General features: G+C 44.5%; 8 protein-coding genes across 16 annotated transcripts; 6 read left to right on the forward strand and 2 right to left on the reverse strand.

Annotated features, from left to right (window-relative positions):
- The first annotated feature begins 8,643 nt into the window (after nt 1-8,643).
- KIFAP3 (kinesin associated protein 3) lies at nt 8,644-78,179 on the forward strand. Of its 2 annotated transcripts, none has more exons than XM_057427356.1 (20): nt 8,644-8,800; nt 13,355-13,486; nt 14,558-14,712; nt 16,046-16,101; nt 16,587-16,728; nt 17,634-17,733; nt 19,249-19,373; nt 19,843-19,941; nt 20,704-20,882; nt 23,231-23,393; nt 37,657-37,757; nt 42,131-42,239; nt 43,585-43,697; nt 44,682-44,847; nt 45,029-45,157; nt 45,618-45,716; nt 46,883-46,968; nt 55,446-55,635; nt 59,868-59,967; nt 77,738-78,179. In XM_057427356.1, the coding sequence occupies exons 1-20, from the start codon at nt 8,769-8,771 to the stop codon at nt 77,844-77,846; spliced, it is 2,385 nt and encodes a 794-aa protein (XP_057283339.1). In that variant the 5' UTR covers nt 8,644-8,768; the 3' UTR covers nt 77,847-78,179. The 2 variants fall into 2 exon arrangements, with proteins under 2 accessions (XP_057283339.1, XP_057283338.1); XM_057427355.1 differs by having other exon boundaries at nt 8,754-8,800; nt 45,032-45,157.
- Nucleotides 78,180-84,228: 6,049 nt separating this feature from the next.
- SCYL3 (SCY1 like pseudokinase 3) lies at nt 84,229-100,354 on the forward strand. Its single transcript, XM_057427357.1, has 14 exons — nt 84,229-84,388; nt 86,023-86,315; nt 86,821-87,006; nt 87,656-87,769; nt 88,719-88,775; nt 89,518-89,620; nt 90,207-90,318; nt 90,985-91,062; nt 91,998-92,137; nt 92,870-93,057; nt 93,605-93,776; nt 95,631-95,774; nt 96,369-97,105; nt 99,915-100,354. The coding sequence occupies exons 2-14, from the start codon at nt 86,151-86,153 to the stop codon at nt 99,975-99,977; spliced, it is 2,259 nt and encodes a 752-aa protein (XP_057283340.1). The 5' UTR covers nt 84,229-84,388; nt 86,023-86,150; the 3' UTR covers nt 99,978-100,354.
- A 341-nt stretch (nt 100,355-100,695) lies between these two features.
- FIRRM (FIGNL1 interacting regulator of recombination and mitosis) lies at nt 100,696-119,485 on the reverse strand. The gene is made up of 24 exons (XM_057427382.1): nt 119,308-119,485; nt 118,759-118,798; nt 117,968-118,056; nt 116,780-116,884; nt 116,061-116,201; nt 115,245-115,407; nt 114,794-114,878; nt 114,073-114,211; nt 113,509-113,589; nt 112,501-112,565; nt 110,255-110,403; nt 109,241-109,349; nt 108,547-108,733; nt 107,422-107,504; nt 106,979-107,030; nt 106,537-106,630; nt 105,736-105,917; nt 104,939-105,061; nt 103,931-104,026; nt 103,380-103,493; nt 102,846-102,950; nt 102,451-102,531; nt 101,585-101,698; nt 100,696-101,283 (listed from the first exon to the last, which is right to left on the reverse strand). Exons 1-24 carry the CDS (start codon nt 119,404-119,406, stop codon nt 101,098-101,100), a joined length of 2,682 nt encoding a protein of 893 aa, XP_057283365.1. The 5' UTR covers nt 119,407-119,485; the 3' UTR covers nt 100,696-101,097.
- Nucleotides 119,486-119,907: 422 nt separating this feature from the next.
- On the forward strand, nt 119,908-121,873 carry METTL18 (methyltransferase 18, RPL3 N3(tau)-histidine). Its single transcript, XM_057427376.1, has one exon. It carries the CDS (start codon nt 120,092-120,094, stop codon nt 121,139-121,141), a length of 1,050 nt encoding a protein of 349 aa, XP_057283359.1. The 5' UTR covers nt 119,908-120,091; the 3' UTR covers nt 121,142-121,873.
- A 3,752-nt stretch (nt 121,874-125,625) lies between these two features.
- On the reverse strand, nt 125,626-129,251 carry LOC130608930 (14 kDa phosphohistidine phosphatase-like). Its single transcript, XM_057427381.1, has 3 exons — nt 129,061-129,251; nt 128,466-128,590; nt 125,626-125,794 (listed from the first exon to the last, which is right to left on the reverse strand). The coding sequence occupies exons 1-3, from the start codon at nt 129,188-129,190 to the stop codon at nt 125,702-125,704; spliced, it is 348 nt and encodes a 115-aa protein (XP_057283364.1). The 5' UTR covers nt 129,191-129,251; the 3' UTR covers nt 125,626-125,701.
- A 238-nt stretch (nt 129,252-129,489) lies between these two features.
- Nucleotides 129,490-151,821, forward strand: SELE (selectin E). Of its 4 annotated transcripts, none has more exons than XM_057427360.1 (14): nt 142,839-143,863; nt 144,144-144,209; nt 144,584-144,970; nt 145,727-145,834; nt 145,953-146,138; nt 146,822-147,007; nt 147,115-147,297; nt 147,862-148,047; nt 148,155-148,337; nt 148,594-148,779; nt 149,627-149,734; nt 150,201-150,222; nt 150,333-150,405; nt 150,749-151,821. In XM_057427360.1, the coding sequence occupies exons 2-13, from the start codon at nt 144,173-144,175 to the stop codon at nt 150,388-150,390; spliced, it is 1,830 nt and encodes a 609-aa protein (XP_057283343.1). In that variant the 5' UTR covers nt 142,839-143,863; nt 144,144-144,172; the 3' UTR covers nt 150,391-150,405; nt 150,749-151,821. The 4 variants fall into 4 exon arrangements, with proteins under 4 accessions (XP_057283342.1, XP_057283343.1, XP_057283344.1 ...); XM_057427361.1 differs by having other exon boundaries at nt 150,336-150,405; XM_057427359.1 differs by lacking the exons at nt 142,839-143,863; nt 150,201-150,222; nt 150,333-150,405; nt 150,749-151,821 and adding an exon at nt 129,490-129,627 and having other exon boundaries at nt 149,627-150,194.
- An 11,901-nt stretch (nt 151,822-163,722) lies between these two features.
- RXRG (retinoid X receptor gamma) lies at nt 163,723-202,058 on the forward strand. 5 transcript variants are annotated; one of them, XM_057427363.1, is made up of 10 exons: nt 163,723-163,907; nt 191,105-191,364; nt 194,577-194,721; nt 195,400-195,579; nt 197,769-197,929; nt 198,618-198,747; nt 199,296-199,428; nt 200,163-200,254; nt 200,495-200,600; nt 201,606-202,058. In XM_057427363.1, the coding sequence occupies exons 1-10, from the start codon at nt 163,814-163,816 to the stop codon at nt 201,751-201,753; spliced, it is 1,449 nt and encodes a 482-aa protein (XP_057283346.1). In that variant the 5' UTR covers nt 163,723-163,813; the 3' UTR covers nt 201,754-202,058. The 5 variants fall into 5 exon arrangements, with proteins under 5 accessions (XP_057283346.1, XP_057283345.1, XP_057283350.1 ...); XM_057427362.1 differs by lacking the exon at nt 163,723-163,907 and adding an exon at nt 175,717-175,836; XM_057427367.1 differs by lacking the exon at nt 163,723-163,907 and adding an exon at nt 176,138-176,241.
- Nucleotides 202,059-209,597: 7,539 nt separating this feature from the next.
- On the forward strand, nt 209,598-252,043 carry LMX1A (LIM homeobox transcription factor 1 alpha). The gene is made up of 8 exons (XM_057427375.1): nt 209,598-209,709; nt 210,272-210,458; nt 246,236-246,468; nt 250,758-250,927; nt 251,080-251,157; nt 251,265-251,334; nt 251,470-251,640; nt 251,868-252,043. The coding sequence occupies exons 1-8, from the start codon at nt 209,634-209,636 to the stop codon at nt 252,026-252,028; spliced, it is 1,146 nt and encodes a 381-aa protein (XP_057283358.1). The 5' UTR covers nt 209,598-209,633; the 3' UTR covers nt 252,029-252,043.
- The last annotated feature ends 32,855 nt before the right edge of the window (nt 252,044-284,898 follow it).

Below are 284,898 nucleotides of genomic sequence, written 5' to 3' on the forward strand. Positions count from 1 at the left end.
ACATCCACTCTTTCAGAGGCATCCTAGAAAGCTCCTCAGAAAAAGGTATCATGGCTGGTATCATTCTACCCAGAATTGATGGCTTATGTGGAGTATGAAGCTAGTGCTAGGCACTAAGTGCAGCCTTAAGGCTCTCCTAACTGCGAGGAAAATGCAACCACAGCTCCCATGATAACCCTTCACCCTGCATCCTGTCATTGTCTCCCAGCTGACTGTCATATAATACATTTTTTCTTACAACTGCCTCTGTTCTATACACTCTTCCAGTTTCCATCCCAGACATATTGCCAGATTGTCCTGGGAAGACCAAGTAGAGTGAAAGGATAAGTGCACTAAATCAAACTGAAGTACAGCATCTGCTTAGGTTCTTGATGAGTCTAAAACCGACTCACCATCCACCTGACCCAATGTACTACTTCCTCTATTATTATCAACCATGATGTAAATAAACCAAGTTAGCATAAGAACAGAACCCATGAAAGAATTTACTGTACACTCATCATCCACATTTGCTTTCTTAGATTTAAAAACCAGAGGGACTTCCATGACCATCTAGTTGGCTCTTCAGCATAATACGCATCAGTCCCCCATTCCTGCATCAAGACCAGCCTTATCACTACCAAGAGTAAGGATTACTTCATCCCCATAAACAGTATGAAGTCATTCTTCTCACCCACTCAGCACTGGAAAGACTTCAGCTGAAGTACTGTACCCAGGTTTAAGCATGGCTCTTCCAAGAAAAGTAAGGGCTGAGTAACTCTGATAGAAGAAAGGAAGGGTTTTCTTGGAATAATAGCAATTCAGTCCTGGAATAGATTCCCCAGGAAGACTATAATGCACATCACTGAAGATGATATTAGCGATAGGAATAATATTGGTACAAATTATTTGGCTTGGGGCAGGGAGATACAAACTGAAAAAGGTCGCTTCAGCACAATTTGCTTTGAACCTCAGTCTGTTTGAGCAGGAGCATTTGTTTCACAAAGGCATCTACTCCTAACATAAAGATTGGTAGTAACGGGGCAGCATCCGGACATAAATCCTAAGGTAAGTTATTCCACTAGTTAAGTGCTATCCCACTAAAATTTTGTGCTTGATTTCAGGTCTGAATTCATCTAGCTTACATGCCTCTCCTTGTGCTTCCACTCTGCTACACTTCTCATGTGCTTTGGTTAAAATTAAGTGGATTTGCCCTGCTATGAAGAACAAGGCCAGTGGTGTCCAGGACAGTTAAAAAACTTCATGAAAAATATTTTGGCTATAAAGTGTTGTGCAAAATTTTTTATTTTTTATCCTAAGGAAATTACTGTTGTCTGAGATATTTATAATCAGTTGTTGAAAAATGAAATTTACCTTTTGAATCTGTTTGAAATGAGTACTTTGCTTTAAGTCAAATGTCTGAGGATACCACTTCAGCTGAGGTACCCATTCCTTACTCTCCCGTTGTTTTTTTTGACAAAACCTGAAAAAGGACATTATTTTGAAGCGAAGTAGAAAAATTTGATGATCACATGCAGAATTCTTTTCTTTTGGAGGGAGGGGATGAGAAAGAGGGGGAATTCCTGATTTATGATCAAATATAGACTTGTTCAAGTGTAAAGGAGACCCCTTTTTGAAAACACTTAAGCTGGCACTTAACTTTTATTACTGTGGCAAAATTAAGCATGTGCTTGAGTGGTTGCAGAGTCTGAACCATAAAATGTCATAGCTTTTATAGCATTGAGTCTGCTTTCTGCCTGCTGCATCTAATAAACATTAAGAGGTGAAATTCTGTCCCCATCGGGGTCAATGGTAAAATTCTCATTGACTTCAGAAGAATCAGGATTTAGCACAAAAAATCTCCATCATTGTCACTGCAGCCCACAGATGACATTAGCAGACAGAGGCCATCTGCTCACTCTTGTATGGACACTTTTATAATTTAATCTTTCTGTTTTCCTTAGCTTAATTAAAATTATCCCAAATGGGAAGCACATCATTGGCTCTTTGGATAGGGATACTTCATTTCAGGCTGCTTGTTAGAAAATAAGCAGAAAAGAAATAGTGCACCGTACATACTGAGCACACACATACAGAACATACTGACATATGCATGTGGCACTTACGGACATGGTTTAGTGGTGGACTTAGCAGTGCTAGGATAACAATTAGACTTGATGACTGTAAAGGTTTTTTCCAACCTAAATGATTCTATGATTCTATGAAAATACACGACATAGCTGTTCCATACTCCTCACAGCAAAATTCCCTCTTAAAAAGTTGGTCCCTTAAGGAAAAAAAAAAAAGCTAATGTAGAGCCATTAAAGTACTTTCTATACCTTCCAACACTACTTCCATCAGCCTTGCTTAGGACATGAGTAAACTGGTATTTGGTATTTTTTCCATAAGCAGCAACCCTAAAGTCTCAAGTCAGGTGCTGAAAGACCAGGTTGCTTTGCCACATCTTCAGCTGAGCTTGGGTACTGTATTCCTGCCTTGCAGGTGTGCACAGGCCTGCATAAACAGAGTTTGTAACACTCCAGCTGTGGAGGAGCACTGAAGCACAAGATGGCAGAAGTCAATTTACCACCAGCTGGATATATTCACCCAGCCAAGTGAATGAGAGTACAAGGCCATCTAACAAGATCACTTTCATGGAAGTGAGCAATTTTGATTTGAATAAGCCATGGGAGAAAACAATAAACCCTTTGCTCTATAATGTCTAATTGAAAGTTCTGCTTCTTTATGAAGAGATCTGCTTCTTTTCACATCTCTATTTTTTCTTTCTACATCTGAAACAGTAAAACCCTACAGCTAATTTTCTTTACTGGTTTAAATAAGCCTCAAATTAATGCATTTAGTTAGGTCAGTGTGCAGTTAGATATATTATAAAATTCAAATCAAGCTCTCCATAGAGAATCCTGTTTTCATTTTTGTGTAGTTTCATGTCCAAGGATAACAAGAGCACCCTTTATTTACCAGCACAGCCCCATGTCATAATTGAAATGCCCTTCTCTTGCACAGATGTCCCTGTCACTGCTGATCAAAAAGGCATTCAAAAATCACCTTGATCTGTGTCCCAAGATTAACTTCATCCAGAAGAGTTTAGCCAGACTTTGCCTTTGCATATCAGATTTTACTTTGCCTCATCTCACTTCTTTCTTCCAATATAAACCTTTAAGCCCAGGGTTTATTACCTCCATACCTCAAATACTTACCGTGTGACAGCACATCAGAACATCAGCATCTCCATCCCCCACTGAGCACATTGTCTAATCACTTAAAATGTTTCTCTGAGAGTCATCCTTTCAGAATGTTGTAGCTCATTTTAGCTAATAAAAAGCCTTAAGGAGTTTCATACATAGTTCGTCTTTAAAAGGACTAAGAAAATATCCTGTATGCACTATTTTTCCCTTGAAATCCACCCATGTTCTTTTTTTCCTGAGAGTAAGGTTCAATCTTAGATGGAGAGATTATAAATCTCAAAATTGCTTTGGTTTCTCAATTGCACAAGGCAGAAATTAACCTATTACATTTTAACAATTCTCTCTTCTATAGAAAAGCAATATTGCTTCTTCTGTTTGATTTTTTTTCTTCCACAGTGATATAAAAAAATTTGCATAGTACTCAATGAAAAAAAGTATGGAACTCTGTCTGGGGACAGGTGATCAGTTAACAGAGAGTTTGTACGTCAGGGTCAAAGGGAAAACAGCTATGGGAGACATTACTGTGGGGTTACAGACCACCTGATCAAGAGGAACCTGCGGATGAACACCCTGTAGACAGATAGGAAAAGCCTCATGCTCGCAGGCCCTTGTTCTCAGGGGGGACTTCAACCACCCTGACATCTGTTGGAGCAACAGTAAGGCCCAGCACAAGCAATCCAGGAGGTTCCTTGATTGTGTGGAAGACAACTTCCTTCTGCAAGTAACAGAGGAGCTGACAAGGAGAAGTGCCATGCTTCACCTCGTGCTCACCAACAGGGAAGGGCTTGTTGGAAATGTGACTCTCCAGGGCAGCCTTGGATGCAGCGATCATGAGATAGTTGAATTTGAGATCCTCAGGACAGTGAGAAGAGCGTGTAGCAAGCTCACTGCCCTGGACTTAAACAGAGCAGAATTTGGCCTCTTCAGGAACCTGCTCAGTAAGATTCCATGGGATATAGCCCTAGAGGGCAGGGGGGGCCAAGAATCTTGGTTGATATTCAAGGATCACCTGCTACAAGGTCAGGAGTGTTGCAACCCAACTACAAGGAAGTGCAGCAGGAGGACCAGGAGACCTCCTTGGATGGATAAGGAGCTGCTGAGGAAAATTCAAGTGAAAAAAGAGGCTTATAAAAGGCAGAAGCAAGGACAGGCGGCCTGGGAAGAATACAGATATGTTGTCCGGGAAGCTAGGGACCAGGTTAGGAAAGCTAAGGCCCAGTTAGAATTAAACTTGGCTAGGGATGTTAAGGATAACAGGAAGGGATTCTATAGGTATGTATCAAAGCAAAAACAGACTAGGGAAAATGTAGGCCCCCTCCAGAAGCTCTCGGGAGAACTGGCTACACAGGATTTGGAGAAGGCTGAGGTTCTGAATGACTTCTTTGCCTCAGTCTTCAAGGGCAAAGGCTCTGACCGCACCACCCAAGTTGTGTGGTTCGGTTGATACGCTAAAGGGAAGGAATGCCATCCAGAGGGACCCTGACACGCTTGTGAGGTGGGCTGATGCCAACCTCATGAAGTTTAACCATGCCAAGTGCAAGGTCCTACACCTGGGTCAGAGCAATCCCAGGCACAGCTACAGGTTGGGCAGAGAAAAGATTCAGAGCAGCCCTGTGAAGAAGGACTTAGGGGTGCTGGTCGATGAGAAAATGAACATGAGCCAGCTGCAGTGTGTGCTCGCAGCTCATATCCTGGGCTGCATCAAAAAGAGCATGACCAGCAGGTCAAAGGAGGTGATCCTGCCCCTCTACTCTGCTCTTGTGAGACCTCACCTGGAGTATTGTGTGCAGTTCTGGTGTCCTCAACATAAAAAGGACATGGAACTACTGGAACAAGTGCAGAGGAGGGCCACGAGGATGATCAGGAAAGTGGAGCACCTCCTGTATGAAGATAGGCTGAGAAAGTTGGGGCTGTTCAGCCTGGAGAAGAGAAGGCTGCATGGAGACCTCATAGCAGCCTTCCAGTATCTGAAGGGGGCCTATAGGGATGCTGGGGAGGGACTCTTCATTAGGGACTGTAGTGACAGGACAAGGGGTAACGGGTTAAAACTTAAACAGGGGAAGTTTAGATTGGATATAAGGAGGAAATTCTTTCCTGTTAGGGTGGTGAGGCACTGGAATGGGTTGCCCAGGTAAGTTGTGAATGCTCCAATCCCTGGCAGTGTTCAAAGCCAGGCTGGACAGAGCATTGGGTGGCATGGTTTAGTGTGAGGTGTCCCTGCCCATGGCAGGGGAGTTGGAACTAGATGATCTTAAGGTCTTTTCAAACCCTAACTATTCTATGATTCTATGATTCTCAATCGTTTTCAACATATAGTCTTGCAGTTATATACCAAGGGCCCATATAAAGCTCTCTGAAGACAATGGAAGCATCTTTTTTGACTTCAAAATCAGGGTTAGCTCTAGTACTTTTCAGTCATAATTAATTTGATTTATACTAAGAGAACCAATAGGAAAACATTATCAAATTACAAAGTTACAGTATGGTGGGTGGTGCTCTGATGTCATGGACAGCATTCTGTCAGGTTAAGAACACCTGGCTACATCTTGAGGAAAGAAAAAAAAACAACCTCAATTTTCTGCATAAAAAGGGTAGGGTTTTCACATTTTTAATGTAAGCAACAAAAATATTGCTAATTTCTTCACCTATTCTATAAAAATGTTTTTGTCCATTTCTTCTACACATATTCTACCATATATAGTTAACTTAAGAACACTCCACGTTTCTTTCCTCTTGTTCTATTTAACCACCTGCTTCACTCTTCTCTCACCCAACTTCTCTTCATGCAGTTTTCTCTACCATTCTCTTTCTATTCTCCCTTTCTTTGCAACTCCCATGCTCTTTTCCACCCTTAAGTTCCCTCACTAAAAGTCTTTTCTTCTACTTGATTCTAGAATAGTATTTCTTACAACTGCTCTAAGAAAAAAACAACCAAACAAAAGAAAAAAGGAGAAACAAAGAGGTAGTGCATATTCCATCTCCTCTTTGCAGCCTGATTATCCTTCTGCCTCAAATACCACTCTTTCATTCTCTTTGTGTATGCTTCTAACATGCAGGTGAGGAGAATCTCCAGGGTCCTATGGTAATACCATGAAGCTCACTGAATTATAACATAAGGGATGTAAGAAATTGTGCAAAGCAACATCAACAGCTCAGAGAAAAGCTGTAGAACCAGACCTCAGGAAACATTTGGTTTACAATTTAATTTTCAAAGAACCTAGTGTGTAATACAAGGTTTTTAGTGTGGTTTTCTAAACCTAGCATCAACTGGTTGTCACTGACAAAATTATCTGATCTTGGCACTGCTTATGACTCAGTCACTGCAAAGCTGAGGTGCTCTCATCTGGCTTCTTGTCAGGCTGAGACAGGCTTTGCTCTCCTTCCAGGCCTTGACAAACAGCCAATTTTAGCTCAAAGATCGTGGCACATTTAACTGCAATAAATGTTCCTTTCCTCATATTTTTCAGGTCCCACATTCCTGTTTATCATTCTCATCTTGTAATCCTTGACCTACTTTTTCATAGGTGTCTAAAAGTATTCTCCATTTGTTGTCATATGTGGCCAGATTAAAAAAAAAGAAATTCTCAGTGAAATAGATGGAGACTGTCAGGTACTCCGTACTCAGGAAATATTAGACTATTTAGTTACATGACTTGAGAGTTTAATGTTTGGCTCCTGCTTATCTGAAGAGCTGCTGAAATTACTGAAGAATTGTGGCTCTGACACGTAACTGTGTATACATTTTTCTTTATGACGTCATTAACAGATGACATACTACCATAATAAAAAAAAAATAATAAGGACAGTAACAAAAGTGTTATGTTCTAGCAATGTTTTGTAAATTCATTGCTCTAAGGTAGCACTTTATATTTCACAGGGTACTTTTTTTTTCCCTGTTTTTTGGTAAACCAGAGGCAGGGCACAGTATGGACACCATAAAATATTTTTTGCTGCCCTGTTACAAATTATGAAAATATTTTTTTTTAGCGTATTTTTTTAGTGTTTGATAGGATCAGTAGACATTAAGCATTTATTCTTTATACTTTGTCACAATAAAAACTAAAGCTTAGTTACCTGAGTGTTACTTATTTCTGTATTACCCCTATGACTCTGTGTAGACAGCCATTTCAGTTGTATGTAATGGGGCTGTAGTACAGCAAAGAGCATTCCAGAGAACAACACGTGCATGGATTCTGCCCTCCATCTTATATACATCTACTGTTAGTTGCTATGAAGCGTTACTGTCTTTTTCTTCTGAAACCCAAACAACTATCCCTGTTCCTCAATTACTGAAAAAAACAATCTCTCCAATTCCACACAGTTTTATTTTTACAACTACAAGCAGAAATGAAACCCTCTTTTGAGAAAGTACAGGGACAGTTCACAAAGCTGAGAAGACACTGCTGCCTCCAGTTCTACAAGTTTTTTTCTACCTAGATGGACAGCAGGACTTTTAGGCAGCTGGAGATAGGCTTGCTTTACCTCCATCATGGATATTAGAACACACAGCTTGGAGCAATCTTCATTCCAGACTGGATACTGCTCTTATACAGTTTCTTGTTAGTTCAACTACAGTCCATTAATATACTTTCTGATATCTCTTGGATATGATGCTGTTTGGTTGTTTAATAGAGTGGCTGGGATACAAGGTAAAGAGGCAGACGATTTAGGTGCTGGCTCTACAATTTTGGATTTCCAGCCACCTTCCTAAGGCTGGAGCCCCATGTCTCCTGGAGCAATGGTGCTGCTGATCCAAGAGGAAGGCTATGTTTCAAAACACCTTGCTGACCAAGGCTGCTTTAAGGTTGGGCTTAACTATGAAATGGTGCTGAGGAAAAGTGTCATCTCAGATGCCCATAATGCATCAGGACACTACAAGAGCCCTTCTTCAATACTTCCCTAAATACCACAGTGAAAAACATGAAGTCCCCTAACCCCTGCTGCTCACAATGTCCTGAAATACCAGGTATGAAAGAGATGGTATCCTTGTGTAAGGGCACAACTATTTCTTCTCCCTCAGAGCCTAAAGAACCTCTTTAGCCATGGAGGCCATGCTGTACATGGGCCTCCACTTTCCTCAGCACCACCTGCCTGCCCGGCATGGGGCCTGCAGGCAGCCATACCCACTCACCTGTGTCTCCCATGATGGAGAGGGCAAACCCTGAGGCTGGACACTTGGGAGAGCCTTGCCTCTCAGGGGGATCAGCTATACCCCAAGTCTGCGAGGGTCCTCGGCCGGGGGCGCTTGCCTACCACGGCGGCTGGAAACCATTACCCATCCGTTACACCCTGAGGTGGCACTGGGGGGGAGAGGGGGAGAGGCACGGTACGGCCGAGGTCAGGGAATACCGGCTCCCCCCCACACCTGCAGGGGGCGCTGCGACCCCCGCTCGCGGCCGGCACCCGGCGCAGCCGGCCCCCCGAGGAGGGGCAGCGCAGTGCGCATGCGTGCAGGTCCCCGTGGGCCTCGGGGGCGGTAGCGCGTGCGCGCTCCGAGTGCGCGGGGCGGGGCTGGCGCTCACCCTGGTAACAGCACCGCTGCGGGGCCGCGCCCTGCTGAGGCCTTCTCTTGCTTCTGTCACCATGCAGGGCGAGGACGTCCGGTACCTCAAGAGGTAGCCTGGGGGGCTGGCCTTGGCGGGGAGGAGAAAGAGATGGTTATTGTAGGTCCGAGGTGCGGCAGGTTGTGGGGGTTTGGGTTGGAAGGGGATCGTGGGGTTGAGGCGCGGCAGGTTGCGGTGGAGGCTGGGCATGGGGCTGTGTGGCTGAGGCGCGGCAGGTTGTCCCGAGGGGTGGTGTGGTGTGCCGTGCCGTGCCGTGCCGTGCCGTGCCGTTGTGTGGAGAGCTGAGGGGTGTGCGAGGAGACAGGTGTTGCAGGCTGTCGTAGGGGATGGATGGGAGGTTATGGACTGGGGTAGTACGAGGGGACTGAGACTACGGGGCAGTGGCATTTTAGCCTATGGTGAGGGCTGAGTAAGAAATTGTGGGATAAAGGGGCAAGAAGGGGTTGTGGGGTGCTGATGGAGTGTGGAGCTGAGGTGCTCTGGGGTGAGTGGTTTGGAAATGAGAGGTATATTTGTTAGGGGCAGGCCGAAGGGCGGTTGTCTAGTCTGGTGGGCAGGAGGTTTGTATGGGTACTGGGAGGCTGGGTAAGGGATGAGTAATGGTTATAAAGTGGGTTTAGGCTGGGCTGAGAGATGGGATGGGTGGCATGCTTCTGGTAACTGGTTGAAGGAGGTGGTAGATTGGAGGGATGCACTGCTTTGAGGCTGACTGGTGGCGTTTTGTGATGTGCATTTGAGATGGTGCACTGAGGTTCCAGCAAGTTGAAAGGCTATAGTTGCTATTAGGAGTGGGGAGGGGCATTGCTGTGGGCAGGTGGTAGCTTTGGGGAACAGACAGGCTGGAGACTGAGAAGGGGGTATTAGGCAGTAAATGCATGTTCAGGGTGCATCTGGAGAGATGAATTGATTTGGAGGAGATATTAGGACATGGTGTGGCCGATTGTGGGAGGGATGGGACAGGTAATGTGGTGAGATGAATGCAATAGTCTGGGAGTCGAGATGGACCTGGTAACCATGGGTATGAAGTGGGCGATCGGAATTTGATGTTAAAGATGTGATGAATGAATGGTACCTTTATCTGTCTACTGGCAGTGGGACCAGTCAGCCTAATAGGGTCTGAGTAGGCAACTGTTGGCTCTCCATAAGTTGTTTCAAAGCAAAAGTGCTAGCAATTCCAGAAGATGTCAGGACATTGCATCCTGAATCCCATGGAGTTCTGGGTTGTGGGGTTTTTTGTTGTTGTTGTTGGTTTGTGTGTGTTTTTTCTTGTTTTTTTTTGGGGGGGTGGGGGGAGGTGAGGAGTGTTTTTTTGTTTGTTTAGATTTTTTTTCTTTCTTTTCATATGCCACATATTAAGATTCATAATTAGAAACAGTGTGGGGGGGAAACCCCTCTTGATAGTCTTTGAACATTAATTCTGTCATATAATTGCAATAACAGGTAAAAATAAATGGCCACCTGTAACTACACGAGTAGCTGTAACTTTAGAGCAGTGCCTGTTTCTGGCTTTGGATATTCTGTTTGTGCCATCTTAGGTGATTTTTTGAACACTCTTCTTCATTTTGTAGTCATCCCTGCAACAAGCATACTTTTCTCTCTTTTCAGGGAGCACAAGCTAAAACATCCACAGTGCTGATTAACAGGGCTAGGGTTGTGTGTGAGTCTGGTACTCCTTCCCTTTGTCATCCTCCTTGAGCAGTCCCCCTCCCACCAAGTCTGACTTGCTAGGATTTGTTACTGGATTTTCAGCCTTATCCATGTGTGCTATTTGTGCCACTTGTGATTAGGATAGTTTGGTTTTGGTTTTTCCCCCTGAAGGAATTAGTTGATAAAGGTTATTCACACACCAGCTTTGGTTGTGTGAGTTCATCTAAAATAGCTTTTGTCTGTACAAAAGGCCTTCCTCTTTTAAACCTCTAACAGAGTAGGATTCTTGTTGACAAAGCAGGCAGTGAAGTGAAAGGATGGCCTAATGTGCGTGAGAGGTCCCCAGTGCATTGCTGCTTCCATTAGTTACAAGAATGTCTGTATTTTAAAATTTTTTATGAATATATATATGAGTATATTTTTGAATATATATGAATTTTATGAATATATATATACACAAACTTAAGATGTATAGAAAATCAATAAAGTAGATGTTTGTGGATTCAATGGGGAAGGAGGGATCATTTATCTGAAAGATTTTTTTTGTTTTGTTTTTATTTTGTCATGCTGGCAATATGAATGCAGTGTTTTCCAAATGGAAAACAGTTTTAGTGGCTGGATAGTGCATTTTAGTGTATGTCTTCAAGCAGTTCACAAGGTAAATTTTTTCAGATTGGGAACTTGAATGTGAATTGATTTGTGACTCCATTAACTAGGAAATAGCTCACATAGTGAGAGTGGTTATCAATGTGAGAGGGCAGAAAATCTCTGCAGCTGTAGATTTTTCAGCTTATTCATCTGTCTTACAGAAAAAATTACGTATGGAAAATGCTAAAACTGTTTAAGCAGTCTTAGGCTGAGGTTCTGCTGGTAACTAAGCTCATCACTGCTTTACTGCTGCTAAAAGGAGGAGGTCTCACTCCATCCTGTTTATCCCTGCTCATAGATCGGAAGTGTTATTCTCTCTTTGTGGAGCACTTTAATTCGGTAACACATTAAAAAACTCCCTCTGACCAAAACATGAAGAGTTTTCTGTCAGATTGCTGGAATTGGTTTTGAAAGGTTTTGATGAGCCCTCATGCTGAACAAAGGTGACTGCAAGGAGCAGTTAAAACATGGGAAGATCTAATCCTTCTGGCAATGATGAGCTGTTAGTTCAGCTTAGTCCTTGTAAAACGATGCCACATTCCTTCAGGCCCACTTGTTCTCTACCCATCCTTTTCTTTATATCTGTAAATATTACCAAGCTGTCAATTTACAGAGGTTTGCCTGTCATGAGGATCATTTGTGGTTGGGATCTCCTGGTAGATCTAAATATGGGGGAAATACTGTTGGGAGTGAGGAGCAAGAAGTTGTTCTTTTCAAATAGATTTGTTGTAAGCTTTCTGCTCTGAAAGGCTGAACCTTGTGAGAACAGACTGTTCTGAAGCATCTGCTTCAAAATACTGTTAAAGGGAAGAAAACACAGGTTTCTTTAAAAAAAATCTTAAGTGGTAAATGGAGTTCTGCTACAGTCTCAAGGAAGATGCTGCTTTTAGCAGTGAGCTATATTTGTTTGCCCTGTAGCTTTATGTCCTTGTAAGTCTGGTATTGAACTAGTTTCCTTATTTCCCACAGCAGACCTTTCTGTGGTTTGTGGGCTTTTTTGGGCAGCTGTATCTCAGGAAAAAGGTAATTTTGTGCTCGTATTCAGCAGAAGGGGAAGCACTGCTGTAGTAGCTGGAGGCACACATTTTAAGCATTTTCTGAAGAGAGTGCTTACATTGAAGGCTGTATCTGGATTTGCTGACATTTGTAGCTCTGTGAGGCTGAAGTAGTTTTCCCTGGTCTAATTGACCCAATGCTATAGCCAGCTGTTCTCTAATGTATGCTGATACAGCTACTGGTGAAGGCACCTGTAAATCTGGGGTGGGGGGCATTCTTTTGTGTGGGATTTTTTGTTTTTTTGGTTTTTTTTTTTTTATTTGTTGGTTGGTTGGGTTTTTTTTGTCTGGTTTGGTGGTTGGTTTGTTGGGTTTTTTTGTTTGTTTGTTTTTGTATTTTTATTTTTATTGCACAGATTGTGCCAATAAACCAACACCCAAACAAAACCCAAAACCAAACAAACAACTCACACATGCACTATAAAAGCCATTCTCTGGATGTGGTTCTGCTATCACTCAAAACCAGAAATAACGTGTATCTTCATGGCCTTTTATCCATGGCCTATCCTCATGACCCTTGTATCTGTGTGTGAATATGGAGTTGGTGTCACAAAGTAGGAGAGAGCAGGATAGGTCCTTTAGGCAGTGGCATTCCCAGAGTGCTTTCCTGGAGGATGCTTTTCCAAAGCATCTGTAGCTGTAGTAAAACATGTAGACATGCTTGATTTATATCTGTTGATGGCAGCTGTTGATCTGGTAATTCCCCAAGCCTGGCAACAGACACAGTGAGGTGAAGAACAGTATCAGACAGGTTTGTGCTTCAGGAGAAAAATTAAAATTATTTGTAATTCATTCTTAGTAGGTTTTTAACTGTTAAGATTTAGCTAAGAAATTCTTACAAGAATTTCCATTTGTAAATGACTGCACTCAATCAGTGTCATTAGCAGAAGATTTCTCAGTACTGACAATGTAACAGGGAATCAACTGGGAAATTCACCCTCTCTGTCAAGTGCATCTTTTTCCTGATTGTAGTTCTTAAAGAGAGCTGGGATACTTGGAAATCAAGGATTTATTCTGTTTGTTTCTTACTTGACTTCAGTGACTAAGGCTTGACCAGTGATTTGAGTGTTTCTGATTCTAGTAGACATAATAAGTCAAGAATATGCCACTAGCACTAAGCTTTGGTACAGCTGTGTGAAATGAAATGTGGTACAGAAGGAGGGCAGTGCTTGGGTTAAGGAGACAGGTCCTTGTTACTTATCTGTTCTGATGTGTTTTCTGAGCTTTTCAGTAATTTTTTTCTTCTTCATTGCAGGAAGGTAAAAGGAGGCAACATAGATGTACATCCATCTGAGAAAGCCCTCATTGTCCACTATGAAGTGGAAGCAATGATTCTCGGAGAGATGGGAGACCCTGTGCTGGGGGAGCGCAAGGAATGTCAGAAAATGTAAGGTCATAGCAAGTTCTGATAGCTTTTTCCATTTTTTCCTAGTCATAAATTCAATAACTCAAAGCATCAGTAGCCTGTAAGAAATCATATATTCTAATATTTACAAAACTTATGCTAGGTTAGTGGAGGGTTTAGAAGCCAGGGGAAGTTAACATCTAAAACACATATTGTAAAGTGCTTTTCATCCACGTACTTTAAGGTGGTTTGTAAAGAAAAGTGATTACTCCCATTTTATATGATGGGAACTTGAGATAGAGAAGGGTGAAGTTATTGGTTCCTAATCAGGTGGTTAATGTTGGAGCAAGTAATGCTGTTGAACCTTCTGACAGCCTTATACTCTAGTCATTGGCTCTTTTCTTGTTTTCATCTGTCAGTCCTGCTAATAATTTCACTATAGTATCTGCATTTTACTTTTACCTGGTATTTTTCTTTTAAGAGCATTAAAATATTTCCCATTGGAAAAGCCCATAGAACTATTATGACTTTAATTTCCAAGATGTAAGTTTGGACCTTTCGTAGGTTTATCTCTATACTGAATTATTTTTGAAAACTTGAGCTGAAGTGGCTGCATGTGTAAGTGCATGTAAGGAGAAGAATTGAAGAAGAAAAAGAGACTCTTTAAATTATCTCAAATTTCTGAGAATATCTGTTTTCAGATGAATCAGCATAACTTGCATATGCAGTGTGGTGGAATTCCTTTTTGATCCATCCTGTTGTTATTTTTTGTGTATGCTGTACTCCTTTGCAGTCCTGTGCATATTTTTTTAGGTGTATTGCAAATAAATTGGCTGCTGTGTCTGAGATGGTTATAAAGGATCTGTTTGTGCAGCTGCATTTAGTGTTGCTGCTTGTCAGTTGATGGACAGTTATGCTCTGCCAAATCTGTTTGACAGTTACTTGCCATTTGGAGTTGTAGAGAGCCACTGCTTTGACATTATGTTTGTAAGTCATGGCACAGCCGTTGGTGGTATCAGGATCATTTCTGCTTCAAGAAATTCATGACTGTAAACATAAAGAACAGAAGATAGAAAAATCTAGAAGCTGAAGAGATACCCATCTCTGTTGCAGCATTCGGCTGAAGAGTCTTAATGCCAATACAGACATTGCTTCCCTGGCTCGAAAGGTGGTTGAAGAATGCAAGCTCATTCACCCCTCCAAACTGCCTGAAGTAGAACAGCTGTTATACTATCTGCAGAATCGCAGAGATGCCTCAGCAGGAAAAGGTAAAGAATACAGGAACAAAGTAGCTTGGGGCTGGGTTGCTTCAGCACTGAACAAATACTGTGTGAGATTTTTCTAGCCGAGATCCTAACTTGCTTGATCCTAACTTACGAGTCCTCTGGAGATAAGAGTGGGGAAGATGTACAGGTAAATCATATTTGGGAAAGAATAAAATCTTGGAGTGAAACTGGTGGGAATTACCTTTTTTAAACCAGAGCTTACCTTTTTAGTTAGTTGATCTTAGTGTTGATGCTTATTGCCGGCTGCCTTGTGCTTTAGTAGGACTTGAGAGGTACAGATTCCATTATTTGGCGCAGCCTTTTCTTGTTGCACCTGCACATGCAGTGACATCAAAGGACTGTATGTTGAGATTCCTAGAAAGATCTATCATTGTCTGTTGCAAGGGTAGATAGTGTTCCTAGGCTGACTTTGCACTGTCTGTAAAGCTGTAGTGAGGAGTTTTCAGATCATGACAAGCTTTGGTGTAGCAAAGAGCTTGGAATAGTTGTCATCTTAAGTTCCTGGCATCTTAATGATCCTATTTCTGTTTTAAGTTCATCTTAAACTTTCTGCTCAGGGGACAGTTTCATATTTAATGTCCAGTCCTGCGTTACCTTGTGGCTAGCAAGGTTTCTTGCAGTCATTAAATGATCAGCTTTGTTCTCAAGTCGAGTTATTATCCTAGTGGGATAAGATTAAAACAAAAATTAATGTTATTTGCATGCTTTGATTGTAGGTGTTTTGGGTGTTTTACCCTCTTCTGTATAACATATACATGCAGGGGGTTGGAACTAGAGGATCTTAACATCCTGTCCAACTTAACAATTTTGTGATTCTATTCTATGATCCTGTGTTGGTGTATATGTTATATACATGTATGTATACATATATATGTATACATTACACATACACACATGTGTATATATATGTGTCTGTATATATATGTCTTGGTGTATCACAGGGCAGCTTTGCCACAGTGCACAAGCAGAATCAAAGCTGCTAATGTATTTCACTGTGAAAGTGAGTTTTGCCACTCTGGGCTTTCACTAACAATTATTAGCCTTTGTCTCCCTAGCTGACTGGGCTGCAACTGATCATTTAGAGTAAGGAGTCAGAAGGCATCTAAGATTTATTTTGCTTCCTGTATGCTGTCCAGCTTCAGAAACCTGACATATCTTAGCTGTGTTAGTCTGACAGGTCAGCATGACACAAAAGGACTTGATTTAAATTCTTGATTTAATCAGAATGTTTACTGTGAGAATACTGGGCTTTTTTGTGAGTGTGTGTATGTGCACATGCATAGTCTTAACTGCAACCCTGTCTTTTTCTTAATAGAAAAGAAAGAGAAAACCAGTAAGCCAAAAGATCCATCCCCATTTGAAGGAATGGAGGTAAATATTGGTGGTAGAAGAAAAATGCAAAACCCATTTACTTCTTAAGTAGATACTAGGGAGGAGGGAAGAGAAAATACTGAATCTTTAGGTGTTTATGCTGCATGTTTTTTTAAACAAAGAACTTGGTTTGGGAATATTGCAGAATGGAATAAAAATTGTCTCCATAAGGGGTAAAATACTTGACTTGCATACTTCCCTCTCCAACTGTAGCATGCAGCAGGATGGCAAGAGAGCTCTGGAACATGAGACAGGACACAGGGAGTCGTGTCTAAGCATCCTTTGTTTTTTGTAATTAAATCTCAAATTTCCTGGTGTTCATTGGCAGTTATTCTGGATGTGTTGATTTTTTTCCTTGTATTTTATTTTTTCCTAAGATCTTAACTCAAAGCTGTGGACTCTTTGGGGATTGAATAATGTTGTGATTGATTGTGTTGAATTGGCATAATTTTCCCTGTGAAACTGTCACTTATGACTGCTTTCAGATTGATGAAGTTGCCAATATCAATGACATGGATGAGTACATTGAGTTACTGTATGAAGACATTCCTGACAAAGTGCGTGGCTCTGCCCTTGTCCTTCAGCTGGCTAGGAATCCGGATAATTTGGAAGAACTGCTTATCAATGGTAATTTTTAAACCCAGTGGTAACTTCTCTTAATGTGGTGTTTTCTTCTCAAGGGAAAAATAGTTCACCTTTAACTTGGGATTTTCTCTAGTTTGATAGGCCTTGCTTCTGAGTACATAAGCTGTCTGTCAAAGCCCAGCTGGATCTCTCCACAAATGGATACTGTTCTTAGGTGGGCCTAGCACAGAAATCTTCCTGTCCTCAATAGGCTTCAGCTGGTTTGCTTTTTTTTTTTTCCTGGTCCTTGTTATTTTGATGCTAAATCAACTTCAGTTGCCATTGCTGTCGAAGATAAGAGTGTAGAGTTGTATCATGAAGATCAGGAAACTTGCTTTGAAAACGGGATTTGCAGGCTGACATAAGTATAGGTGTCCAGTTTTCAATGGGAAAGAAGAGTGATCTGGAGAAAAGTATGACAAGAAATATAAAACCAATTATTTAATAAAACAAACTTGCTATGGGAAAAAAAGATAAATGTGGATGAAAGAAATATGTGAATGAAAAGTTATACTTCTCTATGTAGCATTTAAAGGGGATTTGGAAACTAAAGTGGTGATGTTTTAGGTAGGACCCGTAGAGTAGTATGGAACATACAGCTGGCACAAGCCACAGGATGATAAGGTTAGTGGTAGTTTTAAGATGACCTTTGTGTTTTGTTGCAACTTTCTTGCACGTGGACTCTTCCTAGGGTTTGTAACTGGATGACCACCCAGGGTACTCTGTTTTAGTACCATCTCCAAACATAACTTGTAAGCAGTGTTACATGTTAAAGTGAGATACCTCTGAAAATCTTTCATTTAGAAAACTGATAGATGTAGAATAAGGTATATCCAAATTCTGAACCTCACAAGGCAAAAGGAGGGAGGTAAAATGCTGATGCTCATATAAATCCTGTTTTACTTCAGAAGCTGCCCTGGGTGCATTGGCTAGAGTGCTGAGGGAAGACTGGAAACAAAGCGTGGAACTTGCTACCAATATAATTTATATTTTCTTCTGCTTTTCAAGGTGAGTGCAGTGTCTCTGTGTATAGGGACATAAGGAACTTTGAATCATAGAATAGTTAGGGTTGGAAAGAACCTTAAGATCATCTAGTTCCAACTCCCCTGCCATGGGCAGGGACACCTCACACTAAACCATGCCACCCAATGCTCTGTCCAGCCTGGCCTTGAACACTGCCAGGGATTGGAGCATTCACAACTTACCTGGGCAACCCATTCCAGTGCCTCACCACCCTAACAGGAAAGAATTTCCTCCTTATATCCAATCTAAACTTCCCATGTTCAAGTTTTAACCCGTTACCCCTTGTCCTGTCACTACAGTCCCTAATGAAGAGTCCCTCCCCAGCATCCCTATAGCTCCCCTTCAGATACTGGAAGGCTGCTATGAGGTCTCCATGCAGCCTTCTCTTCTCCACGCTGAACAGCTTCAACTTTCTCAGCCTATCTTCATATGAGAGGTGCTTCAGTCCCCTGATCATCCTCGTGGCCCTTCTCTGGACTTGTTCAAACAGTTCCATGTCCTTTTTATGTTGAGGACACCAGAACTGCACACAATACTCCAAGTGAGGTCTCACGAGAGCAGAGTGGGCACAGAGAGAGAGGGCAGGATCACCTCCTTTAACCTGCTGGTCACGCTCCTTTTAATGCAGCCCAGGATATGGTTGGTTTCTGGGCTGCGAGCACACACTGCAGCTGGCTCATGTTCATTTTCTCATTGACCAGCACCCCTAAGTCCTTCTCCGCAGTGCTGCTCTGAATCTCTGCCCAACCTGTAGCTGTGCCTGGGATTGCTCTGACCCAGGTGTCTCTGCTTAGTGTTTTTGCATTTGTTTTCTGCACTGCACTACAAAACCTCACTGAAACAGGAAAGAAGCTGTGTAGAAACACATTTTTCATAAATGACAAAATTGAGGCACAAAAAGAACCCCCACAGTGAGGCAATGTGTAGTAGAGGTGAGAAGAAACTAGTAAGGGTTCTCACCCATAGCTTGTAGGCTGAGCTGCCACTTTATTTCCCTCAGCATTCCTACAGGGAAGAAGTGGTATTCAAAAGTGAAGTGGGTGCTTGTTCTTGTTTAGCTATGTCAGTGTTTCAGCATACCCTGCCTAGAAATAATTCAGGTGTAATTTGCATTGCAACTTGTTTTTAGGCCTCTGTTATATGTCTGGTAAGTAGGGATTCCTCTGAAGCACTTACAATATGGAAAGTGGGGCTGATTGGAAACCAATCCTTTATGCATAAAAATCGGAATGTGTTCTTTATTTTGACTTGGAAAAACATGCTATTGCTTTCCTTCTACAAGTTTGGAAAAAATATTCATGTTTACAGAAACTGCCTTTTGAAACAATTTTTGAATAGAGGAATGTTATAGTGGGGCAGACAGTAAATATTTATTTTTTTTTTTTTTTAAATACTTCATGTAGTGTTGATGTTGGGACATTGCTACCATAGATGTCAAAACAGATTTGGGATGGTTTGCATTTTTCTTTTTCCTAACAAGTTGTTTTTTCTTCAATGTAGTTTTTCTCAATTTCATGGAATAATCACACACTACAAAATTGGAGCTCTGTGTATGAATATCATAGACCATGAACTGAAGAGACACGAGCTTTGGCAGGAAGAACTTTCTAAGAAGAAGAAAGCTGATATCCTTTTGATATGCTGGGGCAGCTTGATGGCTTCTGACTTGCCTTGATAAGCTGTTGTTGATTTATATGAGATGAGCATACAGCAGCTTCTGTGAAATCAGTAGAATTTACTATTTCTAATAAAGTGAAAAATATAATATGAAAAAGACCAAGAGTGAGAAATTCGGGCTGCTGAAGACATTAAGTTATAGTTACTAAAACAACAACAACAAAGTTTTATTTCATCAGTGGTATGTTTTAGGAGCATTTGTCCTGACTATTAGAATGTGATATATCCAGGATGAGGAGGAGAAAAAAAAATTATGCCATAGATTACAACCATAGTAAGATGTTGCTGAAGTAGTGTGTTTACACTGGCTATTCCACAGTTCCCTTGCTTTTTACTAATGCTTGAATAACACCCTGAGGATTGTAGTCATTTAGGCTATTTAACTTTTATCTGAAGTTCTTAACTTCTGCAATTTACTTGATGAAGATCCTGAAAATCAAACCCTGAAAAAGGACTATGAGAAAACTTACAAGAAATATCAAGGGCTGGTTGTCAAGCAGGAACAGCTACTCAGAGGTACCAAAACCAAATAGAAAATTATTTCCTTGTTGGTGGATGTGGGTAGTGGGTTTTATTAAGTGCTTGTTACAACCAGGAGGCATTAAACATACTGAACATGGGGATAATATATGGAAGAGCATGCCAAAGAATAGGGAGAAGATGAGCACTTAATCAGATTATTTGACAGTGTACTAACAATTTTTTAAATGATCTGTGAGTCTTAGAGGAAAAATAGCAAAAGTGATCCGCTTAACTTTTCTTTGCTCATAATTTTGGTTTGGGAGGAGTTCGGGTATTCTGGTTTTGTACATTTGATGGGGGGGGGGGGGTATTTTGTTTTATGTTGGGTTTTCTGTTTGGTTTTTGGTTTTGTTTTCTTTTTAACTTGGCCTGTATCTGATTCAAGTTGGAGAGCTTTCATTCTGTCTCAGTTTTTGTACTAAAGTATAGTTAGTGTTAGATTGAAATGATCTGAGTGGCAAAGCTTTTCCAGGAAGGGCTTTTTAATAGTTCCCATTGGAACTGAAAGAAAAAAAAGTGTAAAAAGCTTCTAGTGATCATATTTTTATTTTTATTTTTTTTCAAAACCACTATTAGAATTCAGCTTCTTAATGCTTTCTAAACAGGGATAAAAACCATTCATGGTCAGTTTCCTTCAAAATGCATTGTGAAGGTAGCAGAACACTTCTGAAAGTCTTAAGCAGTTAATGCATATATAGAGACTTGTTTAGTTCTCGTCTGTGATCTCATGATGTGATTTGTATTGGACTTTGTTAGTTGCACTTTATCTGCTCCTAAACCTTGCTGAGGATACTCGAACTGAGCTGAAGATGAGAAACAAGAACATTGTCCATATGTTAGTGAAAGCACTGGACCGTGAAAATTTTGAGCTGCTTATGCTGGTTGTATCTTTCTTGAAGAAACTCAGCATTTTTATGGAGAACAAAAATGATATGGTAAGGCTCAGAGCACTCGTAGCGCTCTACTACAATATTAGAAAAGTATGGACTGTGTGGTTGGAGGGAAGAGGGAGACATTTCTGTCCCCAGCCTAAATATTTGTAGCACTGATTATCTTCTCTGTTACTGGTAAAATGAGTAAAAGTGCAACATCCAGCCAATAACATATTGCAACATTTTCTGAAGAACTGTTATCTCTAATGGTGAAGTTACCTCAAAATGAAATTCCAAATTTTGAAGACAGCACCCTAGAGTCTTTTCATACCCCCACTTCTGGAGATGCCCATGGCCCTGCCCTCAGACTACCTTCTTTTGCCAACATATGGTTATCTCTGCCATGTATTGCCTTCGAAAGAAAGATAGTTATCCTTTTGCAGTTTGCTAGACTTATTTCCTAGGCCAGCTTGGTCTTCAAAGGCACAATTGTTCCTTCATGCTGCCAGTAGCCCCTATGAACTGTGGGCGGTGTTACTCTTCGTAAGCATCTTTTAGGTGAACTCTCAAACTTCTGAAATCATAGCATATTTCTCTGTGCGTGTGACTTTAAGCTCTAGCCAAGCATCTCCTTTAGTGATTTTCCAGCGGCTTTTAGTAGGTACATGTTTTCACTTCCATACCTTTATGCCAGCTTGTTAAATGAAAATGATAAATTTTTCTTATCCAAGAAGTAATCTGAGATTAATGTTACACTTAAACGGTGAGATGAAAAGGTCTGTGTAAATGCAATAGAAAATTAATTGCATCTTTGTTACTGGAACTGTCATTCTCATGCATATGCACTGAAAAATGTAAACGAGGTATCTCTCTTATTTATATATGGGTATCCAATTTCTTAACAAAAGTCAGACACCAAGCATGTGTTTTGGCAGAATGTAGACTGTTTATTAGGTGATTGGTCATTGATTTAGTTTATACTTGTGTAGTGTCCTGAAGGACTTTATTAGGAAAATAAGGATGATTTGCTGGCACACCTTCTGCATTCCATTTGATTTAGCAGAAAGAAAAATGAAACAAAGTTGTTGAATTAATTGCAGAGTGTTGTTAACAGTTTTGAAAAGACTTTTGAAGAGGTTTGTATGCTTCAGGTCAGCTGTCCGCTTGAGCATTCCTTACTGGTAATAAGGATGCTACTTTTCTCTGCACAGTATTATTAAGGAAGGCTACCAGTGAAGGAGAAGGTATTTTAGTATTTGTATCAGGCAATAACACAAAACTGTCAAAGGCAAAATGAACCAAGATTAGTTGTGCAATGCCTTATTCTAAGTAAAACTGAATAATCTATGTATATTTATAGCACACTTTTCTCTTTGGTATTTGAATAGGGATATTTATTAATTTAATTTAGGAATTTATTAATTGTATTCAGTTCAAAGCTGTGAAATAGGAGTTCTTGCTGTCTGATTGTTTTTGGTCAAAGTTGTTTGATTATAGTCAGTTGTTTTGATTATTGCAGTATGCAGTGTGGGACAAGCTGTAGTTTCTTAGTATTCGTTCTCTGTGTATTTATAAATGGAAGGCTAGTTACATACATGCAAAAGTTTGAAGAATGCGAAGTAATTTTGTGTGCCTCCTTCTGGCCAAAGAAGGTTCTGAGAAAAAAGAAAATGCATTTGAAAGATTATGTCAAATAAAAGAGAAATTATGCTTAAAAAATGATAAAAACTTTTTAAAGTTTTGCCAGTCAATGCTAAGATGACTTTTCTCTGGCTGCTAAAGTGAATGTGATCTCAAAAACTGATACCACTTCTAAGTTCCTGGATTACACTTTTTAATTTGAGAGTGATACATGTTTCAAGATGACTTTCATGCTTTTATTAAATTAACATGCAGGACACATGCCTCTTCTGAAAGCATATCCAAAGTTCTGTCTAGGAATTCAATTGAAATTCATAATGAAAGGTCTCAAATTCTTTTTGAGTGCCAGTTTTCTGCCTGTCTTGGTTGGGTATCTCTGACTTTAATGTCACTTGTTCTAGAATTGCTTGTGTTTACATTTAAATGAGTTGTTACCCCTACCCCGGTCTAATTTTGCAAGTGATGTCTCGATCACATTCTTACAGTGTTCCAGCTGTAAGGAATATTTCCAATGCATCTGAACTGTTTGGTTCAAAATATTTTTAAATCAACATTACCCAATAGCCCAATCTAGAAGACTTCAACCACAAAGACATAAGCAAAGCTACTTCAGATGAAAAAGCATTGACATTATGGGTATTATGGGTACAAATTTGATATGCATTTGCATATGTGTGTATGTAAATATGTAAGACACTGAGAGGTCTTTTACACTGAAGACAAATCTAAGTTTGGATGGATTATGTTTTTTTCTTTTTCTTGATACACAGGTTGAAATGGATATTGTTGAAAAACTTGTGAAAATGGTACCCTGTGAACATGATGACCTGCTGAATGTCACTCTTCGACTCTTGCTAAATCTCTCCTTTGACACAAGCCTGAGAAATAAAATGGTGCAAGTTGGTCTACTTCCCAAACTAACTGCACTTCTAGGTATGTGTCCTGAGTTCAGTATTAGCAGTCATTTTTCTCCTTCTTAGTAGGTGGTGCAGTGCTGTGGTTTTGACTTTTGGCCTGGGAACAGTGCTGATAACACTGATGTTTTTAGTTGTTGCAAAGTCATGTTTACTCTGACCAAGGACTGAGTCTCATGCTATGCCAGGAAGGAGGGGAAGCTGGGAGGAAGCAGAGACAGGGCACCTGACCCAAACTGACTAAAGAGATATTCCATACCACAGCACGTCATGCCCAGCATATAAACTGGGGGCAGTTACCCAGCAGGGCTAGTTCACTGCTCAGTTGGGTGGGGTATAAGTCGGCGGGTGGTGAGCTGTTGTATTCTCTTCCCTTGTTATTTCCCTTATCATTATTATTATTGGTGGTAGCAGTATTGGTTTGTGTTATACCTTAGTACTGGAGTGTTCTTATCTCAACCTGTGGGAGTTATGTTCTTTTGATTCTTCTCCCCATCCCTTCAGGAGCCAGGGGAGAGGGGGGGCGTGAGAGAGAGACTGTGTGGTTCTGATTTTTGGCTGGGCTTAAACCACGACAGTATGTGTTCTTCTGTTGCAATGTAGACATTTCAGAAGGGCTGGTGAAGCAGTTCACATCATGATACAGTGCGCCTGAAAGTTGCTACATCACTTTTCTCTTTGCCAAAGAGCTTCCTTCCTTAATACTCTCATTTTTTTTTATTATTCAACTTGACAGTCTGTAACTGTTAACATCATGTGAGGACTTCGGATACAAGTGAAACTTTTTGTTGTCTGTAGGGGAAAACCAATAAGGAGTGTGGAAAAAGCAGGGGGTTGTCAAATTTGATCCTTCTTGTACACTGGAGTTCTCAGGAGGAAGGTTTTACTGCTCTTTGTGCTTTGGCTGACACTATCTAGAGGCTGCTCTGGTAGATACACTAAATGTTTAGCAGGATTTGGCCATGAGCTGGGTGCTTATTGTTAGGTGGAAGTTGAGGATCTTGTATTATGGAGCCCTGAATGTATGAGACACTGATGGAAGATTTTTGTTAAGTCTTTCTGAGTTATGTTGGGTTTGGGATGTACTAAATCCAGTGCTGATGGTGTATCTGGGTATGACTGGAACAACTGGAATGGAATAGTGAATCTGTGTGCTTTCCCCCCTAGCTTTGACTATAGTCTCTTAGAATTGGTTGCCTTCTCAAGTTTACATTCACCCTCAACATGAGTGTATTGCTGTTTAGTATGAAAAATAATGCCATGAAAATTTACACTGCTTTGGAGGCCTTGATCTTGTTGGTGATTAAACTAACAGCTACCTGATATATCCTGAAATGCCTCCGATCTTTTTATGCTTTCTGTCCCATAACTATCTTTGTGCTTGATATCCTCCTTTGGGCTGAGCTAGGAGGGAGAAGAAAAATGGCACTTGGAATCCCTCTTCTTTATACTTTTTTCTTCAAGACAATGATATTTGGAAGTACACTGAGAAGTGGAAGCTGGTCAGGAAATAAATTTTCTCTCATTTGAGAGAAGATCTGGCTAGGTAGGCTGGCGCAGCTCGAGTTGTAAACTTTTTGGAGCAGGAACTTATCTCTTTTGTTTGTACAGAAGCTACCACTGTGGTCTAAACTTGGGGCTTCTGGGTTCTTGTCACCCCAAGCAGTGGCACAACACAAATCACTGAGAATTCCCTGCTCCCCGTAATTCCCTGTTTAACATTAGAGTAAACTCATCAGTTAAGTATCTGGTTTCTAATGTCTGATGAGAATGTGAAGAGGAGAATTTCTTTTCAAATGCCGTTCTCTCAAGCTTCTAAGTAGGCCTGTGCAGAAGGTTGTTTAGATCAAAAGAACTGGCTGTTAAAACTGCAGTCTGTTTCCGAAGAGTCTGTTGGGTAACATACAGAAAGTTCTAGGACTTCCAGAAGCTTCACTGTCTGTTTGGTCCAGTGGGTGGTGGCTCTTTTCCTTGACTTGGATATGTTTGTCTGTTTTTGCACAGGGCCATGTGCTGTTTGCCCTAGCTCCTCCCTCTAGAATTCCTTGATACTCACTTATTTTGCCATTGTTTTAGTTAGAAAATGTAGGCAGAATTATTGTCTATTACTTGTTTCTTAAGACAACTTTGTGATACTTGATATGGTGATTCAATTCTCAAGTACATCACTTTGTGTATCCTGTGTCAGGGAAGCTTGCAACCTTAATAAAATAATCAGGTGTCAGATGCGCCTTTTACACAGGTTACTTGGGAATTAAACACACATTATTCAAGTCAATACCCTTCAGCCTAAATTTGCGGGTTACCTTAAAAGTGCTAAGACACCTCAACAGCTGTTGACAAGTTACCATACAGCTCCTAATGCCAAGAGGTCGAGTTTGTTGACTCGGTCTACTGAAATTTAACATTTGTGCATGCTGTGCCTTTGAGTCTTTAGTATTGGGTTTGAGATGAGTATAAATTAAGTGTAGTAGGTGTTTAAGGGAAGAGTTGAGATTGCAAAGAATTAAAGGACAGGATTTGTCAGGCAGTGGTTTAGGGCTGAGCACTGAGATGGCTGCATTCTGCAGTTCTGGGAGATGTGCCATGTTCCCAAGGGACACTTTGTGACTTGGGAGCAGGAAGACTCTAACTGTAGGTGGAGACTGGAAGCAGAGGGCGTGGACTGGCTTCAACTGAGCTATTAGGAATGGACAAAATATGGCATGAATATATTTGAGGACCATTTTCATTCTTTCCCTCTACAGAGTGTTGAGGCTCCTGTTGAAAGCATGGACATGAGAAATTCTGCTTAGTCTTGGTTTTCGTTTTAATTGGCCTTTTCTTTTTAATAGTGCCAATGTCTGCTTCCCCATGTAGCTTTGCCAGTCAACACTACTTGCTAGTTTTCACAGCTTCTCTTCACAAGTCTGAAGTATTGTATATGACAAGACTCCTCTTGTTCCCTCCAGGCACCCAAGTTGATCAGTTACAGCTGAGCTTTGTTACGCTATGAATCTCAAAGAATTGGGTGCAGTTGAGGGAAATTTGCCTTTAGACTTGAGATCAGAAGCTGGAGCAGAGCTGTGGAGGCCTATGAGATACAGCCTACTATACTGAAGATTTTTCGTACACAAGCTCCTCAAAGAGGTGTAAAAGGAGATTTTGTTGGTTTGTGTGGCTTCCATGTTTTAAGAAAACCTTGTAATGTTTGGTTCACCAGGGTCTTGGGGAGAACCTTTTTTTTTTGTACTGATGGCTTGCTTTAAAACCTAGAAATTATAGTTATCTTCCTTTTTTACATTCTCTGTATGAATGCTTTATGTGCCAGTATATGTGAAGTATGGGTTCAGTGAATTAAGATGAGAATTCACGTGAATTTAGCAAGTGGCTTAAGCTAGAAGTTTGTCTGAAATGTGGAAAACACAGATTCAGTGCCCTCTAATTATCACCACAGAAGGAGCGACCGAAGCAGTGAGCTGTAGACTATTCTGTGGAGGTTTGCTTCATTCTTATAGTGCTCCCATATTGCTTTGGCTGGCATAATTAAAGTGGAGTAGAGAAGTGATTTGCTGCAAATACAGTAGAGTTTGGTGGTTAGTGTATTCATTTCTGGAAAGTATTCTCACTGAAAGGGGGAAACGTAAAGCTGAACTTCAAGAAAGCAGATTCACATCCTTCCTTTATCCCTGAGCATGCTCTTGCACTGTTGGATGGAACGGAAATATTACCCTTTTTATAATTCTTGCCCTGGATGTGTGATTGGTTTCTGAAGTAAATGCCCTGGCAGCAAACAGAAGAAAGCATTGTCCACAAAGAAGAATAAATCCCCCCTCTCTTCTTGTTTGGACCAAATCCACTTTGTTTTTCAGTTAACTGGCCAAACCAAATACAAGATTTTTAGTACAGCTCTCTTAAATACACCCTCAACTTGTGATTCACCTTCTTCTAATAAGGATGCTGTTTTGTGTTTTCGTAGCCTTTGTGAAGTGAGACAAATAGTTCTCCATTCTCCGTGAGAACAGCAGGCAGTTTATACAGCAGAACCAGCTGAGTACTACTGTGTGTGTAATGGCAGGCTGCAAGCTATTCTTGGTGGCATCCTGTTCAGAAGGCACTCCTGGCAGTATGCAAGTGTGGCAGGCAGGACTGGGGTTTCTGTGTCTACCCATGAATGAGTTATTCTTAAAGGATCTAAATGATAAAGAATAGTGCAAAAGCTGTGTAGTGGGGACTGGGTTGCTGCTGAAAGGGTAGGAGTAGGTCTTGCTTCATACAGGGAGCAAACATTGTGGTATGTGGGTTCATCCTTTTGAGCTGCTGGAGCGTTCTTAGGTGTGCTGAATGCATATTGTAATGTCAATTTTCTTTTCATTCTCTTCCCAGTGAAAGCCATGCAAAGAATGAGAATCCATCGTGTTTGGAAATGACATTAAAATGTATCTTTTTGGTTGCTCAAAATTACTATCTAATTTTAAAAATTGAGGACTGATTGAAAACAGGTATTGGTGAACTGAAAGGTGGGCAGGTCACAAAACAACACCAGTTGCAAATTGGGTCCAAATGGGACATGGAGTGTAGAAAGGTTGTGCATATGGCTATGAAAGTGTTACACAGTGCCAGGGTATTCAATCTCAAAAAGATTCTATGATTTTAGGTGATGATGAGCATCTTGGGCTATATTTTCCAGTACTGACTGAAAGAAAATTGGTTTGGTGGATTTGTATTCAGCCAAGAAGATGAACACTTTTTATACAGTATTCTGAAATACAGTGTGATCAGTCCCAAACAGCAATAGTATAGTTTTGCCAGTCATGGTGTGTATCAAGCCTTAATGCCTTATTAATGGGAACATCCTGGCCTGATATTCTTAATTTCTCAATGTTTCAAGATTTAGTGTCAATACACTGAGAAGCAGTAACTGTCTAATCTGATGGAGAAGTCTAAGTGCTGTGCAACTGGTTTTGGCAGTATGATTTAGCCCTCCTGAGGAGTCTGCCTTCACTAGGTTCATTGATAGAATTTTTGGGAGTTTTCTTATCTAAAATCTTTTCTGGGAACTGCTGGAATTCCACTGATATTTTTCCATCCTTTACAAGTTAGGTTTAATGAGCAATCAAAGCATTGCCAAACAGTTGTATGTTGAGTTTCTTAACAATCAAGTCTCGATACGGTATGCAGCCAAGCAGGCTGTTGGCTGCTGTTTAAAACTGAGGTAGTACTTTGCTCTCTAATTAATGGAGGGCTGTGGGTTTTTAATGTTCTATTCCTTTTATGAAAGTTTCTTTTAAGAAGGCTTAAAGTGGATGTGTTCTCTTTATGAGTTCACTTGGCCTTTTTGTAATGAACTTATTACGGACCTTCACACATCTGTTGAAAAATTGAGCTTCTTATAGGCTGCTGCAGTGTTTTTTCTGACTTTAATAGGCCTCGTTTATCCTATAAAGAAACATACATTTTCTTACCTGATCAAGTGAGCAAACAATAGGGGTCAGATGTGGCAAAGACCCTAACAAAAAGCACATGTCCAGCCATCAGGGTGAGGTAAAGTCATATCAGGATTGCTTGAAGTTATTAATGGCAGTAAAATTTATGCTTCCTCCTGTTTTCCCAATTAAATTGAGAAACCTTTTTTCCTAAGGTGGCTCTGCAGCAGCTGGTTCCAATACTTGTTGTGTGAATATTGCCTGGGGTGTCTCCATTCCTTTATGGTAGAGGCTGGCTGAAGCACATTAAGTAACAGTTCAACTACAGGGACCAGTCTGTTGGAAAGCAGTAATTATTAAAGGATTTATTTTAATGGTAGGCTTTTTTATCATTTGTGGTGAGTATGGCCAAGGCATTAAAAAACCCCGAACCAGCAGCAACAACAAAAATAGCAACCAAAAATCCCACAAAACCAAAACAAAACCCCTCATGAAACAAACACACAACAGCAAACAAACAAATATCCACCAAAAGAAAAATAAAACCATCTACCATCTTTTAACATTTAACTTTTAAATCCTTAGTAGAAGTGCAAATAAACCTAGCATGTCTGATATAAGGAGAGTGCTGTGTGCCCAGTGCGTCTTAGAACCCAGCACTTACTTAGATACTTTAACTATGAATTAGACAGCAAACTAAAGAAAAATTTACTTCTGATGTTGGGAAATATAGAACTCTAAAGCGGAGATATGTCAGTATTGATAATGTTGTGTTTGAAGCAGAAATAGAATCCCAACTAACTTTAAGATAAAAGCCTTTGCCATGTCCCAGCTTTGTGCTACTGGTACATTGTAGTGAATTATCAGGAAAGGATAGTTGGAATTCATAACATCATCTTTTTATACCGGCTTTTAAGTTTTTGAAGTCTAGTTTCTAAGAATTTTCTGACTCCTTTAACACTTTCCAGAGTTGGAAACAGTTTTTCCATTTTGTAGTTATTACTGGTGGATCCTTGCTAATCTGAACATTCAGCCTTTGATTGTTCAGGTGAATGAAAGTTCATTACCGTGGTGTGCTGCTCACAAGTGCACATGTGTATTTAGCTATGTTACTAACTTCTTTGATGAAAAGGGTAGCTTTGGTGTAACACAAGGAACTTCTTGAGTGTTGATTGAAAATAGAAAAGCTTATGGCAGCAACAAGGACAGAAGTGGAGAGATGACAGCAATCTAAAGATGAGGGAGCTAAGTTGTTGGAAATTCACTAAACTGCTGAATGGGCAGAATCCCACAGAGCCACTATTTCTACTGGAGTTTACAAATATGTGTGTAATTAATTTAATTCCTTTGTTTGCAAGAACAAATTAATACTTTAACAGTAAAAAGTAAATCTGGTTTTCCACATGAACTCAGAGCTTTCCTGGGCATAACTTGGATGCCTAAAGCATGACAAAACAGAAACAACCAGCTCTTTATTTCTTGGAAAACCTCCATAAGGAATGAGTTGGGGCACTTCTGCTAGTCTTCGTAATCTGTTGTAAAATCTTCATAAAGCCTGTATGAAGGCTAAGGTAGAAGAGGGAGGAGCACCTTTTCCAGAGCCCTTGTGAAGCTTGCAGGCAGAGAGATTGTCTTAAAGGATCATATGGAACAATTTTGCAGGTGGGGTAGTCCCATAGATCTTGAGGCTTTTACAGCTTCACATGTAAGGGGAAAGGTTACAACCAGCTTTCCGTTTTGGAAATATGGAAACATATTCAATCACAGCTTCTGCTGTTTACTGAAAACTTTCTTAGGTGATATTCTCCAGTGCAGGACACCATCTGCAGATTCTCCAAGTCTGCAGTTGCTAAGGTGAGAGATCTTTTGTCAGTTGGTGTCTTCAGACCCTTTGAACTGATGAGGGGACAGATACGCTAACATAAAAATTTAGTGCACTACAGTGAGTGTAGTGCTGGTAAATCTGTACAATCAATTTTTATTCCTTTGGTTTCTGACATACAGATGCTTTGCAGGATGGGTTAATTTACATGTTTGAGTAATTTCATTGCATAAAGCGAAACTTCTACGTGAATCTGGGGCCTCAATGTCTTTTTATGGTTTTTGTAAAAGCTGTCAGATCTGTGAGAAACTTGTAGATCCTCAATGAATGACATTTTAAATGACAAAACTCTAATCTTTTCACAATAAGAATACAGTTGAACTGTTTACCTTTCTTCCAAGACTTTGCTAGTTAAGAGTATGCTGGTGCTTGTGCAAAAACAGTATCTCTTGGGTAAGAGCTTAATTCTTTTTCTCTTGAAGATTCGTAAACTGAACCAATATTTAACTCTGCTTTTTTGGGCTTAATAGATTTGACCCTCAACTTTGTACTTCAGCTACTTCAAAACATGGGTAAAACCACTTTCCATTTCAATGTGGTGAATCATCCCTTTTGCCAAGGGAAAGGTAGCATCATGCATTTAGAATGGTGGCTGCTCTCTTGTGGAGCTGTGCACCCATAGAGCCAGGAGCATGGAAAGCCTCTACCTATTTCTATTCCCACTGAAATCCAAACAAGACTGGGAGAGTGTTTTTAGAGCAGAGAAGTCTGAATATTTTCTAGTACTTGTAATTGGAAGAGTTAATGTAATTTAATGAAATATAGTGCAGACGTGGCAAAAATTGTGCATGTCCTATAAATTTCCATCTAATTGTATAGCATTTAATCTGTGTAGCTTGGTGGAGACCTCTGAAGGAACAGCTTTGTATGGAATTATTTCCACCCACTTTGGAAGTGGGTGTTTTCTTAGTTTGATTCAAACTAAGAACTGCCTCTTCTAATTTCCAGTTTGTTGTAATAATGGTAGCTAATTCTTTTTGTCTCTTCCCTTCTTCCTTACTCTATGCCTTACTCTAGCATATTTCTTTTGTGAAGGAGAGAGAAGCAGCTTTATCTTCTTCCTTGAGTGATAATCCTGTTGCCTCCTGTTTTCTCTTTAATCTGGATTTATAATTGATTTATCTCTGGTTTGTGCAATATGCAGGATATTACAACCAATCAGCTTCTCATTTCTCATGTGTGAATTCACATGAGGTCAAATATGGTTGATTGTAGGACATTCTAAATAACAAAAATGATTTATTTGGTTTTTTTTTTTAATTCTCTAGGAAGGTCAAGCTTCTGAAAAGAACTTGCCTAAATTATACAGTATGTTGTCTAACGAGTGGCTATGCTTTGTTGTCTTTTACAAGTAACAATGCTGCAGACGTTTTTACTGTATATTTTTCCAGGCTTTCTTGCATAGAGTTCTAGGCAAAGGAATTGAGCCTGAGGCTCCAGATACGCAACTTCATTTTTGTCTATGTGAATGCTCCATCCCTGGTGGTGTTCAAGGCCAGGTTGGACAGAGCCTTGGGTGACATGGTTTAGTGGGAGGTTTCCCTGCCCATGGCACGGGGGTTGGAACTGGATGATCTTAAGGTACTTTCCAGCCCTAACTATTCTATGATTCTATAGCAGTAACATTAACTCAGTCTAAACTAGTCATTTCTATGCCCTTTGTTTTAGGATTATTATAATTCCTTCTTTGTTTCCTAGAAAAAAAAAGAAAAATTATATCCATTTTTCAGATGTGGCATGTACTTAGTTCCTTGAGGGAAGAAAAAAAAAACCCCAAAACACCCACACACCCAAAAAAACTAAAACAAAAGCCACAAACAAATTAAAAAAAACCCACCCGAACACAAAACAACTACCCAACAATGGCAAAACCAGGGGTTTAAGTTAGGCTTATAGTATGAAGCCAGTTTCAGTTAACATAAAGATGGCACAAGAGGGGTTGTTAGTATGTAGTTAATATCATAATGTATTATTTACGATGTCTAGTCTCCTTGAGTGTGAGCAGATTTGAAAATTCTTTCTGATTCTCTTGATAAAATGAACTGATATATCCAGTATGATTTATATTTACATGTGTAAATCAAACCAGTATGTGTCTAACCACACATGGAGTAACTTAGACTATTTCCAAGCTGGTTGCAAGTAATAATACAGGGTACAGGTAAGCAGAGATACCTTTCTATCCCTTTTTCCAGCATAATCACTGCTAATTATGATACATGAGAATGAAGTCTTGATTTCAGTGTTTCCTGACAGCAGTAAGAGACAGTATATAGATCTTATACTCAGTTTGTGACATTCTTATCCATACAGATTTCTTACATGCCTAATTCCACAGCAGGTTTGAATTGAGAGTGTCAGAGTTTGAAACAGAAATGAAGATTCACTCTGCCATTTAATAGATATTTACCTTTGTTTGTGTTCTGGTTTTGATTTAGTGTAGTTAATGTTTTGCACATGAGTTGGATAGGGTATATTTCATATTTAATGTGGAGACATTGATGATTCCATTAGAAATGATGACTACTTGAATTACTGATAGTGTTACATTTGAATAATTTAGTCCGTAACTTATATTCTCGTTTTTACTTTAGCATTTGAAAGATGAATGCTGCTGCTGCAACTCAGATCAGCATTTCAGTTTTACAGCTTTAGGATTTCTCTTTTGTTATCATGGAGCTCATGCAGAATTTTTTCCTTTTAAGCTCACAAACTCAACCAAAATGTACGACCTGAGCTTGTGATAAAGAAATATAGAGAAAGTGTTTTGTGTTTTTTGTTTTTTTTCCTTTAGCTTCTGCTGCTAGTATACCAATTAGATCTTTAACCTTAGTAAGATCTAGACATGGAATTCAGGTGTAGGTCCACAAAACTGGCATATGGCTTCTTATTAATGTTCAAAGGCTAAAAATCTGAAGCCATTTTGAACTCAGAGCCCATCATGTATTTATTTCCCTCTCTAATTTGCAGAAAACTAGTTGTGAAAACAGCCCAAGGGACCTGATATTTTTCCATCCCAGCTGCTCCAGCTGAACTACAGCTGCAAAAAAAATAAAAATCTAAGTATTGTTTCTGTAAACTGTTGAGTGTATTTTATAACAGAATAATTCCCACAAAATCAGTAACTACAGTTAATGACTGGTTTGTTAAAGCATTAACTGCACTCAGCTGGGAATGACCAATTTCTCTGGAATGGCTGTGTAAGAACTAAGGATAATTCAGTAACACTTTCAAATAATTATTTGGTTAATTAATGGTAAATTCTTGTGGAAATCCTATCAAAGTACTTGTGACCCCCACATTTAATATCCAATGAGTTCATTATGATTCATGTTTTATTGCCATAAATACCAGAAGAATCCATAATGAGTAGGCCATTATTTTCCAGGGGTGCCCTTACTGCTTTAGGCCATTTGGCTTTTCCACCTTCAGTCATAAAATGCTTGATGCTCAAAACTACCAGCATTTGTAGGCCACAACTTTCTGGCACCCCACCAAAACTTGGGTGATTTTTATGGACATGTTTGGCAGAGATCTGTTTTCTTTCTCTTGCTTTTCTAGTTAGGAAAATAATTGATGCCTACTGTACCAAGTCATAAGGAGGTCTTCCTTCCAGTGCCTGCTTTTTCATGTGTGGCCTTCAGTAATGGTCAGAAGTAGCAGAAAAGGTATCTCTTCCACGCTTTTGAAGACTGTTCTCCAGCCAGGTACTGGCCAGGGTTTGAAAGTTTTTCAGCCAAGTCTGTAAACAATGATGACTTAGTTTATTCATTAGCATTCAGATGAGTATAAAATACTAATAATAAAAAAAAGAAAGGTAAGCTTAGTACTGGCATATTTAAGTAATATGTCAAGTAATTACTGACAGTAATTACTTACTGTCAGTAGCTGCCAGTTACATGGGAGTGAAATACCTATTTCATTTGGATGGCAGTCGGCTTGGTGGATTTTTCAAACACTCTGTCACTTTTTACCCTTCAGCCTGAAAGATGATGCTTACTGTTTAAAAGGCTGTAGCTGTTGAATCTGTTGTCCTTCTAATCTTTGGCAAACTAGTTATGCATAGATTCCCATCAGCTTCTCCATAGGCTGTATCCTTCTTAATTGCACATGAGATTAACAACTGCTGTGCTTAAAAACAACCACCTTTTCTTGATTTTCCTGAAGTGCTGGTTCTTTGAATCTTGAGTTGCCACTGTTCTGTGTGAGAACTGAAAAAAAGTCTGGAGGTTCTGGTTTTACTCCACCAAAATGCTTCCACAGGGTAAGTGGAACAGTGGAACTTCCAGACATCAGCCTGAAATTCATTCCTTTCTGGGAAATGAGAATGAAATGAAACTTTAAATGCATACACCATTAAATACTTAAAAGCTGATTTAGTTGCATACTGTTTTTTTGTTTTTTTTTTTTTTAACTTCAGTTCTGTAATTTATTTTCATCTTCAAGTTAGTAGAATTCAGGTGGGGTTTTTTCTATTTACTTACAAGTGAAGAATATTTCCTTGCTGTGCCAGTGCAGTATGTGCCTGTGACTTAAATGCTCTAACCCATTTTCTAGTCCCTGTGTTGACAGTAGGACAGGGGAATTCAGGGAAAATGGATCAGTTAACTGCACAGCAAGGAGGAACTTGAATTCAACTCTTTTAAATTGTAGTTGTCTTTGCTTTTTGTGTGTCATGAAATCTGCCAGATGGCATACACTTTGGGAGAATTTCTGTGCCAGTCAGTAAAACCAAGGTCTTTCAGAGTTTATTCAGGTAAAATAAACTTGAATTCTAGATATTCCTTATATTTTAGGTTGAGTTTCTAGGTCTTTTTGATTATTTTTGGTAGCTTGGAAACAGAGGCAGTGTTGTCATTCAGCACTGAAACCTAAGGTCTTGTTCAGACATCAGAAGGGTTATTGTGATAGGCTGGACCTTTGAAAAAAGGGGAGAGAAAATTATGCAAAGAGTTACTTCCCAAAAAACAGGTGGCCTTTGCTGCTGTAGTAGACTATTTTCTTGAAAATAAGCTACCAGTATTGCTAAATACCAGGAAACTGCTTTTGCTACCAAATGTAAGACTGTATCTTAGCTGATGCTTTATCTTAGCACAAATGAAGCTTGCAGAAGTAAGGAGACAAAAAAACAAAGATGAAGGAAAAAGGTTAAATGGATATAAAGTAGCATCATTCTTGTCAACTGCCTGCTAGTTCATACCTGCTGAAGATCTGGTCCAACCTCACTCAGCTTGTTTTACCTGTTGCTGTTCTGGGGCGCCAACTTTCCTCCCTTTTGTATTGGCTTACCTTTCACTTTACATAGACTTTTCTGCATTCTTCAGCAAAGCATAATTGTAATTTGGGTCTTAAATTTGGGTCTTAAATAGATGCATGGGAAGAAGTGTTAAGAGCAGTCTAAATGGCTTCTTTTTTCCCCTAGCACCATGAAATTTGAAGGCATAACTTACTGTTTAAATTTTTGTATTTGCTTAGTAGAATCCTTTTAGATGCATGTATGGGAAGTGTTTTTTTCATGTAATTATTTGATTTAGAATGTCACTGTAAGTGAACAGGTAGGTAAGATGACCAGTCAGAATCACAAAAGATAATAATGCTTCATTTTTTTGCTTAAAACACAGTGTATATGCTTTAGCAACTACAGTACTGTCTGTGTTTTTATTTTACTAATAGCCAGAATAGCTATCGGATTTGGGGATTATCCTTTCTCCAGCTGTTAAGTGTGTGGAAGGTTGTAGTACAAGTCACATTTATTTTTTTCAAATGGGTAAGAATCCAGAAGGATCTGAAAGGTCTGCTTTGTAGCTTCATGAGGAAAGCTGTAGCATGGGGAAATAATACTTCATTGTATGGCAACTGCTAGAAGGGCTTCATGGGTCTTTTTTGATAATTCAATTTTGAAAAAAGGCACAAATGTGCATTTTCAGTATAAAGGCATCATATCCTTGCTGATTAAAGGAAATTTCAGCTCCCAGTGATGTAGGCATAAATAAAATTTACCAGTCCTGGTTGCTGTTTGAGGTCTTGACGCTTTGCTAAAGTGTTAAACAGGTAAGTGCTAACTTAGCCTAAATAGAAGCGGGAGGTAGGATATTTCTGATCAGAACTGTAAACTCTGAGTTGGTGACCTTATTACATCCTGGTCGGACTAATAGAAATGTGCAGATGAATATTTATCTCATATATAGCCAGTATCCTGCTAATGTAGGGCTAGAGGAGAGCTCAAGAAAATGCTCAGTGCAGATTTCAGCAGTGAGTCAGGATCAAATTCATCTGTGTTATTCTTAAACATTTGTACGTTTGTCTAAGATGGTTTTATAGAACCTTTCAGTTTAATACTTCACAGCCTACTCACGTAAGCTTCTCTAGTTTTTCTTGAGAACCTTTTTCTCTTGGTAAGAACTAATCTGAAAATATACTAAGGTTATCTTTGAAATATAAGAAATACAAAAGGCGCTCACAGGGTAGTATTATTTAGGATAATAAAATAATCAGTATGTGACTTACTTGAAAGGCACTGGATTCCTTCTACGACACTTCATAGTGGTAGTTCTTATTTTTCTCTTTGGCATTGGTACATTCTTTATCATTTCACTTTGAGACAAGCTTGTTGTTTCAAAAGGAACATCCACAGCTAAATTGTCATTACATTTGTTATTTAATTTTCTGGTTAAAAAATGATGAAGGCTTTCTCTGGATGACCTGCCATTATTCAGTGTTTCTGTCACAAAATATATTCCTTTTCAAAGGGGGGTTAAGGAAGTGTTTTGAGGTGCTGGGGAAGAGGGGGAGTAGTTAGTATTGCCCTTGTTCCTTCTTAGCACAAATACAGTTCATTTGGATAGGCCAGGCAAGATCCTCTCAATCATGTTGCATTTCTGATGCAGGTTTTGCCTGTATTAGCTGGGGTTTTTATGCTGTTTTCCCATTTTATGTATTTATGACACCTAAAATACCAGGCTTCTATTAATATGGAATTTTCTTTTTCCTTCTAGCAAATGAAAGCTACAAACAAATAGCAATGTGTATTCTGTATCACATAAGCATGGATGATCGCTTTAAATCAATGTTTGCATACACAGATTGTATTCCACAGGTATGTGCTTTTATGTACGTCGAGCTGGTAAGTTGCGTCTTTGCCTGTACACGTCTTCTCCTCACTCATAGCAGAACTCGCACTGACACCCACAGGTAACAATAGGAACAACCACGATACTTTCAAGTTGATAGCGAGCCACCAATTCATCGAGCAGTCTGACTGTTCTTGCTGTGTTTTAATGGTCCCCAGAAAAAGGATAAGTGACATGTTCTTTTTCAGTACTACTAAAGCTTGAGCTGCATCAATGAATTCATAAAAATACAGTTGACCTGGGGAATTTTTGCAAGAGATTGGGAATGCTTGAAAGAGATTAAAGCTTGTTCACAGCAGGTCCTTAGAGGATCTTGTGGAAAGTATTTCATTTACAGTTTTAGAAGGCATTCTTGCCTGCTCCCATTGGGTATCAAAATTTCAGTGTCTCCAGTATTACAGGATACGAACTGGAAACCAACCAAGCAGTGATATGTTGCTACATCACAGTTCCTTTCCCAACTACAGGTATGTACAACAGGGGAGAGAGACTTGAAGAGTAAGGAAGAGGCTCTTCACCAATTATTCAGGCTACAGTTTGTTGCATAACACTGCCTCCAGTCATAGTCTTTGGTCCAAGCACAGACAAAATATCATGGAGTTTGGGATTTTGTGTGTGTGTGTGTTGTGTGTTTTGTGTTTTGTTGTTTGTTGGAGTTTGGTTGGTTAGTGGTTTTAGTACCAAATCCTTTCTTACTGGTAATTTTTCAGTCCTGATGAGCTCGGAATTGAAAAGCTGCATTACGTAAGTGTGACAGCTCTCGGTAGCTTTTTCAGAATTGCACCACAATATCTTCTTTCCTGCCAAATGTGTTTTCAACATCAAATGCATCCGGAGATGGAAGTTACCATGGAAAGCTTTCAGAATGTTTCTGGTCATTATTTCATGAAAAAATGGTGATGCTTTTCCAAATACAGGAGGATTTTGGACAATAGAGAGGGAGAACTAGTGGAAATAACTAGTATGTGTTACGAAATGATCTTGTAAACGTCCTGCTGACTGCCTTTTGTGCCACAAGAAGCAGCTATATATAAAGCTGTTTGCATGATATAAGGACTTGCTTTGTTCTCAGCCATTATCAGCCAAACCAGAACTCATGCACTCTGTTTCAGGTCTCACTTATGACATGATTTCAGGGAATCTTGGCATGGCTTTTAGATTCCCAGTGCCAAATGTGAAGAGATGTGGTAACTTCAGCAGCTTCATACTCTGAGCTTTAACATCATTGTTCTGATGGGCAGCAACTGGTCAAATGGATGCTTACAGGGCTGTATCCAAAGACTAGTGAAACAAGCAGCAAATAAATTTGTTGCCTTCATTGCGTTTTGGCTAAAAGTACAGAATTCATATGGCTATTAATGCTTTACTGGTCAATGTAATTATTCACAGATCACATCTCCTGGCTGTTCAGAAAGGACAAGCTGGACAGCTAGAGCTTAAATTTTATAAATGAATATTCCAATTGAGGACAATTATTAAGGAAGACAGCAGAAAACATGGGGAGGTGGATAAGGCACCCAGGAGAAGCAAGCATCCTTTGAAAGGACTCCCTGCTGTCTGATTCTATCTTGGAAAACCAAACTGTCTTTTCAGTAGTAGAATGTGCCCTTCTGCGGGTTTGTTTCTTTTTGAGGAAACTGGCAAATACTCAATAATGAATGTTTAGCTTTTGCAGGAAGTGATTAGAAAATCAGTCCCCTGTTGTCATTTTGAACAGGCGAGGCGCTTGACAAGGGCTTGCGCGTGCTGTCCCAGGTAAACATCCTTGATTGCAGGAGTTAGTGGGTGCTATTCTAGTAACAGTTAAAAGTGAGTATTAACAGTTCATTCTTGTTTAGACCCCAGCAATGCGTGTTTTGTTTAAATAGGTGCAAATGCCATCCAGATGCTTATAAAAGCCTTTATTGGTAATAACCTGGCCAATCAAAGGGCATGGTTAGGCAGTGATGTCATGGTGATATTTAATATTTTACCGCAGAGCAGTGTGCAAGGTTCTCTGCAGCTGCCCACATGTTTTCCACCACGGTTGTCCTGTTTGGCCCCTCTTTGATCTATAAGCTTCTTTTCAGCTTAATGCTGGTAAACGTCCTCTCTTGACAGCACCCTTTGCTCCTGTCCGCCATTATCTGCTGAAGTTCAGAAACCAGAGCATCACTTCAAACAGCAGAGTTAGGGAGTAGCCGGTCAGGAGAGATTCCTGAGGCATGCAGTTCTGGCATAATCATTCAAAGATGTTTGAGCTGGGCTTGGGGAGGGGGTTGGACAGAGGTGTATGTGAACAGAAAGCTGTGGGGGTTGGCCTCTGGTCACTGGTAAATAAGTGAAGGCAGGTGCCAGAGAGTCTAGACACAGTGATTTCAGTCCTGGTCTGTGGTATCTGATACTCAATATGGGACTTGTCTGATTGAACACTACTGCCTCTTCATTGCACATGCTGCAGTCTTTTTACTGCCTTCCTGTTAAATCAGTAAAAGATGACAATGGACATAGTAAAAGCAGAACAAATTTAATTTTAATATTTCCTATTTGGCAGCAATTACTCTTCCTTTTGAAGTGGCACAAGAAGCAATCAAATTAAATGAAGACATAATGGGAAACATGGAGCTTGTACAAAACTATTATTTTAAAATTTGAACAGCTTTAATTGAAACTGGATATATTTTTTCTTTTTATAGAGAAGTAGTTCAGTAATTAGCAGTGTAATCCCATCTTGTTAAACATCTAATTTCCACAGATTTTGTATTGTGTAAGTAATGAGAATGTTTCCCTTCAAATTATTTGAAGGGTTTTAAAAATCTGTTTTTAAGGGGTTTGTAACAGAAGAGTTGCAGGGGGCGATTTTTGAATACTCGTGTTCCACTTGTTAAGTGGCAGCTTTTTTCTCTGGTTAATTCACTCTTATGTGACTGTCAGGCTTACGGATTTAATAAACTAGAGATTTTATAAATTCTTGAAGTAACCTAGGGAGTTCTGAGTCTACCTTTTTAAGAAAGGGAGGAGGAAATCAATAATAGCTTTTAAATCTGAAAGTTCCAGAAAAAGAGATAAAGAACTATCTTGTAACTTTTTTGGGGGGAAGGGATGGGGGTGTCTATTTGGAATGACTACTTTGGAGTGAAATTTCTGCAATACCATTGTTCTTGCCCCTGCCCCCCAAATGGGTTTCTCACCCACTTTCTCCAGTTTTTAATGTATTACAAACAGTCTTTCCACCAGGCGGCAAGCACGTAACTATATGATTAGTCGTTGCTTTCTTCTCACCTTCACCACTTCTTGACGCAAACAGGGCTATATTTTTGTACCCTGTATTCAGCTTATCTTTAGACTCAGTTGTTTCTACTCCTAGTAATCCCAGCCTTGTCATCATGCTGCTTTGCATTGTAATCTTGACATGTCTTATGAGCTGAGCAGGTTTTAGGAGCAAATAGAGTTATGTCCTGTAGCCTCTCAGTGAGGAAGCTTTGCAGCTTATCTGCCATGGTTGGAAACAGAAAAAGAAACTTATGTATTTGACTCATGTTCATATATTCAATATGCCATTCAAAAGTGTTCATATTGAACAAAATGAGACCAGATAGCCTGTGATATAATGAGCAATACAGGTGCCAGATGTATAAAATGATGGCAATCCGTAGGTTATTTGCCTAAGGAATTACGTGGTAATTCACTGACACTTACTAAACAGTTGGAACAGGATTATAGGTGATTGTCTACTTACATTAACCCAGGTTGTTCTGTCCCGTTACCAAAAGAATAGGACTTCACTGGAGAAGTCTTTGGTATATAGCAGTGTTCAACTCTAGCAATGGCAGCTGCAAAGATAAAGTACATTTCTGCAGATACAGCTATTTACGTATCAATGAAGTAATCTCAAAGCAAAATAGTAATAGAATTATTCTGCAATTAAGTATGTGTTTATAGTCATAATCTTACTAAATAACCAGGTAGTAATCTGACTTTCTGTGAAACTAAGTCGTGGGGTTTTTTTCCCCATATTAAGTCTACCTAAACTTTTTTCCAAAACAAATTTGTCCATTCACAACTTTATAAAAACAGTAAAAATAAAAAAATTTAGTGGTAGCAATAAAATGTAACTAACCCATATTAATTTAAGGTGATGAGTGACTGCCATTTTTTGCACTTTATAAGCATTGTTATTCCCAAATAATGGAACTATACATCTTGTGCACTTGACCTTTGTAATTTTACTGTTTCTATAGAAATGTTGAATATTAATTTTTGAAAAAAAAATTTAAAAAGCTACTGTAGTTATCATAACATTGCTCTCTTAATGCTTTGGAAAGATTAATGACTTAAGTGTGCTTGTCTTTCTTGGCAGTTAATGAAGATGCTTTTTGCATGTCCTGATGAGCGAGTTGACCTGGAACTTATTTCCTTCTGTATTAACCTTGCTGCTAACAAAAGAAATGTACAACTTATCTGTGAAGGTAATTGCTGAGATTTTACTGTTTTCTTGGAGGTGACACTTCAGATATGTATTTTTATATGTATACTTAAATATATAAATTATGTATATTTGAGTTACTTACAAATGTGTATATGTATCCTCAAAAAAAAAAATAAGCACCCATTTGGGTAATGATTCCTCTCCAGAATTCATCTTGGTGGCATGAGTGCCACTGAGTAGCCAGATCTGTTCATATCTGTCATATGTAGTTTTATAAAGCACATTGATGACATTACTGTGGGAGTATTACTATGCAGTAGCTTTGGCTATTACATCCAAAACTGTATAGAAAGATCAAGATTTTACTTAAATTCCATCTGCCTAAAATTCATCTGCAGCTAATCAGTACTTCACCTGCCAGTACCAAATAAATAGTACAGTGATGTAATTTAGTTGCATCTTTCCATTAACTTTTTTTCTTGAGTATGTTTTGGGTTCTAGTATTATATTACATGGTATAGGTGGGCTCTGTACTTTGTTCAGTAGCTCTCTGGGTTGCTTTTAAAGTTTATTTTCATACTAGTGTTAACACTAGCAGTTTAGGTGGAACATTATTATTTAGTAGCTCTAATTTTCCCTTTTACTCAAAATTTTCACTATGAACTACTGCAGTAAATTACTAGACTTTAAAAGGGTCAGTTGCAGTCAATTTGGCCAGCCATTCCGCTTCAGAATTCTGTGTGTAGCTCTGTAGAAAGTGTAACAGGGAGTTACAATTTTATTGTAAAGGCACAAATGAAATTCAAGCTAGTAGCGCTTACTAGATAATAAAGTGATCTTTTGGAAACATAATAACATAATTCCGGAGTGATCTTTTGGAAACTTAACAGTGGGACTTGCTCAGTGCAATCAAGTACTTAAAGTATGTGTGTTTTGTTCCCACGATGATCTATGCAACTCATAAATAATCTTTTAGAACCATAACTGTATTTATTCTGTAGAGTGGAGAGAGCTGTCTCTGAGTTAGTACCAACAGTGGTGCTGCATCTCCACTAACTGCACTCAATGGTAGGATAACAGTTTTCATATAGAACCTTTCTTCATCTGAATAAATAACTAAAAACACTTGAAGCATTTAGCTAGTTACCCGAGTTCTTGAGTGTCCCACCAGTACATACGGTCATTGTAGCTGTTACAGAATTTATACAGAGAAAGACTTCTTTTTCAACTTAAACTTGAAAGAAGAAATAGTTCCTGTCCAGATTCTTCACTTTTCCCTTTTAAAAGTTCAAGCTGGTTTTGTGTGTGTTGGTTTTTGGTCAGCCACTGCTTTCCTTATTTTTAATTTTATGTGGTGGATTTCCCAAGTGTTTGCTTCATTTCAGGAAATGGTTTGAAAACACTAATGAAGCGGGCTTTGAAATTTAAGGATCCATTGTTAATGAAGATGATCAGGAATATTTCACAACATGATGGACCAACTAAAAGCCTGTTCATTGTAAGTACTATCTGTTACCTAATATGATCTCTGATTCTTCCTACTAGAAAAGACTGGCTGTGGACAGCTGCTGTGCTTTGTCTTTACATGGTGTCCAGATTAAGTTTTCTTGGCTACCTCAGGTTGTTTTGTTTTATAAGACTACCTCATTTGGTAAGACAGGGTTTGAATCCTCACTACAGGGAAAAGAAATCTGAAGCTGTATCCAGTAAGTCCCTGTTCCAAAATAAACACACAAAATGAAGCAAATGCCAACAACAAAAGAAAACAGCACCCCCTCCCCCCCCCTCCCCAAACCCCAACTGCTGGGGTGCATGGCATAATAATTAACAGTTAACAATTTCTTCTGTTATTGCTAGAGGGCAAAATAAAGTGTGGGGTTTGTTTCTTCCCCCCCCCCCCCCCCATATCCAGTGTTTTATATAAGTGGATATTTTAAAATTTGAATACTTGCTATTCAGTTAAGCATGTAAAGCTGCCCTTTCAAAAGGGAGGGAAGGGAAACATAACATCTTAATTGTGGAAATTTTATATGCACTGTTAAAATGTGGATTGAATTTCAAATTGTCTTAAAGCAGTATAGAATTAGGAAGTAGAATCTGTGATTCCCCTGTTCATGTCTCCAGAATATCTCGTAGTTATTTCTTAAAATCTATAGGAAGAGGGCTCTTACTGTCACTAATGCGGTATGGTGTTCACTGTTGTCTTTCCCTTATTTTCTAACTGCTTTCTCAAGCCATGTGTGTAATAGCTACTTTTGGAACATCTGAACAAATGATCTACATTTTTTAAAAGTGAAAGGATGGAGCACAAGTATGCTGAAATGTTTTCTTGGATTATTCTTCAACTGAAATTGAAAGTGCCTTATTAGCCTTCATTTAAGGAGAAAAGTCTTTTGAGAACTAGTTTTGATTTGACCAAGTTGTGAGTTCTTCAGAACCCCAGATTATTCTCTAGTTATGTTTGTTGTTATATTTTCTCTAGGATTATGTTGGTGATTTAGCAGCTCAGATATCAAATGATGAAGAGGAGGAATTTGTGATTGAATGTCTGGGGACACTTGCAAATTTGACCTTACCAGATCTTGACTGGGAACTTGTGCTGAAAGAGTACAAACTGGTTCCATACCTCAAGGATAAACTAAAACCAGGTCTGTACAAAGTTCTGTTGCTCTTTCAAAGTAGAGTCTTTCGAAGAATTCTTGAAGTGCTGTTGCACTTAAGTTTGGGGAAACTTAACATAGAAGAACAGAATCATATCTAGAGAGAAATATACAACTGCCACAAGATTAAGGATTTCTGAGAGATAATACTTTCTGCATTCTGACATAGCAGGTTCTGCAGAAGATGACCTTGTTTTAGAAGTCGTGATAATGATTGGAACAGTTTCTATGGATGACTCCTGTGCTGCTTTGCTGGCTAAATCTGGAATCATCCCTGCACTAATTGAGCTTCTAAATGGTATGTTTGCCATGTTTGACTTTGGTTTTGTTTTTCAGAGAAGTTAGTTGATGTAGCCATGATGTAACTGAATGGACATTCATTTTCTCTTGCAAGGCAGGAGTAGGTGTTTTATATATGAAAGACAGAGCAATTACTTGGTTACTGATAGAGAGATAGGGACTAGTAGCAGTCTGATAGATTTGACTTTTTCCTATGCCTCCATTACTCCTACTGTACTGTGATTTCAACAAAATAAAAAGTGACTGGGGGAAGGCTGCTGACCCGTGTGATGTGATGTCTTTCTGCTTGACTGGAGCAGGAAAGAAAATGTTCATTTTGTGTTGTTGGGAGATGAAATCTCTTGCATACCACTGAATTGTCTAGCTGACATGTAAGAGCTGGGTGTTCTCTAAGCCTCACAAGCCTCTAGTTGTAAGATCTGAAACTGTGCTTTTTGTTTTGTTTTTTTCCCTTGCAGCTCAGCAGGAAGATGATGAGTTTGTCTGTCAGATCATCTATGTATTTTATCAGATGGTCTTTCACCAAGCCACCAGAGATGTCATTATCAAGGAAACACGTATCTTTTTAAAGATTAAATATCTAGAATTGCAGCAATTAATTTGCCATCACTTGCTGTTTGACCTGTATTTATCTTGCATAAACCTCCTGATCTCAGAGCTCTCTTGTAAATGGTTTATTTCAGCTGAAGGAAAAAGCCAGGCAGCCTAGGCATGTTAGAGGGACTGCAAGATTAATAAGAAAGATTAAAAGTTAGTTTGCTTTGAAACAGGAAAGGAAGTAGGAGGAGGATCACTGGACCAGGTGACCCATTAGTTCTTATGAAAACTGAATTACTGCTTTAATTTGTTTTACAAATCATAGTTCATAGAAGAACCTACATAGAGCATAAACAAACCAACCTCTTGCACTGCACCATTAAACATATATGGTGTGTAGTCTGAAGTTATGTGCATTAAAATAATAGCATTCTTTCTTGTATCAATCTAGACAACAGAAATAATGCTTGCCTTGTATTTTTTTGTCCACCTGATTGTTCTTTGAATTTTGTTTGATGTAAGTCTTCCCTCTTCTTCCCACTATGGAGACTTTGATTCCTGTTCCTGACTTTCCTCTGTCTCTTCTTTTTGCACCTTTCTGTTGATGACTGAATCTGTTCTTGAGTTTCATTATGTTGTGAATCTGTTTAATTTTTGGTTTTGTATGGTACTTACAACTCTTATTTAGGATTTACTGCTTATTGTCATTATTGTTTGCATAATAGATTATCTTCAATATTTTTGAAACAAATACATTGGAAGCCTTTTTTAAAACCAGAAATGCCCGCGGGTTACAAAGGTAACAGATAAAAGATTAAACCATTCTACAGAATCTGAATCTTATGAAATAACACATGGGGTACATGGATTTCCAGTAACAGATCAGAATTTTCTTTGAAGGGGCATGTAATTTCTTTCCAGCAATTCTGAAGAATATTTGGGTACTTTAAAATGTGATTTCAACAAAATAAAAAGTGACTGGGGGAAGGCTGCTGACCCATGTGATGTGATGGAAAATTCCTGACTATGGTTCTTAATGAAATTTGCAGTTGGAAGAACACAGGGCTGTGGAGAAAAAAAAAACAAACAAAAAACACAGACACACACACACACAAAAAAAAAACCTCAAAAAAATAACAAACAAAACCCAAACCAAAAGCTCTTATCCTTAACAGTTTCTTTCCAGAGGCTCCAGCGTATCTCATTGACCTGATGCATGACAAAAATGCCGAGATCCGCAAAGTCTGTGACAACACTCTAGATATTATAGCGGTAGGTCTGATTTTTATTTTTGTATCATCTGTCCTTCAAGAACCTCTTTACATGAGATAATTCTAAAATAACTTGCAAATTGGAGATATTTTTCATGCACAACTTTCTAATCACATAGGTAATAGATCATTTTCATGGGACAATGACAATCATTAATCTAGGTTTGTACCAGATTTCTGAAGAGTTGTATATATACCAGTTAGCTTTACACTACAGACACTTTTAAAAGAGTGCTTTTGTACTTAAATAATCACATTACATAAGTATGTCAAGCTTTGTTTCTCAGTTCTCCAGACAAATGGCTCTTGTTACCCAGCAGCTTTTACTCAGCTTTCCTACATCACTTGATGCCAGTTTTTGTTTCAGAAAGAAAATGCAGTCAGCGATCCTGAACCTGGCTGTTTGCTGCTGGGGGAACAGTCAGTATAGTACTGAACTTTTTAATAGCATCTTCAGCCCTTGGATAGGCTTCTTTTAGGTGCATGACTTAGTTTGTCAAAACACAAAGAAATGTCAACATTTTGCAATGTCTTAGGATTATAGACTGTACATAATGTTGGATGTACAGTAGCTGTCATGAAATTAAGTCTTGCAGCCAAAGGAACTTCATGATGAGTCAAGGGTGGTGTCTTTGACTACCTTAATGCTTTTCCTGTCACCTCTTCAGTTGAATTACACATGTTGCATCTTGTTCTGTGAAAAGTTTTATATAGTATAAGACCTAATTTAGGCTATTTTGTTGTCTTCTGTTACACTCATTAGTAATGCCTTCTAATTTAATATTCATCTAAAAAAAGAAGTAAAATGACACAACATTTTCTGTGTTGAAATTCTTTTTATCTGGCTCTAGTTTTTGCTTCATAGAGGTACTGAGTGGAAATCCTGATCCACCTAGTTAGTGGCAGAGTTGCTACTGACATTCTTTAAGGGTAAAATTTTGAGTAAGATGGATATGCAGGTAGTACTTACGTGTGGTGGGCATTATGTTCAGTTACCAAGATCAATTATTTCCAGAGACATCTCCAGTGGAAACAGTTCTAATACTTCTATCTTCTGGGTGAGGCCAGACCATCAGGGTGCTTCCAAGGCTTATTTTATCTTGGGGCCAGTGCAATTTTCAAGTGCCTCAGTTCTTGATTTGTTCATGTTGGGGAGCTTTACAGTGTGGTGCATAGTAGTATCTAGATACTGAAAAATGTTAGCAAAATTATTAAGCAACATTAATTTTATAGAATCTAGAAAAATAAGATATAGCTTCGTATTCAATATTAACATCTGAGTAAAATGGGCTTTCTTTTACCTCTTAAGAAGAGGTAATCTTTATGCTAGCTGCAAGTAAATGAGGGGGGCTATTATAATGGATGGGTAGGGCTTCTCAACTTGCAGGAAGCACTGGACAGGACTTCTAGGGCCTTGAGGAAGAATACAGGGAAGAAATTATGTGGTACTGCTGTTACTGAGGGTACGGGAGAATATAGCAAGCACATACTCAAAGTAGTTTGTGTGGAGTAAGTTGTTATTTTCTCTGGTTGTGGATCAGTGAGTGCCATGCTTAGAATGGTGTTCGCTGGTAAGTTAGAGTTCCCTTTCTAAGAAGGTCTTTTTAGCTTTATTATCTAGTTGCTGAGTTATAGGTTGCAAAAGTGATAACTAACACCATGCCCTGTTGGGAATGGGAAGCACAAATACACCCTCTTTTCTGGAAGAAAGAGAATGCTGCTAACTGATTGCTTTCTTGTTAATGTTGTAAGCTGGCTGCACTCTGTCTCCCACTACCAAAAATCACAGGCAAAAAAGGCATCACATTCTAGATGGTGGCGGGAGAAAATCTGAAACAGTAATTTATCAGAATGTCAAATCTTTATAGGTGTTTTGTCATTCAGCTCAGAGGTGGAGCAGCCTGTAAAAACTCTGAGGTATTTAGTTGTGTAGCAATTTTTACACAAACAGTGTATTCTGAGTTGTCTGAGCAGACATGTTCTTTAAGAATGCTGAAACTTCTTATCTGTGCTAAACCCACAACAAGAAAAAACACGAAGTTTTCAGTCTTGTTGTTCCATACATGCTGACAGGATTAGTTCCTCTGATGATGGAAATCAGAAACTAAATGTTGGAGAATAGAGGTTTGAAAGTAACGTCTTCTCAGGGAGGCAAATGCTTCTTTCAGTCATCAATAAGCTCTATATACTGTGATTGAAGTAATGCTGAAGAAAATCAGATGCCTTATAAGCCTTAGGGGAGATATGCTTTCTGTAGTAAAGTAATTGTCACAGAAATTATGGAAATGTTACACTAGTGATGATTTGTTTAATATAGCTTGGCTGGACTCTGCCGTTGATGAACTGAAACAGATGTGCTGCTTTAACATAGTACGTACTGGGGAGTCACAGTTTTGCACTGGTAGATTCAAGATATCCCTTTTGTCGAAAAGAAAGTCTGCGTTGATAATTTACAAATGCTTCAGTCTTGTGTCATGTGCTGAGTATTGACACCAAGCAGCTAGTTTGGTGTACTTGCACAGCTAAAGCAGGGCAGGTCTCGAGGCTCTGCTGACAGCCTGGAATCAACAGCTGCTATAGGAGTCTTGAGCAAATGAAGTTCCCTTTTCCTCTGCCTCAGAAGCCTGGACGCCTGCAACTCCAACCTTGTGGAAAGAAGTGTCAGCTTACTTGAGATGGTTTTACTCTGTTTGCCTCGGACAACATTATTGAGAGCTCACAGGGCTGTTAATCTCTCAGTTTTCTCATTTCTTTTTCTGCCCCTAGCTCAGCCTTATTGCAGTTAAATTATTTTCCTCATTTATTCAAATGATATTTAATTAACCATAACCAGATTCTTGGACTGTGTAGTCTCAACCTTTCCCTTCCATCGTTTCCCCTCATTTTCCTATTCAGTGTTTTTACGCATTGAATCCAGATCTGCTTGTTTCTTTTATGATCAAGAATGGATCATTATACTTCCTGCAGAAGTAAACCATCTTATAGATAGCTACAGCATTATCCATGTGATTGAGGAAGGACTTCATGCCTAAAGTGTTTTTTCCAGCTCTTATTCTTTGCCCCAGGCATTTGTAATGAATCCCAAATAATGTTTGCCTCATATGCAGAGCTGTATTAATAAACAGTTTGCATCTTTCCCTATTAGCTAAATGCCCTGACACAAATCCTTCATACTGGGAATGCTGGAATGTCGCATAAGAGGCCAGAATGTGCTGTGAACTCTCGGTACTCTGGGATTTAGGGTCAGCTGTGCAAGATGTTGGCCAGCTCTCTTAGAATTAAGAAAGACCACAGGGATTTGGTGTGTGCTTTATTTGAATAGGCAGCATACTCTTAAAATAGATAACCTTTGACTCCAGCTTGGTGTCCTCTTCCCATGAAGAGTGCTGTAATCACTCCAGGAAAACAGATTCTCCCTTCACTTCTCAAGGCTCTCCTATTTGGTAGTGTCTCTTGTTCCCCTGTTATCCCCTAACAATCATGAATACAGAGATGTGAGCAGAATAGCAGCTAGGGTGTGGGCCTGCAGCCTGAACTGCAGACGTATGTTTTCACTGATCAGCTTCTGCATTGTTAAATTTGCAATCAGTTTACTTTGGTGCTGGTAGCTTTTTGTGGCAAAGAGCACGCACCCAGCAGGAAAGGCTGTACCAGCATGAGAAGAATAACCACACTGGAGGAAGCATTAGACCGGGCAGGCTTTTCCTAATAGGGTTATGAGAAGACAAAACCGATCTTGGAGAGATTTCCTTCTAGCATTGGTGCTTGCTCTTTGGAGTTGTAAGAGTAGGAAGGTGAGCTAAACCACTGATCTCCATTAACTTTCACAACAACTTGCCAATGAGATAGATACCATGTGCTCCTGCAAAGCAAAAAAAAAGTTTCTCTATTCAGCTGTTGACAATATAGGAACCCTGTGGATGGCATGCATGTTAGGCAGGCACCTAAATTTAGGGGCCATGTTTACTCTTTTTTTCTGCCTTACTTAAGTTTCATATCACAGGTTTCTGTTTGCTTCCCATCATAATACACTTAGTATGAACCTGATTGTGAAGAAGTGACTCTGGATTGCACAGGTGTTAGAAGTTTTTTTTGGTCTCTGAATGAATTGCCCCCTGGTGGTGCTTACACTAAGGTAGGTGTTGTATACACCTGCAGAAGGTGATCCATAACATCTGTTTCTCTCCTTGGTTTATAGAGGCATATAGTTCAAATGGCATGCCTCCCTTTTGGATAGCCAGACAAGATAAATCTTTCTTAATAAATTTTTAATTTAACCTTTCATGTAAATTGTATGTTTTAGGGATGGCTAAATAATGAAGAATGTAACACATAACCAAGTACAGCCTTGAACACAATGAACATTCTCTTTACTGTATAGCAGCTTTAGTTTAGTATGAGGAATCACTTCAAATGAACCCTATTACAGACCCAATTAAAGGGCAACCACATTAAAGTGAAAAGGAAAATCTGTTTTTCATCAGCTGTGAGAGAACACAAAGCAGATCTGTGTAGCTCTATGTTATCCTATAGTGTGTTAATCAGATACAAGGTGTGACGGAAGCCAGTGACAAAGGGGACCCCTGATAGGGAACAGACATGCTCTGATAATAGGCCAGTTAACGCTTCATAATATTTCAATGGTTCAGTAGTAAACAAAGTTGGAAGCAGAACTTCAAAAAGGATGGCACATTCCTCGCGAAGTCGGACCATACATCTTCTATGACATTTTTGGATTTATGGAAACCGAATGTTAAAAACAGTGATGTCAGGGAGCTCCAAAGAGAATAAAATCAACCTTCAAGATTCCTCCTTTTATGTTTCTGAACATGCAGTGTTGGGGGGAACATGGGGTTAGAGAATAGGCACATTCCTTTTATCACCTTCTTGTTGCCCCAAACACTGCTTTTTTTAGTAGCTCAACATCTAAAAGGACTGAAGAGCACAAAGCTATGTTTGTATCTCTGTGATATTTAGTTTTCTGTTTTAATTTGCAGTAATTCCATAACAAAAAAGGTGTCCTTCATATGTTTAAAATAAACAAACCACTTTTAATAGCTCAAAATATAATTACTGGAAGACTTGCTGTGTTTTACGGAATTGTTTTGCTCTAAACTGCTTTAATTTGGCTTCTTTGTACATTTGGATGTGTTCCTGCATTTACAGCTTTTCTTCCATTCTGATGTTATTCCATTAATCATTTATCCAGTGGTGTTTCTCCACATTTCTGTGGAAAATGTACAGATGTATTCCTGATCTAGCAGTACTGAAATTAACTTGTTTGTGCTGAGGTTATATAAGTTGTTCTAGATGATTGCAAATCATCCTTTTCTAGGATTGCTGCCAGAATGAAACTATTGGCAAAACTGATCACTGATCTGATTCTGGTGCTGTCGCTTCTTTTTTCTTGTTACTTATTCATAATGAAATGCAAGGTACAAAGTAACCACTGCTTGACAGGTAACTTGTGATTTTTAAGTAACCTGCAGATATGTTCAATCTTACAGCTGCTAATTTACCATTCGGTCAATAAGCCTATTTTCCAAAATTTAGATGAATGATTGAGGTAAAATACCTGGGAGTTTTAAGCCTCTTAATATAGGATGGGAAATGTAGAATACACAAATATTCTGCCCTGTTGTCGTTGTCTGAAGAAAAAGTCAGCATCTGAGAAATTTTAACTGTTTTTTTTTAACTTTTTTTGGGGGGGGGGGAGTGGTTGTTCCTTTTTTTTTTCCCCTCTTTTTTTATTTATGATGGTACAGAGAGAGTTGATATATATTTGTGACAGACATTCAGTATGTTCAGACAGTGGAGTAGGGTGGAACAATGATGTTGGGCAAGCAGGATTCATTTTGGTTGAAACTTTGGGTAGATCAGCATGTTTTCAAAGTGCATTCATGGTTTATATGAATTAGGTAAATTAGCTGATGGCTTTTTGAGAACTTTTAAAGGTAAACAGGATTCAGCTTTCCCACAGATTAGTGTAATTTGCTCTTTGTTAAATTTGTGTATTTCCCCCCACTTCTTTACAACCGTGATTTCTGGGAATAGTTTTCTTAAGACTGCAGTATGATTTCTGGCAATTACAAGGTATTTCTCTAAAGGTTGTAAGTAATTCACAGCTGCTGGAGGCTGACATAATAGCCAACAGTTTAGCTCTGGCAGATGCAGCAAAGGAGATGCTTCCAAGATGCTAGTCAGATGTCATCATTGAAAGTCATGGGTTGTTTTTATGGGTCATTTTATAAATCTCAGTGATGAGCTTGCTTTTTCCAGGGCAACTCTTGTTTTGCACTATTGCTTCTAGCCTTTCCTTTTAATCAAGAGTGAAAGTGGGGGAAGGAAAGATCAAGAGGCAGAAATAGCATGAGATGTTCTTTTACCAAACGGTATAAGGCATAGGGGTGTGTGTGATGTTTTGGGAGTTTTGTTTGTTTTTCTGTCTCTCCCTAAGGCTGCTGCATTACTGACAGAAATCTGGAATTTTAGTTGAGCTCACTAGGCAGTGCAAATATCTATGGATCCCACAGGTGATACTTGCTTTTTGTATGGAAGTTATGCAGAAGGGCAGGTTTTTGGACAGGACTGCTTGCATGCCAGGATGGTGCAGAGGGGAGTTAGAAGGGTCTAGTAATCGGTGTGGATCAGAGGTGTCATTGGAGAAATTTAGAACAGTGCTGCAGACTAAGAAGAGCCCCACATCTACAGGTATTTGCATGGATGTCCCAGCAAAAGGGAGCTTACATTCTGCTGTAAGCCAAGAGGAACAAACTTGCTATTTCCTCAAATAAAACAGTTTTAAAACCTACTACCATAAGATAAAGGTTTGTGGTTGCATGGCATGACTTGACATCCCATGAAATTTTGGATGCTCTAGATACTCATTAGGAATGTCAGAGCACCTTCTGCCAGAATGACAGGGCCAGCTGGTTATTGTGTTGTCAGCCAGTCAGAAGGGTGGAAAATGCACAAGGTAGAGAGTGTTTTACCTGTGCCAGGCTAGAAGCAGTAAAGACAAGGTAGGTTGAATACTAAGTCAGTTTAAAAACTCAAGTTCAGTCTGTAGGGGTTTTGGAAGTTTAACCTGAGCTGCTTAGCCTAGTTATTCTGTCTTCACTGCTATTTTTTGACTTCCAGTAATAGACACATCTACTTTTGCATGTCTAGCTGGAGCTGTTCAAGAAATTACCACTTCCTAAGCCAGGGCATTGTCGCTAATTGTGTGAATGTTTTTCATCCCCTTCAGGGCTAAATAAAACAGATTTTAAAATCTTTCAACTATTCCAGCTATATCTCCAGGGAAAGTCTGTCTAGATCAGGTATTAATCAATGTGAGAGTTAAATGGTTTTCAGTTTTTCTCTCCTTTGTAGTTTAGCTGTAAGACAGCAAAGTGAGACCTGTTTCACAAGAACATTTCTTCCTACAATTAGAAACTCTGTGGTTATGAACCTTGTTCCTGTTCACAATCCTTTGATTAAAAAATTACTATTCATGGTGCATTATTTGTGAATCTTCCCAAATTAATTCCATCTGCAGATTTCATGTTGATGAGTTTCCTATCGTTAGCTGTGGCCTATTTTTCCAGTAATATTGAGAAACTTAGTATTATCCACAGTTTTGTGTTCCCTCAGTGGTAATCAACAGCCCACATAGTCTGGTCTGTTTTAGAAGAGTCTTCTAAACAGCTGATTGCAGTGTCCAGAGGCTATGTCACTTCCTTATGGTGCCTCTCTATATTGAATATCACATCGCTTGAGTGCAGTTAGGCTGTAATCCAGATTGAAATTTCATGCCTATGTTTTGTTTCCATAGTGGTTGGATCCTGTGTCCTGTTGTCCTCAGCTTTCTGGGGAAGCTGATTTCAGATTTTAGTGTTGTATCTTGGGTTCCTACATCCTCTTTATTACAAATGTTGTGCACCATTTTTGTATTTAATATTAATCATAAAAATCCATTATAAAATTTGACAAGAAGTTGAAAATTAATTCCCGTCTTACTGGACCTCATGAAACACGATACAAAGTCATGGGTTTTATCAGAACTCTTGTATTTTCTAGTAACTGGTTGTCCTAATGAACATTCCCTTAATGAGGTATTTTGCCAGTGTTAGTAATTAAGTACTAAAAAATTGAAAATTGGCAGTAATTGGCTCTTCTTGATAGACCAAATGACAAGACTGTGATGATGGAGCTTCCCTGCTCAAAGTAGGATATTTTTTCTGGATGGTGTAAAGTTACAAACCAAGAAGGGAAGATTGTACTGCTGCGTGTACAAAACCAGGATAATGCCTAGTGCTTGCAAAATCATTCTCTTTTTTTCGCTAAAAGAGCTCTGCAAACTGAATAGAGGATTTAAGTCACTGAGCCCTGAAACTGACATCTTTTACTGACATTAAATTCCTCTGCTATTTCCCATTAAATCAAACAGATTTGTCTGTCCCCCATCCTAAAATACTGTGTGGTGATTTTTAACAGGAATACGATGAGGAATGGGCTAAAAAAATACAGAGCGAGAAATTTCGATGGCACAACTCTCAGTGGCTGGAGATGGTGGAGAGTCGGCAGATGGATGACAGTGAGCAGTATCTGTATGGTGATGATCGTATTGAGCCCTACATCCATGAAGGGGATATTCTGGAAAGACCTGACCTCTACTACAATGCAGGTAAGGCTGCATATATTAGTATTCGGGACTGGGATTGCTACTTCTGTGGAACAGGAGCTTGATCTGGGGCTGTGGGGAGAACTTGCTGACTCAAACCAGTTGGACAGTTGCCCGCCTGTGTCACTGGGAGGAGCATTGATGCACACTAGCCAGAGATGGACGTGGCCTTGTTAGGATGTTAATGATGGATTGAGTACTGTATATCTGTCATCTTATGAAGTGCTACAGGTCTTCAGAAATATGAGTAGACCTGTCTGAGAGGTAATGGACTGTGATGACTGATCTGAATAAAGGTGGCCCAGCCTTGTTCTTCATACCTATTTCTTGTGTGCATAGCTTCTTTGCTTTGCAAACACAAACCTTTTTTTCATCCCTGTTAAATTCACAGCTATGGGATTTGATGCTGAAATTTGTTTTGCCTTTTGTACTAGTCCTGTGATGGATTTTTGTATTGCAGATCTTGATGAAAGACTTCAGCTGAGCTACATCAAACCTGTAGATTCCTTAGCAGAGGCAATCATTGTGTGACTTTCAGCTAACCTGTTTGTGTGATTTTTGCTGTCTTTTATAGGGAGGGAAGTGTGTGAATCTCTTCTGTAAATACTTTTATTTTTCAGTTCTTCATATGAAAATGTTTTATTACTTGATAATTTGAAGACGTTTGTTTAAAAAAAAATTCTTAAGGGTAGTCATGTTCTTATTTGAGATGAACCCAAACACATGCACAGTAGCTCATAATGACACAGTTGTGGGAGATCTGAAGTGGAATCTCTCTCTTTCTGTAAAGATTTTATGGTTACTAAGAAAATAGAAATTGCCATACTGGATTAAGACAGTGATGTGTCTAGTCCAATATTGCCAACTGTTTCAGAAAAAGGTTCAAAAAGTTCTGCTGGAGACAGTCATGAAATAATTTGCCCACCGGATAAATATCTTCATAACTTTTCATAACTCAGAGTTGGCTTTGCTCTCGGATTTGTGGTTATATCCTTTTCAAAGTCCTGGATGACTGTGTGCTCATGGATTTATTTTTTATTTAATTGCCGGTTTGAGTCTGTGGGGTTTTTTATTTTCCATATAAGTGTCCAGTCCTTTGCTATGATGCATGAGTCACAGAACTCTCTCACTCGACGATGAATTTGCAGGAATAGTAATAACAAAAACAAAACCACTAAACCCCATAAGCTTTCTTTGCAGTTGCTGTGAGAAAATAGTTGTGCAAGATCTCAGAACTGTTTAAAAAATTATTCTGAAAGAGTACCAGATTTTAAGGATTTTTTTTTCTTCTACTTTTGATTATATATGCAGCCAAAGCAACCTGTCCTTTTAGTGGTGTGTTTTTACTTTTTGAATCCTGTAGCTTTATCTTGCTCTACTAGACCTACAAGGTTACCAGTGTGAGCCATGTGTTATACAGTACTTTTATTACATCAAGTCTGCTTTGGGCTTCCAAAGTTAAATATGTGCAGCATGCCTGTTGTAGTCTCCCCTTTACAGGTATTAATAATAAACTTTTGCTTATTTCATAGAGCCATTTCTCTTCCCAAGAGTGTGAGCTAAACAGAGTGGCATCACTAACACTGAATTTCCTGGCTTTTAATCATTTATGTTACAAGCTTAACATTATCTGAACAAAGATTTTCCTACTGGAATTGATATTTGACTGAGAAGGAGAGGCAGATTTCCAATGATATGTTCTGTTGATGTTTGAAAAGTGCTTTTGTTTTTAAAGGTGTAAGAGTAGATGGTTATATTAAAAATACAGATTCACTTCTTGGGTTCCTTCCAACAAGTGCCAGCAATGGCGTGCTTCTTAAGTCTACTAGATTTATACTTTTGAGACATAATATTCTTTTGAAAAGGCTGCAATTGTACCAATTGGAGTAGGCATTTGGGTGTCTGAAGGACAGAGCATGACTTAGTCAAAAAATAGCAGAAATACAAATCTTTGTGCAGTCAGAAATTAAACACTGTGTTTCAGTTTGATTTTAGAAATGACCTGCACTGATGGTTGATGCTCAGTACAAGTCCTCCCTTAGCCATAAAAGTTCTTGAGTTCACTGATGGATGGCAAGATGATCCTTATTGCCGTGATATGCCAACATCTCTCTTGCACAGTAACTTGAACTTACATGAAAATCTCTGTAGGATCTCTGAAGTCACCTTCATAAACTCAATGTCTCTCTTGCTCTGAAAGTACATAACCCTAATTTATGTTGAAATGTACATAACAACAGATGTCCTTTAACTGTATAATCATATTATGCAGCTGTTGCTATCCATGTGCTTTCATTTTTCTATAAATTCCTGTGAACTATAACTCTTGAGTATTATGGTTTGAATGTTAGCAGTCTTGATTGAAGACACTTTAAGTAGTGGTACTTCTAGCCTTAAAGTTAAAATGTAGTGCTTTCTTTATTAATATAAAGATAAATGTTATTTTAAGGTCTCTCTGCTTTCAGATAGGTCGTAACCAAACCTGACTGTTTAAAATACATAGTCGCTTAAATTGATTGGTTTTGATCTGAAGTGCTGCAGGTATGTAAGTGCTAATGTTCTCCCTTATTTATTTTCTGTGAAAAATACAGCATAGGTGGTGAGTAAGGAAAACTTGGCACAAGTGTTAATAATAGCCATTTCAACTTTCCTCATTTTTGGTCATTTTACATCCATATGATATCACAGGGCACTCATGTCTTGGTGAATATGCTGAAAGACAGTAATGACTGTCTGTGTCAGATTACTTGCTTGTCAAATAATACTCTTCTACGTACTGTATACACATGTATACAATTAGAATATATCCATGTACAGCTATCTTATGCTGCTAAAATGTAGTCTGATCATGGCTAGCGTTTTTCATTTACAATCTGTTGCATTGTATTCAGTCACTTTCCCATGAGGTATTATCTTCTAAATGAATCACTGTAGCACCTCATCAAATGTCTGTTAGAGATCTAGATGTGTCAATTCTATTCCTTTTATCATTTGTCACTGTATTATCTTCAAAAAACATCAGGTAAATTCATAAAGCACTGGGAGATTTGTTTGAATGCCTGAGTTGTCATCTTTAAGCCCTTGTGTCTGTAAGTAACTTTCCACTGCTTCCTGCACAGGCAGTTTTAGTAGTTTCAAAACCACAGAGGTTAAGCTAAGTGGCCTGTGACTCCTTGGATCTTATCTCTCTTTAGAGTGGAAAGGCATTTGTAACTTCCTAGTCATCAGGAATATCTCTCTTTTCTGTTGAACTATTAAAATATCAGTCTGAATGTACCTGTTTCTGCTGTTTTCTGTACTACAAATCTGGGATTGTTTTCATACAGTTATGGAGACAAACTGATGTAGGGTCAGTTTTGATGAAATAAGTCACTATCTGATTAGTGCCTATTGCTAATTACCAAGTAAGAACTCTGTCCTTAATATTAACAAGAAATGTTTTGTGAATGGTAACAAGAAAGAGTTAAGCTGGGCTCTCATTCAGTTGGGGTCAGTTCACTGTCTTTACTTCAAAGGCACTGTGGATTTACACTGATATAACAGAGGGGAAACATTAACCCCTGATTTTCTTTCTTCTAAAGCAAGCAGACACTGTGAAGCCTTCAAGGAATACTAGTGGATTTACTGCATCTTCTTATGCTAGTGCTTTAATATACAAGAAGCAAAAAAACCCACCCTTTAATCTATGTTCATGAGAGGATATCATGTGAAAAGACCACCCTTTAGGAAATAGCTAGAAGACATTAAAATATGGGGAGCGAAAAAAATAGATTTGAAGTTTTTGAAGCTTTTCCTTTTTTTCTTGATTAGTTTTGAGAGGTACAGTGGTAAAGGATAGAGTCTGAGCAAGTAAGACCTTTGCTGCTTTTGTGCTTTTTTGTTGCTGGCCAAGATTAATATTTGACCCTTCTCATTACTTCTTCTCTGGGCTCACTTTCATGATGAGGTAGACAAGTTTGGTCTCAATATAACTTTTACAGGCCTAAGGAAGAAGGGGTAAGAGAGTATTTCTTAAATACATCTTGTCTTCAGAGCAATGGGCTGAGCTACCTGAAGTCCAAGTAAGGTTTCTTGGAATTGAAGTTGCTGTTTTTCAGTATTTTTGTTGCTTTAAATTCCTCCAAGAAATATTGCAAGTTGCTAATGAAATCCTAAGACAAGCACAGATTGTATTACCTGCTTGCCCTGAAGTCCTGCTGCTTCATACAGTCACTGTATCTTTCTTGGTTTTATAGATGGCTTAATAGCCCCTGATGGAGCAGTGAGTCCAGATTTCTTCAGTGATTACCATCTTCAGAATGGAGACCTCACTGGGCAGCATCCTTTCTCTAGCAGGTAAATTGATCTTCTTAGAGAATGCATAGAATCTAACAATGGCTATTCAGATTGCTTCACAGGGCTTCATTTGTTTTGCCCTCATAGCAGAGGGAATGGTTTACACCGAAGAAGAAGCTGTCTGAATTACATGCTTCTTTTTAGCATGTTAACACACATATTGTAATAGAATCATAAAATCATAGAGTAGCCAAGGTTGGAAAGGACCTTAGCTGTACAATAGAAAAGTAAAACTAGAGCATACAGTTATTTACCTGTTATGGCAATTGCTCAAATACTATTTAGACATTATTATTTGGAAATATCTAACAAGAAGCTTGAGATGCTGATTACCTAGGAGACTAGTTTCCAACATTCTTAAATCGTTAAAAATAAGCTTTGTTTAGCTGCAAAAACTATTTGTGTGGGGTTTGTTTTTTGCTTAGGTTGGGGAGTTTGGTTGGGTTTTTTGTTTGTTTTGGCTTTGTTTTCTTTGGAGGTTGTTTTGTGTGTGTGTGTGCATGTTGGGTTTTGGTGTTTTGTCTGTTTTGGTGTTTTGGGTTTTGTGGAGGTTTTTGGGTTTGTTTGTTGGTTTGGTTCTGGTTTAGGTTTTGGTTTGTTTCTTTGTTTGTTTTTCACTTAACCCAAGTTTTCCTGAGGTATTCTCATTTAGATTATCGAGGGCACTTACTCTGAAAATTTGCTAGATGAGCAGAAGATGTGGACTTGACTTGTGGGAAATGTTTCTCTGAATTCCGCCTTTGATCAATAACCTCTTCTTCTCTGAATGTTAACAAGCTGTTGCAGTTTGAATTTCTAAGTAGACCTCTCCCACAGATTCTAAATAGAGAAGACTTATCTGAAAGAATGGAATCTTCATAGATCCCTGTTGCGTTTAGGAAGTGCCTTTTATGCGCACTCAGTATGAAATATTTAAAACGCTTTACAGTAGTGATACAGAATTCACTTCAACAGGATGCTGTCTGGACTTGCCCAGCCACGTGGTTGAAGTTGTTTCTTTCCAAAAGAAGAAGGTTATTTTCACCACTTGGAACTTTAGTCATCATTTGTAAAATATGATTAATTCACAGATGTACAGCTGAAGCAAAAAAGATTTTTCTCCTTTATTGTTGCTTCTTGTAGTTGTTAAAGGGCAGTGGATGGTTACACTTGTTTATTTTACCTGTAATGCACCAGAAAGCAGAACATTTGTCAAGGGGTGGAATGGTGATAACACTTTTAACAACAAATTAAAATAACAAAAATGCTCAGATCAGGAAAAAAAAGGAGGACTTGAGAAATAGATACTCTTGGAAAAAGGAAGTGTTTATAATCAGTAAAGATCAAGTTCAGATTAGTGTGTAATCCTTTGCACTGAGCCTATATTTGGGAAAGGAATACTGGAGCTGATAGCTTCCAAATGCACAACCTTTGTTTCAGAGCATCCAGGCATCACCAGGAGAAACTGAGGGAAGTATGAGCTATATGCTACCCTTGGAGTCTTACTATATGATTTACCATTTTAAACTTTAAAATAGACACAAAACCCAGGAGATGACAGATTTCTGTATCAACCAGAATACTGTATGGGTATGTGGTCCCAACAGCCTTCATGCCCCCTTGGAGATGGGGGGAAAGGTGTGTAGAGTGAAGCTTGTGGACTCCTTTGTTTCCGATAAACTTAGGTATGGCTCCAGTCAAGATGCTTTTGTTTTGCCAGAAAGCATTCAGCTGGGAAGAAAAATATCTTGAGTGTCCTTGGGTTAAAGTAGGTCACTGTACCTCAAGTTGCAATCCTTTATCCGGGAGCTACATTAGTAAATAGATTTTTTTAATCTGATTGTATTCAACCTAAAATTAGTAGCAAAATACATCTGGTATATACCTAGTTAAATTAAGTATTTGTAGAATTTTCTTGCAATGTCTCAAGGCATTTTGGAGCTCACCTTGAGAAAGAAAACAGAGAAAATGCAGTTTAGGTAATGACTAACTTGGTAATTGCCTGTTGAAGATAGATGGCCTCTGTAAATATTCAGATTTCTCACTAGAATTCTGTTTTCTAGGGAAACTTATTTTGATATGATTGCTCCGTGGATTTATCTGCAGTCCAGACACCCAGTCTAATTGGAAACAGTGTAGACTGCTGCGAATGTTCTCTCCTATTTGTAACAGAGCAGGACTGAATTGTTTGATAGAATAGATACTGGCAGTCAAATGGCGAATCCTAGTTTTCAGATGTGTGTCATTATCGTTTTGAACTTCTTGGCGCCAGAAGCCAGGATTTCCTGATGCTTAGAGCTAATGTAAAATGCATTAGTGCTCCAAGGCATGAGCCATGGAATTGCCAGTCCCATGAGTTTGAAGAGCCAGACCTTCCCTAGTCCCCCAATCTGAATTGGTGTTGGAAGGTAAAACCATACGTGCTAGAGAGCCTAATTAAAAATAATAGCAGCAAGTCAAGGCTCTTTTTATGTGTTATATAGTGTACATTTCATCCGTACCAAAACATAATTCTAGGGTATTTTTATGCTTACAGTTTAAAGCTAACAAGAACCTTATGTCAAGGATTTATTTTTAACCAGTTCCAGCTTTTAATAAATCAAGATTTTTGTTATAAAAATGGTTCATTTTTCTATTATTAATGTTTGGAAATGTTTTCCAAAACTTTTTTAAAGCAAGCTGAGTTATGATTTGCATAGGCATCTAGCAAGTTAACAGTAACATTTTTTTGTGAGTTCAAAGAGAAATGACCTAATAATGAACATATTTCTGATGTTTTCATTTGTTACACTTTTTTGTTACACAATTATTTGTTGTGCCTGTGTCTTCTGGTCCTGGCCTTTTATATTAGGCTTTTTAATTCTGTAATAGAAAAAGTGGTTTGTTAAGCGATGAGGTGAGTTCTGAAGAAGTCTCTTCTTTCATTTAAGACCACCCTGTAAAGTTTGAGGTAGGTGACAGTCATGAGCTGACTTCTTGCTACTCAACTTTGAGTAATCCTTTTTTCTCCTTTCTGCATTGCTATGAGGAAAACTTAGGATATGTTAAGTCTTCAATGTCTCTGAGGTTATTTCCTATTCTTGCAATGTGCTTAGACTGAATCAGGACTTCTCCTTGCCTCTGGGAAAGCCTTAAGAAGTCAGACAGAAAGACTCACCTTTTTAGTGCCTGCATGTCACTGAGAAGCTGATCTAGTGTTGAAAGTGTTGCTGCCCCCAGTGTGTTACCAGGGCTTGAGTGTGTTCTTCTCACCGGCCCTATTTTTTTTGGAGCCAGAGAAATGGTCTGTGAGGAGAGGTTTTCAAGGATTGCAACCAAACTCAAGTTGCCTTGAAGATTTTCCCTGTGAGCAATACTTAATAATATTTGTTTAAGGCAGCTCAGCCCACAACAGCTGTCATACATTAGGTTGTTATACCAGTTATACTGCATTGAGCAGATAGTGAGAACCATGTGCTTCCTTGGTTGTAGGATGCTAGTTCTTAGCAGAGGTGTAGGACAGCCTCTGCCATTACAATTCCACCAAGTTACACTGAGGAAAAATCAGAAGAATTGGAGCAGTGGCATTATCCAGATGTGCAGCTGATGAAGTGGTTGACTTTCCTGTAACCTAGTAGGGGTATCAGAACCATCTCCTGTGGAGTCCCTGTCCCAGGGGATACTGGACCTACATACCTAGATCTGCTGCACAGTCTCAGGCAGGTAGGAAAGCCCTTTTTTTTTTGAAGTCAAGCAAAACATAACTTTAAAAAAGTTAAGGTATTTATAGGCACCTGCTGGGTTAGCACAGAGGGGTTTTTCCCCCCCATTATTTTTTAAGAGGGAAACATGGAGTAATAGTATTAGCAGTAAGAACATCTCTACGTATGGCAGGTTAGGTGGAGTATCTTAAGGACTGCATTTTTCAAAGACATTGCCTTCCCTTCACAGGGTTTCTTGAACTTTCCTTTGAAACCTAGAGACTGACTACTGTCAACAGTTGAGAATGTTACTCTCCATTACTGATTTCTGCATCATGAAGTACACAACAGCTTTGAATGCAATTGTAAAAGTATCTACCCCTAAGTTCAGTTTGCCATTTGCTTGCAGGTTTGCTATTCTGGATGTATCCTGAAACAGAGTTAACTGTTTCTGGTACTTGTCAGCATAAAGGAGAAGCAGCACATAATAAAGATGTGGAAAGTTGCCATTTTTGTAATGCTGCCACCCTCACTTTAGGGACTGAAGACATTATTAGAAATCAAAATGCTTTGTTTCTTGTAAGCTAGTTTGTGTGTTTTGAAGCTTTAGTTTACAGCTCTTATTTCTGAACTATATTCTTACTGGAATTTTACTGCTGTGTATGATGTCTATAAATAGAATTATTTCAGAATAATGTACACAGAAGCAGTGATAAAATACATAAACAGCATCTCTTGTTTTCCTCAAAGACTGGGAGCAGAATGCAAACAGATTGTAAGGTATGTTTTCCATTCAGCAGAAAATACATGCTGAGGAGGTTGTTTTGACAGCTTGTATCCAGGTTTTTTCATTGGCTATGAAAAGACTTTTGTGATTAGATTACCAGCTTTGAATCATCTTACTGTCTTTGAGAAACAGATGGACATTAGGCATAGATTTGAAATTTTCATCTGTTATTAAAATCTGTATTCAAGGCTCTGGTTCTGATAACTCTTAATAGAGAGTGAAAGTTTTATGATTGTAGCAAACAAGAAGTCCCTCACCTTTGGCTGATGTGATGACAGCTTAGTGTCTGAGCTGCAAGGGATAAAGACCAGCTTAAAGACATCTTCAAGAATCTGTTGCTATTTGTCAAATTTTAATAACCTTCTTGAGACTAATTACTTTAAACTACAAACATAATAATGATGGCTAAATATCTTATAATAAAGATATCTACAGTTTTTTTTTTTACCCTTTGGGGAACAGACCACTTTTAACCTTTCCTGGCAATAACTAGATAATGATACAAACTTTAAGTGCAAAAGCTAATTTTTTGTTCATACCTTCATCAGAGTTCCCAAGTCCTTTGTCTGTAGCTTTAGAAAGTTTAATAGTTAGGAATGCTGGAGCTAGCCAAAATTTTTTATTTCCCTCATCCTGAGGAAGTTTTCTCCTGTACAGAATCCTTGAACCTCTGATGTAGCAGAGCTGCCATTGCACAGTCTTCATTTTTACTAAGACAAGGCGTTTCTCTGTGTGTGCTCGCATCTCTCAACATAGATCTGATTGAAACTTCTTCCCAGGAAGCAGTGAGGTTTGGCATGTCAAGCAAAACCAGTTTTATGGGGTGACTGTCCTTGGTGGAACATCTTTCCTCTTGCCTGGATTTACAGCCTAAAACTGTAGCTACATTTCTTCTTTTTGCCATGGCAAGGTCATTGCGATATTTTGTGAACTAAGTATATGGAGCCAGCACCTTGCGGGCTGCTCTGCATTGACTTCTGTTAAGTTGTGTGTGTCTCTGGGAAGAACAGGCGTGTATAACAAAGCTGTTGTGTCTTGGGTCGACAGAAGCTGTGGTGATGCGGGCTTCAGTAATACATGTCTGTAGGTCCTGGTGGGAGCACAGGGAAGACTGTTACTGTGACTTACTTTATCTCTAGTTACATTACCCACATGTAATATCTGCCTGTGCTAAATGGCCACATTCAATGGCGAGAATAGTCATATGCACAGACTTTTTTGCTTGGGTACACTGTTGAAAATCAGATGTGAATTTTCAAGGGGAAAGACATAGGTCTGTAGCCTTCCATTCATGTTGACTCCTGCAAGGTCATGTGAACTCCCAGTCATGAGCTACAGCTGAATAGCTTCTGTTCAGGTCAGGTACAGGAACAGCATCAGGCACTGGCAAATGCTCACTTTTTGAATGTTTAGCAAAATGTTTTTAAATGGTTATATCTGTAACTTAAATTCTACATCAACATTTGTAGCTATCTTACATGTAGATCCTCATCTTCAATTATATTTGCTAAGAGCAGTCACATGTTGTACTTCTCAAGCATTGAGGATTTAATCTCTTCCTTGTTTTAGTCTTTAAACCATACAGGATATATTGCTGAAATAAAGAACCTTTGTAAGGACTGAAAGAGTTGGTGACTCTGTTCTGGAGTATTTCTCATCCATGTCACATTTTCAGTGATGTGCACAGTTTATTTAGAAATTTGAACATTCGCTTTCCAGCCTTTCAGCAGTTAAGTGCCATGTTGAAGGCCATCTCTGAAAGTGAAAAACTAATACATTAGTAGACAGTAAAAGTGAGCTGCCTCAGGCAACCCTTACAGCTTTCAGTGGTAGAAGAAACTTTGTTTAATGGTTCTTGGGAAAATTTGCTTAGATAAAAAAACATGATCTTGTGGGGTCTGTGCTACAGTAGATTTGAAGGTATCCACATCTCTCTCCTCATTATTTGAATAAAGGCTATAATGCTTTCCTGTCTAAGAGGTGGACACATAGTCAATCTAAAATATTTTAACTAATAGAAAAAAGCTAATAAAGTGCAAGTTATTATGATTCCACTTTTAAGCATTTTACCATAGTGATATTTCTTACAGTTCTGTGCCTTTTTTCTTTTTCATACTTAAACTTTATTTTAAAACAAAACATCAAAACCTTTTTGCCATTGCAGTGTGTTCAGCAGAGTTGTACTCAGCTTCTACCATTTGGACAGTATTTAATTTGCAATTCCCAAGAGAATCAAATTAGGTTTTATTGGTAAATTGGGCCTATAACCTTGTAGGCAGGTTTTATTAGCTTATCACACATCAGTATTAGCAAATTGTAAATCCCACTGAAACGAATTTGAAAAGGACTTAAAGAGAAGCCCAGAACCAATGAAGTTCTTGGACACAAATATGGGGGTTTTCAGCTTTGTTTTGTGGGGTGTTTTTTTTTTGTTGTTGTCGTTGTTGTTGGTTGTTTTCTGTTTTTTAATCTCACAAAAATTTTGTTAGTGGTAGTAGTCATATCTTCTTTTTAAATCATATTCTGTTGTTATAACTGCCTACATGTTTAGTTTTAAATAAGTTAAACTGAATATGGTCAGCAGGATTCCCCTAAATTTCTAATATGGCTTTATATGGCTTGATATAACAGGGATAAAGCACGCTTCTCATTTGGACAGTACAGCATTTACTGACTATTTGTGTGAAACAGGCAGGTAAGTTTCTTTTAGTTCATCAGTCCGTGTTCACGTGGTACATGTGCTTGGCATTAAGATCTTGCAACTAAAATATAGTAAGAAGGAAGCAGGAACTGCTGCCTTTCGGAGGGTTTTGATCGAAGTCTGGAACAAGCTTCTTGAAGGACTTCACCTGATTTCTTCAGATCCTGGATCATGGCCTAAGCCAGAATTCACCGTGTAGTTGTTTTCCTTCAGTACTTAAATGTGGGAGTGGTGCTTCCAGAACATGGCTAAGAGCTCTTGAATGTGAACTTGAGTTTCTTTATTTCTAGTTTGTAATAATTTGTTTCTGCACCAGTACTAAACTAGTTATTTCTTTCCCTGTTTTATTTTTTTTTTAGGTAGTGGTCATATTCCCTGCTAACTGTTGTTTTTGGGTTTTTTTTTTGTTTATACTGTTTTCTCAAAGCAGTGTTTATAAAAATGAAATACCGCAACCTGATCATATTACAATCCAGTTTAGGTGTCACTAATTTAGGTATTTGACCAAATTATGCTGTTATGATGTGGACAGCTTTGGTAGCATTTTTGAAGACGAGGAGTCTGATTATTCAAGGGGAAGATTTTCGTCTCTGACCCAGATTAACCAGTGAGTTTTTCCTGGAGTTTGAAGGTCTGTGCATACTGCACCTCCAAAGGATTAGGGTCCAGCACTACCTGTGATTTGTGCATATCCAGAAGAGGACAATATTCTTCATATCCAGTATTCAATATACGGCAACTTTTTATGTGCTTGGGTGTTTATTATTATTATTCTCTACTTGGACTGTATCAGGAGAAGCTTCCAGGCAGTTCTTCTTGTATCCCCCAACATGCAGACGATGTCCACAGTTGCAGCACACAGAGCTGATGGTCAAGATGGGCAGGGAACCAAAGTCAAGGAGAAGTGAGGTTACTCATCCAAAGTCAAGTGCCAGAACCTGGAATTAGAGCAGTGCTCTCCTGTTGGTGCTTGCAGTGCCACTGTGACTGGACCACACCACTTCTCCAAGGTGTGTGGTCCGTATCGTGAAGGATCATGTTGCACTTGCTTCATTTGCTGTAAGAGCTGTTGAATTGCTCTGAACAATTACACTAGTATGCTGAGAGATGAAATAGCTTGTTTGGGAGTATTTTTAAAGGTGCAATCTTTTCAGCAAGTTGCAGATGCCGCTTGGGAAGAGTTAGCATTGAGGTTTTAATGCACTTCAACTCTTCTGGAATATAGGATGCTTGGGCCTCTTTCACTTGCAGTCACTTCTTTAACATTTTTTTTAGTTGCTTTTTATTTTATTATATTCCACCTGCAGTTGGCCTCATTTAACCAACATGGTTATGGCTATATGTGGCTGTTAAGAATTTCAAAAGAATACCAAAATGCTGCAGCAGTTAGCTTAAGTCCTTTGGAATGTCTTAACTAAAAATACCCCAAACCTGGGTCTGTCTCTTCTAAAATGTAACATTAATTAATTCCCACGTTCTGTCTTCCACTCTTAGTCCCTCCAGATGTGCTACTAGAAATAGACTGGCTCCCTGGTTACAAGCCATCTGGGCTCTGTAAACTGATTTGCACTTATATTAAACAATAAGTGAACAGAATGCGGAAGAGTTATTAAAGCATATGTACATTACTTATAAATCTCAAAGTAAAATATTAAAACACAGTAAATGGGAATGGAATGTGCAAATGAAGAGCTGCTTGTTTTAATGAGTTTAGCTGTGACCTTCTCAATTTCATCCAAAGAAAAGAATTTTATTTTTCACTTAAAAAAAAAGGGGGGAAAAAAAAAGGAAAAAGAAACTATAAAACTGCTTACAGAAGTATCTGAGACAAAAACAAGGAAATATAATGTTCTAAACTTGACTGGTCCAAACCACTCAAGCTGCTGTGACAGCTCATAAAACTGAGAGTAGTTTTTAACTGGACTCTGTTTTACATTGCCAGAGTGAATTTTCCTTGCAGGAAGTAGCCAGAAGGTTTATTTAGTTTCCAGACTGCTGCTTTGATCTTTCCATTCTGTCACTTCTCAGGTTACATAGCCCTTTTTCACTGCAGTAAATCTGCAACAGTTAATGAGAATAAAATTTCCTCCTTCTCACTGATCGCATGCTGTTAAATGCCAAACCACAGCCAGCAGCATATTTGCAGAATTTGGCCGCACTGTACAAAAACAGCACAATCAGTTTAATCTTGTTGGTTTTGTAATTCATTTTATTGAGCTTTCTTTTTTCAAGTGACCTATTTTATCAAGACAAGTGGTTGCAAGGCCAGACCTGGAAGAAAGATTTAAAACTGTAATAAAGCAAAGGGTGTTTTGTATGCTTTGTATAAGCATGCTCACAAAATTAAACCTACAATGAGTAGTTTTAAAAACTCTTGTGTATCAGTGGGATATTTCTTATGGCTATTATCTGAACTGAATATGTGCTACAAACAAGTCTCTAGTATAAAAACTAATGCAACATATCAAATTAATTTCTTTTCCAAATAGTTAAAATTGCTTTCATTCTAAAATTTAACTCTCTGAATCTGTGCTTATCAGCTTCAGTCATTGAGCTATGATGACTGAACCACCCTCTTCTCTTCCTTTTGGAAAACTAGAAGGTTTGGAGTGTTTCAGCCTTCTAGTTAAACAGTTTATTTGCCTTCTGGGGTTTGATCTTTTTAAGCTTTTATTTTTTCCAAGACTCCCTGCCCAAACCCTGGCCTGGAAACATTTTATTTTTTTCTCATTTAATTGAAGTTTAAAATTTTGCATGATAATGCTGCTCCAAGGTATAGATCTGCAAGAAAATATTCCACATCTGTATCTGGCTTGTTCCCTAATATGTCAAGTGTTTGCCCTAAGAAAGCAAGCAGGAAGAGACATTGAGATTTACTTCCTTCTTGGTTTAAACTATAATCATTACTGATTTGGAGTAGATTTTGACAAGATTTCACTAGGGCCCTGTGTTGCTATGTATAAGTGGTTGAAATCTGGACAGTCATTTGTGGCGGTAAAAAACATTTAAGGTTTATTCATCAGTAATAACGCTCCAACTGCATTTGCTGTGTGCACTCTAGTAAGCACTGCAAATCCCCCAGTAATGTTAACTTTCAGAAAAGACTTTGAAAGCTTTTATTGGCTGCAGCTGTAAGTCAGAGTCAAAGCAGAACAGATTTTTTTGACTCTCCCTCCCTCCACCATCTGGATTATCATGCACATTGAGTTGCCTGGTTCTTGGTGCTGAGTGCAGTAACCTGTTGGCATGGCTTTTCTGGGCATTTGTACACAAGAGGGAACCTTTTTCCCCACTTGTTCTGATGTACGGAGCCAAGTTGCAGTGCTTGGACTTGAAGAGCTTGTATAAATATTTAAAAGGAATAATTCTCCAACTAAGAGCCCTTCAATGCAGGGCACTGGAAGCTTGTGTTTCTGCTTCAACTGCTTATCTCTGAGTACATTTTCACAGTGGCCCTGCTCTGTAACCTAGCAAAGGAAGCAAGAAACACTTCTTGTCTGGAAGGCTTGTGGAAGACGTGGGCCAGATCCTGAGCTGATATAGTCAGTGACCCCAGTCACCTCTATGAAGTTGACACTTTACAATCTTACTTACACGATCTGTACCCAACAGAATACTGACATTGCTGGAGCTCAGTGAAAGAGATGATTGAAACTTTCCCAAGCCAGACTTATTATAGTTTAAGATTAAAGCAATGTACTCCTCAGTTTATGGAGTTTACAGAACTAATTTGGACTGTGCAAGGAGAGTGGGGGAGGAAAGGACGCCTTTATTGCCTGCTTCTCGGGGCTTTTTTATTTGTTTTAGTTCATAATTTATTTTTAAGAAATGAATGTATCTAATCAGTGGATATGGCCATTTGTTGAGCCAACAGCAGAGGAGATGTTTCTGTCAGGCTTATAATGGAAAGTCACAACCCTTGGTTTCTGTTCCAACTCTGACAGTGCACTTGACCTTTAACAAATCCTGTACAGAATAGCTAAGAAACTCCGTGTTCGTGTGGCAGAGCTGTGAATGAAAGAATGCTCGTGAAATTATCCTGATGCCCCTCAAAGAAACAAGATGGCTCTGTGAAAAAACTTGAGTTGCTGTTTTGCCCACTGGCCATGTTCTGGATTGGTTGCTTTTCTAGGACATCAGAAAAGTTCTTTTTTTTCCCCTTTATGAGGGATGTTACAGAATAAGCAAAAGTCTTTTCTATCTATGTCAGTCTAATCTGAGTCTTCTCGGTACTGTATTTTGTCACTTGGCTGTCTTTTAATGTCTGGGGTGTTTTTTCTTTCAATACTCCAATGGGAAACTGAGGTCATGGAGAAAAGGAGCAACTTGTCCAGGATCGCACAGCAGGTAACTGACAGAGCAAGAAACTGAGCCCAAGTCCTAGGCTGCTTTTACAGAGCTTGGATGGCAAGCTCTACAGCTTTCAAGCAAGGCTCTTACTGAATTTGGCTAAGCAAGGTCATTTGCTTTTAGTTCAGTGCTTTCTTACTATGCAGTTGGGAAATACATATTTTATTATTTATTTTTTTTTAAAAGCTGCCTCCCCACCAGTGAATTTTGGCATGCTTATTGCTTGGCGCATAGCTGGAGCCTGAGAGATGACACAGTGCTCATTTCTCCACAATTGTCAGATTTGCATTTGTTTATAATTAAATGGCAGAAACGGCAGTATTGTGCTGAGATACAACTGGGCACCAAGTCCAGAGCCACTGGAAACTTTAAGTCATTAAGTGGACTAAAGAAAGCTGGATCACACGAAAGGAGAGACATCATATCCCTAAAAGCTGTATCATGCACAAGGGAGCTAAAGTATTATTGCACAGGTTCATTCTGAAATTCGCTATCTTTTGAGCAGATACAGTATTACTGCTTAAGGAATTTTAATATTCAGTACTAATGAAGAGAGGGACTTGGTATTTGATGCAGTGTGCACAGTCACAGTCCCTGCCACAAAACTCCCCTCCCAGTGGAGCTTGAGGGATAGAAAGCATGGGAAAAAGCTTCACAGATAGGCAAGAAAAAGTCAGGGCCATGAGAGACAAAATTTAAGAGACTTGTGGTTTGGAGTTTAACGTCATTACCAGTAGTGGGAGAATCTACAGTTACAGGACATTATATAAAGAAACAATGTTTTTTCTAAGGCTTCTCAGTGTATGCTGTTTCTCCATAACCCATGGTTTGTGCTTTTACTCTGAAGGACAGAAAATTTATGGTCGGTGAAGCAAAACCAGAGGTAGCTGGCATGCAGAAGTAAGTAGGATCATCTTCTCAATCACTCAACTCTAACCAAGGGAAAAGGCAACTAGCTTTATGCTACTTTCTGATGCTCTTCACTCTTTCATGCCTGGTGTAATGAAAATGGTATCTCATCCAGTGGTTAGCTGACAGCATCAGCAGAAAGGCTAATCCCTAATTGGGGGAGCAAGACTGCAACCTCTCCCCATCCCATATGGGATTATACTGCCCTGCAGTGCAGCTGTTATCTTAGACCTACAGTCTAGTACCTTTCATCAACACTTTGAAACAAACAAAAATATTGAGGGGAGAGAAGAAATACAGACTTGCTGCTGGCAAACTCCTCTGTCTCTTGTTGGCAAGTATTACAAACAGTAAACTCCATCTCAGTTGTACATCTCAGTTGTACAGGGTTATAATTCTGTGCTTGTCTCAAAATTAGAGACTGGTGTGCAATGTCTGTGGCTTAGGTACCTCCTTAGGCGAGAGTACAGCCTTCAGTATTCATCTTAACATAACTTGTTTTGTCTGTTACTTAAAGGAACCTGATACAGCATTACAGATTACAGGGGTTTATGGCATGTGAGTTTATAAGGCAGTAAGTGTAACTGTATGTTATCAATGGTGCCATCACATACAAGTAGATTCACAGAAGGGAAATATTAGGACTTTGAGGATGTGCTGCATGAAATTCTGAATGCCTGCCTGGGATGAGGTAGGCGATGTTTTGAGAGTGAAAATGGTGTATTTTAGAAACTGTAATGTAAGGTGTATAAAGGGAGAAGGTACAGAGAGTTGCTATGAACTGTACTGATGTCAGGCTTCTGAAGGATGCTCAGAAACCTCGTTCAAATCCTGTTCTCTGATACTGAGGAGGAGTTTTGCAAAGCTGCAGGTACGATCAATGGCAGCAAGAAGAGATGTCACTGGGGCTGCATATTAATGCCTGCAGTAAACTCTCTCAGCAGCTCATTTAACCATGTGGAGAACTTTGGGTGTAATTCCTTCAATTAGGACTTGGTTAGGGTTGCTGATGAGTTGAGAGCTGTAGGCAGTGTTTGCTCGCCTTGCCAAGGTCAGAGTACCTAGTCAATTAACAAATTTTATTACTTATTTTCCTAATAAAATTATAAAACTTGTATCCTCACTGAGTAGCTGGGAGCCTCAGATGAGGCTGACATAAGCCTTGTTGATGCAGAGTAAGGAAGGAGGATTGACAGGGATTTAGAACAGGTTCAGGATGAAAATGTAGCTGAAATTGTGGCTCTGTTGGAATCACTGTGTGTGTTTAGCTTGGATTTCATTTTCAGTGGGCAGTGATTTTGGGGTGCTTTAATTTTGGGTTGCCAACCATGAAACTGATGGGCAGAAAAGGATTATATTTTGTTCCTAAAGTGTAAGCTCATAAACTTTAACCTCTAAGGTGAAGACTTTTTCCAGGCCACCTTCATCAGCACAGGCAGTCATGGTCTTTTATACTACAGTCTATACTACAAATAATTCTTGCTATGCTGCTTCATGCCTCTCTTGTGAGTGTGCAGGCCTGTTTCTTGCTGGGATTGCTCAGAGATCCATACATCCTATGCAGGGATTTCCAGTTGAACTTCAGGGGATTACTTTTACCAAGAATTTCTCTGGTGACCCAGAACTTGCCTTTCTGAGGCTCTGCTTATGCTGGAGAAATTAGTGCCCATTTTAGAGCAACTTGTCAGCACCAGCACTAGTTAACCGTGTGAACACTAGTGTGGACAGGCTCAGGTGCCTATCGCATCAGGAAAACAGCCCTGCTCCATGGCTAGTCAGCACCCTGGTGCTAGTTACCCTAGTTCAGAATAAGCTCAAGAGCCTCCCTTCCTGTACTCTGCACTCATGAGCAGCAAAGATACCTGAATGGGAATCACAGCAGAGGGCTGCTGGCATAGTGTGTCCTGTCTGAGCCTGCCAAGTTTTCCAGACATACCACAAAGCCTATCTAGTCTCTGAGGCTCTGAGTGCAGGAGGGAGTTAAGGAAAGGAAGCATTTTGTGGACGTAGTGGAATGCTGGCTGGCATTTCCTGCTTTGAGGGGAGCACTGTTGGTCCTTACATGTTAAATTATGTCAGGGCACCTTGGATCCTAGATGGGTATATTAATTTGGATGTTATGAATCGGAGTAGGTATCAATAAGTAAAGCTGTTAAGAAATCTCTCCTCTCATGCAGATCAGGAATATTTTCCTCTTCGGCATGTGTTCTTCAGCTCCCCAGCAGTACAAGCAAATTGGAAAGTTCAGCTGTCATTTGGAGAAGGTCATAGATCACGCTAGCAGCCTGAGTAATCCAAGAGGTTTTAAGTATCCTAGCATTTAGTTTAAAGTGAAATTTGCTCTGACAGGGGCTGGCAGACCAATAGGAAAAAGAAATATTTGTGCGTGGAGAAGTGCTTGTGTAGAGACCTCAAGTATAACTGATGGCTAGAAGTGATTTCAGTCTAAAAAAAACAAATCATTAAGAGAGTGCATAGGGGTAAAATACACAGTTCATATTTTAAAGGGTCTCAAAATGAACCAGCAACTGGGGTTAGCAGTACGTAGTAATTAGCTGTACTGTTCCCTGTTTAACTCCATCAGCCCCAGGCATGGTGGTAGACTTTGCACAAGAAAACAGTCGTGCTTTGACGGTGTGGATAGCGAGCACCAATTTCAGTGCGCACATGTGTGCCATTTTGAGTCAGAGCTGCCTTAAATAACTTGCAGATTAAGGCAATGGCACAAACCATTTTTCTCAGGAGTTTGCGTGGTGGTGCATGATCTGTATCTGTTACGCAGCTATCGGGATCACATATGCTTCTGCTAGGTACCTGCTGGAACAGGGCTGACTAATAGGGAGAAAAAATACCAATTTGGGGATGAGTATTGTTATCTCGGTGGCATAATTACATGTCCCTAACTTTTCGGCAAAGACAGACTGACACTTGCTCTGCAGAGCATCAACTTTCCCTGTAGATGAGGTATAATAAATAAGGCCAACTTTTTCCTAGGAGTAGGTTTCAAAGTTGGTTGCTGGTGTAAATTGAAAAACACGTGGCACAAGTCATGATCTTGGGCAGTCATTACCCAACAAGTGTTTACAGCTGAGAAACTACCATCTTTCCTGGCTATACCCTTCTGCTGTTCTTGGCAAATGTGGCAAGGATTCATCAGGACTTGGTTTTTAAACTGGTCTCCACCTCTGAGAGTCATGCTTGCAGAGTCACTGCCCTTGGCCTGCCAGCCACACCAGTACGCCAGACTTCAGTCTCCAGACATGTTTGCTGTTGTGTTGCCGTACCCCTCAGTTACCTCCTGGGTTCAATAGCCTTTCCTTCAGCTAAGAAGGGAAGCCTCATGCACAAGTAATCAAATAGGCAAAGCTGGTATATTTCAAGAGCACTAACATGTAAAAATGAAGCCAGTATTTTTTTTTAAGCATGGAGAAGCCTTCATTTGCTTCACAGAAATACTTAGATAGAAAAGAGCAGTGATTTGATCAAGGTGTTCTAATGTGACTTTTCTGTTCCTTTTTATTTTTCTTAACTGTCTAAAGTAGTTATCAGCTGATTCATCTCTTCCAGTTTTCTTCAGGACACTAACATATGTCTGAACCATTTGGAAATAACTGATACTCCTCAAAGTTTAAACTCTGGGGATCTTGACCTAATTACTTACACATTTATTAAAAAAAATATAAAAAAACCTGAGAATGTGATTGAAACCATATTTTCCCTGCTCTTGTTATCAATTTAAATACATTTAAAAGTTCTTTGAATAAGGATTACTAAACTGGAAGTAGCTGAAGAGCTCTGCCTGTAGTAATAGAGGCCCACTGCCACCTTGTGGTTCAGCTTCGTTATTACACCTCGACCATACGTTCACAAGGCTTTCCGTCACTGCATGGTACTGGCTCCACGGCTACTTGCTTCTCTTGGCCGTGCTGAAGGGACTGATCAGACGGATGGTTCCGTGTATGAGTTACGGGACAGGGGCATTGCCAGTTCGAGTACAGACAGACGTGGAAATAGCAAAGCACTTTGCCTGCTGTATTTCTCAAGATATCTTCAGGTGAAATGGAATGATTTTTTTTTTCCTGCAGTTTGGCTTATGACTGTCTTTTTCCTCTCAGAGGACACCTCTTTGCCTCAGAACTTCCACCTTCATGTGATTATCAGAATATCCCATGAGTGAACTAGTTTCCTGAGAAAACAAGTACCAAAGACCCTTTTCTAGGACCTCATGGAAGCACAATCCGAGGAAAGTGTTTTTGCAAGGACAGAGTGATGGGACACGGTCTCCCACCACTTCAGCTGAGCCCTTTCAGTGCAACCAATTCAGGAGTGCCAGCTTTTTGCTGAGCCAGGGCCTGGGGCCCACCCATTGTACATCTTCTGGATGGGTCATTCTTTCCCAGCCCTGACTCTTGCATAACCCATGTTCCATATGTATAATTGGCAGTAATGAGGTTCAGCTTTTCCCCACTCCAAAAGCACTCTGGTTCTTTGTGTTCTGACAGTCTTCAGAGGGGAAGTTCAGCTCCTTTCAATGCATCCTTAGTCAGGCAATAAATCAGAATCCATTTGTCCTACTGAAGTGGAAGTTAAGCAGTGACATAACTATAAATAGGCAATAATCCAGTATCTTAGGCGGTGTTCCTTCTTCCTCTGCCTCCTGCATGAGTTATTGTTGAGTATGAATATGTGCCACTTTTCCCTATGCAGTTTTTGCGCTTGAGTGTCTGATTCATTGCTGTGGGTGTAAGGGATGCTGTTCTACATGAAAAATTAAATTTGTCTCATTAGTATATATCCTTTCAGTATATGATGAATTCTTTCTGCCAGGCTGTTAACCTTGTATCTCACCAGAAACAGTGTCCTTTACTCAAGTATGTTGATGTGCCAGATATTCTCACTTTTTTATTTCTAGCAGGTTATTTTCCCAGGGGCTTCAGAAATGTACTGAAGGAAGGAAATCACATAATTCAGATGTATGTACTCTGTAGGGCTGGGCCATCAGTGGGCTGTGCAAGAAGCACGCTTGAAGCCTTTCCTGAAACACAGGTTAACTTTAATGTGCAGAGATACTGAGTCGCAGAAGTGCCTTGCCAGTAAATCCATAAAGGATAGCATATTTCTGTCTTTCTGGGACTTCTGTTTGACCTGAAAGCCTGTACTTGATAAGGGTTGTGCTGATTTATCTGCAGCATTTCTTTATCCATCAAGGGAAGAAGGGAGAGAGCAGTGCTGGCTAGAAGGAAAATACAGCTTGCAAAGTTGCCTCACTAAATTCTCTCTCTAGCAGGAAGAGTTGGAGCCACCAATGCTAGCACACCTTCCTCACCCTACAAAACCCTACATTCTCTCTCTACTCTTTCGTAGCATTGGAGTTGATGGGTTTGGTCAACCACCAGGAGTTCCTGGCCGCCCAGCGACTGCCTATGGATACCGCCCAGATGAACCTTACTACTACAGCTACGGAGCACGATAAACCAGACCACTCTGCACGCCAGGATGCTGTCGTCTGCCCTGGAAGAATGTGTGTGTGGCTGGCAGATCTATCCCTTGGTAATGCATGATTGTACCATGATGGGTCCATTGTTATGTATCCTTTGGCATGTGTAGCTCCAAACAAAGCTAGCCTTTCTCAGTCCAGTGTTCCAGTGAGTGTTTATTCCTTGGTTGCTCTTAGTTATATTTTTTGTACAGTATTTGCTCTGTGACTTGAAAGCAAGAATTGGAAAGCTGCTGGATCGGAAAGTGTCACATTATGTATATTAAGCTACTAATTTAATTTCTATTAAATACAAAACCTATGTGGCCAGCAGCTGTGAATGTGTTTCTAACCAATGTTTCATTTGTTTGACAAGACATTTAAGAAGAATGCTTCATGTGAAGTGTGTTTAACATAGACTGTTTCCTGCTAACACTTCAGTAACAGGAATACTGTTAAACCCCAGCATCTCCTGGCACTGCTCTAACACAAGGTTACCAAAGTCCAGTCCTGGGTCTGAAGCTTTAATAATGGAAAGATGGCACAGATTCACTCTCCTGGAGCTTCAAACACAATCAAGTTTCAGTGCTTGAAAGCACTTAAAATTAGAAACCACACTACAACAGAATACCTTTACCATAGTGTTTAAATAGACTTTTGTGGGCTGAGGGAAGACAGCCACATCCTGAGGACTAGCAAGAGAAGAAATCCCATTAACATGGTTCAGAATTCAGATGCAGAGCCTTCCCCCCTCTTCCCCATCCTAAAATGCAAAGGCATCCTGCCCTGCTTGTTTGCAGACTATTAGTCTTATGCTTTGAACATACCTTTGAAAACCTTGCTTTATCTGTCAGAAGTGTGCAGGTACTTTTATATGCACTGTTACTCACTACGTGTCATGGTGCTTGGCTGGAAATGATTCTAATTAGCCATGGCATTTCTTACCAGTTTTCAGCCTCCTCTCCACGCTGGCTTCATGTCCACGGCTTCACATCCTGGAGGTAGGTGGAAGAACAGTATTGCTGAGATTAACTAGCGTTTTAAAAATAATTTTCGATTTTTAACTGATTTTTATGCCATTTCTTGGAAAACATAAGATCTTGCTAAAAACACCACACGAAACTTGAATTAAACTACTGGGTTTCCAGTGTTGTACCTTTCTAGATTCTTTCCATTGATCTGATCCCACACTTTTATCTGCCCAGCAGTTGTGCCGCGTTTGCTCAGAAGCTTTCAGATATTTTTATATTTATAGCTGAGAGGAATTACCTGAACTGCACAGTCACACACAGGCTTTTCTTCTGAGACTGGCACTCGCTCGTCAGGCTTTTCCAGAAGATTAGTGTGAAGTTATTTAAAGCAGTTGCCCTTCTCATGGAATGTGTTTTGGGGAAAAAAAAAATGAAGTAGGTCCTTGGAGTATATGCAAACTATCAATGAAACTGAAGGAGCCTTTAATTGGAAACTTCAGGTTAACGAGGAACTACAGTTGAGCTTCAGCAAATGGGTGCGGGTCTGTAATTGTAATACAGTTGTGACCATGCTGAGAATAAATGGCAGTGGAAAATCTCTGGCTGCATTTTTAGTATTCAAAGTTAGGAGTTTATGAGAAAAGAATAAAAGATCGAGTATTTGTAGCTTTGCCTGGCAGCAGCTAAAAGAAGAACATCATTTATCTGCAAGCAGAGCTTGGTAAAAATTACTCAGCACTTAGTAGCCTGAGGATAGAGCCTGCTAGCCAAGATGAAAACCAGCTGTGCCACTATACTCTCTAAGGCAGGAGAGAGGCTGATTTTCCCTTTAATTACAGTTCCTGAGCCAGAAAGGGGGGGAAAGATAGGAACATGTAGACTTTTCAATCTATATCACATTTCCTGCGGGTGCCAGAGGGAGACTGGAGTGTCTGACCTGTAGGGTAACTCTTTAATTATCTGTATTTATGGATTCAGTCCCCACGTACTGTATCCTGCATAATATGGGGCAGGGAGGGATCTGCTTGCTTTTAGCAACTTCTACAACTCCTGTCCTTTCCTCCTTTTCCTCATTTCCCTGACTTTGTGTAGCTCCTCTTCTTTCCTGCAGCAGCAATCCCAAACCATCCCATGAGTATCCTCTTTCCCAGTCTGCTACTAATTCATTAATGAGTTTGGTTAGGCAGGTGTTTGGGACATAATTAGGCTGTAAAGTTAATAGCACAATGAAATAAGCATAGGCTGAGACGTTTGTATGTCTGTTAGCTATTATTGAGGCTTTCTGCAGATGTACAGTATAATTTCAGTGAGCAATATACTTAATGCAGCGCCCAAGATCTTGTTTTAAATTAGCATTTGAACCACACAAGTATTTAGGAGCTTACTAGGGCAACAGAGGGTGGGGAAAAGCAAAAGTAAACAAATATCCTTGGCCTGGATTGCTTACGAAGGACCTGACTCAGTGTTTTAAGTATCATGTATGCCTGGAGCTGTCTGGTAACAGTTTAACATGTGTATTTCATTCCAAAGTAATACTGCCATGATTTTGTTTAATTTAATCCACTCTGGATTAAATGAAACAGGAACAAGATGTATCTTCTTTTGGAGTAAGCAGGACAAGCTCTGTTTACATACAAGAAATTTCAAGCCTCTCTGGCAGGTTCCTTAATGGAAATCCTGTAATGCACCACTGGTGAGCTCAGCCATCCAATCTGTATGGGAGAAGGCTGAGAATAGATACAACTGTCATTCCTTCCCTGGCCATCCTCAAGCAAAAGAAAATACAATGAAGCTGATTTACTAGTGCAACTTACTCTGCAGCTGCAGCCCTTAAAAATTATCCTGATCTGGTCATTTTTTCTTTATGAGGTTAAGGAGAGAGCTCTGAGACACCAAGAGAGGTACTGGGGTTGCTGCGTGGGCAGCGGAAGACAGTGCTGCACTGCATGTAGTGCACAGGTAGATGGTGACATTTGCAACCAGTCTAGAAACTCACTTGAATGAGAACATGGACTTTTCTGGAGTTGGTATGTTGGGGTCTCTGCCTCCTAAAAAGAGAAACCTACTTCTGTTTATTAAGAAATTGAGTGCTTGAGAGCAGCAAAAGGTGACTATAGTGTAACTAACATGATTACAACAGGAGGACATAATTGGGGGAGCCATTGATGGCAGCTCAGGTCAGTGCTGGGAGCCACCCCAGCCCTCTCTTCCCTCTACCTTTTCCAAAGGCCCTATGGCCTGCAAGAGGAAGCACTAGGGGACATTTCTACAGCGCAGAGTGCAACTGCACCAGAGCCTGCTGTTTAGTGCTCCCCAGCTCTCCTTCTAGACCTTACAGGCTCTGTTCCGTAGATGTGCTTCTTGCTCACAGTTATGAAGCTGTGTGTCTCTCCACTTCGCCAATCTTTTCTTGGTCAGTTGACTTAAGTCCAGTTACAGACCTAATAAGGCACGTGCTAAGAGGTCTGTAATCTTGCTAGTTCCCTGTCTACTATTTCTTCTGCCTTTGAAAAGAAGACAGGTTCGTGCCTACCTCTCTGGGAGAGCCTACCTTGGCTGTTCTTGGGAAAGGCAAACTGCAAAGCTTGCAGGACAGAAGCCCAGCTCATGTGTCTGTACAGAGCCTGCCCTGAGCAGTGTGCAGCCTCAGCACCTCTTCAGTTTGTGTGAAACAATAGACTCTCACAGTAAAAGCACATAAAGGGAGGGAGTGTGTCTCCACAGAGGCAGTCCAGCAATTCAAATACACTATAAATGATGCAGAGCAGCCAAAGTTTGTTTTTTCCCCACCAAGAGCCCCATGAATTACACCACAGCCTAAGGCTGGAGCTAAGTGCTGTGAGTAGAAATCAGTTCTTGCTGGTTTTACCTGCAGTTCTTCAGGTCTCTCAGGCTCCAGCCATGCACACACGGAGGACATACAAACTCACCCTTAGGCTCTTGAATAAACCGGTGATGAATTTTCACAGTTTCCTGTTTTGCACATTGAGGCCATGTTTTATTTGCCATGACTATCCCATTTGGGCTGAAGGCTTCAGATCTTTCCTACCTTTGAAAGAGGGAGGTGGTACATCTGAACTTCATTTTCGTTTCTGTTCCTGTATGCATTATGTTACCCCATGCTATGTGACATACTTTGCCTCGCACACTGTGTATAACTTGTTACACTTCCCTGCATCCTTCTTCTCCTCCCATCATCTCTCTGCTTTGTTTGAAAAGATCCACATCGTCCAGCTGCTAATACACCCCTCTGCCAGGGGAGTGGACTCCTCGCATTCTGCCCCTCTGTTGACCTGGACATGCCAGCTTACAGACCACCCAGTGCAGTCGGAAAAGAAAGCCTTCCTCTTCCCTTGCCTAAACACACAATGAAGCTCAGCGAAATGGGGTTTGGATCTGAGGGGATCCCTTCTACTGTCCAGATACCTGTGGCTTTGTTGTGCTGAACGGACTCCAGCATAAACAAGCCACTGGCACTGGCCATCAGACCTCTGTCTCTGGGAATATCTGCACTGTTCATGTTCTGAGCACATAACGAAGGCTTCACTAGTAATGGGAGGGGGGAGTATATTGCTAAAGAATGCAGTCTGCAAAGTTCATGCCAGACTTGAGAGCACAAAACTTAATGCAGGCTGAACTGGTGGGGTTGAGTTACTAAAGAACACCGAGGCATTAGCACAGCTTAGACCACCTTTGCTCAACACACTGCCATTGCCATTAAATCTTTGTCTAGACGTGACCATGGGATTGGGGTGTGCTGCCGGGCTCTCAGCGTTGGGTTCACAAGGATTGAGCAAACCACATCCTAACATCCTGGCGCTGCATGAAACTGGAATAACACCGGCGACATGAAAATAGTGTGTGAAAAGCCCAGACCTCCCACTGCACTATAGTAACTCCTTTCAACGTTCCTTGTGCCGTCCAAAATACTCACATGAAATTTCTCCCCGGAGTCACTTTACTCTGCAGCAAAGCGAGCAATTAGTTTTAACGGCGTTAAATACATCTCCTTATGATGCACGAGTTCCACCACCAAAGCAAGCGCTCGGGGGGTGTCAGGGCAGACCACCTGCCTCGTACGCAGGGCTCGCGCCCCGCCTGCCCTTTGTTCAGCCTGCCCGGGAGCGCGGTGTGGGGCCGAGCAGGGGGCTGCGGAAGGAAATTAGCGCGGTGGAGGCAGCCGGCGACAAGGAGCCCGCTCCGTGTTCGAGCGAGGGATACCCCATTGCCCAGGTGCCCCATACCCGTAAACCAGGCGGCACAGCCCGGCCGGCGGCGGGTCCGCCTTGCCCTCCGCGCCCGCGGCACGGAGCGGCGGAAATGGCGAACGGGGGATGGCTGGGAGAGCCGCGGGGCTGCGCACAACGCAGGCCGGGCACGGTTCTGAGGCCTGGGGGGTATGGGGTCAGCCCGGTGCGGGGCGGCTGCCGGGACCTCACTGCCGCGGGGGACCAGGGGCAGCCCAAGGGCAGACGCGCCCATAACCAAAATGGCCGCTGCCCCTTCACGGGCCGCGCCCTCACGCAACATTGTCTGACGCCCGCTTCGCCCCGCCCACTCTGCCCATCCTCCCGCCGCCAGGGGGCGCGCAAGGCAGGTGGCGGCGCTCCGCCCGCCCTGTTCTACGGCGCGGCGCTGCCGGAAGCGCGGCTCGGTGGCTGCCGTGTGAGGGAGGCCGCGGTCGGCGGGGCCGAGGCGGCACTGCCCGGGCCGGCGGGGAGCAGGTGGGGAGGGGCGCGGGCAGCGGCAGGTGCTGGCGGGAGGGGGAGGGGCAGCGCAGGGGGTGACCAGACTCCCGCTCCTCCACCCGCCCCAGGGCCTGGGGGTCCCAGTGGCACCAGCTCCCCTGGCGCCCGGGCAGTGTAGCCGGCGGTGCCCACCGCGCCTGGGGCCGGGGCTGCTGTGGCGGGGCACGGGCAGTCGGCACCGGCCGGCGGTGCAGCAGGCCTCGCTCGGGACAGGCGGGTGCTGCGAGCCCGGCCCTCCTTGCGGGTGTTTGGCTCCGGCAGGTGCGGCGAGGACGGAGGCTGCGGTCGGTGAGTGCTGCAGGAGGCGGCGTTGTGCCCGCAGCTGGTGCTGGGCTGGTGGTCTCTGGGAGGCCGCCGCGTTAAAGTCGTGCTCTTCCGCCATGCCCGGTGCCAGGGGCTGGGCTGTCTTTCGGAAGGTGCAATAAAACCACGCTTCCTTTCTCAGTGGCTGTTGCCTGTTGATCGCCCACCTGCCTGCGTTTCTGGCACCACAAGGGGTCAGTTGCTATTGCCGTGTTGGGAAAACCTCTGCTTTGGGAGCAAAGCTCCCATCACCTCTAACAGCAGCTCCTGGGAGGCTCTGCTGGCACGGGAGGTGGCGTAGGGTGCGTGGATCGTCAGGAACTGCCTGACTCGTGGCCGTGGAGTGACAGGGTTTAGTGTCTGTGTTTCAGGTGGATGCCCCATACATGGTGTCATCACTCCGCAACGAAGCTAACCTGAAATCCCAACTCTTAACACCGTTTATGGTAGCAAACCCAAGTTGTTCTTAACGACCAGTCCCTCTGGCTTTCTCTGCTGAGCTCCTCTCCGCCTCAAGGTGCGCTGTGTGTTGCATCTAATGTTCATGTTTACAATTAATTGAAAATAAGATATTAAAGGGTTATAACATTGGTAATGCTTTTATCTCATGAAACATGTGTGATCCTTACATAGTGTAGTTGTGTGATAGTTTATTCACATTGGAAGAACTTGGGTGGATTTTAGCCACACTGAGGCATGTTTTGGAGTGCTGTGAAAAAGTAAAGAAGCCAAGCAACAGTTTTGCAAAGCTGACATGTTCCTGTGTGACTCATGTTCCACTGGCTGCTGTTGCCCCTTCGTTGTTCAAAGCTGGTTGCACACTGGAGTTGTAGTTACCTGTTTGTAACAGAACAGTTAACTGACAAAGGTAATTAAATGAAGTGTGAGCAAGGATTTGTATGGAGCCTACTAAAAGTCAGCATTCTGCTCCTTTGCAGGGCTCCTGTTGACTAGTGGGTTGTGCAATTGGCATATTCACATTTAATAAAAACATCGGCTTGTAACATGTTTAAATATAGGACACTTTGGCGAGAGAAGGGGCACTCTTTTAGGTAACTAACTCTTAAAAGAAGCAGTGGAAAGAAGTCAGGAAACTGTAACAGAGCAGCTCTCTCTCCAGAAGGCCCCACCACCGCTGACCTCTGAGCTCCTGGCAGGGCTTGAACTACAGACACGGGTGTGCTGCCTGAGCAACGGCTTTGCTGGAACAGCTCTGTTGGAGAGCTGAGACTCACATGTTGTTGCCTCCTGAAGCCTCAGGTCACAGCTGGAAACAGCCACCATAAAGCAATTCTCCAGTTGCAAAAAATGCTTGGGGGTGGGCAGGTTTTTTTCCATACTTTTAGTGAAAACTGAGGTTTTTGCTCTGTCCTCTTGTTACTAAAGATCATTTGCTGACTTCCATCGACAGCCTGGTATTGAGGATCTTGCCCCCAGCCTTTGATCACAGCCTGCTATTGAGGATCTCACCCCTAGCCTTTGATCACAGCCTGCTTACAGCACATATGCCTCGGTCAGTGTTTTCCAAAAGCCTCTGCAGTCACTGTGTTTGTTTTACCGGTTTTGTATGCAAGGAAGCAGGACAAAAATCTGTGTCAGCCTCTTCCTGACAGAGGCTGTGGGAGGAAGGAAGGGTTGGCAGGCACACGGAATATTTGTCAGATGGAGAGAAGGTAATTTGGGGGGAAAGAGCATGCTGCTGGAGGAGGTTACCTGACATAGCTTCATTCTGTGGCTTGGAGAATTAAGGAATGGCTGCTTTGAAGGCAGCTAGGGGCTCCTTGTGCATTAAGGCAGTGGCTGTCATGATTCCTAACTGCTGACTGTGCTTAGTCTGGGTTAAACCTCTGGACTAGGTATCTGCATGACTGGGGGTACTGGGAGAGCCTGGGTTTGGTAGCCAGGTCAGGGACTAGTTGTAGATGCTGTACTGACTGGTCTGTTTGTCTGTGTTATCAGAGCTGGTGGTGTCTCGTGGTGATGCTGACACAGATGCCAATGCAGTCGTAGGGGTTCCTGTTGATCCGAACCCTTTTGTGGACATACAGTTTCCTTTACAAAATAAACAATGGGGGTTTTACCCTTGTCCTTAAACTTAAGGAGAGGATCCTGACAGAGGGAAATTCTTCATGGCTTTTTCATGCTTTGCAGAAAATGCTCTGAAGGCAAACTGGACAACACCTGCTGGAACTAAATCTGCCAAAAAAAACATCTTCCTTCACCCTGAGGCCTGTTTGTCATAAAGAGGGAACCTCTACAACGGTCAAACTCTGCAAGTGATGGGCTCAGAGAACAGTGCTTTAAAGAGCTACACACTGGAAGAGCCGCCATTCACACTGCCAACAGGACACACAATTTATCCAGCTGTGCTGCAAGATGGCAAACTTGCTTCGGTTTTTGTGTATAAGAGAGAGAATGAAGATAAGGTTAATAAAGCTGCCAAGGTACTGTGGAGAGTGGGCCTGGGACAGGCTTGTCAGAGCATTCCCTCCTTTTTCTTGGAGGCGTGGGAGTCATTTCATGAGGGTCAAACCCTTGGGCAGTAAAGAGCAGGAGAAAAGGTCGAAGTTGTCGCTGGCTGCAGAGAGCTGCCATGCAGGGGGACAAAAGGGGTGGCAGCCACAAAACTCAATGTGCGCTGCATGATGTGAGCAGCAATGGGAAGTGCTGTTCAGACAGCAATACCTTACTGGTCTCTTCCTGCAGATGTAAGTTGGAGAGTGTTATTTGGGTACATCTACCCCAAATACTGTATTTATTCTGTGTAAGACTGGCTGTATTTAGGTGTGTTTAAGTTCTGGAGTGAGTGGTTGTGCTGAGTGCTTGGTCAGGAGCAGGGATGGGCTGTCTGAAGGCAAGCAGAAACCGTGGCTAAAAGCACAAGGCTAAGTTCTGCAGCAGAGAGAGGTGCTTTGGGTGAGATTTAACAGATGTCTTTGTTTCTGGAAGCACCTGAAAACCTTGCGCCACCCTTGCCTTCTGCGCTTCCTATCTTGTACTGTGGAAGCAAATGGGATCCACCTGGTTACAGAACGTGTGAAGCCTTTGGAGATGGTCCTGCAGACACTCTCTTCTGCAGAAATCTGTGCAGGGATCTACGATGTGTTGCTGGCGCTCATCTTCCTCCATGACCGGGTAGGTACCACCAGCAGAAGTCACCAGGCTTTGGTGGGAGCCAGATGAAGTGCGACAGGAAAGTGTTGTACCTGGGCTTGCCTGGATAGCTGTTTCATTCCTGATCCCTCAGAAAGACATACGCAAACACCCCACAGTTCTTTTATGCTGAAACTGCTAAAATCATTGGCTGCTTTGTAGGAGGAAGGGTAATTGAAAATGGGTTTGTAAATAAGGGAGCAGTTCTCAATTCATGAATTGACATCTGCTTCCAGTGCTGCTTTAGGGAAATGGAATTGCTTGGCCTTGGCATTTATTTACAGCTGTTGCCACATGTCAGAGATTGGTGTCACCACTCCCCTGTTTTGGCACTGTGTGTTAATCCAGGACTTCATCCAAATCCTGGCTCAAACTGTAGCCTTTAGGCTTTGTGTTCATAGTTGGAGGGCTTCTCTGGATTAAGAGTTGCACTGCAAGGGCTGTGACAACTAGAGCTTTGTCTGCTCTAAAAAGCCAGGCCTTCTACCTCATACCTGCAAGTTCGTGAACAACCTTCAATATTGTGTGCTTTTTGACAGCTTTCTCTCGGCTCCTCCCAGTTCCTAATTAGTGCTGATTGAGATTTTACATCTTCATCTATTCCCAAGTCTGTTATCTTTTTATGTTTTAGGGAAACCTAACACATAACAATGTCTGTTTATCATCTGTGTTTGTAAGTGAGGATGGGCACTGGAAGCTGGGAGGAATGGAAACAGTCTGTAACTTCAGTGAAGCCACCCCAGAGGTAAGAGCCAAGAAAATGCATACTCTGATGCCTGGGAGAGGGTTCCTGGCCTGCTGAAGCTGGCCACCTAGTCAAGAGAAGACCCAAGTCCTTCCAGTTACCTGAATTTACTCTTAAGTGTGTTGGCTTGCTTTCACCTTTGGCCTGAACCTTTACTCTAAGAGCAAGGTAATTATAAACCACAATGTCTATACAAACAAAAACTAATTCCCCATTAGCCAGAAGACAGGTACTTTTCTAAGGGCGACTGCTGGCTGGTAGGTTAAGATTGAAGAGAGTGAGAAATCTTTGCTCCTCTGGACTGATTTAAAACAACCGGGGGAGGGGGGTAAATAAAAAAAAAAAAAGCTTTAGCGTGAAGCGGGAAAATCCAGATTGAAATGAATCAATGAGGAAAGGAATTTCAGTGATGCCTTAGCTTTCGCTGCTGGCATCTTCATTGCTTGCTAGTGGTCTTAGAAAAATTCCTGATTTGATTTTTGCTGCATGCTTTGCAGAGTCGTTGCTGCAGCCTGGCACTGCATTGTAAATGTATATTGCCTTTTCTCCCAGAGGATATACAAATCCTTCACTACCTGTACTGAGTGTCCCTGGCATGTATTGCCTTCCAGAAAGGATCAGGCAGGCACACAACTGGCCTGCGTGGTGGTGCACAGCAATGCAATGCAAAGAGCACAGCATTAAGACCTGACTGCTAAAGCTCATTAAAGACCTTTCCTGTCCAGATGGATCATGTGGGACAGTAGGACTGAGGACTAAAGGAACAAGTTGCCTGTGATGCCCTGAAGTTGCTTTCTGTCAGCTTGGTGCTTCACACCTGGTGCTCTTGTGCTTCTCCTCCGGGCACAGCAAAGTGCCTCCTGAAAGTGCAGGGGAGAACATGCTGCTGCTGCTGCTGGGCACAGGTAAACAGTCAAGGCAGTTCATGTCTCCCCTCTTCTCCTTCTAGTTCCTCTGCCATGTCAAGTCGGTACGAGACCAGTCATGCATCCCTTGCGAGGAGATGGTGAGTAACATCACTACTTGGAGGAACTTCTTGCTGGCAACAAATAAAATGGTGATGTTCAGGAAATAATCCTTATTCACAAATTTTGTTTCCATATGCCTGAATAGGAGGTTGGTTATTGGATAGTATGTGAGGTTTACTCTCTTCCTTTTTTCCCCCTCTTCTATCCCATCCCTGTTTTGGGAATTATGTTGGGCACAGGAAAGTGACATTCTGAATGAGGAGTGATAGGGACAGCAGGTTCTCATAATATTTTTCAAACACTTTGTGTTGCAGCTTTAATGCTTCTGAATTACCAAAGCTTTGCAAAAATTACAGAGCAGTTGCTGAGATTGCCCACATCACTGTGGTCTCACTGCTGTGTACTTTCGAAACAGCCTCTTCTCACTTGTTAGTCACCTCCTATCCATTAAGCATCCTCTGAGCTGCTTATGCTAAAGGAGCACTCTTTCTCTCTCCAATTATCACCTGTCTCCATAGAAATGCTGGAAGCTGCTGACCTGCAGGCGCTGCATGCATTCACTGGGGAATTGTTTCATCATGAAGTTGCTCCTTTGGGTTATAAATTCTCCCCAGGGAGGTTTTCTTAGCATAATATTCTACTTGTAGGGTACTCAGTGTAGCTTTGGTGCTATAAAAAAACTGAAGAGTGCATATGGCGGGGGCTGGGAATTAAAACTCCTGGAAACTACTGAGCATTTCATAAACTCCTGCTTTGCTGATCTTCTGTGTTTGTTTTCAGTCTGCAGATTTCAAAATTCTGCCCAGCAGCTATGGGCATGCGAGGGATGCCTTCGCTTTTGGAACAACAGTTGAGAACCTCCTCGCAGTCCTCAGTGATCAGGGTGAGAAATGACAAGTGTTTATTTTGCTATCCACAGGGCTCTGTAACCTACTCCTTGCATTAGTTGAGCCATTTTGATGCAGCTGCAGATGTGCTACACATTCAGTGGCCATTGGTATTCTTTGTGTTTGCTGAATTAAAATGCAGAGTTCAGCTTCTCCTGTATTCCCCTTTCCCTGTGTTTGGACGTGCTCAGATATGACTGAAGGTCACCAGCTTGTGTAACATAAGCACTTACAAACCTGCTCTGCAGCAGTCAGCTCACCTGGTCATGCCCCACCAGCCACTTCACCAAGGGTTATGGATGCAGGAGCATGGATGTTGTGTACTGCAGCTGAGCAGGGGCCCTATAGCAGGGAGGGAACAGGAAACTTCTTGGGAAGACAGTAGCACTCCTTGGTGCCCCAGAGGCCAAACAGCTTTGTAAGAGAAATAGAAATGCTGTTTTCCCTTCCTTTAGGCCAGGTATGAGCAACTTTGCTATCAAATAGAGCTAAAAATTATGGTTTTGGGAGGACAGAGGACTACTGAACACAGCTTGTTTAGTGTTGAGAGAGAAATCTAACTGTAGGTGCTCTGAATTTCAGTTTCAGCAGATATTCTCTCCAGCTTTCAGCAAACCTTGCACTGTACACTGCTGAATCCAGATCCAAAGTGTCGTCCACCACTGTCCAGCTTACTGTCTCATGATTTTTTCAGGTAAGGAAAGAATATCCTTCTTCTCTTGGTATGTCTTGATACTTCTTGTGTCTGTGTTGCAAATGTGTTCATTTTGTGAAGATGTGTTACTTTTCAGATGGGAAGTGCATACTTCATCCTTGCCTCTTACAGAAAAAAGACTTCTTAAATTAAGAAAGCATTATCAGCCTTCCAAATGAGGTCCTGAGCTGGCACTGGTGGCAAAAGCGTGTCCCTTAGTCACATGCAGTCAGTTGGATGTCCCCGCGCTCATGGGAGATAGTGGGAAATGCTGTAGATAATAAAGTCTTTAGCAATGCTGCTGGAGCAAAGCAGGCTCTGAGATAATCCACAGAGGGCTGTGCCTGCTGTCCCCCGAGTGCTTCTGTAGGCAGTGGCATTCATACAGGGTGGCACTTGGTTCTTGTCATTGCCCTGGCCAGGTGGTCAGATGTGGCTGGTGACATGCTGTGAATTGCTGACTTCAAAGCGCAGCACTGTGCAGAGGCAGCTTTCGGGTGATGGGTCACACCTCCATGCTGATGTTCTTGGTCCACTGGCATTTGACTTGGATCCCTCTGTCTAGTTCTGCCTGCTAAAAGGAGGACGGGGATTTGCAATCTCTTCGTTGTGAGTGGTTTAGTATCAGTAAGGATCACACTTGACTGCCTATGTTTTTGTACTTAGGAATGATTTTCTGGAAGTTGTGAATTTTCTGAAGACCTTAACACTAAAATCTGAGGAGGAAAAAACGGAGTTTTTCAAGTAAGTGAAGGAACTATAATCTGGAAGCTTCTTATTTCAGGAATTTCTTATTTCAGACTGTGGGAGACCTGGGAAGACTGGGAGCCAGAGAGGTAGTTACGTGGGTGATTTTGATTGCTTTGGCAGAATATTTTTTGCTCTGTAAAATTTTGGGTACTTGAGCCAAAATAATGTTTGCATCAGAGAAGAAATTTCACTCCCTCCTTTACCAATTTCTCGTGAACAGTTTGGTGTCTGGGAGGAGCGATGCCTGCTGGGCTCTGCATCATTCTGATACTCGCCAGCCTCTGGCGTAACACTGCACAGCCACATGGACAGTGGAGTTTTTACCTGTCACAGATCAATTGCTGTCAATGGAGAACCAGTCAGAAACTGGACTGTAGTGACATGTGCCACTTCAGGGGTGCTTTTCTGAATCCTGTCTGCTTGCTAGCAGCTGTGTTGAACTCTACAAGGCCAAGAGCAGCAGCTTTCTCAAGAGTACAGGCATATGAAAATGAAATAATTTTTCCATTGTCCATATTCTAATTTAGTTAATGCACTTTGTGGGGCATAATACTGATGGTATTAGCGGAAGTTAAATTATTCAGGTTCCCTTCCACCAGCTTTAGCTTTGCTGTTCCATCTCCCGCTGTACCATGGCAGAGCAGGAATCATTTGTAAAGCTGATCCATGTGCTGTAGTGTTGTAATAGAGGAAAGAGGGTGGCCTAACAATGTCTGTGGCTCCTGTTTTGTGTTACCTTTGCCTGAAAGCCTCAGGCAGAGCAGAGCCTTATCCTTCTCTGTTAGAGTGCATGCAGAGTGAGAAGCTGCGATGGGCCGCTGTCTCTAGGGATGAGGCAAGCACAGAAAGAGGGGAAAGTCATACGAAGGGAAACAGTCATAAATGCATGAAGGCTGCCTTGATACTAATTGCTGTCTCCTGGAACACAGATTCCTGCTGGACAGGGTGGCTGGGCTGTCAGAGGAGCTGATAGCATCACGGCTGGTGCCTCTTCTACTCAATCAGCTCGTGTTTGCAGAACCTGTAGCTGTCAAGAGTTTTCTTCCTCATCTGCTGGGTCCAAAGAAAGGTGACCTTTAAATACTTTCTCTTCACAATTATTACTGACATGTTTGCAATGAATTCAGAGTGGTCATTCCATTCAATCAAGGGAATAGTGGCATTTATTGAACCAGAACAAATACCATAACATACAGAACGGGAGAGGACAGTTACGTGTGTTTCTCCAGTACTTGCCACTACTCTGCTGATGCTAGGAGGAGAGTTAGGAATTGCTTGGGCATTTTCCCAGGTTTACATGTCACCCCACCCTCCCAGTCCAGGTTTTCCTGGTTGCTCACTGCATACCCCTCTTCCCACTTTTCCCTTACCCTAGCTGCTCCTCTTTCTTCTGCCACTGCACTTTCTCCTGTAATGGGTGCTCAGTCTCTTCCCCTTTCCTCTGTAAGAGGGGTTCAGCATGTCTTGCTGGGATCTCCAGCTCTTTGTCCTGGCTCTTTGCCTCCTCTCTGTTAATGTTTTTCCTAAATAGCTATGGGGGTTTCAGTCAAACAGTACCTGTCTTGTGAGTGACATTCAGTGTTCAGAGTCATGACCGTTGAGCAGTGGACATTGGCACTGGCCTCTTGTGCCTCCCATCTCTGACATCCCCATCAAGCTGTGTTGGCAGCTGACAAAGAATCCGACCCAGCAGTGGGGTGGCGCTGTACATATTGGCTCTGATGGTTTCCCAGTGAGTAGCTTTTGTGTGAGCTGTCACTTGCTGAAGCAGACTTTTCTTATCTTCACCTCTCTTCCCTAGAGCAAATTGGAGAAAGCCAGACCAGCTGCCTCCTCTCTCCAGCCATGTTCCAGACACACGTTATTCCTGTGCTGCTGAAGCTGTTTGAGGTCCATGAGGAGCATGTTCGAATGGTGTTGCTGTCTCACATTCATGCCTATGCAGAACTATTCTCTCGGGAGGAGCTGAAAAACATCATATTGCCACAGGTTAAGGACAGCAAAACAATAGGTCTTATATCCTAGAATATGGGATTTCTACTGCTTGGCTTGGTTCTTAGCTTGAAATTGGGATCTCATAGTTGGCCATAAACAATTTCCAGCCTCTTTTCTATGCAAGCCCCAGCCCTTATACCCCATCTAAATCTGGACTTCTGGTTTTGTAAACCGAGTGCCCTCTGAAACATACACCTCTTTTGCTGGTAACTGTTGGCCTTGACTGGCAACCTAACAAGAAGAGACTGTGTTCCTGTTTCACCCCACTGCTGTCAAGGATGGAGGAACAACAGGTGTAAGCTTTGGTGCCTTGGCCTTGTGGTCAAGCACTCATCAGGCACTAGGATCTGTCACCCACCCTCTTTAGCTTGTCACACAAAGTGGAAGGCTGATTTTATGCTGTGGAATAATGTCCAGTATCTACTGAGAGCTGTGGGAGATGGTAGAAATGAAATGTGCCACCAGTATAACATTTTAAGGGGAAAGAAGTGAAAAAACAGTATTTTCTGTTCTTGGTCACATCATTCTGTTCTTGGTGTAGGTATTGCTGGGCCTTCGAGATACCAGTGACTCCATTGTTGCGATAACACTGCACAGCTTAGCAGTTCTTGTCTCCCTGCTTGGGCCTGAAGTAGTTGTGGGTGGAGAAAGAACCAAGATTTTCAAAAGCTCTGTACCAAGCTTCATGAAAACTGCGGATCTCTCCCCAGAAGGTAAATGATGAAATCAGAGTTGGATTCTTGTCTATTCTGTCAAAGCAACATGGGGGGAATTTCTTGGAGGATTTATCTGTTGCTATTGACAGATGAATCATGGGGGGGAAAGGCAAGCTAATCTGCAGCTAAACTGTAATTCTAGATTAGGTGCTGTTTGTGGATACAGAGTTGGTAACAGAAGTATTTTAAATACAGGAAGTAGATGAAAGAATTTAAATCTCTTCATCATTTAAGAATCTCTGTAATTAAAGGAGATTGTTAAATATGTTTGGTGGAAAAACTGTACTGCTCCTCTAAGGGACTAATGGACTTACCCAGATAGTTGTTTAATATTCCCTCCATCCTTCATGTTTTAAAAACTAGTAAATGTCATCCTCTTCCCCCAATTTCTATCCATAGATTGGAAAAGGAATACGAACTTCCCTATTTTCTCAGCTCTCTGGAGACTTTTCAGCTAATCCAGATGAAGACAGTAGTCCCTACACCTGCTAGATAACTTGGAACCAAGCGTACTAAGGGAAAGCTTTTGTGGATATTGAAACTAAGAATGCTTGTAACTGGAGGGAAGAATCGCCATTTGTTGTACTTTAGTCATAGAGATACCAAATGAAATACATAAGAGATCAATTTAAGTATAAATGTTTTCTTCCTGATTATGTATGTACTAATAGCTACCACCCTTTATTAAAATCTGTGGATGGCTCATTGCATTACTGTTCTTTACATTATTTTAGTAGAGTATAGTAAATAAACTCTAAATGGATTGCATGGTAAAACCAGGTTTATTTTTCAGAATATATTTAAAATTAGACCTGATTTAAGTTTAGACAACAAAAAAAAACCATCTTTGTCCTCAACAGTGAGTGGTGATCTGCAAAAAACAGTACTAAAGGCTGAACCTGTGAGGCTGCTTAATCTGCTTGCCTAAGCCCTGAGAAGGACATACCTTTTATCAGGGGCAGTCTGGGGAGGGGTGGGTTCTGTATATTAACTGCCATCCTTTCCAGAGCCACAGGCCATGTGTCTGGCTGCACTGGTAGCTCCCAGCCCAGGCAGGTGCAGCTGGCTGGGAGCACAGGTAAGCCATGTGGAAGCAGATGCAGCACTGACATTCTGGCCATGCTGTCCTGAGGTGGTGGCAACAGGGCCTCATGCAGCCAAGGCATCGCCACCACCACTGATCATACGCTGCAACTCCCTACAGTGAATTGGAACAAGGTGCTTGCCAAATGATTCTCAGAAACAAACCTCCCTTCTGCAGCTTCAAAGCGTGGCATCGATTGCCTACCACCCACCTCTCCTCGGGTGTGATGAGGGAGCCTGTCATGCAGCCTTCATTCAGGGTAGGGACTCGGTACTGTAAGCTGCCTTGTTCATGCCCAAGCATAAAAGAGGGTTTGTGTGGTTGCGTGAGTTTTCTTGTGCTTTGAATTGCTGTGGGTATCAGTACTGGTTTTGTATGAGAAGCAGGTAGCAGGGGATTTGTGACACCATTCAGTACAGAAGCTGGTATTTTGGATGCAGCCAGGTGGCAGGCAGCATTTTTTAAGCCTCTGCTCTGATCATAATCAGTTTGTTCATTGTGTAGTCCTTGAAAGAACATATCAGCAAAAACTGACCCTTTAGAGTTGTCTAAACTTTGTACTGGCAAGAGCTGCAGAGGGCAGGAACAGAGGAGTACTGTACTAGATACAGATCAAGAAGCACAGCTGTTGGGTTGCTGCGCCCATCTTCAGTCAGTATTCCTTGTCAGTGTTGTAAATAAGAACATTCCCATGCTGCGGGCAGGTTCAGCTAAGACTGACACCACACCTTGTGGACTAGGTATCCTCTTTTCTTTTATCCCTCCAGACTCCCCCAGTCATGTTGTAAGCAATCAGAGAAATCAGACCTCACGGCCCTTGAAGAACAATTCTGGTGTGTTCCCCATCTCTGGAAATGTACCTGTCAAGAAGCTTTCTGTGCAACAAGACAATCCACTGGCTTTAAAGACAGGTAAAACTTAGTCCTAGCTCTTCCTTTCCAGAAATCAAGTGTTCTACAAATGAAATGTTGCTTGAGAAGGTGTTAATTTCCCCCTGTGCTCATCTGAAGGGTTCAGTGAACCAAGGAAGGGAACAAGAAGGAAGCAGAGTGTGATCCTTGACTTTCTAGGGAATAGTTACTTGTGAATTTGATGTAAACATACTGGTGCCTGGCCAGCCTTGAATTTCTGTTCCCTTACTGCTGGTTCTCTGCTGTGCTTCCCTCCCACGTCTCCCACAGCTTGGCAGATACACCAGGTTTACAGGTCACTCTGGCCTCTGAAGCTAACTGAGTTTACTTCCATGGCCTTTTTTCAGTCACTTGTTGCTTGAGAAGTCAGCTGTTATTGCCCCAGGGCACTGAGATGAACACCCCTCCTCTGCAAGTAGAAAGGGGCCATGCTCTCTAATTTGAGAGGAGCTTAGCACTGAAGCATCTTTTCAATCAGCATTACTGGCTTTATTTCTATGCCAGGTACTACCTGTGATGTGAAGGAGTTTTAGGCACAACTCTCTCTCCACTTGCTTTCTTGAAATAAGTATGTAACACCTTTGTCTTCCACAGGTGAACAAGACATTCAGTCCCCCCTGAATGGAATTCCTGGAAGCATTAATACGCTGCAGAGCAGCAGGAGCTCTCTCACTACCTCTGAAAAGCCAGCAGAGGAGTGGCCGGACTGGAGTGAGCCAGAGGAGGCAGACACCGAGAAAACTGTGAACATTCAAATTCAGCCTCGAGAGCCACAGGGCAGTGTGGGACCTTATTTTGCTGAACATGATGTAGATGAGAAGCCTTGGGATGACTTTGAGCCCAGCAGCCCTAGTCCTGAACTGTCCTTAGGAAATTGCCTTGCTGTGACCCAAGGCGATGCAGTTGAAATGCCAAGGTCTCTGCACCATGCCCCTCAGCTGAGCAAAGAATTCAAAAGCCTCAGACTGAGTCCCCCCCCAAAGTCCTGCCCCAGGAACAGCTGGAGCAAGGACAAGTGGGACCAGCAGGAGCAACTGGGAGAAACTGTGCTGCCAAAAATGACCTTTCGAGAAAGGTTGAAGTCTTCATCAGAGCCTGGCCTAGGAGAAGAATTCACAATCAAAGTGAAGAGGAAACCCATGCACGACCCGGAGCTGGACTGGTTTGCTGACATGATCCCAGACATTAAACCGTCTTCAGCTGCCTTGATTTTACCTGAAGCGAGAACAGAAGTGGTTGTTTCCAGTCACTCTGATGCAGTATCCAGCAGAGAAGGTGCCTCCCAGAATGTGCTGTTTTCATCCAAATTTGCAGCAGCTGATGTCATTGAGGTAAGAGGCTTAGGCAGTGGGGCTTAAATGACTGCACTCTTGAAAGGATCCTGAAGCATGTTGTAGCACCAGCTGGCTCCCTAATCAGATGATGGATAACCTGAGGAAGTAGTAGCAGCATATGCCCATACAGTTAAGTCTTTATGTGTGAATACAAGATGCTGAGCTCTGAATGATGCATCTTATCAGGCACCACGTAGTTCTGTGTGCCATTACTACAGCAGTAAGAGCGCTCTGTGAATAAACAGTGAGGGAATGGGCTTAACATAGAATCATAGAATAGTTAGGGCTGGAAAGGACCTTAAGATCACCTAGTTCCAACCCCCCTGCCATGGGCAGGGACACCTCACACTAAACCATGCTACTCAAGGCTCTGTCCAGCCTGGCCTTGAACACTGCCAGGGATGGAGCATTCACAACTTCCCTGGGCAACCCATTCCAGTGCCTCACCACCCTTACAGTAAAGAACTTCCTCCTTATATCCAATCTAAACTTCCCCCGTTTAAGTTTTAACCTGTTACCCCTTGTCCTATCACTACAGTCCTTAATGAAGAGTCCCTCCCCAGCATCCCTATAGGCCCCCTTCAGATACTGGAAGGCTGCTATGAGGTCTCCACGCAGCCTTCTCCAGGCTGAACAGCCCCAGCTTTCTCCACCTATTTTCATACGGGAGGTGCTCCACTCCCCTGATCATCCTCATGACCCTTCTCTGAACTTGTTCCAGTAGTTCCATGTCCTTTTTATGTTGAGGACACCAGAACTGCACACAGTACTCCAGGTGAGGTCTCACAAGAGCAGAGTAGAGGGGCAGGATCACCTCCCTCAGCCTGCTGGTCACGCTCCTTTTGATGCAGTCCAGGATACAGTTGGCTTTCAGGGCTGCAAGTGCACACTGCAGCCACCTCATGTTCATTTTCTCATCGACCAGCACCCCTAAGTCCTTCTCTGCAGGGCTGCTCTGAATCTCTTCTTTGCCCAACCTGTAGCTGTGCCTGGGATTGCTCCGACCCAGGTGTAGGACCTTGCACGTGGCATGGTTAAACTTCATGAGGCTGGCATCAGCCCACCTCACAAGTGTGTCAAGATTCCTCTGGATGGCATTCCTTCCCTCCAGCTTATGAACCGAACCACACAGCTTGGTGTCACCAGCAAACTTGCTGAGGGCATATTCAATCCCAATGTTGAACAAGACCGGTCCCAACACCAGTCCCTGAGGGACACCACTCGTTACTGGTCCAGCCAGACATTGAGCCATTGACAACTCTTTTGTGTGTGGCCATCCAGCCAGTTCTTTATCCACCAAGTGGTCCATCTATCAAATTGATGTCTCTCCAATTTAGAGACAAGGATGTCGTGTGGGACAGTGTTGAATGTTTTGCACAAGTCCAGGTAGACGACATCAGCTGCTCTACCCCTGTCCATCAGTTCCGTAGCCCCACCACAGAAGGCCACCAAATTGGTCAGGCAGGATTTCCCCTTAGTGAAGCCATGCTGGCTGTCACCAAGCACCTTGTTGTTTTTCATCTGCCTTAGCATGCCTTCCAGGAGAATCTGCTCCAAGATTTTGTCAGGCACAGAGGTGAGACTGACTGGTCTATAATTCCTTGGGTCATCCATTTTCCCCTTCTTGAAAATGGGGGTTATATTATCCTTTTTCCAGTCATCGTGAACTTTACTTGACATGTACACTACTACAAGCACTGCTGGAATTTTAACTCCAGCTTTTAAGTTGTGCTGCTGTTTCCTGGTTGCAGGACCCTACACTATGCTAGAGAGAGGGTTGATTTGTTGGACAGGTAGAACAAGGCTGGAATCCTGTCTGCTGACCAGGCATGGCACTGTGCACAAACAGAAGGAGGATGCTCAGGATTTAATTATACTCCTAGCTCTTCTAGAAAAACCAAATAGCATTGTAAATAAAATACCAGGAAACCAGAACTTCTGGATTACAAAGCAAAGCTTTTGGGGGACACTCTTTTTTTTTTTTGGAAAGCATAGATGAGACGTTTCTCCACTTCAGAGAACCAGGAAGGTTAGAAAACTGCCTTTTTAAGGAAGCAGGTAAATCCCTTTAGTCCCATCATTAACACTCTGGAGACTGCTGCTGTTTACGAGGGATGGTAGCACTCCCAACACCCCATTGAATATACAGCTCTGTTAGGGAATAGGTGTTGATTTCAAGTTGTTTTGCTAAGTAAGCCTCAAGAGAGCTACTGCAGGGATAGCAGGTGGTATGGGGAGAGAAGCTTGGGATGTAAACTGAAGTTGTTTATGACATTTGAAAATGGTACACTGTTTCACAGTGACAGAAGCACTGTTGTCATATCAACCCTATTTTGGGAAGGGGGGGAGGGAAGAGTCAACCACTGTAGTGCAGGCAGTGCTGTGGAATAGAAGAGCAGCTGTCAGTGGACGGGTGAGATCAAACTCATTGTGCTAGAATACAGCAGGACAAGGGCTGTATCCTGGGGGGAAAGACATCATTTAGTTTACAGTATCCTGTTCTTAATAGGAGGTGGGTTTATTACAAACAGTTCCTGCTTTAATTTTAGGAAAATTATATAAGACTCTCCCTGTTACCTTCCTCTTGTCTTTAAGATGTTTCCTTTTGTAGTTAAAAGTTCATTAAGACAGAAAGCTGCAACTACTGGCACGTCATTTTTTGCCTTACGAGGGGCTTTCAGCATTCTGGATCCATGTCTTGCTCTGCTAGTACAAGCTGCACAGGCTACAGCCTGGCTCCTGTGCTGTGCTAAGTACAGAAGTACAGTACATGTGCCTTAATGTTGGTAATTTTATGTGATTCTAGGCTGAAGCTGCAGGCTGGGGTGAAGAGGAGGAGTTGAACTGGGAAGATGATACTAACTGGTAATGGGACTGAAAGAAAGGCAATTTATGGTGTGCTGGATTCTGTAAGAGAAGTCATGGCTTCCCCACTACAACGGATAAGTACCTCAGCACTGCGTTTGCCAGAAGGCAGACGCTTGCAGCAGCAGCCAGCAAGATCCCGTGGGGCCTGATCTCTTGCCACGGATACTCCTCTCCAGTCTGTGCCAAAAACTGCAGGGGTGAGGCTTACATTCAAGCAACGTGCCCAGCTGTGGTGCATGCCGCTGCTACCAGAGAGGAATGGCGTGATGGGTGTGTTGGTGCCGACATGCTATTGGAGGCCAAGAGTGGTGTAAGCAATTGTTCCAGAACTCATCCCTGCTCTGAGAAACTGATGACAATAAATTAAAGTCACACTGAGTTCCTTGGTTAATGTGTCTTATTTTTGCTCCAGAAAAGCTCTTAGAAATGGCTCCTCTCAACTTTCTAGCTAAAAGATGCTTTTAAGATAAATGTACAGTTTACTCCTTTATTTCTGTTTGTATAGTTCTGTCAGTGAATGGCACAGGAGGTGCTAGGAAGTGTGCAGTGAAGGATCAATGAACACAAACTGCTTAAGCACTACATTCTTTCTCCTCGTAACTGTGACCAATAAAGATTGTTTTTAAAAGATGACCCTAGCATGGAGTGGAACCAGCAGAAGAGGTGTATGTTCAGAGACAGCAGACAGCCTTAAATTGTTATACTTGAATGTATTTTAAAATTAAGATAAAAACACCTACTGCCTGGTCACCTGTACAGGACAACAAAGGTAACTTACAACAGGTTCAAACATCTTAGTATTCAAAATACAATCTCATGAAATGGTTAGCACCATACAGTAGCTTAGAAGAGGAAGCTATACAATGGCAATATACAAAATCACAGCTCAGAGGCATAGTAGTGACCATTAAAATGTATCAGTCCTTCCAGCCAGTTGTGAAAGACAGGCCATCATCTCACACCCCATTTTGTTTTGGCACATTAACTGAGACACAGCAGCACAGTAGAGCATTGCACTGTATCATTTTTTTTCTTCTCCAGAAATTGTGGTACGAGAGCATCTCTTCCTTATGAGGGGGAGCTGAGACGTTTTATTATCTTTAATCCCTGTTGAGCACACCTTACCGTACACTGTCTCTGAGGATGGCTATAGCTGTGTGTAGAGCCTCCAGTTTCACTGCAAGCCAAGCAGGGGGTGATCCCTTCTGGAGCAGCAGCTTCACAGCCTCCACTGCCCCCTCCATAGTGCCTATCGCTGACTTATACTGCTCCTCAGAAGGTGGGTGACAAGCTCTTTTTGCCAGAGGCTGCAGATTTAAGTAAACATGAGACATTATTTATAAGCCTCTGCACAAGTGATCAGTCTTCATCTAAATGCAGGAAACCCCTTAGATGGAAAACAGCTGCAAGAGACTACCTTGTCTTGCGAGAGCTTTTGCTGTCTGGTAGGCAGTACAGAGCATTCAAGCATAACACTATGGGCCAGGAGTGCACGCGACCTTTTATCTTAGAACATGGAGGGCAGCAAGACCATCTTGAACCTCTTTAGGTACTTCCTGGAACTAACAAATCAACAATAGAGCCCAGAGAGTTTAAAAGTACACATACCTCTCCTGTTGATTCCAGTTCTGCACCCATTTTCATCAGCTGTGCACTGCAGGTAATCCTTTCTTGCTTCATGCGTTCTGTTCGTGCTTCTGTTGTCTCCTCTACCTGCCTCGTCTAGGGAGAACGTCACAGGAGACGTAACTAAACCAAGGCAACATTACCAGCCTTCATAGACTCCATTTATGTGCCAGAACAAAAGGGCGGGAGAGATCTTAACAAGCGGTTTGAAGTGAATCTAACTTCTCACACACTTGTGAGCAGACTGAAGTTATCTGCAACTCTGGTGTAGCATCAGTTCTGGCAGCTTATCAGTTGTTTTGCTAATTACCTGCTTGTCAAATACTGTTCATCCAGATAGCCCTGTCTTAGGTTACAGCATGCTAACCACGCTCCTTTCCACTGTGTTCTGCATTAATAGCCATCTGCTCTTAAGGGAATTTTTTCTAATACGCAAAAAAGACGGATATGTTTCATATGCGTTCATTTGGCTTTCAGAAACTAATCCAAGAGAAACAGGGAAGGATATCACACAAACCAAATGATGAAATCCTTGTCTTGTTATTGGATAACTTATCTGCTTACAACAACTGTTCCATTTGATTGTTTGTTTTGTTCAAGGAGGGAAAAGTGAAGCACTTAAAGTTGGAACATAGTAGAAGAGCAGCATGCAGAGGAATAGCAGTTGTTGATTCTGATTAAAGCAAGTAGGAAAGTTCAACCAGATCAACAATTTATTTTAAAGTTACTTATTTTATCACCGTGCAGATAATGCAGGTGTAGACATAGACATAGGCTGTGTACTGTGTATAACGGACGTGCGGAACATCAACTAAGAAAGCAGTAAAGTGACTCAGCAACATACATACCTTCGCCAGAAAACTAATAACTTTGTTCTTAGTTTCTTCAGAATCAAGGCATTGAGGAACAACATCTTCATGGCTTGTTTCCTGTCAAAAATGTTGAGTAATCATTGTCTAGTACACTCATATTAACAGAGGAATAGACAAAGTAAAAATGTTTCCCTGACTGTCCCTCTTCTGTTGCAACCAATCTAAGGAACCAATGTTTTATCTTCCTTCACTTCCAGGTTGTGAAATCACTTGCAGCTGCACTAGGCCTCATTACTTTTGATGTGCAATAGCATCTGTAATACTGAGATCCAAGCTAGTCATGGAAGAGCAGCAAATATTTAAGACAGAATTTCTGTACAATAAAAATTAACAGAGCCAAATACACACATCCAGAGTTCTGCTATACTTACCTCTGCAAAATGTGTGAATGCCTCCAATGCGTGCTGATGAATCAGCCAGGTCTGGTCAGCCAGCAGAGAAGCAAACACACATGACAACTGGGGTACAACTTGCCTCTGAAAGAGGAACAAGTATCTATCAGTTCTGAAGAGTTAGTTGTGCATATCTTACCATCATGATTTGTTATTAAAGAATTGCTCTAATGTCAAGGGACAGGTTTGTGAAATGAGAGTGACTGCCTTGTCTGGCAAAAAAAACCCAACACTCTAAGGGAGGTGACATGTTATGTTCTTTCTTCTTGGAGGGTTGTATGTCAGTCCTTTCTAACTGTTGAGAAGCAACAAGCAAATGAATAAACCAAGCACCTTGCAAGCACTCAGCATGTCTCAATGAAAAACAGAACTACCACAGGCCATTAATAAAGTCTCCAAAATTATTATATCCTTGCACTCCTGTATGCAAAGAACTTGATCCTCAATATTTAAATAAATATCTTTTCATCCAAAGTCTGAAACTTATTTCACTAAGGCCACAATTATATTCACCTGTGCTTCTTGTGGTATAAAGACCTTTCCCATAGAAGAGAGAAAATCCACCATTGCTAGACGAACATGGTCTGGGGGATCCAACTGGAAAAGGGAAGACTGCAGGGCAAATACCTGCAGAAAAGGAACCCAATGAAGCTTCATCACACAGATTCCAGATGAAAACTGTTCTGTCTCATCTTTAAATCTTAGGACATTGATCTCAGAAAACTGGACTGAAAACAAAAGGAATGCTACACCTTCAATAAAACTGGCTAGGATAAAGCTGCTGCAGTATTCACTTTAGAAAGAAATTAGCATGCTCTATAGCATATCCATAGATCTCAATTTTCTTACAGAGTAATGGGATTCAAAAACAGTGTTCACCACAGTGCCGTATACTTGGTTTAAAGATCAGGAAAGTAATCAAGGAAGAAATAAAATTAGGAATCTCCATGTGTTAAGAGTAGGTCAGACCATGAAATAACTCATTTGGGATTTCATTAAATCACAAAGACCTTAGTTTTCATGAAGTAATTTATTCATAGATAGGATTTGTTTTGGTGTTTTACCTGAGTAATCAGTTGAGCATCTAATGCTTGGACGAAAAATTCCAAAAGGTGAAGTAATAAACACACTGTCTGCTGGAGACATGGCTCATCTGAGACCTTTAACACATCACAACATATTAGTAACGTTGCATTCTTATGAACTAACTACTTAAGAAAGAATTTTAAATTATGGTAGCGTTCCAAACTTCTTAGCTAACTTTACACAGAGAAAAGAACACATCATAAACAGCAGAATATTAAAATAGTCATATCAATATTTGTAGGTAGTCACACTTTTAAAAGACCCTTTTCTTAGATTTTTTTTTTTGTATTAAGAATATTTATTGCCTATTCCTCATCGCCATCCTCCACTCACTAATATAAGCACCTAATGGTTATATGAACTATTTCTTTTCACTTCTTAGTTGCCAAATGTCTTCAAAGAATGGCTGAGGTTGGAAGAGACCCCTGAAAGAGCACATTGTTGGCTCTTCTTCACCCCCACTCTCAAACTTTCATTTTTAATCCTTTTTTTCTTTACTGCAGCTGCAGACATGAACAGGTATACAGTTGCAAAGAAATCACCTTACCCCTTGTTCTCAAATCTGGGAGGAAGGTTGCTAGCTCTATGGGTTTTCATGTGTGTTAAGCTATACACTAATTAAATCACCACAAATTTTGTTCACATTCTCAAGAACATTAAAAACAGGCCAGTTCTGTAACTGGTATGAACCAGAATGATGTATTTCAGGCTTCCTGTTAAGCTAGTCTGATTCTGACACTAAATAACAGATGGAGAAACAAGGAACCATGTATGTAATGCTCAGGAAAATTCAAACTCCTCTTCCCAGAGCACATGCCTGTCTAATACATAAAGCAGCTGAGAGCAGATGGGCAGCACAGTTACACAGCTTTACAGAAATGGTCTCATCCAAGTAAAACAACAACTTAGTAACAAACACATAATGAAACAGCACCAGCCTCTCAAAAACATCATGCTTTCACGACTGGAGCAGCAAATTCTCTTACCTGCTTAGCCTGGAGAAAAGTCCAGAACTGACCAAGCACCCCCAAGACAGATGTCTGAAGCTCTGCCTCCAGAGTGTCATCAGCAAAACTGCAGGCAGCCAGCAGCACAGAAAGGGCAGTATTCTAGTAGGAAAAAAACTGTATAAGAGTGACCAAAAAAACCTACATGTAAACCAAACCAAAACCCCTGGCTCCTATTAAACATCTGAAATGATACAAGATGGCAAGAAGCCCAATGTGCTCTGTCAGCTGTACAGTACAGCTAATCCACTGGGCCAGCAGCCAACAAAGCTTCCAAAGCAAGGAAACCATCCGTTACTTCTGTGAGTTTCACACGGTGCTGCAGCCATTAGCTGCACTGGCAGGCGATAGCTGGCAGCAGACAATTCACGTGGAAGTCCCTGGTTTCTCACACTCCTTTGAAAGGGAGACCAGTGAGCATCTTTCAGATTTGATGCTGCATTAAACCAGCCAGTTTTCAAAACTTAAAACTTATTGTATGATGTAGTATATATCAGAAATTCTGAAGAAAAATACATCTGCTTTCCTAGAGAGCAAACCGTACCTAAAGTAGTAAACCGTAAAACCTCCAGTGTCACCCTCAGCATAGAGGCTCCTAAGGTGCTGTGTACTAGCACAAAACATTAAAAAGAGAGTTCTTACTCATGCGTGTGGCAGTTAGGCAAGGAAAAAGCAGCACAGAGAAGAAACAGAATTGGGGTGAGAGCAACAGAACCCTTATGGTTTGGAAATCCAGAGTTCCCACATTTTTACAAAGAGAACCAAATCTCCCTTACCACACATCGGAGCTCTCCTAAAGCACGCCTGCTATTCAACCATTGCCTGCACTGTGTGAGCCCAGCCACACAGAGCTGACATGCCACTCGTTTCCTAAGATCAGGATTCAGAGCCTTTAGGGATATATGCTGCCACACAGCTAAGTTCTCCACCTCTTCTGGAACAAACTTATGAGCAAATTCTACCTGCAAACAAAAGTTAATATGAACTAAACAGGCCAGAAGACAATTTGATAATCTGTCAGAAAGCTGAGAAACCAAAAAGCACTACTAGTTTGCTTTGGAAATACTACATGAAAAAAAATTATGTAAAACCTTTTGTGTAAATAAAATCGAGCTTACTGCCACCTCTCTTGTCACATATAGGGCATCAAAATGATTAAGCAACTTACTCTTTCATCTGCTTGAAACAATGGCTCTCAAGCAAGAAGACCAAGATTTAGCCTCTCCAACATATACAGAGGCACTAACAGAAAGGGATGCTAGTCTTTGTATCTGATGGCATGAGAACACTCATAAACACCGATTACAGATACAGTGACAGTTTCAGCAAATCTGGGTAATGTGCCATTATCATACTTAGTCAAAAAAAGGACTTCAGTGCTGCCCAGTAAGACCCCTCTTAGAAAGGCATCTGTGTGTTTCTTGGTAGAGCACATCTGTACAAATTAGAACCCACTATGACAAAGTAATAATAAGTACAGTATCAAGTACAGCAAGTGAAGAACTGAAAGAGGATATTTTAACACAGGCCAGTGATTCAGATCTCTCCTATTAAAGAGAGGAAATGCCGTGCTATACTTGCCTGATGATCTGGAGCCATCAAGAAGAGCATACGCCTCAGCAGAATACCCAAGGCAGAGATCTCGTAACAGTCACTGGGCCAAGACTTTATCTGAATTAGGATAAGAGAGCAATGTATCTAATTAAATTAAGAAAAATATCACCACTCAGGAAATTAATTCTATACAGAATGTTCTGAGAGTCACAGTGTGGGATCACAGCAGTAACACTCTACATAAAACAATGCAGGACATGTTGGAAATAGTAGACATATTGTTTTATATTTTCACAGTGCTGCTTGGGCTAATTATTAACCCAATTTGAAGATTTAAAGCAATCTCCATTTGTATTTGGGAAAAAAAAAAAAAGAAAAATTCCTGTCTTTGGTCATTTAGAAAGTTTGCTGGTAGAACTAGGATTAAAACTGGTGCCAAATTGTAAAGATCACTGTGGTTCTTACCAAGTGGGCAATCACAGCAACGTGGTGAGCGCACAGTTCAGCTGTTCCATATCTGAATGTGAGAGACAGAAGCTTGTGAGTCTGTACTTCCTACTTTTTTACAGATTAAATTTTATAAATCTTGTCTGAGATGGCCATTTCCTCTAATATATTTAAACTTGATATGCACAGAACCAATTTACCTGTGAGAACCATTCCACAAAAGAATTCTTAAATAATAGGAAAGGTATGTTTCCCTTTATTGCATGAATGTAAAAAAGGCTATGCCATTTCTGCTCCTAGTTTTCAAAATATACTCTATATCTGAAAATAATCCAATTCTGGGACAATTTGCCTTTAAAAAAAAACCCAAAACCAAACAAAAACCACTTGAGAAATTATGTAAAAGAGAACTAACTGGATCTGTGGAAATCCTGCTTCACCTGGAATAAAAAACATCTTACCGGGCAAGGAAGCACCACGAGTCCATTGCTAGCAAAGATGTGATCATACTAGAACCCAGCACAGCATCCAGCAGAGCATACTCCTGGGGAGAAAATACATATACAAATTCACACAGAAACAGACTGCAGGCTTACTATGACTTTTACTCCACTAATTAGCCTAAAATCTACTACGATTTTCAGCTTATCTGATTTAAAATGGTTTAAGAACTCATTATCATACTCTCTATTCAGCTACACATCAAGCACACCTTCAGTTTTGCATGTTTTGAATGTGCATGTACAGTCATTCCAACGGGCTGAGGATCCCTCACTTTTCAAGACATTCCATCATGTGCATCCCTTCTTCACAAGGCAATTCTATTAAATTTTTGTTTGGTTTTTTTTTTAATCATTTTAAAACCAATGTATTGCCAATTTTCTTGCCAGCTTTATTGGCAGCTCACTGAAAACCAAATAAAACCTCTTCTCCTGTAGGAACATGAATTTTATCTGAAAGAGGAATATAGCGTTCAGAAAAAAGAAAAATTAAATTAGGGCTATCATTGCTGTATGACAGAACTTTATAAAGGTTTACATTTATCTAGAAGTTCTTTTGTCTATATGTAGTAAAAAGTGTAAAACTTCTAAAACTTTATATAAAGTTAATCAAAGCCCAGAATACTACTCTGAAGTAGAAAATTTTGCTTATTACCATGTAATGGTATATTCTTAGCTGCAATCACAACAATATTATCTACTCTAAATATTAAATTCCATTTTATTACTTCACAGTATAGACTAACAAAACCAGGTGAGATTCATACAACCTGAATACCACATAAAAGAAAGCACTGAACTTTTTTAGAACAACTTGACCTTCCCACCCCCCAAAGAGAACAGAGATTTCCAACACCACTGATGTTCTCTAGAACTTGTATGAAGCTTTATTTTTCCCTTTTCTACTAGTGACGTTTACTGTATAACTGAAACCCAGTTATGTAGATGCACCATGGCAGCTTTCTACAGTATCATTTCATACCTAAGCACCTCTTTAGAGCCAGATCATTAGAAAGAACTCATTCTTTTTTAAATACTACCCATTCATCACATAGCTGAAGAGATGATAAGCAAAAATAATCTTACCAGCCGAGGAAAGTGTGATGGGAGTGTGGAAGCAATGAAGGAGCACAGGTGGACACAGACATAGTGATAGAGGGTGATGGGAGCAGCCAGCTGTCCTGTACTGATCACCTCTGGCAAACACACAGGGAGAGAAAGCTCGCCAGAACATTGCTGGAAACTGAAGAAGAGAGCTGAAAATAAAGATAGGCTGCAAGTGGAGAAACAAAAACAAAAAAACAATTGGGTTACAAATATATGTAAACTGCAAGCCTTGCAAGCCCTGCAAGCAATATCTGTACTACAGAAACTTTATCTTTGACCAGAAAGAACAGCAATAACTTTGGTGCTTTTAGATCAGATTTTAACTCCTGACTACTTTCCTCTTTTACAAATTCAGGTGACTATTAGCAAGTTCAGGCATAAAAACATAAGATTTTAACTTCGTGAACTATCAACAAATTACATACATCTCTCTCTTCTTATCCTGGAAGTACTCTAAATACCCTTTCTTTCTTGAAAAAACAAAGACATTTCTGGCCTTCGCTCCCTGTAGCACTGAACATCAGAGCCCATTTTTTCCAGTGTAAGGATGTAAATCCACAGAGTCTGACAAATTTTACTACTCAGCTGCAAAGGAAATTCCAACAGCTGAGCCCCTCTGCCTGTACAGACTGACTGCTGTGGTGAAGAGATACAATAAAAACCTTTTTAGTACCTTTTTCCTGTGTTCCAGAGAGTTTGCACTTCTTCAGGCTGAGAGGACAGCTTGTCCATTATGGTAATGAGAATTAGACACTGAGGCAGCTGCTGCTCAGGAGGGAGACCTGTAAAAGTTGGGTTGTTTTTTTTTAACATGCTGCTAGTTGATAAACATATTGTGTGTGTAAACTGGCTTTTAAGCAACTGACAAATGACGAACAACTGATGAAACATAGAAGTCCCCAGTAAAATAATAAAAAATTACTTACAGACTCTGCTGGGAAAAAAAGAATGGATCATCATGAATATTATGCTTGAATGAAAAATAAACACAATATACCGTATCAGGTAAAATCTAAAATACTCCAGTTCTGAACTATCACTGCAAGATACTGCAAAGGATTTACAATCTGGATGCCTCACGCTTCCGTTCTTCTTGAAAGCACTAGATGACTCAAATACTGAAACCAAAGTTTTCTTGTAAGTGGATAGGCCAGGATAATCACAAGGCCAGAGTGCACACGTGAAAAAGAAGTCAGTCAGCTATCTCAGAATTACAACATGCTGGTCAGGGCAGAAATGAGGGAGCGTGGAGTGTTATAACAAAAAGCTGAGCATTTTCCAGATTGAAGGCATTCTACTTTTCACAGAAAATAATTAATTAGGAAAAAATAGCTGTCTTCCCCCATCAACAGAACAACAGAAAAATTTCAGCCTACTTTGAAAGTCTGCGACAAATGTGGACTGAAATGATGCTAAACTAATACTAATTCTAATACTTCAGACTAATCCTAAAGTTATTGTGAGTAACTCTGGAAAAGATGCATTCAACAGCAACATGAACTATCTGTTACAAAATTCATCTGAGTTAGGATGCAACCAGGTATATCATTGTATTTTTGAAAGAACTGGAGACAAGTAAACCAGTGCAGAATATTGCCTGTGCTCCAGAAAGTCAAAATACCAATCTTGATCCCTTAGAGATGCTTGCACAGTACTTACAGCAGTGGTAGCTGTATTTTAAACCCACCTAGCTTTTCACTTAACACTTGCTCCATAAAAGGGCTAAAGGGAAGAAGTTGATTGATGAGAGGGTCCAGAGCCACAAGAAACACCCGGGATATTTCATCTCTGTGAACTTCAGAGATCTCTGGAGCATAGAGGCTGGGAGGAAATTTGCTGAGGGGGGAGGGAAAAAAAAAAAGTTAAATATTCTCAGTAGCATTTGCAGTAACACTGCTTTTGAAAAGAGCTACAAAAAGAAAAATTAATGGTTTCCTTGTTATTCTGAAACGAAAGGCAGAAATGGGTCCCCATTTTAGAATGTTTGTTGTAGCCTAAGAGTTACAACTCTGCATGCAGCCTTTAAACTAAGCATCAAAATTCGGTATTTTACTAAACACTGAAAGAAAACCTTACACACTTATGTAAAATACATAACAAATATTAAGAGAAATATACCAAGTCTCAAAAAACGTCATGCAATGAAAAGCCGAGAACACACCTGGATACACAATTTGACAGTCGTAAATGTGACAGCACTAATTTAACATGACACCAATAAAAGGTACCACAATTTCTTTGAAGAATAAAACAAACCTGGCCAATAAAAGAAAAAAGGATGTGATACCAGAACAGAGCAAAAGAGATCATGAAAAGAAAACCTGCTACTCTTGCAGGCTTTTTACAGTCACTTTATAAAGCGACTGTAAAAATGCTACCTTCCTACTCAAAAATCCTGCCCAATTTTCTGAGTGAATAAAAGTTTACAACCTTCCACTTGAAAAAGATCTACAAGGTAAGTAAAGTTAGAAGAGGAAACTCATAAAAAAACATTCAATCTTGCAGCATAACATGCAGTGAATTCATGCACACATCTCACCACAGAATCTGGTTTCAATTCGAAAAGAATGAATGAATTCAGCCCACTATGGCAATGGCCACTTTCCCCTAATTCTTCCCCACTGCTGCAACAAATAGAACAAAACTTTTGGAAGAAAAACAGTAAGCTGCTTGCAGACTGTTATGCTTTATGAGCATAACATTAAAAAAACATTTGCTTCCAGGAGAACCAGAGTCCTTTTGCGAGATTTCACAAGACTAAAAATGTAACAGTAAAGCTGTAGAAAATTTCAGGATACTCTCTGATCCTCTCTCCCTTCAGGACAAATGATTCTATACATTGTCTTAAAGTAGAAACAATCTGTCAAATGTTGCTGCTGACACCTGCATTGACATCTGAAGGCTGCATGGAGACTGCATAGCAGCCTTCAATTTCTGAAGGGAGGCTACAGGCATGCCAGAGAGGGACTCTTCATCAGGGACTGCAGCAATAGGGCAAGGGGTAATGGTTTAAACAGGAGAAGCTCAGGTTAGACATAAGGAAGAAATTCTTCGCTGTGAAGGTGGTGAGGCACTGGAACAGGTTGCCCAAAGAAGTGGTAAATGCACCATCCCTGGCACTGTTCAAGGCCAGATTGGACAGAGCCTTCAGCAGCATGGTCTAGGGTGAGGTGTCCCTGCCCATGGCAGGGGTGCTGGAACTAGATGAACTTAAGGCCCTTTCCAACCCAAACCATTCTATGATTTTCTATGATTCAGTCTTGGATTTTTCCTCTCACTAGAATTTAAGACAGAAAACAAACAAACAAACAAATAAATGTATTTTTTAGTTAATTTTTTTGGTTTAGTTAGGCTGTTTAGTTATATATGAAAGAGACAGAAATTAGGATTACTAGGGAATGATAATTCTGAATTGTCTTGACTGTGCATGATTTGACTTGCATCACACTACTGTTTATTTCGAAGTGGAAGGTGCACTGCTGGGTTGCTCTGCTGTAACTTGGCCTCGCTGCTTCATTGCGAGATGACCAAAGGGTGAATCCTACCTTCAGGAATTGTGATAGGAACAAGAATTTTCAAATGAACTCGCATAAACAAAACCAGTTTTCAAGACAATCCATCTGTATATTCTATACATAACTCAAGAAATGCTGACATAAGTAATGGCAACAACATTGGTGGTTTGTCAACAGCACACACTGGCAGCACTGCTCAAGAATGGCGTGCAGGTAACTAGTTTCACACAAAACTGCCCATTTAAAAAAAAACACCAAAACCAAAACAAAACCTAGATTTCCATACTTGAAAAAAGAAAGCAACAGCTCTGGAACAAGAACTATATTTTTACATCACACAATACTTGTAAATTTAAGAATGCTATATGGAGATGTTATTAAGATACTATCAATAATCAACTCTTTCTGCTTTTCTTACCTGTATATCTGAAGAAAGAGCTGATGTAACTGAGAACACGAATCAGAGAAGAAAGAAAGAAATTCCTGCAAAAGCCATTAATTTTGAACAGTACTTTCAACATAAAATGCATGATTAAATACACTTTCTGTTCTGCTATACTGGTGCATAAAATACTACACTGGAAAAACTTTAAGTTCTAACAATCTGCAGCACAAAGCAAGTGCAAAGCAAACACTAAACAAAGTATGCCTAAAATGAATTACACTACATGTACATATATTACAGGTAAAACAATTAAATCTGTAAACTTATTTTAAAAAAATAAGAAGTATGGTTGTAATAGCCATAGAGAGCTGCACTCTGAAGGGGTCTCATACATGCTGTAAGGCAATTCTATCCTGTCACAATGCTATTCATTTTGTGTCCCCTCCCCACCATGGAACAGAACATATGCAGAATACACCATCACTGCTGTTCCTAGAGAGGAATTTTTTTCACACGCATTCTTAAAATTGGTAGATTTACAGCACGTCTTTTAACAATGAAAAGATAAAACACAACAACAAAATGAAAGGGCCAGGAAAAGAAGAGGAAGTCAGTGTCCATGCTAACGGTACACAGGCATTTCTTCTTATTAATGTGCCACATAGTTTTCAAATGCTGAAACAAGCAACAACTCTGAAAACTTGGCAATGGGTTTCATCTGCTTAATTCTTCCAGATGAAGCTACTATTGCATTGACTCAAGGCTACCTGTAGAGGCTGGACATCTCCCGCCAACTCCTCAGTGATGACACTGCTTGTAATAGCTTATTATTCGTGTTCCTGTTAAACCCCAGCAGTAAACCTGCTTAACCTTGTGAGTATATATGGGCAAAAGAACTCCAAACAGGTTATGCACGGATGTTAATTACACCTCCCATATGATATAATTATTAAATTATTAACATATTACACAGTACAAAATTATTCCCTTTGCAGGACAGAGGCTTAAATTTAATACTAACATAGAAGTATTAAAACCTACCTTGGTGTAGTGTACCAAGGAATTAGCAAAGAACCTGCACAGTTTGACTGTCTTCTGGAACAGCCTGAGGTCAGTGCCCTCCTGTCCCAGAAAAAAAGCAGTCTAAAACTTAATATACAGAGTAATACAATAAGAAAGAAGGTTAGATTTCTAACAATGTTCAAACTTGATTCTTTACAGACTCTGCAGCTATGGAGGAAAAAGATTTAAAAATGTATGCTTCAACATCTTTAGAGCAACACTCAGAATTGAAACGTTTTGACTAACCTTGGGATAATGCCAGTTTAGGAAATAAAATAAAAAAAATAGAAAAAAAATCCCATAGAGTATGGTGGAAACTTATTTTCAGTGCCCCAATCTAAACAAAGTGATGGCCTCATTTTCACATGGTTTCAAAAGAACAAGGTGTTCTGCTACCATATGAAGTACCCCCACGAAAAAAACACACCCCCCATAAAAAACCCCAAAACCTCAAAAAAAAACCAAACCACTCCAAGCAGCAATACAGCACAAAGAAGTTACTCTTCTCAGGTTAACAGCAGCTTCGGGAGCTTTTTAATTCACCTGTATCCCAGATATCTTCATTTGCTCAGCCAGTTGCAAACAGGAGTGAAAAGAAAGGAGAGTGTCATTGCACAGGCCACTGAGGATATCACTGTGTTTCAGATGGCACTGCAGCAGAGAATGATGCTTCAGGCTTTGCCTAAAAGATAGACATATAATCAGATATTTTAGTGTCAAAAGTGATCATGCCATGAGTTAGTACAGATCCAAATAACTGATTTTTCTATTTAGGCTTTTATACAACACTAATTGGTGCAATACCTGTGTACATCGAGGCCAGAAATTTAGAGAGAACAACCTTCTTCACAGCCACATACAAACACAGAGGAGAGGCAGAATGAAAGTGCAAGACAGCACAACTCAGGCCAAAACCACCTGCAAACCTGCAGGATCAGACCTCTTAAGATTATTTGTTCAGACAAATTTTCCAAGTTTTCTTCTGCACTGTGATACAAAAAGTCAAGCTTCTGTTACCTTTGATGCATGATTACTATCTACCTTCACTGATAGAACCTTTAAAAGGTTCTGCTCACTAGGTAAATTTAGAAATTAAATTTCTAGATTTACTTCTAGCTAAATAGCTAATTTACTAAATTTACTTCTAGCTAATAGCTAATTTCAACAGTATTTGAAACTCTGAACATAAAGCTATTGAAACACTGGCTATTTAGAATTACAGTCTGTTTATCTTACTATAAATCCAAAGAATTCAATTACATACTTGATGATGAACTTCCACGTATTGGCATGAAGAGCATGGTCCATGTTGGAAATGACAGAGCATATCTCCAGCACAGTGTGGATTACTAAGGAGGAAATAACAACAGCAACAACTGAGTTACATCAGATACATGAGTTCACAGTTATGCTACTCTCCTAGAAAAACAGCAGCTGTCACAAGCACTAATATTACCACACTGACATCAAATCAGAAAAATGGCTCAGTACTTAGGTGCTGCCCCTTTCCTACAAACCTACACAACATGCTCCACTCCAGAGAAAGTTTCAGGAGAAAAGCAGAAATATTTATAGCTTCAGAATGCTGCTTTCTGGGAGGTTGATCAGGTCAGCAGGAACTGAGCATACTTGGAACCCTGTTTTAAAAATTCAGGCATACTCTCTATAGAAAAAAGACTGAGAAAACAAAAAAAAAGTGTTAGATCCACATATACCTGACACCATATCTGTGATGTTATCTTCAGTAGAAGCAGAGCCCATGGAAATTGTATCAAGCAGTTCCATCAGCTGCTTCTGAAGAGAGTAAGCTTCCTTGAACATAGCTTGTAAGAGGTCAGAAATCAAGTGAAGTTGCCCACAGTACACAGATTCACTGTCCTGTAGGAAACAGAGAAGAGGTTTAAAAAAAAAGTTCAGGAATCACAGCCTGATTTTTCATGTGCTGAGCTTTGTCCAATGTTACACTGAGGAAAAAAAAGCGAAAACTTACCTACTGTAACCCAATATCCTGCCAGATCTACAGATTCTGCTACCAACCCCTGTTTGTTAAATACAAAATGCTATTCACCTGCAGCCTCCCCAACAACTAATGGATCCTACCCAGCTCTAGGGATTTTAACCAGGCTTTGGATTCAGTCTCAATATACAAACCTAAGATCATACTTCTGAACAAAACAGTGCAATGTTAGCAACAAAGGGAGCGGCATTCCAAATATTTCCCAATACTTTCAAATTAGAATTGTTAGATATTTGTCACCAGAGTTCAAGTCTTGACATGGAAAACTGATGTAAATGTTTCCATAAAAAAGACAAATTGAAAAGTGAAAATTAAGGCTATTGTGTCCTTATGAAAACCTTGTTTTATCTTCACTGTTCTAGAAAGAATTACTGTTGCATTGTGTAAACCACTTAACAATTAAAGTAAAAAAAAAAAATCAACAACAATATTATTTCAAAATAGGATCATCTTACAAAGTGCTTCCTAAAAGCCAACCAGTATAAGAATTTCTCTCCTTCTAACATGGACCTACCTTGCAGTGTGTAAATGTGTTCTTTACTACATAAAGAACAGAGGCTGGAAGGGTGCGGATGCTTTCCAGAGGCACACACTCCTGCAGCGTGCAGACGTATCGTACACAACCGGTCAGAGTCTCCAACAGCTGCACCAGAGTCTTAAAGCAAGAGTAAACAACAACAAATGTTTTTCACTTCTGCAATGATTTCAAAAGCATCTTCCTTAGCTGAATCGCACCTAGGGTTTTATGGCATTTAAAGTTCACTGATATTTGCATAAATTAAGTTTGTTAAGGATGAATGAAGCTTTATAAAATAATAAAGGCAATTCCAGAGCTTTTCTCCAAAACCATATGCTCTTTGAAAGCTTCATACTTCTGTTGACTACTGTTCTCAATTTATAAACATTTTAAAATTCAGAATTAAACAACTGTATAAATAGGTGCCAGACTCACTCTTTAAATACAGAGAATCACATTCCATTTGCATTAGAAACTTGAGCAGAATTTGAGATTTAGGATTCAGTGGTTTTAAATTATGGTTAGCATCACACACTAGATGTAATCAAATCATGCACAAAATGTTAATTGAACTTCAACTACAAAGGATGATCAAGTTACATTTTAGCTGCATGGTTAACAGCTGGCAAAAAATATACTAAAAATCTTTTAACTGTTTAGGTAAAATCAAAGACTAATTTAAACATTCCTTTGGTAATGTATTTCACAGGACTTGCCTGTAGAAGGTTCCTCACAGTATTGCATAACTCTGTATTCTGGCTGGTTAATCCTTTGGCCTCACTGTATAATTCATACATCAAGTTATCAAATAACTGTAAAGTCTGTCAAAACAAAACAAAACTTAAAACATTTTATTTAGAAACACACATGCAAATACCAATACCATTCTGTATCTACTTGCTTCCTTGGCAGGGAGTCACAGGCTACTGACATAATACACAGCAGAAAATAACACTTTCTAGCACTGGAATCACAAAGCACTATATACCAAGAAGCAAAAACTGCCGTATGGTTTTCCCAAATTACAAACAGAAGCTACAGGACCTGTTACTTTTTCTAAAACCTATTAAAAAACAGACTTCACAGCTAATTCACTTGAAATATGTACCTCATCCTACCAAAGATTATTTTTTTTTTACTTAGTTAAAACCATATAATTTTAAAAGGCTTTTCATTTTCAGATATTTTTAGAATTATTAAAATTTTGAATACATAAAAAAAATAACACTATAATCTACAAACAACAATAATTTCTCCTTTGGTTGAAGTTTCTGGGTATTTGATGAGTGCTACTGTTGAGACTGCAAAGACACTGAGGTGCTTCCAGACACCAGTGGGACACTACATAAGCTGGTAGGGTACAGTAATCCTTTTTCAGAATATGCCTGTTTTGAGGCATTTTTCTTGTTATCGCCAAAATTTGCTAAAGGACATAAAATAAACAAAATGGAAAAGAAGCGGCCATTTTTACAGGCTTCTTAAAAGATATAAGCTGAGGCCTGAAACTTAAATCAGGAATATAAGTAAATTTCACATTTATTCATGATATGTAAGCACTGCGTTCTTCAGTTTATTTCTCCTGAGAGGCTACCTCATGTAAAAATTCTCCAGCTCATTTCATAAGAAGCCCAATCTTTTCAAAAGAACAATTCAATTACTGAACCTAGAAAGCAGAACACTACATGTTCAACCCTCTCCCCACCATGAAGAGTTACAACAATCACAAAAACAATCCATTGTGGTTTAAACCACGACACAACCCAACAAAAACTGTTAGAAGTTTTAAAGGGTAAAATTTTAATTTTAAGTTATAACATGTGACCTCAAAAAAGAGTCACTGCATTCTACGCAGGTTTTAGCTCTGGACTTAAGGGAAATTCCACATTCAATTGAAACTGGCATACCTTAGGTAATACTTTTGAGAAAAAAGTTTGTTCCAAATCAGCAAGGCTGATATGGGGCAAAAACATTTCAGTCAGGATTCTCAAAACACCTGCAAAGCAAAATATTTAAGCATTACAGAAAAACAATGTGAGATTATCAGAAACATGTAGCAAGCTACCAGATGAAACAAAGAACTGCATCAAGTGGAAACAGATCAGGTATTTGATTTTGAGTGTCAACACATTTGCCACAAATGCATTATCTGAGAAATAACAGCTCCAAGGTGCACAAACACATCAATAATAGCATCACACCTGACTACACTTAGTTGAAGGCTAAGCACAGTTGTTTGCCCATGGAACTACAATTTCCCACACTCAAAACTGCAGACAGCTGCACATTTAACACGTTAGTTTGCATTATTAGGCAACTTAACAGCAAATGTTAGCAAGACTCCTGAAAGTTTACATATCAGTCTCATTTTCTTAACACTATCAGGTATTACAGGAGTTTGGCCACTTGTAAGATAACAGCCAAAAAGCAAAATACAAGATAAAAAGCACCCTTATTTAAAAGATCTAAAAATCAGTAGTGGGAAGGAAAAAACAGCCTTACATGCATAGGTTCTTTATGGGCTTTTATAAAGCTTATTCAACATGCAATTCGCGTAACATGCAAGATCCAGCAGGACTGCTGAAGATCACGAATGTCACTAGTTATAGCATAAGCATTTTTAAGTAGTGCAGAATTTACAATGCAATTGCAATACAATGATCCACAGGAAGAAGAGACACTTCTTGTCACTACTTACGAACATGCTCATTCCAGTCTTGAGACTCTTGATACATAGAGTAATAAAACGTTAAAGAAACTCTCTGCAATGAAAGTTATGTTTAAAGCTTCTGCAGAAGCCACAATGACTTCTCTCACACTGTTTCATGTACACTTCATCTACTGCATGAAATTGGTGGGGATACTCCATTACCACCGCAGGTACCTGAGTACCTGAACGATCAGCACAGGTATTTTTACAGTGCATTGGAGAATAAATCTTGGAAGTTTGGGGATGGGGGGGGGGGGGGGGGGAATTACATACAGTACTTAATTAACCTCACGCTATTTTCTACCATGTATCTTTTATTTCAGTGAAAGGCTGTATTCGTTTCCAGCGAAATAGCGGCGCACAGGTTTTCTGTCCTGTGTCAGCCCCTTACAAAGGTTGCAGCACTTTGCCTCCCAGGGATTTACTTGCTTAAACTGTGCAATGCTGCAGGAGGAACACCCTCACCCCCCCTCCCCAAATTTCGGGGTAGCTCCCCGCAACCACCCAGCAGCCGAACGGCTCTCCCGGGAAGGATATAAGGAGGCGGGGCAGGACGGCGGGCAGCTCCCTACGGCAGAGGTCCCAGTCCCAGCCGCCTAGCTCTTGTAGAAGCAACTCAGGATCTGTCTGGGACATGGCGCAAACTCCGCTCACCTCACGGCCGGGCGGCGGGAAAAAGAATTACCTCCGCTATCCCAGCACCCTCTGCGCTCGCCCTGCCCCCTTCTCCTCCGCTAGCGCGCATGCGCTCAGCAAACACGGAAGCCTATCCACGTGGGGTAAGAGGGGGTCGGTACGGGTACGGGGGACAGGGACACTGACACTGTGAGAGAACACGGAGTGGATAAACTGGGCAGAATCATCCTGCCCTGCCTGCATGCTTCAGCCGGGGTGCAGGGAACGCAAGCTGGGCCGTAACAACCTCGGCCTATACCTACATTACGGCAGAGATGCGGTCACTGGTAAGTTTTTATACATTTCATCTTTAGAAGGTGGTTTGGGTTGGGTTGGGTTGGGAGGGGTGTGTGTGTTTTGGTGTTTGTTTTTTTTTTTTAAATGAAATTTGTTTGTACTACTATTTGGCAGTTTAATGATACGTAAAACTATTTATTTCCAGATGTTGTTCACCTGATCATTGGTAAAACATCTGAGATTCTACCTGCAGAGCACTCTTCCCCATAGCAATAACTGCATAAAAACATTCTCTACAGAAAAACAAAAGAAAAATAATGTTGTTTATATCAGGATTGCTTTTAGATGACTGTTTCTGGTTGTAATAAATTAAGGTGACTGCTGGTTTTTGTTACTGCTATTCCTGAAAATGGCTTTTCGATTTAATTTTTCTATTGATGAATATGACAACAATGAAGCAGACACTCATGATAAGATGGACTTACAACTGCACTCTCCGAAACACAAGCAGAAATCCACAGAAAAAAATAGGCAAGCTGCTGATGCTGTAGGAGACCCCAGCCCAAGGCTGGGTACCAGTAATCACCAAGATGAGAAACCATCACGGAAAACTTTGTGCTTTAAAGTTGCCAAGGAGCATAACATACCTGAAGATCTCAACAAAGTATTGGAAAATAAAGTCATGGAAACAGTATCAGGCCTGTATTACATAAACATGTCTGTAGTGGAAATGAAATGCTTGGGTAATGCTGATGAAGAAGGCATTGTGTCTAAAAGTGTTTCTTCTCATTCTGATCTCATCCCGGGAGTCTATGAGGGAGGACTGAAAATTTGGGAATGCACCTTTGATCTTATAGACTACTTTTCTGAGGCTGAAATACAATTCGCCAACAAGACTGTATTGGATCTTGGCTGTGGGGCTGGTCTGCTGGGAATAGTTGCTTTAAAGGGTAAAGCTGAAAAAGTCCATTTTCAGGACTACAACAGCACAGTGATTGATGAAATAACTTTGCCTAATGCAGTGGCTAACTGCATAAGGACAGGCAGTGGAGGTGACACTAAAACTAGCCAGCCTCCTTCAAAGAGGCCCAAGAAAGCAGAGCATCTACCTGATGTGCTCACCAGATGCAGATTTTTTTCTGGAGAGTGGTCTGAAGTCAGCCAGCTTCTGTTAAGCAGCAAGAAACCCTTTTCAAAGTACGATGTAATACTCACATCTGAGACTATCTATAATCCCGACTACTATGGTTCTTTGCATGACACACTGGCTCAGCTCTTGGATAAAAATGGCCGGGTGTATTTGGCAAGCAAAGAACATTATTTTGGGGTTGGTGGTGGTATCCCCCTCTTTGAGAAATTCATTGAGGACAGAAATGTGTTTAAGACCAGCACAGTTAAAACAATTGACAGAGGACTGCAGCGGTGTATTATTGAAATGGCCTTTAAAGAGTCCAGTTAAAATTCAACCGCTGGTCCTTCAGAAATATGCTGAAGACAAAACGTTTTATTCCTCATGTCTCTGCTTTTTCCTCTCTTGAGTTATTCTGGTTTGATAGATTAAGGATGCTAGTTATTGAGATGTTTGACAAATTCTGATGTCTGACTAGAAGTGAAGGACTCTTCTGAATCTAATTTTGGACAGAAAAGGAGTTCTGCTTAAACCTACGTCTGTTTATGCCAATTAATTATCATTTACATGTATTTTTAAATGAAGTAAGTCACTGTCCCCTGTCCCTGACTCTAATGCTTTGGCAGTGCCAGAACTGGAAGTCACAGGAGCGGCTGCTGAGTGCAGCCTCAACGAAGATGATTTATCATCCTCATGTGGTGGGAGAAGCAGCTCCCGGCGGTCAGGCTCCCAGCTCTGATACGGTTTAACTGCAGCATCAGGATTTCAGTGGACTGCATGCCTATGTGCTCTGCTGCTTTGCCACCAGAGGGCGATATGACTGTATTTATCATTTGCCTTCTATTCTGCTAGCAATTCCACGAAATCTTTTGTCATGTTTCCATATATAACACACACGATTTTTATTCAAGCCTTTGAAAAACTGCACCAGAGACTATTTACTACTGTGGTCTGTGAATTTTCACGTTCAGATTTTGACATGCCACTCTAAGAAAATTTCAGAAAATAATTGGGAAAAGCTGTACTGTTTTCAGAAATAAATAAAACGTTTCTATTTTAGAAGCTGAGTTGAAAGAAGATTCTGTAAAAGAGAAGTTCCTTACAACAACAAAAAAACCTATACGTGCAATCCAGGGAACTGAAGGATGACAGAACCAAGCATTAGGTGACAGCTGGGAAAGGAGATAAACTGTGCTGCAGATTGCTGTACTTTTTTTTTTAACAGTATTTTTCCAGAAATTAATTGCCCATACACTATGACCTATTTTCAAGACTTGGTGGATGGGGAGGGAGGGTACTACTGAACACTAATAGCTCTTCACTCTTTCCAGCAGTTTGGCAGGGCAGCAAGTGTTCAAAGACACCTGGGTACAAGTCATTCCTGCGTCCCAGGCTGAAGATGGTTATGTTGCCGAAGACATTCTCGTCAAAACTGAAAAAACCCAAAGAACTATAAAACCTTGGTGTCACCAACAGCACTTGGTGTCACCAACAATTCACACAAAAAAAAAATCCATTGCCTGTTTTGTCTTAACCAAAACTGGACAACAAGCTATTAGACAACTCTTAACATGTCCATCAAAGCTTCTGCTTATCATGATGTACTGCCTTATTGAGTGCCCTTGCGTAAATACAAACTTAGAGACAGTCGACCACTACAGTGGACTGGATCTGAGGATACTCAGTGTAGGGGAGAAAGGACAGCAGTCTGACAGGATGCAAAGAAACTTATAACAGCAGTTACCTGAATAGCTTTAATTATTGCGTAAAGTTCCTGTCACTGAAGACTGAAAGCCCACTGCAAGATTCCTATTTTGTCCATGTTTCTATTAAGGTAGAGTCATAGAGGATTTCCTGTACTCTACAAAAGAGACTTAACTACTGTTGTTTCAAAACCAATTGCAAGTAGACCATTCTAAAGGCATGCTTTGGAAACTACTGAGATTGTTCTTTTACAGGCGAGAAGGAAAAAAGCAGTCAGTTGTGCCATGGGTGTGATTGTGCTTTGGAATTTTTCTGCATCATCTCTAAAACGTACCAATGATAGATAACTGCTGACTACAGACTGAGGAAAAAAAAGTAGTTACAGCTTTGTCAGATCAATACAGCACTGTTAACAGTTCTTTTTGTCAAAACTGGAAACAGTTGGAAACAAAGCAACTAGCACTTGCCATTTTTTCAAACCTCAGTTGTAAGACAATTAGTGGCTTGTCCAGTGACTGAATAGCTTGTTCTGCACCTGCCAGGTCTAATGCTGTTTCAGAGAACAATACCTGCAGCAAGACATGTTGCCTACTATGACAACAAATATAGTTAAAAACAAAAATCTGGTGTATTTTTTGATGAGTAAACGAAGGCACTTGCAATCTCCTATATTTTCTCCTGAAAATACTCCACAAACTCGCTGTTTTCAGTTTAATATACTACTCCTTTACTAGCTTAATCTTATTCTTGGATTGCTCAAGCATAGCTCTTTTTGTGCAAATACAGAATCAGATTTTTTAGGACCTTCACGTGAAGAGCCACCATCTCACAGTGACCGCACACTTGCAAAACAGGAAACCCCACACAGTATAAAGTTCCCATTTCAGAATGGCAGATAAGAATTAATAGAGGATGATTTTCGTTTTTTTTTTTAATCAGGTGAAATCAGCAAAATTAGCATTGGGATTTCCACAATTCCAGATGAATTCTGTTCTAGTCTAAAATTCAGCAGATACATGCTGAGAGGAAGCCAAATTCAACACTTAAGTTTTGTAGGCTAACGGATATTGGAACACCAAGAGAACAAACAACACTAGTTTCCTAAATCTACATTAAGGCTTTCTCTACCTGCCAGATCATCGCCACCCTCGTGACCAGTTTCCTGCTTCTCTTTATGATCTGGAATAAAAATTTTTCACTCACTTTTAATACTTGCACATATTACTTAATAGCTAGGGAAATTATCCTTTCCCCAATGACACAGCTTTAGAAAACAACAGGCACAATTTCTTGTGTGAAGAAACAAAGACAGGGGTTAGCTGGTAACTCAGTTCATTAGCTCATCGCAAATCATCACACCTTTTCTCCCCTTATCCCACCCCCTTCCTCTTTGAAAGAGTCATCACAATAGGAAATCCAGTCTAAATTATGTCCTTCCCGTAACTATTGTGGAGGGAAACATTAAAATCAGTCATAAAACATCTCAGGAAACTCGACTAAAAAGCTTGTTTGTTTTAACAGGCACTGTCCTTAACTGATGACTTCCCTTTAAAGATAATTTGCTAGTTTTGGGAAATGAGGCTATTAGAAAGATCAGTTTTGTATACTGGCAATTACCGTTATTTCACTAAACCTTAGGGGGAAAAAACCGTGCGGAAAATCAAAGTGGGAAGTGCCTAATTTGCAAATTATTGACTTGTATGCTATTCTTGGTTACTAGGTACACAGGCATTTAATCGCATTCTGAAATCAAAATCTTGTGGAGAAAAAAAAAAGCCTGTGATCAATGTCATCATGGCTTTTGAAGTGGTGCAGCCAGAAGACTATTTACTGCACAAGAACGTAAAGAGAAGCGCAAACAGCAGATGCAAAAGCGCACAGGGGTGCTGGAGGAAAAAGTCCAGGCTGCTTGTGGGGGGAAGCAGGTGCCAACCACAACACCTATAACACCAGGTTCAAGAGACCCTGCTCCCAGGTGATTGAGATGGAACTCTTCTAATGAGGAAAGACTGAAAGGTTTGAGAACAAGTACAAGAAATTTTGCCCAACCAGTCAAAACAAAGACACAAGGGTGACATGATGCATTAGTAGTGTATTAATAACAACAGGATTTTTTTTTTTTTTTTGTGATAGAAACTCAACTAAAGCCTCTCAACTTTCATAGCTTGTACTTGAAGAGTCACATACACATTGAAAAGAAAAAGTTGCTCTATACCACCAGATACTGGTAGATAAGTGCAGTAGGAAATAGCAAAGGGAAGAACTGGGATTTAGATAGAAATACCTCTTAAAGACTGCAAGTCAACAAAGTAAGCATAAGAACAAAGCATATTCCCTTGAAATCTACAGCAGCATTAAAAGACAACTGGCAGAAAACAAAAAAAAAGTGAAAATTGTAGCAAGTAACAACAAATGAAAGGCAAAGTGCTGCCATGACACATGTAGTAAGTTAATTCAGACACTGCCTAGGTATACTGGCTCTGGCAGGAAGGTAGTTACCTATAAATTAATTATTGCTATAAAAGAGAAAAAATATCATAAAGGGAATAAAAGTACAGAGAAATCAGTATTGTCAGAATTTGACATTGCCATCAGTCTACTATAGGCGAGAATCTCACAGGAACACAAAAGAACGCAGTCATTACTTGTGTGGAACATAAATGCTGAATTTTCAAAACTGTTGAGTAAATCAAACCTTTACATCATTGGTGAAGAACTGTAATAATCAACCCTCCCCTCTCCTTCCTCCCCCAGTTTTTGTAAATTTGGATAAAGGAATTTGAAAAGCCTAAAGAGTAACAGGAAAAAAAGGAAACTGAAAACACTGTGGCCAAAAAAACAGGGAACAGGTCCGGTCCTGTGGCGCTTAAGTTAATGGCAAAATCCTGATGTATCCTACAATGTATCAGACAGCACTGGATGAAAATAAACTGCAGGTAAGATGCTGTGGGAGCGTTTAATTAGATGGCATATCAAAAGGAAAAGAAAAAGGCTTAGAACTGCAGATTCTGCACAAAGGAATGATCTGAAAAGTAAGATATATCTGGGAATTACTAACCCTATTATAAATCACAGCAGAGTCCAGCTACTCCAGATTTATGGTAACACACAGAAGACATTTGATTTTATTTATTAAAGTACAGTTCGCAGAGTTACGAGTTTTTGTTGTGTACATCAATTGCCAATTTATTTCTTGTCATCTGACCATGTAATTTCATAATCTGGATATGCTTTTTTCAGTATCTCCACAGTCACTGAATGATCTGCTTTTCCATAGCCCTGCAAGAACAAATGCTTATTAGACATATACAGAAAGTCCACAGAAATATTCAGTTCTCGTTGACACAAATGATCCAGTTATTTGACACTTCAAGTAGTCCACATACAAATACAGGTTCCAAAAGAGTTATTCTTGCAGTATTGTGGTTTCTTTAACTCTTGTCATCTCCAATCCCCCTCCCCAACCTGAGATGTAAAATATAAATGAGATGGGGTCAGGCATATTTTTCACATCATGGTTTCTCCAGCAGAAAACTCATTTTAAAATGTTCCCAACCTCACAACTACCATATTTACTGAATATCCTTTTAAACCACAGAGATTACATTGACCGCTTTAATGTGTGAACATACAAATGTCTGATTTGGCTCAGCTGAAAGAAAAGGGAATAAGCTACATGTGTAAACATTTGAGTAATATTCTAGCCACTAAAGAAATCACAGTCTTCATGTTTTATTTATTTGGAATCTTGCTTTAGATGGTATGGCATAATTTTAAATATCTCTGTTCTTTAGCCACTACAACACCAAACTAAGGCAAGGTCAGATGACTCGTGATTAACCTTCCTTTAAATCACTGATCACATTGTTACTCTTTCACTGAAATTTAAGACAGTTGTGGTAGAAAGTGCCTTTTCATTACTGTCTTATATGACTGGAGTCGATTTCTTATTTTAGAACTACAAGTAGGTTTTTGCTGTCAAAAAGCCTTCACTGCACAACAGCACAGTCTACTGACAGGCACCTGTGATTTACAGGTCACCTTTTTCCAGTAATATTTCATGAGAAACTTAACTTAGAAGACTGAAAAAGAGAGCTCAAGCTGTCATTATTAAACAAAACATGTACTCTTACTCAGGACTGACTCTGTCCCAAGAGGAACAGTTTAACTAACCAGAATTTAAACTTTACAGATTAAAATTATTGATGCTTTATAAAATGCAAACCTTTCAAAAAGACCAGATAATATAGTTATGTCAGAAATATTGCAGGTTTATCCTGTCAGTTGTAAAGCAATGGACTCTTCATCAGGGACTGTAGTGATAGGACAAGGGCTAATGGGTTAAACTTAAATAGGGGAGATACAAGTTAGATCCAAGGAAGAAATTCTTTACTGTGAGGGTGTTGAGGCACTGGCACAGGCTGCCAAAGTTGTCGGCTGCCCAATCCCTGGCAGTGTTCAAGGCCAGGCTGAACAGGGCCTTGAGCAACCTGCTCTAGTGGGAGATGTCCCTGCCCATGTAAGGGGTTGGAACTAGATTTTTAAGGTCCTTTCCAACCCAAATCATTCTGTGATTCTACAGATTACTCTTGCCTTGGTAATCACTTTGAACACCTTAACCAGTTTTGGAAATAATAGAACAGCATCAGCTTCAGCAGAACAATGACTATTTCCCTGGTTTTCATAAAACTCCAGGATAGTTCTGGTTTAGAGTCTGACAACAAATCTCCAAGTAGAGAGAAGCATTAAACCAATGTAATTAATATACTCACTTCTGACCTGCTACTGAGGTCTTCTCAACCTTCAGGTCTCTGCCTGACAGAAGCCCTCATGGAAATAAAGCCTTGCTTTTACATGGTGCTTAGCTGTAAGTGTCAACATACCAAAGCAAAGCAGCATTGTATTTTCCATAGACATTGCATTACAAGAATAGGAGTTGACTCTTGCCTCTAACACTAGATTGGCAGTTGAGTAATACAGGGGTCAAGTCTCATCTAAAAAAGCAGTTCACATGAGGGACTACAATCACAAGAACTTAGTACAGTAAGCATTATACACTGCCTTCCCACCCCACACAAATCTAGAGTGGGTTTGGTTTTTTTCCTTATGATTCCAGGTGGCAAGAGTCATCTCTGAACAAAAGCAGCACTAGCATTTAGAAACACTTAACACATTCAAGGCCCAACCTCCACTGCTCACCTAAGGTGAGCAGATCGGAAGTAACCATCTCTTTCTATTAAGAATTAACTTAATAGAACTATTTTCTTTTGGGCTAGAAGCTTTACTTACAGTATTACTACAGAAACAGCTATGCCTCATCACAGAGCAGCACCAGAAACAGGCTATAGCATGTTCCCTAATTTCAAGAAATCATTATCACTTAGGAGTCTTTTTATAAACAGGCAATAAAATACGTTCTAGCTTCCATGTTCTTGGAAATTACTTTTATTCCCACAAAATGCATTTACATGAAACTACATCTTCACCTATTAAAAATTAACCACACCTAAACTGGGTCTATTCTTCTCACCCAACACATACACAGAACAATATTCACAATTTAGCTGGTCACTACCAACCATCATTCTCATGAGCAAATAAAGGTTGCATAATAGCTGGATAAAGACCCAGTGGCTACAAATGGGCTCTTCCTGATCTAGCAGTAAAAAATTTTGAGTCAGAGAAGCTAATTTCCATTTTTAGTCTGGATTATAACTTAATGTAGGTATTACTCAGCATTAAGTTATCTATTATTTTTGCTTTTTAATGGCAGTCTCCTGTCCCTAGAACTAGTGTTTTTTTTCTAATTTATCTCATAAGTGAGCCAGGCAAATTTTCCAATTTTGTTTACACTGCGATTCAAATTGCCAAAAGCCACAATACTATGAAACAAAAAACCTGAGAACATGAGAGACAAAACAATCTGAAGGAATACAAGAGATGCACTTACTGTCGAGAGCCCAAATACCCTAATTTTCTTCTCTTTGCTATTATGATCAATTTTCCCTCCTCCAAGGCACTTGCACTCATATCCCAGCTTTTCCATCTCAGGATTTACTTTTTCAAATATATGATCTGCACAAGAAGAATGTTTCAAGCCATTAGAATATGCACCCAGTATCAAGTACCGAGAACCCTTCAGCTATTTTCCACTCATTTTCCTCCAGTGCCCTTCTTTCACCTGCAAGAGAGGGAGGTTTCTCTTGATAGACACAGAAAAGCTGTAATCAAGGTTCTCTATTTCAGGCTTTTTACTTAGTTAACACCTCTCATTCTCCTAAACGAGGTTTATCAGGTTCAGAACTGGCATCTGGCAGAGACACTGCCTTTCCTATTAACACAAGGCATCTATGAAGGTTACAAAAGGGGCTTCTGAACGACGCCCGCTGACACCAGCCACCGCAGGCTGGGGGCTCTCCCTCCGCCCGATTCGCTTGGGAAGCGGCTGCCACCTCCCGCACTTGAGGAACGCTGCCGGGGTGGACGGGGCCTGTTAACAGTCGCTCCCCTCCCGCCGCCCTCCACCGCCGCGGCCTGTCACCCACTATGGAACTCGGCTGCCTTGGTGCCACGGACGATGTCCCGCGGCTCCTGACCGCCCGGGCGCTGCAGACGGACCAGGATGTACTTGAACGTGCCCTCAGGGTCGATCTCTACGTCCCGCACCGCGGCCATGGCGGCGCCCCCACTCTCAGCGGGAAGGCGCCGCGAGCTCCGGAGGGCGGGGCGCTGCTAGCGCTCGGTGGGTCGTCGTGAGGCGGGCGGCACGGGGGCAAGGGAAGGCGGGACCGGGCCGGCTTCTCCTCACAGGCTGCGGCAGGGCGCACGGGGGAGGACGGCGTTACCGCTTCCAGTTGCCTGCCCAGGGCTTAGGGGTGCATTTGTCCTCAGCCGCAGTGCTGCCCACCCCCGGGTCCCAGAGCCGGGCCTCGCACCCCCCACCGTGGGTCTGTCGCAGGGCAAGGCGTTTACAGCGGGGGGATAAGGGGGTCATAGAGAGGCAAGTAGCTTTATGCCCCAGCATTTTGTAGGATACATTTTACAGGCACTGAGTAAGAGAGAAATTCACCTCCTGTTTGCCTTATTTTTATAGGTTCCATTTGATGTGTTAGGTAAGCTGCACACAGATTCATCAGGAAGTCACAGGTGTCTAGAATGAGTAAGGTGCACCGATTCACTGAAGACTAAATCCATTATGATATTAACTGAAGGAAAATAATAGTTTTAAGTAAGAACATATCAAGAGCATATTCCAAAAAGAAGGAATACTCACATTAAAGACTAGAAGTTTTGACATAACCACATCTTTCAAGTGCTATGTTGTAGGTCACTTTCAACCAAGCTATTCTTTTAATACATCGAAATAGTAAATCATAATTGACATTCATTTCTTAAGTTCTCAATTTTTTTAGTGCTTGAATGCAGACAGTGTACTATATAAACTAACATACAATACATTAAAAACACCAGTAAAACAGAGGAAGAGTTCAGCCTATGGAGGTGCTTAAGAGGATAAATTTTAATTCAAAAGTTACATTTGTTTTATGATTTTTTTTTTTAATGCTGTTCATTAAACTACTTCATTAGCTGTCCTAAGCCTGAATAACGACTAAAGCATCAATATGATAAACTAAATTCTTACTGGTTGAATCTTTATAAAGAGATGGGAAGAGCTTTAAGTAGAAACACATCTCAGCTGTTCTGGATTTACCAAGGTAGGCAGGGAAAGCAATAAAAACCGTGTCTGGGTAAGGTGCCCTTTAGGATAGTAAGGTTGAGGGAGTTTTGTGGGGTTGAGGTGTTTGCTCAAGCTTGTTTTCTTCTATAGTGAAGGCCTCTAGGGTTATTATAACATCTGTTCTTTAAGTTTCTTTCAAACACTCTTGAAGGTCTGTTTTTGTTTTAATTGCTTTTATAGATACAGCTTTTTGTCTAATAGCCTAATATTTTATGTTCTTATTTATCTCTTGTTGGAGCTATATCATTAAAAATGTTTTATGGAGCTTGCTTGTTTGAGTGAGCCTTGCCTTTTTATTTTTGCCTTTTTATTTTAACAAGAATTGGGTATTTCCCAAGAATTTCCTTAATTGCAGAAGCCTGTTGTATGGCTATGGAAAACTTTATTGACCTGTTTCACTTACGATGTACGGAAGGAACTAGCAACAAACAATGGTTGCACTGATGAGCAAGGACAAGAATGGCAAAGGAAATACTTGTGGTGTGCTTCAGATAGAAGCTGAACTTAAAAGGAATTTGTCCTTAACCAGAAGAGCAGTCATTTGGCTTGATCTGACAGTGACCTTAACAGCCCAAGTTTGTGACTTGGTTATAGGTAAAGCACAACTTTGTCCTGTTTTTCATAATACTTCTGTCTTCCTAAGCACCCACCTTATCCAAAAGTAGTTTTCTGTGCTGAGCTGTAGGATATTTCTGTTGTTTTTTAGGCTGAAGAGAAAAATCCCCTGCTGTTGGTGCTAACTGTTAGTGCGTCACTTTGTGGGTCTCAGGGGTACAAAGAGGATGGCATGGGGTAACAGGGGTCTTAAAACAGAGACAGACTGTCTCCAGTAAAACTGCATGGTGGGACTTCCCTTTTGTAATGAGCTTACTCATATCTAACTGTGGCAGTGAGTTTGGCACTACTTTCTGAAAAATTAAGTTTATTTATTTATTTGACCAGGTGACATCTTGTCTCTTCACAATTGTGTCCTAAAAACCATTGTTCTGATAAAAAGTATTGTAAGTATATCAAATTAGGTAACAGTGAACTGATGTGATAATAATTAAGATAGTGTCTATTTTTCTTGAGTAGTTACGGCCAGATCATAAGTGTTGCCAGTGTTTTTTACTCTTCTGTGTTACATACGGGGCTTGTTTTCTATTATGTTTTGCAGGCTTTGGACTGGACCCAGATTGACTGTAAAGTTGTATTGTTGTTTATGCCCTGCTTATCATCAGATTGTTTCAATATTTATGGCCTTGTGAAATTCCCCTATTCTTGTGTTGTGCCAATATTGCGATGTATATTGTAGTGGATTAAACCATTAGTGTAACGGCATGTGTGGTTAGGCTGCTGTTAGGCTGGATCTGGGGTATGATAACCATGTTACTAGTTGAGCTAGTGCATCTGAACTTGGTCAAACTTCTCTATATACTCTATCAATCAGGGAGATTAAAAAGAAATAACACAACCTGTGGTTCATGTGACATGATGAGATACTTGGGTGTTACTGTTGTAGCTACCACAGTTTGCTTTCATAATGTATGATATCTTCTTGTAGGTAATTTTTTTTACCTTCTAAAACTACTTCCTGAATGTCTTGAGAGGGATAACGCAGATAATAGCCTTGTGTTCTATATTGCATCTCTTATAAGAGGGTTCTGTGACCGTGCTTTTTGTGAGTGTTCCTTCTGAGGGAATGGGTTCCTCTGTACTGTCTGAAATATTTGGGTGATGGAAACTGCTGATGGGGGACAGATACATTCTCGTTGTCACACATAACTGAATTTCTGCTAGACTTTTTGGTGGCATTAAGGCTACAAGATATATATCTTTATTTAAAGTAACTTTCTAAAAACATTTTTCTTCCATATTATGTGTTTCGGTTCCCCAAGAAGGATAGCTCTTTTCAAGTGCATACAGCTACTGAGAATTCTTTTAAAATCTTTTTCCTAGAGTTTCATGGTTTTTGGTTAGTTAGGTACACAAATGGTCTCCAAATGATCTTGGAGGAGGCTTCCACTTGAGTGCAGTGCCCTTAAAAACTAGATCTTGAGTGTTTACTAGAATTAAGTAGTACCTTGACACATCAAAGTACAGCTACTATATCTTGAGTATTTATATCCTTTAGCTGTATAACATTCAGTAGCTCAAACTACAATTCATATCAGTATTTTCTTATGAAATAAAAAAAAAAAAAATGGAAATTGTGGCTTTAATACATGGGTTCTTACATTAATATGTTAAATACTAGTTTTCCAACAAATAAAAATTCTGAATGTAGTTAAAGGAGTGCACCTATGTGCCAATATCAAATCTAACAGCAGATGAATATGCTAATGCATGATAAAAATAAATTGGTAATTTAAATGTGTTATGAGCAAAGCACAGTGGGTATGCACCTCCTGTATGAAGATAGGCTGAGAAAGTTGGGGCTCTTCAGCCTGGAGAAGAGAAGTCTGCGTGGAGACCTCATAGCAGCCTTCCAGTATCTGAAGGGGGGCTATAAGGATGCTGGGGATGGACTATTCATTAGGGACTGTAGTGACAGGACAAGGGGTAACGGGTTAAAACTTAAACAGGGGAAGTTTAGATTGGATATAAGGAAGAAATATCTTTACTGTTAGGGTGGTGAGGCAGTGGAATGGGTTGCCCAGGGAGGCTGTGAATGCTCCACATCTGGTGGTGTTCAAGGCCAGGTTGGATGAAGTCTTGGGTGGCATGGTTTAGTGTGAGGTATCCCTGCTCATGGCAGGGGGGTTGGAACTAGGTGATCTTAAGGTCCTTTCCAACCTTAACTATTCTATGATTCTAATATAAAGGCAGCTGAATTTTCTTACTGTGTATTGGCAGTCCAGCTAGAGCATATGTAGAATATCTGCAATATAGCAGATACAGTACTGTAGCTATGTGCTAGCATAGGTGCTAGCAGAGCAAAGTAGGTGTTGTCTTATTAAGTAAGGTTTTTTGGAGCAGTTCTGCCCAGTTGTCCCTTTCTTATGTTTGACCTCTATCCCTTCTTGCCATCCCAGAGATGGCTATTGTAGGAATCTCATTTACTAATTAGATTCCTAAAACCTTTGCCATAAAATCAGAAAGGTTGAATTTCTTATTAGCCTTTCCTTTAATCATCACTGGAAAAAACTGTGATGTAAAACCAGGGCAAATTACTGGAAGTTCTCAAGATGTGATGGGCCAGGGTGCTAGATCATCTCATCGAGGCTGCATTTCCCAGGAGAGGTTGGAGCAGGTGATCTTTCGAGGTTCCTTCCCATGTGGGCCATACTATAAAATTCAAATGTTAAGATTACTGAAAAAGCAGGTTTGGTTGGTTGATTGGTTTGTTTCTTTACTTCAGGTGTGTGTGCTTGTGAGTGTGTAAATGGACTTCCCACTTCAATCTCTGCATGCTTGAAAACATCTGATCTTCACTAAAGATAATTGTTCTGGATAGAATGTTCATAGCTTCTCCCCCATTTCTCCACATCAATTCTGTGTAGTCAGTAACAGCCTTTTTCAGTCAGACTTGATCAAAGCACTGCATGCAGTATTTCAACTCCTCTCCTGGTCTGAATGTCAGGAGTCCAGCTTTAAGACTAAATTACCTTTTGACTCACACTGCAATATTCAGAGAGGCTGAATATCTAACTCCTTTCCCCTGCATTATGTTCTGTGTTTTACAGCCTTCAGCTAAAGTCAGTAACTGGAAAAATTTAGTATGTTGTTACAAAGGAAAGCCTTTTGAGTAACCCAGTAACAGAAAGGATCCATGAAAAAGCATGGATTGAAAGCCCAAATGGATTAGCCTTTGTGCGTGATAGTTTGAGATTTTGTTATTTGTAGGTAAAAGCTAATTTGGCCTTGAAATGATTTTTTTTTTTTAAATTAAGGATGGGGAAGAGAAGATGAGGCTGTACTGCAGTTGTATATGGAGATATCAAAATGAATTGTAATTTAACAAGTTCAGGTAGCGGAAGTCACCTGGCTGTAGAAAAATGAAGTTCAGATCCAACTTGCTTATCCTGCCAAAACCCAGAATCAGTCTACTGTGCAGATCTCAGACCTGGTATTTCTTGCTTGTTTTCATTGCCCAGACTACACTAGTTAACTTGCATGGTATCTTAAAAAGAAGAAATTGGATTGCAGCTCAAGATCAAATGTAACATTTCATTTGAGAATAGGCAAAAACCCTGTGAGCCAGCAATATCTTAATTTCAAATATCCTCTTGTTTATTTTGATATTTATTTGAACAGCAAGTGACTAGAAAAGGAATATTAGTATTTTGCAAATGTGTTAAATACACATTGTGCTGCAATGAAGCTCATCACAGGAGTCTCTCAAGCTATTAGGCCAATCCAGGTTACCAAAGTCAGGAAAAGGGAAACAATTAACTTGAGCTCCAGCTTTATAAATTTTTCCTTTTATTGAGCTCTTTGACAGCAGAGCACAAGAGGTAAGGATATGTTTGGCCTATTGTTGTATTACAGGAGAATATTAAAAAAAGAATTTTGAAGTAGGGAATTTCCATTGCATGTAACTCACACAAGAGAGAAAATAAAATGAGGGTTAACTTTCAGCTATACTTGCCAAATTTTTTTTATCCCAGAGTGAGGGTACACCCATGAGTTCAGCAGAAGAACACACAATACACTGGTGCAAATGAAATACACTGTTGTAAGTTATGGCTATTGTGTGCATCAAAGATCACAGGTCTGCTTTGCTGCTTGGCCCACTCATTTTAATAGGCTTCAAATTAAGATTTTTATTTTTTTTAACAGCTGTTGATTAGTGGCTTCTCAGATTAGCAAAGAAGCCAGAACAAATGCAGTATAAAATGAAATTATCTCTTCTGGTATTAACATATTTTGGATCTGTGTGTGCAGTCAGTTCAGAAGCCAGAGGCTTGGTTTGTGCACTGATGCTTAAGTATCCAAGCCAATCTTCAGGATGCAGGAGTGTAAAGGACTTTTACTGGGTCCTTTATACCTTGCTTTCATTAATAATGTTCTCATATGATCCCTTTCAGAAACTGAGCAAGATCTTAATGAAAACCAAGTTTTATGTTCTGCTCATAGAAAGCAGTTTGATAACCTCATTACTCTGCTAGCTAGAAATTCCCTCCTAATTTCCAGTCTACATTTACTCACAGGTGGTTTGTGTCCGTTTGGGGTTGTTGTACCAACTTTATGCCTTTATGTACAGAAAACTTCTGATCACTTTCTTTGTTCCTGATGCTTATGAAGAGTCTTGTATCCTTTCTGAGCCTTCCTAGCTGCTTCCTCTTCCCCAGACTTAAGCACAAATTTCTAGTAATCTAGGTATTTCTTTGGAGGGAATTTCATGGAATATTTCTACTCCTTGAACAGTCTACGAGTTTTCTACCAGGAAGAGTCTTTCTCCTAACTCTCCCAAATGACCGTAAATATCACCTGCCTGTCACATGAATGCTAGTTTAAGTACTGTACACATGCTCCCCTTTGAATCCCCTTGGTCAGTAAAACCAGTCTGCTAGCTTTGTTTTCAGGGCTCTGTTGTCCTTTGGTTGTCCTTCCCTGCCCTTAGTGTCCATGTTTGCAGCATATGCAGGTAATGTAACAGCTGGGACTCTGGAATCTTTCTAGTCTGTAGAGACAAAGTGTGAACGAGTTGTTTAACTGATTAGAGTTCATTTGTGTGAAATATGTGACCTTCTGAATGTAAGGGCCTTTCAGCTGCAGCTGCTTTCTTTTAAGATAAACTCATGCATTTGCATTCATGGTGCAGAGATATGAAGGGATTTTGAATGGTGGTTTTAGGGCGTCAGGTACCCAGCAGGGGAACTGTCTCCTTCCTTGGTAGTCAGACTGAAGAAGCAAAGGTGGATGGGTAATGCCTATTATGAAAGTAATCTTAGTTGATTGTTTCTTCTGTGGTCTAGCTAACCAGACTCTACTACTGGTTGCAGTCATGTGTATCTACAAAAGATGAGTATATGTGTGTTGATAAACGAGAGGAAAAAATCCCAACTAATACGCACCAGGAAGGATAAATACAGAATCATAGAATCAATCAGTTAGGTTGGAAAAGACCCTTAAGGTCATAGAGTCAAGCTGTAAAGGTAACACTGCCAAGTTCACCACTAAATCATGTCCCTAAGCACCTGAATACCCCCAGGGATGGTGATTCCACCACATCCCTGGACTGCCTGTTCCACTGCTTCACAAGTTACTTTGTGGGTTGCTTTTTAGGCTCAAGCATGAAAGTGCAGCAGTTTCAGGGTAGATGACAGACTCATCCTTCCTAAGTCAAGAAACCTGTAAGTGTCAAAAGAACAAAATTTTCATTGGAAAGTTAAAGTACCATTTTCAGGCCCAGGAAATAAGGAAAGTCCTAATGATCTTGACATCATTTAACTGAAACCTTAAAAACACTCATGGTGCTGTTCTTTGTGGTTTGTTTTTTTTTGTTTGTTTGTTTGTTTTTTTGTTGTTGTTTTTTTTTGGTGTGTGTGGGGTGTGTTCTGCTAGAAAACGATAAAATTTAGCAATTTAAAACCCTTTCAGAGTTAATGATGAACTTCTTTGTTGTTGAAACAATTACTGTAAGCATTAATTTAAGTACCCTCCAGTAACGATCTTATGTTAAACATGTCTGTTGTAAAAAGCAATTACTTATCCAGCTGATAGAAATAGGCTGCTTTCTTGGAATAATTTGTGGATGGTATGGTTGTGGCAAACTTGTGCTGGAGTCACTGGAATGCTCCTGAAAGAATACTTAATTCAAGAACTTCTGTTTATTTCATAGTCTGCTGTCTGAGAAAAGTAATTACTTAAAAATTGTTGTTGAACATGACTTTAGCTATGGACTCAAACACATTAAGTACTGTGTCTGTATATGTATAAAAATTATTTACCTGGAACTGTCTTTCACTGAAAGAAACAGACCTGAAGGATGGAGTTCATAAACTAATGGTGAGATGTATTAGTAAAGAAGGGAGTATATTTTTTTGTAGTCTCTCCTTCATAACACTTCAAATGCAGAATAGGTCATGTCAACACTCCATACTATTGATAGTTCATGTGGTATCTGCTAAGTCAGAACAGTGTTTTCTGGGAACAGAGGTAGGCAGAAACTATGCAGAGAATTTGCAAAACAGAAAACGTTTCTCACAGTGACCACTTTTACAGAACCAGCTATCTACTTAATCTCCTAATCCTGAAACTTCCTCTCATTTCTCTTGTTTACCAAAAGCTGTAACTATTATCTTCCTCAGAGTGAGCATCTCCATCAGTGTCGCATATGGGACATCTTGCTGTGAGAGTATGGGACTACAGAACAGACCTGGGAAGTAAAACCTGATTTAAAATAAAAAAAAAAAAAGGTGAAAATCCATCTATGAGCAGTGCTGGGTCAAATGCATGGGTTATAGTTATTCTTTCTTACCTGTGCATGAAGGCTGGCAATGCTCTGAGAGCTTCTCTGCCATAATTTCCAACAGTAAAATTAGAAATACTCAAGTTCTGCATGGGATCTATTCCATCTGCAACTGCAGGCAGCCAGGTACACACAATATTAAGACCAGTGCTTCTTAAAGTGTGAGTTGCTTCCTCTGCTCTTTTGTTTTTTTCATGTTTCAGTGTGCTGAATCACACCTTGCCAGTGCAAGTGATCCCTGGCCTCAATTTAGATTCTTGAATGTTTATTTTTGCCTGTTTGGAGGAAATTGAGCAGTATGAGTCACACTAGAGAGTTCCCGAAATGAGAAGTGGAGATAAGATTTTCTGGCTCCTAGGGTTTCACTCCAGACAGAGTGGAGACTGTCTTAGGCAGGCTGAGAAATTCCAGCTTCTTTGTCGCAGTGGTATTGCCTACCTTATTTACACTTAATGAGACACGGAGGCAGAGGGATGAGTCTGTTTTCAGAAATTATCTTTTCTTCCCATCTAGGCCTCAGGGAAAACTTGTGCCTTAGACCTTTTGTCTCTGAATTTTTAAAGAATTAGTATTTCAAGCTCTTCTCCAAACAGGAAACACCTTCACTGCTGGCACCAGAACTCCTTTTCCCCTCAAGGCTGGCTAAAACTCTTACTTGTACTCTTCTACTGACTGTTACTGTGGATGAAGCTGGAGTTTTTTACAGGATTTCAAAATTCCAAGTAGTTTTACAGCTCTTTGCCATGGGATAAATGTCTGTTATACAAACTATTTTGACTAAAATATTTATGAAGTGTTTTAATTCAGGAATGACAGATACATCTCCTAGAAGAGAGATGGAACTGCGTTACTTAGAGATACTTAATTATTTTTGTCTGTTGATATAAAAGCATCATTAAAATGTTTAAAAGGGAAAACTTGGAAATAGGTAGATGCAGATATACTCTTATAATGTAGGTAAAAAAAAAAAACATGAAAAATTTCCCTCTGTCTCTTTCTGCATTTACATATGTACAGATGTATATGTTTTGGTTACCTGATATCTCATCATATCCTGTATTTGTCTTATTTTGTTGATTGCAGCAAGTTCAACAAAGAATTTTAGATAATAAAAAAATAATCTCCCACTGCATCCCGCTTTCACAAGCTACTCATAAAGATATTGATGAGTGTTTCTCAAATCAAGACTTAAAAGTATCCAGCAGAAAGCTGGACTCTACGAAACTCCTGTTTTAGCATTTCATGGCCTCCTTATTTTGAAAAATATCCTTTCAAGATTTGTCACTACAAATTAATCCAACCACTACTTGCCGTGCACCAAGTGGACATAATGAATTGTTGATCATGTGCCTCCTAAATACTCTAAAATACCTTTTAGGTTTTAGAAGATTGCATAGACTTCTTTCCTCTATTGTCCTTTACTGCAGTGGGGTGGGAATTAAACAGTTAAATGACTTGGGCGTTTGCACATAAGCCATGTTTTCTGGGCTTGTGTTATTTGAACTGTCATCTGTGGAGAGCTAGTAGTTCGGAAGATTAGGTCACTTAGAGTCTCCTTACATGTCAGACAAGCATTCATATATGTTTTCAAGAAAAAAAAGGAGGGTGTTCATAAGGAATAAATTTTTTATTTTTTTTTTAATTAAAATAGTGCAGAATATCAAGATTGGATGAGATGGTCCTAGTTTCTTTTACAAAAGAGAATAAACCTTTAATCTTATTCTACATAATGTATTGCCTGTGTTGGTCAGGATTCAGTTGTATTTTGTCAGTCTGTAGCTTTCTAAAATGGTTGTACTTAAGATTAGATGCAGTACACCAGATGAGATTTTGCAAAGGCAGATTGGATGGAGTAATTGCAAATTTGGTCTTAAATAAAACATTCCTGTTAATACATACCAGAAGAACACTGGTCCTCTGGAACTCTTGCAGTTCCTCAAAGCCTGATCTCATCTGCAAGTTTTCTAAGCATTTTAGATGACAATTTGTTATCTAATATAAATTAGCTCAGATTAGTTAAGGACAATCCCTTGTAGGGCTAATTTATGTAAGTCCTCTCAGACTAACAGTGATCTTTGAAAAACTGCCCTCTGAGTAGTGGTTACCCCTCTTGCGTACTCATTTTATGATTATTTCAGCTAAGCACTATTGTTTTCTCATAAGAATGTCTCATGGGACACTATTAAAAGTCTTAATTATAGCAAAGTATATTGCACTATTGTTTCTCTGTTGCTCACTCAGCCTTGAAGTACAAACTAGATTGATCTGCCAAGAATAAATCAATCATATCAATGTTCTTGACACCTTAGTAGCTTTCTGCTGATTTTTCAATTGTTCTCTTTAAAAAATGTTCAGCATGGTTCTAGTACCTTTTCTAGGTGCTCAAGTGTAAGGCTTCTAATTACTTTGATCTTCCTTTCCTAGATACAGAAAGGCAATATTTGCTTTTTTGTCAGCCCTCTGACACCTTTCCCCTTACTCTCAAAGGTAATTACTGAGGGTTTGGATCCTTAAACAGTAACCTGGTTGGCTGTAACAAGCGTAAATAGTTTTTGCTTCTTTCTTGTCTTATTGTAACCTGTTCTGTTTTCCCAGTGCATAACACTATTGCAGTGTTTGTTAACTTTTCTCTGTACAGAAAGGAATGACATTTGACATGTCCTCTGTCAATTACTATTCTTTAAATAGCAGACCTGACCTGGTTTTGTTGTTCTTACTCCTAATGTGTTTCTATAGCATTTTCTTACTTTTATGTCTCATAGTAGCCTATCAAGTAAGACTTGCAACTGGAAAATTAGTTGCTGCTACATAATCTTTGTTAGGCACATCTGTTCGTAAGGAAAGAGGTCATCTGGAGTACTTCCATTCACTTGTAAAAAGCTGGGCTTTCACTGGTGGAAATGAAGGTCTGGAGTGGATACATAGGAACAAGAAGCATTGAGCATTTCTAGAAGTTTAACTTGATTTAGGTTTGGAGTCTCCTGTGTTTCTGGCAGAGAGGAATTGGATTAATTTTAAGGAGCTATATCTGTGTTCATGCAAGAGTGGACAGCTGCACCCAGCTCAGAACAGCTCAAGAAATGAGAATCTTGTATTCTAAAATCTACTGGCAAAGGAATTGAAAAAAAAGCGTAAATGTGAAATAACTGGGAGGATAAATCAGTAACATAGAAACCAGCTAAGAGGCAGGCTGGATGACTTTTCTAGCTTGAACATCTGCAGTTCAACCTAGTAACTGTATCAAGTATTTTTTGTGGTAACAGGGTTGAAGTTTTTATGCACCTTTGACTTTGAAGAGATTTTAACCTCTCAGTTGTGTGCTTTTGAAAATGCTTTTCAGGCTTTCTCTTTTTTTTCTGCAAACTTTGTGTTTATATTCATCTTCCACTATGTTAAAAGGCAATAAAAAGAACAGGTGAACGGCAGAATTCCCTGGGAAAAACCGAAGAGAGCCCCATGTCAGTGATGCATAGGGGAATACTGCCAACAAAAAGAGTCTATTTTTAAGCTGGAGTTTTTACAGGCATATTGCTTTTAGGCTTTGGTGGTTTTGGTTATGGGCTTTCTTTGTATGTGTGTGTTTTTTTTTTATCTGCTGCAGACAAGAGGTCTGAGACAGCCCCTGTGAAGGAAGACTATTGTAAATTCTGAAATACTCTCTTCCTTCCTCCGGAGATTCCACTGGCGAAGCGATTCTGATAAAGTTTTCTCCACTCAGCTTCAGAGCTTCTGCCATGACAGGGATGAGCACTTATGAGCAGGAAGCTCATAAAATGACTTGAAAAAGTGAATCTCCAGGAAAAGGTGTAGGATTTTCTGCCTCCTGGCTCCAGAGAGGATATAAACTGTTCTGGGGTTGTCTATAATTTTTCTGTGTATACAATTATAACAGCCAGTCGATGTTTGAGGTGAAAAAAATAAGGCTCCTCGATCAAAACTAGTTATTAGTTTGTATCAGGATAATGCTTACGGAACCTCTGTGAAATTAGGCCCTGCTGCCTGGTGTACTGTACATGTTCATTAAAAGTACCAGTCTCTGTTGTGTGGGTTTACAGTCTGAAGAACACAGACAGAAAGGTTGACAGACAGGAATTGTTTTCATTCCTAATTTACAGATGAGTCTCTGAGGTTAAAAAAAAGAGTTGTCGTGATTTGGTGCTACCTGGAACTCTCTGAAAGTCTGGTTGTTCTAAGCAAGGCTGGCCCAAACCCGGGCTTGCACAGTAAGTCTGTGGCATAGCCAAGAGTTAGTGTCATCTTTCCAGAGTTTCTTGATAGTTTGTGTTTCTAGCTTTGCTAGTTCACACCTGCTAGAAAGCATTCCTCTCTTTACAAATATTTGGTGTGTTGTTTTCAATCCCCACTCTATTCAGTAACTGGTTTTGACAAGCTTTCTAGTTGTATGTGTTGCAATTTCTAGTAAACTCTTCTATTTTGATAGTAACTGAAGTTGTTTTAGAACATACTCTTTATCCTCTTTTCTGTGATGGATTCCTTTGGGCAGAGATTAAGATATGGCCACTTGACAAATATGTTTTTGTGGAAAAAAGTAGAAATTGATACCAGCTGAGTTACTAGGTTGGAATCCAAGAGCCACTGATTTTTATTCTGTAAGAATAGGCTGAGGCTCAAAAATAAGAACTCCAACATGCACTGTATATGCTATAACTATGCTTTAGAGATATGAAGTGGGTGCTACCCTGTGTCCTCATATCGTTGACAACCTTTGTCAAGTCCTTTGCATGTTTAGCCTTGCTAAACCTTACCAACAATGGTGAAACATTGTGCCTGGAATACCAGTTTGGCAACTGGACTGCCTGGTGGAGCCTCCACAGTAAGTGCCTGAGTGAACATGGAATAAAGAGTGGCATGACATGGCTGATCAGAGTGCAAGGAAATAATACCACTTTGTATTTATTGACCAAGGTTGGGAGTCCTGGGGAATGTGGAATCTGCAACAAGCATCTAGTGTCATGTCTTTGCACAGGGTTAAGGACCAAGCTAATGTGTCTGTTACTTGTATTGCCTATTCCCTACTTGTATTCCTCAGCAGTACTTGTGAGACCTCCTGCAGAGATGTGAGAAATGAATATTTGGATATTCTCTTAAGTGAGAATACCCAAATCTATATTTCTGTACATACCATGGCAAGTCAATTGCCTTATCACAGAAGTGGTGTATGTGTGAAGACATGCATGAGGATCAAGGACTGGAGTGATGTCATGCTGCCAGAACACTATTGTGCGAGGAATTGGTGATCTTCATGCTTACTGCCTTCTCATGTATACAGGTGTACACTGAATAGCCTATGACTGCTTACCAACTCACTGTAGCAAAGTGTCCACAATTACTCAGGCATATGTCTCTGTACCATGGACACCGTGTGACTGCTCTATGCAGTAGTATAATTAATCAGTGTATACACAATAAATGTGCATTAATTCAGTACAAGACTATTGTCTTGTCCATCTGAAATATTATATGCACCTGTCCAGGAATTGTAACTCTGTTGAGGCAAGGATATTGGAGGATACAGTCCAAGGGACTATTTGAAGCTAAGTTCACATTCCAAGCTTGACTGCTACAAGTGACTGATGAGTCTGTATTGTGAGCAAGACTCTAGAAGAGTACTAGCAATCATGGGGCTGGCAGACCTTATCACAGATGAGAACTCTGTACAGTGTGCTGTGGTCCACAAGGAATGGCTTGTCCAATGCTGCAGTTTCCATCTTTTACTCAGTTAAGCAGCTTTGAGTGTCAGTGCCTTTCTCACTGAGAACTGCAAAGCAGTATGCTAGGTAAAAAGTTGGAGTCTTTATCATTCATACAACTAACTCTAACCATCTCACTCCTTCCTGATATCCTGTAATTGTGTGTTGCTGTCAGTAAAACTATGTAATGTAGCACTTGGCAGTTTGTCAGCACAGTGTGTCTTTGTGAGATGGTTGATTTGCCAACGGGAAGCATCAGGCTTAATGTGTGGGAGTGCCAAATCCTCGGATTTTCCAAGAAATGCTTTTCCACGTGGAATTTCCCATGTCGTAGATGACAGGCCACTTGAGAGAATAAAAGGCTGTAGTAAAGGCAGGGGATTATGCAGTCCAGACACTTGGAGCTGAACTTATTCTTCAAGTCCGTATTCGGCAACTTAGCAACAGAAAGCAGACCCTGAGAAATACTACAGAAGACTTTTGACACCTGGCCACCACAGTCTGTGAGTATAAATGGAGTGTTTCTCTGTTTCATTGCTCAGCTAAAGGAAAATAGGACGATGGAATTCTGTGTTGGTGTTCTTTAAAATCTGTTTACATTTCAAAGCAATCTCAATGTTAAGAACTGATTTAAAATAAATAATGTGCTAAAAATGGAAACCTTATTTAAGTCTTTAGAATAATTGTTAAAATATAGAAAAGATTGCATAGACAGTATTTTATACTGAATTGCAAAAAGTCAGTGTTCGTTCTTTACAAATGCGTTCCTTTGATCTTTCATAGCTTTCTGCTTAAAAGAAAAACTCGGAAACATGATTTGCTTGTGGTTCCTATCTCTTCTTACTTATGGTAAGTAAGTGTTCTCTGTGTAAAAGAATAATTGGATGGTAATAGTAATGTGACTGCTCTGTCTCAGCTTAGAATTAAATGGAATTTTTGAGCCTGACATGATTAACTTGAGGCTAGGTTCACACAGAAGAACCTAGTCTGCTAAGCTTTGTGTGATCGGACATAGTTTCACAGGCTGAAGTCCCTGCCCTTAATGCTGACAGGCCTGTTTTGAAGCTTGCCAATTGGTTGTTTCTAAAACAACTGCCACCTTTTGTCTAGTTTCAGAGATGGACGAGTTTGCAATGGTTGTAGAACTTTTGCCTCCTCTCTAGAAGAGGATATGTAAACATGTAAACATCAGACACCAACTTTTTGACATCTTTTCGTTCTAGGGCTTACACTACTGCAGGGGGCAAATGGTTGGACGTACCATTATTCAGACACAAACATGACCTACAGAGAAGCAGAGCAGTGGTGCAAAAAGAGATATACTAACATGGTTGCCATTCAGAATAAGGAGGAAATCAACTATCTCAATAACTTCTTACCCTTCAATCCGGGTTACTACTGGATTGGAATCAGAAAAATTAATGAGGTATGGACCTGGATTGGAACTAACAAAGAACTGACAGAAGAGGCAAAAAACTGGGCTTCAGGTGAGCCAAATGGCAAAGGGAACAACGAGGACTGCGTTGAAATCTACATTAAAAGAGGGAAGGATGATGGAAAATGGAATGACGAAAAGTGTGAGAAAAAGAAGGTTGCCTTGTGCTACACAGGTATGGTGTGATAAAGGCTATTCTAGTATGCTTTTGTGGAGATGAGGTGGTGGGTGGGATGAGTTGTTTATAAGCACTTGTATGATTATCCTTGCTACAGAGCTGAGATTGTTCTTGTTCCAAGAACTGGATTGATCTCACTTACCTTTTAGCTCCCAGAATATTATACATCTTTTGTGAGCAAGTCACCAGACCTCTATAGTCAGTGAAGAGAAATAGACTCTTCAGGATGGTGACTTTCATCCTGCTCTCAAGTGGATGTCTCAGCTAGATAAGAATTGGCCTTTAGGAGGCATCTGTCTGCTGATTCTAGATCACTGGATTAGATTAGATGCTGTGTGTAAAATCTAAGCTACTTTGTATAGAGGTGGTTAAGGCAAAAAAAAAAAATCAAAGTCAAATATCAGCCAAATTAGAACTGTGGTGAGCTCATTAAGAATGGACCTGTTGAGGATTTCTACCTATGCCATAACATATTGTTCCTTTTGCATTTTAAATATTGCTATTATCTACCTGAGAACAAGTAGGTCATGGAGTTTCCAGCCAATAGAATCCTTTCACTGTGAGCTAGTCTGTCAAAGGTATTTTTTTTTCTGAAATCCTTTTGTAAAATGACAGGGTAATCTTATGGACTAAACCCCCTGCTTTTCTTTTGCTATGCCAGAAAGATAAGCAAAGTGCTAGCCAGGTTTCATTAGCGGCCATTGCCGATTCTTTTAGAAGTTGCCATATTTTTTATTTTTTATATTTTCCCAGCTTCTTGCAACCCATCTCTCTGCAGTGGCCGTGGAGAATGCATAGAGACTATTAATAATCACAGCTGCAATTGTAACCCTGGATTCTATGGGCCAGAATGCGAGTTTGGTAAGATTACCCCGTCCTGCTTTTCAGCCAGGGCAATGCTCATGGTAGTCAGTGTATGGCTGGCTTGTTGATATACCAGCTCAGCCAATGAGACTGTAAATCTGGTGTTTCTTTGAAGTTGAGAGCTGTGATCCACTAAAGAAACCTGATCATGGGAGCCTTGCGTGCAACCATCCATTGGAGAACTTCAGCTACAACTCATCCTGCACAGTTCAGTGTGAGGAAGGCTATGAATTGACTGCATTGGAATCTGTGTACTGTACCTCTTCTGGGGTCTGGTCTGCCTCCCTTGCAGCATGCAAAGGTGAGCTTTCTACATTATAGATACCTTTGAACATCAATGTTGCTCTGTTAGTAGTGACAAACTGAAGTTCTGGCTCATTCCTTTGTGGAATTAATTACAGGATGAAAGTGCTATTTTATTGCAGCACACAGGTTTCTGTTCCTGAAGAGATGGACAGGATGAATGTTCTGGCCCTGGTCTAGATTTCCGTGTAGGGAAAGACTTTCCCTTCTCTTACTGGGAAACAGGGAATGGAGATAATCTAGCTGTGAGACTGCTCACAACAGACCAGATACTCCTGACTGTAGGGTTTTTTTGAGGTGTTCAGGCTAAAATGCTGTTTGAGGAAAATAGCATCAAACATAGCAGTCAAACTAAGGAAAATTTTAGATTGCAAATAGTTGCTATCATGAGCTTCAGATGAATTCATGTCCTTGCCCTAAGTGTCAGTCTTCCATTTTGAGATCTTTCCACTCCTGTCAGCTTTCTGAAATGGCAGCATAGTAGATCTTTCTAAAGCTGCTTCCTTTTAGTAGATATGTTGCTGAGTTTCAAGAAAGAGAGAAAAAATACCAAACATCCCCCCCCCCCCCCAAAAAAAAAAACAAACAACACCACCAAAACAAAACAACTCTGAAAAACAACCCTCAGCTTTTTATGGTTTGCTCCAAGTTAAGCTCTGTGCTGTCTCTTATGCCTTTCAGCTGTAACCTGTCCTGCCTTAGAAATGCCTCTTCATGGTGCTGTGAACTGCTCCCACCCCTCTGTGGAGCTCACCTGGGGTGCTACCTGTGAGTTCACCTGCGAGGAAGGATTTACCCTGACAGGACCAGCCACACTGCAGTGTGGGTCTTCTGGGGCTTGGGACAGGCAGCATCCATCCTGTGCAGGTACCTTTCCTTATCCTGGCTCCCTTGAGCACTTGGGGCCGTCAGCATTGGCATGTTGAATTCCTGAGGCACCTGTGCTGACTGTGCTTGGGATCTCTGTGTTGCAGCTGTGCGGTGTGAGGCTGTAACCTGGCCAGAAGGCTTTGTGACTTGTGACCACGCTCCTGCAGATCTTGCTTATGGCTCACGTTGTGATTTCCGCTGCAGTGAGGGCTATGTTCTGGATGGCCCATCCAGCACTGAGTGCACAGCACAGGGACAGTGGTCAGAGCCAGCACCAGTATGCAGAGGTAAGCCTTAATGGGTTGGAAGTCATCAGTTAAAGCTTACAGTAGCTTGAGTAGTCTGAAGAAACTTCCTCATTTAAGTGTAGTCAAGGAATAACAGTCATCCTCAGTGTGTTTTTAGCACTCTTCATAAGCAGATCTCGTGATGGGCATCACTAAGTGTCTTGTATTAAAGAGGAAACAGCAGTGCAGGGTGATAAGGAACACTTGGGAACTGTGTCTGCAACACATATGACAACAGGCTTTTGCGGAGGAGTGTTCTGACAGGAACTTTATTCCGTATACCCTAAATGGGAACCAGTGTCTGTTTATACTCCGCTAGTGGACTGCATAATCCAAAGACAGTCTCACTATAGCTTGCAATGCTTAAAGTGCATATTTAAGGGTTCTGATTGCACTGTGCAACGTGCCAAAATCACTGTTTCCCGAGACACTGCTAGGTCTGAAGGGAAGTGTTTTGGCTCTGTAGGGCACAGCTCGAGACAGGGCATGTCCTCTTGTCAGCTAAAAGAGTGTTTGACTTGACCTACACAAGCTAAGCTCTGAACTGTCTCTTATGCCTTTCAGCTGTAACCTGTCCTGCCTTAGAAATGCCTCTTCATGGTGCTGTGAACTGCTCCCACCCCTCTGTGGAGCTCACCTGGGGTGCTACCTGTGAGTTCACCTGCGAGGAAGGATTTACCCTGACAGGACCAGCCACACTGCAGTGTGGGTCTTCTGGGGCTTGGGACAGGCAGCAGCCATCCTGTGCAGGTACCTTTCCTTATCCTGGCTCCCTTGAGCACTTGGGGCTGTCAGCATCGGCATGTTGAATTCCTGAGGCACCTGTGCTGACTGTGCTTGGGATCTCTGTGTTGCAGCTGTGCGGTGTGAGGCTGTAACCTGGCCAGAAGGCTTTGTGACTTGTGACCACGCTCCTGCAGATCTTGCTTATGGCTCACGTTGTGATTTCCGCTGCAGTGAGGGCTATGTTCTGGATGGCCCATCCAGCACTGAGTGCACAGCACAGGGACAGTGGTCAGAGCCAGCACCAGTATGCAGAGGTAGGACTTACTGGGTTACAAATACAGTTTCTTGTCACTGGACAACACACTGAAATTAATATTCCTGCAGGGTCATGGCTGCAACCTAAACTCTGTGCTGTGTCTCTTGATTTCGGCTGTGACTTGCCCTGCGTTAGAACGTTTCCCATCCCAAAGTCAAAAGAATTTAAAAATACAGTATAGCTCTAGTGCAAAAAATAAGGCCAAAGACAGGAAAGTCCTTGATGATTCTTAACCATTTCTTTCTGAATTTCAGTTGTACAGTGTGAACCACTGAGCTCCCCTGAGAAAGGCTCTATGGATTGCTCAGATAGTTCTGGGAACTTCACATATAGCACAGCGTGCCACTTCAGCTGTCTGGAAGGATGGATGCTGAATGGTTCTCGTGTTCTTGAGTGTAATCATTCAGGAAACTGGAGTGCAAGTCTGCCCACATGTGAAGGTATTTTATCTGTGACTAGCAGCAAAAAAAGGTGGCACTGGGTTTCTAGTCAGGTGATGTACAGAAGGGTGGAGGAGGTAAAAAAGACCACCAGTGAGTTAGAACTTCTAGTGGAGTGCACGAATTAAAAAGGGCAACAGAGTTGCTCAATATATTTCTTGAAAAATAGAAGAGGGGAAAATTCCTAAAAGGTCTCAGTGGAAAGTGTTAGTTTCTAATCCAAAAATAAAATATGCAACCAGATTTTGGGTTGTTTTGTTTGCTTTTTAATTTAAACATTTCTCATATTGAACTTTTTCCATATGAATAAAGAAAAAAATCTTTTCCAGAGAAAATGAACCTTGTGGGAAGTTTCCATTCATAAGTATGTTTCTCAGTTGAAAAGTTTATAGGTTTATTAGTTTGTTGTGATAGATTCTTGGGTTCTCAGCCAAAAGACCTCAGAGAGCTTTTCTGTCAGAGGCTGTAATTTTGCAGAAGTCTCAGCCTCACCTTTCCATTCAAGGCTGTAGGAGCTCTGTCACTGTCCTCAGTGGGAACATCCTTGGAATTAAAATATAAACTGAAACATGAAAGATAAGATAAACTGAAGTTGTCATGTGAGGCTGGAGGTTAGTCAGACTCTGGTATAACTACTTGTTGCCTTGCTATTGCTTTGGCAATGGGTGAGATAATTTTTGGTATGCATCTTCTACCATGTGCACTGGATGTGTCTTGGCAAGAGAAAAATTAAGCATTACAAGCTGCAGGGTTCATCATGAAGTGCATAAGGAATAGGAAGAAGTAGAGAGAGCTTCAAAGACCACACATGCCTCTTCAGCTCACTGAAACTTCTTCATCCTTTCAGCTTCTGAGCAAGTCAGCTATATCTCTGTAGGAGTAGCAGCCACAAGTGCCTCTCTGTTGTCCACGGCATCATTCCTCCTTTGGCTTGCAAGACATTTCCGAAGAAAAGGTGAGCAATTGGATTGGGTCCACTGGATCTACTTACCTTCCTGCAAAATTTACAGTGGAGGAAAAAAACCCAGCTCTCCAAATCCCAATACCTAGCTTTTTGAAAAACTGAAAATTCCCATATTTAAATTCCAAAATTATTTTCAAGAAGCCTGCATGTGTGCTATGTTTGTCTTCTGGATGAACATTTGAAAATCAAATACTGTAAGATCCCAGATGTTTAGATAACAAGAATTAGGAGGATAAAAGCAACATTTTATGTGCTGGTAATTACTGCCAGGGACAGTGAATGGGAATTTGAGATGGGGCTTATGACAACATAGTAGTAACTGCATGTGAGATTTGTTGCTAGATAATGGCTTTTTATCAGGTATTCTTAAATGAGAGGGGTTTTTAGTAGAGGAAAAAGTTTGCATGAGGGGGCTTTAATCTTGAAAGGCTAACACCTTTTCTTATTCTTCTTGCAGCAAAGAAATTTACTCCTTCCAGGTAAGTTGTGTCTCAAAAAGCAGCATGAGCAGCACTGCAATCATTTTGCTAAAATCCATTTGTTATAAACTAGTTGTCATTAAAATACTTTTCACTTCTGCTTTTTATAGTAGCTGTCAAAGCCTAACAATTGAAGGTAGTTTCCAAAGTGCTGGCCAGACTGTCTAACTCCAGGTGTTTCAGGTAAGCACATGAGAGCACTGCACTCACAAATTCTCTTCCTTTTAATCACACAAGCCATCAGAGCTGTTAATTGCTGAAGTAGCAATATGTGCTTTGGGGTACCCAATATGTGCCTTGGCATTGCATGAAAGTTCCTAACAAGACGGATGGATTTATTGCTTTAGAAATGGTTATTCAGCTCCTTAAGGATCTTTGTGGTTACTATTCTGTCCAGCTGCATATAGTATTAATAATGCTTTTATGTGTTTTTTCTACCTGCTGCATATAAAATTCTGCTGAAATGAGAGCAAATACAGATCTATGCCGATTTTCCAATTTATAGAAGAATTTGTTCTCTCTGCAGGAATTGAAGCCATCTTTACTTTTGTCTCGGATTTCCAGAGAGTGAAACTGCATGCAAATCAGCAGCTGTCCAGATGTTTTTACCCCTTGCTGACAAGATGATTGACCTTGTGTATTGTTCAGAAATGCTAAACTCAAGCTGTCTGGTATTTCCATTGAAGACAAGCAGAGTAAAAACCTCTGGCCTTCTGGCAAAATACTGTCTACATTAAGTCATGTAGTTATCATAACTGGGAGCTTGCCATCTCTTGTCCAGATGGTGAGCAAATAGTAAGCTGCTGCCTAAAGAGGAGGCTGGTTCTCCTCTGGGCTACTCAAGGGTACCTAGGTGAGGTGAAGACATGCATTATTTCACATCACTTACTACACTGCTGGAGATGTCTCCTCTGGAGACATATGGGTTACACTTGCAGAAACAGAATAATCAGGATCAAAAAATATTCATTGAATAGTTTTGAAACCATTGATCTGGTTTTGTTGTTGAAGTCAATTTCAGAGGATGTCCCAGTCAAGAAATATACCTGTAGTGATACGGGCAATTATTTGGGTTTCTGTTTCATGTCCCAGAAACCTTGGGGACTTTAAATTTTCTTTTTTTTTTTTTATTGTAATAGCACTAAGAACTGTAGTGCTTATATTAGGTACTCTGGTTTCTGAATGCAGCAAGTAGATCTGAAATGGTCTCATCCCTGTGGGATTATGTACTGTAATACAGGTGTATACACAAATTTAATTGCATTTTTTACTATGGATACTTCTGTGATCTTAACTAAATGGATTATAAAATACTTGTTCTTGAGTAGGTCTGTGGCCACTGCTCTGGCCCCAGGTAATCTTAAAATAATTCAGAGGTGTTTGTAAGGATTTCATGCCTACATATTATTTACAAATACAGTGGAAGCCTGAGATGTGTGTGTGTATATATATTGCAAGTATGATTTATTAAACTGTTAAAGGACTTCAAATGAGAAGGTCTTAAGTTATGCTTAAGTTATAATTATAAATTAAAATTCTTTGTCTTAGAATCTGATCTGTATTGTCCTGTTTGTAAAATTATTTAATAAAATGTTTTAAATGTAATGCTCCCTTTTTGGACATGTGCGTCTTTTAAATGATTTAGGTCAGCCCTGTGGATATGGCTTCAACAGCAGAGTTTGAGGGGTTGGGGAAAGACTGGCTAAATAGCAAGACTGTCCCTTATTTAGATTTTAATGTTTTCGCAGCAGTCAAGGAAAGAGTAGCCAGCAGATGGCACTGACAGCCAGAGCTGGACTTCAGCATCCCCAGTCCTGAAAAGGAGGAGGGCTCAGCGATGTGTCCGGTAAAGCCGGTGCCTGGAGCAGCAGTGAACTTTGTGAGAGACATGCTCAGGAGGGAAAGGAAAGCAGAAAGAAAAGCAAATAGATGATTTTTGTGTATAGTTAACAGTACAAACTCCTCAGCCCACACAGGTCTTTTTCAGACCTTACTGCTGGGAAGTTAGACGAGTGTGGGAGACATGGGCTAATAGGTGGAAGCACAGCTCTGGGGATTAGCCGTGACTGCTATGTAGGGACCTCTGCTCCACTGTTGCCAAAGGCTCAGGTACTCATGGTAGTCAGCCACTCCTGTGATTGCCTTTTCCCAGCCCCTGACATAGTCAAGGAAGCTGCACTGTGGCTCTCTGTAGCTGGTACCAGGAGCCAGACCTTGATGATAAATAATGAGGCGCATTCCTGCCCTAGATGAGACTTCAGAGAACCCATCATGCCTGTGAGCAAGGGACTTAGTTAAGAGATGCTGTGCCTCAGTGGACAGGGCCCATTGCTGTTTATCCCAAACTGATTAAAGAACTGAGAGTGGCTGTCAGTGCTTCCCCCCGCCTTGACAAGGTAGGGCCCAAACATGTGAGCAGATGTAGAGCAGTAATCCTTCAGGTTCCCTGAGGGGATGTAGAGATTAGCCCGAAACGCCCTGCTCTGAATCCCTGCAGGAGCTGTTTGAGAGATAAACCACCACATGGGTCCCCCAGCCAGTCCTTGTTGTCCTTGTCCTGTCCTCTGTGTGTGTGGTCCTGTAGCATCCTCTGGAGCGAGCTGCTCAGGCTAGTGTGGCTCCCACTCTGCTGCAGCCAGGGCAGCTCAGCTTCTTCTTTCCTGACCAGAGATGGTGCTTCTAGAAGTTTTTCCTGGGATCTTACAGGGGCTTTATTGTGAGAAAAGAGGCTATAAAATTATCCTCTCTCTTTCTCCAAGCATTCACACCATGACTTCTAGAGGCAGCATGAGTGAGATATTTGGGTGGAATTAGTCTCTCATGTATCTCCTAGGCCAGACAAACACTCCTCAGAGGGGATCTCCTTCCTTACAGTGACTTTTAGGTTACACCTATCCTCATAATTAATGGTAGTCCAGGGCATAGGCAAAACTCTAGCCTGTGCTTGTCCAGGTTCCTTGATTAGAATCATAGAATCATTAGGGTTGGAAAGGACCTTAAGATCATCTAGTTCCAACCCCCCCTGCCATGGGCAGGGACACCTTACACTAAATCATATCACCCAAAGCCTCGTCCAACCTGGCCTTGAACACTGCCAGGGATGGAGCATTCACAGCCTCCCTGGGCAGCCTATTCCAGTGCCTCACCACCCTAACAGGAAAGAATTTCCTCCTTATATCCAACCTAAACTTCCCCTGTTTAAGTTTTAACCCATTACCCCTTGTCCTGTCACTACAGTCTCTAATGAAGAGTCCCTCCTCAGCATCCCTATAGGCCCCCTTCAGGTACTGGAAGGCTGCTATGAGGTCTCCACACAGCCTTCTCTTCTCCAGGCTGAACAGCCCCAACTTCCTCAGCCTGTCTTCATATGGGAGGTGCTCCACTCCCCTGATCATCCTCATGGCCCTCCTCTGGACTTGTTCCAACAGTTCCATGTCCTTTTTATGTTGAGGACACCAGAACTGCACACAATACTCTAGGTGAGGTCTCACAAGAGCAGAGTAGAGGGGCAGGATCACCTCCTTCAACCTGCTGGTCACGCTCCTTTTGATTAGTCCTCTTCTGGTGTTGTTTTGGTCCTGCTTCTTCAGGGTATGAATTACCAGTTATGACAGTTATGGTGTATCCAGGCCTTAAGTATCTTCAGGAAGTAATTCTATTTTCTGTTGCATTGCCTGGGAACACTGCTCTTCTGTTTGCTATCTGTATAGTTCCTGTGCTGGCAAGAATGGCCATGGGAATGTTTGCTGCCAGGCAGTCATTTAGAAACTCCATCGAATCACTCCTCTATATAGTGCTGTGCAACCACCAAAGGGCCACAAGGGGACTTTTCTTATTTCCTGTTGTTCCATTTCCCTTAAATTCCTCAGCTATCCCTGGGCCTGTGGCATTGTTCAGAATGGGATCAGCGTTTTGCCTGGCATCTTATTTTGGGGCAGATGTCTGCTTGTGCCATTACCTATGGAAGCTGTGAAGGTGACATTAACTGGGAGGCACGCGTGTCCTTTCACATCTCTGTGTGTTTGCTGCTTGGCAAGGGGATGCTTTTTGTGGCACAACTTATCACATTCCTGATGAACCAAACTACCTGGGTGGCTTTAGCTTTTAAATCTACAGCCCGACAGAAGGAGACTTAGAAACAAAATTTAACTGAAAGTCTCAGACAGGTAGTGTTTGATTTGGGGTGGGTGTTTCTGTGGCCCTTGGGGATATGGACAGTATGAGACCTACCCAAGTTGGGTTTCTGCCTTCTATTTTCATAAGCAATTAGCCATCAAACAATCAGTCATTTACCAAGGCCTGGCTGAAGCTGCCTTCCAGAGCTTCAGTTTTCAAGGGTTGGACTGGACCCAACATTTGGCCAGCATCTTTTCACTCATGAAGAAAAGTCACTGCTACAGACTAGAGACTGACTGTCTTTGCCGCTCCTTGCGTGCTTTGCTGAGGACTGGCAGCAGGGGCTTTGGAGCAGCAGCTCCCATAGGAGTTGGTGTCGTGATCAAATCACTAACCTGCTCAGCTCCTGCTCTGGGAGCTGTCAGAGGATATTAGGGCCAGGAGGCTGCCACATTGCAACATACAGTGCCTGTGCAATGCAACACACTCAAGCCTCCGTGAGCCTGGTTTCTGTCCTGAGTCTTGCTCCTGTTTGGATTCCTCTGGTCCTTGCAGGGGGCTGGCTCCGTCCTCTTGGCTTGAGAATGCTGCTAATGTGTGGGTATTTGGTTGAGGGGTTTTCAGCCTACAGGCGCAGAGGAGCAAGTTGCGATGGTGAGCTTTTAAGGACAGAAAGGTCCACAAGATTGCTGCTTCCTGGGATCCATAACTTACATCAAATGAGAAATACAGCATGTGTTTGCCCATGGACAGGCATCCTCCTGTTTGCAGTGGGCAACAGAGCTTGGTGGAGGGCAGAAAAGCAGGCAGCAGAGCCCAGGCTGTCATAGCATTTGCACAGTTGTACAATGGACTTCCCTAGCCTGGTTTACAGTCTCTCTCATGCACACCTGTAGGGAGAAACAAACAAAATTGCAGGTTAGATTTGACCAGTGAGTCAAAACTTTCTAGATGGTTATCATTCCTCACCTGGCACTATTAAATCTCACTGAGAAGGGAGGCAGACATGGCCAACATAATTCAGCTGTGGCTCTGGTGGTGAGAAAGAAATACACATCCCAGAAACCATTTCCACAGCTGATGATGGCCAATGCTTTCTGATGCTCAGGAAAGCTGCTGCCAAGAACAGGACAGTGTGCAAAAAGCATGAATGCCTCCTCAGCAAGGCAGCAGATGCCCCCGGACAGCTGCCAGCAAGTTTTCTACCTGCCTTCCTACTTCTGGAAAGGACGTTCCCTGAAAAGCCCAACATTTGCTTTGACTTTCAGCCTGGGACAATTGGGACCTTCATCAACTTCTCGCCTCACCAGCTGCCATGAAAGCAGCAATGGCAGGTGTGAAATTACAGGTGACTTGTTTGCTTCTGGCACTCCAGTGCTGTCATTTTGGGCTTTTGACAGCCTCCAAGAATGCGCGAAGAGAGAAACACACTGAATCCATGCTTTCTGTAGCAGGCCTTTGGTCATAGAGCATTTGGGTGGAACAAAAAGGGTTAAAGAGCAGACAGGAAACACTTTGTTCAGGGCTTATTCTACAGAATTATTTCTGGGAAAGGAGGGGCTGCAATCAGGCAGGATGTATTCACTTTGGGATCTCAGGAAATCAAGCCAGCCTGGCCTAAACCAAGAAGAAAATATAGCACAGCCCTCACTGAATGAAACAACACCTTCCCCCTTCACCTTATCTTGTGCCAGTGCAAACAGTCCAGATAACATACAAATCAGACATCATGAAATGGTGGCGTCACATGAACAACCAAGGTATCCAATGGGGAAGTGACATGGTTTGAGCAGAAAGACACTGGGGGACAGAAAGTCCTAGAAAGCCCTAAGATAGAAAGGACATTCTCTAGTCCTCACTGTAGTTGCTCCTCCCTTGCCTCAGTTGGTAGCAGGGACCCCAGTTTGATCACTGGCTGGGGAGCAGGGCATGCTGTTTGTGTCACAGGGCTGTTCCCAGACTGGAGTCTGATCTGGATGGTCCTCAAAGGCAGCAGAAGAAGTCTCTGTAGATGAGTTAGGAACTGCTGAGCCATTTAATGTGGAAGATCTTTGCTACTTCACAGCTAATCGCTTTTGACCAACAAACCCTCTGCAGACAACCAGATGTAGCAGAGGTTCTACTCTGTCAAAGGCACTTGTGGAGAAAAACTGACCTGTGTCAGTAACCTCTTCCAACTAAAGGCAGAGGATTTGGCTGAAGCTCTTGACGGTGATGAAGTAGTCATCATGGAGTCATGCAGGAGGGAGCAGAGAGACAGAGGGAAGAACAGCTCCATCTCTGTTTTGCAAGACACTTCTCGCCTATCACTTGCGCTTTTCTCCCTGGCTTTTTTGCTGGGTACAGGGCTTGGGGTAGAGGTGATGGGCCCTTGGAGGAAAGAGTGGCATTTTGCATTGTGTGAGCAATTGGTAAAGCTACAGTGAATTTTGCATGCACTGCTTGGACATGCAGAGTTTGCTTAGGCTGGTGGTTTGTTTGCACTAATGGCAGGCCAGCCATTCACCTGAATGCATTCATCACTCTGCTCTTTTGAACCGCGGCAGCTGGATATTACTGTTGAGGTCGGTACAGATCGATCTGATTAATTTTCTTTTCTCTCTATTACCTCATTCTTCAGGAATATTCAGCACCCTGTTTAATTTGCCCTGCCTGAGCAGAGGGTTTCCATTCCGGTGTAAAATCCCAGCTGATGTGCCATGAGGAGACCACTCAGGACATTAAAAACTCCATGCCTTTCCTAAAATTGAGTATAAACCCCAGACTTTAAAAACAGACTAGACACAAAAAGTTTCCTGTAAAGTGACTGTAATTACTTACAAACAAGCATCTGGTTCTGTGAATTCATCTAAGTGCTGAAAAGAAGTCATAGACAGATCACCCTTTTCTGCCAAGTGCAATTCATTCAGTTTGCCTGAATTAAATTCTGAAGAGTTCCTTTAGGTGCTGACAAAGGTGTTTCAGATGCTGCCAGACGAAGTTAATAATATGCATAGATGCGCACCCATGCACTCACGCACAAAGCGTCGGTCAGTGTTTTTGTCACTTTTGCTTCCTGTTTCCTTGCACATGCAGAGGACAGATTTTCATTCTCAGCACATTAAATGGTGAATGACGCTATGCAACATCCTTCCCTGTCTGGTAAGTAGGAGCGAGTCTTGCAGATCAGCCTTTTGGTGACAGAAATTGGTGACAGAGACTCTGTGGACTTCTAAAAAGCTTTATTCATGTTCCTGCATGAGCAGGGGAAATGGAGATGGTTGCAAATAGCAGACGGGATAATACTCTGCTTTCTTGTTGGAACTGAAGCATAGCTCCAGGAAGTGATTCTGTCTCTGAGAAATGCACTGTGCAAGGATAATCCATCTGTATTGGAGGATTTTGGGGAACATGGACTCCCCTGGACTTTGCAATGAGCAAAGCTAAGTCTGAAGAGCAGGTTCCTCCCTGAGCTTGCATCTGAAGAAAGAACTTGTCAGAGGATCCCAAGAAATAGGATTTAAGGAACCCTGAAAAGTCACCTACCTCAAACCTCTGTCTCAGGGTGAATAATACCACAGGTGGACATTGATGCTGTGGGCCCCATGGAAAAAGCAGAGGCTCTGTGAGAGGAACCTGGGTGGTTCCCAATGCAGTGGCACCCCATCTCAGAGCAGTGTGCAGAGGTCCCAGTCAGTGGGATTGATTTTGTGTCTGAATTCCTTTGGCTATTTCAGAAATCGCAAGCTGGGGCTATTAGCTCTTCTAACATCATGGTTGTAGCCTGGAAAAATGAGCACTTAGTTTAATTTCCCAGCACTGCTGACAGCTAAGTCTGCCTTGTATCTAAAACAGAATCATAGGATCACAGAATCATTCAAGATCAAGTCCAACTGTAACCTAACAGTGCCAAGTCCCATTAAACCAGGTCCTGAAATGGCACATCTACTCATCTTTTAAATACCTTCAGGAATGGCGATAGAATGATACTGAACTTCTTAGAGAAGAGCTTTGGGACCTTCCCACAAAGAGCAGAGGACCTGTACCAGGTGAAAAGCTACATGTCTTTTTTTTATCCTCCTGCCCTCTCTGTCTGCTGCTGGATATGAGGTGAAACAGGCCTTTGCTCTGATCTGGAATAGCCATCCTTCCATTCCCATGTCTGGAGTGGGAAAATCTAAGCCTTCAGGATGTTTGGATGCTGTGGGAACAGGTGCTATAGGGGACCTAAAAACCAACAGATCAGAAAACATATGGGACTGCCCTAGCTCTTAATTAACCTAATTGCTGTAGCTTCCATGAAGGTCTGCATGTTTGCCTAGCATGTTATTTCCAGTGCAGGCAATCACCAGTCCCTGTGATAAGAGTGTAGGCACATTAATATCATCAGCAGCCCCTTCCTTCCCAGAAGGGTCTCAGCAGGCCAGGCCACCTCCATAAAGTCCAACTGGTAGGCTCAGGTCCTCATGCCTAGATGTACAGCCCACCCCTCCAAAGAGGCTGCAGGCTTCTCTAGGGAGAGAGTGGGGGTGAGGAACCAGTTTTGAATGCTAGCAAGGGTTATTACAGCCCAGCAGTCTGACTTGTCTGCCTGTCCTCCATCAGAGAATGTTACTTGGTGATTGCTGCTGCAGGGGCAATGAGTCATTCAGACCGCAGGTGGTCAGTTGATAAACGTTTTGAGCCAGCTCACCTGCACATTCGATGGCACAGTAAACCACTAGATATTTATAGAAAGAAATTGTATCCTGACTAGTAAAAAGAGAACACTCTATGCACTCTTTGGTTAAAGAGCACAACTGGGCTTTAGTCCTTTTTCCAGGACTTCAGAGCAAGAGAATGGGTAGTAAAGAATCTTTACTAACCTCTTTTGACAGACAAGTTTTTTTCACTTCAGAGTCACTCTTCCTCACTGAAAGTATTTGGAAAACAAAGTCACTCCCAGTTTAGTTAAACATTGTCTTTTCATGGCACTGAATTGTAAATAAGCTGTTGTCCTAAAAATACTACAGATACCTCAAAGGTTCCTGAGGTTCAGAAATGATATCCTCTAACAACAACCCTTGTGTTATGCTGCAAACTGAAATTTGAAATTGGTTGTCCAGATGCCTGGTATAGAGCACTGCAGCTGACCAGCCTGCTCTTTGTAAGCAAGCAGCTATTCCTATGTATGTGTTTCACTCCAGCAGAGCCTAGATACTCTCTGAAGCTCAGGGGCTGGAGACTTGAAGCACAGCAGAAGGAGCTGACTTGAGAGATGCAGAGGTGCTGCTGAGTGAGGAGGGAGAGTGCAGTATCTGATGTGGGCACATCTTGTCTGGCCAGCCAAGCCAAATATTTATCACCTTTGGATTTACCATGCTGCCCAAAAAGCAAAACAGACGTGTAGTAGTGTTGGCAATCTCGGTAGGAACCTCCTGTCTGCCAGATTCTCTCTCTCTGCCGCCCCAGCAGGTGCCAGCTGGGTTTCTTTCATCCTATGATCATGTTTCATCAAAGCAAGCACAGTCAGGGGATGCAGAGCCCAAAGGCCTACTAAAATTAGGCCTGATCTTTGGTCCTGTTTGTAAGTCATTTCTAGGCATGGTGACGTCTGACATACAGACTGGCTAAAATCAGGGTTTGCAAGTCCTAAGTGCAACTATGTTTGTATTATAGTTTGCAAAGTGCTTTGGAGCAGCTCTGTGCCTGTTAGAACAGCAGCACACAGTGAAATAGGTTTCAACATAGACCAAGCAACCTATGCTATCAAACTAGCTGAAAAAGGAGGATCATGGGAGAAGCACCGTGGCTGTGATTTTGACACAATTGTACCATGTTCATACAGTCCTCATGACTCAATACTGGAGTAATGCAGGTTCACTGTGGAGATCTCTGGGCCTTGTGCAAAAGCAATGAATGAACAAGATACTAAGTTCCCATTAAGTTAATGGAGCTTGAACAAACACTTCAGGTTGAATGTAGGGGTTTGTGTTTTAGTGGGTCTGGGTATTGAAATCTTCTCTTTCCCCTTCTTTCCACCAGAGCTACTGAAATAGCAGTGGTTAACAGGAAGAAATTAGGAACAGCAGTTCAAATCCCAAAGTGTGACTAGGATAGGTATTTGGAATGCCTATATGAAATACCTTCAAAGAGGTGATGAATATACGGCAGAAGCAAGGAGAGAGTGAAAAGCATATTTTATGCCTGTTTTTACACTTAGCTTATGTGTAGGTTTGAATGAAGAAGAACTGATGTGTGTCTGGTTTGGCTGATTGCCGAACATGCCATGGAAATCAGTGCCTATTGGCAGTGCCATTACCATTTCTGGGCTAGAAGAGCATTAGTTTGGTGCTGCATCTGAAGTAAAAAATTATCCCAACCCTAGTCTGCTCCTTGGGCAAGGAATTTGATCTGGTTCAGGTCTTTATGAAGACCTGGATGGCCAGCAGTGCTCTGCTGCACCTGTGCTCAATCTGCCTGCTGCAAAATGGGCTCTTAAATGGCATGAGCCAAGGTGAAGCCAATCTCATTTTGAAGCACTCTGGGTACACCCAAGATATTTCTCTGGTGCAGAGTGCTCTGTTTTCCTTTTCCCTGCTGCATGGTGTCCCCAGTATGCTGCAGCTTATGAGAAAGAAGGGGGTGTAAGGGATGCCCCAAGATGGGGATGGAACTCTGGTCTAGGATATTCTTGTGGGAGCTGAAGGGATGCAAGTTCAGAATAAATAAAAGAAGGTGATTCTCTACTCTTTATTCACCTGTCCTCAGGAATGCTCTTCCCAGCAGCTCTCTCCCTCCCAGGGAGACAAAGGGGATATCATGGTGGCAGCTCTAACTCGGGGTAAGGGCCATTTTCTGGAATGGACTTCTCCTAGACCGTTTGGAGCTTTATAGGCCAAACTCAAATCCTTAAACTTCACCAGAAAACAAACTGTCAATCAGGCTTAATGAGAACACTCCCAGGAAGCTCTGACTATGGAAGTCTACAGGCTCTCATTTGATGACAGTCAACAGCATTTTTTTTCCTCCTAACAAGGTTTCCTTAGAAATGGATCCACTGCTGAATCCTGGGTCTGCCTGCCATATCTGGGGGGACATCTGGCGTAAATTCTTCATTATTAGATTACATTAGTTGCAGAAATAATCATTCACATGGGATTATTACATCCAAGCTTGTCTCATTGCCTTTATCCTTTCACACATTGTCTTTCCTGATTCCCCTTCAAAGGGCTGTTGTGAGTCTGTGTTGGAGCAAGAAATTAACTTGTTAGTAATTTATGCATCATTTCCTCCAGCCACATGTATATACGGAAAGATCAATATGAAATAATAAGGAAGTGGGTGGGTATTGTCACCGTGGGGCTGAAATAATTCCTTTGGTATTACTGTAAATCCTTCCCTCGCATATGAAAACCTGCAGTCCTGTCCATCATTAGCTTATTTTGCTAGACTATCAACAGAACACTGATTTGACTCCTTTGTGTGCTTGCACAGTTCATGTCCTGCTACTTCTGCTCACAGCCACACAAAGTGCTTTGAGTGGAGGTTTAAGGTTTTGAAATTGCAGTTTTTCATAGCCCTTCTTCTGGTTCCTGTCCTGTAATTAAAGCATGCCACCTAACACTGGAGATTTGTTTCTGGAGTGGTTCCATGCTCTGGCAGCTGCTGTGGTATGTTAGGTCTGAGAAAGGGAAAGGGATAGCAAGTGGGATCCAAGCACCACAGTTCATGGCACAGAAATCCTGCTGCCTGTGGGAACTGGGGAGGCAAGCTGAGTGGATCAGAAAGGTCAATGGCAGGCTTGAGAGGATCTGGAGTCCCTGACTACTGATCTGACTGGTGGACAGCCCTTCCTGGGTAAAAACAGAGAAAAAGGAAGAGTTTGGATCCGTCTTGCCCATGGCAGTGTAAGGATGTAAGAGGGGCAATACTCGCAGGGAGAAGACAGACAGCAGGCAGAGCATGCTGTAAGAGGATGTAAGAGGGGCAATACTCGCGGGGAGAAGACAGACAGCAGACAGAGCATGCTGTAGTTCTATGGCTCCTAAAGAGGCCCAGAGTTGATGCCACAGGGTATCTTTCCATGTCCCTTTTCTCACTTCCTGGTTCCAATCCAGACTACCCCGCAGGGTTTCAGCTCCATGAGAACTTGAATTTGAGGTATTTGTTGCAATTGCTGGTTAAGAATTTCCTGAAAGTGCAAGAAAAATCAAACCGGCAGTTCAGCACCATTGTTAGCCCTGTGGCTGTTTCTCTGGTGGTAGATGTCCTGGCACTTGGTGCTGATGTGGAAGGGGCTGTGGGGCTCACTTTGGCTTTAGCAATGCTCCGTCTTCTGATCTGAGGGGATTACAGCAATGCAAAGGCTCCAATTTCTGAAAGTCTCTGGAAGAAGTCTTGCAATCACTCCACCCTGGGACTGGCATGTTTTGTTGCTGTAAATGTAGAGAAATCTGGGAGAGGGAGGCGGTTAAAAACCCCTATCAGGTCTGACTTGCATCCCAGAGCAATATTCTTTGTGCAGTTGGGCTGGGCTGGGCAGCACAGAATGTTCCGGATGGGACAGAGAAGTCAGAGCAATCCTGCCCTCCACAACCCCGATGATGTTGACACAGCCTGAAGGGGAACACAGAGGAGACAAGATCCTGAGATTATCAGTGCAGACTGTGGGGAGGAATGTCATTTGCTTGAAGTTCTTCTCCGTCAGGACTGGCAGAATTCAGACATGGAGAGAAGGTACAAGCAGACACCCATGCATGGTTTGAGAGCATAACAGAGATAAAGAAGCTCGGGAGCAAAGTCAGAGGCTCTAACTTCAGCACAAGAAAAACTGGTCACAGCACTATCTGTGTGTCTTCTGAAAGCCTTTTAGAGACATGGGTCCGTCCAGGTCATCTGCAAGCACTAGTGACGCTCTCAGGAATGCATACAGGACATTGCTCCCTTGTCACCTGTGCCACAGTCCTCACTCAGCTTCAGTGAGGCAAAATCCAGCTATGCGTGGTCTCTGCTGGAGTCCAGTGGTGATGTGGCTAACACTACCACCTTCTTGATAGCAAAGTTTGTTATCAAATAGCATGGATAGGCTTGCAGATGAGAGAAGAAAGACCAACTGTCACAGAGAAGGAGGAAAGCAGATCTAAAATTGATGTTCAGACAGGAGGTCAGTTGTTTGCTTGGTTTAATTCCTTTAGGAGCTGGAATTAGAAAAGAAATCACTTCCAGGAGACACTTTCCAGCCCAGGCATTTCAGACCAACTCCTTTGCCTTGCAGGGCCTTTTGCAGGCAGCCTGTGCAGCCAGCCCTTCCCCTTGGCATTGCAACATCTCCCGCTTTCCAGAGAGACAGGAGCCCAAACAGCAAACACAGGAAACCCCAGCCCTGGTCAAGGTCTGGGAGGTAAATTTGTAACTTAGGACAGATTGAGAGGATGCTTCTTTGTAACATGTAAACAGTCATTTCTTCCTCCAACAGGCCAGCAGGGCTGAGACAGCTGATCCCAAACCTCCCTTCATGGTTGAGTCTGCTGAAGAGACAGGACACCGGTTGGAAATGCAGCTGGGCACACAGTCTTATTCCCTGGAGACGGGCTCCTTCCCTCACTTCTGTAAGTCCTTCCCCTGACCCTGTGCAGATCGGCTGTGCTGAGCAGCAGTGTGGGCTCAGCTGCAGGCGGGGCAGCTGCGTGGAGGGGTGGTAGACACCGCTGTGGCCATTGCCACATGCCAAGAGCCATAGGGGTTGCCCAGCCTCCTGGGCATGCTACTGCTATAGGAATAGGTGCTGGCTGAACAGAGCCTTTATGGGAGTGTAGCACTGTGCTGTGCTCTCCATTGCAGGAGAGAAAGTTCAGTTTAGACACTGGGAAAAGCTATTTCACAGGAGTGGCAGCTTTGTCTCTGATTTGATTTAGGACAGGAAGATGGCCAAGATGAGCTTGCAGGTCTCTTCCGGACCTGTTTTCTATGAGTCCGTGCTTTCCTCCCACAATGGAGGGAAAGAAAAGTGTTCAGAGTGCGGAAAGGGATACTGTATTTACAGGTGAGAGTTGTGATGGCGTATACTAAAGGTGTTCTGGGGATCAGCTAATAAAAGTTAAAAAAAGACAGTGGAAGATACATGTAAAGCTCGTCAATAATTTTCCATGGGAATAATACTTCTTAAAAGCGATGTTCCTCCAAAAACTCTCCTGGGTAAATACCGATTTTGTCAAATATATTTAGTACGTGTGTGTATGTACAGAGTGAGAGAATTCAAGTGGGAAAATACTATAATTGTCTAATTTCAGATCTGTTTGGACCTAGTTTGTGTTTTGACCTGACCCAATGTGTTTTGACCTGTGCCAGTGTTTCACTACCTCTGCTGCATATGAGCATATATGTATGAAATATTGTGATAAAAAGGAATATATTTACCTTTTTATATTTCCAAGTCACATAAAGTTTTAAGCAGCAGCTTCTCTTGCTGCTTTCTTAGTAAATATGTCACATATCCATACCTATATAAAGTTTGATTAGTATCAGCTGATACACTATTTGTCTGATTCCTGTATATCACATAAACCAGTGGCACAACACTGGAATTGATCTAGTTGGATGCAAAGTAACTTTTGCACCAGGGGATGAACCCTGGGAATTGAAACCCAGCTGTCTTGAGCAGATCAGAGAGCTGGAGGGACTGTAGAGAGGGCAGGGATTGCTCCCAGAAGACCAGGAGATGTTAACTGGATGCGAACAGGTAGGCAGCTGATAAAGTAGCAGGCAGTAGGTAAGCATTTGGGCTTGCAGTGAAGTTGCTTTCTCCTTCTCTCTGTGTCCCTTCCATCTGCTGCACAGACCATGGCTAGTGCATTTCCACGTTGGCAGAACCCATGTCATAACTGGGAAATAGAGGAATCATTGTGTCCTGGGTTCAGCAGTAGCAGTCATTTTACTCCTTCTTAATAGCTGGTGCAATGCTGTATTTTTGACTTTCAGCCTGGGAACAGTGCTGATAATGCTGATGTTTTTAGTTGCTGCTCAGTAATGCTTACTCTGACCAAGGACTTTCTGAGTCTCATGCTCTGCCAGGGAGGAGGGGAAGCCAGGAGGAAGCAGAGACAGGACACCTGACCCAAACTGACCAAAGAGGTATTCCATACCACAGCACGTCATGGCCAGTATATAAACTGGGGGCAGTTACCCAGCAGGGCTAGATCACTGCTCAGGTCCTGCTGGGTATCGGTCGGGAGGTGGTGAGCGGTTGTATTCTCTTCCCTTGCTATTTTCCTTATCATTATTATTATTGGTGGTAGCAGTATTGGTTTGTGTTATACCTTAGTTACTGGAGTGTTCTTATCTCAACCTGTGGGAGTTACATTCTTTTGATTCTCCTCCCCATCCCTTTGGGAGCAGGGGGGATGAAAAGGGGCGAGTGAGCAAGTGACTATGTGGTTCTGAGTTACTGACTGTACTTAAACCGCGACACATTGTAAGTTTCAAAAATCTATTTTTTTTTTTTTTCTTTTTGTAAGTACTCCCAGGGTCAAACTCCATCAGTTCTGGAAGATTCTCTAGCTTTTTACTGGGGTGACTCACTTTGTACATGAGAAACTCCGGCAAATGCCTGGATGCTCACAGCTCTGTTTCTTACAGAAACCTGGACAGATACGTGTGTGTGGAAGTAAAGGACAGAGACAAAATTTTGTTCTAGTCTGAGAGATCTAAAAAGACGATCTGGGTCATGACAGCCAGAAAGGCATCCATCCTGCCAGGCTTCTCTCATCCCTCAGGACGAAGGAAGGCTGCATAAGATCTCTGCCTGGGGCTCAGCCTCAGACTGAGTTTAAGTCCTAGTCCCCAAACTCTGTTTGTTGTCTGGAAGTGATCTGCAAAGGATTTGTCGCCAGCTGTAGCCAACAGAGCCCAGTTGAAGTCTAGCATGTGCTGCCAAAATCAGCTTGCAGGTACTCACCGGTTAGACCCCTCCACTCTGCATCTGTCAATAAAGCGAGCATCCTTCGCATCCTGACTTTTCCCAGCTGACCTTTTTAAGCACGGTTGCAGGTTCTGCCCGATCTTCCCTTTGACAGATCTGAAGATTTATTCTGAACTTTGCCGAGGCAATTGGTTTATGGGAGAGATCAGCAACCTTTCATGGGTGCAGGGCTGGCCTGCCTTTCTGTTCTTCAAAGACAAGCTCACGCACACCTGAAACACTTACAGGGAGCTGGGAGAAGCTGCCTTTACAATGGATGAGATGGCCCTCTTCAGACAGGGTTCTTGGAGGTGGTTTTTTCATGAGAAAGAAACTTCTTCACTGAAGTCAGGGAGCTGGCAAATCAGAGGTGACTGAAACAACAGGAACAAATTCTACTGCAATTTTTGTGTAACTCCAGTGACATTCTAGGGGTAAGACTTCCTTGCTGGCTTACTCCTTCCAGCAGAGAGGAGACAGTAAAAGCCCTTACATTAGCTGATAAGGGGTTTTCTCTAGGCTAGACCTACAGTGCTGTAGGAGGCATTATTGCAGTAACAGCGGTAGTGAAAAGGGTGGGGGTTGTTCTTTGAAAGTGTTTTGAGTCTCCTCTTGATCTACACTTCAGCTGAAAACCCAAGTCGAGCTGCCCAGGGGCTTTTTTACTGAGAGGGTGAAGCTAGGAGGGGGGTTTGGTGTTAGAAGTATCTTCTCTTGCTGTAGAAAAGTAGCTTACTGGGGTGTTTCAGGAGTTGAGCTGAAAGTCATCACTAGGTATGTGATGTTCTGGTCTTCCCCTAAGTCTCTTACTTGTGCTGAGCAATAGCCTACTGCTAAGCAGGAGGTGCCTCTCTAGGGAGGTGTGCTGGGCTGCCCTTGAGAAGGGGGAGGATGGAGGGCAGGGTGATATCTCAAGGTTCATCCACATGTGACAGTAATGGCAGAGGGGAAATCTCCAGGAAACTGCAGTAATGTAATAAATGAGAGCAAACCTGAATGTTCCAGGATCAGGGTTGGGGGGAGGCGGAGGCAGTGTGGTGGAGCAGTGCATTGCTGTGCCCTGCATCACATAGGTGTGCGCCTGAAAAAGCCAAGTAGCACTATGGTGGCTCTGACGTGCCAAGATATCAATGCCTGCTCTGAGCTTGAGTTGGTGGCTGCTGAGCACAGCTCTGTCCTCAGATGGGCCCTCCTCCCTGTTGGTTTTTTGCAGTGCTCTTGATTGCTTTCTTGTCATGGCTTTTCAATAGGAAGCCTTTGACATGATTCTGGCAGAAATTGCTCTCACCTTGGCTTGCCTCTTCTTCGTTTTTTTTCAGAAACATTGTTGGATCCTGAACAAGACATTTTGGGGCCAGGTCCTGGATAGCCCATTTCCTGTGAGGGGTGTCAGAGGTGTTAGCTGTGGTGTGAGGAGGCCAGGCTGCCTCCACACCCAACTGTCAGAAGTCCTATGCTGTGTGATTTTTACAAGAGCTTTAGCTATAATTTTTGGCATGAGTTACATTACTGTATTTATGTATATATTTATTACTACAGTAAAGCATCTGTTTTCAGTGCTTTGATGAAGAGAATCATTACACTGAAAATCTAGTTGCAGAAGCTGTGTTCAGAGACTGAAGGAGACTTAGGGGTGGATTCTCCTCTCGTTGGCACCAACCCTGCTGGGCTTGAGGGCATGAAGTTGAAGTGCACAAGCAATCCGGGTCTCCTAAAAACAAACAAGATCTGAGTTTGCAGTCCCTCAGCGCCCTGGGGAGTATGTGATATGTCTGCTGCAACCCAGAGCAAATGAATCAGCTAGGGAGTTTGGCTGTTTTGAGGTCCAGGCTCACTCTTTTCCCCTTGGGTCCATCTCCTTGGGATCCCCAGCTAAAAGAATGGCATCAGAGGAAAGATGGCTTGGGCTAAGAGCTGGGGCCCATACTTTCTGGTCCTTGGCATAGGAACCAGCAAGGTTACAGGAGGATACAGCAGCATTTTGGGAGGAAGGCTGCCTCTGTGTGAGGCTGGCCCTGGGGGCAGTGAAGGAGTTAAAAGCCCAGCCGTTCTGCCCAGTCTGGTTTGCCTGTAATAACCAATTAACAAAGTGTAATTGTGCAAATCCATATGTGGCAGTAATTACCAGGGAGATTAATGGATTCCTTCCTTTCTAAGCAGACCACACCACAGCTTGCCAGCTCCCCCACCACCTGAAAGGACTTGGTGAGGGGGGAAAGCAGGAGCTGCTCTTCCCTGGACACTCTGTGATGAAGCCAAGCAGACACGGAGGCCCTGTGGGGACTGCCCAGTGATTGTTTAAATACTCCTTTTCATCTTACTGCATTTCCTTACATACAGCTCGCTGCTCCCTGGCTCAGACCCGGCCTCATGAGGACAGTTCGTGCCCAGCCTGCCGGGTCTGGACTGCCGTGTCCCTGCCGTCCCCATTGTCCATTCATTCCCTGCTCCCCTTTCCCCTGTTTAGCACTAATTGCTGCAGAATATGGCATTTGTTTCCCCTTTTCTTTTGTAGCTTTGTTATTTTTGTTGCAGTGGGTCATCCAGCAAACTGTTAAAGGCATACACAAAGTGAGGAGGGGACAGCAGGGTGCTCGGGGAAGGTTTTCAAGCCAGGCAGTGGGGTTGCATTTGTGGGATGGCAGCTTGCAGGCAGGCTGGGCCTGACACATCCTTTAGGATGGGTTTTCTTAGGGTCATATAGCCACAGAATACAGTGAATGTTTCCCCCTCCAAATGCTGTGGGTGGGGAAACAGGGCCCTGAGCCCGGCTGAGGGACAAGCGGGTGCATTTGTGGACCTGTCCCCTGGCAAGTCACCACCTGGGCAGCACAGACTTCTCCACAGTTGCACCTTGGGCACTTGAGATGCAAAACTGCCTGTCCCACTTGGCAGCCTTGGCCAGCCTTCTCCCCACATCACACGTGGATCTGAGCCCTGCTGACCCATGGTACAGAGGGAGCTGGAAAGAGCTCAGCCCTGTTTCTGAGCTGGGCGATGATCCCTGCCCTGACAGATAGCTCATGCAGAGAGTCACCCCGTGGGGAGGGCTGATGTGCTGGCTATGGAGACATCCGTCTATGGCTGCACGCACAGGGCTGCAGGTGCCCTGGGGGTGGCTGAGCTTGCTCAGCTGGGGATCAAGCAGGTGGATGGGGAGCCAAAAGCCCTTTAGAACCTGGGATGGCAGGGAATGATCACATATCACATCTTGCATCAAACATCCCTGCATCCTTGCTGCCTTCCTCTTCAGGCCAAAAAAGGTGATGTTGGGGGTTGAGTCTGCGTCCATGATTTTTTTATTTTTATTTTTTTTCCCCTGTGTGTAGGCTGGGACTTGGACTTGGGGTAGGCCAGAGCTGTGTGGGCTGGGTAAGAGCATCCCACGGGTGTAAAAAGCAGCCAGGCAGAGCCAGGCCAAAGGTCCATCTTGCACATGGTGAATGCAAGGTGGAAGTGGGGGGAATGCAGGGGAAGTAGGAGCAGGGTGTGCTTGAGTGATCTTCCTCCAGCAGGTACCTCCTGGCAGCCTCTGCCCTGAAGTGTTCGGCGTTTTCCATCAGCGATAACTGTGCAGGTCCAAGACCAGCTGCCCCCAAAATCTGTAGTGACATCTGCGCAAACATCCCTGCAGAGCACTGGCTGGTCCCTGTGCTGTTATTCTCTGGCAGTCCTCGCCATGTTCACTGCATATACATTGTGATGGATGTAAATGACCTTTTTCTTATTGCTGACTTCTTTCAAAGGCCAGGAATGGGGACGTTTGGGGAGATTCTTGTCTGGAGGTGATAGGAATGCACAGAAAGGTACGCCTTCCTGGAGGACTGGGAAAAATGGAGAGCCTGGAGAAAGATGCTGGGTTTGGGTTGGCTTGCTCAGGATTCTGGGAGCCAGCCTGCACCAATAACTGGGTTTCCAGCCAGAAAGATGAAATGGAACAGCTCTTGGGTATTGCAAATTGGATGGCGTTTTGTCAGAGAGCTGTATCCATTGGTGTCATCTGAGGCCCCTGACTCTTTTAGCTCTTCTGTTTTACCTGAACGAGTATTCATCAATACTCATCTTCCTTGCTTCTGTGTCATCCTAGGTTAGAGGTTATGTGTGCTAAAGCATGGTATGTAAACATAACTCCTGGATCCTCTCTGCTTGTGAGAGCTTGAAGTAGCCCGTATCTTGGGGGAGCAGCCTTCCTGGAAGGCTTTCCCACCTGGCACAGGTGCCCAGGGGGATTCAAAGGAATACCCAGGGCACTGAGGGATGTGTCCTGCACAATTTTTGTGATGCTTGAAGTGTTGGGTCTTTGCTGCCCTGGATTTTAGTCTCCAGGACCATGGGATATAGCAGATAGCTGTGATTAAAAAGCCTTATTAGTGAAATAAGCCAGGAAGACTGACACTGTGTGTGTATGTCTTGGCTCTTAAATGTCCAGAGTTTCCTGTGGGAACAATCCTTGACCTGTGCTGATTCCCAGACTGCGCTCAGGAACCATCTGATGGACAATGCCAGGCACTGAGTTATTAGCCAGCAGGATGCTGGATCATACCCTGGAGTTGGTGAATTTACTCGTATAGATTAGTCATTGGGGCTGTGCTGCTGGTCTGGAAATTTTAAGACCTGAAAAGGGACTGGGCTCAAATTTTGCAACTGGGTTATGTCTAGTTAGCAGAGGAGACAGCTCTATGTTGGAGAAGCTGCCCTGGGATCTTCAGGGATTTCTTGAATAAGCTGACTTAAGTCAGTGTACATCAGCACAGTGCCAGTATTCAAACATGTATTGCTGTGCCCACATCATCCCATGTTTTTGCTTCTGCTGTGCAGAGGCTGCTCCTACTGCTCAGAGGCTCAAAAGGACAGGGTCAAAACATGTGGGCAGGTGCTCATTTCTTTCTCTCCCTTTCTACTGGGTATGCAGAGAGGTGGTATTTGACAGTGCCAGCAAATGTCATTCCACGTTCCTGCAAATTCTTCACGTGCTTGCTTGTCACTGCTGTGCTGTCTTGGCTCCGTGTGGTGTGGTCCGTGCTTGTCTTGATCTAGAGCTGTTCCATTCTTTCAGGCACAGGGAATTTTTTCATGCTCCCATGGCTTTAAATACCAGTGGATTTTCCATTTGGTACAGGGGAGCATGTGGCTTTTGAGAAGATGATCTGTTTGAAAGGCAATGGAGGGCATTGATGAGGAAAGCGATGTTCCCTCTAGCTGGATCCTTACCTGCCCCTAGGCTGCACAGGGAGGTGAAGGGTTTTAAATAGTTTCGGCAGGGAAACACTAAGAGAAACTGATCTCATGGGAGAATATTTTGGCTGAGTTTGACATTGTGTTAGTCTCCCTTCATCTGCCACTGGAAAGTGAGTCCCAGGGGATGGACAGCTGCTATAAAAGATGAGAGAGGTGTAACTGTCCGTTAAAGGCAAAGAAATGGTTCAGTCCCCTGAATGTCAAACAAACCAGGGTGGCAGAGTCTTGAACTGATGTTGGTTGGATCTATAAGGAGATGATCACAAAAGGAACCTGTTGGTTTTCTGTGAAGTGGAAGTCTGCATGGCTTAGGGGACATATAAAGAGTGGAGTTGGCTGAGCCATTAGTGGAGCCAGAGGCAGTGAGAGCTGAGGTGAGGTCTTTGTATACCCCTCCTTCTGCCCTTTTTTTTTTTTACAGCTCATTAATGAGGGGTATGTTTGTGCTTCAGTTCATCTTAAATGCATTTTGAACCTCGTGCTTGAGCAGCAAGACTTGATAGTGCTTCATTTCTTCCAGTTGCCATGCCTAGGCTGTTTCTCTGGGCCTGGTATTTGTGGAGAAGCTGTATAGGTATGTTTTTGCAGCACAGGGAGTGTCTCTGCACAAAAATGTGGTCTGGTTTATTGTTTGGTTGTTTTTTTTCCCGTGTTTTCCACCCACTGGTGACTCAGAGGTGTTATAGGTATGAGCTGGAGGCTTGCAGTGTGCTGGGTTGCTGCATTAATAGTGCTAGCCAGGGGTTGCTGGATCAGAATATTTGTCCCAGGACTTGCCTGAAACTCAGTATTGCTCAGGAGAGCCATCCCCAGGAAGTTCATGTCATTACAGAAACACATAACGTCTGAGCATCAGAGACGGCAAAGCGCTGAGAAACCTACCTCTCCATCTTTCAAGCAGACCCTCTGGTTTTAGCAGTAATTTTGATTTCCCTTACTGCTCTCCTTGCTAGGATTTTATTTCCTTTCTCTCTTACCTAATGGAATCAAATCTACTGACATCTACTAGGCTGAAATCTACTAAAAAATGGTTAATGAGCCAGTGGTGTCTGCAGAAGTGAAGTGGAGGTGGGATCCAGATGAGCTGCCTGGCTCCTGAGAAGCTGCAAGTATCCTGTGAAAAGGCAGCAGCCCCACTATACCCCTGTGACTTATAGAAAATGTCTTGTTGCTGGAGCAAGGACTAAACCATGAAGACTGCTTGGGAATTGCTGACTGAAGCTGTGCCTAGGCAATATGGTAGATGTGACTTTTGGGCCCTTGGTCCAGATCAAAAGCTCTGTGGCCATGTGATGCAAAGTGCTAACTGGTGTAAATGCCTTCAGCTTCAGATCTCTTTAAGGAATAGTAATGGGCCAACTTGATAAGGCAGGATTTTTCCTGTGTCAGATACACTGGCTGCCAGATAGCACATTGCATTGTAAATGTAAAAGTGCAGGAGAGACAGGAATAATTCAGTGAAAGCTGGAGCCTTTGCTGTGGCATTAATGTGACAGTGTGCAGCCAGACACTCGCACCAGATCCGGGCAGTGCTCAGTGGAGAAATGCACTGTGAGGAAGCTTGAAGTTGTGACCTTGCTGGCTTGGAGAGAACATGGGTTAGAAATCCAAAGGTATGTGCTGATCTCCTGTCTCAGAGGGGTCTGAGATGAGGTGTGTTAAGGTAGAGATCAGCCTTCTGAGCTTTCAGGGCCAGGCTACTGTGGCCTGGATTTCGAGTATTGGGCTGTGGCTGGTGATGGCTACTGTGCCCTCAGCCATGAAGGTATTGGTACTAGGTCCTGATGTGAAGCTGTTTCTGTTGGATGCCTCCAATTCTCCCTCCCCTGAGAAAGGTGCAACTCAGAGCAGAAATAACCCCTGTTACCTTGAACTCCAAGATATCTGCGTTTGCCTGTCTGGTATAAATAGACCATCTAAGGCAGCTGAATGTGATGGAGATTGACAGGTTGTCTCTGGAGTTTTGCACTTGCTGAAGCTGGAAGAAATGTAAAAGCATGAACATGGGGATGCACAAAGCGAGAGTAGCAGCAAAGCCCCAGCTACACAACAGACTGTAGCATTTTCCATGCAGGTGAAAGGTCTTTGTGGCCTTGTGCAGAGTAGTGCTGTAACAAGACTTTCCAGACCCTGTGCTGAGCTCTCATGGCTGTCATGCAAGGTCCAATGCAAGGTCCAGCAAATACTTTATGTGGCTGGGCTGTCCCCTGTCAGCTCTGTGCCATCCAACTCAGGCCCTTTCCAAGGAATATAGTGGGCTCACAGAAATCTAGGTTTCCCAGCAAAAGAGAATGACAAATAGAGCAGGATCCAGAAGGAAAATAAATAAAAAGAAAGGCTCTTTGAAATGACTTCTGCAGAGAAAGATGAAGGAACTGAGTTTCACTGAGGTTGTTTGTTTCTGGGTAGTCAGAGAAGCCCTGAAATCAGTAGAGATTTTTTGTGAATAAGGTGTGGGTATTTTGGTTCTTTTTAGAGTACCTGTCCTTGCAAGCAATAATGCAGGGTAACCTGGTCAAGGAACAATCTTCTGTTGAAGTATTTCCTCTGAGAAATGGTTGTTGTGGGAAAATGGCAAAATCGTGGCAGTTGCAAGAGCTGTGTCTCCTAAGGTTTCCCTGAGAACTCTTTTTTTAGAAGATGAAGACATCTTGGTCTTCTGGGTGTAACTTTCTTTGAACATAGCTGTTCCAAGGCATTTTGCAGACATCTCAGCTTCACACCATGTATACACCAGGGTTAAAGAGGGGCTCGCTTTGAAATGACAACCTGTAGGTCTTCTGACACTCTGGAAAGTTTGCTTGCAGGGTGGTATCAAGGAGGTATCAAGTGAATGTTTTCTTCACCTGTCCTTTGAAAGCTCCTTGCTGAACATTAAATGACACACTGGTTAACTTTAAGAGCTGAGTGTTATTTCTCACCAAAATCTCCTCTGGACATAAGGTCAGAGACCTGCCTTTGGATCTGAGTGTCTTTAGCCCTTACTCACAGAAATTCTGGCTTCATTGTGTCCTCATCCAACCTGGAATATGGGTTTTATAGCCCAGATTTATAGCAAGTTTGCTACCTTGCACCACTGACAAGAGAAGTCAGGGGCTTACCTTCAAGTGCAGAGGGATGTGTGACTCTCCAAGTTTGCACTATTGTGGTTCCTTTTTTGTCTCTATGACCTTTATTCCATTTAAGCTAAAAAGGTGGAATGACTTGTGTGAAAATGGGGGGGGGAGCGATGAGCTCCCAAACCCTGAGCTAGCTGTTGATTAACTCAACTATTGTGTCTCAATACAATGCATTCCCAAACCCCTACCTGGTGTAGCACAGATCTCCTGTATTATGGGCTTGCTTATTCCCATGTGAACCCAACCCAAAGTAATGGATGCTTTTGACCAAAAAAAAGTATTTTCCAGAGGATCCAAATGGCTATCTTTTGGTTCCACCTTCCCAGGAATACTGCATGCTTTTCCATGACGCTACCACTGCTGACCTTTCTGCTCTGGCAAGGGGGAGTTGCGGGGAAGCACATAGGCAGTGATTCTTCACTGTTACAAAGGCTGGGATTGTTGGCAGCTTGATGCCCCAGAAAGTGTCTAATTGACTTGACTCTCTCTAGCTGGGCTCCGAATGGATTTTCTGCCTCAGGATATCTCGGCATTATAGTGGACCTGTTGTTTTTGCTTCTCGCAGGGTATTAAAAAATGCATTGTTGAAGTAGAAAGCGTGAGTCAGAACGGATGTGTAGAAGGAGCTGCCTGTTGCCCCATGAAGAAGTGCCAGCACAGAGGAGTGGAGTGAGACGGGGTCACCTGCCATCCACAGATAGTGGCTGAAAAGTTTCTTGGAGCATCCTATAGAATGAGCTTGGCTTGATGGTATAGATGACATTTTCAGAAATAGACAGATACAAACCTGCTCTTTGCACCTCAGATAAGGAGCACCAGCATTAAGATACCTCTTCTAGCAATTTTGCAATGTTTGTCTATTCCAGTGCATCTCCAGGTGCCCTCTGGGCTGGGAAGAAGACTTGCTCATGTATCTCTCACCTTGTCATCTGGCACTGGCGCCTGGCAGCATCTCACCTGCAACTGTGTCAAAATGTGCTTGTGCCACCACTGGTGCCTGCCTGGGGAGATAATTCTCTGGAGTAGTGAGCAGCTGGGTCCTGCAACAAGCAAAGCTGCTGGAGGTGCTTATGCAGGCATAAGAGGATTTGGTGACACCTCTGATTAGGGTTGAGGGCCTCATTATGGTGCTGGTAATTGAAGGTCTCCCAGGGTTCAAACAGCCTGGGAATTATCTGCCCTCAGAGGCTGCTCTTGGCTGCATGGGACTGTGCTTTCTGCAAGGTAAGCAGTGCCCTCCCTGAAGCAGACTGGTTCTGGGAATGGTGGCCCATGCCCTCCAGAACCTTGGGAGGGGACCCACATTGGGTGGCAGCTGTAGGGCTCAGGTAGAGATGGGGAAAGCCTGCAGAAAAGAGGGCAGGCTGTGTTACTGCAGGTGTGTTTGTGGTTCTGCTGTTTGAATATGCTGCTGCTGGTAATTGCATTAGCCCGATGGGGCTCTAGGGCTAATTTCATTAGCCTGGTGTCTGTAGTTATTGCTTTACAAGAGACAGCAGTGAGAAAGGGCAGGGCTGGGTGGAGGAGGGCTGATGCATTAGATTCCTTCCTCTTCATCTCCAGGGAATCATAGGGCCACCTTGATTTTGGTGACTTGCTCTGTCTCAGGCCAATGTTGACCTGCAGCAGGTAGATGAGGTTGGGTCAGTCCCTCAGTTAGCCCCGAGAAACCCAGTTTCAAGTCCCTGCTCTACTACTGACTTCCTCTTTGCCCCTGAGCATGTCACCTATTGTCTGTTTGTCCTCCTTTGCAGGCATGCAGGGAGGGCAATGGGTGTTTTGGCTCCTGGGGCACTCAGCCTCTTAGTCCCTATTGCACTTCACTAGCCATGTAAAGGGAGCTCCAGCTCTAACACCAACACCCTATGGGCAGCGAGTCTTCTCAGGGACTCTCTAGCTCTGAAGCAGTGTCAGGAGGAATATGTATGTGCAGTTGTAAGGTTATGGGGGCTGCAACCTTTTTATTTGCTTATGCTGTTGCCACATGCATGACCAAAGAATGCCTCTGCCTTTAAACAGAGATCTGATGGACTGATGGGTTTCGTGGTGATGTTTGCAGTTTTCCTTGTTCAATCCAATGTGCAAGGATAAGGGACCTTATTTACTCTCTGGCTTTTCTGGTTCTGTGGCAGAATGGGAGAGGCTTTCACATGTTTAGGGTCTGGCTCCAGAGACCAGCGTTCCAAAATGCTTGGTGGAGTAGTACTGGGAGTTATTTGAGGTGTTATTCCAACACACTGCTGAAATGCTGGCTGCAGGGAAATGGCTTTGGAAAGCTAACTGAGAGGTAAGTCAGTGACCCCAACACAATGTTAGTATCTCAGTTGGCTTGAATCAGCACTGCTTTGTTGGGAGTCCCACTCTGACTGATGCTCTCAAGGTGTGGTTGCTGGGTGGCAGTGGTCAGCACTGAGTCCCATCTGGATGTGGCATGGCAATGTTATTCCTTCCTAAAGTAATAGTGGCAGTTATTTTTTCTCCTTTTACTTAACGGTGTGTGTGTGGTGATAAAATAGAATTCAATAATTTGAAGCAGTGACCTGTGCTATTATTTCTAGTAGAAATTGAGGATCTGCCTCTGTATGGTCCTGCAGCACTTGCTGGGAGACTGGGCTGGTTCCTGGAGTCTGTCACAGACTAATTTGGGTACTGATTTGAGCCTCTCCATACCCCAAAACCCATGGTGGACCCCTAAATGAGTTGCCTGATGCTCGCTTTGCCTGAGGAAAGGGCCTGGTGGGGTTTCCTTGGAGTTGCTCAGTATGTGCATGTGCTCTGCAGCACTAAGCACTCACTAACCCAGATCTGCTAAAAATCAATAAAGTAATCCACTTACTGCTTGGGACTGCCAGCCTTTTTAAGGAGCTCAGAGATGTTTTGTCTTATTTCCTCTCCCCTTTCTTCTAAGCTGGGAGAAAGAAAAGAGGGCTGGGAAAGGGGGTGCTGGCAGAGCTGGACTAAAATCAGGCTGTTTGCTCTGGACAGATCAATAAAAATAATTCCCCACTAAAACTTCATTAGCATGGAATTAAAGCTGCTGAGATCCCATGTAGTCAGTAAGAATTAATGGTACTGCTAAATCTCAGCACGGTTGGTGCTTAAATGCAAAGCTGCTTTGTTGCTCACACCTCTCTGTCCCAGTGCTGCTGGGGCTCAATGGGCTCTGCAGCCACCTCTGCCTCACTGCTGCTGGGTGAAGGCACAGCCCTCTCATCCAGCCTGAGGGCAAGGGACAAGCCAGGCTGGGATGGTAGTAAGGTATAACTCAAGCAGGTGGAAGTAAAACTGTTGGGCAAGAGAGGATTTGTCTTGAAATAGTGACTCAGTTCTGAGTGCTGGTGCGCACTTTAAGACTGAGGATAGATGGCCCCCAGTTAGATGCATCTCTGTGGGGTGATGGACAATTGATGGGAAAAGTCTCTGGGTGGACAGACAGGCTTCCCACCATGCCAGAGTTATCCTCTGACACTGGATAATAGAAACATCCCTCTGGCAGGCTGCACATGGGACTGCACAGTCTCTCTCTTCTGTGGAAGCCTTGGGTCTTATTGAGGGTGTGTGGGTGAAAATCACTTACTTTTGTAGCAGATTGTTTGTTGGGGTTTTTGATAGAAAAATGTTTCTTTCAGTCTCGTCACAGAGGAAACTTGACCTGCTGATAAATCTAATTTTCTGTCCAAAGATTGAAACAAGCCACCTTGCAGGCCGCACTCTGGGTCTCTGCCTGGGAGTCTTGGAGCATCCCTGCTCTGTGCCTAGCTCTTGCCTCCTGCCCCTAAGGAGGATCCCCAGTGTGGCTGTTAAAGGACAGCACCAGAGGCAAAGTCGGTGTTATCCTGAAATAGCAAACTTTGCCTAGAGGTTAGAAATCCCTGTGGTTGCCAGAGATCTGATGCCACTTGGATTAGGGCAGGGTGGAGATGGTTTTGGAGGAACCTATGGGTGTGTGAGTGCATGGCCAGGTGACTGAGGGGGTGGTACCCACTGAAACAGGAGCTGCGCCTATGGCTTCTGCACCTGGATGCTCCTGTGAACTCTTGGAGGAGGACTGTCGCTTGCTGAGGACATTTGCTGGGGAAGTCCTTGTTGTACGCTGGTGTCGTGGCAGGGCAAAACGTGAGCTCAGCTGAACAGGGAGAGGGATGGGACACGGCACCACACAGTCAGATGCTGCTGTATTATGCTCTTGTACTGGCTATCAAACCCTATGGTCTTCCTTCCCCATAGTTTGAAACTTGTGGCCTGTGAGCGGGGCATGTATGCATGCTGCTCAGCTGCCTTTCCTCCTCTGAAATAGTTCTGCAGTGCCATTAGTGTTTGTGCAGTAAACCAAACGAGATGTGAACAGTGGCCAATAGAAAATATGAGAGCAAATTCTTCTGTTTGTATTCCCCCTGCAAGACTGCAGTTACTTGTTTGGTTTTGGTTTTTTTTTTCCGTTAGTAGAACCTTCTCTGAATACTAATCTTACCTTTTTTTATTTTTATTTTTTTTTTAATTTTAGTTTTTTTAACTGTAAGAAAAACCAGTGCATCTATACCTGGGCTCCAGCTTATGGGCTATGCAGGATGCTGGTACTTGTTTAAACCCCCTGGTTAGAGAGAAATGGGTATGGCAATGCCTGAGAAAGAAGCAAGAAACAGAGCTAACAAGGGTAACCTTTCCTTCTCCTGCACAAGCATTACCTCGATGCTGACAGCACCTCAGCATCTGCGTGAGCTGCTGCTGGATGCTGTGAACAGCTCTGGGCTGGCATATTGCATGCCTTCCCCTTGTAGTGTGCTTAGTGCCAAAGGGCAGCATGGGCCCTTGGGTGACCTGGAGGGAGCCAAGAGCCAGCAGGCCCTTGAAGAATGCCAAACATTCTAATCTGTTGTTCTCCCTTCCTTTTGCCTTGCTGCTTGCATGGCATGCTCCCCATCCTGTATTTGGGGGTGCTTTGTGGTCTCCCTGGAAAGGCAGAGCCCCTTGTTAGCTCTGTGCCTTCATTCTTTGCCACATGGCTGGTGCCAGTGGCAAGGCTGTAACCCACCTCCTCCTCCAACAGTCATGTAAGTCAGTGCAGACCTTGGTCTGTGCTCATTTTACAACCTTAGACAAAATTCTTTCCTCCTTCATCCCTTCAAGGTGACCTCACCTGAGGTCACCCATGTCAGAAGCCAGGAGCAGTGGGCTCTGCTGTTGCCTGCATCCCTGCTTCTCTCCACAACTGCAGCAAGTGGTAGGGGGCTTGCCAGGCATGGAGCTGGGACTGCTTCCCCTTCAGAGTACCAGTCACTGGAGGAGGCAGTGATGAAGACTGCATGTGGCTTTGTTCTGATCTAGCAACTGGCTGCTTGTCTGTGATTATTTCTACCTATTTTCCGCAGTACTTTATTATCAGGCTGGGTGGACATTAAATTGAAATTCTGGATGTACATATGGGACTATGTGTGAAGCCTGCTGCATTCTGCTGTGAATGCTTTACTGACTGTGGCATGGACTGAGCCCCTGGGTTCTGTCCCATATCCCTCCTTCTCATCCTAGACAGTTTTAGCAACAGCTAACGATTTTTTGGGGTGTGCTTTGGGTGTTTTTTGGACTCCTCTGGGGATAGGAGTTGAGCTTCCAGCTCTGATCTCCCCAGGAACGTCCTGGTTCTCCTCAGCCTTGGCTGCATTTCCTAGGGATGACTGCAGTCCAGCACTGCAAGGGCCATAACTTGATGCCAGGAGTGCAGCTGAGGCAGGGCTTGATGTGGGATGGGAGCATGGAGCTCCCTGCCCTGCACAGCCCTAGCCCCAAAGTGCTAGGTTGCACATGTGCTCCTGCCCTGTCAGCCAGCCCATGATCAGGGCACAGCCACTCTGGGTAAGGGTTGGTCCTTCACGTGTCCGGAAAACACCTCCACATGGCTGGGTCCAGTATAACTAATAACCTGCATCGAGTCTTCACTGGTGGAAAAGCAAGGCACCCCCCTCCTTCCCCACGATGCTCCTCCCCTGAACAACTTAACCCCCCCTGCCCCTCCCAATTTGTGATCTATACCAGAGCTGTCATGCATTGATCGGCGTCTTATCCAGGCGATTATGCTACCCGGACGGTCTGCTGTGAATTTGCGGGGAGCAGAGACAGCTGAGCACAGGAGCCAGCCCTGAGCAGCAGAGAACAAGAACATGTCTCATTCCGGCGAGCAGCTGCTGTCAGCGTGAAGCAAGGATGAGGCCACGGGAGCAGGCAGCTGCCGTGGCACCCTCCAAGAGCCCCTGCTCCTGCAGAGCCATGTCCCGACCCTGGCGAGCTGTGCTGTACTCCAGGCAGCTTTGAAGTTAGGGGAGACAGTTGTGCTTAGAAAGGCAAGCAATGAACTGAAGATTAAACATGTATGGAAATTATCCTCACTTCATTAAGTTTCCTGCGGGCTTTGGCAGTAAGTATTTTACTTGCATTTGCAATCTGTGCCTTCTGGGTTAGGTGGAGGAACTGATTCCATAGTAGGAGTATGGGGGAGTTAAAGGGAATTTAAAAACATGTTTAACCTAGCTTGTATGTAGCTGTAACCTGTGGTGCCTGTGTGCTTATGATTGAAACTGTCCTGTAATTGTATGTGCTGTGAACTTCAGCACAGCCAAGCCAAGCTGTCTGTAATTATGCAGGCTTGAGTCAAACCGTGACTCTCCTCTAAAGTTCCGTATATGACATTTGAGAGATGCATGTATGTGTTTGCATATGATGGACTGAATCTATGAATTGAAAGAACAAAATCAAACCAACTAAGTACCTTTCCAATTGCATTTTAATTAAATTGTTGGAGGGGAAAAAAAACCCCAAATTTTAAAACATAAAACAGCCCCCAAGGAAATCTAAAGAGGGCTCTTTCCTTGCCCAGGGGCTGTCTCCTGTCTGTGTGACACAGATACCACCATAACTGTGTGAAGCTTTGTCAGATTAGTCAAATGAAGCTGTACGGTGAGACAATGGTCTGCGAACCACTGTGTCTGGGTGGCTGTGAGCTGCAATCCCCCTGCACATACCAGCCATAAGCGAGCCCCAGTTGCAGAAACCTGAAGCTCTTGGGAAAAGGGCTCCTCAATTACTGAGGTTTGCTCATTATCTTTTCTGAAGTTATTCCTCTTGTCCTAACATGGGTGATGTGCAAGTAGAACGAGTTGAGGAGCTGTAGGGGCTCCCCAGCTGATGCAGGGTGTGGGCAGGTTGGAGTGCTTGGCTGCAAGGGACTGGAAGCACCCGTGTTTTGGCTGCTGACAGCATCATTGGTGCTGCTCCAAGGAGGTTAAAGTTCATTATGGTTTATGGATGTGCAAAGTCTTAGTTTCCCTGGAAAACTCCTCAAGTTGTTCCCAGCCCTTTAGGGTAGGTGAATGCCTCCAGGAGTTCCTCTGGAAGCCCCCAGGCTGTATACGTCACAAGAAACCTGTTATTTCTCTGCTAGAAAAAAGGTTTGTGCAGAAGTTGAATTGCACATGGGATGCTCCCGCTATGTGTGCATTTTTTTTCCTCCCTCTTGCACCAGATGCTCACCTCTGGTAATTTTCCAACTCCAGAAAAGTCATTGGTATTGCATCAAATCTTCCCCAAGTTTCACAAGCACTTAACTTTCCAAAATACCTTTTTAGGCAGTTTCTGTACAAAAGAGATGACTCGTTGGAAGAATCTGTTGCTCACTGGTGTTTTTAAGGATTAAGCAAAGACAAGCCAAACTCTCTCCTATTGCTGCAATAAGAGTGAAACAATGAAAGTGTTATTTGTGTTTAGTTTGTTGAATATTACAAATTTACTAAGAAGCAAAAGAAAAGTGATGTTCAGACTGATTTTCATGGGAATAGGGCACAGATCCTTGTAGAGACAGGGGTCACAGCTTTCAGTAGAATGTTTGGGAGATTTCTAGAGGAGGAAATTGTTAGTAGGAGCAGAGGTATTTCTACTTCACCAACAAATCTGAAGGGACTGCTCTCTAGCCCGAAGTTCAGTATATTGGAACTTTAACTTTTATTTAACTGAAGTTTTAGCCTGCTTCTAATTTGGTTTAGCAAGAAGTGTTTTCTGCAGGTGAATTATTGACAGAGATGCAAAAGCATTGGCCAAGTTTTGTTTGGGCTGATTTAAAATGGTCACTCTGGCCTGCCCTACACTTCCCAGATGCTATAGACACGCAGGTTACCACTTGCATCTACATTCTCCTCAAGGCTGGAGGGCTTCCATGCCCCTGAGGCAGCTTGGTGGGGCTGGGGACCTGCAGGTGGTGTGGGACTGCCTCTCCTTGGGTTGTTGGGTGTGCAGAGAGAGATTTCTGGCTGCTTGAGAAGGCAATTGCTGCTCTGGCCAGACAACTTTAGGGGCCCATGGGCTGTACAAGAGGACAAAAAGGCTTTGAGAGAGATGAAGCAGGACAGATCATGGTGACCAGCGATGTTGGGGGGGGCGGGGTGTGGGTGTGTGTGTAGCAAGCTTCCCACTGCTTTGGGGTCCTCACCACAAAGCCTGTGAAGGCAACCTGCATCTCCATCAGGCCCATGATATGTTGTCTTTGCTGCTTCCCCTTTATTTAAAATAGCTATGAAAATGTTTCTGGTCCTGCCTGTGCTGGCATTATGAAGGGGGACATCAAGACAACGGAAAAGGGCAGTGTCCACACTAGGCTGTCAGCTTGCTGCCTTCATTGTTCTTGCACCTTGTTGCTGCAGGGTAGTTAAGATGATGTGGCCGCTGCTGTTTGGCATGTCTAGATCTTATTATATTCAGATTTCCTTCAGCTCTGAAATTCTGGGCTTCATTTTGAGCTTAAGGTTGACATTCAGGTTAGAAATAAGGAACACGTTTTCGATAGCGTGTATAACTCACTTTGATCTTTAATGTCTGAATAACACCATGAAATTTGAGAATGTACATACACCCATTGGTAATAAGTACATAATTTGTGGTGAGACGAGGACAGTCAGACTCTAAAGTGTTACAGATGAGTTTGGAGAGTAGCAGGGCAAGAGTTCAGATGAGTCACCCTTAGACATCTAAAGCAGGAGATGTGCACTAAGGCAGATGGATTTGCTTTCACAGCCTGGGCTACAGGAACAAAGAAAGGGCTTCAAAATGTGTTTTTATTCTCCAGAAGGATGCATTTCATCTGAAGCTCAGCTCCCAGGGCAAGGAAAGATGCTGTGCTGGCTGTCCTCTCTCTCTGGCACTTTCTGGCAGTGTTGGTTGGGGACAAGAGCTAACTTGGCTCCTCCACAAAGTCTCTTTTATTAGTACTCATGTAACTTGGCCTGTGGCCACACCACCTCTGGCTTCAATCTTGTCAGCTCTCCCAAGCAAAGTGGGGTTAGGCCAGGTCATTTGGGGGATAAGGAGAGAAAAACCCACATTGTGTCTGGAGTGGGGCTGCCTTGCTGGCTGTCACCTATTTTTGCCTGTGATGGTTTCAGGTTTTGTGACCTGTGTGATGCTTTTTCTGTCTGTCACAGCTTGCTATGTCAGAACCTGTAACTGAAGTATGTGAAGATGGAAGAGGGCTTTTTGACCCAGAAAAGATGTGAGAAATTTCAGTGACTGGGCAACTCCTGTAGCTACTGAAATACAGATTTTATTTTATTTTTTTTTTTTAAAGAAGGAGACACTTGCTTTCAATTGCCTGGGGCAGCCACAGGCGCTGCAGCCAGTGAGATAATTTCTGATAGGGACCTGTAGCCTCTCCAAGGAGTTTAAAGACCGTGGTAGAAATCTGCATTTTTTCCTGGTGGATGCTGTGCTGAAAATCTTGCTGGCCAGGTGGGAAAGCTGATCAGACAATCATGAAAAACCCTTCAGGCCTCAAATGCAACAACTTTTATTCTTTGGAGATGAGAAATGTTATCCAACTCTTGTGTTACTGTGGTCACCAGGGGGATGTGATACCTTGTTAGGGTACTAACTAGAGAAGAGTATGTGGTTACACTGCAGGTGTTTCTTGTCCAAATGTCCTTGGACATCTCAAGCTATTGAGTCAGTATTTCAGTTAAGTCAGAGCAAGACCTCAAAATAGCATCTGATGCTGAGCCTCCACCAGGGCAGGTGAAAAATCTTGTGTACTTCCAGCCCATGGTTTTTTACAGCCCAGGTTTTGGGTGGGCCCTGTTTGCAAGAGTGGCATAGGAGCATTACCTGAGAGTAAAAGGGGCAACTCTTCCCAGCACCCAGAGAGCTTAGGGAAACTCTCTCCCGCCCTGTGCAGATCCCTGTTGTAGAAGCCCCTGCTCATGTATGTGCCAGCACACCTCCAAAAAATTTTGCTCCTCCATGTGTGTTAGCTGCAGGGGAAGGCTGCCTTATTTATTGACTCCAAGTTGAGCAGGAAGATGGAAGCACAAAGGTTACTGGACCTTAAAAGCAAGGTGAAAACAATAACCTTTCTGTAGGATATTAGCATGGCAATCTGTACTGCCTGTGGAAATCTGCTTGGACAGTTAAAAATACCACCAGAAAGGGTACAGTTACTCAGTTTAGCTTCCATGTATTAAATAAAAACTACTCCTGCAGACATAGCAGGAAAACTTTGGTCCCAGTTAACCTGGGTTCTCTGCTGCATAACTGCATCCAGTTTCAGGACTGTTTCTCGCAGGTACTTCCCCTTGAAGGTCGTCCCCAAGGACGAGCTGCCTGCCAAGCTGTACCTCCCACACACGCCCGTGCTCCTCTCCTGAAATCAGCCCTTCTGTTCATGTCTCTTCCCACTTCCTGGTGCTCTCTGATCTGCGGAGGATGAAGTATCTGCGAAGTTTTGCTAGTCGTGTGTCAGGCAGGACAACTTTAATTGCTCGTGTGAATGATATGAACCTCTTTCATGTATATCTGGGGCCTCAGAAGCACAAGCGTGGTTTTCACTATTTGAAAAGTTACAGCTTTTGATTCTAACATTAAAAAGAAAATTAAAGGCTGAAAGTGTCATCATCTCTAGGCTTACCAGAGATTCTCAGGTCTCAGGAAGCCTGACTGCTTTAGGCCTTATTTGAAGAAAGACCCCAGTGTTTAGCATGGACATCTTTTCCCTTGAGGCTTTGCTAGGTGTTACAGCGGAAGGCATTAACCATAACAACCTTGCAACCCGTACTGGTTCAAAAGACAGTGTACTTAGAGCTTGGATGTTTCTGGTCTCTGCATCCTCATTCCACTTTCTGCTCAAATGTAATTACTGAGGCTGGTATTTCCTGTCATTATTTGGGTGTAAATCAAGACAGCTTTATTGGCTGCAGCTTGGATGCTTATCTTCCTGCTGCCTTTTCCAAGGCATTTGGGGTCACTTGCACACTCTTGTAGATAGTCTTTGCTTTTATGCCTGCCCCAGCTTTACCTGTGAAGTGGTCATAACACAAAGGTATCCAACCTGGCCTTATTGAGCTAATGTAGGTCCTGGATCAGCGTAGCCATGTTAGCCCAGACCTGGCTGTTCAGCACTGGTGTAGTGGACCTGGAGTTTGTGCTCTCCACGTGCATCTGTCAAACACCTATGAATCTGCTGTGATGTAGCCAGTGGTGTTCTATTCCTGATTTTATAAGGCTATTCATGTAAGTTTCCCATCACTGGACTACGATTTTGCTAAGGTGGAGATGAAACACCGGTGGAAGCAAAGTATCATAGCTTTGTGTCCTCTGCTTCAGTGACTGGTGCATGAAGGTAATGCTTATGTCCTTGAGCGTATGAGAGTGAAGTAGTTCTTAGGATCTTCTCTCATTATTTTTTTCTAATGTCAGCAGAATGATTATTAGATATGATCTTTATTCTGAGCGCTAAAGCAACAGGATGGACATTGTGTGTGTGAGCACGCTTTCAACACACAGCTGCTGTCTGCAGCAAGTGATGTGATACATTTGCAGAGACAGTTTGAAAGAGCAAAGCACCCAGAAGCAGGTTTCTTCTTCTCAGGCTTTGGTTCCTGCAAAGAGGAGGCTGGACTGTGTCTGCTCCTGTAGAAGAGAGCTTGCGGAGGGTTGATTGAGGCACCGACTTCTCTGTAGGCTGTTTGCAGGAGAGACATCAGAGAAGCTACACAGGGCAGCTCCCCCTTGTCCTCTGTACCTCTGCTCCTCCAGGAGAGAAATAAATAGTGTCAGGCTTCCCTGAAATGTCCAAGCATTGATGTGGAGGAGGGAGATAGAGGAGAAAGACACAAACAGCTCCATTTGCGGATCAGAAGTAAGTTGATCTTGAATCTGGAGTAGGTGGTTAAAAGCAGTAGCAAGCCCTGATGCTGGATGCAGGGTCTCAGCCCATCTTCCCCAGCAGACGTGGGGGACCTGGTCAGTGTGGGAGCCCACAGGCAGGGGCTGTGCCAGCCACAGAGCCCTCTCTCCCGATGCAGGGCTGCCCTCTGCTCTGCGGGGCTCCGGCACAGCCGGCTGAACCCCGGCATTGCTTGTCACCTCACATTACCTGACGGACAGACTCGGGGCCCGCTTTGGCCTGTGTAAATGTCACCTGTGCCGAGTGCTGCTGCAAAGGCAGAGGCGGCCGGCTGTAGCAGTCATGCAGGACTGAGTCCCGTCTCTTCAGTGCCCTCTGCTCTGTCCCAGAGCTGCTTCTCTGCTGCAGACCAGCTACTTGCTGGCCTTGCTCTGCTGCTATGCTGTCGTTTCTGGCTGTCTCCCAAATCATGGAAGAAAATACCTTGAGGAAGGCCATGCCGCCACTGCAAGCCCAAGGTCTTTCTGGCTGCTTTCTGTTGAGAAATGTGGGACACAGAGCATCAGCATTTTCCTGCAGATTCATTTAATTTTTTTTTTTTACCAAATTTAATCATACTTGTAATATCTGCTGTTTGCATTGTCCAAGCCACCCTGGCTCCTTTGGTCTGAGGCAACTTTGAGGTTACTCAGCTCAGGAACTAAGTAACCCCGGTGTTAAAGATGCTTTGGTATGGCTCTTTCTGGACACCTTTTGCCAGTTGTGCAAATTGCTGCTTGCACAGGCTGATAAGATGTAATTGCTACCAGGTTATATCCCTCTTGGAGCACTACAACCTGAGAGGAATTATTTCCCCAGAGTGGGAAATTTTCTCAATGCAGGAGGGTTCATTTCTGCTCCCACAGGGACTGACTTGACAAACTTATCCCAGGGAGAGACTGAGAGTCAAAGTTTGGACCACCTTGCAGGAGTGCTTTACTTCGCCCCTTTCCCCCCTTTTTTTTCTCTTTTTTGGTTTTCCTTTTGTTTCAACGCTTCTTCATGCAGTTTGTATTACAGTCTGTAACAGGTGGATAAAATTATTCATGAGTAAAATGGTAACTTAACACGGGAGGTTTTCACCAATGGGTTTGTCACAGCCTTAGCGGGACAGCATGGCCAGGCACTGTGGAAACATGCTTGTTAGCTCTGGTGTGTATCATCAAGCCCTGGCAAAGCCTGCCTTTACACCTATGTAAAGGTGTAAAAAATATCTACTGTGCTTGCCAGTAGATATTTCCATTTCTCTGTCCATCTCCTTCATGCATTCGTATTTCTTTGACGTCTCATTGCTAGGGTAAAAAAGGTAGGTGCAAGCTGTTCACAATTCCTGGTTTCAACTTTTGATCCCATCTTGGAGGTTAGGGGATTCACCTGGCCATAGCCTTCTTGGCACTGACACAAGCACACCATGGGGCTTGTCCTGGACAGCAGTCTGCTTGGCTTTGCTCTCCGTCCTTGGGAACCTTTCTAATGGAGAAACTTAATGGTGACAACGTTTCTGTAAGGTCTGATGTAAATGCAAACAGTTAAATAACTCTCCTGGGAGTCTTTTCTTATTGGTTTAAATCTTCTGCATGATACTTTCAAACTATGCCCTTTTCTGTGTTAATGGAAAAGGATGAAGAATCATGCTTCTCCTCAGCTGTCCTAGTGTGATAGATTTCTGCACAGTCTCCCCTTCAGGAGTTTATTTTTCAAGCTGAAGAATCCTCAAAGGCAATGTTGTTTATCTAGCTGTTTAAAGAGGCATAAAAGCAATTTCTTTGTAAGTCTGTGCTACAGATGCTGAGCAGGACTGCATGCTATGGTACCAGACTACTCACAGGTGATGAAAAATGCATTTGCTTTTCTCTGGCACAAGTCCTTTAAAGTCCCAGGAAACAACTGAGGTGCCTCTGTGAGCTGAGCTCATAGGTAACGGGGAGGGGCAGGAAAACCACATCTTCTGCCCACTGCTAAATGCTCTCCTGGCACTTGTGTCTGGGGTGAAAGTCTTTCGCGCTTGGAAGCCATTACAAGGAAAGATTTTGCTGTCTATTAACAGAAAATAGGCTGCTTGTCTCCATGATGGTGGCAGGGGGATGCGAGATGGCTCTTTCCAGCAGCAGGCAGGAGCCCTGGCTCTGCCTTCAGACCGCCTTGCTGCCTCTAAGGCTTCTGCTGTTGTCATTAAGCCGGCTTCCTCTTTCTGCACATTGCTTTCCCACTGGGAGAATTGATCCAAAAAGCCAAAGCAAGAATTGACAAAGACCTTTTCTCCCCCCACCCCTCCTGCAGAATTAAGTCTGAAGTGGGTTGATAACGGCAGATCTAGTCCTCCTTGACTCTGACAAATGTCTTTAATGTTATTCAGCAAGCTGACCTTTTCCCGTCTTTATTGTGCATCTTCCCTTTGAATCAGATTTGATTGTTACTTCAGGTAAAATACAAACACTGTCACGTAAATAACTTTGCAATAATGGTAAAAGGAGGAAAAAAAACCCAAACAAACAAAACACCAAAGTGCTCCCTTACTTGCAAATGCAATGGGAGCAAGAATCCTTTATGCCAGCCATGGAAAACCAACTGTGTGACCTTCCCACACAACATCTTTTCCTTGCTACTCCAGGGAATGATCTCCTGTGTTGACAAAACAACAGAGAAACAATGGTTCATTGAAATGTTAATACAGCTATTGCTAACTGGGGTTGGTGAATTCTAGGGGAGGGAGAAAAGGTCATATAAATCCTTAAAATACAGCTAGATACATAACCTATCAGAACTAGTGGGCATTTGATGCCCAGATACCCTCTGAATAGGAGACTGGTCCTATAGAAGAAAGCATTTAGACCTTGGGTGAGGCATTCAGCCTCAGAGACTGCCCTGAAGTGGCAATGCTCAAGTTTATATTGCTTTTCTATACCTCCTCCTTCCCAGTGGGGTTCAGGGGCAGATTGGTCTCATGGGGCTACTCTGAGACTTAGTTTGGCAATGTGCACTGGGGTTCTTTAGTGTGGGAAGAGGAAACCCTCTTTCCTTGTGTCTCTGAAATTGTCTGCCCAGGAACATCTGTGGGAATATTCTCTGCTCTGTCTCATACTATGTGAGGAAAAGTAATGGACAAAATATTTTTGGGATGCCTTGTCCTATAATCTGCATTGCTAGCATGTCATGGGCAGTTTCTGTCCTCCATTGCTCCAGCTTCTGCAGAAAATGCTGGCATTAAGTTTTGACAGCTGGAGGATGATGTGAAATAGCATCGTGGGTTGGTGAGTGGGAAGGGAAGGAGCTAAGCCATGGCAAGAGGAGCCTGCTGAGCATGATGCCTGAGCCATCGCAGAGAGCAAAGGTGCTTCATAAGACATGGGAAGTATTCAGGGGTTTGCAGCCTGATCAGTGGAGATTTCATGGTTTCAGTTGTGCACTGTCTCTAGCACCAGCTTAGACAAAAGAAATGGGACCTCAGAGAGTAATTCAGAGAAGACCAGCAGCAGGCAGGCAGTGGTGCCTTCTTCCAAGTCAGCTGAGGCATCAAAGCAGTGAAAGCAGATTTGAGTATAAAGTGTTGTCTTTATAATACGTTTTGTTGTTGTATGTAACTCTATGTTGTGTACCATAACCAACATTTTGCTCTTTCCCTTTATAGCATAAGACATGTTTGCTGGTTGGCTTAGAGCCTTGATGTCATGGTTTAGACCTGGCTGGTAATTAAGTACCACACAGCCGCTTGCCCACCTTTTTCCCCTCAGGTGGGATGGGGTGGAGAAGTGAAAGAATGCAAAACCTGCAGGTTGAGATAAGAACAATTTAATAATTGCAATTGAGTAAAATACAATGATAATAGAAATAATACCAGAAATAACAATATTGTTAATAATATTAGAGAGCAACAAAAAGGGATAAATGAAAATTCAGAAAACACAAGTGATGCACAATACAATTTCTCAACACCCACTGACCAACACCAAACCCATCCTGAGCACTGGTCAGTCCCTTCTGGGTAACTCTCCCCAGTTTATATACCATGCATGTTGTACTGTGGTATGGAATATCCCTTTGGCTAGTTTGGGTCAGGTGTCCTGGCTCTGCTCCCTCCTAGCAGAGCATGAGAATGAGAGACAGAAAGGTCCTCGATCGGGGTAAGCACTACTGAGCAGCAACTAAAACATTGGTGAGTTATCAACATTGTTCTCAGACTGAAGCCCAAACACAGCACTGCACCAGCTACTAGGAAGAACATGACCAAGGCTGGGCAGCTGATAGCTGTACAGCCAGCCTTGTTCATAGTGTATTTAATCTCTCTGCTTTTCCCTGTAGATTCCCCTGTCCATGCCAGCTCCACATCTGTGAGCCTGTCATCAAGCCTTTCCTCGGGAAATTCGGTGGAGGGGCACCACAACTACCTCGAAGCCCCTGCGAACGCCTCCCGGTCTCTGCCATCCCCCATGAATGCCATCGGGTCTCCAGTGAACTCACTGGGCTCACCGTACAGAGTCATTGCGTCCTCCATCAGCTCACACCCCGTCTCACTGCCTTCAGCCCCGGGCATGAATTTTGTGACACATGCAAGTCCACAGGTATGCAGATGCGCGTACTTGCTTTGCTACAATTCACAGTGTTTAGACTGCATCAGGTCCCAAAATTTGAGGGTGTGGATTGGCTGGTGTGAAGTCTGGTGGTTTTTGGCCACCAGCTCATCTCACTTGGGAGATGAGCTGTAAAGAACAATTTCCAGCACATGAATCTTTCTGCATAACCCCCACTGGCACAGGCACAGAGAAGACACCTGTACATATTTCAAGATACCCTGCACAGTAAGTGGGAGGAGAGAATTCCCAGGTCAGTTCTCACTGTGGGTGCAGTCCAGCTCTCCTTCACTGCATCTTTTGCAGTGTATGTAATTACTGTACATAGAAGTAGTCAGGATGACCAAGGGCTGCAGCATGTGAAGCGTTCCTCTTCCTGCAAAAGGATATCTGCTTTGTTTCATTGTTTGGAAAGGAGACAGACTTTCTAGAGAGAGGCAAATGTTAGTGCTAAATGCCAGCCACATACTCTGTGTTGCACATAAACTTGGCCTGAAGAAAAACAAGGCCCTACTATCCTTACTGCCTGAGCTCACTCAGACAGCAGAGAGACTCAGGTGTTAGGGTTGGTGCTTTCCCAGGGCTGGGAGCCTCCCGGTGTGGCTTTGTGGGGCAGAGACAGGAACGTGCTGCCCAAGAACCTGGCACCACCTCTGGCATGGCTGGGAAGAAGGTGGCAGCATGGAATTTTGTTAGTGTGCTGAAATGTTCTGGGAGTTCAGATCTAAGTAGGAATTCTGCCTTTTATTAACAAGACTTTGTGTTTTATTAGTGAGACCTGAAGGTAGGAAGTACTCAAAAGCCTCTGGGCTTCTGCTGAAGAAGCAGCAGGTTGGACGAGCCCTTGGGTGATATGATTTAGCATAAGGTGTCCCTGCCCACGGCAGGGGGGTTGGAACTAGATGATCTTAAGGTCCTTTCCAACCCTAACAATTCTATGATTCTATGGTCCTCAAGCCCTCTCTGCCCCATATACTACTCTAACTACACAGTCTGTCTGAAGCTCTTCCTTGTGCCTGCCTGGGAAAGGGTGGTGTGGGGAGGCCCCTGAATTCTCTGAGAGAGTATAGGGTGATTTGGCAGGTTTGGTTTAGCTTTTACCAGCATCCTCAGCTCCTGCATGGATCTGGGCTGACTGCAGTGGGTGCACCCGGCATCCTTCTTTCCTGTGCGCCACCAGCTGTTCCCCATAAACCTGACTTGTACACATGGCATCCAGGGCAGGTGTTTTGTGGTGGTGGAGCTGTGGCAGCACTGGCTGTGTGGAAGCCTTTCCTTTGGGGATGGGGATGCAACCGGGAAGTGGTTTCCCCAACCTAGGCACTGTGCCAAGTTCCCAGCTCTGAGGAGCAGGTTTCACTTGTGTTGCCTCTAATGCAAGGAGACAGCTGGGCCTTGGGGATTCAGCAGAGAGGCAGCTAATGGATTTGGGTTCAAGTAGTTGTCCCAGATATCATACGTGATTGCACTTAACCTGCCAGAGTCAAGCTCTGAGGACACTGATGGCTAAAACTGCCCCATTCCCTCCCCCTCCCATACATCCTCTCTCCCTGTTACTGTCTTAAAGTGCAGCCAGAAAGAAAAGGTAGTAGCTGAACTCTGGGTAACATTATAAACCATAAGAAATTCCTCCTGGCTCAGCATCTTGCCAAGAAGTTTTCAGGATTAAAAAAAGGTGGCTGGATACTTGTGGGGAGGAAGGGTTTTGATTTCCCTTTTTCTTGGGCCAATGTTGAAGCATTATATTTACAGCTGCCAGTGCCTGGGCTGGGTTTCTGCTGGGGAGAGCGAACCTGTATTCCTCTGGGCAATTATTCCCAGCGCACTTCTATTTTCCAGAGGAGCAAAACAACCTGGCTCCTAATGTGGTAATTTTTTTGCTGGATAATTTGTATTTTCAATGTCATCAGACCTTTGAAGCTTTGAAAATACAGGGAAAGTGTGAAGGAAGATAAATACAGGCTTCACCTTTTTATTTTTTCATAATGACCAGTCCAAAAATCCCAATGGGATGAACTCTTCTTCTTCTTTCCTGAAATTCCCTGTGGAAATTATACTTTTTGATGGTAAATGGGCAGTTTCTTGGAGCAAACCGAGAACTTGCAACAGCATGCATGAAATCTAGTGGTTTAGATGTTATGGAGACTTTATATCTGTAGCTGGATTTTCATTCAAAGCCTTGTTTTGTGTCCCTAGTTTCACCTTCTTGCTGGGAAGAAGAACTTTATCTGATAAATTGGGGTGACTGCTAAAAACAGGCTCAATAATGAAGAAACCATTCCCAGCTCTCAAAGAACGGCAGTGGGAAAGATGATTTCATAGTGGTTTTGGGGAGACATTGCTCTGCCCAGACAGCTTTGGAAAAGACGTGCTCAATGGCCCTTAATCCTTACTACACTGCCAACAACAGCTAGAAAGCAAATAGCAATAAAACGAAGCCCTGGGCAACATCAGGCTTTGGTCTCTAATCGATGTCGGTTTGTAACCTTTAACTTGCAGCAGCCACGAGCAGCTCCTGGGGATCTCAGCTGGGGGCTCTGGGCCATTTGTCTGCATCTTACTGAAGCTGACTTTTAGATGCTCAGCCCCTTCCTTTTTCTTCAGCTGGTAACCCCAAACCTGCTCCAATCCCGAGGCTGTGATAGTGTTAGGGACCTAAGTCCCAGGGAATGACCAAGATGGCCATGTTTTTATGTGTTCATGCAGATCTGTTTATCGTGAATCAGGGAAGCTAACCCACTCAACATCATTAGGGCTTCCCTAGCCATGCAGCAGTGTAGGTTTCACTGCAACAAACTGCCTCCTGGCTGCAAAGCTGTTCCTTACTAAGCTATTAGTGCTCAAGGCTGCAAGCAGAGATCAGCATCCTCTAACGAAGCCAGCGCTGTTGCTTCGAAGCTGTAACTGAGCAGCTGAGGGTTGCTGCCTGCTCTTTTATAGCTATGCTGAGTACTGGCTTTGGTTACAGCATCAGGGCAGGATGAGAGGCAATATCTGCTACCAGGCATCTGCTTAAACTGCTCCAGCTGGATTCACCAGAGGATGTCTCTCTGCCCATGGCAGCCCCATGGAGTTGCTGGTGATAAGCTTATGGGATGAGCCCAGCAGGAACAATAAAGGAGGGGTCAGCTCAATTTGGGGATGGTTTCACTGGAGTATGAGTCTTGATCCTCTAACCTGTCTTGTGGCTTCTGCTATTGCAGCTCAATATCTTGAACAATGTCAGCAGCTCAGAGGATGTCAAACCCTTGCCAGGTCTCCCAGGGATTGGGAACATGAATTATCCATCTACAAGCCCAGGATCCTTAGCCAAACACATCTGTGCCATCTGTGGGGACAGGTCCTCAGGTAGGAGGTTTTCTTTCATGGAAAAGGTTTTGTGCAATGAAGACTCCCGTGATGCTCTGAAGCAATGCTCGTGCAGGAATGAACCCTGTGGAGGATTGCTGGTGCCATACTGGCATTGTAGGACTCATAGTTAGGTATGGCTTACCCAAGGGTTTTGCAGATTAGCTGTGCTGTGCCCAAAAGAGAGCAAACCTAAAAGCTGTCTTTTTCTCCCTTATGTGTATAATCTATAATATTTTACATTTTGTCCCTGTTTATAAAAGGTAAATATAAAAGATTGTGTTCTTATTTACCTGTGCTTTGTGTTAGCAAGGCTTTGCCTATGCCTGGTTTTCTCTTCTACTCCAGAGACCTGCAGCTTGGCTGTGCCTTGCAGACCACCTCTGTATCAGTGCACCCCATTTGCTACCTACGGCTTTAATGCACTTGTACTGCATCCAAGATGTGGCTCCACATCCTTGCCCTGGGATGCAGTCGCTCCTTATCACAGCAGCATTCCTATAGCTTAACTGCTACTGGTCACTATTACTGGAAAGAACCCCTGAAGCCAACTCAGGCCTGCTGAAGTGATACTGTGCAGTCAGGGTTTTCACCTTTGGGGTTGTTTCAAGCTCCTTCACGCTGGAGGGAAGGGCAGATACTTACCTGCCCACTCATGGTCTCCCCTTGCCTCTCCAGGGAAGCACTATGGGGTGTACAGCTGTGAGGGCTGCAAAGGCTTCTTCAAGAGGACAATCCGGAAGGACCTGGTCTACACCTGCCGTGACAACAAGGACTGCCTCATAGACAAGCGCCAACGCAACCGCTGCCAGTACTGCCGCTATCAGAAGTGCCTCGTGATGGGCATGAAGAGGGAAGGTATGTGAGGGCTGGTGGAAGGCATGGGCTTAAAGAAATTTTCCTTACATTCTTTAGGGCAAATCTGGCTCTTGTAGCACTCCAAGGCTAGAGCATTCTAAAAACCCACACTGACAGCTTCAGGGCATTTTTGACCTTGTCCTGTTCCCTGCAGTATCATCAATGCTGTGCTGCTTCAATTGCTTAGCGCAGTGGGGGACTGCAAAATGCCAAGCTGAATCAAAAACCTAATCCCAGGCACAGCTCTCCCTTCCAGCTGGGTGCAAAGTGGTTCAAAGGACCAGGGTGTCAACTCAACTTTCCTTTGCAGAGCTTGAAAATTTAAACACCAGGATCTTGGTGGGCTCTGTGGGGGTTTGGCTGCAATAATCACAGGGGCTTTCTGGGAGCTGCTGAAACTGGGGGCATATTGCAGCTTGGACATGGATGGAACCTTGGATGACTTTCCGCTAAGATTCTGATGACTTTAGAAACACTTCCCTGGCTTCTTCCTGTCCATTACTCTAAGGAGGACAAATGATGCCCCCAGCTGGTTAGCACATAGGAGAGCATCCCATGTTGTCCTCCCTCAGTGCCAGGCTCTATGTCCCACTGAGCCACCTCCTTGGCTGCAGCCAGTTCCCCAGAGCTGGGCAGTCCTGGTAAGCACATCCTCCAAACTGGGAGAAATGCAGAGAATTTCAAAGTGGTTGTAAGTCTCAGTGCTGAGGAACCTCCTGTGGTTTGGCCCTTCTCCTGAAAGCACCCTAATGTAAGCCAGAGTAAGGCAAGACTGATGCAAGGACTTACTTCCTGACACCACTGCAAACAGCAGAGCTATAAAGACAAATGGGAAAGAAATCTCCTAATCCAAGTACCTGACCTAAAAGCTTGTCACACCCTTCTTCCATCAGCACTTACTTAATTGAGACAATGGGGGTCAAATTCTCCTGCAGGCTTGCTATGAGCGGTGGACTTGCTGAGTTTTTCCTTTCTTGGTGTCCCCTCCTGTTTATGCAGGTCCCCTCTCCTCTTAAAGGACTTTTTAATCCCTTGGCCCTGGTGGTTTTCCACTCCTTTGAATACTGACTGCCTGGTGCTTAGCTAACAGGTGGGGAAGACATTCAGCTGTTGAATATTGAAGCACCAACGTCTGCATGGCAGGGGCTAGCTTTGCCACCAGTTTCTTCCCCCTGAACCTTTCATTTCAGGTGTATAACTGCCTACAGCTCACCACAGGCCGTTCTTTGAGACCGGGCCAGCTGCCTACTTGTCCCTTAGGGGTTATGGGGCACTCTGGGCACCTGCCTGGTGCTGTATGCTCACACAAAAGAGTGATGCGAGCAGGATTTCGTTTGGGGACATTTCTGCCCAGCAATGAGCTAAACCGACATGACACCTGCTGGTCACTTGGTTTTTAGCAGGATTTTCTTCCCGTCGGGATTTTCTTTAACAAAAATATGTACCCAGGGCTTCTATTGAGCACAAGGCATGGCATACCGCATACACGTGTTCTACACCAACCTGGCTTCCACACACCCAGCAGCCCTGGGATTTAATAGGTGAGATCTGGAGAGAATTTCAGTGATTGTATTTCTCTGGATAGTAGATATTTTGGAAAATGTACAGAGATGGGAGAAGAGAGTGAAGGCATTGGGGCATTCAGAGGTGCTAGGAACTACTGTCTATTGCAGAGGGCTGGGAAGAGTAGTGGAGGAGAAGGTGGCACAAGGGCTGGGCCAGGCTGCATAACCTTTTGCTCAGGAACGAGTTAGGCAGCATGTGTTGATCCAGCTGGGGTGATGGACCATCCTGCTGCTGAATGTGCTAGCCACTGTGGGAGTGTTCAAAGCATGGTGTGAGAGCAGCAAACCTTGGTGTCTGGGTCCTGGGTCCCTCCTGCCTCCTCCAGCACCTAGTTACGGCTGAGTTCAGGCTGCCACCTGGAGGTATCAGCTCCTCTTTCTTATATTCTGGAGCTTCATATCTTGGAAATCACAACTTTTCATCAGATTTGGAGGCCACTGTTCTACAACAACCCCAATGTTATCGGGGGGTGGTTATGGCAGCCATTTTTCTGGATGTACATTTTAAATATCCATTTATTTTCTGCTCTCAACCTCCTGAGCGAGTTTCCTCCCAGAAGAAAGAGACCCATCACAAGCAGGTAAGTGTTGCTGTGGATGTAGAACCATGTTTCTGTTCTGCAGCTGTGCAGGAGGAGAGGCAGAGGAGTAGGGAGCGGAGCGAGAACGAAGCCGAGTCCACAAGCGGTGGCAGCGAGGACATGCCTGTGGAGAGGATCCTAGAAGCTGAGCTGGCAGTCGAACCCAAGACAGAAGCATACAACGATGTGAATACAGAGAGCTCGGTAAGGGCACTGACATCACTTGCAGCTTGAGATGAGAGCCTTTGAGGTGTGATTTGAAAAGCTAAACCCCATGTGAATGGCTACCATTTTTGCAAGGGGTTTTTGGTTTGCACTGCCTAAAAATCAGTAACCATTTTTCATTTGAAGCTACTCTGAATGACTAGAAAACAGGCTACACATTAAATTCCTAGCTGTTTTCTTAAATTCCCCTTGGTTTCAATGAGTCAATAGGGGGATAGCTGAATGCTGGAGATTCTCAGCCTGGGACACTGCTTGTCTGCCCCAAGTGACCAAGACTGGAATGGAGCTGGACTCAGCAGGTTTATTGTGGTTTTACTGGTTTGGATGAAACTGCTGTTCATGCCCATTCAGAGGCTGCTTGATGATGATCAGATACGCCCTGGGGAGTAGGACTATAGCCTGCCATGCAGGACTTGCTTTGCAAAGAGCAAGCAAACAGAAAAGCTTAGCAACCAGCTGATTTGGCTGGTTGTAGAGGGGATAGTGGTAATAAATATCTTCTCTTCCCAGCACAGCTGAGATTATTGTCAGTTTGATCATTTCACTTGTGGCTCTCAGTATCATTCATTTGATCTGATACCATGTGCAAAACAGACAGTGACTGTCAAAGATTTTTCATTGACAAATTCTCTTTTCCTCTTTTCCCTTTGATATTGCTCTTAATTAGACAAATGACCCTGTTACCAACATATGCCACGCAGCTGACAAGCAGCTCTTCACACTTGTTGAGTGGGCCAAGCGAATCCCTCACTTCTCTGACTTGACCCTGGAAGATCAAGTCATTCTCCTCCGGGCAGGTAATGTTCCCACCTGGGGTCTCTGGGGATATCCTTGGATCCATTGTCCCTCCTCTGGACTGTGTGCTGTGCCAGCCAGGCAGGATGGTGAATGTGAAATCCTGATCTGATCTGTCCCTGCTTGCCCTATAACAGAGCAAGCACTCCATCATGAGCCGTGATAGGCAGTTGGTAGAGGCTGTCTGTGGCACGGTGGAATCTGCTGTTTGTTCCTCTCTTTATGCAGACATGTAGGAGGGCTGGAGAAGTGTGAATAAATGTCTTATTAATGTAATTCCTGTAACTGCAGAACTTACTATGTGTGGGGCACACTAGTGTGTAATGTGCAAAATGAAAAAATAGTGTCTCCCCCTTCCCTGAGTCCTTTTCTGCACCTTCGTTGCTGCTGGTCACAATTTGCCACCCCTTGCAGTGTTGGCAAGGGTGTAGTTGGCACTTGGGGTCCTATCTCTCTTGCGAGCCCCGTCTGAAACCAGCTCTCCTGCTCCATGTGGGACTGATTTTCTTTTGCTAACTGTCTTTTGTGTCCTACGCACCTTCTCTTGCAGGATGGAATGAGCTGCTCATTGCCTCATTCTCCCATCGCTCTGTGTCAGTGCAGGATGGCATCCTTCTGGCCACAGGCTTGCATGTGCACCGCAGCAGCGCCCACAGTGCTGGTGTAGGCTCCATCTTTGACAGGTGCGTGACCTGTTTCTGCCACCCCTAGCAGTAGTGGCCAGGCTGGCTCTGTCTTTCCCCTCTGAATGGGCAACATATCCTTAGTAAGAACTCATGATCATCTGGGACAGGACTAGTTTAGAATGAGGAAGGGATGCTTGACTGGCTTAAAAATCAAAAATGGAATGAAAGCACCTTGAAAGGGATTTGCAGCTGCAGAAGAAGATCTTTGGTTGAGTGTGCAGGGGGAGGAATGCTTCTCTGCCTTTTCTCTAGAGTTTGTCATAGCTGGATCTACAGGTAATACTGATCAGCAAGAGCTTTATCTGGCAAAGCCTTATACCCCAACTTGCTCATGTACCAACTGCATATGTACCATCCATACCATGCCAGCTTCTTGCCTGGCAGGGCAGCGCATTACCACTCCTACACAACTGGGATGCTTCACATGTTTTGCACAGTGAAATGTGGAGAAAATCCCATGTGGTTTTCCTTAAGTGGGTGCAAATTTTCTCCATGGTCCAAATGGAGCACAGAGACCACATGCTGAGCAAAATGAGAACAGGAGCGAATTTGGTGCTCAGGTCCCTCAGTGCTGTTGAGGAGTGTGTGGCATGGTTTTCCCTCAAAGCTGCCTCTTCCTGCAGAGAAGAATATAGGATATTCCCAGTGCCTGTCCCAGATGATTTTCAGTCAGCCACCTTGATGCCTATACCTGTCTGTGTTCATCTTCCTACCCATGTCACTGTATGCAGGGTTTTGACAGAACTGGTGTCCAAAATGAAAGACATGCAGATGGATAAGTCAGAGCTGGGGTGCCTGCGAGCCATTGTCCTGTTTAACCCAGGTAAGTCTGAGACCTGGGGCAATCCCAGGTGGCATGCACACCCTCTCGGCCATGGCAGATCGCAGGCAGGAGGGCTGTGTCAGTGAGCATCAGGTAGGGCTGCAGACAGATTTGTTCCAGTCCCTGGGTCCATGATTACAGAGAGTCTGAGTCCTCTCCTACCCCTACAAGAAGTCACTCTGCAGTGGAAATGCCCCCTGCAATGATTTCTTCCCTACCCCTATTTTCTCCTTCATCCAGATGCTAAAGGTTTGTCCAGCCCTTCAGAAGTGGAATCACTGAGGGAGAAGGTCTATGCCACGCTGGAAGCCTACACAAAGCAGAAGTACCCCGAGCAGCCAGGGCGGTGAGTGTCCCCCAGCAAGGCAGGCAGCTCAGGGCAGCACAACACCCACCGTGGGAAGAGAAGACTGAGGCAGAGGTGTCTGTGCTAGCCACCCTAAAAACGACAGGAGGACACCAACCAGAACTGCTTGAGCAGCCCAGCTCCCACAGGCTGGCCTGTCCTCTCCGTGCCCTAATCCTGGGCCAGAGCCTTTCTGGTGCTGGCGGGGTTCATTTTTCTTGCTTTTCAATCCAATCATACCCTCTACTGGCCGAGCTCTTGAAGCACCGGCAGCTGGACCCATCCCCATTGCCACCAGCCAAGTGATGTGCCCACAGCATCTTCTACTATTTTTGGCTCTGGATGTGACTGCAGAGTTCTACAAGTGGGATATGGGGAGGGGGATGCACTCTGCCTGCTGCACCCCCTTGCAGCTGTGCCTCGAAACGAGAGGCAGTGGCTGGCAGAGGCACTGCCGAGGGGCTGCACACTCTTGGGAGGCTGGGGAGTTTTGAAAGATTCTTCTTCCCAAGAAGGATTGAAATGGCACCATGGAGATGTAAGTCTTGGAGAGAGAATCCAGATGTATCTTTTGGGGGTTTTGGTGTTTTTTTTTTGTTTTGTTTTGTTTTTTGGTTGGTTGGTTTTTTGTTTGTTTATTTGTTTGGATTTTATATTTTAAAATGCTAAAATCTGTTTTGGAAAACATACATCCCTGAGGACATTAAAGTTGAGGCTGGATGTGGTTCTGGGCAACCTGAGCTAATTTAAGATGTCCCTGATCATTGAAGATGGGCTTTGAAGGTACCTTCCAACCCAAACTATTCTATGATTCTATGTTTCATCCACACATGCAGAGCGAAATGCTTATTTTGAAGGCATAGGGGAATCTAAGATAGAACTTTCCAAGCCATTTTGGGGGGAGAATTTGGGCTCTTCTTTCCTGAGCCCCTGCTGCAGGCTTGGAAACACCTGTGAGAGGGCAGCCAGTGCCTCCCACATGCTTCTGACTCTGCTCTCTTCCAGGTTTGCCAAACTCCTTCTGCGTCTGCCAGCACTGCGGTCCATCGGGCTGAAGTGCCTGGAGCACCTCTTCTTCTTCAAGCTGATTGGAGACACCCCCATTGACACCTTCCTCATGGAGATGCTGGAGACACCCCTTCAGGTCACTTGAGGGTCTGGCCTCTCTCTGGCCAGACCCTGTCTCCCCACTGTGCCCCTGCACAGCCTCCCACCCCTCCTCTCTGAGTCTGTGAGAGCTCCCACCCTCCCTCCACTCCTCCTCGGTGGGATTGTTGCGTTTTGTACAGCTGTAAATCACCTCCTCTAACCCTCCCTGGCCTGGCTGTGGGAGGTCACAGATCCTCTGACCAGTTAACCATTCCCCTGACCCCTGTACAGATAATCGCTTTAAATTATTTTTTCATTCTCAATAAAAACCAACAAAACAAATAAAATAATATATGAGAGAGACACTGACTTGAGCTGGCAGAGCAGTGTCCTCTTTTGCTGTGATCACAGTTCTGGCTTGGGATGGGGCTGAGGGACGCTCCCGAGACTCTTTAAGTAGCCCAAATCAGGACAGGAGCATCACTCAGGATATTGCTGGTTGTGTTGATGGGCACAGTCCTCTGGCCAAGAAAGGACAGGTATTGTAGCTCTTGCTAAGGAAAAACCTGGAGAAACTTGGTGCTTTGAATCACAACACTTCATTCCACCACCTTACAAAGAAACTCCCGGACTCCTTGAATTCTTTGAAATTTTTAAAGTAATATAAAAAGTGACTTTTTAATGTACTTTTTTTGTTTTCTGAGCTAGTCCAGTCACTGAGGGAAAAACTGAAGTGCTTCATTTTGGTTCAGGTGGGGTATTTCAGGTTGAAACAAACCTGGCATTCTCATGGATAATTTTCAGTTTTCTAAAGCTTCACAGATCCTGTTCTTTAAAAAGCAGATCTCCTGCTTTTTAAATTTATTTTATTTCCCTCTCCATGTTTTTTGCACTGTGAACAGGCTCTTCAACCCCAAGTTTATAATATCATGCCTCTGTAAGTGAAACTTGCAGAGGCAGAAAATACAAGACACTCAACGAACGTGCTTCAAAGGTCCCTTGTATTTTCCCTGTTCAAATGGCACTGCTGGAGCTTCCCATCACAACTGAGCTAACCAGAGTCAAATGAGTTAAAGACATTAATTTGTTCAATATGCAGAGCTTATCCTGGTGGGAAAATGTCCTCCCAGGAACCCAGCAAAACTGTCTGCATTATTATTCATAAAACAGGTGTAGTGTTAAGTGATCTGCCCCTTCTGACCCTCTCAGCAGACAGTGCGGTGAGATGCAGCCATGCTTCGTCTGTCCGTGTGACAGATTGCAACGCTGCCGCTCAGCGACTCGGGGAAGTTTGAGGGGAAGGAATAGTGACAACAGGATAAAGAAAGAAGGATAAAAATGAAACATTTAACATTTTGTTAAAAATCCCACCCAGGGATATGATTTGTTCTCTGGTATTTCACTGTGAGAAGGAAAAAGAGAATGAAAAGAGCAGGAAAAAGAAACAACCCCTCCAAATTATGAAAATGCTAAATTGTTTGGTTTTTCTTATGATGAAAAGAACAGGGAGAAATTCAAATAGGTGAAAAGCACTGGCCAAGGGGATATTTTAAATAGAAAATGTGATTCTCCATTAAAAGGGAAGTATTCTAAAGAAGGATAACCAACCTGCTCATTGTAAAACCTTTGCTGGAATTTGAAATACTGCATGCAGACTATGCTGGGATGGTACCCACCCCACACTGCTGGCTAGATAAAGGAAGAGGTTACTTCCAGCCTGGACTAGTACAAGCTTAAAAGCTGTGGGCTTTTAAGAGCTGGTCCCCAACTAGCTGGGTTGGATTCGTTTCCTGATTATGAAGCACCGAGTTTCTCTTGGCCTCCCTGCTCTCTGTTTTGATGGTTTAAGTCAAGGAGGTTGGTTGGCATTAGCAGACTTAGCCAGAGAAGGGCCGCAGGAGCTGATGCCACTGTCTGAAGGTAGGCCATGTGGTATTAATGCCTTTTGTTGAAATATATAGAGGGAAACATGGGGATCCTCATGCTGCAGTAGACTTCTTGCGAAGGTGGTGTCTGAGTGTTATTTTGGAGCCCTGCAGCGCTTGGTGGTAACTTAGAGTGTGCTTTGGCTCTGGGGTGAGTCACTGCAGCACAGCAGGCTGAGCCAGCTGGAAGGGACAGGATGCTTCAACACCCATAGTGCTGTCTCTTTCAGGAGCTCGCAGCCTGTCCTCAGCTCACAGTGGTTGCAGCTGTGATTATATTTACATGGAGCTGCAAGGTTGGAATTTAATTTGGTCAAGGCAACCACAATCTTTGGGACATGCTCAACCCTCTCTGACAGGGATTTAACATAGAGAGTGTAATGCCTCTTGGTGGCTTAATTTGAGTCCATGATGAGGAATTCACAGTCCCTGGTATTCCACCCTGGCAGAACTGTTCAACCGCGTGGCCAACAGAGAAAAATAAACTGGACAGAAGAGTGGGATCCAGTGTGTAACCCAGATGATCCTGTGTGTGCCACTGCAGTCAGTGAGAGCAGAGCTTGCTAAGTCCCATGAGCGATTCACCTTGACTGTCTTGATGCTGGTCGTGAGCTATTGCCTGCACCACAAACAACCACTTTTTGAAGTGGGAAATGATGGGATATGATAACTAAGAGGTTCCTGTTCTAAAGGAGACATTTGTGGCTCCTGGACACCCTTACTCTTAGCAGTCTACCTTGAGAACCTGGAAAGGTGGTTTCTGAGCTCTGTCCGCAATCATTGAGGACCTGAGGTTTGTCCTAACCCTTGGATTCCTCAGTCTGTCATCTCTATATGATGATGTCCAAATGCTGCTTCCCCTAGCCTTGCAAAGTGTAAGGGTAAGTCTCTACAGCCACCCTGAGGAGCAAATCCCACAACATTCAGTAATAACTCATAGGTACAGCTTTTCTTTAGGCTGAGTTGTTGCAGCAGAACATAGCTGGAGCTTGCCCAGTCTGCAATTCTGCAAAAACCTAATTTTCATAAAACAGTAGAAATGGCAATTGTGGATAAGCCAAAGAAAACTCATACTCTTGCACATACATTCAGCCCCAGTTTGTGTGGAGTTAAAACTGCACAAAGAATTAAAAATAGCCCTGAAGAACTCAAAACTCAAGACATACCAAAGTTTAAGTCCCTTTCAATGTGGTTGCTTTTCCTCGCAGACCAGGGTCAGGATGATGCCTTCAAAATCCAGGCATCAGCCACTTTTCAGGCATAACAAGGAGAGCATACTAGGGTCCAGCTACCTATGCTTCCTACTGAAACCTGGCTCCTCCTATCTCCTCTGAATTTTGCTCTTGCCAGATTCCTGTTGCTGGATCTTGCCACTACTTTGAAGATCCTGACACTGGTTTCCCCAGGAAAACCCTCATAGCCTCAGATTAAGCTCTGTCATTTTTCTTTTGCTCTTAGAATGACTGGTGCAAGACAATGTGTCATATTCTCTTTCTCACCATGCATCATATCTCATGAGCTTTCAGAGTTTGCAGCAGGTTCCCGTCAACACAGACAAGCTTTGTTTTAGTGCACAGGCCAAAGGTTTCAAAGCATTTATTCTCATCCGTTTGCTCTGTAGTGCTCCATGGAGGAGACACCAAACAATAGTGTGTTTAGCCACTTATGATGGGGACCTCAGAAAAAGTGAAAAACACTTCAAACTCCATTGCTCATGCTAAGCTGGATTTGTTTCTCAGCCAGAAATCAATCCAGTGTATTTTTCTGCCCTGACTTCATTGGGGTTATGTAGTGGCTGCTTCAGTTTTTAGTGAAATTCAACAACAGCAGTTCTGTATTGGGAATAAAATAAATAAAGCCCAAACTATAAAGGTTTGATCTTTGCATTTAATTCAGCTTCTCTCTCCCTGCTGAATTTAGTGATTCAAGATCATGTCCTGTAGACCTAAGATGACTTTCAGATGCCAGTGATGTGAGTCTAAACTGAGTGCCACCACCATTTGGCCTTTCCTTGAGGACCTGTTGTTGTCTGGGCCCTGGACTGCTTTCACCATCCCACCTGAGCTTCCCTGACATGCTGTCTTTGCTGCCCCATTTCTCTGTCTGTCCCCTCTCCATCCCATCTCCAGCTCTCTGCTGTCCCATCAAAGTCCTTGGATGGGAAGCTGGAGAGGCTGTGCTGACTTGTTACCTCCTGCAGTACCAGAGGGCATAGGGAGGAGGAGGGGGTAGAAGAGAAATTACACTGATTCAGAGCATGTGGAACTCCTTAGAGCTGATGGTGTCAATGGGAAGCAGTGTGTGTATCCCCTTTCAGGACTGACTGTTTTTACTTTATGGTGAGGGACATTGTGGAGGAAAACATGATACAAAGACAAAAAAGCTCAGATAAATCCCCAACTGTTTGTGAATGTTGGTGGAGAAGGACCAAGCCAAACCTATGTAAGGTCAGTGGCTGCCACCCCACACCACTTTTGTCTCTCTCCCTATGCTCTCTGTACAATTAGCTCTTCCTGGGACAGGCTTGGGTGCAGGGATTTCAGTGGTAAAAGAGTGTATCCCCCCAAAGGATATATTCAACAGCATTGTGGCTGTGGGCTGTTTTCTGGCTTGCCTCTCTACCAGGGCCAGCCAGACCAGCTGGGTCTGCAGCAGCTGATGCCTATAAAGGGCTGTGAGGGTGACAGGAAAGAGAAGGTGGAGTGTATTTAAGAGGGTAAGTGGCAGAGAGGGATGTCTCTGAGTGATGGGCAGGGCTTTGTCTTCTGGGAAGACTTGGCTTCAGGCATTAAAAGCACCCTGATGGTGCTGACTAGCTGGCCCAGTGACTCCTGTCCCAAGACAGGTGCCTGGAACGCATGTAGAGAAGCACTACTGATAACCGCCCTCTCCCTTGGTTTCCTGTGCACATGCTTTTGTGTCCAGACCTCCCTGCTCCTCTGTGGATTTGGCTCCCTGATGTCTGGACCCATGTCTGTTGCTTTGACTGTGGCCAGTCATCCCTGAAGCTGAGTGCTGTTGATCTCCTTCCAGTGCTGAACAGTGTGGACCTGCTGGTCCACCCAAGCTCTTTGGCGCAAAACAGGAGAACTGGGCAACCCCAGTGGGAAGATGGCTGGGGGAAATGTGTGGCCCCTCTTCCAATGCCGTTGGCTTGTTAATTTGGCAGGCAGCTTCTGTTCAATGATGTTTTTTCCAGACCACTCAGTTTTTGTAACACCTGGCTGCCTGCAGACCCTACAGCTAGGAGAAAGCCTAGTCCTCCTTCTCCTCTGGTTTAGTTCTCTTCAGCTGCTACTGCTGTGGGCTGCTGCACCTAATTCAGCCCTGGGTGACCTAATCATGGAAAGCCTGGACCTCGGAGGCTGCACTGAGCTGGCTGAAGTACTGCTTTCATCTTTTGTGGGGCTGAGGTGAAGGTGTGGTTCACCTGGTGACCATCCTTTGCAGGAGACCAGGTGTGCTCCAGTACCTGTGAGCAGTGTGGGAGCTGGTGGATGTGTGTAAATCATGGGCAGCAACACCCTGCTGCAGCATCATGTGCTGGGGGCCATCCCTCAAGCCTGATCCTTCCTAGACTGAACTGAGAGTTGCGCACAAGAGCTGTGAGGTTAAGACAGTTTCCAGACCCCTCCTTACCTGGGGGGGGGGAGGGAACCACCAGATGACAGCACCTAGGGGGGACTTACTTTCAGCTGTTTCTGCATCTCTGAAGAGACCAAATCAAGCAGGCAGTCTGAGTATATATGCATGGTGTCCTGTACAAGACCATAGTTTTTAGCAGTACTAAAGGATGGCTTTCCCATCCCATGGCACTGACTCCTGTGGAAGAACATTCTACTGCCCTTCACAGCTAGGGTGGAGTGGGCTGGGCTGGCTGTGCTGTTTTGCAAAGGGAGGAAGAGCAGTATCTGGAGCCCATGGTCATGTCCTGGCCGGGCTGGTGTCTTGGAAATGTCGCTCTGATGGATCTGGCTATTGAGAAACTTGGCTGGAGCTGCTCGGGAACCTTCAGGAGAGACAAAGACTGGGCATCAGAGCCCAGTGACTCCCTGCTGCAGCTCAGCCTTTCTGGATGTGAGGGATCAGAGCTGTTTCACTCCAACCTGTGCAATGGTACCATTTCTTGTGTGCCCGAGCTTCCAGTGTAGTTACACTGGGATTCAGCGAGGCTGTCCCAGGAGTCCACTTCCTTCTCCCATGGGATTTTGGCAGGGTGGTGATCTATCCCTCCTAACCTGTGGCCTCTCCCCTTCCGATGAGCTCTCAAAGGACGTGACCTTGGTGCCTGTATCACCCACGTCATCTGGGCGTGGGGAACACTCGGTGACGAGGATGCCCCACAGAGAGGCTGGGAGCGCTCCTGTGGCTGGTACCAAGGTCACTAGTGGACACAGGAGGTGAAGCCCCTAAAAACCTCCCATCATCCACGAGCCTGTAGCGAGTCCCTCGCAGCTCTGCAGCCGGCTCTCCCTTGCTAGCTGGAGAGGAGGGACCCGGCCCTCCTCCGTGCCGGAGGAAACTGCTGCCGCGCTGTCCAGGCTGCTCCGGCAGCAGCGGGTAAGCGGTCCCGGCCCCGGTACGGGTGGCTTCGGGCCTGCGAACCCGTGAAACTCCCGGAAAAATTAGCGAACCCCCGCCAGGGAGGGGAGAAGGAGAGAGCCGGGCAGGACGGGAGATTGCCGGGGCTGCGGGAAGGCTCCAAGTTTCAGCTTCGCCGGCCTGGCGGGATCTTTTTTCCTCGGGCTTCCCCTCCCCGAAGCAGATGCTGTTTGGCGGAGCTGGAGCGGCGCTTCCCCGGGGCTACCTCCCCCTGTGACTCCGCGGTACCGGCGCCCATAACGGACCGGGCCCTGCTTGGCGTCAGCCATCACCGGCGGAGAGCCTTCCGGGGCAGCTCTCCGCCTTTGTTTTTGTTTTGGTTTATTTTCCCTCCTCCCCTCCCAGCACTAATTTTCCTTAAGCACTCCGGGGCAGCAGGAGCGAGGCGCCCGAGGCAACGCGCAGCGCGGAGGAGTGCATCCCCGCCGGGAACCGCAATCCTCCCCGGCCGCTGCCTCCTCGGGCCGGGACTGGCTTTTTCCAAAAGCTCCCGGCCTCGGCTTCTCCTGGAAGAGGAGTTGGTTTCTAGGCGGTTTCACCAGCGAGAGAGCCGCGGTGGCGGGCCACCACTCTCCACCTTTTTTTTTTTATTATTCCTTTTTTTTCCTTTTCGGCTTTCTAAAAAAAATAAGAGGGGGAAGAGAAAAAAAAAAAAGCCAGGGAGCGGAGCCGAGGCCGCCCGGTCGTGCCCCCCAGAGCCGGGAAGAGCCGCCGGCCCCTCGAGGCGTGGCGGGGCTGGTGCCTGCAGCCAGGCAGGAGAGCGGGGAGGAAACTTATTTCGAGTGGGGTGGAGAGGGGAGGGCAGGGCAGGGCAGGGGGTGGGGGTCGGGCAGGGAGGTATCAGCTCCAAGAAATGTGCCTTGGCAGCAGTCGGACGGGCGCTTCCCCGCAGGTTGGTGCGCTCCGCTCCGGAGCCGTCCAGAGCGCTGAGGCTCGGGTCCCCACTCCGGGCAGCATCGGTGGCGGGAAAGGCGAGGAAGACCAGTCCGGGGAGGTAGGAGCCGCTACAGGATCATCCCGGAGCGGTGGCTGCGGACGTCTTTCCCGCAGGCTCCCTGCAAGAAGGCTCCGCCCGGGCGGTCCCAGGTAAGCGGTAGAGCCCGGCCGACGGCTGCCTCGCATCCTCCCGTCCCGCATCATCCTATCCCTCTGCAGCGGAGGGCTCCGGGGCTGGTGGGACGCTGTGAGCCCGCCTGGAGTAGGGGCTGCGAAGCCGGAACGGGGAGTTTGGGGTGTTTCTTCTGGCAGGAGATAAGGAGGGAGGAGGGGAGCGGGGCGTCTCGGGAGCTGGCGGGTAGCCGGGGCAGGGAAACCCCGGCCGGGAGCGGTGAGGCCGGCGGCCGGGCTGAACGCGGTGTGTCCGGGCTGTGTTGGTAGGCGAACGGCGCGGCCCCCTCGCCCGGCTCGGCTCCTCACCATGCTGGACGGGCTGAAGATGGAGGAGAGTTTGCCGAACGCCCTGGACCCCGCGGCCCCGTTCTCCTCCCTGCTGGGTAAGACTGGGCACCCCGCTTGCCCTCCTGGGGACCCTGAGGGTAGGGCATAGCCGGGCGGGACATGAGCGATGGGCACCGGGGAACCCCGGTGGCAGCTTTCTCCGCGGCTCGTTCCTGCCCGGCGCGGCACCACGCAGTGCCCCGCGCCCGCCGTCTCCGCTCCCATTTCTTTCCGTGAATGCATTAAATTGTGTGCTCCCGCTCTGTCCCCCACTACAGTGAAGGCCTTTCCTTCGTATCGAACAATAAATAATTTGTAATTTTTAATTTCGTTTTAATATCCGTTTCAAACAATCGCTCTCTCTCCGAGCTGCGGTTCTGCCTTCACCTTTACAAAAAGAACGAAATTGGGGACGATGACCCGCTTCCGGAGCTGCTCTAAGGCACAGGTCGCCCCCGGATCCCGGAGCAGCACCCCGCACACCCTCGCCTCCCACCCGACCCACCAGCCCGCTCCGGGGAAGCGGGAACAGCGCGATCCTCTGCTCGTCCCTCGCGCGGTCCGTCTCCCCGTCCACCTCTCCCTCCACCCACCCCTGCGCCCGGGTCCTTCTCGCAGGCAGAGCCGCGACCCCCAAGTCGGTGTGTGAAGGGTGCCAGCGCGTTATTTCGGACCGGTTCCTGCTGCGCCTCAATGACAGCCTGTGGCATGAGCAGTGTGTCCAGTGCGCGTCCTGCAAGGAGCCCCTGCAGACCACCTGCTTCTACCGTGACAAGAAGCTCTACTGCAAGCTGGACTATGAGAAGTAAGTGTCCCCTTGTCCCCCCGGTGAGTCCCCCTCGTTCCCCTCCCAGCACCCTGCTGAAAGCATGAGGGGCTGGGGGGCTTCCCTGCAACTTCCCTCCTTCCTCTGCGCTGTGTGTCCCAAGAGGTGTCAGCTATACAGTGCTGCGTGGTGAGTTGTGCTTCTCCCTTGCAGCCTTGTCGTGCCCCAGTTCTCCCGTTTTTGGAAGTATTTCCTTGTGCTTGGCTTGGGCCTTGAGCATTTAGGAGCCCTTTGTTCGGATCCTGAGACTTGGGGTTACTGAGCCTGAGCCTTGGTAACCCCGAGGCTGTGGAGGGACAGGGGCAAGTGTTTTCCCCATCTCCTCTGGCTTTGTTCTCCAACTGAGCATCTTCAGGAGGAGCATTATATCCTCCCTCATGTTGTTCTGGATGGAATTAGGAAAATATTATATATCATTTGGAAAATAGTCCCACAGGCAGGACAATACTATTGCTCCCCCTAGTCAGATGGGGAAACTGAGGCTCTTCTTGGGGACCAGTGAAGGCCCCACTGAATTTGGAGTTTTTGCTTTCACATGCAGAAGGCTTTACCTGCATCTGGGGCTCTCATGAGCAGGAAATTTAGACATGGGTGGTTAGAGCTTCCAGTCCCGATGCTGCTCCTTTGGCAAGTGTGGGGCTGGAGGGGGGGAAGAGAATGAAAAAACTATTTTTCCTTTTTTATTTAAAGAAAAGCCTTTCCAGTGGGAATGGAAAGAAGGCTGTTGAGTCTTTCTTCTGCAGCTGTTTTCATTTTCTTCCTGATCATGCCACTCTCACTGTCCCTGCCGGACCCCATTCTCTGGCTGGGTTTTGGAGCCGTTAAATTTGTGTTGCCTCTGGGCCAGTTGTTTCTCAAGGAGGGTGTAGCTGTGGGGCCAGACCCTTCACTATGGTGATAGCACAACTGCTGGAGCCCCACGGTTTCGGTTTCGTTCCCAGGTCACTGCTACATGAGAAAACAGTGGTTGGCGATGCTCTGATCCCTGGCCTTCGGTGGGCTGATGAGCGTGCCTGGGGGCTAGCCCTACTCCAGGCCTTTTTAAAGTTGGTTTTGTTTTTTTTTTCCTTTAAGTCCCATATTGTGGGTTTGAGTTTAATCACTATGGATACAAGGCAAATTGAAAGCAGAATTTGTGCGCGTGACCTTGTTTTCAAATGTTTACGAAAGAGCGGAAGAATTAGCTGCCGTGAGAGTGGGAAGGAGAGCGCTGCGGTATGGGCTTTTTATTCTTTTCAGGCAAAAATTTGTAGAGATTGGGTGCACGGCTTGCTTGTTCATAAAAATTTGGCTTCCTGTTCCCATAGCTTTCCACCACAATTTAATTCACATTTTTTGCTTTACCGGTGCCTCCATTTGGAGCATTAAGGGGAAACTGGGGTGAATATTACCACAGAAATGCCTTTCCAGCTTGCAGCGTGTGTGGGTTTTACTCTCTGCATGTTTGACTGCACCTTCTGAGCTCTGGAAGCTGGTTCCAACCTGAAACCCCTCTCCTATGTCTCTTGTCTGGGAAAGAAATTGGTGCCTCAGCTGGCTTCTTGTTGGGCCCATCTTGCTATTGGGATGGACAAGGATGATTGTGAAAAAGAAAAATGCTGGAAGTATTTCCTAGGCTCTGATGATGGCATCATTTATCCTGGTTATTTCCCAGCTGTGTTTGGTTTGGTGACTGGCTGGAGTTGGGAGTGGGTTCCTTAGCCGGTGGTTTCCCAGAGGTGTGATGGTTTTATCCCTGAGCCACTGCTGGTTTCTTCTCCTGCTCCCACCTGCTCCTCGCTATCACATCTTTGTGCCCTTGAGTTTCATTTTATTTTACTTTTTTGGCATGGGGCTGTAGGTCCATGTCCCTGCTCCCTCCATCCCCTTGCCCGGGTTCTCTGATGTGCCAGCACTGCGACTCATTACCTGGGGATGGCAAGGATGCAGAGCAAAGTCCCAAAGAGCTGTTCCCTTTGGGCTCTGCTGAGCTTTACACATGACTGTATTTACCGAAACCCCCTCTTTCTTTGCCCAAGCTGCCTATCCCGATGTTTCACCCTGGTGAAGTAATGCTGTGCCGGCATCTGCTTGGGTACTGGTGCTGGTAATGGGGCTTTCAGTGCGAAAGGGGCAGGAGAAGAGACTGCTCTTGCACTGAGCTAATTACCTCAAGCCGATAGCTGGTTAATTATTGTGAATGACTGACACTCCTTGTGCAGTGCAATGGCGTAAAGTGGCTGATCCTCCCTGGGGCCTCTCTGTGTGTCTGCGTGTGAAACATCAGTGCTGGGAGTATCAGGGAAGTGGTCGGGGTCCCACTTGCCAGTGCTGTGGTAGTGTTGTTTTTTTTTTGTTTTTGTTTTTTTTTTTGTTTGATTTTATGGAGATTTTTATTTGTTTGGTTGGTTTTGTTTTGTTTTAATTGAAAGATGGGATTTCTCTTCCATGTGCTGACTGTTGTAATGTTTCATTAGAGATGAGTAGGTACAGCATTTTCTGACAGGCCTCTTTGCTCTCCGAGTTCTGTTTATAAGAAGCCTGTAGAGGGTTAATGACAGAGCGTGAGATGGCAGAGTTATGCCTTTAGTTATAAATACAGCCATGGAAAGTGTTATGGGCGGTATTAATCAACCGTCTGACTTGCTGGACTCTAGAAATTGAAGAATCATTTACTAAAGCACGTTTTACATTTCTTTGTCTTTCATGAAGAGGAAGACCTTGGGAGAGGATCTTGAGAGGGATGGTTGAAAGACAAAGGATGCCAGGCCAGGTCTCACCATCTCTTTGGGGTGCCCAGGGCCACAGCTTAGGACCTGTGGGCAGTTTGGACAGTGGTGCTGACCACACACTCGGGGGGCTGGGGGTCATTCTTGGATGAGCTTCCCCCACTCTGGAGGGGAGAGCTCCTGGGGAGGGACTGCTTGGGCCATGCCCCTGGGACAACATCTATTTGGGGCAGAGGACATCAGTTACAGAACATCCTGAATCTCGCAGCAGCCCCCGGCACTTATCCAAACCTGATAAGTCTTAACTATGACAAGGTTCAGGCTTCGCCCTGGCCAGCTCCCTGACTGCAGAGCAGATTCGGGGATGTTCCCCAGCTGTGGGGCCCCTGCGCTGGTGACCAGGGGGATGGGCTTTTGGGGTGGCAGGTTTTCTTTTTCGGTAACATCAAATCTGGCCATAAATGAGGAAGGGTGCTGGAAGCAATGGGAAGAGAGGGGCTGCCCTAGAGGCTTAAAATCCACATGAAGATGGGAATGCCTGAGCCCCACAGGCCTAGACATGTCTCATAGTGGGTTTGCATGGGCCAGGCGGAGCCAGAGCTGTAGGGAGAACTTGGAGCCGCTGGGACATCCCCATCCCAAAGCCCCACCGTGGGTGATGCCAGTGGCATGCAGAAGCCCTGCTGGCTGGTTCTGGGGGCCGAGAGCACTGACAGTGGTGCGGTCATGATGGGGGCGCAGCTGGGGAGCGTGGCGACGGCGGGACGGCTTGGCACGTCCCCAGCCACGGCGCAGAGCCCCAGCCCCAGCCCCGGCTGGCAGGAGCAGATGGCCAGCACATCTTGGAGCAGGCCTGGCATGTGGGCGCCGGCAGCGGAGGGACAGCCGCAGCCCCCAAGCCGCCTCCACCATGCCGGGCTCCCTGGCCGAGGGCGGCAGTTGTGTGATGCTCGTCCTGTCTTTGCATGTCTTGATGGCTCTGTGCTCTTTCCAGCTTCTGTGTTGTCATTGCAAGGCTCCCTCTGCTTGGTTCTGAAATCCCCTGCTCATGGGGTCATGAGGGTGCCTTCACCTCTGCCTCTGAGAATTAAAATGAGGAGGCACATCCGGATGTGAAGGAAAAAAAAGTCCTTCCAACCTCTGAACACACACAAAAGAAAATGTGTTTGAGAAACCCATCAGTGTTGGATTTTAAAATCGTACCCTGCATCTTTGTATGGGGGATGAGTGTGGTCCTGGCAGACCATGGCGGGCTCTACCCAGGGGGAAGGTGGGATCTGCCGGTGCAGGGCAGTGCAGCGCAGCCTCCTCTCATGGGCTGGAGGCTCGTCTGGCAGCTGCTGCCATAGAGGAGAGACAGGGAAGAGGTTTGAAGCACCGTGGCTGTTTATCTTGCTTAATGTGTCTAATGAATGTAATTATGCAATTAGCTGCAAACTGTAGCACAACTTCCCCAGCCCAGAAGGGTTGCAAAGCAGATAATCCCGGATGGATAGAATGAATAAGGTGATGCTGAATACTCTAGAGCTGCCTGCTCCCACTGGCTAGGACTTCCTATGGTCTGTGTGGTTTGTGCTGGTAATTTGCAGTCCTTTGCTTTCCCTGGCCTGGAGAAATGGGATTTTTTGCTCTTCTTGTGGCTGATTGGAGAGAATGGGCCTTCCAGAGAGCCATGGGCCAGCCCAGCTACAGTGGAGAATGCCTTCCAGGGGTCCCTTTCCCTTCTTATAGGGCATCCTATGAAGAGTATGGTGCTAACTTGGGGTTCTCCACCTGGTCATGCACTGGAGGCAGTCAGGCTGGTCTGGACAGGGTAACAGAGCACATGGCAGGTCTGTGGCATGATATCCTTCTTGCTGGTCTCTCTTTTCCCATTCCTCAATTTTTTTCTTCTTGAGCATCCTATCCTTCTTGCCTGCTCTCAATCCTCACCTAGCACCTTGTTTCCTGTAGCAAATGCCTCTCTATCCTTGCCTGCTTCCCCATAGCTCCCGGAGGAAACATGCTGACTTGTAGGCTGGGATGCGCGCAGCTGTGGGGTAGTCAAATCTGGCCTCATCCCTACAAGGGTTATAGCGGTGGGTCTATATGCCAGGCCAGGACCAGGTGCTGGTCCTTTGTTTTTTGTTATTAGGTTGCCTTGTTGTGCTGGTGGGGGTGGGAGGGAAGTGGGGAAGCAGCGGGATGCAGCAATGAGAGGTGTGTTGTGGCGGCCGCTGGGGGCTCTGCACTGGAAATGCCCGGTGAACAAAATACACCCTGCCTCCATCTCTACTACCCTCTGTCTTCTCACTTGTGGGGCTTTCCTTTTCCAAAGGGAGTAGAGGTCAGATTTGACATCTTGGCCCTTCACTCTGCCCTTAGTTGGGTTCGAGTCTTACAACTAATGTTTCATAGAAAGGCCTGGAAAGGAGCAATGTTTCACAGCTGGGGACCAAGGCAGCTGAATATACTCATCATATGTTTCGTTGTAGCAGGGACCAGGGGTAGCTTTGAGGTCACCCTTTCTCCTGATCACTGGCAGTGAGACTGGGGGTTGGTGCTGGCAGGGCTGGGACCTGAGCAATCCTGGGACTCTCCATGGTTTCTGCCATCTTATTTCAGACCTGCAATGACTGATTTTCCTTTCTCTCTCTTTCTCCCCCTGTGTCACAGTTCTCACTGATCAGTGACTATCAGAGTGCTTGGATCTGGGGGAACTGCTTCAGATCTTTGCAAACCCAGTGAAGACATTGAAAAGAAATCGGCTGGGGGATGAAAAGGGGGGGTTATATCAGTTTGAGAATTTTGTCCCCACCAGCTGGAGAGACAGCTGGGGTCCTTTTCTGTCCCGGCTCACCAGCCCTTGCCTTGCTGGTTCTTCACCTGCTTGCAGCCACCAGGCACAGGGAGGGATTTGCTGAGCCACGGATTTGGGAGCGCCCACAACTGGGTTTCTTGCTCAGTCCCTCCTTGGGGAGCTTTCTGGCAGGGTCTAAACTCGATGCTGTGGTCAACCCCAGCTGTTTTCAGATCGTGGTTTTGGGTGTTGGCTATGCCAGAGGCTGGCCAGCATGTGGGCAGGATTTGCCAGTGGCCACATATACTGCCAGGGAGGATGAGCTCCTCTGTCTGTCCCTGTCCCGGGGCTGTCTCAACATACTCAAACCCACTGCAGTTTCTGACTCTGATCCTGTACATTTGTCCCAAGGTTTAGCCAGGAGACCTGGAAGCACCCTCTGCCTTGGAGGGGGGAAAAAAAGCACTTTGGGGGGTGAGGGTCTCCTCTTCTGCTCACAAGGCTGCAAGTCCTGCTCCTTTCTGAGGAAAGAGAAAACCCAACGGTTTAAATCTGGTTTGGATCTGGATTCATGGCTCCCCACTTCTGCTGAATCCTGTGGTGTTCAGCTAAGGGGCTACTCAGCATGCTCTAATGCTGGAAGATGTCTGAGGAAGAAGAGACTGTGGCCAAGATGGTGGGAGGTGGAAAAGAGAGTGGTGTCCTGGGTATTTTTCCATTCAAGATGCTCTTTGTCCTTTTGTACTCCATTTTGTCTCTGTCTTATGCCCTCTGCAGGGGCAGATGTAAAGTGGGGAACTGGGGACAGCAGCCTGGGCTGAGAGACTGTGCCTGTACGTGCAGTTTAATAAAACATCTCCTCTGTCATAGGAGTAAAGAGTAGTTCTAAAGCAGGGGAAAAAGTTCAGATTTTATACAGGTTAAATACTGGGATTGACCCCCCAAACTTTTTTTCCCCCCATAAATGGGTTTTCATGAGGAATTTGAATTTCTGTGTATTCGTAGATTTCAAGAGAGAGGTGTGTGGAGATTAACAGCGTTCCCTGCCATGGCAAGCACCATGCAGATGTGTGTGAAAGCCTATAGCTGCAGTTACGCTACCCTGTAACTTCCATTTTGTTCCTCGATGCTTTTAACTTGGAAAAAATCCTCTCTGGGCAGAAGGAAGTCAACTGGTCCCCAGGTACCTTCTCCTGATGGTGCTCAGGGGCAATGGATGCACCCTGGTTGTCTGTGCATCTCTGTGAAAACAGCAGGCATCTTCTTGCAGCTCTGTTTGATTATTTTTAAGATCATCAAGCCTTGGTTGCCCAGGAGAAGGGGTCTGTAATTCCTGGCTTCCCATCCCAAATATTTACAGGCAGCCAGATCCTGAAGCTTTTGCAAAAGGCCTGTAGCAGCTTGAGCCTATCTATCTGATAGCCTTTCTCTATCAGATGGCTCTGCCTTCTTTCTTATATGTTTTGCTGGGATCTTATTAATAAAAGACAAATTTCTTCATCTTATCAGGGATCTTTCAGGTGCTCTGCATTTTGTAGACTTGCTATCTGAAAATGGTGATTTCTTCCCACAAGGGTTTGAGTTTTGAGGAGGGTGGCATGTGCATTTCTCAGTACAGAGGTGAAATCGTGTTGTGTTCAATGCAAACAATTTATTTTCTTATTGTATTGTGTGCTTTCATGCACCTACCTGTTTTCAGCAGAGCATTTTCCATGCCTATGAATATGATCCTGTTTTGGGTTCAAGTCTCCTGCATTGGTGCCTGGCTGAGACGTGGCTCCTTTACCCATGAAAATGGGGCTGGAAATATGTATCTAGCTAAAAAAGGATTTGTTCACTATCATAATGTCTTGCTGGACATGTTTGAATAGGGGGCACTAATTCTCAGTCTCTTTCCAGATTTGCCTTATTTTTACATTGTGCCTTTCTGTTTTCCACCTTGGGCTACCTTTGACTGAAGGCAATCTAGAGCTTGTGTTGCAGTTTCTCCCAGGCATGAATCAGTAGGATTAAGGCATGAATTGATAGGAGACTGCATGAATTGGTAGGAGAACTGCTCTGCTCTGTATCACAGCACATCCCAGCGGGCAGAGGTGCTTCTTTTCCAAGGGTCGCTGGGGCTCTGTGCCTGCAGGTGAAAGGTTTGCCCTGCACAGAGGCATCCTGCTCCTCCTGGGGGCAAAGGTGTCGAAGGGCAGAGAATGCTGGAGGAGGCTTCCTCAGCTGGTACTCATGCTTTGCAAGCCCATTAGAGCTCAGCATTGATCCTCCCCAGCCATCGTCCGTACATTGTCTCTTGCCACTCCTTGCCCCTCCCCTTCCCTTGTGGGCTTCATTTCCTAGCACTGCTCTTAGGGAGAGCTTTCTGTCCTTGACAGCGGAACAAATCCCTTTTCACGTGACCCTCACACCTCAGCCGATTGTCCTCTGCCTCTGCCACCACTGTGCAAAATCTCGCTCCCTGGTATGTCTGTTCCTCTGGAATGATAACCACCATTGCCCCTGAAATCCCTCTGGGCAAGGTCCCTGCTCTGTGAGGGAGTAAAAGTGAGGTCTTAAAAGCACCACAAGAAGTAAGAGCAATTCCTGGATAATTTACCTTTTGGATGTGGTTCATCTCTTTGTGACGTGCATCCTGTACTCTAGTTTTGTGGTGCAGAGCTCCTTGGATGAACCTGGAACCTGTGTGTGTGCTGAGGGCTCCTTCCCTGCCTGGGGCCAGTGGGGCCACATTAAAAGTTCATTTTTCACTGGATAACATTGCCCAAGGTAGCTGAGCAGGAAGAGTGAGGTGGGAATTTTCGCTTTGCTATTGAAAGCTCAGGGAAACATTTGGCAGTAAAAATTTGGAAAGGGGAGAGAAAAAGATTACGGGACATGAAGGCAGTTCTCAGCTGCAGCAGTTTTTAATTTTTTTTATTTTATTTTTTTTTTAATTTGTAGGAGTCAGTGTTGTCATTTCTTCCCTCCAACCCCAACTGTTGTAAAAATACAAGGATGCTATCGTTGTCAAAATTTCTGTTTGGCACTTATCAGCTCTGTTAAATCTTTGTTCCTGGAAAACAGTGTCTTAGCTATGCAAAATGTTGCTAATCTCTGCAGTAATATGTCTAAACAGGAAGAGGGAAATGCAATTTGGGAAATGGCACATGTTCACAGGTGCCTCCACAGGGATGATTTTGACGCCTTTGGATGAGTAAATTCATGGTTGATGATTGTGGAGATGGATGTTTGTCAAGACAGAACCCCAAAAGTCTTGCCCAATGACTTCTGTGTGAACCCCAGATTGGAACTGCCCTTGAACACCCTTTTGGGGCATCTTTTCCGTATCTGGTCTTAGAGAGGACTGTCCAGGCAACAGGGGAAGAGGGAATGGCAGCTGTACTGTGTGTGCGTTGAGTATGCAGGACCCCAGCCCTGTGCTGGGTGTTGACGATGGGGTGACAGTCTCCTCTCTGCTTACAGACCAATTTCTGTAGACTCCTGCAAGGGTTGAAGAGGAGGAAAAGGCTCTTCTGAGAATGTGGTACAGGCAAGCCAAAGTCTGACAATTCAGATGCTGAAATCCAGGTGTTGGATACGGGAAGAGCAGAGGGCCCCTTGCTCACATGAACACTGTCCGTGAGCCCAATCCTCCTCTTGGCTTGGGTGCCTGTGGTCTCTGATGGGGTGGGATGGCTTAGGCTTATGCATCTTGAATCTGGCTTTTGCCAAATGGGTGGCCAGCTGGGTTGATGATGTGGAACTGAAATACTGAATTATGTATTATCTCGGCATCTCTGCTGCTGGGCAGAGCACTGGAGTGGTATCGAGCAGATCCTTTTAAACAGCAAATTGGACATGGGAGCTTGGTTACAAAAGCCATTAAGTGTTTGAATTTTCTTGATGCCTGCTCAGGTGAATGTTGCTCCTTCCTTCTGCATCTGTAATTATGAAAGGTTGAAAGAGCAACCTCGGTGGACTGGCTTAAAACTTTAATGAAGCTTAAAGTCTTGTAGGTTGGGCTCTTGAGTCTGAGCTTGTTTCAGCTCTGGCCCTAGAAAGGAGGGTTAACCAGAAAGTGGGAGAGGCTTCCTGCATGTATTACCTTGAGGACATCAAAACCCATGTTGTTGGGAGGTGCTGTTACGGAGATGGTTTAGGGGAAAGTAACGGAAGAAGACATCAGAGATAGCTGAAGGGCCCTGCATGGGGAAAGTAGGTCCAAGTGAGGTGTTTATCCTTGGCAGGATGAAAGCTGTCCATGGCAGGGATGAGATTTTCTGGCCCCTGCTGTGCAAGATGTGTGTAACGATGCCTTCTGCTCTGCAGCTCCAAACCTGAGCAGCACTGATGGACAGGTGCCAGGCTGCAGAAGTTGCTGGGTTGCTCACCCACTCTGCCTGGTGTAATGCACTTCTCACGTAGCCTGCTAGAGGCATGCCAGGCTGGGGAGGATTGCTGGTGTGTGCATGCTGGCAGCCTCTGTCTGGGTCCTAGCAAGAACCAAAGTGGTTGTGCCCATGGCAGCATCTTTACAGGAGTTTTTCCTCCGCAGCACCAAAATAACTTTTGCATCTGTTTTTGCCTGGCTGAGATGTGGAGCCAAGTCCTCAAGGTGTCAACCCATGCAGGGCTGGGGAAGAAGCACTCTTTCTCCAGATGTGCTGTTTTGTGAACCGCCACCAGATCCAGTTTTTAGTTTCATGGTAAGTATTTGTAGTGGGGATGACCTCTGACCAAATGTGCTGGTATCCTGCCTGCTCCCAGTGCTTCACCTTCTTCCCCTCTCCTCATGGCAAACCTAGGTCTTTATGGTTGGAGTGAGGATGGAAGAAACATGATCAATACTTTGATGCTGGGATACACATGGGGACACAGCTAGATTCATAGGACCATTTCTTCATGGCCAACCAGATTCAGAAGCACTGATGCTACCCATCTTTATCCAGGCGGCATAACATGAGGTGATGAATCTGGCTAATAAGCCAGAGAGCCCAAATCCACCCTGCTCTTCCGAGATGGACCATCCCCATCCTCCCGAGGAAGTACAATTTCCATGCCAATAATGTCTTTATCTGTATCCAACTGCACAAGTATCTCAGGAATTCCCTGAATCTTTGGCTTTTAAAGTAAATATACCCCCACCTTGCACTGGCCTGTTTCAGGCACTTCTGCCTCCAAAGATCCGCCTTGTCCTTCCCTCCCTGGCCTGATGCCTGCAGAGCACCATTCTCACGTAGAGCAGCTGCTGGTCTCACCTTGGGACGATGCTTTGCAGGTCTGCTTGGTCAGCTGGGGAAGTTCATCAGGCATGTTGTAGGTGAAAGTTGCTAACAGAACAAAACTGTGCTTTCCACTTTTAGTGCCTTTGTGCTGGAAAAGTGCAGCAAAAGTCAACTGACGATGTATCTTGCCGAAGCTGCATTTTTTTTTCCCATAAGGATTAGTTGTTCAAGAGCGGGGATTTTCAAACTGACAAGCCTTTGGCAGAGAAATAATTACAGGCTTTTTATGCTTTGTGTTTCCTAAGTAGTTCTAAATAACTTTTTCCCTTGGGGTATTTTAAGTCCACAAAATACGGGTAAAAAATGTGCATTTCCTTAGTGTCCTTGAAAATATGCAAGATGTTTGTGGAGACCATTTAAGTTTCACCTATAAGATTCTATGATTTTTTTTGCATATATTTGCTTTAACCATGTTCAAGCAACTGAAGTTTCTTGGCCAGCAATGCTTCAGAAATGGATTTTAGAAATGGGAGATAAATGTGATCACTTTTTGGCCATCTCAGGAATGCGGGTTTTGCCTCTGCAGTATATTCCTGGGGGTTTTTACCACACTCCTTGATGTAAGAGAAGATTTCTGGGGCTAGCGGAGCTGGTTTTCCCTGTCAGTGTCCATTATTTGCTTGTGCCGAGTGCTACACATGCTGCTGGGAAACAACGGTTGTGCCCCTATCATCAGCATCCTGCCACCATTCGCAGGGGCTGCAGAGCCCAGAGCAGCTGGCCCAGTCCTCCACTGTGTCCTCTCCTTGCCCACTCCTCCATCCTGACTGCTTTGGCCAGTCTTTTTAATTTTATGAAAGGCAATGTGATGGGAAAAAAGCCACCTGGGAGTGACTGAGGACAGCTCTGAGGCACATGTGAGCTCCTGCCTTTTGCCCCTAGCAAAATTCACCTCCTGTAAGTTTCTATATAAGCTCTTAATGTGGTATCCTAATTTTCTGAGCACACACAGAGCTCTTTAATCCCTAGTTTTTGCCCCCCCCCCGAAAGACACTGTCCTAAATTCCAGGAATCCTGTGTCTGATCAGGGAGCGGGTATCCATCCATCCCTCGTACTGAATCCTGCTTGCAATGTAAAGGAGGATCTGGGAAAGGACCCCCTTGGCATTTACGCTCACTGCAATATGAAAGGGCAGCGCCAAGTCCCAGAGGGGCCACATTATTGCATCCACTGTCAGGGCAGTGCTGGGGTGCTCCTCTGGGATTACCAGTGCAATATTCCTGCCATCAGTAGGGAGGGGCAGGTTGCTGTTAATAACGGCATTGCTCTGCCTCGGCTTTATTAAGCAAGGGAAGCCTCCGTTCCTCGCACCCCAGGCACCTCTCAGTCTGGGCTTTGCGATGAGAGGGAAGGGCAGTGGGGAGATGGTGTTTGAAGTGATTAGAGATGCTCAGTGGAGAGGAGGGAATTGTCAAGATGGGTGTCAGTGGTACCTCAATGGAGTCTCCTACCCTGACCTGATGCAAAACCCCTCTGTGGGCTCTGCCTTCTACTGTCCTCTAAAGACCCTCTTAGAGTAGCTAAAGTCTCATTGAGCTGGGAGGCCACAATGTAGCTGCAGGGCTTGCAAAGTCCCCTTTGCCCTACAGATGTGGCAGCTGACCCTGCAGAAAGACATGGTGCCAGAAGGGGACCTGTGTGTCCTGTTTCTTGTCTGCCCCAGCCGTCATTTCTCAGGGAAAGGATTGGTTTTTTTTCCTCATCTTCCCCTGTCCAGACGCTGTGAATCCCACTAAAACTTTTGACTGGAGCGGGGATTACATGCTCAGGTTTCAGCCCTTGTCTGTGAGCAGTGTAAGCTTTCTGCTGGAGCTCAAGTGACATTTTGTGGGAGATACAAGAGTATTAAGTGTTGGTCCTTGCAGATAAAAATAGCCACTGGCCCGACAACATTTTCTGTCGTCTTGTCACTGGTCTGACCTGGCTCCTTCGCCTCCGTGCTGGCACTCCCAACCTGGTCTTAGCAGCAGGTGCTGGGGGCACCCACAGCCTAACCCAGTCTTGCTCTGAGCATCCCCACCTGCCTGTCTCAGCAATTCTCCTTTCCTCCCATAAGCACCATGACCAGGATAGTGCCAGGTTCTTGGCACAGGCTGGACAGCAAACTGGACCGGGAGCAGCAGGTTCCAGGTTTGTGTTCACAGGGGCTGGAAGGAAGCACTGTCCATCCTGCTCACTGTGAGCCCACCCTAACCAAGCACAGCATCGCCCTTCTCCAAAATCAGAGCCTGCAGGTCAAAACAGGTACCCCAAATTGCCCATTATTGCAAACCTTGCCACTGATGTGGGAGCTCTCCTGATTACAGGAATGCTCATGCGTGTACACATGTCAGCCTGTCTGTTTTTCCCGTTGCTGTGTTTCAGAGATGATGTTTTCATTCTGAGGTTATAGCCAGAGCTGGCTCAGGGCCCCATAGCAGCATCGGCAGAGCTGACTCTTGCCGCTCCAGAAATGCGGGGCTGGGGCCAGTCGAAAGGAAAGGGAAGGAGAGGAGGAGGAGGATAAGGGAGCGGTAAGGTCTGGCTCACTGCTGAGCTGGGACCAGATCTGCTTCTGGGAAAGCCTATCCCACCCTGCCTGCCCTGCGCCTTTCCTGGCTCTGCTTCAGAGCAGCATCTGCCCGCTCCACCTCTGAAAAAAGCCAGTATGGTTCTGGAAGAGTTTGTATACAGTTGGTGGGATGGCAGCAGGGACAATTTCTCCTGGTGTTAAGCCTTTCTTTCTCGTGGCAGGATTGGGAAGTCCCTGGGCATTAGACTCTGGGCTGGGTACCCTTTGAGGATGCCTCCATTCCATCTGCTTGTTATTCTGATGTCCACCAGAGCATCATTCTCCCCAAGGATCTCTTAATGGACTTCCTAGCTTTACAGTCAGGGTACCTTCAATGCAACTTTTAATCACGGTCCTTAAGTACCTTTCTCAAACAAGTGAAGGTTTTTGGGAGCAGCATCTTTTCCAGATTCCTTTTACTCTCTGCTTTAAGACCCACCTGCCAGTGAGGGGTTCATCATCTTGTGTGATGTCATCCATCAGCTGGAGCATCTCTCCCATCAGAAAGAGGGAACAAAGTCCTCGTGTCTGGAGCTGAACTGATGTGATGGCACTTGGCCACTTACATTAGTGGGCGATTACTGAGCCCCTGCCAGGAATTCTTCCAGTGGGATCGGGAACGCTCTCGGGTGTTAAATTTGTCCTGCAGTGTGTAACCTCTAAGTAGAGCCCGTTGTGTTTTGTAACAGATCATATGATGGCAATGATGGCAGCCGCCCGCCTGGCGTTTCAAGGTCAGCACAGAGCTTGGGGACTGAGGGGCAGCTCCTGGCTGCAGCCTCACCTGACTCCTGAGCCAGCTTGCAGGGCTCTGCTCCCTCCTGGGGTGAAGCCTCGAGTCCCTCAGGAGCTTAGGCTTGGAGATGGAGGCTGTTTTGCTCCTGGCTGGTGAGGCCGCAGCCCGCATCTTGGGATCTCCCCTTGCAGGGGGTGCTCCTGGGATCAATGTGACTCTGGGATGTGAAGCCTGTCTGCATGTGTCCTGCAGCCCTGTGAGGGTTTCTTGTGTGCCACCAGCATACTGTCTTCATGTCTGGAAACCTCTGTCCCTTCGCCAGAGCCAGCACATCAGGTGTGGCTCCATCCCCTGAGAGTTTTACAGCATCATGCTAAGGACAGGACCTTTCAGCGTACATATAGATGTTATTCCCTCATTCTCACTGCCTTAAAATACCTTTCAGTTAGGACTTCATCTTGTATTCTTGAAGCCAGGGGAATTGCTGTACAGAGAAGGGAGGAGTGGCAGGGTCCTTGTCTCTGCTGGCAGAGGTGAGGAGTGCAGGGTCCTTGTCTCGGTGGACAGCCAGTGATGCTGCTGCCTGCTCTGTCCCTTGGCTTCCAGCCCCTCACAGGAAGAGTGTTCTATGGTCTATATCAATACATACTTTAGCCCCATCACTGTATGAAGCAATTAGAAAGGGCTTTTTGGATAGGTCATTAAATAAGAATTAGCAGGGATTTAAAATATTAATGGGCAATTGGCCCTCACCAGTTCTTTTGTTACATGAACATTTCATTTATAATTTGGACCCAAGTTGGGATGTGCTGAGAGATGCTCAGGCTGCAGCCTGTGCATAGGGGTTAACATAGTGCTCTTTACTGCCAGAAAATAATAAAAGCCAGGGACTGTCTAGGGATTGTGCGTGAAGGATTAGGAAGAGGATATGCATGGGCCTGTCTGCAGCTGGTTGAAGTCTAACGCAGAGGGGTAAGCCTGGAAATCATTCCTTTCTGATGGCTTCAAGGGGGGCAGCATGGAAAGGGAGCTTGTCTCCTAAAACCTGGGGAGCTCTGCAGCTGGCTGATGTTTTTAGTGGGAGGCAATCAGTGGATCCTCTTTCCCTGAGAGATGTCTGTGCCGGTCGGGAAGGAGGAAACACTGTGTGGTGGATGCTTCTGCCTCTGCTTTCCAGCTGCTGCAGTTGTTTGATGTTAGCTAAGGATGCTGGACTCTAGGGATTAGTTTTTTTTCTTGTGTGTGAATAGAGGATGCTGGGCTCTAGGGACTGGGATTTTGGTGTGAGCAGAGGATGCTGGGCTCTCAGGACCAGAGTTTCTGGTGAGAGTGGAGGATGCTGGGCTTCAGAGAATGGGGGTTTCCACCTTTCGACAAGATACTTTGTCAGATCTACAGATTCTGCTGGGACCCTGGTTTCATCCGCAGAAATATCTGTAACATTTTGGCTTTTGAAGCTGCAGGTCCCAGAGCTGAGGGATTTAATGAAGTTCTTCCTACTTTTCAGTAGGGAGCACTTCTAGCTCTTCGGTTCTAGGGAAAGCTGGAAGATGCGAATGTTTGACTTCTTGATGTTGGCAGTGCTGTTTCTTTAAATGGCCATCTCAAGCTGGCTCAGGAAGCTGGAGTCACAGCTCTCCAGCATCAGTTATTCAACATTAGCGTTTACCTTGTGACCACCACGCTCATGGAAGGTGTCTACTGAGTTGGAGGTATCCAAATTCCCCATGGTGACTCAGGGCTTTATGGCCTTCACCCAAGAGAAGCATGTTGCTTTTGTGGCAACTATTAATTGCTTCCTGAATTTAAAAAGCATAGACAAACTCTCTTGCTAGGGAACGAGTTACCTGATGCATAAATACTTTGCCATTAATGCGTGGCTGACCCTGACGATGATGTGAGGACCAGAAGAGCTTTCAAAGAATTTACCAGAAACCATTTCAGGGGAGGCTGTGTGTTGTAAATCCTTAAGTAACAGGATGGAGGGAATTAGATTAGATAATAGTTTGCAGAAACTGGGCACAATTCCCCATTGAGGATCTTGAGATCATTAGAAACATAGTGTGGTGAGGCAAGGCCCCCACGCATCCTTATCCCTGAAACTGATGAGTGAGTTTACAACCTGGTAAACAAGATTATCAAAGGGTATTTTTTACATGCTGCAATAACAAGTGATGTTAGGGAGCAAAACAGGGTCTTGTTACATCCAAAGATGAATTGTAAAGCTGCAGCAGTTCCTGGAGGAGCAGCCCAGGACAGGGATTTTTGTGCTGGGTTGAGGATGCCCATTGCATCCAGCATGCACCATAGCAGCACCAGGGCACCTTGCAGCCTTTGGCATGAGTTTCTCGGGTGGTCCTATGCTTCTGCTTGGGGAGCTGTTTCAGGAGGACTTTTAGCTGCGATAGCAAGGGAGGTGGTGTCCTATCTTGCTTATATAGTCTGCTCTGAAGTAAGCATCTGTCTCTCTGCTCCTGCCATGAGCTGTTCTAAAGCTGTTTGCAGGTTTTTAGGATGTCCCAGCCCCTCCTCACCCGCTCCCCAGCCTGTGGACAGGGCCACTGAGCTCTTTCACGGGGAGATGCTGGTGCGTGGGGCTGTTTGTTGCCGCCCCCCTCCTTCAACACCTTTCATTTGTTTGCTACATCTGCAGGTTTGCTCTTCTTCAGGCTCCCCTGAAGTTGATTGGGTGAAATTTGGGATGCCAGTGGCTTTTGGTGGCAGACCTGCTCTTGCCATCTGGTCACATGTTGGCTTTTCCCCAGGGGTTTAGGTGGTTCCTGCTGCAAAGAGCTGGGGAGCTCAGCAGACAGAGTTAAACATCTCTCATTTGAAAGGGTAGGCATGGGGGGGGGGGGGGGGGAATGCTTTGCCTGTGGCAAAAGAAGTATTTCCCAAATCCAATATCTATGCAATGAGGGGTACTGTGGTGGGAATTGTGCATCCTTTCACGGGGCAGTGCTTGCAGGGAAAGCATTCAGCAGCCAAGCTGCCTTGAGCCCTAATAATAGTCTTGCTGGCTGCCTGGGGCAAGGTGCTGGTGCTTAAAAGATCAAATCTAGTGGCTGAAATTCAGCTGCCCGTAAATGCTGGTGTAGCAGATCACATCCAGCTTGTCTGTCTGTTGTGGGGCTGCCTGTTACATGCACAGGTTGGTGATGTTTTCAGCACAACAGTGATTGACGCTAGGGAAAGTGTAAATCTAGATTAGCATTGGGGGTGTGTTTCCATCTCTAGAGTTCACTCTCTCCAGCAGAAGGACGAAGTTCAAAGGGGCTCTGGCCTTCCTGGAATAGGAAGAAGCAGGGTCCACCCTAGAGCCTTTTGTCTTCTTACCCAGAAGGGTCCCGCCCCAACGGAGAAGCCCTAAATCCAGCTGGGTGTGGAAATGGGGTCAGAAAGGTCTCTGCAAGGACTGTGCTTCATTCCTACTGCTGCAGTGCTGTTTGTTCCCCTTGAGCACGTGCGAGGTTGTGTTTGATCTGGGTCTGACTCAGGGTTTGTCTTTAATCTTCTTTAGAAAGGGGAAAAAGAAATTCAGGAGGCCCCAGTGAGATGGGCTTGGAGCTGGGTGGCTCTCACTCCAGGGAGCAAGCGCTGGCGTCCAATTTTCTGTCTCACTTTGTTTAATGGACCTGCAGACCCACTGCAAAGCCAAGATTGCACAGGCGGACGCCCCATAGCCAGATTGCAGGGGCTTGCTTAACCCAGTGCTGCTGGGTTTTTCCCCACAGTTTTCATGTGAGGTCTCAGCTTCACCTTTTCACCAGTGAGAAAATACCCCAGAGCAGCACAGCTGAGCCTCGGGGCTGGGGTTTTCTTTTGGAGGTGCGTTTTGCTCAGCCACGAGGATGGAGAGGCTGGTTTGCACTGGTCGCCTGCTTTCCCCCTCTCAGGTGGTACCTTTCCATGCTGGTGACACACTGGTCACTCTTTGCTATAACCACCCTTGGAGCTGTCAGCTCAGAAGGTGTTCAGCAGGTTGGTGGGTGACATCATTAGGCTTCACTGGTAATGTGCTGTGGAAGTAAGCAAGGAGAATCTCTCAGCAGTTGGTTCCCTAACTGGGGGCTCAATGTTGCTTACATTTGCACTCTGCTCATGCTCAGATAGTTTTCCTCCTGATGCATACCTTCCCCACAGGCTTTCACAGCAGACTCAAGCAGGCTCAGGTTCTTGGGCCTGTAAATACACGGGCTCAGGGCCTGAGGTGACATTATCTCTGAGGTTCAGATTTGTGTGTGTTCTTTCCCACCTCTGCATCCTGCAGAGCACTTCCAGGGACAGAAGAAGCATCTGAGGAAGGGGAGATGCTGTAGAAATCAAGGCATGTTGGCCTGGGTGCCATGTCCCTTGCTGTGTCCACCACTACTGCCCAGTGGGTCACATCGCTGTCTTGTATTGGTAAACATCTGGTCTGATAGGAAAGGAGCACCCAGTGTGTATTTTTTTTCTGGGAAATAGGAACAAAGAAGTACAACATCCAACATTTGCAAGCCACCAGACATGTCTTTGGAAGAGGATGTATGGAGGTGCTTGGTACGCAGCTTGCAGAGGGGCTGGAGTGCGTTTTGGAGGCTTGAGGTCCCCTTTACACTGATGCTGCTGGAAGAGACTGGTTTTATTTGGCATTTCCCACCTCCCCACTCAGCAGCAGAGGGTGAAGTGTCCCAGCGCAGGGGTGTGCAGGCAGGACTCTGGCAGGGAAGGAAAGGAGGAGAGGATAACGCCCCAGATGTGGGCCCTGGCCATTTCTGGAAGAGTAGGTCATCTGGGTGTGGGAGGGGAGCCGGTGTCCAAGCCAGCCTGGAGAGGCTGAGGTTGGGTGTATGTGTGATTTGGGGGAAAGTGAGAAGGGATTTCTTAGGCGAGAGGAATGCAGATTTCCTCCTTCACATATGTCTCCTATTCTTCCAGTTTGCAACAAAAGTCATCAAATTGCCCAAGACCTGGCAGCAAGGACAGCCTGAGAACAGCCCACAAATCAAGGGAAAGCATCTCCCCTCCTCCCTGCTTGCCTCCAGATACTCGTGCAGCAGGAACCACTTTAATCCCCCTTTGGACAATAAAACTCCTGCCCCTTCCTGATGCTGGGCGGCTGCACAGCCCAGATCCTCCAGAGCTCCTGCATCCTATAATACTTGTCCTGGCAACTTAGAAATTTGGGTTTTCCTTGAATTGTTTGCACTTTTAAACTCTCCAATTGGTCCAGGGAAGGGCTGGAGCACTCAGATATCAGGGGTTTGGAGGAGCCATTTGGAGGAGACATTGTGACGTGGCTGGTGTGACTTGTTTCCTGGTGGTGGGGACAACTGGCAGTGACTCAAGCCCTGCTTGGTATGCCTGAATCATCAGGTACTGGGAGAGGAGACTGTCAGGGATGCCCAGCTGTGGAGCACCAGGTTTTAAGGGTGTAAGGCTCCAGATGAGAGGTAAAGGAGCAGTTGTTTCTCAGGACGATGGGTGCTTTTATTGAGCCCAGCCCTTTCTTTGCAATCCTGCTGGCTGTTATTTTTTTATTTGGCAGAAAGAACTGTGGGGAAGCAGAGCTGCAGAGATCAGGTGAGCCTGTCTTAGCTCTCCTGTTCACCCTGCATATCATGGGGATGGGCAAAGTCTCCCTTGCTATTGTAATTGCCAAGTTAGGATTGCTGCTTAAGGTGTGCTTCGTGTTGTTTTGTCTGCCTTGTCTGGGGCTCCCAGAGCAGTGTAGGAGTGGTTGCAGCCCCACCATCCTCCCACCATGAGCTCATGCATCCTGCCTGGTTTTGCAGCCACCTGGTTTGCACCAGGAGGTGCAGGACCTTTAGGATCTGCATAAGAAAGACAATCAGGTTACACCATTTTGGTAATTTGAGTTATGATAGGATTTTCTTACAAGAAAACAATTGTATCCATCTTATAAGTAAGTGTAGACTAGCAGTGATACCAGGACAAGAACTGCCAAGGTGTCCCACCTTGAGGGTCCACCCCTCATCCTGTGTCCCATTAAGACAGTGATGGTGCAGCTTTCACAAAGCAGTCCAGAGGCTCATGTGATGGAGGAGACACAGGGGAGCTTCAGTGTGGCTGGAGGGCAGGGGCATCCAGCACTTCATGCTGGTCAGTACATGGTGTGCAGTGAGCAAAGACAGCAGTGTGAGTCGCTGCAGAGGGGAGGAGTTACTTCTAAGTACACCTGAGGAGTAGGGGGTCTCCTTGAGCAGTGTGGGCACAGCTGTTAGCTCTGTGAAGTTACTGCTGTCCCTCTGCCTTGCCTGGCTGGGGTGAAGGCAGCAGCTCTCTGTCACCTCTCTCCTTCCCATGCGTGTCCAATCCACCTAGGAACCAGGTGTGCAGCTGCTGTTTGGAGGGGAGTTGTTCATGCAATGGAGCTTCCTGAGGTGAAATGGCTCCAGATGAAGTCAAGTTGCATTAATGGTTCTACTTGGGATATTAGTCTTTCTTACAAGGCATCCAGCAGGATGCCCTGCAGATTGCCAGCATGCAGTGTTGGTCCTTCTTCAGCTCTCCAGATGAAACCTTGCAGACTGCCTCACTGGCTGAGCTGCTCACAGGCAAGACCTGGTTTGTAGGGCAGCCGGTGTGTGAGCTTCCTTCGTCTGCCCAACATGCTGCTCCCGTGCAAACTGCTTTCCGCTTCCCTGTTCCTGCCTTCCTCCTCTATCCACAGCATCTGCTCCAGTTGCTTTTACCCCTGGACTGCAGAAGCTGAATTTGTTTTGTGGTTTGGTTTTTTGTTTTTTTTTTTTTATCTCTCCAGGGTCCCCTTCAGATTGTTTTGCTCTGTTCCATCCTCTCCAGTTTATTATCTCCTACTAATGTTATTAACATGCTAATTAGCCCCTAATTGCAATTGGCAATGAAGATGTCAGAGAGGGCTGATACTAACCTTGATCCTTCATATCACACTTTTTCACTGAATTCTGCAGATTACCTCTCCCATTCTCTTGATTATTTTATCTGGTTTGGCTTCACGGAGGGATGGTCACATTTGCTGAGTGTGATTCCTCCCCTAGTAAAGACTCACTGGGACAGATCATAGCATGGTTTATGAACTCCCAAGGCCAGTTTGGCAATGGGTGTAGCTCTGAGAAGCATTTTCTGGCTGGTCCCAAGGTCTTGTCTTAAAGGCAGGGTGCATGCATGGCTCTTGATGGCAGCCCCTTGGGAGGCAGAAGGAAAAGGACTTTGGAAAGTTAAAGAGCTGCATCTGCCATCCTGCCTATACACTCAACCCTCTGGCTGCTTGAGTGTTGTGCAAAGGTCTTCCATGACTATAAATAGGCAGAGAGGTAGGCAAAGAGATGGTGAGATGGGATGAGGACAGGCAGCAAGCCAGCCTTGGCCAGCATCTGGAGTTCTCATTGCCTTTGTGCACAGAAGAGGTGTGGTTTGTTCCGGCCACGCTGCTCTCATCAGGCAAAGTTTGCCCCCGCAGAGCCTATATTTGAACACAAAATCCCCCTTGGTTACCTTCTGGATGTGTTGCAAAGAACTGGGGCCAGTGTACAGTGAAGTGCCCTGGTGCTGCTCAGGACGTCAAGCCACGTGCTTCAAATAGCTCTGTGCAGACGTGGCCTATGGAGATGAAATGTGGCTCTTGACCGATTGAGAATAAATCAGGGTCAGGAGCTTGAATGGTAGCCAAGAAACCCAAAGGGATAAAATATAGCCTCTCTACAGACTGTTAGCAAACAGCACGTGGGCTGAGATCTGCTAGATAAATTTATGCACTGTGAATTGTTCACCCAGCTGTAGTGGAGGGATGGATGGACCCACAGAGAACTAATAACCATATGTGGTGGACATGCCTTCGGTGCTGACCTTTAGAGGGTTCAGCAAGGCCAGGAGGTGGCATGGTGACATCTTCTTAGGGATGTCACAGGGAGGGAATGGACGCATGTGTTGCTTGACACGAGGGAGGGGGATTCAGGCTGCCTTTGCCCTGCATGTCCAGGACACAGGCTGGCACAACAAATGAATGCTCCTGACCTTGGTTCTCCCATCATGTCATTTGACATGAATTGAGGATGAATACTGGGCTCTCTGCCTTTGAATCCTTGTTTCCAAGCTCATGGGATTTGCCATCCCAGGAGCTCCCATTCCTGATGCAGCCCAGGGAGATCAGTTTAAAATGGGAGGAATAATATGGAAATAGTGAAAAGGTTGGATGCTCACCCAGTTATAGGCTGTGGGCATGGGGCCTCCAGCACCGACTGTCGCCTGTTTCAGGTGAAATGCTGAGAGATGGCAGCACTGCCCTTGCCGTGGGGACTACTTCCTCTCACTCACCCCAAATCCCTTGTAGCTGCAAAGAGGAACATCAACTTCATGTTAGGATGAAACATCCTTGCAGTGGAACCAGCTCCAGGCAGACTGACTTAATGAGCCTTTGGGCTCAGTTCAGCTGCTTTAAACCAGAGAGATGGGCCCAAGCCCAAAACATGGAGCCAAACAGCCTTGTATTTGTCCAAGCTGCAGAGGAGCATGAACGGTTTGTGGCTCATCCCTCCTTTCTCTAACCACGCATCTGCTTCCCACCCTCTGCCCCGGGACGCTGTATGTGTGCATGCTGTCATCAAATAGGACTGGCTTATATATTGACATCGTACACGTCAACATCTTACATATCAACATCTCTGTCTGGGCTTTAGCTCAGCTTGCAGGGGGGACCCGACACCCCCATGGGTACCAGGCTCTGGGTCTGGCTATGGGAGGGTGACTGCTCTGCTTTCTTGTCTCATTTTACCCCAGCACTGTAGGGGGAACCTGAATTCCTCTGGCTGTGATTCAGAGAACTGTGGAGGGAAAAAAGTATACCATGTTTTGGGAGGAAAAAGCATTTCTCCTGGATGCTGGGCCAGTCCTGGACTCACAGGCTGGGCTGAGGAATCCGCCTTCCCTGGGAAGGGAATATTCCAATATTCCTGCAGGGAATATTGAGGGGGCTGCAGACTGTCTCTGCTTCCTGGGATTTGCAGCGTCATTTTGAGGTTGTGAGGTGGAAAAAGAGGCTTTTTCCCTGGCTGGGCATCCCCAGCAGTCTGGGAGTCCTCTCCTGGATGGACTGGCTGCTAGCTGTGCTAGCCAGTGGGTGCAGACAGAGTCTCCCACTTTGGTGGCTAATCCAGCAGCCCCCCTGCTGCTTTGCTGCCTGCCCTGTGCCTTTGCCTTGGGCTGTGACTTTTGACACAGGCAGGACACATTTAACAGTGTGCTCTGAATGCTTTGCCAGTGGTGATCCGATGGATTGTGAGCTGTGGGGCTCTGTCACAGCTCCTGCTGGAGTGACACCAGAGGTGTCATCACCATCCCAGCTTGTGCTCGGGACCCTCATCCTGGGGACAGATGAAAGCCACCAAAGGCTGGCACTGCTTTCCATGTGCAGGGTGATGGATCCCCACTGTGTCTCACACTGCTGTGCAATTCAGTGATCTCATTTGTTCTTTTATAAGTTATTTAGACTGCATCAGAGCAAAACACAGCAAGTTTTTGATGCAGACTGATTTTTCCACCAAGATGTCTTTCCTTTCTCCTTGCGGCAGTGAGGATTTTAACGAAACTTCCAAAGGAAACCACAACAAAACTCCAGAACAGTGAAATAATTGTTAAAATGTGAAAAGTGTGACGTGGTGCTTGAGTTGGATGTGCCCTTTGTTTGGTGAAGGCAGCTCAGAGAAGTCCAGCACTGCGCAGGCAAACTCTAAAGACATTAGAAAAATAACTGTTTTGGGTTTTGATTTTATTTAAAGGGTGTTATTTTGCAAGAAGGTTTCATTGTGGTCGTTTGCTCTGTGGCCAAGCACCCAACTGTGTACTTCTTTTTTATCACGGTCTAGTCCATCCCTTAAAAAAAGGCATCTGCCAGCTATTCCAGACAGCAAATGTTGCTGGGGCAGGCAAGAGAAGCATGCGTATGCTGCTGCCCAGAGCTGCTTCTTTATCGCACACCAGGCAAAAGAGCAGAGCTAGAAGGGACTCCCCAAACCTGTGTAGTGGGAGGGGGTGTCTTTCTTACCCACCCCTGCCCCACCAGTGAGTTGGTGCATTTGGTGTTTCAGTGAAAGAATTGAGACTTTTGCTGTGGATGGGTGGCTTTGGGATTGATGGAACTAACGTACTGCCTGTTATTCTGTTGGTGCCATTTCTGGTTTCCCTTGGTTGCAGTCATTAGATTCCAGGGTGAACGATAGGCATGGGGTAATTTACACTTGTCTTGGGTGTGAGGGGACATCCCAGATATAACTTAACACCCTACAAAGATTTTGTGTTCTGGATGGATGGATTAACAACATTATTTTTCTGTTGTCTTTCAGAAGGTCCTACTGTCGGTTTGCAGAGCCCTGCCCCAACATTGCTGCTCTGTGGTAGGCTCCTGTCCCTCCATCTACTAGTCCATGTTTTGGGGCTGAGAGAGCCTTCTCCCAGCTGAGGGTGTTGAGCTATCTTCTGCGAGGGGTTCGCAGCTAATTGGTACAATCAATATTTGTTTTGCAAATGCAATTGGAGGGAAAGAGAGATTGAGAGCGCCAGAAATTCAATTGACCTGTAAAAACAGATACTGTGTAAAGGGAATCCTTCCCCTGCCAAGCAAATATTTAGAAAGGAGAAGCAATAAAATGAATAAGCAACAAAGTAATATCCTGCCTCGACAGCCACCGGAGGCTGTTGGGAAGGGCTGCTGCCCCCAGCGCTGCGATAACCCTGAGCAGATGAGCAGCAGCAACCTGTTTCCAAGGGAAGCCTGGTTGCTGTTAGTGTAGAATCTGTTGAAGGCTCATCCTGGTGCCTTGGCAGCACTGGGACCTGTCTCAGGTAGCCCGGAAAAGTGAGCACCTGTGCACCTGCAACCAGGACAGTAGTATGAGCCCAGGAGTGGCACAGGAAGAAGGACGTCCTTGCCCCCTTGTTCCACCCTGTAGCCCTTCAGTACCCAACTGAGTTGAACCAGAGAACTATGGACTTTGGGCTCATGTCTGAATTGAAAAAAGTCTGTGGAAAACATTTAAAAAAAAAAACAAACATATAATGCGTATACACGTGTGTGTGTGTGTGTGTGTGTAAAATAGAGCAAATAGAAGGCAGATATATGATTTTATGGGAAAACTTTGAATCAGCTCTGGCACTAAGCACCTTTAGGCCACTTTGGAGTTTTCTGAGCATCCTCCCCCCATAATCATACTGACACCTCTAACTGATGTCAGGGTCTGAGACTGCCTCTTTTTTACTCGCATCAGTTAAAGCCTTTTCTTGGGGGTGTTCATGGCTGCTGAAGCCACCTTGAAATGCAATTATTGCACAAAAAATATAATACTGAATTTTCAAGAGGGTGTTGGCTAAAAATGCAAGCTTCCCTCCCAGACTTCCCCAGGCTGAAGAGGAGAAAGCTCTAGCGAAGCAAGTGAATTTTTACCACTTGATAACCAAATTTTCCTCAGGTTTTATCCCTATTTAGCTTATCCCTTATTTATACCTACCCTACTCCTCTAGGATGCTCAATACCTCTGGGGAGCTGATGACTAGCCCCACAAAGACAGAGCAGCTCTGCTTCTCCATGCACTATGTCATTTGGGAGCAGATTGTTTGTTGGGATCATGGTCAGCTGCTCATTGCCAGGTTCCTCTGCCCATGCTTCCCTGGACCATCGATGGTGTGAGAACCCCCCCTCACACCCTCATCTGTTACCGCAGCCTTGTCTCGGGTGCTGCTTCGCTGAGGGTGCAGAATGCGTACCGAGCATTTGCTTCTCCCGAACCCCCAGCCCGAGAGCACATGCTACCAGAGAGATGCAACATGAGCTCAGCAGAGGTGGGGAAGAAAAAAAAGAAAGGTGGCTTAAATTTAATGTCTTTTTAGATGAATATTTCCATTCATTCCAGAGCATATTCCTCTGGCATTTCCAGCGTGCTTGTTTAGCTGAGTAGTTAACAAACTTCATTGAAACACATGTTATAGTGCTCTCTAGTGCACAGAGCTATGAATGAAGGATGCCTCTTTTGAGATATCTGGATGTGCAGCGCAGCTTTTGCTCCAGAGCAGCCTTTTAACCACAACAGCTGCTTCCCATTGTGGAAATGCTATTGAGAAAAAAAATCCACAACATCCCAACAACTTGACAACACACACAGACAATATTTATGCAAAACCCTGTGTGAGGGTGAACTGGGACACATGGAAATAAAAGATAAGGCAAGAAATAACCCAGCCACGAGACTGATATCTCCTCACTGGCAGTTCCCTGTGTGCTCCCACAGATCTCTGCTTGCTGAGCCAGTCTGAAGCAGCTGGTCTCTGTGTCGGGCTTAGTTTACTCTGTTTAGCTTTCATACAGCTGAGCAATTTTTATAGCTGCCAGAACACCAGGAAGCTCGACAGGATATTGGCTGCCTCCTAATGAGAGTTTGCCACATTGGCACGTCAGCACGAATGTCCTGTGAATTTTAAATGCCTGGGAAACGCTGGCTCCTGTGGCCCTGTCCCCGGATGCTCAGAGAGCCACTGGGGGAAACATGGGTTTTCTGTTTAATAAAGGAAAACACAAGCCTTAATTGTAGCCTAGGAGACGGGAGAGCAGTCAGGAGCCCCAGCGCTGAGGTACGGCTGCACCCAGTGTATGTGCCCTTGAAAGTGATGCTTTCAGAAAGCCAGGGGAGCCCTGGGCACTCAGGAATTTGGGTGGTCCTAAGAGTGAGGTCCTGTGGGACCAGGCTGGAGTGGACTTGGTCCCCTGGACTTGCCTGATCCCTTTTTAAACCTGTTGGTACAAGGTGGAAGTGGATTTATGGCATCATGGGGGAGTCAGGGCTGGAAGGGACAAGAGGTCCCTATCCCTTCTTCTGCATAGAATAGGGCTGGCTTGAGTGTTGAAAGGTTGCTCAGGCTGGTTATCCTTGAGGAAGGATATTTCTACACTTGATCTGACTGGTCTTTCTTTTCCTTTTGTTTTTTGGGGGAGTAATTTTTGTTTTTGTTTTGTTGTTTTTTGTGGGGTTTGGTTTTGTTTTGGTTTTGGTTTTTTTTTTTTGTAATCCTCCTGTCAAAATTCTGAGCGCAAAATAAAAGCTTTTGATTTTTTGCTTCTATATTCATTGTCCATCACAGAAGGTTTACAAAAAAATTCATAAGCAAATATAATGACTTGCAAGAGGGGGTACCTTAAGCTGGAAGAGAATGAAAATAGCTCCTTCCCCCCGAAGTGGTCCAGCACATCAAAAAACCAATGGGTGTGTAAAATCCCCAAGGGGGCAGGAAAACAAGCCCGCAGGATTTTTTATCCAGGATATCCATTTCTTGGAAAGCAAAAATGAGGTTTCAAGATCATCACATTTTTATGTGCAAAATGAATGACATGAACAGCATTTCCTTCTCTCCTAGTTATTCCTGCCCTCCTTACAAAGCCAGCCAAATCAGGGTGGTGGCGGCGATAGCACATCCTCTTGCTCCTGGTGACTTTGCTTTTCCATCATTTGCCTCTCCATTAATCTCAGTACAAACAAAGGCTCTGAAGAGACAAGCTGAAAAGCTCCTGGGGGTACGTTTAAATCAGTCCTTTCTAATAATGTCTGTCGACCTCTCTATGGAAGCACTGCTCCCCAAGGAAAGGACATGGAGCCGCGGCAGCGTGCTGAAATATGGTGGGGTGTAATTAATTCTGACCTCTGGCTCCCGCTCACTCACTCTCAATATTAAATTTGACTAGTGATATTGTGTTTTTTCAATTATCCTTGTTTTCTTGGGGGCATCGAGGGGGAAGGGGTCGCTGCTCGAAATTCAGCTTTGTGGGAGATGTACTGGCTGGGATGCAGAATTGCTGTGCTATGGGATGGGTGGGATTGGTCCTTGGATTGTCTCCATTCAGATGGTGTTTGTGCTTGGACAAAGTGTTGTGGACAACAGTGTTCTGTGTGCCTCTCCCCCTCTTACCTGTGTCCCTCTTGCCTCCAAAACCAGATCTGTGATGGGGCCAGCTCCCTGCATTATGCTATGTGTTGTTGGGGGGGGGGGGGGGGGGGGGAGAGGGAAGGAGAGGGGCACAAAAAGGAGCAGCCTTTAGGGAAATGGAGTAAAATCAGCATTTTGGTCTTGTTCTACTGGCCTTGCCCAGGAAGTCAGTAAAGGAATTTTATCAGGCTCCCCAAGGGCCTGCAGGGAACCCATAGCTCTCAGCTCCTGTAGGATCTTGCTGGTGAAAGTCTTAATAGTATACCCTTCATCGGAAATGGAGCAACTGAAAGCAGCCTTAGAAGCCATGCACTTGCTTGACCTTTTATTTTGGTGTAGAGAAGGCTTGGGGGTTGTTAGTGTATTTTGGCAGCAGCTGTTTGCTGGGAAGGTTTCGTTTGTCTGTTTATTTAACCCTTTCATTCTAGTGGTGCCCCTGTGTGTCACAGTGTGGTCTCTGGAGGGTTGGGGGGGGTGTTAAGTGACCGCTTTTGACCTCACCCAGGAGGCAGGGGTGAAGGTGCCCTTTCCTGGGAAGGCTCAGATGGTTCATGTGTAGCAGAGGGAAGGTTAAACAGTCCAACAGATGCCAACTCCCTTTCCCCTTTGCCACCATGTTCCCCGTATGTCTGTTGTCCCCAGCGTGTCCCTTGTCACTGGCATCCTCTGCCACAGCACCAGGCTCCAGGAGGGGATGTAAGACCATCTTAGGTGCTCTCATCAAGGCAAGAGCTCATTTAGGGTTTCTCCTGTGGGGTTCCCATGCATGGATCCCCCAGTTTATCCCTGAGTTTAACACCTCCAAAGCCTCTGGGGTCCCTGGACAGGGCTGTCCCCCTGCCTCCACACTGCAGCCATCACTGACAGCAGTTCTGCCTTTGAAAGCAAACTGTGCTTGTTGGCATCTGCCACTGTGATGGGTTCTCCGAGGCTGGGATGTGTGCAGGGCTGGGGTGCATGGCAGAACATGATGCTGGATGGGGTAGGACCATTGGCTTTGGACCCTGAGAGAGCTGGGTTAGGTGAAGAAAGGTTAAAAGCAGGACCCAGGCTTCACCTCCTTTCCTTGCTTTCACTGGTCTCTCAGAGAATACAGCCACCAGCCTACTGCTCAGGGGTGGATTTGCAAGAGGCCAAGGATATTTTGGACTCCCCATTCCTGGCTGCCAGCAGCAGCTAAACTGGATCCCGGGAAGGACTTGCTCCCAAGGGCCATGAAGGCGAGCTCACATCAGCCTAAGGGATGAAATAAGCCCATTTCAGCCCGGTTGCTATGTCCCCTTGAAGGGTTGGAAGATGCATTCAAGCAGCAGGAATGAGAAGGGCTTGAGCTGGGGGGGGGGGGGGGGGGGAGGGGAAGGGAAATTAAAAAAGAAAAAAAAAAAAGGAAAACATCACTTGCTGCAAAGTGAGTGAATTCCCCAATAAACCCGAATCTGCTGAGAATACATTTTACAAACACGCAGCGAAGTTGGCCGCTTTTGTTTGGGCGTTTGTTAAGCATTAACTAAAGAATGCCATGGTCCAGCCTGCTCGGTGTGAAACCTAATTCTCCCCCTTTCTGGAGCCATGGCATGGAGTGCTCAATTTTTTTCTCTCTGTAGGACTGCAGCCTTCTAGTACTCCAGCCAAAAAACACTCATATTTTAGCAAGCTTAGCCCCGGCCCCGTTGCCAGGCAGTAAAGCGAACACTTGTCCGCCTCAGGGTAGAGGGGGAGGGAGCCAGGAGACGGAGAAGGGTCAGAAGAACAGTCCCGGGGAAAACATCCCTCCTTCATCACACCAGAGTGCTCTCTGAGGGCTTGGGATGCACAGGAAGGGTGGCTGGGGGTGCTTTCCTGCATCAGCCTGGGAATCTGGAGACCTGGTGTGGATTTGGAGGTTCCTGTGCTCGCTGGTGCTGGGTTGCCATCTGAATCTCTTTTCCTTAACCCCAGGACATGCCAGCCTGCTCTCTGCAGCACAGAGATGGTCTCAGCCCTTTCCTAGCTCCTCTCATGGCCTCAGCACACTTCCTGGGAGCTGAACATCCACGTTGTCCCCAATGCCTATGGCTGGAGTCTGCGCTTGCAGGCACCATACATAGTGGGTGAATCCCTCTCCCTTCCTTCTTGGCCACAGTCCCTCTGCCTCATCCTTTTGCCCCACAAGGGCTGGAGGGAAGGACAGAGTGACGTGAGCCCAGCAGCAGCAGGACAGCAAATCTTTCCCAAGCCATGCTTGCAGGGTTGACAACAACTGGCATTTTTCCACTGCCAGCCCTTGGCGGACCTGGTGCTGCCCTCCCCCTTTCTGATGAGTGACAGTGAGTGAGAAGATGACCCAGTGCCAAGACAACTCAATCCAACATCCATACACATGGAGCCCTGCTGCTTATTGCCGGTGCTTGCCTCCAGCCTCCTCCTGCACCTCTCGTGCCATGCATGGTCATTGGCTCATCCCCATTTTGAGGTCATGGCTTTGCTCTCCAGAGAGACATTGATTAGGGATGTCTGTGAGCATGGCCTGGCTGGAGCCCTTTACAGCTTGGATGGGTTGGTTGAGGTCTGCTTACACTCCTCCTGGGCCATGCTGAGAGCAAGAGATGAGTCAGGTCCCTGCACCAAGGTGCTGGAAAACCCAGCATCCCTGCAGATGCATCTGCTGTGGGCAGCCCTGGCAGGGAGATGGGCAGGGCAGCTGCTTCACAGGGACTGGTACCTATGGCACCTGCTCCAGCCCTCAGCCAGGAGCTTGTGTGGTCACTTGAGGGACCCTCTCAGCACATCCCTGGGCTAGGCTGGTGCAGGCAGGCAGGAAATTATTCCTGTGCCCAGCCGAGCTGCCTTGCCTTACCTGCTGCCTGAGCCAAGCCTCTGTGCAGCGTTTGAGGTTTGTCCATCACTATTTAATATCGGCATCCCTGACCCACTGCCCCCTCCCCGGGGAGGCTCCAAAGGGCTGTGTTTGTATGCGACACACGCAGACAGACAGCAGACGGGAAGCGCCCGTCAATCACAGCTCCTTTCAGTCTGTCAGCTCAAAATAAAGGGAGAAAGAGGGGGTAGTGACTCTGATGAGAAACTGGGTCTGCCCGTACACCTCCCCCTCCATCGGTGTCAGAGAGGACATGGGATGAGCTGTCCCAGAGGTGCCTTCAGACACGTGTAGAAATTTCTAGGTTTCAGTGATGCTGTATGGATGGGAAACCCAAAAGGAGAGGTCTGGGATGGCTTTCTTGAGGAAGAGGGATTGTGTAGAGAAGTGAGACTTTGTCTCAGAGAAAAGGGGGACATCTGTAAGGCTGGCTAGTTTGTTTAGGAACCTTCCAGCAGAAATGTTGCATTTCTGGAAATGGCAAAATATTTTGTTTCAAAATCTTCTTGAATACCCTGCCTCCCCCCCCCCTTCTGTTTCAAAACTGTGGATTTTCATTTCAAAAGGGACCTAAATGCAAAATAATAATTAATAATAATAATAACGCAGATTAATCAGTATAGAAACAGGAACGTTTGTAAGATCAGAAGCAAAAGGTTGTCTGTTGTGATAAAAATTGCTGGCATCACCATATTTTTGTCCCAGTTTCTGCTAGATCGAGTGGGTTTGTTTTGATTTACAAATTGTCACTGTCTGTGCTTCAATGAGACTTTCACTGAGCTGTCTGTGGCAGGCTAGGTTTCTACTGAGCATCACAGTGCTGAGCAGGTCACCCTGTCCAGTGTCCTGCACTGTGCCTGCCAGCTTCCTACGTGGTTAAACAAACCCAAAGGCTGCTAGCCAAGCCTCATTTAACTTTTGAACCCCAGGCTACGAAAGGAAAAATTGTCTTCTGCCATCCCCATGATGGCAGTAATAAAAGCACTTCTATTGAAATCTAAGGGTAGGTAATTTGTTCTTGGTTTAAAATCTGTTGAAGTCCCACCCTTCTCTTCCGTGCAGCCTCCTATAGAGAAATGTCATCCAAAGTCCCCTTTGCAGCTGAAGGGAGGCACAAAGAGGGAGAGAGGGGACAAAGTATCTCATGTGTTCTGCAAGGAGGGAGCTGGGCACAGAGCTGAAGATCTCAGAGGTGGAGGAAAACATCTCTGGATCCAGGCTGGTGTGCCTTGCTCAGGCAAAAATGTTAAATTAATTGCTAGATCTGGTGCCGGAAGAAAACTTCCTTTCAGCCCCATCTCTGGCTGACCAGTTGGGTTACCTGTGCAGGAGTTGTCTGTGCTAGTTATCCTATGTGAGGTTGCCCTTATTATGGGGTTGTTCTCCAGTGGGATTATTCATGCATGGGGTTACCCATACATGGGGTTATCTATGGGGGGGTTGTTAACCATGCATGCTCTTCCTCCCCAGTTCCTGTACAGGAGCTGGTACTGTCCAGGGCTGTTCCAGGACTGTAGAGATCTGGGATGCCCTTTGCACTCTCCCCATTACTACCTGTGGTAGGCTGAAGTTTTTATGTTGTGACCTTTTACTGCCTAAGATCTTGGTTTATTGTGGATTTATAAGGAGCTCTTAATGGTTTTATACTGTGAAAGAGGTTTTATGGGGATTTCTCTGCATCTTACATTGCCCAGGGATGGGGGAGTCCTGCATTGGACAGTGAAAGATGACTGGTCCGTCTGGCATCTCTCAGTGGGAGCTGCTGGGAACTCAGCAATTTGGAAAGAAAGTAATTTATTCAGCAACTTAAGTACAGCTTTAAGTGCGTAATATTAGGCATCCATTTACCTAAATCTCACACCTTCCTGTTTTGCAACATGCTTTGGGCTTAGAAACATCCATCGCTTGGTTGGTGCTACTGTGCTTAATTGGCAAAAGTTTATGGTTCTTTAATCAGTGTCCTGGAAATAGAGATTTTGGACGCATTCACTTGTAAAGATCAGATAGCAGTAATGTAATAGCTTATTAATATTTTATTACTGAGAGCAGTTAGTAATCCCAACAGGTAAAGCTTCATTTCGACAGGGTGAGAATGTGTTACCAGAGCAATCAAATCACCTTCACTTTGATATGAGAGACATAATTAAAGACAATTACAAAAATATTAACACAAGCCTGAGTTTCTCAGAGCTGGGACAAGAAGAAAATAACCCTCCAGAAGGGATGCTTTAGAAGGAATATACATCCCTTTCCTTCCAGGGTAGTCACTTGGGTCTTGGAAATACATACATCTTAGAGACAGAGAGTTGTATGGAAACCTGGGAAATTAAAATTGAATGTACAAAAATAAAAGCTACTAATATCATTACACAGAATTATAAACTCCCTAACCTCCACCTTTTGTTTGATGATTTTCCACTTTCCGTAGTGACACTGGTGGTTTATGAAAATTTCACAACACCTCTTTCCTACTTCTTGGGGTATGCTACAATTTGTGACTTTCCCAGGATTTGGCTATCATGGGGAGAGTGATGCACCCCATTCTCATGCTCATCCCCACCATTTTGGGAAAACTGAGGAGGGAGTGTGCATAGCCCACATGCTGGCATGAAGTGTCCATGAGAGACCCCAAGGCGAGAGGGAGCCAACACCAATAAAGTGGGATACATTTGGGTACCCCATTCCCAGCCCTTCAAGCCGTCAGCACCCTCAAAGGCTGGCAGGCACCACTGGCAGGTGGCAGTGTCCCTTTTCACCCTGTGAGAGCTGTGCATGTCTGGCAGGCAGCTGTTTGCCTCTGGAGCTGGGTGCTCACCAGCTGCAGCACTGGGCACTGGGAGGTGATGCTCTGTGGCTGACCCTGCCCTCAGCATGGGGAGGCCGGCATTATCCTCTGCTCCTGCACATAACTGCCCTCCTCGTACTGTGGAGGACACTGCCCTGCCCAGGGTCACTGGCTCCGTGCAGGCAAGGGATGGGCATAGATGCAGCCAGTTGCTGCCGACTCTCCCAGGCTTTCTGCCTGCAAGGCAGAACCTGCCTGTCCCCCTCTGGCAATTTGCACAGCTGGCTGCCTTCTTTATCAGCTGTTGGGCAACTGAAGTGGTGACAGGAAATGAGATGACGCCTGGCTGGGATTTCGTAGGAGCAGAGGCTGTGCATGGGCTGCAGCAAGGTGCATGCACCTTTGCTGCTGGGAATCTTCTGTTGTGTAGCATCTCTGGTGTTACAGGAGGCTTCGCTTTGGGAGGTACCTCTGGAACACAAAGACACGCACATGCCTTATTCTGCCCCTTGTCTCCTTGTTTTATGGGCTATCGAGCTCACCACAAAAACTTTGTAAAATGATCACCGTTTTCTGAGGGTTTTGCTCTGAGGGTTTTGCTTACGTCTGGTCCTCTCCTTGTTGGGCTGGGGCTGACTCAGCACTTTCCATTTCCTATGCGGGGTTTTTTGTTTAGTAACTGCCAAAAAAAGCGAAAGGATTGAAAACCCACCGGTGGATGCAGGGCTGCCCTTCTTCCTTCCCCTCCCAGCCAGTCATCCCAGCACTGCAGCCCCCCAGCACCTCAGGTTTTCCCTTGGAAACACATGGGATGGGACCACAGAGGTGGGAGCTATCTGGGGTTGGAGGAAGGCTGGATGCGTTGCTCCCCATGCAGGTCCCTGGGGCATCCCTGGGCTGGGACATGGGCGATGCTCGGAGATAACCTTCACAGGATGTGTGCTGACTTCTGACTTCTCTTTCTGAGCCAAGGTCATCAAGACAGGGGACTAGTAATGTCCAGTTCCCACAGATATTTAGGACAAGGCTGAGTAAACAGTGACTTTTTTTTCCTTATGGGGCCCAAGCAAAAAATACAGATATCTGGGGGTATCTTCAAACATCTCTACTGGGTGAAACATCCCATTCACTTAAAACATCCAGCCCAGGGATTAGCTCCAGGTGAATCCAAATCCTCTCAAACCAACACTGATGTTGCTGCCTCCTCTCTGCTTACCTCAGTTTCCCCAGCTATAAATCAATGATCATGCTACTGAATTTCTTGGTAAGGACATTTAAAGTCAGAGAAAGAGAAGCTCTGTTTCAACCTACAGTGTTATTGCTGTCATTATTATTTTTGACTTTTAAGTATAAAGCCAGTGTGGTGAAACCTGGGAATTGTACCATTAGTGATGCTTCACACACTGTCCCATCAATGTCAAGGAACAAGCTGAGATTTCTCTTTTCCTTTTGACATATTTAGTCTTCAGTCTGTCACCAGCCTTAACACAAAACTTGCTGTTGTAGAGATTTTTATGATATATTGGGTGTTTGATTATGTTTGCAAGCAGGAACAGAGCTGTGCCAGTGACCCAGGTCAGAGGGATGGGGCGGTCTGTGGGTAACTTACAGTACTGATGCTTTCTTCAGGTGCTTCTTGAAAGACATGGATGAGCTTACTGGCTCCATTGCCATCTCCATCATCTCTTTATGTCTAGGTGTGATCTGGAGGCAGGTAGAAATGTAGGGTTGGCTTGGTAAAACTCATGTGTGTCCCATGTCTTGTGACAGTGGGAGCTGGTCTGTTGGGTTTGACACCTGTTTGATTTTCAGCTGGAGCATGCAGATGTTGGTGTCTTCGTCCTTTGACTGCATTCATGGTAAGCACCTGGTAACAGATCAACCAAAAATGCTAAAGTTGTCCCAAACGCAGCAATCCCCATTGGCACAGGGCAAGATGCAGCACGTGTCACTGCAGGGAGACAGTGCCACTGTGCGCAGCCCCTCAATGCAATCAAAGCACCAACGGGGTGACACCGTGATCCTGTGATGCCCATCTCCCTGCCACGGGTCCCAAGCACTGCGCCACCTGTGGGTGCAGCCGTGGTGCTGCCGGGCATCCCAGCGGGATCTCCTCTTGCTCCCGCAGGCTCTTCGCGGTGAAGTGTGCCGGCTGCCTGGAGGCCATCGCGCCCAGTGAGCTGGTGATGCGCGCCCAGAAGAGCGTCTACCACTTGCGCTGCTTCTGCTGCTGCGTTTGCGAGCGGCTCCTGCAGAAGGGCGACGAGTTCGTGCTGAAGGAGGGGCAGCTCCTCTGTAAGAGCGACTACGAGAAGGAGCGGGAGCTGCTGAGCTTGGTGAGCCCGGCTCTGTCGGATTCTGGTAAGGGGCCGCCCGTGCCCAGTGTCTTCCTGGCTGGTCCCGCTCTGAGGCCCCTGTGAGTGCAGTGGTGCTCACTAGAAGCAAGGTTTGGGCTCATTACCCTGAAACTCTGCCCCATGGTCCAAAGGGAAAAGTACGTCGCATTCTCCAACCAGAGTCTCTCCCACCTCAGTAGCAAGAGCATGAGTGGGTACTTCAGGAGCGGAGGGTCTGCAGTGCTAGAGGATACTCTGGGGACCATCCCATCTCAATAGGCTCTTTCTGTAATGGTTTGTGCCCCTGGCCTGGGCAGCAGCACGCCATCCTGAGGGGCATACATCCTCTCCAGGAGCAGGAGGGAGAGTCATGCTGGCCAAAGGTGACATCTCTCACCTCCTTGCCTTTGGAAATAGAGGAGCTGCCTCTGCTGTAAATACACTGTAAACAAGAGTTTTCTTTCTGAAAAAAGTCATGGTCCCAAGCATCCCAGTGACTACCTTCTGTGTCCTTTCCCTGTGCATCACTGTCCCAGACAGCAGACCCAGTGTGATGACACTGATGGGACACCGAAGAGCCGAGGGGGGCTGCAGGAGAGGTGGCACCTACCTGGCACCTGTAGGTGGGCAGGGGCCTGGCATCCTGCTCCAGCCAGGGTGTCACTGCCAGGCCAGGTTGCCCGGAACATCAGATCAGCATTGAAATATGTATTCACAGTCAATGCAAACAAAATCTGAATGTTTCCCAGGAAGACAAATTTAGTAAGAAAGCTCAGCAATGGTCACCAGGAGGGTGGAAATGATCTGCTAGCAGAAATCCTTGTGTTAATGCTGTCCCCATGGAGCCCTGTTTCTTGAGAGGCTGCACAACCTTATGCTGTGCACCTGGGTCACTCTTAAAACCCAACGCTGGGGGGAAATCTGCTTTGTGGAGGAAAAGATTCAACTTTGAAATGCTGTGCTATGGGAAGGGCTGACAGCATGGCTGGAGGGGGAACCTGTCCTTTCCCTGCTAGAACAAAGCATTGGATTTAATAAAATAGAAATCAGTGTTACGAGCCTGCTTAGGAGCTGGTTAGGTTGTCAAGGTGTGAGGCAAGGCAGGTCACAGACATGGCAAAGCCAAGTCCTCACTGCCAGGCTCAGGCAATGATGCAGCTTGGAGCAGGTGTTGGGGGGGGGACAGGTGGTTTCAGTGGATATGGAGCAAGAATTGCTCAAAGCCCATATTTCTCTTTAGTATTGTGCTCCTCTGCAATCCCACTTGCTTGAAAGAAAAAAAAATCCTCCTCCCAGATAACAGTGATGATATTTAAACAGTAAAGAGTGAGGCAATGGGCAGAGGTGGCTGAAGGCAGCCAGTGAGTGATGGTCCAATGCTGGAGTTGCTGGAGAGGCAGGAAAGTAGCAGGATCCAGCACACTGGTGCTGCCTCTTGCCTTAGCCCTGGGAAAGTCCTTAATGGAGTGAAGAATTATTATTTTTTCCTTCTGGGATGTGCAGACTCTTTCAGATAAAATAGGAACTGATGAGGAGACATCTTGCAGGAAAATAAGTGAATTGGTCACAGCGGTTTGGGTTTATTCCTAATAGGGGAAAAGGGCAGTTTGGGAAAGGTTGGGAAGCTTTTCCTCCCCAGCGACTCATCGGCCAGTGGTCCAGCCCCCTGCCAGGGGCTCTAGCCAAACTGGGAACAACAAGCAAAAACCTCCAGGGGAAATCCTTATTTAGGTGGAAACTCCAGCTGAGACCCAAGGGATGCAAAGGGCCAATGTGGGAGTCAAAAGGGCACGGCAACCCCTTGGCTGGGTGGAAACCCAACCCAAAGCCCCAGCATCCCCTGGCAGCTACTGGCTGGGGGGTCCCAGCCCTTCCTGTCCCCCCACAGACCCCATAGCTTAGCCCCACTGTTGTTCCTGCCTGGTTTTAGTGGCCACCAACATTTTGTCTTGGGATGTTGTATATCTTTGGTGGCTTAGTGGGGGCCAGCACATCCCACATGGATTACCACCATGGGACGGCTTTGTCCCCTCCTGGTATGTCCCTCCTGGGGACCCCAACACCAGGCCGGGGGATGCAGAGGGAGCGTCTTCACTCTGGCACTGGTCCCAGCTGCCCTTCACCAGCAGTGTGCGATGTGCTTGTCCAACCTCTCCCCTGTCTCCCCCTTGCTGCTTTGAAGACCCCCGGCCTCCCTCCCCCAGCCGCCGCGCGCCAAAGGCCACTTTATGAGAAAGCACAGATAAAAAGGGAGCCATATGTTGTCTGTAATCTCCCAAACCCTCGCTTCAATTACCTCCTCCCCTGAGCCTCCGCCGCCCAGCCTAAGTAAACAAGCCCCTCTGAAAGAGGACCCCACTTTCCAATTAAAAGTGTCCTAACGTTTCTCCTCTCCCTAAATCCTCCCAAGTGAGGAATGTTCTGGCCCTGGCGGCGGGATGCGGGCTCGGCGGGTCGGACCAAGGGCATGCTGCACAATATCCATTGCTCCGGCCCCTTCCCAGGTGACGTCAGGGGCAGCCCCAGACACTCATTAATTTCTCCCCCCTCCTTGGTGGAGAAAGGCTTGAAAGGGAGAGTTAATTAAAAGTAATACCCTGCCAAATCCGGCTTCACTTTCCCTTCTTTCCCTTTGACACTGGGAGGGATTTGCGGAGCAGGTGTTGTGTGGGGGGCAGGGCTCTGGAGGGCTGCTGCGAGCGGGTTTTCCCCTTGGCATTGGTTTTGAGCATCATTTGCTTGATGGTGTCCATGAGCCTCTGGCTTCCCCCTGCTGGGCTCTGCCCCTTGCAAACTGGAGGGGATTGGGGCACCTGCCTCCCATTAGGATGTAAAGGGGTTCAGGCACTAAAATGTCCCCATTGGTTGACATTCCTCCTCCCTTCCCTCTCTACCCTTCCACCAAAATCAAGCTCCTTCGGGTTTCAGGAAAGCAGGCAGCTCAGCAGAGTAGACTCTGTGCTGGCACTGAGGAGGCAGTGACAGCCACTGCTCAGCCCCGTTAGCCATCAGACTCCACACCCAGCACCCCTAGCACTGGGCTTCTCAGACCCACTGTGTTGCCGTGTCCCTTGTTTTGGGACACTCAAGAAAACAGCAGTTTGCCTTTCCCATTGCCACTGCTGCCATGGGCACACTGTGGCTGTGCAGGGAGCTCACAGCAGCAACAAGGCTTTGTCTCCTGGGGGCCAGCACCTAGCTCCAGGCTGTTTGTGGATCACCAGTGTGAAGATCTCTCCCTGTCCCAGCCTGCCCAGCCCTAGCCACAGGGAAGGTCTCTGTATCAGCTGACGAGCCCAGGAGAGAACCCAGCAGCGTGGACGGAAGAGGTAACTGTTACCTTAGAGCATCCTTGCTCCTCCACTGGAATCACTGCCTCACCTTGCTCTGCAGAGCTGCTCCTGTCATTCCTCATTCCCGACTGGGCTGCCACTGGATTTATGCTTCTGTGATGCGTGTGATCCATGATTAGGTCTTGCCATGGGGTTCAGCCTGACCTGCTCTCACCATGAATTACTATAAGCTAGGCTTACAACTCCCTCATGAATCCCCATGTCCCAGAGGCATAACAGCCTTGCAGCCTCCAAACCAGCACCTCAGTTCTGTTATCAATTCCTGAATGGATGGTGGAGGAACTTTCTGGAAAAGGCTATAAGCAAATAACAGCTTGTGTGTGAGAAGGACCTGTGCTGTCAGACTTGCATTACAGCCATCACACAATGGCTGAGCATGGGAGGCTGTCAGCAGAGTGGTGGTGCAGAAAATGAGGAGGGCTGGTAAGATGTTTTCCTGGAGCAGCTTCTGCCCAAAGGCCTTGCAGCCCTGCACGGCGGAGGTCAGCAGGGAGATACACACCAGTGCCTGGGAATGCAATGGAGCAGCACATTGCAGCGAGTACCTGAGGGGTGAAGCTTGAAGCAGCCTGAGCTTCTGGCTAGAGAGATTTAAAACTCCATGGAAAGGGGAAAATATAGGCCTGGTCACAGCTGCAGAGCAGGCAGGGATTTGGGTCTGATGGAGGGAAAATCAGGTGTCCTAGGATTTCACATTGCAGCTGTTCAGACTGTTGGGGCAAAGAAGAACCCAAAAGCGCATTGGCAGGCTGAGCAGCCCCAAACTATGAGTCACAGCAGCTTTTACCCTCTCTGACCTGCTGTGGGGAAGGCAGCCCCAAACTTCAGCTCCTCTCACACATTCACAGGAAGATTCCCACCAACACCAGCTTAAGTCCCCCAGATATTTTTGGACATGCTGGGAAATGGAGTGCATGGCCTGTTGTCTGTAAAGGACTTGCTTCTTTCCCCCCCCCCTTAGGCAAAAGTGACGATGAGGACAGCATTTGCAAACTGGGGCAAACCTCAGGGAAGGGTGCTGAGGATGGGAAGGATCACAAGCGTCCCAAGCGGCCGCGGACAATCCTGACCACACAGCAGCGGAGGGCATTCAAGGCATCATTTGAGGTCTCCTCCAAGCCCTGCAGGAAGGTAAGGGGAGAAGGGCCCATGCTCAGCTGCCTTCAGCCACTGGGGATGTCCTGGATGCTGAGCAGGGACTTGTCCTGGCTGCTCTGTTCCCTCCCGAAGTCCCCCTGAAAGGCAGAGTGGGATGAGATGCTGCTGTCATTCCTTCCTCCAAGGTTCGGGAGACGCTGGCAGCCGAGACAGGGCTGAGTGTCCGTGTGGTGCAGGTCTGGTTCCAGAACCAGCGAGCAAAGGTGGGTACAAGGGGTAGCCCCCACTAAGGTTGGTGCTGGGGCTCCCCTCCCTCCTCACTTTGGTCAGGGCATGATTTCACCCTGGTTTTCCCATTCTTCTCACCCAGATGAAGAAGCTTGCCAGGAGGCAACAGCAGCAGCAGCAAGATCAGCAAAACACACAGCGCCTGAGCTCAGGTACCCCCTCGCACCCAGTTCTCCTTGCATTCAGGATCTCCCTATTTCCCAGCCCTCTCTGGGCTTCCCAAGGGAGCTGGGCCCCCCAAAAAAGCAGCAGCCCCACCGCATTGACAACTTGCTCTTGTCTTCCAGCCCAGACCAATGGTAGTGGAAGCGCAGGGCTGGAAGGAATGCTGAACCACTACACCACTCTGCCCCCACCCCAGCAGCTGCTGGGCATGGATCAAAGTGTCTACAGCTCCGACCCTTTCCGGCAAGGGCTTACCCCGCCACAGATGCCCGGAGACCACATGCACCCCTATGGTAAATCTCTGTGGTTTGTCTCTTGCCTTCTGCCCTTCATGGAGATGCTGGGCTGCGGTGGGGGGCTGTGTGGTGGAGGCATGCATGGGGATGCAGTGATTCTGGAAGATGGTGGTCACCTCACCGCTAAATCCTTGCACTCCAAAAGCTGGGGTACCTGGCACTGTCACGGTGCTGTAGGAGAATGCAGGCTCTGAAGCCCCTCTGCTCTTTCCCTGCTTCCCAAGGTGCTGAACCGCTCTTCCACGACTTGGATAGCGATGATACCTCACTGAGCAATCTGGGTGACTGCTTCCTCACCACGACTGATGCGGGGCCGCTCCAGGCACGAGTGGGGAATCCCATCGACCACCTCTACTCCATGCAGAACTCCTACTTCACCTCCTGAGCGTGACGTGGGCCCCAGCACACGGCAGGCACCACTGCTGCGCTGCTCCAGGAGGGGCTGCAGAGCCCCCGGGGTTGGGAGGGAGGGGAAAGTGACACTGCTGAGATGCTGTCAAACAATATGTTGTAGCTTGGGATTCTCAAGGAGCGAGTTAAGTTATGGGCTGCATAGTTTCATGTTTCTCTTAGGAGCCTAGGATTAGGGACAGGAGTGGTTGTTGCAGCTGGCTGGTGGATTTTCAAATTTCAAACGGGGAACCAAATTTCTTGTTTCAGCAGGAGGAAAGGCAGGGGGAGGGGCATGCTCCTGTGGGAGCATCCCGGTGCCCTATTCCCTCCACACCACCTTCAGTCTGATCAGAGGAAACTGCTGATCTTCAAGGAGAGAGCCTGCAGCATCAGCCAGGGTTTGAAATTTGAAAAGCTGACAATGCCTTGGAGAAATAAGGGGAAAATTTCACTTCAGGGTTTTCCCTCTGTTCCCTCTACCAGCTTGAGCACTCACTGTTTAAACACAGGGACTTTTAAGATAGGTGTTCCCATGTGAATATAGAAAGCTAGAAACCCCTAACATCACCCCCATCCCTGCGGACGGGGCTGTGTGTGTGTATGTGTGTGTGAATGGGCATACACATGTGTGTGTGTGTGCAGAGTTGTGTGGCTGTGGGTGATGTCCTACACAGCCACATCTGCCAGATTGTATCAACAAAGTTTATTTCTAAGTCTATCAGAAATTTACTGTACAGCAAAAGTAACTTTATTTTCAGCGTGAACCATATTTAAGGAAACACTCAATGCACTTAAGTTATAAGATGAAATAATTTACTTTTTATAAATGTTATGTTTAGGTTGCAAAAGCCCAGTGGCAGGGAAGGAACATCAGTTCATTTCAGGCAATAGGTTTGGATTTTGGGGTTGGTTATTTTTGGTGCTCTCTGGTTGCCCTACTGTTTTTGAGGTGCAACTGAAACCCAAAGTAGGGCTGGCTCCAAGTACCTGCTCCTCTGCCAGCAGATTGATGGGGACAGCATGGTGGCCAGGTCCCCATCTGGACATGTTCAGTGTGGGGTTAGTGCAAGCTGGAAAGCACTGCTGGACCTGGTGGATATCTGGGCCCATCATGGCTCAGCCATGCTTCTCTGTATCACCTCTCTCCTTCCCACAGGAGGACCAAGCCTGCCTTCACCAGCAACTCCATCCTGTACCCTCAAAGATGGGTGCTAGATGAGTGTGAACTGCTGTCATGGCTCTGGAAAACACTGCAGCCTGTATCATCACCCCTCAGGCAAAGGAGAAAGGAGGCATTTTCCTTCCTGTGTTCATCCCTGCCAAAGCCATGGGAACCTGGGGAAAGTTCTCCTTAAGGTCAAGCCTTCAGCTGACCCTCACCTCATCCCCACTCTCGTTTTCATGCATTGTGTCCTTTTGTGCTGCTGTTCACAAATGATGTAAGCAACAACCCATAAAGACATGCAAGTGACTGTGAGGCTCAAACACTGGCTCATCGCCACCGTACGATCTGACACTGAATGTAGCAGGTTCCAGAGATGGCTGACCCGGCGGGAGATGCTGACACACTGTCAGAAATCGCGTACCAAGATGAAATTAAAAAGACAAAAAAATCTCTGAAAAAAAAAACAACAACAAAAAACCAAACAGCCTGGTCTTTTCTTGCAAGGGGTGTCCCCTTGACTCTGAGAGGGAAGGTTTTGAATCATCTCCACATTCAGCAAGGTGTTGGGTAGCGTATAGCAAGACCATGGGGGAAGCTTCTGCTCCTTGGGTTTCCTATATTAAATGTTCCCTGGTCTGGGAGTAAACTGGACCTTGCGGGTCCTCCGTGGCCAGGGGACAGATTGGTGGGTCTGGAGGGTGACATCTATCCCTGGCTCCCTCCCAGGGCAGCAGTGAGGGGTTTGCTGGGAAGGCATTTCTGCAGGCCAAGTTAGCCCATAAGAGCTCTCACCTGGTCTGTTACTTCACTGTAACCACCAATCCTCCATGGCAGGGCCATGGGCAACTCCATGTTAGGACTACCTAAAAGGTATGGATAGGTGTTTTCCAATAGGAGCTTCTCTCATTCCGGGCCTCTGACATGGAGAGGTTCAACAAATATGTACAGATGGTACCAAATTGGGGATATGGATTCACAACTCATTGTCTGAGGTGTTAAAAATAACATGCTCTCCTTCCTGCCTTTCATCAGTCACTGTTCTGCTCTTTTTGTGCTATAAAATGTTTTCCAAGACCAACCTGCAGAAAAAAAAATATTCTCAAATGGCGTGACTCTCTAAAGAAAACTTGATTTTTATTTTGCAAGATGTAGTTTCCTAGGAACAGTCTGGATTTCTTGGATTAGTTTGGGGGTTTGCTCTATTTCAGGGTAGAAGAACATGGTGCCTGACCCTATAAATTGCAACTGCTTCAAAACCCCTGAGCAGCCCCAACCCAGCACTGTCCAGTTTGTTCCAGATACCAAATCATGTCTTGGGATCAGGGTGCTGGGTAGCCTGCCTGACCCAAACTGCTTGAAACTCCATTCTGGGTCATCCTGCAGCTATTTCCCCTTGCTCCCCAAAATGAAGACTTACTTTTAATCACTTTACAGGTTCTATTTTCTCTTAACAATAACTGTGATTACAGAACATCTCTGAGCCTTTATCTGGCCTCTGCTGCATCAAAAATGAGCTGAAAAAACACAGCAGGAAGACTAGAGAAATGTCTGACATGTAGGAGAAGGCTTTCCATGGAGAATTAAAAAAGCTGTATTTTGGTGCAAGGTCTTCTCTTCCCTTTCATCTGCGCCTGTTTGCTCATTTGGGATGTAATTAGTGAGTCATTAGGTGAAAGTGTTTCAGGAGGGAGGGCAAAACCTTACAAAAGCAGGCTTCACAGGTTGCCTTGCTTTGGGAGGAGGTGGGAAGATGTGTCCTAGGAAGCTGCCTGGTCTGATTTGTGATGATCTTGTGAAGGACAGCAGGGTAGATGCTTGTGTGTAAATTTTGCTGTGTTTCTAAAGCCCTTGCTCTTTCTAAGAGAAAATGATGTGTTGGAAAATTTCTTTCTAGAGACTGTAGCATTTGTGTGTACTTTTACAAAGTACAAGGGTGATACCTGTTGTAAGTGCTAGTGTTTTTTAATGTTAGCCAAGCATGGGTTTTGGACTGGTTGTCTCCAAACCCCACTTCTGGATGAATGACATGGAAAGGCAAAATCGTGTACTTTATTTTGGTGCAGGAGAGCTGCAAAGCATCAGGGTAAAGGGTTAGACATGTTCTGGCATGGGCAGGTTGGGGAAATTATAGCTTGAGATTTCTCTGTCGCTAGGCTTGGTGGTCTTGGAGCAAGGCTGGCTGGCGCTAGTGGAGCAAAGGGAATTTGAGCTGGGGTGAGGCTGATAGTCACTGGTGGCTGGAGGTGGAGATGTGCTTTGCTTAAGGGAGTTTACCTGGGGGAGATGAAGTATGTGTGGTGTGGAGGAGCTGCTGTGAGCCATGAAGCCAGCATCAGCCTGATTTGTAGGATTCAGCTGCTGGCAATGCCTTTGTTAACACTAGCCAGGTCTGCAATAGAAAATAGATGTTTTCATTAATGGTTATTAACATTGTCTTAAAAATTTCCCTCAATCAGATGCTTCTTAAAACACATTTAAACTTGGGGTTTTTTTAAATCTGTTGAAGATAAAAGGCTTGTCTTTCCCACCCACAGCCATCTCCTATTTGGAAAATGTTCACCTACATCAGTCTGGTTTTCCATCAGTCTAACGATCAATTTACACTTACAAAATTACTTCCCAGAAAACAAACCCTCCATAAAACCCATGGCATATAGACAGGCTGCCTACTTTTAAAATCTTGCCAAGAAGTACTGACATGCTATAATAAGAGTACCTCAAGGTGTGTGTATGTATAAAGTTATTGTGTACAGTATCTAATTTGGGGAAGGATCAGTATTGTGGAAGGGGGCAGATCTTTGTCTAGTGAAATCAGCAGAATTTATGGTCTTAAACCTGTCTTAGAATCATAGAATAGTTAGGGTTGGAAAGGACTTTATGATCATCTAGTTCCAACCCCCCTGCCATGGGCAGGGACACCTCACACTAAACCATCTCACCCAAGGATTTGTCCAACCTGGTCTTGAAACCAGGCCTTCCTTCTGCAATTTGACCTGTGTGCTTGACACAGCCTAAACACGAGTCCAGCTTGCAATTGTGCAATGCAGTAGCAGATGTGGGTCCTCCTGTCATCTGGATTTCATATTCTGATGTGCCATATTTCAGGGTATGGATGGATCCTGCCAAAGAAATACTGGCTGAGCCTTATCTTCTGCAGGTGATGGAGTCACTGCATGACAGATGACTTCTTGTCATGCTGGGTGGGTTGTGAGTTTGCTATGTTCAGGACTGGACCCCTTGGGATATACTGTCATGGTGCTGCTTTACCATGTTGTGCTCCATGTCTGAGCCCGCTCTTGGCCTTTGGAGCAACTCCCTGGGACAAATGATACCTTCTTGTCAAAGCCAGAAAGAAAAGATCAAGGTCTGACATGAAAGCAGGTTCTACCTTGCTCTCTAATACAAGGACAATGCCAGGAAAGTGTTGGGAGCTGACTGTTGTGTCTCTAGTGGCTCAAAACAAAGCTTCCTCTGTTCAGGCACTGTTCGGTGGCCAAGAAAAGATCAAGTCAGAGATTACTTTTCAGTTGAGGACACTGATTAGATGATACAGATAGGCATCCAGCTCTGAGTGATATCATGTTAATTAACTTTCTCTTTGTGAATGCATGATACAGGAGCTTGTGGCAGATGCAGACTGGAATGAAACTCAACATGGTATTGGCCAATACTGTCTGGGTTTGAATCTGGAGATTTAAATCTTGATGGTCTTTTCAGGTATTTGTGGAAGACTCGTAGTGCGTAGACATAGAAGCTGGAGCAAGCAACATTCCCGGAAGTGTGTGACCTTGGTAGCAGATGCTGTCTAGATGAAGGATTGGATCCTTGCCTTGCTCAAAAAGTTGTGGCTCAGCATTTAAGTGAAGTTAGTGTAGCTGTGGTGGCTCCTGTCAGCTGTGATATGGACATGAGGATACCTCAAACTGAGTAAAGAGCTTGGTGTAATGGGGATATTCATTTGTGAACCCCAGCGCACAGCCACTTCCCCAGTCCGTTGGTGCACAGGGTGTTTACAGGCTGGCAGGGTGGGAGCTACCTTCTTGTGTAATGTGAGCACTTGTATATGAGAAGAACTTGTGGGAGAGTTCCTGTGTACCTGCACCAGTGGGTCATCTTTCTGCCCATGTAGGGTGAAGAGGGCACAAATCCCAAGGAAGCCACAGGTAGGGTCTTTGCTTGGAACTGGACATAGGGGGTGGCAAATACTGCTTTTTTGTGGGGAATATGACAAAGATTCAGTTGCTCCTGTTACCTTTCCAGAGTGAAATAATTTGCCAGATGCCTGATACTTACACTAATGCTGTTCTGGTACAGTATGTCACCCATCATTAGAAAATGCTTGTCCTGTAACACATGATAAAGCTCAAACCACTGAGGATGAGTGCCTTTGCTTTGCAGTAGGTCAGTGAGTAAGATCCCAGATAACACCAGCTGTTCAAATCTGACTTGCATTCCCTAAGTCTTTTCTTCCACTGCTAATCATCTGCATGGAACATTCATTAAAAACAAAAAATCCCAAACAAAGCGAAAAAAAACCCCACACCTTTATAAAATGGTAAGGACTTGCAATGGAAAGGCAGGAAAAGGGTTAGAAGTTCTTCAGGTCTAAAAAGGTGAATAATGGTTTCCTATCTTGTTGGAGATCAAATTCTTGTCTCCATTCCTTTGAGTGGTAATGTGTTGGTCATAAAAAGGTTATCTTGTCAATTTTAGACCTTCTAAACACTGATGTGGAGGCTGACACGCTTGCCTGATTGACGTGTATAAGTTCACAGGCTGGGGATAAGCATATCCAACTGCAAACCATGTCAAAACACTCCAAGTGATCAAATACCGACAGCACTTTTGGTGAAGAACAGCAGATTCCCACTGCCTCAGGCCCTCTGAGCTGCTGCTTCAGAGGAGAGATCAGATTTCTCCTCTGATGACCCAGAGAACAGGGGGCTCATTCAGAGGGTTGTTTGGTGGGTTGAATTGTGGTCTTGGAGCAGACTAAATCCGTGGCAGGAGACAGGCAGACCCTGTGGCACAGAGTTGGAGAGCTGGTGGTGAACGTCAGCAAGCATTGCCCTAGGGTCCTTATCAGCTTGATGGCTTCAAGTGAGGTGGAGAGTCAATGATCCTTTTCTGACCAGTCTTATTTAGGGCTCTTAGAGAGCCCAGGCAAGGTTAGTGCTCTAGAGAGCTCATCTTTGGTATCTCAGATCAACAACCTGAAACTGGCTAGCCCCCAGCAGCTCTGGCTCTCCTCTTGCCTATGTTCATTGCAGTACAGATGCAATAATATGTGCCTTGGAGAGGAGAAGCTGGGAAGGGAGGTATCCATGGAGCCTTGGGCTTCTCTGTGCTTTCCCGAGAGCATCTGTGAGGAAACAAGTCAGTGCTCAACACAAGCTCAAAATACTCTGTAAGCACAGGGAGCCCTGAGGCTGTGCATGAGAGTGAGGAGGAGATGGGAAACAGTGAGCAACTACCCATTTGCTGAATGAGGCAGGGACTGTATGGAAAATATAGCATGAGATCATGGAACTAGAGATGTAGCCTAACACCTGTGCCTTGGGTGGCTGATTATGTTGTCCTGACAACCTTGCACTGGTGTCCCAGGCTTGCAGGGTTTGGCTTTGCAGCCGCGTGCATGTAGGTATTTGGAAAGTAACTGGAGAGCCCTTGGGGAGTTTGGGAAGAGGAGACTGGTGAAACTCTTCCAAAAGGATTAGCTGGAGCATGCCAAAAGCTATAACTGACTGTTGGCTGCTCTATCTCCTCCTGGAGTAGGCGGAGAAGTGAGGAAGGAGTGGTGACATCCCAGCGCTGCCAGCAGATGACCTGGGGGCTGGGGCACATCAAGCCTATCCCATGGGGCAAAGAATTCCTTTGCAGGAGCTTTTCAACAAAGGCTGGAGTAGAAGAGCTGAAAACAGGGTGAGAGGCTCAGGCAGGACACAGTGGTTAAAGGACAGTAGCAAATGTGGCAGAGTTGCTCATCTGAAACGGGATGTTAGCTGCAGGCGAGATCAGGACATTAGGGAAGATGAGGCAGTGACGTTTGGGTTAAGAGAAAAGGAACAGCTCCACTGTGGGTGATCAGGAGGCCTGAGCGGCAGGGAAGTAGAATAGCATGGCTGGTGTTTGACCAGTGGCTTTTCCACATCAATCTGGGTTACCTGATAGCATGAGATGGGAAAGGGACACTGAATCTGGAGAAAAGTATCAGTGAGTCTTTGTTGAGGAGTTAGACCTACGAGGATGCCCAAAGGCAGATGTTACTCTCGAATGCATTGCAATATGTTGGGCAGCAGTGGGGGGACCCATAGTCTATGTCATACCCAGAAATAGTTATATAAACTGATCTGCTTGGCTTCTTTCCTGGTCTTTACAGTCTTACATTAATTAAAAGCTAATCACTTCTTTTAGAAAGACTTTAAGTGCAAACAAGCTTATTCAAGATAATGAAATCGCTTCCTAATTGATTATTCCTGCAGTTTAACAGCTGCTTCCCTCACTTGCTTAGCTTTTCCTGTTCTCAAAATACAAACCTGCTGTTGATATGACCAGCTCACCTCCAGCCAGGAGCTCGTGAGGGGCTAACAAATGTTTGCGGCAGTGCTGGCTTCTGTGAAGGGATTGACAGAAGTGCCTAGTGTATTAGCTAGGGCTGGAGCTGGTGGGGAAGTGCTTCCCCATGAAATATGAATATGCAGAGGAGACGATGCATTTTCAGTCTTCCCCATGATGGCCTCAAAGCTGTGATGTGCTGGGGGAGGAGGAAGAGTCTTGTTTCATCCCACTGCCCTGGGCCACCCGAGTTTAGGTGCTGCCTGACTGCGTGCACCCGGCCAGCCCCTCCCGATAACATCGGGGTGAATACAGTAGGTGCTTTGTGGTTGTGGGGGGATCTGGTTACTTGGGAGCAACTCTGCTCCTGAGGAAGATGATGACAACATGCTGGGGGGAAGCAGGGCTTGAGAAAAAATTACAATGCCAGTTTGTGAATTACTCCAAGATTATTTCAAGGTACTTCCTAAGGAAGAAGTCAGCAGGCCCCCTGCAAGGCACAAGGGCTTTACAGCAGATTACCTCATCTGCATCTACCTGCTCTTGCTGTACTATACCTTGCTGTGATATCCTTGATGCTGTGCTGAGTTTGCTGTGCTATACAACAAGAGACATGTATTCCCTTTTTAGATGCTATTACAGGTCTTGCTCTGCATTCCCAGCAAGGCTAGTGGTGGCTCTTCTTCCTTTCTCAGCAAATGTTTTCACCTTGCTTTTCTGCTCAGACAAGGCTTATACAGTTACCTGGCCTACACCTCCTTGCCAAAATAATTTTGGGGATGTTGTCTAATTCCTGCCAATTTTCATAAATTAAAACATAGATTTCTGTGGGTTTTGCATAGAGAGGCTCTGAAGAGATCTATACATCTGTCCACTACTTCTCTTCCTCTCCATGCAGAGACCTCAGTGTGAGCCCTTACTGGATTTCAGGAATTGCGTTGGTGAGCACTATTATCTATGTAGCACCTGCAGCTTAGGTGTGAGACAGGGGCTGTGGCTGCCCACCAGTGGGATGTACAAAGCCATGGAAGATCAGGCTTTCTGGAAGCTGGGTTGCTACCGAGTCCTGGCTGGCAGGTTTCTCTGCCTGACAAACCCTATGAGTTTAGCTCAGCTGAGCTGAGACCCAGGAGCACACTTGATGTGAGGGAGCTGTGGAAAAGATGCATTGCTGCTACTGGCTCATTCTTTCCCTCTGTTGGGACACCTGGCCAAAATGGGTGAGGGATATGCTGTTGTTTTTTGGCCTCACACCCAGGTGTCTGGTGTCTTGGCAGGTCATAACAGCAAGTCCTTCAACCTTCTTTCTAGCTAAATGTCTTGCCCTCCACCCCTCTTTTGGCAGCAAGTTCTAGTGAATGTGAGGCTGAAAGGGTCCTCTAGAGGCTCTCACTGAGAGTTTAACAGTGTGCAAACTTCTTTCTTTGGTGATGTCTTGAGTTGCCCTAATGTGATAACTGTTCTCAGTGGGGTTTTCTGTTGCATGGGATGCTTCAGGAGGGAGCAGGACCCTTAGCTAGAAGGCAAAATTCTTGGGAAGTCTGTGGGAAATAGAGCAGTGAAATAAGGAGATGGAGATGAAAATCTGCCATCTGGTACAGAACAAACCAACTGCAGGGAATATTCAACACATACAAATTTGCTTCTGCAATGTGTTTGCAGTCCTGCTGGTGCAGGAACCCACTGGATGTGACATCTCAGCTGCTGGTCCCTAATAAAACCTACAGTGTACCTGGAAGCTTCACCTTTGTCAGTGATGGGAAACTGCTCAGTGCTGAGCAGGTTGCAGCCCTATTGTTCTGAGCTGTGCTTTTGGTGTGCTGCATACTGGTGGGTAATTGGTGTGCCACTCATGCAGCAGGCTGTCCGTCTGAGGAGAGACACTCCAAGCTGCTTTTCCCAGGAGGGTGCACCTGGTTATCCTGTCTGTTAACATCCATGTATTGGAGGACACAAAATACCACTCTCGACACACCACCTGCATGACGCAACCCAGACTGAAGGCTCTGTGGTAGCCAACTGATAAAACTGTCCTCAAAACCACAGTGACACATGGACTTAGACAAGCTTCCCTTGCAGGGTGAATGGATCCAGTTTCAGTGTTAATGGGTTTCCCAGGATTTGCAGATGTGAATTGTTTGCATTCTTGACTCCAAGGTGAGTGCAGGTGCATCAGATGGTCCCTGTGAGCACCCCTCTGGTGTGCTGTCCCCACCTCCTAGGTCACAGGCGGCTGGGCAAGTGCACAGAGCTGCTATTGTGCACTGCTGCCTGTGTGCCAGCTACCTGCCGGACAGCCCGTTGGGTGCTCAGGGTGTTACTTGGTGCTGTCTGAGTGGCAGTGCTTTTTATAAAGGCATCTCTCCTTTATCTCCTCCAGGAGAGAAGTTTACAGAGTCAAAACCTGAGCCTGGCCCTTGGGCTTTTGGTCAGAGGTCCAAGGAAAACAGCCTTTGCTTTAAACCACCCTCCTTGCATCTTCTGTGTTTAAACTCCAGAACTATTTAACATGCTTCAGGTTCTTATAAAGTTTCTGTCAAAATGGATTAGCAGCAGGCTGACAGATTGCTATTACAGCCCTAGTGAACTTTTAATACCTGCCAGTAAGTTCTGTGAGTCCCTTAAATACTCCTGTGTATGCTTGGGTTGGGGAGCAAAGGCTGTTGTTTATGTGGCTTTTATTCAGGGTACCTCCACCTCTTTCCAAGCCGTCAGCATTAAGAAATGACCTGTAAGGATTTCTGACATTATGTTTCCCAAGGCCTTAAAATTACTTTCTCGATGCAGATTGCATCCCCTCTCCCCATGGGATGAGGTGCTTCTGAGAGGATTGGGGCTGAAGGTCCTCCAGCAGGCTTCAGGCAGAGGAGTGGCAGCAGCACATCTTGGCTCCTGCCTGTCCGGGGAAGTGTGTTGGCATATGAGCAAAACCCAGGGTGATTTGTGGTGGGGGGAGCCCTCAGGGGCTGCTGTCTGTGCAGTTGGATGGCCAGGATCAAAGCATCACTCAGCTGAGACTAGGTGTTAGCTGCCCTCTAGGGAGGCTTAGCTTGATCTATAGATGGCCTGCAGTCCAGTCACCCTAATAAGAGTCAGCAGGCTGGTGGGTCTAATTTGTGCCTTTGTGATTTTTTTATTTTTTTTTTTTTAATTCCTTATACTGAGTTCTGCATCTGTGTGAATTTTGATGCACCTTTTCCTACTACTGTCACCAAAACGGAAGCATCAGTGTAGAGGTGAGCCAAAGAATAGCTGCCAAATGTCCATGCAGGGAGGTGGCTGCCATGTGAAGGAGGCGGTGCATGACAGTGGGTGTGCTGGTGTGGGTAACTGTATGGTGGTGCAGCCCAAATATCTTGTCTCCAGGATCCCTGCGTCTCTGGTGGGTACCAGCATGCCTCCCACAGCTTTTTTCACCTTTTAAGTCCCCAGCTTCTGGAAGCATGGAATGTGCAGGAAGATACTTGCTACATTGTACAGCTTCCAGTTGTGGAAAAAAAGCTTAAAACTGCCTTTGCTGAACTCAAAAAACAGAAGTTACCTACTACTTCATTGAGGGTACATGAGTTTCGCATGCTTAGGACAAAAACTGGAAGTGGCTTTTGGCCAGGATCTAACTGTATCTGAATGTGTTCTGCTGTTTAGGTTTCTCTTACTGGGATACATGTTGTCCCAGTAGGCAACTTGCACCCAGAGTTTCATTAGCCTTTTGAAATGCCGTCTTTCTCTTGCGCAGTGTTGAATGAGTTTGTGTAGCTTGGCAGAGATACAGTTGTCCAACAAAAGTCTGCAGCTGAGCAAGATGTCTTGGCATGGCCAACGTATTGTAGCTGGTATTTTGGCCTCCTGCCTGCAGGATGTACCTGAAGGCACTCAGCAAGTGCTGTGGATGTGGATGCTGTGTACCCCACTTCCATAGGTATGCCAAGATGATGTTTTATGTGGTAGAAGGTGGGCTTTACTGTTGCCTTATACTCTAGCCAAAACTGGACCTCTGCTTGGAGCTGCATGTGTAGCTGGCAGGAGCTGGGACACAGCAGTCCCCGTAGCAAATGTATGATGGATGGAGATACAAGGGGGAGCCCCTTGCCAACGGAGCAGGATTTGGGGTGCTGGGGGAGCCGGGTCCAAATTTGCTGCTGCTTGGAAATATTTGAGCATGAGAGGGAGAGACAGACCTTGGTTTATACGGGGTTATCCTAGCTCTGCCCTGCTTGAACTGGGCTACCTTGGGCATCTGCTCTTTAAGCATCTTTGATATTTTTTTTATTGTAGAGCAAAATGTCTGGGTTTTGGGTTGTTTTTTTTTTTCTGGAAGTTGGGCTATTATCCTTCCAATAGCAAAATACAAGCCCAGAAGAGAAAGGGGTGAGGGGTGGGAGGGAGTAAGCACAAGAAGGGGGCCTTTGAAGTGAGCTGCCCAAATGAAACGTGTGACATCAGAGAGATGGCAGATAGCTGGCGGAACAAGGCTGCCTTTGAGCCCTCTTTGGGCCCAGCCAGCACGCACTTTACACCCCACCTACCAAAGTCGGAGATGAAAGATGCCCCAGGCAGCCTGCCTGACCCCATTGCCTCTGCTATCTCCACTTGATTGCACAGTGTTTTGCTCCAAACAATTCTTCACTGTCTGGGCCGCACAGGTGAATCTCCCAGCTTGGCTTGTGAGTGGAGATGCCACGCATAGCAGGGACGCTTTGTTGCGGTTGCTCACCTGCTTGTGCGGTGGTTTTCTTAGGACGGGCATTGTTTGATAGCAGGGCATTGAGGAGGGGTGGAAAGGATAGGACAGGACTGGGCAGCCTGGGCACAGGGAAAGTTTAGGGAGGGAAATGGAGTCCAGGAGAATCCTTAGGGATGGATGCATGTGGGGATATAGGGACAGGGACCATCCTTGGCCAGCAGATTGGTAAACTTGTGATGGGTGTTCCAAGAAGTGACCCAGGCTGGATTTGAAAACAATCTGCTTCTCCACTTGTTACTGGATTCCACCTGCTTGTGTGTCTAACCATTCTGGTTTCTTCACTTGGGGTCCTCTTGCTTTCAAAAAAGTGTCATGGCAGGAGGACACCTGCATGCATACCTATACTAAGAAAAAGATGCACACACAAGTCACACTCTCTGTGTGTGGAGAGTGTGGCCGACACCAGAGTTCCTCTCAGAGAGCCTGAGGATGTAAACTGTGTGAACCTTAGTTGTTTCACTGTCCTCAGCTTCTTTGAAGCTGGGATATACTCATGTGAACCATGAAAACAGCCTTCATAGGCTGCTTGAACAGCACTTTACATCTGCCACTCTCTCACTGAACTTCATAGTCCTGGGGAGTTCTCTGCCTGGAGAAAAATCAGGCCACGTTCCAAACTGAAGACCCCAAACCATAAGCCAGGACTCAATCAGTGTTGTCATAAGCAAGGATAGAATAGACTCCTCCGAACCGGTTTGTTTCTGAGCATCTTCCAGCATTGTAAAGGCCAGGTGGGACCTGTCTCACATGCATCCACTAGCTGATTGATCATGACTGTTCTCATGCGACTTGTGTCCTTCAGTTGGGATGGTAAGGGTAAATATCCTGCTAGTGAGAGCTGGTGGTGCACTGTAAGGGCTATATAGCAGGAACAAATCAGAGCTGACCACCATCAGCCCCTAGTTAGATCAAGATGCTAAATGATTGACCAGTAGAGCCAGTCTTTGTAAGATCAATGCCCAGAACCTCTATGTGTGCTCTATAGATGGACAGACTCAGGAGGGTTTTGAGTGTTCAAGTCGTACCACAGATGGGTCAACATTACCTTCTCATTTGGTCCTTCCTCAGCAAATGCAATCACAGGCAATTCCTAGATTCATGAGCAGGGCAGACTTCAAAACCCTGAAGGGCATTTGAAAAGTTGAGCTCCTGTACAGAGATCTGAGCACCCTTTTGACCTTTACTGAAAAGATCAGAGCCAAGTTTTCCCTTGTATTCAATGACTTGTAAAGACTGAATGCCCTAAAATCAATGTTACTAGTGGAAACATGGAAATTAATTGTGTCACTCTGTCACTCATCTTGCCCTATTATATTTAGTGATTAGAACTTGGCCTCAAACACATGAACAAAGTGTCTTCTGTGACAAGTAACTGTTGCACAGGAGATGGCAGTGCATGACTTTAAGTCAAAAGCAGAGAACAAAAGAAATAACACTGTTTTTTTTCTAGTCTAATGCAATGCTTTCCTTGCTTGGGTCTACTCAGGTCAGTATGACATCTTGGGAACAAAAGATTAAGTTTGCAGAAGTCTGAGTTGCAAAGGAAACAAAGTTTTCATGACACATTCCCTTACTGACTCTGCTGACAGGTAATGAATAACTTGCAGAAATTTGCTTGGTAAGGACTTGTGAAAGGGTAAAGTTAGGGGAAAAAGTAAAATACTAGGAAATCAGCAGTAGGGGAAAGTACATGGAAAAGGTATGTATTCTGCTGTGAACTGTCTTGGAGCAGTGCTAAGGAATAGCACACCAGGTCGATTGGTCATCTGCAAGCAGACCCTGGGGCTGAGGGGGTTGACTTGAAGGGCTGCGTATAGGCATTATGCAGTGACCTCCCAGAAACTGTTTAGGGCCAGGCTGTTTGAAGGTGTGAATGATGTTAGTGTTGTGGGCATTTTTGGATCCCCAGCTACCGTATCGCCCTACCCAAATATGGCCTCAAGGCCTCAGGGAGAAAAAGGTGTTGATGGTGACCTCTCTGTCTCATCTTCATACACAGACAGCTTGGAGGCTGAGTAAAATGGTGAGGTTGCAGTCATGGCTGAACTTGGTTGAGGTTCCTGATGGCTGGAGGGTAGATATATTTGAGCTAATTTCAAGATAACCTAGCTGGGTAGTAGTAAACAGGTATGGCAGCACAGAGCTCAGATTTGGGCTGAAATGACTCTACCTGCTTATGGTTTTAAATTCAATTCATGTCAAGCTTAGCTTTAGACTAGCTACTGTGAAGAAATCACAGCTTTTGTGTGCACACAATGTGCCTGAACACCTTTCGTCTTGCCACAGAGCCATGACATTCTGGTAAAGTGAAAAACTGCCTCTCACCCAAGATTAGTGCTGAACTCTAGGCACCCCCGTGTCTTTTTGGCCTGGCATGGTAAGATGCTGTTGGCCTGAAGAGCTATCTGAGGGATGAGGGTCACATCCATGGCACACCTTTATGGAATGGAAGTTACCTTTCCAATGCAGACAGAGTGTGGCTGGCCTTGCTCAGCAGCAGCTTGGCTTCATCTCTCCTTACGTATGACAGTTGGAGGGTTACAGCTTGAGGTAGGTCAACTCGGGAAATTGCTGATACTCCTGACACAAGGCTCATTTCTCTAGTGTTTCTCAAATGAGTGCTGGTGGGAGAAAAGCCTTGCAGCCCTGTGGCAGCATCCCCATGTTTCCTGCTTTGGGGTAAGTCTGTCCATCAGAGGGCAGAAACATTGTCTGCTGCACCTGAGCCTTGTGAAGGTTGTGATGCTAATACCAAACATGCTTTTCTGCCTCACCAGCACTTGTGTTGGGCTATACCTAGGCATGGGGCTCAGCACTTCCCTGTAGTTGGTGGTGAGGGGACAGATGGCCCAGATTAGGAGCTCTCCCTATGCCAAAGAGGAGTTAAATTTGGGTGTAGAAATTTAGAAGGAGACCTCAGGGGGGAAGAAAGGGAGAAATGACAGCTGTAACAGGCACCTGGCGTGCTTCTACCCCATGTCCTGATGCAAAGCAGGGTGAGCTCTGTGCTTGCCCAGCCTGCACTATTTTCCAGTGACCAAGACTACAATGGTCTCCTGGAGCTGCTATTTGGGAACTTCCCCAAGCCTTTTTCTGTGCTCCCTTCCTCCTTGTAGCAAGAAAAAGGAGACAGGGAACAAAACCAAGGAGAAAGCTCCCTGCTGAGGAGGATAAACTGCGGAGAGGGGAGTCCTCTCTGTGCTCACCCCTGTGGCTGGGGAGTCCAGGAAGACCTTTTCACCTCTTCACTGGGGCCCAGCTCTAGGGGTGACCCAGGGTTTGCAGCACTGGTGAAGAACCTGGTGCTGAGCCATCCCATGACCCTGGGCTTTTCCAGCCTCCTGGTGCCCCTTTGCCATGAGGATGGCACCACAGCTGTCCCTCCCTGCGGCACCTCCACTTCAGAGGTGGCTGCAGTAGCTTGGTACCTGCGTGTCCCCTTCCTCCCTCTCCTTCATTAAGGCACTGATCTCTTCCCAATAACAAGAGGGCTTCTGTTCGACAAAACCTGCCAATTAGTCATTCTGGCTGGGTATAAACGTGGCACTTGAACAGCTGAGGGGACGGCAGGCAGTCCTGCCCCTTCTCGCGGTGTTGCCAAGCTTGCCATTAACACAATGTGACAACTAATCTCTCTATAGCATCTGACTGAGCAATTTTAATTAATAGCTCTGTACGCTTGCACACACACCCCTACCCCCTCTGCTTCACACAGGTACCGCATGCCTTTAAAGCTCCTTCTCTTGCATAGCAGCCATGTGGACAAAAGGAGGGGGCTCATATGTGGTGAGCTTGGATGCTGCTTTAAGCAAAACTTAGCTGGAGAATGCCTGGCTTGGGCCTCTACTCTGTACTGCAGTCACTGCTATGGCTGTAGGAAAAGTGGGTCCAGTCCCCAACATGGCCAGGTGGGATGCAGGAGCCTGGAGAAGCTGTGCTGGGCTGTGTGGGTTGCTGCAGCAGGAGCAACATAAATCCCCCACAGAGGGGGAGAAATTGTTGTGGCTGGAAAGAGAACTGAGCCTTTCTGCTAAGGACTGGCAGAAAAAGCTGGATACAGGAGAGAAAGTGGGAAGACTGGAAGAGTGCAAGGCTATGGATGTGTCCCCCTGTTCTCCCTTCAACACCTTAACTTCAGTATTTTGATGCTTCTGATCCAGGTGCTGCTGGCTATCCAAGACGTAAGGTGGTATCAAGTGTCTGAATATCCTGAGCATGATAAAATTGATCAGGCTTTGGGCCCTTGGATAACACATGGAATTGTCTCTTCCCATGGTGATGTGGCTGCATCATCACCCTCTTGCAGCTCCCTTCTGTTCAGGGTCTGCTCAGCACTCTTCCTTCAGATCACCAGAGCAAGTCCTCAGTGGTAGTGAAGAAAACACCACAGGGTGTTTGGGCAGAACATCCATGCTTTCTGCAAGTTCTTGCTCCCATGGCACACATGGGGGGGGGGGGTGTCTTGCACTGTCACCTTGGCAGAACAGCTGCAGTGGGTCATGCCATGGTATTGGGAACCCACAGCCTTGAGCAGCGACCCCATAAGAATGTGGGGAACAGAAGCCACAACTGATGGTGATCTTGCTGGTTCAATTTGATGCTTAATAAATGGGTAGAGCCCTTGCACTCAAGAGGGAGCTATACTGTTGCAATACTGTTGAATAACATATTTCTCTCTGGGAATGCCCATCTATCCTGGAAGCATTGCTTATTATGGACAAATGCAGGGTCTTGTACTTTGCTTTGTTCCTGTCAAAAGCATAGGCTTGTGTCCCCCGGAGATATGCCTCCCACCCTGGAAAGATAGGAGCTATATGAGACACTGGGGTGGTGTGTAGGAATCACTTTCCTGGAGGTGGGATCTGGGATGAAATGACCAGCTGGCCTCACAAGCCTTTCGTTCTGTTTGTGCTCCTCCTTTCTGGCTTGGTCCTTGCTGGTGACACCTGGCTTGGGCTCATGTTTTTCTTGGTCCCTCTCCTGACTTCGGGGCTGCCCAGGCTGTATCCCAGAGCTCTGGCTGCTGTTGCTGGAGGATGTCTCTGCTTTGCTCTGGCAGAGACCACATCCTGAATGTGGTAAGGGTTGGGACTTTCTAAGAGTACTCTTGGTTTCTAAGGTGACTTCTTGTGCACAGCATCCTTGGGCAACCAAAGCACAGCACCAGGCTGCCTCACAGTGAGATGTCTCCTCATCCTAGGACGTGGGCCTGGCTGCTTTATGCTCGGTAAATCTGCCTGCGTGCTTTGAACATCTTGGCCCTGCAACAACCACTGAGGCTGCTGCACTGCACAGAACTGTAAGCGCTTTCCTGCCTCCTGCTCATCCTCCTGGCTGAGACACCGAATGCCAGGACGCAGTGGAGTTGCCTCAGCCAGGCAGCTGATGAGCGCTGCCACCCGTCTGCAACCTGGGAAACACGATGTAGACCAGCCATGCCCCCAGCCAGCCCTGGGCAGAGCATCTCTGCGCTGCAGTGGAGACCAGCGGATGTATGAGGAGCGGCGCAGAAGCCGATGCTCTCTGGCACCCCCCAAGCACGGCAACGGCAGGAGAACATGGGACCTGCCCATCTGCCCACACGGCAGCGCAGTGGGGAGCTAATGAGAAGCAAGGTGAGAGGCAGGAGATGGGCTGACAACTTACTGGCTCCGCAAGCTGCTGGTGGCATGCGGGCGGCAGAAGGACGGCATCTGCCCCTGCTCCTCCCCAGCATCTCCAGCCTCATAATGAGGTTATTACTGGCCCGCTGCTTGACGGCCAGCACCAGCAGCTCTTGCCTCTTCATCCTCCCAATTCCCACTTGTGGCTACGGGAGCGGTGAGTCAGAAAGAAATCACCATGCGCTTGTGCTTTGGTTTAGCCCAGGGCTTCGGTGGGAGGGAGGTATGGTTTTGACCTTGCTTGTGGAGGAGATGGTGCTCCTGTGCTCACTGCCTGTCCATCCCTGTTATATCGCTGGAAGGTTTCTGGCCCATTGCAGCCTGGTTTGACAGGGGGAGAAATCTCCAAGATAATTAAGTTCCTCCAAGTTTTGTGAAAATAGGCAGGTAAAGGAGGGATGTGATGAGGGCTTCTGCAGTGGGGAGGGCTCCTGATTGGGAGGCTGAGCCAGGGAATGGCAGCTGCCTTGCTTGTGGAGCTGTGGAAAGCCATTCCTGAGACCTGACTCAGGAAATTAGGGAATGATGCTTAATTAGGTTTTTTTTCCACTTTGGATCTGCTTGGGGAAGAATGGGATTTCATAGGATATGCCCAAGGGTGGTGAAATCCCAGTGCATCCAATGAAGGAACTTGCATGGGGATAATGAAGGCAGGACTTGTCCCATCAGCTCCCTAAAATTTTCTTAAGGATAATAAGCTACGTCTGGGTGAATGCTAGTTACCAGTACAGCGCAGTGTGTGCCAGCCATCTTTCTGCCTGCAGAGCATGGGCTAAAAGGCTCCAAACACTCTTCATCTTCCCATTCCATCTAACAGCAGCTGCACACAGCTTTGCTGAGCCAATCACCCCCAGCATGCTATTAACATTTGTATTAATCACTAATGCAGCATGAGAAACCAGTGTGTTACCAAAGTCCTCTGACATCCAAAGGTTTTGCAAACTGGGGTGCAGAATGGCTGCTGCTCACCTGGCTCTTCTCCTCTCCTAACATGGTGTAAGGGGCCCACTGGGAGGGACATGTAAGTGTCACTGCTTGCTGCTCCTGACCTCACAGCTGATCATGGGGATGCACTACCAGGTACCCACACAGTGCCATGGCAGGCGCTTCTGCAGTCAGGGTGCTGGACAGGGACTGGCCGGTGGTTCTGCCTCTCAGAGCAGCTGGCACAGATGTCGCAGCCGATCACATCGGGGAAGGAGGTGAGCAGGAAAGTGGTGACACCTCACTTATGCCGCCCTGCTGTCGAGGGGAAGATATGGAAGCAGACACATGTTTGCTACCACTGCAGTGCTAATTAATCGCCTCCACCACAAGGCCACAACAGCACCCTTCCCCACACAAAGGATGAGGTGGCTCTGCTGGGGTGGCAGTGGGTGTTTCTCCCTGCACTGTCCCTTTGAGCCACATTGTCCCATATGTGAGAGAGCGGGATGATGGGTCATGCCAGCAAATGTTAATGCCATTGGCTTCTGCCTACTGAAAGAGGCTGGAAAGTTAGGGTGCTTCATTCTTACCCTTTTCATGGATGTAACTACTCTATAAATCAGTGGAATGCCTCCCCACTACCCCAGCTTGAGCACCCGTGTGAAACTGGGCATCCTGAGACCCAAGCATATCGACAAGGCGACCGGGTGTTTGTACTTGAAGCAACATACAGGAAAGAGAACTCCCTTCTCCCTGGAAGGACAAGCAACTTCTAAATCATACAGAGAGCAGGTCCTTTTTTCCTTTTTCTTCTTCTCTCCTCTCAGAAAAATGATGGTCCAAATGGGACTTTGCTGTGTTTTCCTGTTTGCTCTGACTTGTGTGGCAAAAGCCGGGCATTGTTCCAATTCATCTCAGTGAAGAAGCACAGGAATAGCAAGCACCACCCAAGACCACTTTTCCACAATTTTCCTACTAACCAGCTGGCAGAAAATAAGAATAATTACAAGTGGGGAGTATCACCATTTTGCTGGGAATGTCTCACTGAATTTCCTGACAATTTTGCCCTAGACTGAAGTGTCTTGTGGGGAGTTGACCACACCAGCTCCATCTTCAAGCCCAGCATAGCTATGCGCTCCCGATGGGGACAGTGGTGCTGAGAAGAGGGGCAGAAGCCCCCTCCTATCTGTTAGCTTCAGCTTTCCACTGAGTCAAACAACTGGCCTTTGCGGCAAACCCTCGTAGTGGCCTGGCTTCGGCGGTGGAGGATGCGGATACAGTGGTCACCTTCGGGCATGCTCCTAAACCAGGCCCCAATCCCTCCCCCGGGCAGTGCCCGCTCAGCCCCGAGGTACCCCCAGGAGACAGGGACAGCGGCTGGGGATGCCGCAACCGGCCGGGACCTCGGCCGGGGCTCTGCGGGCAGCCCGGCTGCTCTCCGCGGGCAGAAGCCTCCATCTCGTGGCCGAGTCCCGAACGACAAAAGCGGGGCGGGACGGGAGCGGTGGCGCCCGGGACCGTGTCCGAGCCCCGCTCATCGCTGACAGTACCATCGGCTTCCGCCGCTGCAAAATCATCCCCTATTTGAGCTGTTTATTTCTATCACTCTTGATCTCTTCTGTGCGTGTGTTATTTCAGCAGTCAGAAGTTTTCAAGGTTAAAAAGTCTTTTTGTTTTGTTTTGTGAGGGTTTTTTTTAACTAATTTTCCTACCCTCTTCCCCTCCTCCCCCCTTCTAATTCTTATTTCTGAAGCTGGGCTCAAGGCACCCAAGGAGGCAGCAGGGTAGGATTAGACAGCAGAGCATCCCACCTCTCCTCTGCCTGCTCCTGGGTTATGTGCTGAGGGGTGAGAGGAGAAGGGGGGAACCTCCATAAGCATGAAATAACTTTTCCCCGTGCTGAGGTCCCTATTGGGCTCTGCTGGCCCTTGCTGGGAATTGGGAACCGGGTTGTGCCTGGGCAGGATTTGCCCCTTGTTTAACAGCCATGTCCCCTGCAACATTTGCAGCATTCCTGCTCTCTCATCCCTTAAATGTTAATGCGAGCAGAGCTTGATTAGCCCAGGGTGAGGCAGGCCTGCATGCCTGTTTCCTAATTTCACGTGACCTTGTTCTGCCTTTACTTCTCTCTCAGCCTGCCCCTATTCCAACTCCTTTAATTAACACAGGGGTAGCTCTGCCCTACAGCATCCAGCAGGTTTTTCACCTAAAACCTTCAGCTCACTTAACTAATGAGCTCTCTAGCTTTTGTATTCTAAAGCAATGGGGCAGCTTTTATAGGGCAGCTCATGCCTGACTTGGCCACCTGTGCGGCTTTTGCTGTGTGGCTCTCTTGGAGCTGATTGAAGCCATCTCAGTGGCTCTCAGGAGGGGTCACACTAGCAGGAATGTTTGTCTGACCACACTTGCAGGGGAAGGAGACCATGGTGCTACCCATTTTCTAGCCTAATTCTCCCTTGCAATTCTCCCTTTGCCTCCAGATTTGGCAAACCTGGTTAGGTAAAGGACACTCCCATGGCCCTGGGAATGAAGGAGCCTGTACTAACCTCAGCAGTTGATTTCTGCCTTTCTTCTTCTTTTTGACCTCAACGAAGAAAATCAGGAAGGGTGATCCAGGTTTTGTGGTGCTTCTACGGAGAAGCAGTGTCTCCTGGTTCTCACTTTTCCCCATCTGTTACCAGTGGTGCAGGTACAGCACATCTGCCCAGGTGCTTCCAGGATGTCATTTCATTTAAACAGTTCCCAACTGCAGTTCATCAGTTTACCCACTGACATTGGAGATGGCTGCAAGAGACAGCACTTGGCTGGGAAGTCCATTTTGCACAGATCGAGGACAAAGTTTGACAGAAAACCAAAGAGACATGGCAGCAAAAAGCTAAGCCTGCTGACCAGAGCCAGGAGCCTCTGCCACTCATCAATTAAAACCATAGAGTCCTGGGGGAATAACCCTTTTGTGGCCAGTGAGGACCATGGGTAACATAAGGTGACTTGCGACAGGCCAAGCACCACCTTGCCATGGGAAACGTCTTGCATGTGTCCTCAAGGACCATGTCCTACCCCAGGGTGCAGATCTCATCAGCTGTGTCCCCACCATCACTGCAAAGCTCCAGCCAGCAGTGCCAGTCCCATGCCTGGAGCTCCTCCTCACCGCATTTTCCCAGGCAAGTGTTCAGAATGATGGCATTTCTCGCCATCTCTTTCATTTTCTTGCTTTTCAAAAAGTAAGATCTTATTTCAGCATCAGGGAAGGATATTTTTTTTTCCAGTTTCAGAAATTCCACAGGGAATTTCAAGAAAAATAGAAACATTTGACATGCCCCAGGACAGAGAATTGGGCTGTGAGCAGCTTTCATCTGGTGCAGCATTTGCTTCCTGCCCTGTGGGATAAAAGTCACAGCAGAAGTGACAAAGACTCATAAATTCTGCAGAACAATTTAGCTTGTTCTGGAAAAAAACTGGTTGTTCCCCGAAGTGAGAACAACCAAGAGCTGGGTGCGACATGGGGTAAAGAAAGTTACTGCAAATGTCTGTCTCTTAATTAATATTAATACCTCTCCAGCTTTTTATCTCTGCTTTAAATAAAAGGAATCCAGCCATGGCAGAGTTCCCACCACATTAAGAAACTCATGAAAGTGGAGTGATGGATGCTTTGGAAGATGGCTTTCATTAATGTCTAATCCTTTCCATCAGCCCCACTTGTCCCTGACACTCAGAGCGTGTTAACCATTTTGGAAATGGTTTCAGGGACTTGTGAAACTGGGAAGGAGATGGCATTGTTTCCTCCCCTTTGGTGACAGTGCAATGAAAAGCACGAAAAAGTAGTTTCTGGTTTGGGTGCAACTAGCTGCTGCTCTTTCCATCTGCCTGACCCAAGTTTATTGCAAGAGGTCTCTCCCAGGCACATTGTGAGGCCAGAGCCTGCTGGAGGTACTGAAAAATGTTTCTGTTTCTTTATAGGCTAATAGCAGTCATTTTTGAGGCTGTGTGTACTTTATAGCATTTGTTTCTGAGTGCAGGGCCATAGGGTGTTAAGGGGCCAAGGACCAGGGCCTCTGCTCAGACTGTAACTGCTGCCTCTTGCTGCTTTGCTGTGGTGAAGGGCAGTCAATCTGGGGACCTTTCGGAAGGCACCAGCTCCTGGATTCATGGAATAAGTAAGTAACTTTTTTTTCTTTTTTTCTTTTTTTTTGACACAAAACTACTTTAGTGCATGTAGAAAATACAGTAGGTTTTGAGGCTAAAAAGGAAGAGTAAGCGGATTTGGTCTTTATGGGTTTACACCTAGAAAATCCAGTGAAGGGGCCTCTCCCGTGGGTGCAAATAGACCACCAAAGAACTTTGCCGGGAGAGGAAAACTTGTTGTGATTGTGTGTCCTGGGTTTGGATGGCATAGAGCTAATTTTTTCTTAGTAGCTGGTACAGTGCTGTGTTTTGGATTGACTATGAAAAGAATGTGTGCGTTTTTAACTCTTTACAACCATGCATCTTTGCAGCAAGGGTGTGCTTATTGCAATGGTGATAGTGAAGGCTTCTCTGCTGAGCAGCATTTTTCCTCATTTATATCCAGGTTGCAATGCTATTTGAGAATACATGGCTTGTGGTAGCACAGGTGCTCAAGGAGAAAGGTGCTCATCCCTCTGTGCCAGTCTTGCTGAGTGCTCTTACAGGGAAGTCACAGAGCCCTGCCAGACCTCAAGGGATGCAGTCACCTATGCTATGTCCCAGGAAAATGGGCCTCTGATCCTGCCTTTGGTCCTGCAAAAACCCCTGGCCACTGTTGAGGAGGTGCCCGAGATATCGGACTGTCAGGAGCAGTTCACTGAGGTCTTGCACAACATGGACCTGCTACACCCAGCTCGACTACGCAGGATAAGCAGGTCCTGGCCTTTCTGAAAGAGAAAGGCACCCAAAACCAGGACAGTTGCTAGACTCACTCGCATACACCTATGTCTGGGCTCAGAGTGATGGGTTGTAGTGTTTTACTCAGCTAAATATTGCAATAAGGATTCCCAAGTAGGTGGAAGCGCCTTGGAGTAAACGAAGCCCTTGAGGAAGCGGTACAGCCGAGGGCGGCCGCTTCTGTCTGCTTTCCACTAGAGGTAGCTGGAGCCACGCACAACCCTCCCAACAGCCCAGCGATTTGCACATCTCCAGCCCTAAATCAGCATCGATATAAGTGATTAGCCTGCCATTAAAGGCATATATCCCAGCGCAGGGGGTTGTTCGTCCGCAGGTCTCCCTTTTCCTGCGTGTCTCCTCTCCCCTGCCTGCAGCCCCGCATACCCTGCATCCCGAGAGCTGAGGTGGAGAAGGCTGCATCAACACTTTCTTGGTGCAAACCCTGTAGTTTGGGGGTTTTTAAAAGCAGAGACAAAAATCCCCACTGCTGCTGCAATTCATCACACAGTTTCTCAGCCTTAGGGACAGATGTCTGCCACTCTGGAGAAGAGTAAACTGGTTTTAGCTCTTTATTCTGCAGAGGGGCAATAGGATAGAATTTTGGTGGTTTAAGGCAATTTTTTCCCCCTTATCCTCCCCCCCTTTGCCCTTCTGGTAGGTTTAAGATATATATTGCCAGCTGACTCTTTAGCTGCTGTTTAGGGAGAGGCAAGGAATAACCCCTCAGGCTGGATGGGGGGCAGTTGGCTCCAGCCACAGGGACCCCTCTGCTTGAAGGGATCTTGGGGTGGAAATATCTTTTCCTTTTTTAGTTTATTTTCTTTTTCCTTCTTTTCTTTTTTTTTTTTTTCTGGAAGGGAAAGAGTGTCTCATGTAGAGCAGCTATTTCTGGGGAGCTGCAGTAACCTTGCAATGCAAGGAGGGAAAGAAGGTCAGGAGGAGCAGGGATTATCTGCCTTCTCCACTCCCAAAGGGATTTTAGCCCTGACTTTTAATAATAGCCTAGAAAGAGGTAGGCTTCATGCTTGCCCAGAGGAAAAGGCCCTAACAGCATAAAGGATTTACTAGAAAAAGGACTTTTTATCTCTCTTTCCCATCCCCGTGGAGACTGCTGTGCTGGGGACCGCAGTCCCCCACCCCAAGCTTGCCCTGGACCCTCTACAATGAGTCAGGGTCCTGGCTGGCACAGGGGATTCTTGTGCCACTGTGCTCTGATGATGGTGATGGCGTGACTTCCCTGGACAAGGTCACTGGTACAGCTCTGTGTGACATGAGGGGCTCACGCATGGGATGGAGGGAGAGCCCTTGGGGCCCCCTCTGTAGCCACCATGTTGCCCAGTCCTTGCATGGGCTTAGCACGTATGTCTCAAAACAAATGAGGTTTCATGGAACTGAATGTATGGGAGGAAGACTAAATCAGGGTTGCATGGTTGGGGCCATCTGTAGCTCCTCAGAAGTCTCCCAAGCCTGCAGCATGCCACATCAAGAAGGGTTCCTTGTCTTTTCCTGATGCCACTTAAAATATGGCTGCAGGTCCTTAGCTGCATCTTCCTTTTTGGTAAGGTCTGTTGGTCATCAGGTCTTGTTTGGTTTGGCCAAAGCCAGCAGCCACCTTGGCATTTCCCTGGTCCCTCAGGCAGGAGGAGGCTAATGAGTCAGAAGACTTTCTGAATGGGGAGGGCTGTTACCTTCTTATGCTTCAAACTTCTAAACCAGCCCTGGAAGATGATCTCAAACCCATCCTTAGCTTCTTCTCCAGAGGGTTTGCTGAGGTCTGATGGGTGGCATTTGGGGACGGTGGAGCACATGCCCAGCCCCACAGGATGAAGGCAGACATGTGCAGGTGAGCCTTGACAGATGAAGACCGTTAATATTGAACGTATAATTATGCTGGCCAAGGCCGAGAGTCCTTCCGCAGTGATGTGTATGGAGGGCATCAATATTAAGGTGAGTTACTAAATGTATCTCAAAGGTGAACTGAAAGGCATTCTGGAGGTCCAGGGCTGAGTTTCAGGACTCTGCTGTGCTGTGGCCAGTGCTGAGAACGTTCTTGCTGGCAGTGTAGTGGAGAAAATAGCTGCTTTTACTGAGCCTCTTGAGGTATCTTTGTGTTTGACAGTTAAAAGAGGAGACAGGCACAGTCACCCCATGCTGCCGAGCTCAGCCTTTCTGAAATCAGTGAATTGGCTTAAAATGCTTATTTTTAAAGACTGCATGATATAAATGAATCAACCTAATTAAAATAAATCCTCCCATGGTTGGGGCTTTTAGGGTGCTTAGCTTTCTTCTTCCACCATACCGCTGGAAACTTTGTCATGGTTGATTTCTAATGCAAGTTATTCTCACTTAAGCCCTTGGTTCCCACTGCTGGGATGCTAAAAGGCACTTTGGGTGCCATGGGGTAAAGCTAAGGGACCTGGAAATCGTGCTGGTGAGCTCCCAGATTCCTAGTGAGAACTTTTTATATATACTTATGGAGGAAAAGGAGTAATTTCTCTCTATTAAAAATGAATGAAGTCTTGAAAAACCTCTACCAGGTTTATTTATTGCCTCATCTATTAAAATAGCCACATGTCTGTTCAAGTGTGGGGGCTGTGCTTTACCTTACCTTTTCCATGAGTCGCAGAATATGTTTTTTTTTCAGGGAAAAGATACTGCCGAGTTTCTCGCAAGGGGAAAATGAGCTGTAGGACACAGAGAGCACAACTTGTCATTGAAGCAGCCAGGCAGCACCACTGTCCTTCTGACACCTCTGTTCCACAGCCCTGCAAATGCCTCGGTGGCCAGTGCCAGCCTGACAGCCCCTCTACATGTTCACTGGTAAGCCAAATCCAGGGTTTTTCTCACCTCCAAAACAGGAGCCATCAACTGCTGGTGAGTGCTGGTTGAGTTAAAGAAGGCAGGGATGCTCTGGGACCCCTGAGACAGCAGCACACCTACCTGCACTGAACATCTCAAGGGACTGACAGGCTGTTTGTAGCACATTTGACCATTTGTGCCTGTGTTTCTTTGTGGTGGCATGAAGGAGACACACACACGTGTACATACAACCTCCTGTACCTTTCTAGCTTTGCATTCAGTGAAACTGCTCATATTAAGCATAAGCTCCAAGTTTCTGCTAAGCCAACCCAATGCAGGAGCTGATCTATTTGTGCTGGAAAGGACATGCTTTATTATTCGAACACCAGATGCCCAAAAATATGTTAATTCAAACCCCAGAAGAGAAATCCCCTCCATGTTTTTTTCCCACTTTGTCTCACACTGAATTACAAGCTCACAGCAGGACAAGAAATTAAACCTGCTTCCCACAACTGTATCCCTGTGCGTGACTCTGCCGAGGACTTAGCTGCACACCTTGGCATCCTGGGCTTTCCCTCTGTCCCCAGAAGCCATCGCACTGAACAGATGCCACAGGCTGGTGGGTACCTGCCAGAAAAACCCAGTGTGGGAGCTGCTGTTGAACCAGAAAACTGATGGAAGTGTTTAACAAGGTGGTGACAAGGAGGGGCAGCCCCCAGGACTCCTGCCAAGCGAGCCCTTCTGGGATGCTCTGCTCCGGAGTCTCCTTTCCACTCCTTACTGTGAACAGGTAGGGACACCTTGGTGAGGGGTACCAGCAGATTTACTGGTCAATAAACTTTTTATTTAGAACTTATCCACAATACTGCAGATACTATTTGCTGGGCTTGACATTATTCATGTTTTTTACTGTGTGCAGTAAGTGCCAGTTTTGGAAGAGTTGTGAAGACCCTGGCAATCCACAGGGATCCGGTACCAAGTTCCATTACATGGGGCTGGTTTTAACTTTTCATGGTATTTTTTTTCTGCATGAGCCAAGCCACAGGCATGGCTTGGGACCACTGGGGCCAGTGAGTGAATGTGGCTTTGCTGGGGCTAGAGGGAAGCCAGGGTCACATTGATGGAGACTTTATTCCTTAGGGAATGGCAGGAGGGGAGGCGTGGGGCAGAAGTCATCACTTCATTAGTATCTTTGGTAAGCACATCAGCCTGGGGCTGGTGAAGGGCCTGGCTCAGCAGGACGGACAGTGCTTTCTCCTGCTGTGAGTGTTTTCCCATGGGATCCCCACAACAGTCCCATGAGCCCCTGCTCCCCCCACACCCTTCCTGCCCATTCCCTGCCACTGCTCAGAAAAAGCTTTATTTATACTCATTTAGCTGCTTGCCTTCTCCCTAATTGAAATCATTAACCTTCTCGCTTAATGAAGAAGAGAACCAGGGGGACGGGGGGGGTGCCAGGGCCAGCAGACCCCCTCCCGGGCTGCTCCGCTGACTCCCTCGACTGGCTGAAAACCTGATTTTGAATTTGGCCACCGGGAGCTAAAGAAAAAAGCCCTGAACAACTGCGCTTTGGTCGGGGGGCTGGCGAGGTACAGCTCCCTGTGCCCCCAGGGCCGCAGCGGGGCTGACGCCGGCATTTCATCTCGGTGGAGAAGTCATTGGCTCTGACCACGGGGGGACTTTGCCCGCCAGGCCCCACTTTGCTCCCCTATATTTAGCCCATTATGAATATGGAGGAGCGTTGAAAATGATTCGCCCAGACATCCCTCTGTCCAGCTGAATAACGTCAAAAGTGGGAGCAGGGACGGGAGTTGCTCTCCCTGATGGGGCCCTGGCCCCCGCCTGGCCTCATGGGGCGCAGAGTGGGGTCCGTGCAGCTGCATGGGGGGAAATTCACTCTTGTGGCTTCAGGGATGCCCATCACAGGGTGCTTTGGGGGTGCTTTGGGCGGACGCTATGAGGTGCTGGGTGTGGGAGCGCTCCCCCCGCCACAGCGTGCCAAGCAGGCGCCCGGGGTCTCAGCTGGCTTTGGAAGGGGCCGCGGCGGGGACGCCGCACAGTGCCCAGCTGTGCCCAGCACTCTCTGAGGGCACAGCAGCCCCATCCCTCCCTTCCTCCTACCACCCGACACCCCCTGGACAGCTGGGCACGACCCCAGTGAAGGGCCATGCAGCCTGGAATATGCAGCCTGTGAACTGCTGGCTCTTGCTGCTTCCCATTGAGCTCCCTCTTGGAGTGGAGAAGAAGGATGCTGCAGTCCTGGCTGGGTTTGTCGATGCCCCAGCATTCCCACTCCACTGTGCTAGGTTCTGGCATCAAAAAGGTGCTGAGTGTCCTGGATGTGCAACCCAATAGCACATGACTGCTCCTCCACTGCGCTTTGCTGGGCCACCCCTAGCATTGAACACCTTTTTCCAAGGAGAGTCTGTCTTCCTGCCCTTTGGGAGCAACAACCTGCCCCAAAATCATTTGGGCATCCTCCTGCTCTGCTCTGTGGCACGGACACCCCTCCTTGGACATCTGCCCCTTTTCAGCCACTATTTTCCTTGCCTTTGCTCTGTCCCAAAAGCCATGCCCTGATAGGGAGAGGATGTGGGGGGCAACACCGTCCACAGATGTGCTCCCCAGCTTGACTGGGTTGGGTTGGGGTTTGAAGAGCACTTTGTGCAAAAGATGACTGTTGCTTTTGGGCATAGCGGGAAACAGGGAAAACAGCTTTATTCAAGCTGTTAATGAAATGTCATTTGCAATTCACTTCCATGCTGTCACGTGGCAGATCCACAGCACTCCCGGGTTGCACCGGCTCACTTGGATAAGGGGGGGAGGTGCTAATTCAGAGAGAGGTTTGGTACAAATCGCACAAAAGCATCAGAACTCAACTGCCCCATCCATAGAGTCTCTGTTTGCCATGGGTGCTGCTGCTGGGTGGCATGGCTCAGCCTTCCCTGCTGGCTCATGGGGCAATAGGTCGGGTCAGGAAAGGCCTGGCAGAGCAACGCACCTTTTCTGTGGAATCTGACCCCAGAAATATCCCTGGATTTATTTTTTCCCCTCCTCTCATCACATATCTATATCCCTCACGTAGCATGTGGGCAGCCACCAAAGTCCCGCTGCCTTCTCCCCTCGGGGCTTGGTGGCGCTGTGTGGTCTCCCTTTTCCATCCTTCCTCCTGTTACCTGCTCCCTCTCCCCTCCTCTGCCCTTCCCAATTTCTGAGCGATCCTCCGCAGCTGTGAGCACGTTTAACTAATCTTTCTGTCAATGGGGTACTTTATGGAAATTGGAAACTAATTAACGTTCATCTCAGCAGCTAATCACATAGAAAACCCACCACCTTGGCCTCCCTCATCTTAAAATCATAATGGCGCATGAAAGGGAGCAGGGGAGATCATGATCAAGCCCACCAGGTGAGGACGGTCCCAGAGACAGAGCTGGGATGACTCCAAGACCCTGTACCTGGGGATGGGTCACCTTCTGCTGGTGCTGGAAATGGCTTCAAACCTGCTGAACCCATCTTGCCTATCCTTCCCTATGGCTACCTCAACCCAAAAGGTGGGGAAAGCGCATTTTGGGGCAATTTAGGGACAGGGGGTGGTGTGGGGCTGGGGCCAGGAAGGAGATGTAGATGTGTGGTCAAAGATGCTCTCTCCCGCACTGACTCATTCAGCTTTAATTGCTTTCTGAAGTTGTTGGCTGCTGGCGGTACCACATCAGAGATGTCATGTTACAGTCATGCGTGAAAAGCTAATGGTCAAGGGTGACACCATCAACAAAACATCCTCCGGGAAGCTGTCAGCGGCAGGGGGGATCAAAGGGCAGGGAAAGGGGAACATCCCACTGCCAAGGGTCAGGGATGCTGCTGGAGATGCAGGTGCCCAGCACAGGGGTGATGGCAGTGCTCATGGGGCTTTGTGGCCAAGAAATGGTCCTGCCACATGAGGAACAATGCAGGTAGTGCCTGAGCTGAGGGTCCTGGCCCCCTTAGAATGCCTGGGAAAGGTTTTCCTTGCCTTTGAAGCTTCACACCAGCCCTATTTGGGAAGGCTCATGCTGGTGGTGCTGTTGAACCAGTGGTCTCTGCTGTCTTCTGTGCCAAAGGGTACATACCCAGCTATGATAAACCAGAACATGAAGGTGGATCTTGAATGCACAGCTCCTGTGTCAGTGACGGGGGTACCAACCTGTCCCTTTGGTCATCTGTACCTTTCCACGCCTTGGTTGGGATGCTGCTGTGCCCAGGCTGGTTGACACCTACCAAGAGTTGAAGGGAAGACATGGATGAGACCCCATCTCACCAGTGCAAGAGGTTAAGTGGTACAGCATTGTGGGGTTGCTTTTTTGGATGCTCTCAACAAGACAGGTCCCAGCACACAGGTTCACAGACTGTGCTGCACTGGAAGCAAGGTGCTCTTTCCGATGCCCTCTTCCCCAAGGGCTGCAGAAGGACACAGGCTGCTCCTCTGTTTCACAGCAGTTCTAGGATAGTCCCAGTTTGTATTTGGCTCAGCGGTCCCATTTCCAGCTGCTTCCCACTGCGCTGCTGTTTGGTCCAGCATCTCTGCCCCCACCATTGCTCCAGCAGGATGGGGCAGCATCTCCCTGCCCTCCCTCATCAGGAATGGCTTGCAGAAAGCCAAGCGAGACTGCCACAGTGCCGGGGCACACAGATCAACCTGCTGGAGAAGAAGCCCTGGCTGCAGCCATCCCACCGAGGAGCACAGCACGGGAGGAAGAGTTATTGCTGCAGTCACACACCAGCTATTACCTCCCAACAAAAGGCAGTGTCTGCACAGCCGGGAGAAAGCCTGAGGACAGGGACCGCCCTGATGACCTTCAGAGGACACGCAGCAGACAGGCCGAAGCTCTGATCGCCCCAGACAGGTATGCCTGCAGGCGCCCCTCCACCTGGCCCTGCGCAGCAGGAGCCTCCCGGGATGCTCCCCCACAAGCCTTCAGCCGCTATCAGCTTCAAAAGCTGCTCTGCAGCCCCTGGCCTCGGTGGATTTTTTATCCCTTCCAGCACATGTCAAGATTTCAGGTTTCTGAAAGAAGGCAGAGGCGAGGTTGTTGTTGGCGCTTAGCTGCTGTGAGGTGCCAGTACCCAGTACAATGACGGAGTTTGGATACAGCCCTGCAACCCTGCAAAGCAAACATTTTCCAGCCCCTGCCTGGCAGCCAGTGCTTAGCCAGGAACCTGCTTATAATAACTAGGGATCAAGGGTAAGGCGACAGCACCAAAGTCCTGGGGGAGCGAGCCAGGGCCATTAGTGTGAAACAGTGGGTCAGGATCTGCTGGTTGTATCCCCTGCCTGAAACGCCAGCACAGGTCAGAGCTCTGGGACTGGAGGGTGATGTCCTTGTACTGCCTCTTGCCCCAGGAGTGAAGGTACCCGAGGGCACCCTCATGCCATGGTGAGAAGCCACCTGTAAACAAGGAAAAATGACTGCCCAGCTGGGTTTTGGGTCTCTGCCTTTAAGTGGCCCAAGTTCACCTTGGGAGGTGTTGGGGTGTGTGTACTATTTCACTGCAGTTCCCTCCTGTTTTTCCAAGCATTAAATGCATTGCTTGTGCTCACCAGGATTACAAATCTCAGGGGGTTTATAGGTCCTGGGAGGTAGCACACTACCAAGTCACTTCTACCTACACATGTATGCACTTAAATACATTATATAGATGATTATATTTATGTCTTCTATTTCATACAGAGGTCACAGCTGTGTAGCCGCCAGCCCTTTTGCACAGCAGACTTTTTCACAAGTTCAGCCATGCTGGAAGCACAGGCGATTTATTGGAGACCCCTGCTTGGCACTGGGCAGCTGGCAGCAGTGGTGGCTGGGAGCCCTTGTCCCAGCACAGCCCCATGGTGGCTGGGCTCCAGGCAGTGCTCCCCACTTCCCTCACAAACCTCTTAGTCCCGGGTTAATTAATCACCATCAAATAACTTGCATGGCTGCAGCTGGGACAGCAGCTTCTCCTTCACTCCTGCTCATGCCTGCAAAGCTGGGCTTGGTCCCAGGGGTGGTGATACCTTTCAGGGGCCACCTGGGTGTGCGTGCCCAGTGCCTGGGGTGGCTGTTGCTGAAATACAGCTCCTGGAGGGGGGTTCTCGC

This window comes from Pezoporus wallicus, unplaced genomic scaffold, assembly GCF_028554395.1.
Source record: "Pezoporus wallicus isolate ANWC-B61680 ecotype Strahan unplaced genomic scaffold, APGP_CSIRO_Pwel_v1 scaffold_7107, whole genome shotgun sequence".
Taxonomy (NCBI): domain Eukaryota; kingdom Metazoa; phylum Chordata; class Aves; order Psittaciformes; family Psittacidae; genus Pezoporus; species Pezoporus wallicus.

Coding starts and splice junctions, on each gene's coding strand:
- KIFAP3 (XM_057427356.1), top strand. CDS start 8,769: ATGCAGGGCGAGGACGTCCGGTACCTCAAGAG. Junction 19,942..20,703: donor GCAGGAACAGCTACTCAGAG/GTACCAAAACCA, acceptor GGACTTTGTTAG/TTGCACTTTATCTGCTCCTA. Junction 44,848..45,028: donor CAAGGATAAACTAAAACCAG/GTCTGTACAAAG, acceptor ATTCTGACATAG/CAGGTTCTGCAGAAGATGAC.
- SCYL3 (XM_057427357.1), top strand. CDS start 86,151: ATGGGCTCAGAGAACAGTGCTTTAAAGAGCTACACACTGGAAGAGCCG. Junction 89,621..90,206: donor CGCAGTCCTCAGTGATCAGG/GTGAGAAATGAC, acceptor TCTGAATTTCAG/TTTCAGCAGATATTCTCTCC. Junction 93,058..93,604: donor AAAACATCATATTGCCACAG/GTTAAGGACAGC, acceptor TTCTTGGTGTAG/GTATTGCTGGGCCTTCGAGA.
- FIRRM (XM_057427382.1), bottom strand. CDS start 119,406: ATGTCCCAGACAGATCCTGAGTTGCTTCTACAAGAGCTAGGCGGCTGG. Junction 109,350..110,254: donor AGTGTTAAGTGAAAAGCTAG/GTGGGTTTAAAA, acceptor CAACTTTTACAG/GTCTCCCTCCTGAGCAGCAG. Junction 105,918..106,536: donor GGCTCCAGATCATCAGGCAA/GTATAGCACGGC, acceptor GTTTGCAGGTAG/AATTTGCTCATAAGTTTGTT.
- METTL18 (XM_057427376.1), top strand. CDS start 120,092: ATGGCTTTTCGATTTAATTTTTCTATTGATGAATATGACAACAATGAA.
- LOC130608930 (XM_057427381.1), bottom strand. CDS start 129,190: ATGGCCGCGGTGCGGGACGTAGAGATCGACCCTGAGGGCACGTTCAAG. Junction 128,591..129,060: donor CAAGGCAGCCGAGTTCCATA/GTGGGTGACAGG, acceptor CTTCTTGTGCAG/ATCATATATTTGAAAAAGTA. Junction 125,795..128,465: donor GGGTATTTGGGCTCTCGACA/GTAAGTGCATCT, acceptor TTGTTCTTGCAG/GGCTATGGAAAAGCAGATCA.
- SELE (XM_057427359.1), top strand. CDS start 144,173: ATGATTTGCTTGTGGTTCCTATCTCTTCTTACTTATG. Junction 145,835..145,952: donor TGGGCCAGAATGCGAGTTTG/GTAAGATTACCC, acceptor GTTTCTTTGAAG/TTGAGAGCTGTGATCCACTA. Junction 148,338..148,593: donor GCCAGCACCAGTATGCAGAG/GTAGGACTTACT, acceptor TCTGAATTTCAG/TTGTACAGTGTGAACCACTG.
- RXRG (XM_057427362.1), top strand. CDS start 175,737: ATGGTGCTGGTAATTGAAGGTCTCCCAGGGTTCAAACAGCCTGGGAAT. Junction 194,722..195,399: donor CTGTGGGGACAGGTCCTCAG/GTAGGAGGTTTT, acceptor TTGCCTCTCCAG/GGAAGCACTATGGGGTGTAC. Junction 198,748..199,295: donor AGTCATTCTCCTCCGGGCAG/GTAATGTTCCCA, acceptor CTTCTCTTGCAG/GATGGAATGAGCTGCTCATT.
- LMX1A (XM_057427375.1), top strand. CDS start 209,634: ATGCTGGACGGGCTGAAGATGGAGGAGAGTTTGCCGAACGCCCTGGAC. Junction 210,459..246,235: donor TGCAAGCTGGACTATGAGAA/GTAAGTGTCCCC, acceptor TTGCTCCCGCAG/GCTCTTCGCGGTGAAGTGTG. Junction 250,928..251,079: donor CCTCCAAGCCCTGCAGGAAG/GTAAGGGGAGAA, acceptor CCTTCCTCCAAG/GTTCGGGAGACGCTGGCAGC.